At 38.2% G+C, this 288358-nt stretch overlaps 1 protein-coding gene, 1 long non-coding RNA gene and 1 pseudogene across 4 annotated transcripts; all 3 read left to right on the forward strand.

Moving 5' to 3' along the window:
- The first annotated feature begins 44243 nt into the window (after positions 1-44243).
- Positions 44244-209679, forward strand: MAN1A1 (mannosidase alpha class 1A member 1). Of its 2 annotated transcripts, none has more exons than XM_082406178.1 (13): positions 44244-44550; positions 44752-45596; positions 88604-88700; positions 91028-91143; positions 103146-103226; positions 135518-135612; positions 175851-175974; positions 177914-178007; positions 186198-186313; positions 195543-195762; positions 196525-196697; positions 208576-208691; positions 209092-209679. In XM_082406178.1, the coding sequence occupies exons 2-13, from the start codon at positions 44988-44990 to the stop codon at positions 209216-209218; spliced, it is 1968 nt and encodes a 655-aa protein (XP_082262304.1). In that variant the 5' UTR covers positions 44244-44550; positions 44752-44987; the 3' UTR covers positions 209219-209679. The 2 variants fall into 2 exon arrangements, with proteins under 2 accessions (XP_082262304.1, XP_082262303.1); XM_082406177.1 differs by having other exon boundaries at positions 44244-44541.
- Positions 103233-134987, forward strand: LOC309635295. The gene is made up of 2 exons (XR_014248739.1): positions 103233-119219; positions 132274-134987. It is a non-coding gene; the product is annotated as an uncharacterized lncRNA (long non-coding RNA).
- A 70084-nt stretch (positions 209680-279763) lies between the features above and the next one.
- On the forward strand, positions 279764-285100 carry LOC309635270 (histone deacetylase complex subunit SAP18 pseudogene; annotated as a pseudogene). The gene has a single exon. The product of its transcript is annotated as a histone deacetylase complex subunit SAP18 pseudogene (transcript).
- Positions 285101-288358: the final 3258 nt, after the last annotated feature.

A 288358-nucleotide genomic window follows, 5' to 3' on the forward strand; every position in this document is an offset into this window, starting at 1 on the left:
ACATAAAACCTGTTTACACAGAACACTGTATTAGTTCTTTAATAACCAGATCTTTTATAGAGAAAGAGCCCAATCAAAATTATGAATAACTGCACACACAAACCATTTTCACTATTTAATTGGGCGATAACATCAAAAACAATAAATACATCTCAGTTATTTGTGAGGTTTTGTTTGTTTATACCTGTTAAGGCCCTTGCCCAGTTGTTTGACTGACTTTAGCAGTCAAGGTAATTAGTCCAGTTCACTTTGTTTCTCTGGCCTTACATCCTGGCAGAGCAGATGGCTGAATGCCATTCTGGGAGAGGTTCAGATAAGGCTTGCATTAAGGGCTGATTATGAGCAGCCGGACTGAGAGGCTCCCTGCCACCCCAAGCCTGGGGGCAGAGGAATCCGCAGGGAAACACAGAAAGATGAGAAGAGGCTCTCAGGAAATCATTTATACTATTTGTCTTTGGGGTCTGACTTGGGGGGTGTGACTTATGTTCTCATTCCTCTGTAAAGAATTTCCTTATCAAAAGACAGTGGATTGGGATTGACATATATACACTAATATGTATAAAATGAATAACTAATAAGAACCTGCTGTATAAAAAAATAAATTAAATAAAATTCAAAAATTCAAAAAAAAGATACAGATAGCTAGTGGGAAGCAGCTGCATAGCACAGGGAGATCAGCTCAGTGCTTTGTGACCACCTAGAAGGGTAGGATAGCGAAGGTGGGAGGGAGATGCAAGAGGGAGGGGATATGGGGATATATGTATATGTATAGCTGATTCACTTTGTTATACAGCAGAAACTAACACACCATTGTAAAGCAATTATACTCCAATAAAGATTAAAAAAAAAAAAAAAAAAGACAGTGGAAAGTCCAGGTTAAAAGAGTTTATTTAAAGAAAGAATGAACACCACTCCAAAAGATTTTAATTTTAAAACATACGAGATAAAATCAATAATGGTGAAAGTTCTAAATTAATAGTATTGCTAATTAACTTCCAAAAATTCTTATGCATATGTTCGAATCAAAAGATGACAACGATATATTATAAATAGTTCTAACTATTAAGTAAAATGGATTCAGTAAAATGAAATTTCAAAAGGCGTCAAAATATTTGTCCAACAATGTATAGATTTTTTCCCCCAAATTTTCTGCTAAGAAATTCTCTCATTTTCATAAGAAGGAAAAGACATAATAAACTATTATATTTTAAATGCACAGAAAATCAGTCAAAACAGTGTATTGACCTAGCTTTTAAGAATATGGATTAGAAAAATACTTCATGTTCACAGACTGAGCTTGATGTGGTTAGAAACAATGAAATTTCAAGCCTAGACATCAAACAGCACTGCAGTCAGATGAGTCAGGAGCTTTCTGGTGTCAGGTGGACTTTCCTATCACTAGCAGGCTGGTTAAAACTGTGTTCTGTACACTGTAATGAAAAGCTCTTTCCTTCTAATGACTCTGTGGTGATTTAGCCTAGATTAAATATTTAATGTTACAATCTTAGCGCAACTAATACTGGTTAATTTCACGTTAACAGTCCCAAAAAAGATCCACAAAAAGACAGCCGTCCCCAGTCGTCCTATGTCCAGGGCCTTGCCCTTCCAGAGCCAGGAAGTCCTGAATGAAGTCCTCTAGGAAGTTGATCTTGCTTCCTGTCTTGAAATTAGTTTGGAATAAAAATTAAATATGTATGCCTGCAGGACTGTCAACTAGCACTACTCATAAACCTACAAGTCATGTATGAGGACTCCTTCTTTTCTGATTTGTGAGTTGTTTAGGGGATTGGGGGAGATTTTTTGAGACTGTTTTCAGGGCAATATTATTCCCTTTTAGCAGATCTAATTAGTTAACAAATGGGGGATTGCATTGTCCTGACTTAATGGGAAAGGAATAGAAATAAACATAAATAAATAAATAATGCTGAGAATGTGAGAATTTAGGCATATTTCCAAATATTTATCTTGGCGATAAGACAAAACCACCTAATATAATTTACATAAAATGTTTTTAATTATGGATGTGTCTTTCCCCCACTCCCACCTGAAATAAAAGCCAAGAATTCTGTTTTAATCTTTCAACAAGCAAAGCTGCCTGAGAATCTGATAGCTTGACTCTCTATCCCAGTGGTTCTCTGGCTTTGCAAACTTTGTGAAAGAATTAATTGGATGTTTATTAAAATGCTGATTCAGGGGTTTTAGCCCTAGAGGGTCTGATACAATAGGAATCTGATTTATCTACATACACCAGGTGATTCTGAGGTGAACGGTCTGAGAAGCAGGACAAGCCACATAATTTGTGGAACTCGTTGAAAAATGAAAGAGTGGGCCCCTTGTTCAAAAACAATCAGGAATTTCAAGATGGCGACAGCAGAGTGTTAAACCAAAAGTGAGGCCCTTCTAAGTGTGGGCCCTTGTGTGACTACATAGGTCACATGCCCATAAAGCCAGCCCTGCTGGGGAGTTTAGAAACGCTGCTCCAGGTGGAGTTGAAGCCAGACAGCCCTACATGTCTCCAGAGACCATAGAGACTGAAATAGAACCTACCCCATTGCACCAAAAACCAGGCATTATTAGCCCAGAAGGGACAGCCAAAAATGACTTCTCGTTCTCAGAAATCCTTGAGGAATGATGAGTTAGGACCTTCTTCTAGAATAGAATGATACCTTTTTAAATCCAATTTTTGGAAAATTCAAGAAAGAGCCAAATGTCAGTAGCCCAGTTGGGAGCCAAACCTGTTTATTTTCATTTTTCTCTCTGATAACTCTTCTATAGTTCTGTCTCATTGATGAGACCACTATGAAGTATAAAGAGAGGCAGAGAGGTTAAAGAACAGTATGGTAGGAGGCTTTTCTCCAGCTGTACACAGGCCTGGCCGTGAGCCCCAGCATGGTTGTAAACCCTCTCAGCCAGAAAATGACTGTGGACCAGGTTGTCTATTGTCTTCAAGGACTGTCTGTCCAGGGGCTTTCTGCCTAGGGGCATTTCCTCCTCACCCAAAACCCAGGCACAGGATAATGGCTCCTCCCTTTACGGTAAGAGGAAAGTCTAGTGAATCACAGGACACAAAGGTCACAGTAGAACATTCAGAAAAGTCTGAGCAAAAATGGTAGTGCCACCTGGCAACTGAACCAAGGAAGCCTCAGATTTGCTTACAGAAGTCAGGAACCCACAGAGAATGTGTGTACTTAGGTTACATAGCTCAGCAAAAACCAGCATGAGGGCAACCAAGCCCAGCACAGGGACTGCAACACAGAGTCCAAGAGCTCTGAACAGAAAGTAGCAACACCAGCAGTAGAGAATTTATTGAGGCAAGGTGGCAAGTCATCATACTAAACCAATCATGAAGAATAAACCCTTAGAAAAAATGAAATTCTATGTCAATGGTGACGAGCAGATAAGGATCAGAGGAAAACAAAGAGGGCCCCGGCCAGGACTCAGAATTGTCCATCAGTCCTAGGACAAGGAAGATAGATAAATAGATAGATAGATAAAAATCTGCCTGATCTTGAGGAGGAAATAGTAATTAAATAAGACCTTTATTTATTTATTTATTTATTTATTTATTTTTGGCTGTGTTGGGTCTTCGTTTCTGTGCGAGGGCTTTCTCTAGTTGCGGCAAGCGGGGGCCACTCTTCATCGCGGTGTGCAGGCCTCTCACTATCGCGGCCTCTCTTGTTGCGGAGCACAGGCTCCAGACGCGCAGGCTCAGTAGTTGTGGCTCACGGGCCCAGTTGCTCCGCGGCATGTGGGATCTTCCCAGACCAGGGCTCGAACCTGTGTCCCCTGCATTGGCAGGTGGATTCTTAACCACTGCACCACCAGGGAAGCCCCAAAATAAGACCTTTTTAGTTATACATATTTCAATGAATTCTCAAATAATTTCTTTTATTTTCTAATACCCTGAGTTTAAAAGAAAGAAAACTTCAAGAATTATAAATAAACATATTAAACCAAAATGGACTCCACAGGCTATAACATGCTCTTAGTTCCTAATTAGGGAATTACGTTTTCCAGTTCACAAATTACATATAATCCCTGCTACACTGTTAGTTAAACCAGGTTGGCCTCGATTGAGCATTTCCAGATTATTTCATTTTATGAATTGTGTCAAAATAAAACATCCCAACTTGGGTTTATCAAGACAAGTCTTCAAAATACAGGTATCAAATAGTACATGGTTGAACTAGCCTGTATGTGATACCAGTTAATGAGACAGAAAGAGAGGAAGTGGCAAATAGAAGGAAGTAGGGAATAAAGCATTAGAGTTACATTGGAAGGTGAACAGAAAAGGGAATTACAATAGAAAAAAAAGTCTTATGTTATTCTACTTGAATATAGGCTTCAAAAACTCTACCTTACTACTATTCATTAGAAGAAAGTATTCCATTAGAAGCAAGTATCGGGGGTTTTCACAAAACCATGGTCAAGTCAAGTAATTTTTCTGAACTTCAATCTCATCAATAAAATGGGAATCACCTTTTGGAATTGTTAACATTAAATTAAATAATATATGCATTCGGTTCTTTCAGTTTGTAAGGGGAAAGAATGCACATTCTGGTTGCTTCAGTCTCAACAGCTATAGCTCCAGGCCTCCTGGATAGAGAAGCAGCCAACCCCCTCAAAAGTGAGCACCCCTGCTCCCTTTGCTTGCAGTTGTAGTTACTCTTCCAGCTTCTCTCTCTGTTTCTGCCTCTATAGCTTTTTTTCTCTCTGACCTGCAACTTTGTCTCTTTTCCTATTAGCCTCCAGTGCCTCATGGCTTCTGCTTCCTCTTTTCTGGGTGCACATGTGTTCCAAACACTTCTACCTACCCTGGCATCCTACATTCAAACTAGAGAGAGAGAGAGAGAGAGAAAGACTGAATGGATTAGCAGACACAATCCAGAAAGTGCATTCCTGCTGGACAGAGTTCTCTCACCAGGCCCACTCAAGGTCACTGACTTGCCCGTGGATGGTGTCTTCAGATCAATCCTTTGTCCAACCAACTGTTGGACAAATCATGAGGAATCACCTGCAATAATGATCCTCAGAAAGAGCAATAGCTGGACAGGCACTTAGAGCATCCAGCCCTGTCCCTTAGAATGGGTAAGCTCTTGGCTCAGTGAGAACGAGTGTGGGTCCTTAGCTGAGACTGAGGAGTCCTTGCTCTAATGTTGGTCTCTGACCCAGGCATGCTTCGGGTCAGCTCTGCCTGCTATGCTATGGGATTTGAAGGACGGTGTTGCTGTCATGCTTGCAACAGAGAGAGTAATCTTTTTTGGCTTGCAATAATGTATCAGGACATCCTGAAAGCCTTTTCAATAGCTTGTTTCACCTTTGAAAATGGAAAGGAAAATTATAGTTTATTTTTAAAGTTTATTTTATCATTATAAATATAACATGCTCTGTTTTTTAAAAAGTTAGAATATACCCCAAAAAAAGTCACAAAAAAAAATTGTCTATATTGACTACAAAAAATTGTAAAGCATGAGGAAATGTTTGTGATCAAATTTTGTTTAATTGACTAAAACAAAAAATAAAGTGGCTGATTCTGTTCTTGTTTCCTTTACTTCACATTCAAATCATCAGGAAGGAAATCGAACTGAAAGCCACCCTCCAAATACAGCTGCTACCATTTTGGTGTAACTCTTTCTAGTCTTCTCTGCATGTGTTTTTAAAATCAAAGTTGCAATACACCGTGCTAGCCATCTTGTACTCTTATAATTTTTTAGACGTCCCTAGCATGACCCTCTCTAATAATCACAGCCCCCCTACCTTTCTCCCCAATTTTGTGTTCATCATTCCTTGCTAGTCTTTATAATTTGTCCCTATGGTAATGTATCAATAAATAAAACACTGCTCCATTGTGCCTCAGTTTTGAACTTTATATAAATGAGATCATATTTCATGTGTTCTTCTGTGGCTTGTGTTTTTCTCTCAACATTTGTTTTTGAGATTCACCCGCATTGGTACATATTACTCTAGTTCATTCATTGTCACTGCTCTATACTATTCCATCATAAAAATAATCCATGATCCATATTATTCTTTCCACTGTTGATGGGAATTGAGGTAGTCTTTAGTTCTTTGCTACTATGAATAATGCTGCTGTGGATATTCTTGTACACATCCTCTTTTTCACACAGGGAAGTGCTTATCTTAGTGTTAGCATAATCCAGGGTACAGTCTTTGGAGCCTGCTACCCTATCTTCACTCCCTCTCCTAGTGATCTCAACCAGTCTCATAACTTCAAATTTCTTCTGTATGTTTTTGACTTCCAGATTTATATTTTGAGCCCAAAACTCTCCTCCAAACTACAAATCCGTGTATCCAAGACCTCAACACCTCCTTTGGAAGTCTAACAAACGTCTTAAAGTGAATATATCTAAAACTAGACCCTCAGTGTTCCCCCTCAAAAGCTTTTCTCCTATATTCTCCACATTTCAGTTAATAGCAGTGTCATCTTTCTAATTGGTTTGCCACAAAATTTGGAGTCATTTTTGATGCCCTTCTCTTTCACGTACACCCCCATCCAATCCATCAGCAAATCCTGTTGACTCCAACTTTAAAAGACACCCAGTATCTGACCGTTTATCACCACCAATGTGGCTCTCCCCCTGTTTCCAGCCACCATTGTCTCTCATCTGTATTACTGTAATTGCTTCCTAACTTGTCATCCTGTTTCCATGTTGCTCTCCCATAGTCTATTTAGCAACTGAATTTTTACTGTTAAAATATAATTCAGATCATATAACTCTTCCACTCCTCATTTCTTCCACAGTAGACACCAAAGTGCTCACAATGACTTGTAAAGCCCTAAACAATCTGGACCCCATCACCTCTGACCTCATCTCTTAATGCTTCCTCTTCCTTCACTCCACTCCAGCCATGCAGACAACTTGGTTTTCCTCAAAGGTGCCAGAGATGGTCCAGCTTCAGGGACTGTTGTGGACTGAATTGTGTCCTCCCAAAATTCATACGTTGAAGCCTTAGCCCCTAGTATTTGGGCTAACATATTTGGATATATAGCCTATAAAGAGGTAATTTAGGCTAGATGAAGTCATAAGGGTGGGGCCCTGTTCTGATAGAATTAATACCCTTATAAGAAAAGACACCAGAGAGCTCACTCCCTTTCTCTCTCCAACATGTGAGCATACAGCAAGGTGGAAGCCACCTACAAGACAGGAAGAGACCTCCCGCCAGAAACTGAACCCTGCCAGAACTTTGACCTTGGACTTTCCAGCCTCCAGAGCTGTGAGAAAATTAGTTTCTGTTGTTTAAGCCACCCAGTCTATGATATTTTGTTATAGCAATGCAAGGTGACCAAGACAGTGTCTTTGTACCGGCTGTTCCCTCTGTCTGGAATGCTCTTACCCTGAGTATCTGCATGGCTAACTCTCTTCAAACCTTTGCTTAAATATCCCTTCTCCATGAGGTCTGCACTATGCAGCTATCTAAAATTATACCCTACTCTGAACTCTTAATCTCCATTACACTGATCTATTTTTTTCCAGAACACTTATCAAGTTATGTTTATATTTAATGCCTGTTTTCCTATACTATAATATAAATTCCACTATGACATAAATTTTGTTCTCTGCTTTATTCACTGCTATACCCCCAGCACTGGAACAGTACCTGTCACATGTGGGCACTCAGTAAAAATCTGTTGACTGAATAAACAGAAGTGTATAACTAGGAGGCAACTGCCCAAGTTGCTGAGTATGAGCGTGTTCAACCAACTTTACTAGTTAATGTCAAACTCTTTTGCACAGTGTTTTTACCATTAGGACAGGAAGAGAATTCTTCTTATTCTACATCCTTGCCAATACTTGCTATTGTGAAACATAAAAAGTTCCTAATCTAGTGGGTTGGAAATTATAAACCATTACGGTTTTTACTGACATATTGTTGATTACTAATGAGGTTGACAGATCTTCGTATACTAATTGGCTATTTGGATTTCCTCTTCTAGAAAGAGCTTGTTTACCTGACTGTTTTACAATTAGATTATTTCTTTCCCTTATTGACAGGAAGGAGTTCATTATATATACTAATTACTAGTCCTTTGTCAGTTATATATGTTGCAAAGTCTTCTCGTTTATTACTCATCTTTCACTATTTTTCTTTAATGAAGAAGAACTGCTTAATTTTAATGTAGTCACATTTATCAGTGTTTTCCATTAGTTTTGTGTTTTTGTGTTTGGTTTAGAAATTCTTCCCAACCCTGGTTCATAAAGATATTCTCAAATATACTCTTCCAAAAGTTGAAAATGTTGCCTTTCACATTTAATTCTATACTCCAACTGGAATTGAATTTTGTGCTATTTAAGAAGTAAGATCTCAGTTTAATTTTTTTCCATATTGACATCAATTGTTCCCATACAATTTATTGGAAAAAATCATTTTTTCCCACCTCTCTTCAATAAAACCTCTGTCATATACCAAAAATCCTTATATGTGTGCTCTATTTCTAGGTCCCCTATCCTGTACCATTTGCACATTTGACACTGAACCACTGTATATCTCACTGTATTAATAACTATAGGTTTATAATAAAATCTGGATATTAAGTAGAGCAAATACCTTCGACAGTCTTCTTACTTAAATGTGTATTAACCATTCTCGCTTTGGGCACTTCTACATAAAATTTAGGATCAGTTTGTTACATTTATAACAACCTCCCCCATCTCCAAACAGAAACCCTACTCAGAAATGTATTGGACTTTCATTAAAGCCACAGACCAATAGGACAAGAACTGACATCTTTAAAATATGATCTTCCAAACCATGAATATTGTATATCTCTTCTTTATTTAGGTCTTTAATAGCTTAAATTTTTGTAATTTTCTCTGTGAAGGTGATGCCCGTTCATGATTATATTTATTCCTTTATAGGGGATGTTTTGATGATTTTGCTGATAGCGTCATTTTTAAAACTTCATTTTCTAAACATTTTTCTTATTGTAACAAACTTCAATTAATATTTGTATATTGATTTTTAGATCTAAAAATCTTGCTAAATGAGTATATTAACTAATAAATCTTTAGTATATTATTTGGGATTTTCTTCACAATTAAATTTTCTGAAAATGATGACAGCTTATTTTCTATTTTGTAATATGCATGTCTTTTTTCCTTGACTTTTTGTACTATTTAAGCTCTTCATAATTATGATGAATAGAAGTAAAAACAGGGGGCATCTTTATTCCCAATCTCAAAGGGAGAACTTTTAAGATTACAAGATTGTATTTTCTAATTCATTGGTTTCTGGTCTGATCTTTATCACTTTCTTTCTCCCACTATATGTGTGTTTCATTTACTCTTAGCTGAGGTCATTGATTTGAGACGTTACTTTTTATCTAGTATAAATATTTTATACTAGAAATTTCCCTCCAAATACTACATTAGCTGCATCCCACAATTTTTTTATTTGATATTTTAATTTTATTCAGCTCAAGATACTTTCTATTTTCTTTTTTGACTTCTCCTTTGATCCACAGGTTATGTAGAAGGGTGTTATTTACTTTCCAAATATTTAGAGATTTCCGTGGGTATCTTTCTGTTTTTATTTCTAATTTAATTCGATTGTGGTCATGAAACAAGCTTTGTATGACTCTAATTCTTTTAAGTTTATTGAGAGTTGTTTTATGGCTCAGAACATGGTCAATCTTGATAAGTATTCTGTATGCACTTGAAAAGAATGTGTGTTCTGTGGTTGATTGGAGTGTTATGTAAATCAGTAGGTCAAATTGATTGACAGTGTTCTAGTCTTTTATATATTTTCTAATTCTCTATTTTGTTCTATCAGTTATTAAAAGAGGAGTTAAAATATCTCTGTCTATAATTGTGGATTTGTCTATTTTTTTGTAGTGCTATCAGTTTTTTTTCTTTTTAATGTATTCTGAAGTTTTGTAATCTGGTGCACAAACATTCAAGTTTCTTGTATCCTCTTGGTGAACTGACACTTTACCATTGGGAAATGATCTTCTTTATCCTTCATAATATCTCTTGCTCTGAAATCTACTTTATCTGAAGTAATATAGCCAGTTCAGCTTTCTTTTGATTAATATTACCATGTATTCTTTTTCCATCCTTTTCCTTTCAACCCATTTGTGTCTTTACATTTAAAATGGGTTTTTGCATAATTCAAAAAGACACATGCACCCCAATGTTCATTGCAGCACTATTTACAATAGCCAGGTCATGGAAGCAACCTAAATGCCCATCAACAGATGAATGGATAAAGACGATGTGGTACATATATACAATGGAATATTACTCAGTCATAAAAAGGAACGAAATTGGGTCATTTGTAGAGACGTGGATGGATCTAGAGACTGTCATACAGAGTGAAGTAAGTCAGAAAGAGAAAAACAAATATCGTATATTAACGCATATATGTGGAACCTAGAAAAATGGTACAGATGAACTGGTTTGCAAGGCAGAAATAGAGACACAGATGTAGAGAACAAACGTATGGACACCAAGGCAGGAAAGTGGAGGCAGGGGTGGGGGGGTGGGGGTGTGATGAATTGGGAGATTGGGGTTGACATAGATACACTAATATATATAAAATGGATAACTAATAAGAACCTGCTGTATAAAAAAAATAAATTAAATAAAATAAAATGGGTTTTTGTGGGAATTCCCTGGTGGTCCAGTGGTTAGGACTCGGCACTTTCACTGCTGGGGGCCTGGGTTCAATCCCTGGTCAGGGATCCTGCAAGCCACATTGCATGGCCAAATAAATAAAAATATAATAAAATGGGTTTTTGTAAGCCAATATAATTGGGTCTTGCTTTTTTACCTGGCCATCTGCCTTTAATTGGATATTTAGACCATTTACATTTAATGATTATTGATGTGGTTGGGTTTAAATCTACCATATTGCTATTAGTTTTCTATTTTTCACATCTGTTGTTCGTTCCTTTTTTCTGTCTTCTTTTGAATTAAGTATGTTTATGATTCCATTTTATCTCTTTTGTTGGCTTATTACCTATAATTTTTTGTTTTGTTATTTTAGTGGTTGTTTATGGTTTATACTGTACATCTTTAATTATCAATTTACCTTCAACTAATATTTTAGCACTTCACATGTACTATAATAATTTTGTAACAGTATACTTTTATTTTTCCTCTCCCTATCTTTGTGCCATTGTTGACATACATTTTGCCTCTATATATGTTAAAAACTCCACAATATATTATTGTTGTTTTTTATTTAAACAATTATCTTTTCAAGATATTTAAATATAAGGAAAATAAAATATTTTGTATGTAGCCACATAGTTACCATTTCCAGTGCTCTTTGTTTTTCTGTATAGATTCAAATTTCCATCTCCTGTAATTTTTCTTTTGCCAGAAGGTCTTCTTTTATAAATGTAAATCTGATAATGTCACTCCTCCACAAAAACTCTCTAGTGGATTCCAATCACACTTAATATAAAATCCAAATTCCTAATCCATGATCTCTTACATTCTATATGATCTGGTCCTAGGCTACCTTTCTGATTTAATGTCTCCTCCCACTCATACCTTAATTCTTCCCCAGCCACACTAGCCTCCTGCCAAGGACATGCTTCCCTCTAAGCTTTTGTACTTGCTCTACCTTTTACCTAGAGAGCTCTTAGCCCAACTTATCACTTGCCCAACCTTCTCATTTTATGGAAATCTTTCTTCCAATATCACCTCATCGGAAAGGACACACACACACACACACACACACACTTCATTTCTTATGCTTTATCTTACTTTCTTTTCAGAGCTCTTAATGCTACTTGAAATCATGTTACGTTTTTGTTGATTATTACTTGTCTCCATCATTAGAAGACAAGAACTTTGCTTTGTTCACCAATATAACTCCAGTGCCTAGACAGTGGCACCTGGCACACAAACTGGCTTAGAAAGAAAATTGCTTTTCAATAACTACCTGAGTTAATTCTGATAACCATTATTATTCTGTATCAAACAAATTCTGAAAAACAGAAAGGCTGGATTCTGGAAAGAATTCAAAAATAATACACAAGTTTGGCAATCTTGAATTTGGAGTTTCTTTTCTATTAATCTAAATAAACTATCTTTTAATTTCAAAACTGTAATTAGGATTCTGCCTCAGGGCAATAGAGGGTACATAACAAAGGACAAGAGAGGCTTTTTTCTTCTTAATTATCCTTCATCCTCCCCAAACCCCCACATTTACTGAGTACACAAAGGCATTAGGAAGGAGGGAAGGGAGAGGAGGATGAAGCACTAAACTTCCTTGGGAGATGGAAGGAGCTGCCTCCACACCCCTCCTCCCACCATCATAACCCAACAGGTTCAAACAGATTTTAGAGTCCAAGACTTTGGAAATGGCTAAAGTCTGTGAAGGTGTTCTATCTTTGAGTAGCTTGTTCAATTATTTTATCCACTCATTTGGCTAGGAATTAAGTGGTGACCAGAAGCCTGTACTATTGGACCCAGCCAAGGGACCCAGCACCAAGGTCCTCTTGTCTATGGCCTCTCCACTCATCTTTTCTGTATCCTGCTAGGACAAAAGAATCTTACTTGGGGGCTTCCCTGGTGGCACAGTGGTTGAGAGTCTGCCTGCTAATGCAGGGGACACGGGTTCGAGCCCTGGTCTGGGAAGATCCCACATGCCGCGGAGCAACTGGGCCCGTGAGCCACAATTACTGAGCCTGTGTTTCTGGAACCTGTGCTCCAGAGCAGGAGAGGCCGCGATAGTGAGAGGCCCGTGCACCGCGATGAGGAGTGGCCCCCGCTTGCCACAACTAGAGAAAGCCCTCGCACAGAAACGAAGACCCAACACAGCCATAAATAAATAAATTAATTTAAAAAATTAAAAAAAAAAAAAAAGCTTTTAAAAAAAAAAAAGAATCTTACTTGGAATTATATTATTAGTCTTTAATTTACACTTATTATTTTTGGCTTACACCATACTTAGTCATCATTTCCTGTGACTTACAGAGGTGAATTTATGCTATATAAATTCTGTTTAATGCAAATAACTGCATATTTTATGCTTTTTCCCCCACAAAAATATCCATACTTATAATCAGAGGAGAAACCTTTATAAACTGTTATGGTAGTAAATTTGGGATGGGTCTCCATAAGTAAGAATTATCTCCCAAATTCCTTTTACCACACTTTGTTTTCATAATGTATATATTTTAGAATTATTATGCAAAATAACTGCAGGAAATAAAGATACCGCTTCACCTTGGATCCATTCTTTTCTATGCTCCAGGAATCCATGATTACAGTAAGAGTTAGATATTTTGACTATCCTGGTCTTTATTTATATATAAATTGTCTAAAATCATTTCTATATATATTCCACAGTTTGCTCATAAGATTATTTCAAAAATTAAAAAAAATTTATGTAAAGCATTTGACATATAATAAGCATTAATAAATATTAGTATTGATTAATAAGTGATGGTGTTACATTTACATAGACTTATCCAAAATATTGTAAAATGATTCTCAAGACACTCCTTCCAGTTTTCACAAACCTGAATTACAAGGAATCGCTAGTCAAAACTACATACACTGGAGGGCAGAGGGTGAAGTAACTTTTTTAGAAACAACAATAATTTTATTATTTCCTCAGTCTATTCTACAGTGAGAGAATGATAGAAATAGCTTTTATTCATCCAACAAATATGATTTGAGCATCTATTATGGGCCAGATGCTGGAAGACAGCAGCAAAGGACACAGATAGGCTCCCTGCTCCCATTGAGTTTGCAAAGTATCATGAAAGAGGTATTAAGTGCATGACTTACAAATGTGAAGAGTATTAAGAATGCAATCAGGTAACAGACCCCTAAACTAAAGTTGGTCTGGGTCAAGAAAGGCTTTTTTGAGGAAATGAAATGACTTTGCATTTTATCTAGATATATAGGATTTCATTCTTTAGAGATTCTGAAATACTGGGAACTGAAATTTCAAACTTACATATGTGGTTGTAATAATAGTAGTAAAGTCGGGCTTCCCTGGTGGCACAGTGGTTGAGAATCTGCCTGCCAATGCAGGGGACACAGGTTCGAGCCCTGGTCCGGGAAGATCCCACATGCCGCAAAGCAACTAAGCCTGTGTGCCACAACTACTGAGCCTGCAGTCTAAAGCCCATGAGCCACAACTACTGAGCCCACGTGCCACAACTACTGAAGCCCATGTGCCTAGAGCCCCTGGTCTGCAACAAGAGAAGCCACCACAATGAGAAGCCTGCGCACTGCAACAAAGAGTAGCCCCCACCAGCCGCAACTATAGAAAGCCCACACACAGCAACAAAGACCCAACACAGCCAAAAATAAATAAATAAATAAATTTGTTTATTTATTTTAAAAAAATAATAGTAATTGTAGTAAAGTCATCTTAAGCATGTGTTAGATTCTGCAGGTGCCAGCTGATTATTGTGTATAGTTAAAATTACCTTTGGAAATTCCTTAAATTAACCCCAAAATTCAGTATATGTAGTGATATTTATATGCTATTGACAGTGTTGAATTTTAACTGCACCCTGTGCTCTTGGAAAATAGCAAAGGTTAAGAAATCCGCCCCCCCGACCACCACCTTTTTGTGTTCCAGGAAATGAATCACTGTAAAAAAAATGACTCTTAGATAAGAATTATAGGTACCCCCTGTCAACCTAAATAAAGAAGTAAACTGAGACAAGCTCAAATTACCAGAAATTGAGTTTATTCAGGAATAGCAGAGGAATTGCAATTCAGGAAACACATGCTGTAGCAAGTTATAGGCAAGTGTGTTGAAGGTTTGGGGTGTATTCATGGGTAAGGAGTACAAAGAGGGGGAAGTCCAGCCAGAGTCTAAGCAGTAAGTTCATTGGTTTGAGGACGGGGAGAGATTCTATGAGAACAGTCATTGGTCAGGAGACAAGTCTCCATCTTCTGTAAATCAGGCATTTAGGGAAAATCAGTCTCTCAGTTCTTAAGTTCCATTCTTCTGAGGACACATGCATGAGATTCTGCATTTCATATTCTCCAGTTCCATTTTATATTTATTTATTTGTTTGTTTGTTTGTTCATTTATTTATTTATTTTTGACCATGCTGCGTGGCTTGCAGGATCTTAGTTCCCCAACCAGGGATTGAACCCGGGCCACAGCAGTGAAAGCACCGAGTCCTAACCCCTGGACTGCCAGGGAATTCCCTCTCCAGTTCCTTTTCAGATTGAAGTCCTTTCACACCCACTGGTTACCTATGATGAGACCAAACACAGACCCTCCAAGTTCACATTCTTTGCTTCATAAATGATTAGCTGAACTGCTCATCCCCACTGATCAATGTGAACAAAATGCTTCTTAACCAAACTTTAGTAACTTCTCTTCTTCCCCCCGGGTTCCTGAACTTTGGCTCACCCTCAGCCTGAATCAGCACAAAACCCACCTAAACAGGCTGGTCTCAGAGTAAACATCCTCTGTACTACTATCAGATCATGCTGCTGTCTCGTTTCACTTCTCCCCACCTGGTTCCTTCTAGTCTTGTTTACTCCTCTGCATAAAATAAAATCTACTTTTTTTCCCTCACTCTTGAGATGCTTGCACTTCCCCATCTTGCAATAATCCTTTCAAATGAAGTCTCTCTTTACTAAGTCCGGATTTGTTTTTTATTTGACACTGAACACTGGATACCAACTCAATATCCTCTCAATAAGTATGATACAATCTGGTTTTACTAGCATTTGAAGAGTTTAATATTTTCTCAGTTGTTCAACAGATAAAACATTTATTTGGTGATAGAGCACAAAAAATACGTGCCTTCAAACACTACAATCACAGGATGCAGGCATCATGAGAGCCCTAAGAGCAACCGAGATTGAAGTAACAGCAAAGGCCTGTCTTCCACCCCAAGCTCAGGCCAAAATATGCACTCACTGATGGAACGGCTGGTGAAAACCCCACCATGATTTTTTCTTCCTTTTCTTTCCTGTTTTCTTTTTTTTGTTCTGGATATATATGTCAGGTGTGAAATGCAAGTGTGATATGTCTTCTCCATACTATAAAGCACTAAAAAGAAAATACAATATAATCTCATCTATCAGAAATCCTTAGAGGATGTGTCACTCTGAAATGTTAGAGATTGGCTCACTTAAATCTCTTTATAGAAATCTTTCTGAATTGCACTGCATATTTTACTGCTTTCTTCAAAAGGTACTCTAAATATAACTTAACCTTTTCTTGGATGATGTACAATCATTGTTATTTTAAAATAAAATTCCACTCTAGTGTAATGCAGTGATGACTGCATGACCTACTGTGGTGCATAAGACTGTGTATTGCTGAGCTTTCTGAGTTCTTTTCCTACCTCTTCCTCATCTTCCTCCCTCTTCTCCTCCCCTCCTCCTCCTCCTTCTTCTTTTTCTCCTTCTCTTTCTCCTTCATTCTTCATGGTTACTGTCTCCTTTCTACCGTAAAAGATCCAATATTTTTTCCCCTCTGTTGTTGTATCTGCCTGTGTCAGGAACTCTTCTCCTTCCAAATGCTTCTTATTATATGCTTTAGCTTTGGGTGGGGGTGAGGAAGAAGAACGACAGAAATTTCCATACTTCTAGGACCTGTTCCAGAGTATTCCAACTCTGGGGGAGTGCTCCAGGAGCTTTTCTACATAAGAGACCACTCACCTATGAGCAAATTGGATAAGCTTTAGCATTTTGATCTTCTTATTCCCACCTTGGCTGTGCAGAGCTCTCTTTATTTCCTGACTTCCAGCCATGTTCCAAATGTTGAAAAAGTAAAATATACAAAAAGAACATCTTAGAAGAGCATGATGATGATAGTTAGGATAAAGGCTATTTTCTGGAGAAATTGAAGGGGCACGCTGATAAATCATGGGAAACGATTTGACTGGAAAGACCAGTTCCCTGTCAAGTAATACAACTTCCAAATCAGTAGTTTTTTAATACATAGAAGGATCTGGAAGTGTGATTTAGCAAAAAAGAACACTAGACTTGGGGCAGAGTTCTTTGTTCAAACTAAAGACCTGCCATGCATTAGTTGTGTGCCCTTAAATAAGTGATTTATCTACACTAATTTTTAGTTTCTCAACTATAAATGGAAATAGAAATACTTGCTCTACCTATACAACAGTACTGCTGTCAAGATCAAAAAAAGTAATATATTTTCGAAGTGGCTTATAAACTGTAAAAGTATTAAAAGTGAGTGGACAGGGAATAAGGGGGAGGGAGCCTCAGGCTGCTACAAGAGGAAAGCTGAACAAGGACCTGCGACATTTTCTCAATCAGCAGTTCCAGAAAGGGTCACCTGATCATGAGCTCCAGCAGACCATAAGACATAACCTTTACCGCCATGCTGTGCCTTCTGTGTGGCTGACAGGGTCTTGGTGCTCCGGCTGGGTGTCAGGCCTGAGCCTCTTAGGTGGGAGAGCTGAGTTCAGGACATTGGACCACCAGAGACCTCCCGGCCCCTCGTAATATCAATCGGCGAGACCTGTCCCAGAGATCTCCATCTCAACATTAAGACCCAGCTCCACTCAACGACCAGCAAGCTACAGTGCTGGACACCCCATGCCAAATAACTAGCGAGACAGGAACACAGCCTCCCACCCATTAGCAGAGAGGCTGCCTAAAATCATAATAAGTTCACAGACACCCCAAAACACACCACCAGACATGGTCCTGCCCACCAGAAAGACAAGATCCAGCCTCATCCAGCAGAACACAGGCACCAGTTCCCTCCACCAAGAAGGCTACACAACCCACTGAACCAACCTTACCCACTGGAGGCAGAGGCCAAAAACAATGGGAACTGTGAACCTGCAGCCTGTGAAAAGGAGACCCCAAATGCAGTAAGTTAAGCTAAATGAGAAGACAGAGAAACACACAGCAGATGAAGGAGCAAGGCAAAAACCCACCAGACCTAACAAATGAAGAGGAAATAGGCAGTCTACCTGAGAAAGAATTCAGACTAACGGTAGTAAAGATGATCCAAAATCTTGGAAATAGAAAGGAGAAAATACAAGAAACGTTTAACAAGGACCTAGAAGAACTAAAGAGCAAACAAACAATGATGAACAACACAATAAATGAAATTAAAAATTCTCTAGAAGGAATCAATAGCAGAATAACTGAGGCAGAAGAACAGATAAGTGACCTAGAGATAAAATAGTGGAAATAACTACCACAGAGCAGAATAAAGAAAAAAGAATGAAAATAATTGAGGACAGTCTCAGAGACCTCTAGGACAATGTTAAACGCACCAACATTCGAATTATAGGGGTCCCAGAAGAAGAAGAGAAAAAGAAAGGGACTGAGAAAATACTTGAAGAGATTATAGTTGAAAACATCCCTAATATAGGAAAGGAAATAGTCAATCAAGTCCAGGAAGCACAGAGAGTGCCATAGAGGATAAATCCAAGGAGAAACATGCCAAGACACATATTAATCAAACTATCAGAAATTAAATACAAAGAAAAAATATTAAAAGCAGCAAGGGAAAAGGAACAAAGAACATGCATACATAAGGGAATAACATAAGGGAATCCCCATAAGGTTAACAGCTGATTTCTCAGCAGAAACTCTGCAAGCCAGAAGGGAGTGGCAGGACATATTTAAAGTGATGAAAGGGAAAAACCTACGACCAAGATTAGTCTACCCAGCAAGGATCTCATTCAGATTCGACAGAGAAATTAAAACCTTTACTGACAAACAAAAACTAACAGAATTCAGCAGCACCAAACCAGCATTACAACAAACGCTAAAGGAACTTGTCTAGGCAGGAAACACAAGAGAAGGAAAAGACCTACAATAACAAACCCAAAACAATTAAGAAAATGGTAATAGGAACATACATATAGATTATTACCTTAAATGTAAATGGATTAAATGCTCCAACCAAAAGACACACCCTGACTGAATGGATACAAAAACAAGACCTGTATATATGCTACCTACAAGAGACCCACTTCAGATCTAGGGACACATACAGACTGAAAGTGAGGGGATGGAAAAAGCTGTTCCATGCGAATGGAAATCAAAAGAAAGCTGGAGTAGTAATTCCCATATCAGACAAAATAGACTTTAAAATAAAGACTATTGCAAGAGACAAAGGAGGACACTACATAATGATCAAGGGATCAATCCAAGAAGAAGTTATAACAATTGTAAATATTTATGCACCCAACATAGGAGCACCTCAATACATAAGGCAAATGCTAACAGCCATAAAAGGGGAAATCGACAGTAACACAATCATAGTAGGGGACTTTAACACCCCACTTTCACCAATGGGCAGATCATCCAAAATGAAAATAAATAAGGAAACACAAGTTTTAAATGATACATTAAGCAAGATGGACTTAATTGCTATTTATAGGACATTCCATCCAAAAACAAGAGAATACAGTTTCTTCTCAAGTGCTCATGGACTATTCTCCAGGATAGATCATATCTTGGGTCACAAATCAGGCCTTGGTAAATTTAAGAAAATTGAAATCGTATCAAGTATCTTTTCTGACCACAATGCTGTGAGACTAGATATCAATGACAGGAAAAAATCTGTAAAAAATACAAACAGATGGAGACTAAACAATACACTACTAAGTAACCAAAAGATCACTGAAGGAATCAAAGAGGAAATCAAAAATACCTAGAAACAATGACAAAGAAAACATGACAACCCAAAACCTATGGGATGCAGCAAAAGCAGTGCTAAGAGGGAAGTTTACAGCAATACAATCCTACCTCAAGAAAAAAGAAACATCTCAAATAAACAACCTAACCTTATACTTAAAGCAGTTAGAGAAAGAAGAACAAAAAGAACCCAAAGTTAGCAGAAGGAAAGAAAACATAAAGATCAGATCAGAAATGAAAAAGAAATGAAGGAAACAATAGCAAAGATCAATAAAACTAAAAGCTGGTTCTTTGAGAAGATAAACCAAATTGATAAACCATTAGCCAGATTCATCAAGAAAAAAAAGGGAGAAGACTCAAATCAATAGAATTAGAAATAAAAAAGGAGAAGTAACAACTGACACTGAAGAAATACAAAAGATCATGAGAGATTACTACAAGCAACTATATGCCAATAAAATGGACAACCTGGAAGAAATGGACAAATTCTTAGAAAAGCACAACCTTCTGAGACTGAACCAGGAAGAAATAGAAAATATAAACAGACCAATCACAAGCACTGAAATTGAGACTGTGATTAAAAAATCTTCCAACAAACAAAAGCCCAGGACCAGATGGCTTCACAGGCGAATTCTATCAAACATTTAGAGAAAAGCTAACACCTATCCTTCTCAAACTCTTCCAAAATATAGCAGAGGGAGGAACACTCCCAAACTCATTCTACGAGACCACCATCACCCTGATAACAAAACCAGACAAATATGTCACCAAGAAAGAAAACTATAGGCCAATATCACTGATGAACATAGATACAAAAATCCTCAGCAAAATACTAGCAAACAGAATCCAACAGCACATTAAAAGGATCATACACCACGATTAAGTGGTGTTTATCCCAGGAATGCAAGGATTCTTCAATATATGCAAATCAATCAATGTGATAAACCATATTAACAAACTGAAGGAGAAAAACCATATGATCATCTCAATAGATGCAGAAAAAGCTTTCGACAAAATTCAACACCCATTTATCAAAAAAACCCTCCAGAAAGTAGGCATAGAGGGAACTTCCCTCAACATAATAAAGGGCATATATGACAAACCCACAGCCAGCATCATTCTCAATGGTGAAAAACTGAAACCATTTCCTCTGAGATCAGGAACAAGAAAAGGTTGCCCACTCTCACCACTATTATTCAACATAGGTTTGGAAGTTTCAGCCATGGCAATCAGAGAAGAAAAAGAATAAAAGGAATACAAATTGGAAAAGAAGAAGTAAAACTGTCACTATTTGCAGATGACATGATACTATACATAGAGACTCCTAAATATAACACCAGAAAAATACTAGAGCTAATCAATGAATTTGGTAAAGTAGCAGGGTACAAAATTAATGCACAGAAGTTCCTTGTCTTTCTACGTACTAATGATGAAACATCTGAAAGAGAAATTAAGGAAACACTCCCATTTACCATTACAACAAAAAGAATAAAATACCTAGGAATACACCTACCTAAGGAGACAAAAGACCTGTATGCCAAATACTATAAGACACTGATGAAAGAAATTAAAGATGATACAAAAAGATGGAGAGATATACCATGTTCTTGGATTGGAAGAATCAACATTGTGAAAATGACTATACTACCCAAAACAATCTACAGATTCAATGCAATCCCTAGCAAACTACCAATGGCATTTTTCACAGAACTAGAACAAAAAATTTCACAATGTGTATGGAAACACAAAAGACCCCAAATAGCCAAAGCAATCTTGAGAAAGAAAAACGGAGCTGGAGGAATCAGGCTCCCAGACTTCAGACTATACTACAAAGCTACAGTAATCAAGACAGTATGGTACTGGCACAAAAACAGAAATATAGATCAACGGAACAGGATAGAAAGCCCAGAGATAAACCCATGCACACATGGTCACCTTATCTTTGATAAAGGAGGCAAGAATATACAATGGAGAAAAGACAGCCTCTGCAGTAAGTGGTGCTGGGAAAACTGGACAGCTACATGTAAAAGAATGAAATTAGAACACTCTCTAACACCATACACAAAAATAAGCTAAAATGGATTAAAGACCTAAATGTAAGGCTGGACACTATAAAATTCTTGGAGGAAAACATAGGAAGAACACTCTATGACATAAATCACAGCAAGATCCTTTTTGACCCATGTCCTAGAGGAATGGAAATAAAAACAAAAATAAACAAATGGGACCTAATGAAATTTAAAAGCTTTTGCACAGCTAGGGAAACCATAAACAAGACGAAAAGACAACCCTCAGAATGGGAGAAAATATTTGCAAACGAAGTAACCAACAAAGGATTAATCTCCAAAATATACAAGCAGCTCATGCAGCTCAATATCAAAAAACAAACAACCCAATTAAAAAGTGGGCAGAAGACCTCAATAGACATTTCTCCAAAGAAGATATACAGATCGCCAATAAATACATGAAAGGATGCTCAACATCACTAATCATTAGAGCAATGCAAATCAAAACTACAACGAGGTATCACCTCACACTGGTCAGAATGGCCATCATCAAAAAATCTACAAACAATAAATGCTGGAGAAGGTGTGGAGAAAAGGGAACCCTCTTGCACTGTTGGTGGGAATGTAAATTGATACAGCCACTATGGAGAACAGTATGGAGGTTCCTTAAAAAACTAAAAATATAACTACCATATAACCCAGCAATCCTACTACTGGGCATATACCCTGAGAAAAGCATAATTCAAAAAGAGTCATGTACCACAATGTTCGTTGCAGCTCTATTTACAATAGCCAGGACATGGAAGCAACCTGAGTGTCCATCGACAGATGAATGGATAAAGAAGATGTGGCCCATATATACAATGGAGTATTACTCAGGCATAAAAAGAAACAAAACTGAGTTATTTGTAGTGAGGTTGTTGGACCTAGAGACTGTCATACAGAGTGAAGTAAGTGAGAAAGAGAAAAACAAATACCATATGCTAACACATATATATGGAATCTAAAAAAAAAAAGGTTCTGAAGAACCCAGGGGCAGGACAGGAATAAAGACACAGACATAGAGGATGGACTTGAGGACACGGGGAGGGGGAAGGGTAAGCTGGGACGAAGTGAGAGAGTGGCATTGGCATATATACACTACCAAATGTAAAATAGATAGCTAGTGGAAGCTGCTGCATAGCACAGGGAGGTCAGCTCAGTGCTTTTGACCACCTAGAGGGGTGGGATAGGGAGGTTGGGAGGGAGAAGCTAGAGGGAGGAGATATGGGCATATATGTACACATATAGCTGATTCACTTATTATACAACAGAAACTAACAGACCATTGTAAAGCATTATACTCCAATAAAGATGTTTAAAAAATTTAAAAATTTAAATTTTTTTAAAAGTGAGTGGACTGTCTAGCTAAACACCATCTGTCATGAACAAAGCATCTGTCCACAAGTTTTTTGTGACTCAAGCCTATCATAGCCTGCATGGCAGTTTACCTAAATTTCCTGATGATACACAGCACCTAGAACAGTGCTTTTCAATTACTGATTGACATGAATCATGTTAAGATGCATTGTTAAATGCACATTCTGATTCGGAAGGCTGGGGATCAGATGGAGATTTTGCAGTTCTAACAAGGTTTCAGATGATGCAGGTGCAACTGACCTGGAGGCAGTTTGCTATTCTCCTATTTGTTTGTATGAACTGCAACATCCCCAGGCTCCCCCAGACCCACAGAATCAGAACCCACATTTAACAAAATGACCAGAAATTAGAATGCATTTTAAAGTCTGAGAGGCACTTTTATAGCTTATAATGATCCTCAAAGTTAGAAATGCAAATTCTCAAACCCTACTCCACCCAGACTGCTGAGGTCTCAGACAAAAATGAGGAAGAGTTTTTTGGAAAATGAAAGAAAGGTGGTCCTTTTTATAAAGTGGCAGAGAACTTGGCTGAATTATGTCTTAGTGTTTCGTAGAAAGTAGAGCTTTTGAGCGATGAATTTAAATATTAGCAGAGGAGATTTCCAAGCAAAGTATTAAAAAGGTGCAGCTTGGGTCCTCCTTACTGCTTTAGTAAAATGTGAGAGGAGAAAGATGAATCAAATAAATAATTGGTAAGCATAAGGGAACCAGAACTTGAAGATTAGGAACATGCTAAGCCTATCCATCTTGCTAAAAATTAAGGGGGAGGGGGGAGGCTTGTTCTAAAGACAACATAGAAGTATGGCTGAACAACTTTTGGTAAAGAGACCATGGGTGTGACTCGTGGATTATAATCAACCATCTCAGCAGAAGCTTGGAATAGAGATGCAATTATATCAGCAGTGATACTGCCAGTTTGGACCAAAGGGGAAAGTGGAACAGAATGAAGGAAGGCTGTCAGACTTCTTGGATTCTGCAGGATGGAACCATAGAGCTATTTGGCTGTGAACATGCTTTACCCTTTAAAAAAAAGGGAAGAATGACCCCAAAGGTGATTCAGAGATCATCAGGGCCACCAACTCAGTTTCAACAGGCAGGATAGCCTCTGCCTGACATGAGGTTGTGACCCTTGCCTAGGGTCCACCTAGGCAGGGCCACCACCCCAGTGGGTCCAGAAGGCAGGACATCAAACCAAAGAAGATTATTCTCAAGGTTTAAGATCTAATGGAATTTGCCTTTTTTAGGTTTTGGACTTGCTTGGGATCCATCATCCCTTCTTTCTTTCCTATTTCTCTCTTTTGGACGAAGAATGTCTATCTTATGCCTGTCCCATCATTGTATTTTGGAAACACATAACTTGTCTGGTTTCGTAGGTTCACAGCTGGAGAGGAATTTTGCCTTAGGATGAATCATACCTCTAGTCTCACTCATATCTGATTTAAATGCTATTTAGATGAGACTTCAGACTTTAGAGTTGATGCTGGAATGAGTTAAGACTTTGGCAGCTGTTGGGATGGAATAAATGTGTGCTGCATGCAATAAGGATGTTAATTTTGGGATGCCAGGGGCAGAATGCTATGGACTGAACTGGGTCGCCCCAAATTCATCTGTCGATGTCAGTGTGACTGTGTTTGAAGGTAAGGTAAAGAGGTAATTAAGATTAAACGAGGTTGTAAGAGTGGAGCCCTAATCTGATAGAACTGATGGTTTTATAAGATGAGGAAGAGATCCCCCCACCTCACACACCTCGAGGCCTATGCACTCAGGAAAGGCCATGTAAGAACACAATGAAAAGTCAGCTGTCTAAAAGCCAGGAAGCAGGCCCTCACCAGAAATAACGTGTAATATGACCATATTTTACATTTAGAAAAAAATGGATTAGAGGAGGAAAAGAAAATTCAAGTAGACCAAAGAGGTTGTTATAGCCTGGGTGAGATATGATGGTGGCTTAGACTAGGGTGTTGGTATTGATGGTGGTAAAGCTGTAGAGAAGTTGATAGACTCAAGGGATATTTAGGAGGAAAAATTGATAAAATTTAGTGATGGATTAAATGTGGAGTTGGGAGACAGGGATTGTCAAGGATGTACCCCTGGCTATTGGCTTGTTCAACTGGATAAATGATGGTGCCATTCACTGAGACAGGAAATATTAGAAGAGGACCAGGATTATGGAGGAAAGAAATTCCCATTTAAATTCTGTGTCTATTAGGATACATATAACATATGCAAGTAATACAAATGAACTCTATTTAAGCGCAAGAAAATGGAGAAGAAATGTTATCAGGAGCTCACTAAACCAAAAAATGCTGGACCACAAGCCCTGGAAACGAGGCAGGAATCAAAGCAGGTCCAGAAGTCCAAGAATCAGGGGCCATAACAAGTGTCTTTTGACAAGAATCATCTGACCAGAACACCCCGACACTGCAAGAATTATGCCATTATACTACCAAAGATGAATCCTCATCCTATCTTTATTTATGTCCTCCATATTCAAGCTTACAATCCGAGGTATCAGTGTCTAACTGGCTAGGTCATATGCCCAAGCCTGTCTTCCAAGGGCAGACAAAGAGAGGAGCTAGGATCTTCAGTATTAGTAGTGGGAGGTAAAGCACTTATCCTTTCCAAGACTATATTCACTGGGGAATGCCCCAAATAGAAATATGGTTAAATATGAGACAGAAATAAAACGAAAAATGTATGGTCCACACCTTTGGCAGACAAACATTCATTAATATCCTTCTTCCCAAAATTACACTTCCCCCACAATTGTTCTTCCTAATATAATGCGTTACTTGTACCATAAAAACACACTCCTTTTCCAAATGAAGACAGTCCCAAATCTCATGAGTTACTCTATCCAGCCACAAGTCTACAAACTCTGGGTAATGTCCCTTCCTCCTCTAGTTTCATTGTGATATGCATTCTGTAGCCTAAAAGATAAATTTTAGAGTTAACCACCATTAATAAGCCATATGTATTATACCCTAGTGTAGAGTGTAGAGAAAAGAACTCCACCAGACCTGCAGTTTGGGGCTAGAGAAATAAAAAGTGACCTTAACTGGTTATTCTTCTGTTTCAACCCCAAGGATTCCGTGACCAATTAGTCACTGGCAAAGATCCCTACAGTCAGCCCATTTCATTCCCTGCTGCTATTACAGAAATCAGACCCACCATTCCTCCAGTGGTGAGTGCCTATCTGTTTTCTGCCACCTTAGGGACTCAATGTTCCTACTGAAATCAGGAAACCCATTTCTATTTCAGCTTCTGCCACAGCCTCCAGAGAACAACCACTATACCACTTTTGTAATATACCAGAGCTTCAATCACAATGGATGTCTCAAAATCCTAGTGAATAGCATGTCTTCAGGGCCTGCTGAAGGAACATATTTATTGGATGAGTGGACAAGACACCTATAATAAATCAAATCCAGTATTCCAAACTCCCAATTCTTTGTATTATTTTCTTTATATTATTCTAAGACATTTCTGACATCTCAGGTTCATTTGTAAGTCTAGGATAGTGTTAACCAGCCCAGCTTTTTACCCTCACATGCCATCAGGAATCTCTGGCAAGTGAACTCATATCAATAAATTCAGTTTAATCTAAAATATATTTCTCCATCTTTGGTTATATACCTTAAATTTCTATCCTTATATATGTTTTCCAAATTACTGCTAATATAAATTAGTGAAGTCCCACAATCTTTTGTGTGTGTGTGTGCCTCACACTGTTTGTTTGTTTTAAATTAATTTTTATTGGAGTATAGTTGATTTACAATGTTGTGTTAGTTTCTGCTGTACAGCAAAGTAGATCAGTTATACATATACATATATCCACTCTTTTTTAGATTCTTTCCCCATATAGGTCATTACAGAGTATTGAATAGAGTTCCCTGTGCTATACAGTAGGTCCTTATTAGTTATCTATTTTATATATATTAGTGTGTATATGTCAATACCAATCTCCCAAATTATCCCTCCCCCTCCCTTCCCCCTTGGTAACCATAAGTTTGTTTTCTACATCTGTGACTCTATTTCTGTTTTGTAAATAAGTTCATTTGTACCATTTTTTTAGATTCCACATATAAACGATATCATATGACCCACAATCTTTTGATGTCTAAGCCTTCTCCTCCCAGATTTCACTTTTATAACTGGTTCCCTGGGGCTTTCTGGGTTTTAACTCTGGATACAAGTCTGCAAATAATTCTAGTTCCAACTAGCAGTACAACCGCCTCATTTAAGGGCCTAGTAGTCACACATTGATTCCATGAATCCTCTGTATCCTTCTAATAAATCCCTCCACTCTCCTTTATTGTTGGGTGAAGGAAACCAGTATTGCTTTCTGTTATTTGCAATCAAAAGCATCTAAACTAATAAAAGAATTTTGAACCAGGAAGTAGGGTGTTACAGAAAACGATGAAAGCCTTTTTAATATTATAGGAAGATAATCCAGAAGTTCATGGTATACAATGACCAAAAAGTAACAAATTATCATCTTTGGTCACCTGCAGCAAGTACCCAATAGGGGTAAAGATCTGGGGGACAATGTTGCCACCACCAGTGAAGGATTCAACAAATTCAGTGACCATGGGTGGAAGTTAGTGCTTTTGACAGCATTAGAAGTCGTAAAGAAAGAGATGACTAAATTCAAATACTTAAAGTTTTGGCTCACAGTATGAATTAAAACCTAGGAAATTCCAGTGACTATTCTGGAAGTGACTATTCTAGTTCTGACTAACAAAACCTCTCATCTCTGGCAAAACCTAAGCCAAAATCAGACTTTCACCACTTCCAGTATGAATTCTTTTGGGTTTGCTACATTTCAATGTTAATCTATCCCACTCCAGTGTCAATCTATCTAGGTTTCACATGAAAATAAGAGTTGATTGTTCACAAGTGGTACCAAAAGAACTTGGATTACAACATAGAAAAGGACCTCCCCCAAATGCACCTTTGTCCTCAGAAGTAATCCCTACTTTTCTGACTGATCAGGCTTGGAAAATAGATAAGAACTGAGGTCACTCCAGAGGTCCTAGAACCACAAAGGACCATAAACAGGAGGAACTGTCTGGCCAGACATCAAAACCACTGCAGCAGAATACCATTATTGCCATCTAAGCTAGGGTCTATAAGCCTATTGTTTGAGCAGGGCTCACAGACTTGTGAGTTCATGGTTCTCACCAAACTAGTGTTTGTTTATGTATGTATTTATTATTATTATTATTATTATTATTATTATTATTATTATATATTTTTGCCACACCACATGGCATGCAGGATCTTAGTTCCCAGACGAGGGATCAAACCCGTGCCCCCTGCAGTGGAAGCACAGAGTCTTAACCACTGGACCTCCAGGGAAGTCCCCAAACTAGCGTATATTTAGACAAACTTTGCTGTGGATTCCCTATATAAAAACCAGACGAAGTTTTCCTTTCATCTTGTTCTAAGTGCTGAGAGTGTGGCTCTTTGACCAGTGAGAATATTCTCTCTGGTCTCCACCATTCGGAAGGTCGTGTACCAGTGTGCATCTGGGGGCCGGTTGAATAGACTGGGATTCTGAGACACAAGGTCACAAGCAGCCTTCTCTTTGTCTGGTTATGCTAGCTCTCAGGGGAGTTTGTCATAAGTGGTCCCAGTCCATAAGGGGCATTTGCCATCTCAACATTTGTTGCTTTGTTAGTACTGGAAAAGTCTCATCCCACTAGGACCTGCCTGGTATCAAAGATTAGCCGATGTGTAACTGGAGGTGTTTCCCATTCCCATGAGAGACCGGAGTCACTGTTTTCACTACATGATTCCTACTACTTCTGACAACAAAGGTCTTTGCTTTCTTAGGCTAACTCTGAGAGTAAACTTTCTGGATGTTGTAAGGGCTGCATTTTTTGCAGCCTCTTTGGGGGCACCTCTTGCATCCTCAGTTAAACTATAAAGAGGCTTATTAGTTTGAGTTGCTATTGAGATTAACATAAGATCCTATTGTCAACGGCCAAATGATGGATCCTTTGATTATATTTGAAAGAGAATAAGAAATTTTTTAGGGAGCTCTCATCCTAAACAATTGTCTTGATGATACCTGTAGAAAAACCAAGTTGAAAAATGAATACAGAGGAATATAACACTAGCCTGAGGGACTCCCTTAACAAGATGAAATAATAGAAATTAAAATTAAAACAAAATTAAAGTCCACATCCAATGTAAATCCCCCATTTCCTCAACTAATTCCCTTAACTCCCCAAATCCTCCACCTTCCTCAGAAAATTTCTTAAGCATCCAACTACTTATTTTAACTTTCCTTCTCCTGCAAGATTTACAGAGACCATTCTAGTCTCAAGGCCCAGAGTATATAAGTTACTCAGGTAAATGCTGGAAGCCAGTAAGTGAATTTAGCAGAAGCACCCAAGACAGACAATAAAACTTGCTTTGCTGTCTCTTAAAAACTCCTCCTACTTTCCAGGGCTCTATAATCAGGCTCTGCCAGCTTCAGGCCTTCCCAAGCAATGTCCTTCACAGATATGACCTAGATGCCCGCCCCACCCCTGCAAAGAGTTCATGTTGCCTAGACAACAACAAGTCTTTTGAATTATAAAGCCCTTTTACCTCCACTTTCAGAAGATCCTACCAAATTTAAAGAGGAATTAAAAAGATTAATAGCCATTTACAACCCCACGCACAGGGACCTTGTTTGGCTACTAAGGGGTATTCTTCCCACCCATGATTATACTGTAGCTATCAGACAAGCCAGATGGCCCCCTGGAAAAAACCCTCCTCACAGAGGAAACAGATGGCCAAAAATTCTCCCAGGCCCTCCTGCAAATGATCAGGAAACGGCTTAACTGCAAGCTGATATTCAAGGACAAATAGAAACATTGGTAGAGGTTTTCTGCACTAAGGTGAATTGGTTTAAGGTTAAACTGTGCACTCAAAAAGAAGAAGAGCATCCAAATGCCTTTGTTGAATGCTCTGTACAAACTTTTCAAAGACATACTGCACTAAACCCTAAAGCTCCAGAACATAGAAATCCTCTAATTTCCACCTTGGTAGGAAATTTTCTCCCTGATATAAGATGACAAATTCAAAATAGTGTGGCTGGGTGGGCTACTCAACCTCTAAGTATTGTAATAAAAGCAGCTACCCAATTCTTTGAAGGTAGATTGCAAGAGTACAACAGAAAAAAAGGGAGTTAAAGTCAATAATTCTTGATTTGACACTTGAATCTTTAGAGAAACAAAGGCATAACTCTGAGAGCAACTCAAACTCCACTCATACCCCTTCCTACTTGCCTTCAGACATTTGCAGATGTAAAAAATTGGGACATTGAAAGTACAATTGTCCCGCACAGAAGAAAAAAAAAGAAAAAATGTAAATAGTAATTGCCCTAGACTTCTGATATAGACAGACTCCAAAACTCCTAGGAAAAAACTTACATTCTTTCCCTATCCCATGAAGTTATAAATCTTACCAAGTCTTTGAAATAGTAACACCTCAGGAAATAAGTAAAACACAGGCTCCACTCGCCAGAGACTGAAAACAGAGGGGAGGCCTTTGAAAATACAGACTGCTGTAGAAGCTCCCTTGCCCAAAATTGAGTCCACAGCCTCCATTAAATTACTTGTCAAGGGCAAATATAAGTCTTAAAAGCCTTCTTCCATAAATGTTAATAAAAAGCTTTAGCCATAGCTGATTCACTTCATTGTACAGCAGAAACTAACACAAAATTGTAAAGCAATTTTACTCCAATAAAAAAAAAAGAGGTATAATTTGAATTCAACGGTTATTTATAAACTAGCGAGTTTTATATTGTTATACTTGATTCATGGCTAAAATTTTAGAATAAAATTTTTAGATCTCTGTGTCTGTATGTTTATGCAGGTCTATGTATGTACATTATAGGTATGGTGTTTTTCTACCTCCAGATGATATTGCCAATTAATTTGTAAAACAGCTCTATTTAACTGGCTTAAAATTAAGTGTTTATGAACGAAGTATTTCTAAAACTCAGAAATATAGAAACTAACACAAATGTGTGTGTGTGTGTGTGTGTGTGTGTGTTTTAAGTTTCTGTGATCTGGGACAACCTTTAGTAAATAGAAGCTAATTTAAGTTTGTTGGTTTAATTAAAATAGACATGTCTTCAGAGTTATCAACATTAAATATAATGCAGACATACAATTTTTATTCTACCCGAGTTTACTAGTCAAATAAGTTCATGTTATTTTTTACAAAATTTATCAGGAAGGAAAATAGCTTAGGATGATGGCTGACTTTGTCCAATGTCTCAAGAAGTTTTTAAATGTAGTCTAAACATCATTGTTGGGAACAAATGATTTAGATATATGTAAGTGAGATAAAAGTTTATAGGTGAACTTTTCAGCATTAATTATGTTTCCTAAAAATTTGTGGTAACTTGAAGCTTTACTAAGTTAAATGATGGATATTTATTAAATATCTAGATCATTTCCAGATAAGATAAAATACTGAAACATTCATTACTGAATGTTTAACCACTTTTGGCTTCTTATTAAAGAGAAACTAAGATATTTGGATTTGTCAGTAATCATGTTTTGTGCCACATTTTAAAAATATGTACCGTGAGAAAGTATATGCTTCTAGGAATTATGAAATGTATTCATAAATTTGCCAGTTTTAAGAATGCTGATATAACAGTTCGCAATTTCTTACTTCTCAATTTTCACTAGATATTAAGGGTTTTAAGGGTTAAGAATTCTAATGTAATTAAAGCTATTAAAAAATAGTAAGAGAAACAACTCTGTATGCAAAGCAACTTAGTTGTGTTTTTTTGGCTAAGAACAGGTATGAGGTATGGAGATGCTTTTTTTTTTTTTTTTTTTTTTTTAATTTTTGGCTGCACCTGACGGCATGTGGGATCTTAGTTCCCTGACCAGAGATCGAACCCATGCCCCCTGCATTGGAAGGCAGAGTCTTAACCATTGGACCACTGGAGAAGTCCCTGGAGGTGCATTTTTTTGTTAAGGGAAAAATAAAGTAATTTTGTCCTAAAGTAAATCTGGTTATTTCAGAATAGGAGAGAGGAGAATAAAGGACAAACTATGGACATAGAAAGTTAGGAAGAGAGAGAGCGAAAAAAAGAGAAAAGAATCTTGTGTGGTCAAGTTGGCTAAAGATTAAATTGTTATTACAAGAGTTTTTAAAATAAGCTTTAATACCAGTAATGTACTTATGCAAAACTAAAAGTTAATTTTTATATGCTAAAAGGATGTAGTTTTATTGAACTATTGGCTTACTCTTGATAAGATATTGTGAAAATTTTCTTAAACCTTTTTAAGTAGTCTTTCTGGAAAGCAAAGATTTCGCGTTTTATCAAAGTAATTCACTGTGCATCGTTATCTTTTATATCAAGTCTTTGATTACTTAGGTAAACCAAGTTTTCTTGATATTAAAAGACCTAAGTTTGCTCAGGACTATGTAACCTTCTGTATTTGCCTTTGAAATCTTTTATTTTCATTTGGTTAAATGGATAATTATGTGTAGTTTCATAGTGATTTGTCATCCTTTTTAGTCAAATGTCCAAAACTTTTGGTATATTTTTTAACATCTTTATTGGAGTATAATTGCTTTACAATGGGGTGTTAGTTTCTGCTTTATAACAAAGTGCATCAGCTATACATATACATATATCCCTATATCACCTCCCTCTTGGCTCTCCCTCCCGCCCTCCCTATCCCACCCCTCTAGGTGGTCACAAAGCACTGAGCTGATCTCCCTGTGCTATGTGGCTGCTTCCCACTAGCTATCTGTTTTACATTTGGTAGTGTATATATATCCGTGCCACTCTCTCACTTCGTCCCAGCTTACCCTTCCCCCTCCCCGTGTCCTCAAGTCCATTCTCTACATCTGTGTCTTTATTCCTGTCCTGCTCCTAGGTTCTTCAGAACCGTTTTTTTTTTTTTTTTTTTTAGATTCCATATATATGCATTAGCATACGGTATTTGTTTTCCTCTTTCTGACTTACTTCACTCTGTATGACAGACTCTAGGTCCAACCACCTCACTACAAATAACTCAATTTTGTTTCTTTTTATGGCAGAGTAATATTCCATTGTATATATGTGTCACATCTTCTTTATCCATTCATCTGTCAATGGACACTTAGGTTGCTTCCATGTCCTGGCTATTGTAAATAGAGCTGCAATGAACATTGTGGTACATGACTCTTTTTGAATTATGGTTTTCTCAGGGTATATGCCCAGTAGTGGAATTGCTGGGTCATATGGTACCAAACTTTTGATATTTTTGACAAACTTCCCAAAATCAAATTCTAAATGAAGTTTTGTGGGTTTTTTGGGTTTTTTTTTAACCTGGAAGTACCTTGGGATTTTCCAGAGGGATACTGGAACATCTCAAAAGATTTGTTCTCTCTCCTTATGAAAGAGAAATTTAATTTGATTAGTCTTATTTGATATGTTAAATTACATGGGAAACATTGTCAAATAAGAAGATAATACTAAACCTTCTTTATGTTTTATATGTATAGGTATATGTCATAAGTGCTCCAGAAATTGTACAAAATACTTCAAAATCCAGTATGGGGCTTCCCTGGTGGTGCAGTGGTTGAGAATCTGCCTGCCAATGCAGGGGACACGGGTTCGAGCCCTGGTCTGGGAAGATCCCACATGCCGCAGAGCAGGTAGGCCCGTGAGCCACAATTACTGAGCCTGCACGTCTGGAGCCTGTGCTCTGCAACAAGAGAGGCCACGATAGTGAGAGGCCCACGCACCGCGATGAAGAGTGGCCCCCACTTGCCACAACTAGAGAAAGCCCTTTCACAGAAACGAAGACCCAACACAGCCATAAATAAATAAATAAAAATTTTAAAAAAAAGAAAAAAAAAACTCATTATAAAAAAAAAAAAAAAATCCAATATGTCCCAGCATGATGTTATCACTTATAACTCTAATTACTATCTTAAAATATATGTCACAGAAATAACTAAATTTCCTTGTCAAGAACCTTGTGATGAGCTCTCATCAGATCTTTAATCATGGGCATTTTAAAGTCTTCTGCATTTATTATTTTACTCTGATGCTTTTGCAAAAGTGTTTCATCTTCAGAGATATTCATGGAAAGGACTCTGACAAGTACTGATAACTTTCTAATGGAGAAACTAACAGCTTCATAAAGCTGCTAACAAAAGATCAAGATCAACAAGAAATAATTACATGGGACTGAATGAACTGATAAGGATGATTATAATTTTCATGATTTTTTTGTTTGAAAAGTTGTTGGTTCTTTTATGTTTTATTTTTTCCAATTTAAGAAAATATTTTTCTGTTTTCTCTCAAGCTACCCCTAACTTAAAGCAGTTTGGTAAAGCATACCCTGTGAACAAAGATAAAGCAATTACTTTTTCTCCCTATGTGATCCCTCTAGAATTTGAAAACTCCCAGTGAGCATTCTTATTTTCATGGCAATACAGTTATTTGCATAAGTTCAATAAGAATCTGTTCTCCTTGTAACAGGACAAAATTGGAAACATTAGTTATATTACCGAGGCTTTGACCGGAGTGTCATACTTAAGAGAGGTGTGCATAGACTCGAATTTGACCAGACAGCTTTAAGAAACTAAGACTGAGTTTATGGAGTCAATAAACCCACTTGGAAAAACAACCTGGTATCTTGCCTACAGGGTTCCTAGCAGCCTTACCAGGTGAGTAAGGAAGGTCACTTCCCAGCAGTTGCAGGAACCTCAGGATTTGGGGGGACTCAAGAAGAGAGGAATGTACCCAAATCTATAGGTATTGCAGGCAAAGTCTAATGGCAAGTTCTTGCCTTGCTTTCCTAGCCTCAAGAGGTTTTTTAGAGTTCAGTCTGAGTCTTTTTATGAAAAGTTCCAGCAAAGCAGATTTGAAAGAGCCTATATGGTCATTCACCATTCTTGCTGCACGTATGTAAGCAAGCAGGTCAAGTTTATTAAACTAGACTTAATTTGCAAATAAATTAGCCTTATTGTGGTTATCTTTGATAGAAATGGGGGTGATTATATGGAGAAAAAATATGTTTCAGTAATATATCTTTGTGGATATCAAATTTCAGTGCTATTAATTGTCATTGCGGTTTGTTTCCTACCTGCAAACGGGACTGAATGCTGAATTCTAGTTTTCTCCAATATCTGGCTACAACTCTCCAAACTAATATTTCCAATTTTTCTCCCACCCTTCTGACTTGAAATCATTGAGAACTAAAACTGCATTTTTCCTGATGTCATGCAAGCTAAAATAGGACAACTTGATATAAACTTCAGAGACATCACCACAACAGCTCATATATGGACAATCTTTGCACCTGCTACTGTGTGGACCACTCAGATCATCAAATATATTCAATCCACAAACCAGGAAAATTTATCAAATTACCACTGCTTGCCCTCATCTATCTGAAGATGCTTCAAGCTTGATATTTAGAAATTCTTCCTTACTGGCTGTCTGCAGAACTCAGAAACTAGATGTATGGTCTACTCCAATCACTAATTATTGTTTTTCTTTTGTTTCCATAGAAATGCCTCTTATCAAATACCTGAGAGCTAGCACAATATAGGCCTAATTTTGGGATCCCATTTGCATCACCAGTTCCTGAAATGAGTTTATCTGAACCAACCTATTGTCAGGAATAGGAGACTGGTTCAATGAGATGGAACAATCTACCAACTCAACTTCTGGAGAGTGAAACTTCTTACGAAAGTTTCAAAGGCAGGACTGAGGGTGAGCAAAATAGGCTACCTCAGAATATGCCTCTTTGGCACGTTGATTATTTTTAATTTACTGTTTTTTAAATTTACTTAATTTGTAAATTAAGTAAAATTAAATTATTTTTAATTTACTGTTACTTAAGAAACAGCCAGTGCAAGAATAATACTGACCCTCTTTGTCCCCCTGAATGCAGAAAGTAAGTCTCCCATATGAAGGTATCCTCCCTATACCAGCATGTAGAAGGCATTCTTACCACCAGAGATAGGAAATTCAAGGCGGAGAAGGCTGTATAAACAAACTTTATTACTTCTTTATTAATTTGCAACCCAAGCCCAAACCCCTTTGTTTTGTCAAATCTTCACGAATAATAGTTTCTTTATCTAGAAGGTATAAAAGCTGCCTGAATTGGTTACTTCTTTGAGTCTCATATTTTTATGAACTCCCATAAATATGAAATTAAATTTGTTTTTCTCCTGTTAATCTTTCTCATGTCAATTTAGTTATTCAACCAGCCAAAGAACCTAGAAGGGAAAAGTTTTCCTCTTCTACATAGGATATGTACAAAGGCATTATTGTGGTAAAAATTTTAAGATTTTTTTCTTTTTGTTGCCCATATCTTCTAAATTTTCTATAATATATACATATTATGTTTGTGATAAGCTTATAAAACTATAAAAACGCAAAAGGTAAAAAACAAGAGGAGAAAACATAAGGTTAATGTGTATATATGAATACTATATGAAAGCAGAAAAATATAAAATTTCTCAGGATGTCTGGTTTTTATTGTTTATTGAAGGTATGCAAAATATTGTTTTCTATTTTGGTAGAATTAACTGAACATAGAAGAGTCAGATATAGATTCTACTATAAATTTTATAATATAGTCTATTAAATACTTCTGATTTCTTTAAAAAATAGAATAGTAGTCAATTGTTCAAAATATTTCAACTTTTTGAAATATTAAGTTAATTATCTTGGAGATAGATAGAAGATAGAAAAAAGAAGAAAAGATGAAAGAAAGAAAGAAAGAAATGATATAATAGATATAAAATTTTATCCCTTTAGTCTTATCAAAGATCACTGTATTGGAATTCTGATGCTAGATTCTCCAAGTGCTTAATAATAATTATTATTGTTATTATTATTAATTAATATTAATATATAATGTTATTGTGTTAATAATATTATTATTAATAGTTATTATAATACCTTATAGTTGTAGAGCATCCTCTGATATATATATACGGTATCTAATTTGATCATCACAACAACCCTTTCAATTAGGAGTCCCCATTATTTTACAGAAAAAAAATGGAAGCTGAGTGTTTGAAAATCCACAGAAATCAGAGCTAGTTTTAAAAACAGGTCTTCTGATTCCTAATCCAACTCTCTTGCCCCTGCATCATTTTGCTTAGTATAAGGTGCTTACTCTAAGCAGTTAACTTCTCCTGGAAACATTTTGGTCACTACAGTTCTGTGAGGTACAGTTAATTTAATAGTCATTTTCCACACACACAAAAATTATGAATCATATTACTTGTCCATGTTTTACTTAATAGGAAAGAGTGTAGAGTGTAGAAGTGATACATAATTTTAAAACATTCCTCTGGTTTGACTACTCAATAAAAATATATATTTCTCAAGCTGAGAATTTGTAGCATTTTCCTCTGTGTTCTTGAAAACCTTTTTTGACTTTATACTCTCTACTTACTACTTTCAGACTTAAATATTTAATAATACCATTTTGTATGATGTCAACTTCATCTTGTTATTTTTACCATTTTTTGCTTAAGGTATTCCATTGTTCTTAAGAAAGATTCTTATAAATGAGTTCTGAAAAGAAAACATTCTTTTTGTAATAGCTTTACTCAAATATAGTTCACATACCATAAAAACCACCCATTTAGTGTGTACAATTGTAGTACATTCACAGAGTCATGCAACTATCATTACAATCATTATCATAACATTTTTATTGTACCCCGAAAAGAAACCTTGTATCCTTCAGCAGTGACCCTTCTTTCCCCTAGGACCCCAGACCAAGGCAATCACTAATATACTTTCTGTCCCTATGTATTTACCCATTCTAGACATTTCTATATGTAGTCTTTTGTGACTGGCATCTTTAACTTAGCATAAAGTTTTTAAGCTTTATCCATGTCATAATATGTGTCAGCACTTCATTCCTTTTTATTACTGAATCATATTCCATTGTATGGATATTCCACGTTTTATCAGTTGATGGACATTTATGTTGTTTCCACCTTTGGCTACTGTGAATAATGCTGCTATGTATTATGAATATTGGTATTATGAAAAGTCATATACAGATTTTTATGTACACAGATATTTTCATTTCTCTTGCGTATATACCTAGTACTGGAATTGCTGGCTTATGTTGTAACTCTATATTTACCCTTTTAAAAAACTGCCGAAATGTATTCCAAAGCAGCTGCACTATTTTACATTCCCACCAGCAGTGTATGTGATTTAAAACATTTTTTTTTTAAGGAGAGGGAAATAATGAAACTATACATACAATAAAATGTACTTAATGGCACATTATGTATAGCTTATTAATTAATTGAAAAGTATCACAAATTTACATTCCCTAACTTTCTTCTTATAGTAATTTATTCTATCCTATAAACAGCTGTGGAATAAAAGAAAATAGCTCTACAGTTACTTAAGTAATCTAAATTCTTACTTTTAGAAACACTGAAATTAATTTCTTGATAGAGATATATATGGACTTTAATATTAATAATTTTTTAAATGAATGGCACTTTTAGGCACTTGATATTTTCATATCTTGCTGGGTACTGTTCAAGATATGATATATCATAATAGTCGAATGCATTATACCCATTTAATATTTGGGAGAAACTGGAGAACCTAATGATCTCAGCAGATGCTCAAAAGCTGTTTATAATCTAAGAGCCAGAGTAAGTATCTCAAACTCAACACATTTTAAGCCTAGTTATTTGTAGAAACCCTATATGAGACCCAGCTAGTTCCAGACCATTAAGTCTAATAGATATATGGGTCACTGGTTTGGAATTCTTCCCTTCTCTTTTCCTATGTTAATTTCAGTATGTCCCTCCCATTCCCACAGTCCAGACCAGTATTAATTATACCAAACAATTAGACTACCAGTCACACATTCAGTATATATAATTGGTTCAGGTACTATCTGCAACACAGATCTGCTTTTACCTTAGCCCCTAAATGAAACTATATATTGCAGGGGAATGCTTCAAGTAAACTTGAAAATACGTTCTGTGGACAAAGAACCACAAGTGAATTCCTATTCATTTACAGAGACCCAGGGCTAAGAAAAAGTTGTGCCCTGAAGGACAGTATGAAAGACCAAACCTGTAGTGCAAACAGCACATTTATTCTGCAATAAAGTTGGGAAGCCAAGTGCTATCGTGTCATAGTTGTAGAGAGTTTCTCCAAAATAGGAACAAGCACATGTGGTTTCATTTCACTTTACTTCATGAAAAAATTTTCAATTGGGCAGAATAATGTATCATAATTTTTCTCTTTTTCTGTGTTCGTTTGGTTTTTCTGGAAAAGCATGTGATCTTTATGGGACAGAGAACGGAGAGAAAAAATACTTTTTTTTTTTTTAAAGAAAAGGCTATTTTTAAAAAATGAATCTAATGAATTTAAAATTAAGAAAAATTTTGTCTCTTTCTCTGGTCATAGGGAAAAAACTTTTTCCTTTAGTTTTACTCAGTTGAGATAGTATATTCTCTTCAAGTCATAAAATTCAAACATTTTATATACAAGGGCTCCGAAAGGTCATTGTTGGCATTCTCTGCCCAGCCTTTCTGCCCTGAATCCTTCTTTTCCTGATTCTTCAAGCACTGAGCAGTAAGTAGTATCATTCTCCTCACATGGAGACTTTGCCATCACTCACATTTTCTCAAGGCTTTAGGAAATATAAAGTTGATTGTTTGGTAAACTTTTTGGTCCTATTTATATAAAGAGTGGGGAAACATTGTAGGACGCTCTCCCTACCAAACCTGGGGCTCTTTCCCTCACTTTTTCTCTAGTGGATATTATTTAAATAGAAAACAGAAGTTTAAAAGTGACAACCATGTGAAGAACCACGTAATCCAAAATTTCTTTCCTGCCACCCTTTTCTGGTTCTTGCTTATAAGAATCCTATAGACACTGTTCTTTCACCACTAGTGAAACTAGTGACATTAGTTCCCTTTTTAGGGGAGGAGAGAAATTGAATTTCTTGAATGCTGTTGTGCCAGACACATTAGTTATATCATTTAATCTAAGAGCCGCAGCAATGTTATAGATGAAGAATGAGAGATACAGAAGATAGGTGACTTATCACCCATGGTCACACAGCCAAGGACATGCATGTCCTCTATAATAAATTACTCTCTCATTCAAACCCTTGCCCAATTACCTCAGGAAAACCTCTCCAGGAACCTATTTACCTCTTTCAGTTCCTTTGTTAATCAAATCAAAACAAAACAGAAACAAAACACCCTAAGGGTAGCACTAGTGATACACTTGAAACCAAAAGAAATGTATACATGGTGAAGGAAAACTATACCTAAGAACTTCCATAAACCTTACTGACCTTGCAAGTTTGTTTAGAATCTTCCTGAAACAATCATTATATCTCTTCTTCCAAATAAATCTGTTTGTCCTCAGGCTCCACCAATCATGATAAATAAAACACCTACTAATTTAATGCTACTTTGATTACTAGCATTACAACACTATTTTTTCCAACATTTTATTCTTCCCTAGGGTCTTATATATCTTTGCAGAGCAGACTAGCAACCAAAGCACCGTTTACAACTTTGTTTCTATGGAGAGAAATGCTCTAAAATTTCTGAAGAGCTAATGCACGAATACTTTGTGGATCACAATGTTTTTGGAGACTGCTAATATTTACGAAGTGAACGTTCAGAACAAAAACAGATCTTTCAACAGGCACATGCAGGTACAGAGAGGGCTCCTTGATTCAGTCTCTTACTCCCTGCCCACTGCCCCCAAGCACACACAAAGGTGATTGGAATTCTATAAAAATTATCTGCTACTCAAGCTGTTCCAAAGTAAATTGAGGAGGGGAAAAGAAAGAAGCAGAGATATAACTGTAACCCCTCAAATGACGAAGAATATTATTGATAGCTTATTTTACAACTTTGGTTAATTCTCATCTTTATACATTTCATGTAAAATTCAGCATTGCCCACTGAAGTATTGAAATTTCAAGATTAATGTTCACAATGAACAATTTTTTGCATATTATATTTTGTTTATTTAAAAATAAAAGTAGAAACCTACGCTGATCTGGAATTTAAAGACAATTAGAAAATCAGCTATAGGAAGATTTTTATCAGAAACCTAACTTGTTGGAGCATTTCAGTGTTAATTATTACATATATATGTTAATTCTTTCATTAGATTACCTTTTATTTGTAAAGAACAAAGATTATCAAAAGGATTCTTCCATAAACCTAGTACTTTCTAGAAACTTCCTACTAAGAAATGTTTTTTGCAATTTAATTTTTGAGAACTTATAACTTTATAAAAACATTTATTCACCACAGTTTTCATAAAAATATTGTCACTTTTCCTTCTGTAATCCTGTTTATAATTATCATTATATTTAATTTTAGGCACGTCTATGTAAAAGTTAAATCTACCGTTTGTTAAATGTTATTCTAAAAACAGAGAAGTTCAAGCAGTCAAATAAATTGGGGATTTCCTTGTACTTTGGTGGAGGGTGGGGAGATATCTCCAACCAAAACCAGGTTTTAAAAAAATTACTTGATTCTAAAGATTGTATCTTGAAACAAAAAATTTACAAATTGTCAAAGAAAGATACAGAGATATAAGCTTTGAAAAAGGAAAAAGTAAGAATTAAGTTGCAAGCAAACTTGCAAGAAGTACAAGGGAGTCGCTTCAGGACTGGCTGGCCACATAAGAAAACACAGCAAGTATTTAAACAGAAAAGCTGCACAGAATTGCTAAGGTTGCTAAGTTTACATTGACTATTCATAATGAGAAAACAGCAGCTTTTCACAATCACGGTAATCCCAAAGATCATGCTATGTCTTCAGGTAGGCAAGGTAGAGAGTCTAGATTTACAGGACATACTCAAGGTTTTATTATTTGGGGACCAGAACCAGTCCCCTTTATTTTTGCTTTATATGAGGATACAAACCGTTGTGTTTCCAACTGTAGAATATGTGCTTATGGAATGGAAATCAGGACAAAGCCTCAGATTTTGCTTCTACAAAATGCACATTTACTTATTGAACATTCTGTACTCCTTCCTTACCATGAATACACATGGTTAGTTTTAACGGTTTTACGTGGTTAAAACCATTAGTTGGTTTAATTTAGCTGGTGTGTCTCTTCAAATACCTTCTCTGTGAATTTTTTTTAACTTGTTTTAGCCCAAATATGAGCATTCCCACATGTTTTTCATCCTACCTAACACAGACTGGCACCCTTTAATATGTATCCCATAATCAACCACCCATGCTAGCTTCTTGTTTAACAAGTCATTAAAGGCAGGCTTCACTCATAATAAATCTGTTTTATAAGAAAAACAGATAATAAGAAAGCAATCTTAAAATAAGCTACATAAAGGTAAACAGAACCGTCCCTTTAAAAGATTTTAACACAATATAGATGAGTCAAATTTGAAGTTTTTAGAAAAAAAAAATCATCTTTAAGTCCATATGCTAAATTTTGAATGTTTCCACTACAGGATATAGGTTAAATGCTCAAACTGGTTTGATATCAAAATTAAAGAGTGCCAGAATAGCATTAGGTTTATAACCTCCTTTCATCACCACTCTAACATGCATTTATAAGTAGATTTTATTGCTTTTCTGGAATACTTAGTAATATTAATTTCAACATTTCTAAATATTTTGTGGTTACAAGAAATAATTCCATTCTTAAAACACAGTAGTTGAAATAATCATTCCAAAAGAGATGATCATAAAGCGATTGACCTTAATTCCCAGTGATTCAAACTCTTCAGCCTATCTACAAGTTGCAGTTTGAAACAAATATTACCCTTCCATCATTAAAAACAAAAATCATTGTTTTCTTTTTCAGTCCTTCTAAACTTTGTTACCCTGCTTGGATATGCTGCACTCTTCTGGGCGTAGAATTTCATAGAAGTTATAAGAAAAAAAGACCAAGCCATACAGTTGGCTTTATCAAACAATTTCCCATTAACAGAAATTTTGGGTGTATGACTCATTTTACACAAAACAAATAATGATGGTTAAAATGAATACTTAAATGAAAACTGTAATAAGGATTTTTAATTTTATTTTATATTTTCTCACACAGTCTAACACCTGAAAACAACTACATTATGGGCACCTTCCTGAAAGGTGTCAGCTGTTTCCTTTTTTTAAAAAAAGACAACAAGCAGAAACAGAGCTCAAATCACGTTTCCAGAGAAAGGTGAGGGATATAGGATAAGGCTGCTACAAACTAGCTTTCAGAAGTGGGAAATGGGAAGTCAGTCAACTCTTTCCTCTCCGATAACCCTTTATTTGCAGAGCAACAGGGGAATTACGAACACATTTTGTAAAATAATGCTGTCTTGAAGACAATCTCTGGTGGACCAAGTCCTTACTTCCCTGGAAGTGGTCAAATCCAAGACTTAATTTCAACAGTGTTGAAATTTATTACTTGAAGCTATGGCAGCACAATACTGTCTTCTTTAAATGGAAAGTATGACCAACTTGCATGAGGTAAATTAATTTTGAAAGGGGGAGTGGGTGGGGGAGCTACACAACTTTTTTTTTTCTTTTAAAGGGGGTTGAGGATGAACACGAAGACTCCTAAGCAACCACAAAATCATTAAGTCTCCGGATGTAAAGGGATGTTCGACCGGACAGCCCAAAAGCTGAGCTCAAAAGCTCTCCAAATCACAGCTCCTCGCCGAGGGACTTTTGGGTTAACGGCTACCGAGCACTGGGGCAATCCCTGCCTTGGGTAAAAGGAGGATAACTGGAGAAAAGACGCGCGTCATAACAATCTGGCAATTCTCTGCAAGACCCTGTCCTTCTTGGCCCTCCTCCGGGCGGGCCCCGCACGGCCAGGCGCAGGTCCGAGGGGGCGGCGGGGAGGTCCCGCATCAGCCCAGGCGCCTCCCCCAGCAACTCGAGACCAACCGCCCCTGGGACCCGGGCCCGAGGCCGGAGCGGGATAAGCTCCCCAACCCCGGGCCCCGCCCGCCGCCTCCCGCCCTTGGCCTCCGCAGCGGGCTGGCCGCCCTCCCCGCCGCCACTCCCACCCGCCTCGCGCCTCCGGGCCCCGCTACCTCCCAGCCCCCGGCCGGGCCCCTGCGAGGCTGCGCTTCCCGTAAACTCCCCTCCCGGCGCTGCCCCCTCCCCGCTTCGGCCCCGCCCCCGCGGGACCCTGAGCCGCGCGTGATTGGCCCGGCCGCACCATCACTCTCGGGTCGCGTCACCGCCCTCGTTTCCGACCGCCCCGAGACCGGCAGTGGTGTTAGTGCTCGCGGAGCAGCGGCGGAGGGCTTCGTGCTGCCCCGCTCGCTCCTGCTCGCCCGCAGGTCGGCGCGCTAGCCCAGCTGAGCGGCGACCAGCGCTGCGGGGCGGCCGGGCTGCACGCGCACCCGCCAACTGGGAAGCGGAGACACAGCTAGTCCGAGCTTCGGGATGAGGAGCGGGCGAAGTTGACGAGCCCCCCACCCACGCTGCGCCTCTGCGGCGCGGAGGTGCGCTGCCCTCTCCAGGAGGTGCCCGCGCGTGGCTCTGCTCCAGGTGTGCACGGTACAGCCTGCCCCCGAGACCTGCAAACTTCACCCCAAGTCCAAAGTGTGGGCTCCGAGGGCGGTGCCGGGAGCCGGACTCCGGACTCCGTGCAGGGGGAGCTGTCCTGGCGGCTCTCGCGGCCGTCGGAGGGCGGAGACCGGTGGAAACTTTATCACCATCATCGTAGTTACTACGTTTTACTGTTTTTCTCCCCCGCAGGGGCTGCAGCGAGCGCACTGTCGCGCCTGTTTGCCAAAGGAGCCGCCCCGGGGAGAAAACTCGGAGGGGAGTTGTCTCCCCAAGGGATACCTGCAGCCCAGGCGGGGTGTTTGGGCGGCCTGGATGCGCAGAACCCAGCCCCGCAGCCGCTGACGCCGGGCGGCGGCGAAGTTTGGCTGCTGAGCGGCGCGGCGCAAGGCCACTGGACAGCGGGCAGCCAGGCGGCAGCGGGAGCGATGCCGGCGGGGGGCCTGTTGCCGCTCTTCAGTAGTCCCGCGGGCAGCAGCCTGGGCGGCGGCCTGGGTGGGGGACTCGGCGGCGGCAGGAAGGGGTCCGGCCCCGCCGCCTTCCGCCTGACGGAGAAGTTCGTGCTGCTGTTGGTGTTCAGCGCCTTCATCACGCTCTGCTTCGGGGCGATCTTCTTCCTGCCCGACTCTTCCAAGCTGCTCAGCGGGGTCCTGTTCCACTCCAGCCCCGCCCTGCAGCCGCCCGCCGACCGCAAGCCCGGGCCCGGGGCGCGCGCCGAGGACGCGGCAGATGGGCGAGCCCAGCGCGGCGAGGAGGGCGCGCCCGGGGACCCCGCGGCCGCCCTGGAGGACAACTTGGCCAGGATCCGTGAAAACCACGAGCGGGCTCTGAGGGAAGCCAAGGAGACCCTGCAGAAGCTGCCCGAGGAGATCCAAAGAGACATCCTGATGGAGAAGGAGAAGGTGGCCCAGGACCAGCTGAGTAGCAGGGTGGGGTTCAAGATGCTGCCCCCAGTGGACTTAGCACCCCTCGTTGGGGCGATTGACCGGGAGCCGGCCGACGCCGTCATCCGCGAGAAAAGGGAGAAGATCAAAGAGGTGAGTGCACCCGGCTAGAAATCCCTGCGGGCCCGCGGTGTTTTTCTGGGAGAAACGACAAACCTTTGAAAGTCTTTAAGACTTTAACATTACAGTGTACGGGGACATGACGGTAACATTACAGTGTGGGGAGGCATCGTTTTCCACTTAGACCAGGTGCAGTGTCAAAGGCTCTTTCGTTTCCATTTCAGTGTCAAAGTAGATGGGGCCAATTATGATCTGAGGTTGAATCCCGTTGTTCTTAACTTGATTGCTCCGGTGAGCATAAGCCACACGAGGTAGGTATTAAATACATGGGCAGGTGCTGTGCAAACCTCCTCTTTCACTGCCTGATACATGGTTAATCGTCCCTGAGAACAGTGACAGTGAAGGTTCCAAACAGCCTGCTAATGAGGCTTGGACGTGGCTTTGAAATGAAGCTTGCATGTAAACGCAAAGCATCAATCACGCACAATAGAAATGTTCTAACAGCAAGCCAGCACACCCCGCGTTGGGTCATGTGGCCCCATTCTGCCAGGTGGCATCCTGTGTGTACTTACAGGCTATAAAGGTGAAACTCTAGAACTTCCTATCATAGGGGGCACACTGTTGTTTACTTTTCAAAAAATGAAAAATGTAGAAAGCCAGCCTACCGCCTCTTGCATTTCGGGTGTAGTCAGAAAAAGAGTATTCCATGTGATGCAACAGGTTTTCCTCCACAGCAGCACAATGATGACAAACTTAATCTAGGACAAACATGGACTTTGATAAGTCTTTCATAATTTCTTTCCTGTAATTTTCAGTTAGAACTTGTAACATGTGGTTAGTTCATGCCTAGCTTAAAGCTGAAGAGGACCTTACAAATCATTTAGGACTGTCATTTTAAAGATGAAAGTTGAAGGGCCCAGAGCCCCAGAACCAGTTAGTTATTGAGTCAGGACTTGAAGCCCGGACTTCCTCTTGTCACCAGGCTCTCTGTGGACATGCCTTCTTTTACAGCTACTCTCCCCTGTGAAACTATGCCAGCCTGGTTTTTTACACAATCCAAGAGCTGCAGGAACCATATTAAAAGCATTTCATCTCAAATCTTGATTCCAATTTCTAAAATACATTATGAATGGAAGTAATATATTTGCCATTTTTTAAGGTTCACCGAGTCTCTGTGAAAATAAATTTTGTGTTTTGACATTGGGCAGGTAATCAGGAAAGGAAGCTTCCTGATCCCCCCAGTTTTCAGAGTAAAAAGAATTTTGAGGTTGTGAAGAGGTACTTAGCTTAAGTGGCTCCAGAATGGAGGCAGCTTGGTTGTTGTAGGATTTCTGATTTTAGTATAAAGACCAGATGAATTTGGTTAAGCTGTAATTGAGCAAGTTAAAGTGGATTTGGGTGCCTTTCAGTTTACCCTAGGCAGAATGCCTTGATTCATCCCTCCTGTGCAAGTAGCTGCCTTCCACAGCCCATCAGCCTTTCTGCTTTGAGACCCTTCCTGAGGCATAGAACCCTCCTAGACTTCGGTGGGAGGGGGGGTTGGATTTTACTCCCTGTGACAACTTCTGTCTAACAGTTTCCCTTCTCCATGGAATCCTGTCAGTGCTGCAAAACCAGGAAGGTGGAAAAAAGGCTCTGCTTTCACCAACCATCTCCCTCTCCTCTTCATCTCTCAGGCTCCTTGAAAATAGCCAACCAAAACCCATAGATAATTTAGCCCCAAATTTGTATCTGCTTATGTTTCTCTTAAGTTTGAAGCAATGTAATTCACACGTTTCATGCCTCTAAATTCCTATGCGTTGCCAGTTAGTGCAGATCAGTTGTCCCAGGAAATTATTTTAAATGCTAAAGATGCATGAATGTGAAAAAGCTATTGGTACTGACCAGTAGTGATTAAAAGTGCATTAAGAGCAGAAGCACTAAGACAGTAGCAGTCAATTCAGGATAGCATATTAACAGTATGCATATCTGTCCTTATTAGATCCATGTTATCTATATCTCTAGATCAGAAGGTCTTAATTAACCATGTGAAGGAAATTTATGTAGCCTTCTATGTCCATGTGGTGCTAACATCTTCGCACCTAGACATTTTGAAACTGCCCAGTCTTGCATAAAGTGGTTGAACTAAATGGGTTCTTTAAAATTTCATGTTGCCTTGAGAACCGGGGGGGCGGGGAAGCCAGCATGATTAGCTTCAGTATTTAGTCAAAGGCTAACGGGAAGAAATGGATTATGGATTTTCATCAGATTAGTTCTAGCAGATGTGTTCCTTCGTAAACCAAAAAAAAAAAAAAAAAAGTTACTCATGCTATTCTAAAAGTACACTGTAAATGTTCAGTTTTAGAGAGGAAAGAGTGGTTGCCTGCTGTGAATAAGGCTCTGGACTTTACACATTTAGATTCAGTTCAGGTACCACCATGTATGCCTTGTCATGGACCAACGGATCTTTGCCTTGATCTTGATTTTTATTGTTCCTGTATTTTCTAGTTCTCTTCATATACTTAGGTTCTCTATCACACCTGAATGTACTAACAGTTTTATGGGTAAAATTTAGAAGGTATAAGCAAGTCTAACATGTTGGGAGCTTGGACTATAATATTTGAGCCAAACTTTCATTTTGTAAATTTGGTTTAAAGACAGCCAATGCTATTTTTATATTGCCAACACAGCTGTGTTACTGGTACCGTGGTAAATTTTTAACAAATTTGTGCTAAGGGGAAACACTTTCTCATTTCAAATAGGATATTTATTGCCTAGCACCCGTCACAAAAAGGTGCTATGTGCTTCCCAGTACTGATATCTGATGGATGGTAAACATTTGATGTAAAACTTAAAGCCGAAATGAAGACAGCCCCCCACCCCATGAAAACTTTGTAAATAAATTAACTCTGGGATTTCCCTGAAATTTACAGTACACACATAGTGCATATTCTCACGAGATTGATCTTTTAAAAATTGTGCTCAAGTGGTCTTTAACTTTAAAAAACACTGGTAGACAAACGAAGCACAGAAGTTGAAGAGCACCACGGCATTTTTAGAAAAGTAGTCCATTTTTCCTTCTACCCCAACTCTTTTTTAAAATCAGGAAGCTTTTGCGGGGGGTCACTACAAAGAGCCTGCGCTGTCCTTTAGGATTAGAGCCCTAATTATCAAATTATCAGTGGGATTCCTCCCTTCTCAGACTGGAACCCCTACCAGTCTACATGGGGTGGGAGTGGGGAGGCTGACAGCCAGCTTTGGGCCTATCAGGTAAGGCTCTCAGACCAGTTAGCTGTAGGGTCACAGTTATCTTCCCTAGGTTTCTCCAAACAGGCTTTAGTTTTTATTTCCAGAACTATTTATGTAATAAAAAGTTGAAAGAAAATTTTCATATTGATGGCTAATGGTGAATATATATTTTTATGCCTTACACTACTAGCCTTAGGTTGTTCTTGAGTCTATAATTTATGTTAACTACTGACGATTGACCCTTTTATTAAAGCTATTTGCATTTTATTAAAGGTCAGACATAGGAATAATCTACCTTGACATATTAAAACAAAACATTTTTAATTTGAAACTTAACTTATTTGTCTGGGTAGTAGGGTGGAAAATAATATTTGCAAAATAATAAAGACCACAATTTGAAGACCTGACTCTGAAGGAGCTTAGATGTCCTTGGGTTACCTTGCCTGTTCTGCTCACCCTGTTCTGAAACACACTGGACATTGAACATGGGCAAATGCAAGATTTCCCCACTTTTCGGACCTTTCCCAGAGCAGGTAGGTCATGGAGAGTTTGTAAAAGGCTTCTCTCTTTAACAAGTAAAGAAATAAATTAAGGTTTCAACAGTGTATGTATTAGAGTAGATGCTGACTGTTGAACATTAATATACAAAAGCAGAAGATTGTTAATGGATAATCAGTTATGCTCAACTTAATTTTCTGTAAGCTATTGGTAATTTGTCTGGGAGGAGTATTCTGTCTTCCTCATATTGGGTAACTTAACGTTCTTAACATTCATATAAAGGAACTCTATATAGGACCTAGAACCTAGTTTAGGCTGTGGAAAAGAGGTTAAAAAAATGCATTTTTGAGTAAATGCATCTGCATCTCTTAGGTGAGCTAATAATCTAAACCACTTTGAGAAATTTATGCTAATATTTCACATGAGTAAAAAGTGTCTTTGGATGAGATCTGAATTTGTTGGACTTCACCTTAGTTAACTTATTTGTATTAAATTATTTAATAAGCTATGGTAATACAAATTCTTTATTAGAGAACGTTTAAAGCATGTGTCTCAAGGTCAGAGGGGAGGAAACCCAACAGATTAGTGTGAGGGCTAAATATACATGGGTAGATCAGCACTGCACTGGACCCTGCTTATACCTCATAACCCAGTAGAGAACCTGTGGCCTTTTAAGTTCTTTATAACCTACAGAACCACAAAAATGTATGTGTTTGTCAAAGGTAAGTTTTGGTTGGTCAAAATAGGAGCAGCCCCCCTGTGGGCTCCAGGGATACTATGACATGCCTTTTCCCTAAGTAGGCAGAAATGATACAGGAGAAGCCAGTGTTTGGTAGCTTAAGGAAGAGATTCTTTCTTTGGGGAACCTAAGTCTTGACTTTTCCCTCAGTGTTCTTTGTCTAGTACCTTGTTTAGTGTTAAATAATTGAACTACCTCTAGTCCCCCACCCTTTACTACTAAATATGTTTAAAGGTCCTTTATACAAAGTCTGCAAAAATTTTTTTCTGTTACCAAAAATATGCCATAAAAATTATAACTCTCTGATTTTTAAAAGTAAACATATGCTCTAAGCCATAAAATATTGTATCTGAATGACACTTCAGAGATAGCTACAATAGAGGCAACTGAGACACAAAGATTGTTCTGGAAATCACTTTGCTAGTTAGTGGTAGAGTTGAGAATAGAAGCCCAATCCTGGATGAATGTTGCTCGTTATCCTGTCACGGCTTGTCTCCTAAGTAAAATGCCAAAGAGGTATATAAATTGACTGCCTATATTTATTATTTGCAGACACTAATGTCAAGTGAGTACAAAACATGTACAGTCCTGCAGTATTATAACTTTGACCTCGTATTAGTTAAGTTACATTAACTATAGTAATTTAAAAAAAAAACTTACTAGGGGCATAATTCAGAAGGCCTCTACCTTTTAAAGCCACCCAGGGAAAATTTGATGACATCTTTTTCTCCTTAAAGAGATATCTGCAGGAAACAGAGGCATTAGTAATCATTCAATTGGTCATTCTTTACGAAGAGAGATGGGGGAGAAATAGGGAGAAAAAAAGAAAAGGTGTGGGCCAACGTCGAGGAGCTCTTTCAAACTATAAATGTACATGCTCTTCGGACATTGTGCAATGCGTAACAGAAGAATGGAAAGCTAATCTGAAGGAGTATATGTTTTTAAAAGTAGATATATATTTAATGGTATCACTTATCTGTGGAATCCATGAAATATGACAAACCAGCGACTATAACAAAAATGAAGCAGACTCACAGATATAGAGAACAAACTATTGGTTACCAGTGGGGAGAGGGAAAGCGGAGGGGGGCAGTATAGGGATAGGGGAATAAGAGGTACAACTATTAGGTATAAAATAAGCTGCAAGGGGATATTGTATAACATGGGAATATAGCCAATATTTTATAATAACAATAAATGCAGTATAACCTTTAATCACTGTACTATACATCTGTAACTTACATAATATGGTACAGCAACTATACTTACATTAAAAAAAAAAAAAGCAGACATACATTTAAAAATCACACCAATCTGTGGTCTCTTCATTATAGGAGCACATAGTTCTCTTCACCCAAGTAGGTCCTGGAGATTCTCTGGATGCTTTTACCTGCCCCTGCTCCATTCATTTGTAACAACATGGTGTGGTGAGAAGGGCTAGTTTTGGGAGTCAGATGACTTGGGTCTGAATGTGGCCTCTTCCATTTACTAGCTTTGTGACCTTAAGCAAATTGCTTAATCTGTCAGAGCTTCAGCTTTGTCGTTTGTAAAATGGAGGTAATAAAAGTACCCACTTTGTTGGATTGGAAAGTTTAAATGTGATCATCCACACAAAGCACTTAGAATGGTATCAGATATGCAGGGAGTGTATAATAAATGTTGCTTGCTGTTATTACTGTTGCTAATCACTACCTGAAGCCATCAAGCCGAGATTACATTGTTTCAGATACTGTTTAATACATCAGGGAAGTGGGTAATAATGTTTCAAAAAGTTATCAAAAACAGTTTAAATTAGGTTTGCTTAAAGGGATACATTTCCAGTTCAGGATGATCATTCCAGACAGCTATGATTTTACTGTGCTACTGTCAACTCTTGATTTTCTCACATTCCTGCCAAATTCCAAAAAACTTTTGCTATCCTTAAAATTACATACTTTTCCAGCTTCTGTACTTCAAAATATGTGTTAAAGAATTAGTCTCTTTCTCACAGTCAGATGTGCTTGTTCCTGAAGTACCATCTTCTCAGAATGATCATAGTTCTTGAGTTACCTCCTTAAGCATTGAAATTGTTCCCCAAAATAGAGAAGAAGAGGGATTAAGTAAAATGCATTTTAACCTGTTTTGTCTTTGGATGAATGTTTTTAAGAAATGAGAAGAAAATTATTTTAGATTTAGCAAAAATTTATGTAATTGTGATCAATTCTATAATCAGAGCTCATTCTGTCACCTGGTAGTCAAAATTCACATAAATCAGCTGTACTTCGTAACTCACAGATTTTGGCCTTTTTTGAGAGCTTTAAACTTAGATTTATTAAGGTATCAGGCCCAGAAGGACCTCAGAGATGCTTAACCCCGGTACTCATTTTACATTTGAGAAACAGGGCCCTGTGAGCTGTGACTTCCTCCTGAGATTCCCCCAGTGCACTACCTACAGAGCTAGAAACTGCCTCTTAGCTCTCAGGCCCCGGCTCCGCCTGTGACATCTTGTCTCTAATGAGAACATACGCTTTGGAGGCTGGCTGGCCTGGCCCTCCCTCCTCCTCAGCCCTGAGTAGCAGGCCAGCAGCAAGAAGCCCACTGAGACCGTCCTAGAAGGAAAGCAACCCTGGCTAGTTCCTTTGCTTTGCAGAATGCAGCAGCACTGCCCGCCCCCCCCACCCTGCCCCCACCCCACACACAGAGTCCTGATAAAGACTTCTGTGATCATTAGGTACTTGAAAGAAAACCAAATGAGATTAAGACTTAAGAGCATTGAAAAGTTGCAGCACTCATTCCTGTCATGAATACTCCGGCAGTTGCTTTAGGTACATTAGAGCCCAGCAGAGCTTCAGATAATCCAGAACAGAGATAATGAAATTAAAAAGCCCATGTAGCCTTTGTTATTTAGTTGACTTTCGTAACTGAAATGCCGCCTCACTTCCTTTTTACTGCAGTCCGTTTGTCTCCCTCGCTCTTAAGCTTATCAAAGGCCCAGTCCCTCATTTGCTCCTGTACTCTCTGGTCACTCTTGTTCTACATCCTCTCATACAGTGACACGCAGGTCGTATTATATTAACTTTGATTTGTTAATATTATTAACATTTATATTAACTTTTTATTTTTAGTTTTTTATAAATTTATTTATTTTATTTATTTATTTTTGGCTGTGTTGGGTCTTCGTTGCTGTGTGCGGGCTTTCTCTAGTTGCGGCGAGCGGGGACTACTCTTCATTGCGGTGAGCGGGCTTCTCATTGCGGTGGCTTCTCTTGTTGCGGAGCACGGGCTCTAGGCGCATGGGCTTCAGTAGTTGTGGCACTTGGGCTCAGTAGTTGTGGCTCACGGGCTCTAGAGCGCAGGCTCAGTAGCTGTGGCGCACGGGCTTAGTTGCTCTGCAGCATGTGGGATGTTCCCGGACCAGGGCTCGAACCCATGTCCCCTGCATTGGCAGGCGGATTCTTAACCACTGCGCCACCCGGGACGCCCTTAACTTTTTATTTTTATATTAAGTATTATATAAATACTTTTTTATGTATTTATATATGTGGGTCTCCCATTGGATTGTCCTGTCTCCAGTGCCTAGTGTAAGGGTGCTTTGTATGAGAGAAGGATTGGAAGTGAGGGGATAAAAACCTGGTGAAGGGCGCTGAGCTCTGCAAGGGCGGCTTAATAATACAGCGCACTACGCACTAAAACAGTCTTTGTTGCAACACTTGCCTAGGCCAGGAGTTTATGAGAAAAGGTGCAGTAATAATGATGTACATGGGTCTGTGAATGATTGTGGTTGAGACATGAACTTGGGCCATCCAAAGACCATGAGCTATTGCTGGAATCCTCATATCTGCCAAATCCTTTTTCATGGAAAGATCTTTTTTTTTTGGGCCCAGCTGTGTGGCTTGAGGGATCTTAGTTCCCTGACCAGGGATCGAACCCGCCCCCCCGCCACCACCCCCCCCTGCAATGGAAGCTTGGAGTCTTAACCACTGGACCACCAGGGAGGTCCTGGAAAGGTCTTTTCAAAGTCCTATGAAGAGCACTTGATTCTTCTAAGGGACAAGAGGGTCCAGAGATAGGAGTCCAGGGCTCATGGTCCACGCTGGGGGTGGCCACATCCAGCTTCCCTGAGCTGATGTTTGAGCCATGATTGACTCTAGTTCCTCTTTCACAAGAATACGTGCTGCAACTACTAAAAGGTTGTGTTTCCTCACTGTATGTCTGTCTGTTGGGGCGCAGAACAAAAGGACAGACCTGTGGAAGGATGAAGGCAGCATGGGGTGTGTACCTAGTCTCAAAATCTCATTCCCAGCTGCCTGAAATTTCACCATCAGTGCCTCCCTTTTGTTGATGTATTGCTTCTTAAAGGCTGCTATTAAAACAAAATCACTAAAGTTGCCCAGCAGAAATTATTATACTTTGAGATTTATCTTAACAAGGGCAAGAATGGGTTTGTAAAAGAAGCAAGTATCTTTCACTGTGTTATTTCATTATAAAATAACACTTGCTTAGGAAAGAACATTTTGAAAGTACACAGGAGTAGAAAAAAGGAAAAAAAAAATCCTTCACAGTTCAATCACTCAGTCACAAGCAGTGTCAACACTTCCTGCCCCAACATATAGGTTATTTTTTTCCCCAGTTATAACCACACTATCTATACATGTTTTTTTTTTTCATTTTCTTTTAGTGTAATTTTATGATAGCATAGTATATGAAATAGAAGCATCATAGTTTATTTAACCATCCCCTTGGACCTGAACATTTAGATTATTTCCAGTTTTTTGTTTTTATTTTAAAATGCTGAGATAAACACCTTTGTCCATTAAGATTCCAGCTCATTTTTCATTGCCGCCCCCAACCCCATGAGTAGGATTTCCCCTTAAATTCCTAGTAGAGGAAATGAATAAGTCAAAGGATCATAGTACATTTTGAGGGATGACATTCCAAAAACAATGTATACTTCCACCTGTAATGTAATGAACCTAGTCTTGACTCTATAAATTTCATGGGTGATGAAACAGTATCTTGTATATTTAATTTACCTTTCTTTGAGCAGCATTTTCTCCTGTGTTGGGTGACTAGTTGGATTTCCTTACTCTGAATTGTATAGAACAAGGAGGCTTTTAAAGAAGCAGGATTGGGATGAAGGCAGAGCTTGGAGACTAAGAAGTAGGGTGTCAGAGAAGATGGATCTATCAGGCACATGGCTCCTGAAGGGGGCAAAGTCCTGAAAGGCAGTGGACAGCATTGTCTACTAAAAACAGCAGCAAAATTTGCCTCTTCCCTGGGCTGGACCCCTAGGATTATAAGTGCCCTTTATTGATAGGAGTACCTACCAAGCATGTTGGAACAGCCTGCTTTCCCTCAGCCAAGACGCAGCCCACCAGCTTCCATCAGCTCATCTTCATTGTTATTGTTGGGTTTTTGCATCACATATTTGAGGAAGATGTTGGCCTCTCTGAAGATCTGGGAAAGGAGGGATGGAATCTTCTTTTTTAGAATTCATCAGGATGGCTTCCTAATATTTTAAGATCATAGTTGAAGCTCAGAAATGGTCCAAATAGAATTTCAGAAGTGGTTTTTTTTTTTTTAGTGGTGCCAGAAAATGGCAAGTCTGACAAAGCTGAATTCTTAAAGAAGAAAAATTAACCAAAAGGAAATTGTCAGTAAGGTTTCAAAGCAATATACATGTGTACGTTTGAAGGGGCAGGCTGATCTTTTGTATATTAGAGGCCTTTGGTGTCTTAAGTAGGATAAATGTGCATTTTGTCTAAGGTATTTTATTTTAGAATAAAAGAAAAGCATGATTTATTTAGGAAGTTTAGGCTTTTTTTTTTTTTTTTTTTTTTTTGGCTAACTCCAAATAAACGTGTTTTCAGTCATGCTTTTTTAAGATAGTGAGGAGCTGCACATTTCAAAATGTATTTATATTCTGACCTTGGTTAGTTCATAAAAGTCTGCCAAATGCCAGAACTGTTTAAATTTGGCTTTGAGACTGCATTAACATGGTGAATAATGATTGACATAAATGTACTATATTATTTTTATAAATTGTGGTTTGAGATGATAGTTATTTTAGAATATTTAGGATGCTGTTCTCTGAGACATGTTATTTTTGTAGTCAACTAGCAGTGTTGATTGTCATAACGTATCTAGTCAACTACAAGTTTTCATCTCATGATTAGAAGTGCCTCATGATTAGAAGTTGTGATTTCAGGAGTTAGCCTGAGTCAATTTTATAAGGCATTCTTGGTAAGTGTAAAAGGAACTTTATGTAGTCAAAAACGTATTTTATAATTGGCATGTGTTTCATACATTGTATACGTTCACTCATATTAAGCATTTTGGTTAGTCTTCATTATTTAATCCTCCTAGGGCTTGCTTAACTCAGAATGTGTGACGAAGAACTTAGCTTAAAAAAAAAAAAAAAAAGCAGGTGGGGTGGGCAGCTAATTGGAGGAGCATAAAAATGAAGATGATTTATTAACTACTGTTGAAAGCTGCTTTAGCAGTTACGGTGAATAAAAATTATGATTTATTAAGTGTTCTATCAGTAATAAGATAAAGCCACAGCAGAGGTAAGAAGTACTTCTGTTTTCGCTTACTCTGAGAGTACAGAATCTCTGTGATGTTGGTTCTTCAGAGTCATGAATCTGTTACAGGACTGTCACGTTAAGATCAGGAGAAAGAGCTTCCCCTGTATTCGTCCACTGGAGCCGTAGCCCTGGGCCTCACCCATAATAACACCCAGTAAATATTAGTTGAATGACTACACCTTTTTAAACAAGCGTACCAGGAGGAATTACTTAGGTTAAGTGTGACACCCTCCCCCCTTTAAATAATCACATATTCCAAAAGTGGTGTCCACTCGTCTTTGGAACCCCTGCTACCTGTCCTCGTGGGCTACAGGCCATTGTCTTGGAGGGGAGACTTGATTTTTTGTTATAACAGTCAAAAGTCATTCAGAACCAGATCTAGTGAATAAAGAGATTCATCAATGTAGGAGACAGCTTTTCTAGTTTTAAAGTTGTTTTTAGAATGATTTATAAAGTGAAAAGCTGTATTTATTTTCTTACATGACTTGTAAACTGGCTGTGAAGGTGGTTCATAAAAAAAAATCTTTTGAGCAGATGTAACATCACTGAAATAAATGTGGGTACTTGTGAGATTCTTTTGAAGGTCGACACTTACTTGAATATAAAAAGTCCTGTTTTGCTTAAAAGTAGTCTGCTTTATATTTACAGTCAGCATTTTGTTTTTCAGTTCTGTGATTTTTAAATTAGGTAGAGTCCTCATTCATTTCTGTTCATTATTATCTAGAGTTGTGGACTATATTTAATAAGAGTTGTCATTTTTCTTACATTTCAGTTTTGTACATGGTACACCCTAATTAAAATTAGTGTGGGTTGTTTGTTTTTTTTTTTTTTCCTATCCCAGCAAACATTTTTGGGAGACCGTGGTGTTTTTATAAATAGTGCTTACAATACCACAGTGAAATGAAAAGTCATAGGTTAGGTGTTATTTCCACTAGAGAAATTAGAATTTAATAAAAATTTTCTCTGTGAGAAGGTGTAATATTTTGAGAAAGAACCTTAGTCTTCTGTTTCCCAGTTTAATATTATATCTCTTGAAAAGTGTTGTCTCATATAAATAATTGCATGGTAGAGGCTCTGTGAATTTCATGAATTTGCACATGGTCCCTTTTCCAGTTCATTCTGCAGATCACTATTAGATTAATCTTCCAAAAATATCACTTCTCTCATGTTGCCCAACTCAGGTTTTAGTGGGCCTCGTTTCCTGTGGAGCACTGATTCAAACTTTAGCCAGCTTAAGAGTCACCTGGAGAGCACATTAGCACTCAGATTGCAAGTTGCTGCTTCCAGAGTTTCTAATTCAGTAGGTCTGGGTGGGCCCCAGAAATTGCATTTTTAACATATTCCTGTGGGTGGTGCTGATACCACTGGTCCAGTGCCTAAAGTTTAAGAAGCATTGTTCTAGAACGAAGTCCCAACTCCTTAGGCTGGCATTCATTGTCTTCTACAAATCTGCCTCAGTTTGCTGCAGTCACATCCCTTAAATTAGGAAGGACTCTGTGCTTCAGCTAAACTTGCATAGGTACTGTCTCCATAACACACCTTACTTTATTCTTCACAAATGGAGTGTCTTCTCATTTGCTCAAACATCTATGCCTCCTTGAAGCCCTCTCTCACGTTCCCAGCCTTTACTGATCTCTCCCTTCTCCGAAGTCATGTGGCATTGATTGTTTGTGTCTTTGGCCTGTTTGTTGCTAAGTTCATGGGCATGGTTATCTTCCATCTAGAGTTTAGACCTCCTCAGTGTGGAGACACCTTTTTCTACTCCATAGGTTCATGGTCCAGAATTTAACAGTGGAGGGCAGTTTGTCTTAAATACAACCAAAATGAGAAACAATTTAAGTATGTCACCAAAATTCTTTACAGCCTACTCAGATGGTGAGACAAGATGGCAGAGTAGAAACCCTTCTGAGCCTCCCTTTCCATCTGTGAAATGGGGCTAATAATTCCCTTTTGCAGAGTTCTTGTAAGAAAGTAGAAAATGTATGTGAATCTCTCTGCATGATTCCTGGTACATAGCATTATTCAGTAAATAGTATTTATTAGCAACTAGGGGTTGATTGGAGTAATAGGTTAAGAAAAGGGATTGTTGGTAAGAACTGGTTTTGAGAAGTCACTTCCAGGAAAGAAAAGGAAGTTTGGGCTGCAGTATTGCTGTGTTAACCAATAGTTGTATTTTCTGCTGTTACCTCCCTGCTTAGTTGTTGTTGCCAAAATTGCTGCTTCCTGTGGCAGGAAAGAAAGCATTCTTTTGCCTCTTCAATTGTTATCTCACAGAAGTGATGCTCGTCCTTAGGAAAACCAGGGAGAGTGTGTCCATTCATCAGGGGCCAGTTACCTCTGGCTTCCCGGCCTGGTGTCACACAAACACTCAGATATGGGAGGAGGAAAGAAGTCAGAGGAGAAGAATGAAATGTAAAATACCTTAAGGGCATGGAAAGAAATGTTTTGTGAGCCGAAAAAGCTGAATATGTTTCATTCAGAGATAGCTACGGGTATAAATTTAGCTCAATAATTAGGCATACGGTGCTTTCATTTAGGAAGTATCTATACCCTTTGTGATAAGATCCGTTGATTATCAGAGCTGCTGCAGCTTTAACTACATCGGCAGCAGAGATTCCTAGTGCATTTAAAACAAGAATTGAAGAGTGAAATGGAAAACGGAATTAATAATTTGTTCTTGGTTGGTTTTAATCTGTTCTTTATTAACTTTGTAGTTTATGCCTGGAGGATTAGATTTGGAAACAGAACACCAACTAATGTTCTTAAAGTTTAATTTCTTTTATTGGAATATTATATTAAAGACTTTCTGAAGAATATTTTGGCTGAATTTAGTCTTAACATAAGAGGTGATATGTAAGTTCTTATGATTCAACCTAAAACAATAGAAAACTTTTGAGCTATGATATTTTTAATTTTTAAGTTTTTTCATGTTAGGTTTCAAAGTAGAATTTGTTTAATAAAAACCAATTAAGAAGTAAAGGTATTCTTGTTGGCCATGAGTATGTTTCATTTAGTCTCCTTTTGTTCTAGCTTTTTTTTTTTTAATGCCACAGCCCCCCAGCCCCATCTACTTTTTCCAATCTTAGAATTTAAATCTGTTTGCCATTGGTGGAAAGGAAAATAGGAAAAGTTAAAATCAAAGGATATTTGTATTGCCATGCCTTGTCAAATGCTTCTAAAATTGAAAACAGACAGCGGGTTGTAATTATCTAAATCGGAAAGAGTCCTATTCCAAGATATAGCATGCTGTGACAAGCTGAAATACAGAGGTTAAAAAACAGTTGCGCTTAGTGGAGTGGGGAAGAGAGACGCTGTTCATCTATTTCTTTCTTAATGCTTCGTTAATATAGTTTCATTAGAATATGCCTGTAAATCTGGGTTTCAGTGTATGTGTTTCTGTGGTTGTAGTTCTCCATCCACCTGTGATCTGGAGAATTACACTCTAGGTTTTCGTAAGGTAGAGGCACTAGAATTTGGGCATTTAGAAGGGACTTCTTTGGGGACTAGGAAGAAGTTTGATAAACTGTAATACCAGGACTGAGTTAACCAGTTGCAGATTCCTCATCAGGAAAACTATTCTTTGCATGTATGTGTTCTTGATAAGTGAAAGTTTTGACCTAAATACTCTACTTTGACTTGGATGTGGTAATAGAGGTTTAGGATTTTATGGCCAAATGCACCACATGTAATCAGGTATTAGTTTTAGCTGTCTTAATTTAGCTTAATGTAGCTGTATTTTTCTGTCATGCTTTTTACCCATGCTGTTAATCATCTTCCATCCTTTTCTGTTTTCTCTCAGAGAGAGGTGGTGCTGATGACACAAAAGTAGATAGCAGAGGGTAGCACAAGTGGGATTACATATATTACATGTCAGATCACTAGTCTCCTTAATAATCCAGAAGTGACTATACTTATCGGCAAGGACCGAGCAGCACTCTGGTTTCCTGCAACCTTAAGAGGTGGAGTCCAGACATTAGCACTGGCACACAGACAGATCACCTTTTCCCTGACTTGCAGGCACTCGCTGCTAGTTTTTAGAATTCCTCAGGGAGAAAGCTGTCCAGTTACATGATTGGTTAGCATATTTGTGGGCCTTTGGCTCTCAATGGAATTGCTTGAAAGCTATCTCAGGAAGGAATGCCTTTGATTGATTTGAAATCTGAGGCATCGCCATAGTGTTGCTAGGATTTTCCAAAACACTGGAGGATTTTTGAAGACAGCACTTTCAAGAGCTGATCTGAAGGTGTTAAACTAAACTGGCAGGGAGGGGAGCTTCTTTGTCTACCTCTAGGTGAGATTACTGCACCTATACTTCACTCTGGAGTATCCTGTGTTCACAAACCCCAGGGGCACAGAACACATTAGTGATCATAAAAGAGAGTGTCTGGATATAATGCACCCTAGTTTTTTGTCCTTATATAACAAGACCCCAAGTTAGCTATTTCTTTTATGAAACTGAATTTTGCCTTAATATTTAAGATAAGATTTTTATTCCTTAATTGATGCAAACCTTGTCTGTTAGTTTCCAGGTATGTTTCATTTATGAATAACAACAACAATGACAACAATGCCTGATAATTTCCACTTTTTCTCTAGATTTAAAATTGCGGTAGCAGTCAAGACTAAATATTTAATTAAAAATACACCTTCTCGGTTATAGTCTAAAGTAGGCTCCCTTCTTTCTCCCAATAGAATGCATGTATTATTTTTCTTTTTCTGAAAATAGTCTCCTTAAGTGATTTTCTGTGTAGCTTGACCTATATATAATTAAAACAAACAATAACTAGATTTTTACAATCTCATCTTTGTATAAATTGTGTCCCCTTTATCTGTAATTTTAATTCTAGAGTGGTGAAAAGTATGAAAGTAATTACACCATACCATCTGTGGAGTATTTACTTCTAGTTAGGCACAGTGCTAACCACTCTTCATACATAAACTCATTTAATTCTCAGAATAACCCTGTGATTTGTATTATTTTCCCAGTTTCACACACAGGAAGTTGAGGCAGACAGGGTTCAAGCAAGTTGCCCAAGGTTACAGAGCTCCTGGGTCCTCACCTGGGATTTGACATGGGGTCATCTGGCCCTGGCACACATCCTACTCTCACTGCGCTCACCCCAGTGAATGCCCTTCAGCCTCCCCCCCACATTCATCATGCCTTGGGACCCTTGAGGATCTTACCCACCATGACTAAAGCACTGGGACGCCTGCCACAGAGTCACTCCTTTGCCTGAGAAGTAAAGGGGGGAAGCAGGAGCACAAAGCTTGAAACTACTTTCATCTCAGCTTGTGGCAAACAACATGCTGAAGGTTATTTTATTTTGGTTTTTATTTTTACACTTAATTCTGAAAGTAAAACCCATGATCAGTTTGTTTGGAAAAGCTGCTCTTAAGAGAAATATTGAGAGAAGCAAGAAGAACTACAGTCCTGCAGCCTGTGGAACAAAAACCACATTCACAGAAAGACAGACAAGATGAAAAGGCAGAGGGCTATGTACCAGATGAAGGAACAAGATAAAACCCCAGAAAAACAACTAAATGAAGTGGAGATAGGCAACCTTCCAGAAAAAGAATTCAGAATAATGATAGTGAACATGATCCAGGACCTCGGAAAAAGAATGGAGGCAAAGATCGAGAAGATGCAAGAAATGTTTAACAAAGACCTAGAAGAATTAAAGAACAAACAAACAGAGATGAACAATACAATAACTGAAATGAAAACTACACTAGAAGGAATCAATAGCAGAATAACTGAGGCAGAAGAACGGATAAGTGACCTGGAAGACAGAATGGTGGAATTCACTGCTGTGGAACAGAATAAAGAAAAAAGGATGAAAAGAAATGAAGACAGCCTAAGAGACCTCTGGGACAACATTAAACACAACAACATACGCATTATAGGGGTCGCAGAAGGAGAAGAGAGAGAGAAAGGACCCGAGAAAATATTTGAAGAGATTATAGTCGAAAATTTCCCTAACATGGGAAAGGAAATAGCCACCCAAGTCCAGGAAGCACAGAGAGTCCCATACAGGATAAAACCAAGGAGGAACACGCCGAGACACATAGTAATCAAATTGGCAAAAATTAAAGACAAAGAAAAATTATTGAAAGCAGCAAGGGAAAAATGACAAATAACATACAAGGGAACTCCCATAAGGTTAACAGCTGATTTCTCAGCAGAAACTCTACAAGCCAGAAGGGAGTGGCATGATATACTTAAAGTGATGAAAGGGAAGAACCTACAACCAAGATTACTCTACCCAGCAAGGATCTCATTCAGACTCAATGGAGAAATCAAAAGCTTTAGAGACAAGCAAAAGCTAAGAGAATTCAGCACCACCAAACCAGCTCTACAACAAATGCTAACGGAACTTCTCTAAGTGGGAAACACAAGAGAAGAAAAGGACCTACAAAAAGAAACCCAAAACAATTAAGAAAATGGTCATAGGAACATACATATCGATAATTACCTTAAACGTGAATGGATTAAATGCTCCAACCAAAAGACACAGGCTTGCTGAATGGATACAAAAACAAGACCCATATATATGCTCTCTACAAAAGACCCACTTCAGACCTAGGGACACATACAGACTGAAAGTGAGGGGATGGAAAAAGATATTCCATGCAAATGGAAATCAAAAGAAAGCTGGAGTAGCAATACTCATATCAGATAAAATAGACTTTAAAATAAAGAATGTTACAAGAGACAGGGAAGGACACTACCTAATGCTCAAGGGATCAATCCAAGAAGAAGATATAACAATTATAAATATATATGCATCCAACATAGGAGCACCTCAATACATAAGGCAACTGCTAACAGCTATAAAAGAGGAAATCGACAGTAACACAATAATAGTGGGGGACTTTAACACCTCATTTACACCAATGGACAGATCATCCAAAATGAAAATAAATAAGGAAACAAGCTTTAAATGACACAATAGACCAGATAGATTTAATTGATATTTATAGGACATTCCATCCAAAAACAGCAGATTACACTTCTCAAGTGCGCACAGAACATTCTCCAGGATAGAGCACATCTTGGGTCACAAATCAAGCCACAGTAAATTTAAGAAAATTGAAATCATATCAAGCATCTTTTCTGACAACAACACTATGAGATTAGAAATGAATTACAGGAAAAAAACGTAAAAAACACAAACACATGGAGGCTAAACAATACGTTACTAAATAACCAAGAGGTCACTGATCACTGAAGAAATCAAAGAGGAAATCAAAAAATACCTAGAGACAAATGACAATGAAAACACGACAATCCAAAACCTATGGGATGCAGCAAAAGCAGTTCTATGAGGGAAGTTTATAGCTATACAAGCCTACCTCAAGAAACAAGAAAAATCTCAAATAAACAATCTAAACTTACACCTAAAGGAGCTAGAGAAAGAAGAACAAACAAAACCCAAAGTTAGCAGAAGGAAAGAAATCATAAAGATCAGAGCAGAAATAAATGAAATAGAAACAAAGAAAACAATAGCAAAGATCAATTAAACTAAAAGCTTGTTCTTTGAGAAGATAAACAGAATTGCTAAACCATTAGCCAGACTCATCAAGAAAAAGAAGGAGAGGACTCAAATCAATAAAATTAGAAGTGAAAAAGGAGAAGTTACAACAGACACCGCAGAAATACAAAGCATCCTAAGAGACTACTACAAGCAACTCTATGCCAATAAAATGGACAAGCTGGAAGAAATGGACAAATTCTTAGAAAGGTATAACCTTCCAAGACTGAACCAGGAAGAAATAGAAAATATGAACAGACCAATCACAAGTAATGAAATTGAAACTGTGATTAAAAATCTTCCAACAAAGAAAAGTCCAGGACCAGATGGCTTCACAGGTGAAGTCTATCAAATATTTAGAGAAGAACTAACACCCATCCTTCTCAAACTCTTCCAAAAATTGCAGAGGAAGGAACACTCCCAAACTCATTCTATGAGGCCACCATCACCCTGATACCAAAACCAGACAAAGATACTACAAAAAAGGAAAATTGCAGACCAATATCACTGATGAACAAAGATGCAAAAATCCTCAACAAAATACTAGCAAACAATCCAACAACACATTAAAAGGATCATACACCATGATCAAGTGAGATTTATCCCAGGGATGCAAGGATTCTTCAATATACGCAAATTAATCAATGTGATACACCATATTAACAAATTGAAGAATAAAAACCATATGATCATCTCAATCGATGCAGAAAAAGCTTTTGACAAAATTCAACACCCATTTATGATAAAAACTCTCCAGAAGGTGGGCATAGAGGGAACCTACCTCAACATAATAAAGGCCATATACGACAAACCCACAGCAAACATCATTCTCAATGGTGAAAGCCTGAAAGCATTTCCTTTAAGATCAGGAACAAGACAAGGATGTCCACTCTAACCACTATTATTCAACATAGTTTTGGAAGTCCTAGCCACAGCAATCAGAGAAGAAAAAGAAATAAAAGGAATACAAATTGGAAAAGAAGTAAAACTGTCACTGTTTGCAGATGACATGATACTATACATAGAGAATCCTAAAGATGCTACCAGAAAACTACTAGAGCTAATCAATGAATTTGGTAAAGTTGCAGGATAAAAAATTAATGCACAGAAATCTCTGGCATTCCTATACACTAATGATGAAAAATCTGAAAGAGAAATTAAGGAAACACTCCCATTTACCATTGCAACAAAAAGAATAAAATACCTAGGAATAAACCTACCTAGGGAGACAAAAGACCTGTATGCAGAAAGCTATAAGACACTGATGAAAAAAATTAAAGGTGATACCAACAGATGGAGAGATATACCATGTTCTTGGATTGAAAGATCAATATTGTGAAAATGACTCTACTACCCAAAGCAATCTACAGATTCAATGCAGTCCCTATCAAACTACCACTGACATTTTTCACAGAACTAGAACAAAAAATTTCACAATTTGTATGGAGACACGAAAGACCCCAAATACCCAAAGCAGTCTTGAGGGAAAAAAAACGGAGCTGGAGGAATCAGACTCCCTGACTTCAGACTATACTACAAAGCTACAGTCATCAAGACAATATGGTACTGGCACAAAAACAGAAACAGATCAATGGAACAAGATAGAAAGCCCAGAGATAAACCCACGCACCTATGGTCAACTAATCTATGACAAAGGAGGCAAGGATATACAATGGAGAAAAGACAGTGCCTTCAATAAGTGGTACTGGGAAAACTGAACAGCTACATGTGAAAGAATGAAATTAGAACACTCCCTAACACCATACTCAAAAATAAACTCAAAATGGATTAGAGACCTAGATGTAAGACTGGACACTATAAAACTGTTAGAGGAAAACATAGGAAGAACACTCTTTGACATAAATCACAGCAAGATCTTTTTTCATCCACCTCCTAGAGTAATGGAAATAAAAACAAAAATAAACAAATGGGACCTAATGAAACTTAAAACCTTTTGCACAGCAAAGAAAACCGTAAACAAGACAAAAAGACATCCCTCAGAATGGGGGAAAATATTTGCAAACGAATCAACGGACAAAGGATTAATCTCAAAATATATAAACAGCTCATGCACCTCAATATTAAAAAAACAAACAACCCAATCCAAAAATGGGCAGAAGACCTAAATAGACATTTCTCCAAAGAAGACATACAGATGACCAAGAGGCACATGAAAAGCTGCTCAAGATCACTAATTATTAGGGAAATGCAAATCAAAACTACAATGAGTTATCACCTCATACCAGTTAGAATGAGTGTCATCAGAAAATCTACAAACAACAAATGCTGGAGAGGGTGTGGAGAAAAGGGACCCCTCTTGCATTGTTGGTGGGAATGTAAATTGATACAGCCACTATGGAGAACAGTATGGAGGTTCCTTAAAAAACTAAAAATAGAATTACCATATGACCCAGCAATCCCACTTCTGGATATATACCCGGAGAAAACCATAATTAAAAAAGGCACATGTACCCCAGTGTTCTTTGCAGAACTATTTACAATAGGCAGGTCATGGAAGCAACTTAAATGCCCATCAACAGATGAATGGATAAAGAAGATGTGGTACATATATGCAATGGAATATTACTCAGCCATAAAAAGGAACAAAATTGGGTCATTTGTAGAGACATGGATGGACCTAGAGACTGTCACACATGGTGAAGTAAATCAGAGAGAGAAAAACAAATATCGTATATTAAGGCATCTATGTGGAATCTAGAGAAATGGTACAGATCAAGTGGTTTGCAAGGCAGAAATAGAGACACAGATGTAGAGAACAAACGTATGGACACCAAGGAGAGAAAGTAGAGTGGGGGGGTGGGTGGGATGAATTGGGAGATTGGGATTGACATATATACACTAATATGTATAAAATAGATAACTAATAAGAACCTGCTGTATAAAAAATAAATAAAATTCAAAAAAAAAGGTGTACAAAGAAAACTAGAGTGTGGCACCCTGGAGCATTTTTGCATTTTTTCTGGTGAGTCTCAGCAGTGTCAAATGTGGCTGAGAGGCAAGAGAAGGACTAAGAACTGGCCTTTGGGTTTGGTAATAAGCAGGTAGAAGGCGACCCCGACTGGAGCATCTTCAGTGGCATATTTGCGGTGAGCGCCATGTTGTAGTGGAGGTAAGGAAGGACCGAGAGAACTCTTTCAAGAAGGCTGCCGTGAATGGGACTAGAGAGATGGGGTAGTAGCTGCAAGATGACAAGGGACAATGGGGAGATTGAACAGAGAAATAAGTAGCCTGCTGGGCCCTGCTGAGCACACATTTGGGGCTGGCGGCCATGGATTTGTGATGGCCCCATCTGCTCACTTGTTTGATTTTTCTCTTTAGCAGCATTCAGCAACTCTGCCATATTTGGAGAAGGCAAAGACTCAACTCCAAATTCCCAGAACAGGGAATCTGACCCAGCAGTAGTTAGGCGTCTAATCAGCTATGGCCAAGGGGTAGAGAATTGGTTTTTAGCACTGGTGCAGCCATGGCACAGAGCCTCCTGACTGTCAGGGAGGAGAGGGTTTCCTGGCTACACAGAGGTCTCCCACCATCTCTGCTGCACCCAGCTGCATTTTTCTTATTGGAAGTTTCTCTGTTGTAGGACTACTTGTTAGAGGCAGATTTTCTGTGGTTCTGCTATATGTTCAGTACAGAAAGTTCTCCTGTCATGAAATTGCAGTTTACCAGCATCAGCATTTTTATATTGTTCCAGTAACTATGATACAGGTTTGCCTGAAAAATACCAGTTCATGAACCAAACCTGCCCTGAGATGTTCACTCTTTAATACCTATCATATTGCTGCTTTGATTCCAAGTTTACGATAACAACAGCAAGTCCTAGCAGTCATCATCTTTTGAAATCCTACCTGTCCATCAAAATACAACTTAAATGTTACCAGTTCCACAAATTCTTACCTGTTCCTATCCCCCTTCAGCAGAAAATCATTTGTCTTTCTGTGCTCTTATGGCTTGCTTTGTTTAATCCTCTATAATATATTTATTACAGTTTTACTGTTAAAGGCAGCACATGCAAAGGCAGTGAGATGAAAGAACTCATGGCTTTGTCACTTATGAACAGCCTTACCCTGTGTAAGTACACAATTCTTTGAACCTTTCTCATCTGTAAAAAGGACGATAATGCTTACCTTTCACGGCTGTTGTTAGGAGCCAGTGAATGAGTGGACGCAAAACTATTTGCTTCCACTATGATGTAGATATCGATTATTTAAGAAAATAGTTTGGAGGTTGAAAGACCAGGTTTCTAAACCCATCTACCACTTGGTAATTTGTGCCATGGCAGTGGGTGAATTACTGTTCTTTCTTGTCTCAGGCATATTGTGTGCTGTTAGTTTTTATAGCTGCTGCAACAAATTATCACAAACATAGTAGCTTAAAACAATACAAATTAATGTCTCACAGTTCTGTAGGTCAGAGTCTGAGTGGGCTTGCTTTTTGGTTTCTCTGCACTGGGTCTCATAAGGCCAAAATCAAGGTGCCAGGCTCTTACCTGCAGGCCCTGGAGGAGGATCCTCTTAGAGTTTCTTTCAAATTGTTGCAAAATTCAGTTCCTTGTAACTGTAGGGCTGGCATCCCCACTTCCTTGCTGGCTGTCAGCCAGGAGGCTCTCAGCTCCTAGAGGCTGCGTGCATTCACGGTCACATAGCCCCTCCATCTTCAAATTGGCAACATAACATTGAGTGTGATGAATCTCTGACTTTCCCCTCTGCTGTATCTCTTCTGCTTCCAGCTAAAGAGTGTTCTCTGCTTCTAAGGGCTCAGGTGACTAGATTAGGTGTGCCTGAATAATACGGGCTTATCTCTGTATTTTAAGGTTGTCTTAATTATCCTCAAGTAACTTTCATTACATCTGCAAACTTTCTTTTTGCCATGTAAAATAACATAGTCACAAGTCCAGGGAGTGGGCCTCTTTGGGGGGATTTCTACTTACCACTTGTGGGTACTATGTGTGATCCAGAATGTGGCACTAAGTGCAGTACAGTCCCTTACATACAAGAGTTACTCAGCAGCTATTGGTGAATTGTGTGGCCTGTTGCTGTGGTTTGTGATCAACCAACCTGTTATGCAGGAGGTATTTTGTGCTTCAGATTATGAGTAGGGGAAACCACACCAAAAGAAGCCAGGTTTTATAGTAGTTCCTTTGTGTATAACCGACTCTAATTGCTGTATGCAGGTAAAGAGGAGAAAGAAACCAGAGATATATCCAGATGTAAAGAGTATTGCTAAATAAGAAAAATATTCTACTCTTTATTCTTAGAGATTTTCTTGAGGCCTTTGATAAAGTGTCTTATTTTCATTTCATTATCATTTTTATTTTACAAATGAGTATTCTGAACTCAGGGGTATGTAAGGCACCCGATGTTATAGACTATTAAAAATCTTGAATGAAAAATAATTCTGATTTGTGTCTATTCTCCATATATCATAGCAAGTGTAGTATAGAAGTTAGGAACACAAACTCTGGAACCAGACTCCTTGGGTTTGACTTCCCTGTTTGCCACTTATATGTCCAGTGACCTTGGGCAACTAACTTAACCTCTCTGTACCTCAGTTTCCTCATCTGTAAAATGGAGGTTAAAATAAGCCCTACTTCATAAAGTTGTCATTGAGCATCAAATTGAATCGTGCCTCGTACATGTGCTGTATAAGTATTAGGATTATTATTCTAATCAAACAGTTTGTTTTAACCATGGCTTCTCAACCAGGGCTATTTTGCCCCCCGCCCCCCGCCCCCCCGAGGACATTTGGAAATGTCTGGAGACATTGGCTGTCACATCTGGGGTTATATGCTCTAAGCATCTAGTGGATAGAAGCCAGGGATCCTATTAAACATCCTGCAATGCACAGAAAATCCCTCTACAGCAAAGAATTATCCACCCAAAATGTCAGTAGTACAGAGGTTGAGAAACCCTGTTTTAAACCAGTGGTTTATGGTTTTAGTAACAACTTCATTTGCAAATAAGATATTCCTGTTTCATTAATGACTTTTAAACACTGAGGCTGTTCATGCTTGACAGCCATGGGGCTCTGAGTTCTACTGTAAAATAATAATAATAGTAGTAGTAATAATAATTGTTTTCCAGTGTTTAAAAAAAATCCTTGTCTATCTACTTATCTATTTTTATATGTAACACAGATTTCACAAGAATGTGCTTAACCTCTAGAATACACAATTAGGTGTTAGAAATACTCTGTTCTTGTGAAGAAATGAGCAGAATTTCTAATTTTCCAGTGAGCTTTCTTCGGGAGATCATAGGCAAGAAATTACTTGAATTTGGGAATTTGCTGTTACTATGTATGTTGAAACAGAGTAACAGTCAAGATAACTACCCACTCTAGTTACCAATTTAGAATTTACCTACATTGTAGTATATAGTCTAGAAAGGCCTGAAACATTTGTGCCAGTGCCATTTTTATTTCTGAATATCATATAAGGCTTGTGTGTTTACTGTCTTCACTCCCTCCCCTCCCTCTTACGTGTATCAAATGATTTAGAATATTCTTCACCCAGTCCTTCCTCTCCATTACCCCTCACCCTTGTTACCTCCACCGCAAGTTTAGCTATTTGAGTTGTCTTTCTCACTATCCAGGACTATATTTATCCATTCTCCCTTTTCACAGAATTTGTCCTTTTGATGACTGGGTCAGTTAGTCATCAATACCTGCACTACCACTAGGGTGCAGAGAACTGGTTAGACTGTCATCCGGGAGGGAAAGCAAAGAATCTGGGTGCATTCCCTTACCTTCCCCTCTGTCATCTCCCTGAAGGAACTGAGAACCACAAGACACAAACACAACAACCTGTAGCTGTAAATTATTATGGATTAAGCAGAACCCGGATATGCTGGGCACCAAGTAGGTGCTGAGAAATACTTGGTAATTGATTACATGATTACATGATACCGTTGCTAAGTATTGGTAAAATATGTGATTGTATATAATAGAAATAGATTTTTCTTGTTGTATTTAACAGATTCTTGGCTTATACAAATATCAGCAAAAGGAGAGTGTTCATTGCAGTGAGGATGACATCCACTCTGTCCTTTTCAGGTCGTTATGTACCTATAGAGGTTCAAAGAGAAACCCCCAGGCACTTCATTTAAAAGGAACAAACAAAATGTTTTTGGTAATGCACCATATCTGCCTTACTTTTTCTTCAGGGCCAGAAACTGGGAAAAGCAGTTTACAGTATAATTACATTTTTTAGTGTGGTCTTTTGTTAAGCTTCAAAACTTTGTTTTTGTGACACTCTTTAGAAAAGTGGTAGAACAGTGATAACTACTTCTTCACAGACTTCCTGATTAAGAGGGATTAGTTTTAAGAGTAATTGGCATCTTTCAAGGGTTTGGACAAAGTCCAGTTCATGTCCTGTGATCTCAGGCTGTTACAATGGAGAGTCTTGTCCATCAGCGACCACCTCGATATGGCTTGGTGGCATCTCTGAGCATTAAAAGATCAAGCTACATAGCAGTTGAAAACAAGTTAAGGCCTTCCTTCGATTTTGAAGTGACTGTTACCCAAATTTTATTTTGCCACTTCATAATTTAGAGCCTTGTGATGAAGACTCAGAAAAACTCTTTAACAGCTTTACCAGTGAAACATAGGGAAATGCTTAAGTTTCTCCATCGAGAATAAGTTGATCTGGGAGAGAGGGACCTTGGATTGCAATGAATCGGCAGTTACACATGTTCTGCTATGGAAAGAACTTTGGTAAACAGGCTTAGCTCAGCAGCAATCACAGGACCATGCCTCTTGCCTGTGTAAACGTGTAGAATGGCATTTTTTTTTTTTTTTTTTTTTTTTATGGCTGTGTTGGGTCTTCGTTTCTGTGTGAGGGCTCTCTCTAGTTGCGGCGAGCGGGGGCCACTCTTCATCGCGGTGCGCGGGCCTCTCACTATCGCGGCCTCTCTTGTTGCGGAGCACAGACTCCAGACGCACAGGCTCAGTAATTGTGGCTCACGGGCCTAGTTGCTCCGCGGCATGTGGGATCTTCCCAGACCAGGGCTCGAACCCGTGTCCCCTGCATTGGCAGGCAGATTCTCAACCACTGCGCCACCAGGGAAGCCCCATAGAATGGCATTTTATTGTGATGGACTGGGGCAGTGACTTGAGGGGACTGGGTTGAAGGTAGAAGTCATTCTAGGAAGACAGTTCCTGTACAAGAGCTGGTTGCCAGTAGTCCTGAGAATGGAGCTGAGGTGTGAGTCTGGGTTCCAAAGAATATCACCAGCAAGGCATATCACAGTAGTCCTGGGTCTAAGCTGAGTAGAGCCCAGGACCCAGAGGTCCAAGTCAGAGAGAGGAGAAAACACTGGAACCAGAATTACAGCACTTAGTAACACTGGTAAGACTTAATCACACAGACATACAGCCGTGCACAGGTTAGCCCCTTGTGGACAGAAAGTGAATGTAGCACAGGCCTTGTAGCTATAGGCACGCACATGTTCGTGAAAGGAATGAACAGTTTAGCCTGGCACAAAGGAACAGGTGGGAGTGAAGTTGGGAGTTGGAGTCCAGAGAGTCCAGTATGAGGACAGCAGAGCAGTTGCACCCCACTGCCCCACTGAATCTGTTCTGGAATTTGCTCTCTGCCTGGCTGACAGGTTTCATCGGCTTCCTTCTGTGAGAGCATATCCTCCAGGAGCCGGCCAGTGTGTTGGAGGCTGAGCCTACTGCATCACCCTCATTATTGCCCAGGGTACACATTTGCAGGTTATGTATTTGATCTATTATTACATTTCAGGACCTCAGATCTTTGCCAGTAAAATTTTAAAATGAGTAGTTAGTTCCTGGGAGGATATCCTTCTGAGACAGGACTAAGGAAGCAGGCAGGAGGGACAGATCCCTCATAAATCCTGATAGAGCGTCCTGGGAGAAGGCAGAATATTCTCCTCCTTCTGAGAAGCATTTTAAACAAGGATATTCTAAATCAAGTTAGAGAGTCTTAAGCCAAGGACAGTATTTTATATTCAGGGCTAGGAAGGTATTTTCTGTTGACGGTAGAAGGTCATACTATTTGGAACAACAGTCTTGTGTTCAGAAATGAAGGATGTGGAATTCTAATATTGTTCAAACAATGAGAAGAAAATATGTAGTACAAAACAGTCAGTTTATATGGAAATCAGTAGTTGAAGATCACAAATATACTGACCTATTTTAAACAAGATTTGATGTAGTTATAATAAAACAGCAAAAAGTTGTGTTCTTTCATACACACACAGACACACATTTTTTTTAACATCTTTATTGGAGCATAATTGCTTTACAATGTTGTGTTAGTATCTGCTGTATAACAAAGTGAATCAACTATGTGTATACATATATCCCCATATCCCCTCCCTCTTGCGTCTCCCTCCCACCCTCCCTATCCCACCCCTCTAGGGGGTCACAAAGCACCGAGCTGATCTCCCTGGGCTATGCGGCTGCTTCCCACTAGCTGTCTATTTTACATTTGGTAGTGTCTGTGTGTCCATGCCCCTCTCTCACTTCATCCCAGCTTACCCTTCCCCCTCCCCGTGTCCTCAAGTCCATTCTTTATGTCTGCGTCTTTATTCCTGTCCTGCCCCTAGGTTCTTCAGAACCATTTTTTTTTTTTTTTTTTTAGATTCCATATATATGTGTTAGCATACGGTATTTGTTTTTCTCTTCCTGACTTACTTCACTCTGTGTGACAGACTCTAGGTCCATCCACCTCACTACAAATAACTCAATTTCATTTCTTTTTATGGCTGAGTAATATTCCATTGTATATATGTGCCACATCTTCTTTATCCATTCATCTGTCGATGGACACTTAGGTTGCTTCCATGTCCTGGCTATTGTAAATAGTGCTGCAATGAACATTGTGGTACATGACTCTTTTTGAATTATGCTTTTCTCAGGGTATATGCCCAGTAGTGGGATTGCTGAGTCATATGGTAGTTCTATGTTTAGTTTTTTAAGGAACCTCCATACTGTTCTCCATAGTGGCTGTATCAGTTTACATTCCCACCGACAGTGCAAGAGGGTTCCCTTTTCTCCACACCCTCTCCAGCATTTATTGTTTGTAGATTTTTTGATGATGGCCATTCTGACTGGTGTGAGGTGATACCTCATTGTAGTTTTGATTTGCATTTCTCTAATGATTAGTGATGTTGAGCATCCTTTCATGTGTTTGTTGGCAATCTGTATATCTTCTTTGGAGAAATGTCTATTTAGGTCTCTTGCCCATTTTTTAATTGGGTTTCTTGTTTTTTGATATTGAGCTGCATGAGTTGCTTGTATATTTTGGAGATTAATCCGTTGTCAATTGCTTCATTTGCAAATATTTTCTCCCATTCGGAGGGTTGTCTTTTCATCTTGTTTATGGTTTCCTTTGCTGTGCAAAAGCTTTTAAGTTTCGTTAGGTCCCATTTGTTTATTTTTGTTTTTATTTCCATTTCTCTAGGAGGTGGGTCAAAAATGATCTTGCTGTGACTTATGTCATAGAGTGTTCTGCCTATGTTTTCCTCTAAAAGTTTTATGGTGTCTGGCCTTACATTTAGGTCCTTAATCCATTTTGAGTTTATTTTTGTGTATGGTGTTAGGGGAGTGTTCTAATTTCATTCTTTTACACGTAGCTGTTCAGTTTTCCCAGTACCACTTATTGAAGAGGCTGTCTTTTCTCCATTATATATTCTTGCCTCCCTTATCAAAGATAAGGTGACCATATGTGCATGGGTTTATCTCTGGGCTTTCTATCCTGTTCCATTGATCTGTATTTCTGTTTTTGTGCCAGTACCACACTGTCTTGATTACTGTAGCTTTGTAGTATAGTCTGAAGTGCAGGAGCCTGATTCCTCCGGCTCTGTTTTTCTTTCTCAAGATTGCTTTGGCTATTCAGAGTCTTTTGTGTTTCCATACACATTGTGAAATTTTTTGTTCTAGTTCTGTGAAAAATGCCATTGGTAGTTTGATAGGGATTGCATTGAATCTGTAGATTGCTTTGAGTAGTATAGTCATTTTCACAATGTTGATTCTTCCAATCCAAGAACATGGTATATCTCTCCATCTGTTTGTATCATGTTTAATTTCTTTCATCAGTGTCTTAGAGTTTTCAGCATACAGGTCTTTTGTCTCCTTAGGTAGGTTTATTCCTAGGTATTTTATTCTTTTTGTTGCAATGGTAAATGGGACACACACATATTTGAGGGAGATAAATTTTACATTTGAGAGAAAGAAATTATAACTCAGCTATGATGCTCCATAAAAGTACATAAAGGGGCTTCCCTGGTGGCGCAGTGGTTGAGAATCTGCCTGCCAATGCAGGGGACACGGGTTCGAGCCCTGGTCTGGGAAGTTCCCACATGCCGCGGAGCAGCTGGGCCCGTGAGCCACAACTACTGAGCCTGTGCGTCTGGAGCCTGTGCTCCGCAACAAGAGAGGCTGCGATAGTGAGAGGCCCGCGTGCCGCGATGAAGAGCGGCCCCTGCTTGCCACAACGAGAGAAAGCCCTCACACAGAAACGAAGACCCAACACAGCCATAAATAAATAAATAAATATTAAAAAAAAAAAAGTACATAAAAATTAAACATTTCAACTCATATTGTTAGTTTTACTCCCCAGAAGCACAATATTTAGTAAGTACTATTTTATATATTTTTTAACCAGAGCCCTTTTCAGATAGCTTAACAAGAATGGGATGCAACTCTTAGGGTAATTCAGTTTTTACCAGCACTGTGGATAAGTTCTATTATAGAAGATGCCTGAACTAATATTTGAGATTTTCATTCAAAAATATAGCATAGTCTTCTTGTTTGATAACAATATTTACTTGAATATTTTATCCCATTTTGAACAAATATTTTACTTTTTTCAAGCAAGGTGGAGGAAAACAACTCAAATTGTCCCATGAAGTTACTGTTTTCTGGGTGAATCCAGGAATCCTGACTACATACTTTTTCTTTTTTTAATCATTTATGCCCATCCCCCTAACCCACACCGGTCTTTTAAAGCTTGAACAAAGGACTCAGCTACCATAATTTCTTTGATAAATCATAACTATTTATTATTATACAACTGTTCTGATCAAACCTTTAGAGTAGTTTCAGCTGCCAAACAGTATTATGAAAAGAAATAATCCAGAGAAAAACTTCCTCTTTCCCCAGATTGGGGTATGGTATAAGTCCAATTTTGATCTGGTCACTCAGGTTTTTAAAAGACAACCAAAGGATAGCTACTCAAATGTTAAATTCATTAGTGACTGGTAATCAATGAGTTAAGTAATAAAATAACTGTAGTTTGAACTTATAACTGGGCAGGCTGTCACAGTCTCCTGCATCAGGATGATGCCTCTGTAGTTCTGGGTTTTCACTCATTTATGGTAGCAGAACAGCCACTGTGACAGCACATCTACCTGTGTCACACCTCCATTCAAGGAAGAAAGAAGAGGGAGAACAGGGCTGTTGACAGACCTTGACAAACATCTCATTGGCGTGAGCTTTGCCACATAGCTACCTCTAGCTGTAGAGAGATTAGGGAAGCACACATTTGGCTTTTACACCTTCTCTTCCAAGGACAGGCAAGGCAGAAGGAGATTTGGGTGTGGAGTGAATCAGTCTGCGACAGGTAGAATGTATATTCATAATTTTCCCATTTTTATTATTGTTTTGTAGCTTTATGTAGTCTTTCTGAATAGTGAAATAATTTGACCTCTGCTGATAAACTTGGCACTTTTTTTTTCCTTCTTAAATCTATGAAGGTCTTTGCCCAATTTTTAAGCCATGAAATAGCTGAACAAAATTGGAAGTCATTCCAAAGCTAATACTAAGTAATACCGTCTTCTTTTAACAGGTCACTGAATCTGGCATATATTTAATTCTGTGCACTTGCCATCCAGCAACTGTAGAATGAATGATGATTATCTCTCTCTACCAAAAAAAATCTAGCCTTATCAGAATTTAAAGTTCTAACAGAATGGTTAGAGTAATACATTTTCAAGCCTGGGAAATACTTGCCACCACTTACAAAACATCTCAGATTATCTTCAACCCATAGAAAATATGGCTTATAGGGCGGCAGTGATACAACCATACTAGGTATGATTGCTTGCCTGAACAGTGGTACCACATATAGTCCAAAATAATTGTTTGCCATCTTCAGTAATAACATTAGTAACATAGTAGAAGTCTAAATAAAACTATAGTAGAAAGAGCATTGAAAAATAATCAGTATTGCTATACTTTTTTGGTAGGTATTTAGAAAGAAATCTGATATTATTGCCAATGTTAGGGCAATTTATAGAATGCTGTTGACATTTAAACCCATATTGGCTAAAATGTCTTTTTGCAGTTGCCAAAAAACAAAATTATCGGTGTGTTTTCTTGGTGAAGAAGTGTCATATACTATGAAACCAAGAATAAAGATTATGATCTAACACTATAGGATGCTCAAATGGAGATGAACTTCACTGGAAGGAAATTTTAGATGTTAAAATGTATGTAAAGCAAAATTCTTTTTCAATGTATGTAAGATATGTTTTTCTACAGGGTACCAGAAGCAAGAGATATTCTCATTTTCATTTTAGTTCCTTAATCTACCAGTATATTTAATGTTTCTCTCCTGTATCAGCAAAGTTTTCAAAAAGGGAAGGATTGGAAGGTGGTTTTGCATGGCACATTTCTGAAGTCTCACTACTGAAAGTTGAGTTTATCCAAAATAATTAAATAGGTAATAGAAAGCATGCAAATATGTATATCAATAACATGAGTTAACAGTTTGTTTGGAGGCTTATTTGGAAGGCAGGTTCCCCCGATTGCATGGGTCACATCTTTAGCTCAGTACAGTGTACAGGCTTCAGAGTCAACCTAAATTCAGAGACAACCTCCACCCCTGCTAAAGGGCTGACCTTGGGAAAATTATTTAACCTCTTGATTTCTTCATCTGTGCAATGGGACTCTCAGTGGGGAGACTACTTTCCTTGTAAGATTGTTGTGAGGGACTGAGAGAATATGTAAATGCTTTACATATTTCCTGACATGTAAGTGTTCAATAAATGCTGGCCCTTTTTTTTTTATTTTAAATTTATTTATTTATTTATTTATTTTTGGCTGTGTTGGGTCTTCGTTTCTGTGCGAGGGCTTCCTCTAGTTGCGGCGAGCGGGGGCCACTCTTCATCGCGGTGCACGGGCCTCTCACTGTCGCGGCCTCTCTTGTTGTGGAGCACAGGCTCCAGACGCACAGGCTCAGTAGTTGTGGCTCACGGGCCTAGTTGCTCCGCGCCATGTGGGATCTTCCCAGACCAGGGCTCGAACCCATGTCCCCTGCATTGGCAGGCAGATTCTCAACCACTGCGCCACCAGGGAAGCCCCTGGCCCTTTCTGTTAAGGATAAGAAAGTACCTTTTTGTGACACACCAATTATGGATTTTAAGTCTTATAGAAACACTAGTTGCTACTCCAAGTTTATACTTAGGAACTAGCATTTTTGATATTTAGTATACATAAATATTACATTTCACAGGTGATTTTCAAAATAGTACCTTTTATAAAACATTTTCATTATTGGTATTCTCTGATAATAATGTTTAAAACTGTGATCTGCAGTATACAAAAGGATTACTTTCATAATATAAAATTATGGAATCTCGAATGACAAGGAGTGCCCCAACTATTTACTAATAGTGGACAATTTTACGGGTAATCATTTCAGAAGTTTAAAAAAAATTTCCCTGTAATATGTGACATTTTATAACCAATATATTTTGTATGAATTTTACCTTCAAGAAGTAATAACTTACAAAATTATAATTTGTAATCCTTTAGTTAAGAAAATAGTGATTTCTGGTTTTAATTTGAAAAGGAAACACTCGTCCCTGCAACTGTCCTATTGATAACAGCTTTATTCATAATTGCCAAAACTTGGAAGCAACCAAGATGTCCTTCAGAAGGTAAATGGATAAATAAACTGTGAGACATGCAGACAATGGAATATTATTCAGTGCTAAAAAGAAATGAGCTACTAAGCCATGAAAATTCAGACATAGAGGAACCTTAAGTACATATTTACTAAGTGAAAGAAGCCAGTCTGAAAAGGCTACGTACTATATGATTTCAACTATATGACATTCTGGACAAGGCAAATCTATGGAGGCAGTAAAAATATCAGTGGTTGTAGGGTGGGGTAGGGGAGAGGGAAGAAAAGAGGGAGCACAGAGGATTTTTAGGGCAGTGAAACTATTCTGTATGTTAATATAATGATGGATACAAGTCATTATACATTCGCCAAAACCCATAGAATGTACAATAACAATCTTAATGTAAACTGTGGACTTCTGGTGATGGTGATGTGTCAGTGTAGGCTCACCAGTGTAACAAGTGTATCATTCTGGAACATGATATTAGTAGTAGGGGAGGTGGTACGGTGTGTGGGTAGGGGGTATATGAAAATCTCTGTACTTTCTGCTTAATTTTGCCATGAACCTAAAACTGCTATAAAAAAAAAATAAAGTCTATTAAAAGAACATACACACAAAAGAAAAAAAGAAAAGAAATGCTGTATCCTGCAGCTCTCCTCTTGATAACTGAAGCAGAACACATCTTGACTTTCTAGGGCTACTTTGCTTGCTTAAAAAAATAAGAAGAAAAGAACATAATTTTAAAAGGCAAGTATCTCTAACTTTTGCTCATTAGCAATTTTTTTTAGAGAATTTTTGCTAATTCTTTTTTCATTTCTCATTAATTATGGTCTAACTTCATAGTATTTGTAATGTTTAAAAAAGGAATATTAAAAGAAAAATTTTAAGTTTATTAGTCTTCGTGAACTTGACAAATCTTATGAACAAATCCCTTAAAGGAGAGCATATGTGTTCTAAAACATTATTGTGTCACTACTGCAAAAAAGATAAATGTAGTGAAAATTTGAAGCTGTAGAAGTGACATGCATGAGTTAAAAGAATGTTTGGACTTGCTTTATTATTACAAATATTAAAACTAAAAAAACGATCTTTTGAGATAAGATACTCACTGATGAGGATAGTATTTGTTTCCTATGTGGATACTTTTTTTAGACTTTCTTCTTAGAGTAAAGGAAGTTTCATGATATCGCAGCAGGGGATATCATTTTCTCTTAACTGCCGGGAAAGATCTGTAGTTGATGATGTTTCCCAGGTTTGGGAAGGCTCTGCTAAGTCTTTGCCTGGGGACTGGGCAGGGAAGATCAGCTGGCATCTGGCCTGCGAAGGCCCACTTGCTGGCCTGCTAGTTCTTACTTAGCAGGGGTAATCTAACAAAGGCAGTTTTAGATCAATTAAAAATCAACCAAACAAACAACAAAAACCCTGACGTTGAGTGTTTAAACTCGAGTGACAACTTCTGTGGAAAGAGACCACGATCATTAACTACAAGACAGATATTTTTGAGATGTAAATAACAGCAAGTCATAGACCCTGGGCTGATCGAGAGCTTCTCTATGTAAAGAAAACATTCTCACCAACAGTACTTCTTTCCAAAAAAGAAATATACTAGATAGTCAATATATGAACAAGTGTTTTTCTAATGGCTAAGTTTAGAGATGTGAAATTACTATCTCTTCGAGTATTTTAGAGTCATATACTTACATTTTAGTCAAGTTTTGGGGTTTTGAGGGGTGTCCTCTACCCTCTTCCATTTGGTAATAGCACAGAGTTTTATAAAATAATGTCAGAATTTGGTCACAAAGAACCATTAAATAGCATATAACCCAATTCTCTGAGCTAGACCTAGAAAAACTGGCTTTTTCTTAGGAGTGTGAGATGATTCTTAGAAACAGGACAATCTGTCCTCTACAAGTGGCAATTAACTGGAATTCTCATTTTTTAAAACTGGCTTTATCAGGCATTCTGAGTCTTTTTCAAAAGAGATTACTGCTCTAACTGCTCTTTCAATTCATTGGGAATTAATGTTTATTAGCCCATTAGGGTTCATACAATACTAGCATTAAATAATTACTCCTTTATATATCTCCTGCTATCTTTAAAAAGAAAGTATACTAAATTGGCTGTGGGAAAATTCAGGACATCTCAATCTGAAGAAAATATGAACGCGTATCTATCCCCTCCTTGGTTATGAGGCAGCCTGGGGTGTGTGGTAACATTGCACACACAGAGACAAGAAAGAAGCAGTAGAGTAGTGGAGAAGAGGAAAGAAAAACTGGCCACCCTTAGCTCTGGTGGTGGTGATAAAGCTCAGGAAATACTGCAGCTGAAGAGAGCAGGTGTCAGCACAGTCAGCGGCTTGGTGTGAAGGAGAGGGATTCACGGTTCTCCGTAAATCCAGGGACAGGCAGGGTCGGAGCAGGGCAGGGCCATCTTGTCTGCCCAAGTAGTCTGCACAGCCAGAGGAGAAGAGTTGGGAGACAGAGCTGGAGAGAGAGCTGAATTGGAGGGAAGGAGGGTCCTGAGGGTTAAAGGAGACAATGCAGGCAAGAAAAGCTGGTGCTGCCAGGTCCTGTCCTGGAGCCAGTTTACAAGCCCAACTTGGTGTGTGCCGTTTTGCTGCCAGGCCCAGCCGCGTCTCTTCGTACCCCAGGTAGGGCTGGCCCTGTGCACAGAGCAGCAGAAGAGTTCGGAGGCTGTGGGGGACTGTCTTAAGGTTTGCAAGCAGCAAAAAAAGTCAAGGCATCCTAAGTGATGCAGGGAAAAGAATCAGAACGAGAGAGTTTGATGCCTCGCTCTTCCTTTGCGCTACGCTGGGCCTCTGCTCCCTCATCTGTAAAATGGGGTAGTAATACCCCAGAGGTATTAAGGAGGATTAAGTGTGTGGTAAATTGTTATCAGGTTCCCCTCCCAGCACCTTGCAGGTGCTGGACAAAGTTAAGGCACTTTCTCCTTTACAGCTTCTGCAGTTTCACTTGTAGAACAGTGTAGGATTTAGAATTATACATGCTTTCTGAAGTGTGAACCTACCACTCATTCAGCAGGAAGAGAATTGCTGAGAGGTGTGTGCATAATGCTTTGTACATCTCAGGTCTCAAGGACCTCCCTAATTCTTGGTAGAGTCAGCATTGATGTCCTGGCAGGCCCTGGATGGTCAAGAGCGGGCACAGAAGGCAGCCTGGGTCAGAAGTGGGCTGGGCGCTGCTCCCTGAGCTAGGGGAGAGGGCCAGAGGGAAGCGACATGCCCACAGGCCTACTAAGCACAGAGCAGTCAGGTCTAGACATGTGCCCATAAACCAGGGCTTGCAGTGCAGACGGCTGGTCTGTGGGCCATCTGTGGCTCACGGATGTTTTTTCCCCTTAGCTGGCATACTGTTTTTTTTCTAGACCCCTGGAAAATCTGGCTCAAACCTTGAAAGCAAGCTTAGTCTTTTTTTTTTTTATTTATTTATTATTTATTTTTGGCTGTGTTGGGTCTTCGGTTCGTGCGAGGGCTTTCTCTAGTTGCGGCAAGCGGGGGCCACTCTTCATCGCGGTGCGGGGACCGCTCTTCATCGCGGTGCGCGGGCCTCTCACTATCGCGGCCCCTCCCGTTGCGGGGCACAGGCTCCAGACGCGCAGGCTCAGTAGTTGTGGCTCACGGGCCCAGCTGCTCCGCGGCATGTGGGATCTTCCCAGACCAGGGCTCGAACCCGTGTCCCCTGCATTGGCAGGCAGATTCTCAACCACTGCGCCACCAGGGAAGCCCTAGTCTTTTTTTTTTAAGAATATTTTTTTTTAAATGGCTTTAGCCAGGGCCTTCAGTCTTGTTTGGCCTCATTCCCCGTCATTTCCAGTTGCCCTAAAGCTGGCCATTCTATTTCTGTCTGGCCCCTGAATTTTCAGTCCCTCTTTTGAGCCCAAGGCAGAGCAGGGCACAATCCAGGGAGCTGGCCCTGGACACAGAACCAAGGATTCAGTGTGTCCTATCCCTCTATACTAGGGCTGCTGGATGAAATACAGGACTCTGTTAAATTTGCATGTCAGATAAACATAAATGCTTTTTTAGTATAAGTGTGTCCCACGCAAGGTTTTTATTTCCTAAATCTGGCACCCTTACTCTATCGTCTTTATAATTCACGCCCTGCCACCAATAAGTACTCAATAAGTAGTAATTGTCCTTGTGACTTTGGGAAAAAGAACCTTGGAAATAGAGTACCTTAACAGCCTTGGGGAAGGGGAGAGAGAACTAATATATTTCAGCTTTCGAAAGAGATAAATTGAGCAAGGTGCTGAATGAGTGTTTTAATTTGATACAGGGTAAGATTGGAAACTATCACGGCTGGGAGGGGTTTTCTCCATTCTGGGTGAGGACAGATAGAAAGTGGCTGGACTCTGGGCTTGCCCAGGACACTGTGTTAAGGGGACGGTCTTCCCAGTACTGTCTTAGGTGGCATCCTAATACTGTTTAGGGTAAGAGGATGCTAAACGCTGTAATTGTGGTAGACTCCAGGCTTGCAGTGTCTGGGAATGCAGGGTTATACCATGCTCTACATTCTGTCACCTCTCAGTGACATTGACCTCTTTCTACCCTGTTAATTTCTCTCTCCCTGAATTGCCCTGTCCGCTGTGAGTGTAGCACAGTGTCTGCTTTCCTTTGCACTGCTCTCCCTTATCTCTGTTTAACTCCTGCACCTGGTGGGGCAGTGAGGCGGAGATGTGCATGAAGGCCAGGAACACTCTTTGGATGTCTCCCTCCAGCCAGACATTTATCAGATTTGATCTCCAGACCATGATGTGAGGAAGACAATGCTATTCTCTCTCTCTCTCTCTCTCTCTCTCTTTTTTTTTGGATACAGACTTATTTTTAGAGCAGTTTTAGGTTCACAGCAAAATTGAGTGGAAAGTATGGAGCGTTCCCATATATCCCTGCCCCAACGCACCCTATCCTCCCCCACTGTTAACATCCTGCACCTCAGTGGGACGTTGGTTTCCTTCAGTTATTGTTTTTAAAGATGAGATACTGAGAGTCTGAGAGATCAGACCCTTAGGCAGCAGGGCTCCGGCTCCCCCAGCTGAAGCCCACCTGCCTTGCTTCCTGAGATGGCATCCTCAGCAAAGGGTCTCCTGCTGGCTCCGTGCTCCTTCTGGTCCTCTCAGTCTTCATTCCCACAGGGAAATATAGGGAGCAGGCCCACACCAGATAAGAGGAAGGGGCGGCAAGATTGTTGTCGCGTGTTCACATATCTAGAAATTTTTTTTCCAGTGGATAAGCAAGGGTTTGGTGAAGCTGTGACTTGATTCCCTGAAAATACTTTTTAATCTTGTTTCCTTTCTTCCATTTCCCTGTTCCACCAAAGATTAAAGGAAAGAAGATTGATACAGTGATCCTAAGAATGTTTTGTGTTGAGATTTTTATCTGGGAGTTTCAGACGTTACTTTCATGGGACAATCAAGTCATGTCAGACAAAGTTTGGTGGAAACTACTGAGAGGCATTTAAAATCAGTGTTGTTCCAAGCATCCATTGTAAGTATAATTTTAAGAGCGAAGGCCACCAATCTCCACTTCAACAATCAGGGAGGTAGATTGACCCCTACCCTAGTCCTCGGCTGAACCAGATACGGCTCCTTCATGTCCTCTAGAACAGCGGGAATGTGAGTGCCACTGGCCTGGTAGTTTTGTTTATTTACCTTTAATGGGTGTGGGAAGTGGGCTCAGAGAGATTAATTGTCTCACTTAGAGTCACACTGATGATGGCAGAGCTCAGATATGAACCCAGTTTGTTAGATGCCTGCTCCTGTGACCGCTCTTATACATTCCTCCTCAGTAAACAAGAGGATTTTCTATAAGGACACACAGGGAAGTAAGTAAACAGTCTCAGCAGGCAAACAGCCGTGCCTCATGGAGGAGAGGAAGATAATTCATCAACATTCAGCATTCGGCAGCATAGTTTGCTGTTGTACAGAGGCTCTACAAACCTAACGTAATTCCCCTGGGGCACCATGTAACTAACTGAGCACCCCATGCCCGCTTCCCAGTCCTTGCCTTCCGTCTTCCCTCATGGTTTCAACTGCTTCCTGACTCTTTCTTGTGGCTTTTTTTCTTTATGTATTTGTACTTCTCTGCTTCTGCATCACTCTCTGGCCTCCGGATTCTCTGTGACTGTCTCCGAGTTATACTCCCCTAGGTAGAGTAGATGATTGGGTTGGTCCATCCGTTGGCGAGAGCGTCACACTGCGGGTGCCTCACCTCGAAGGCTCCTGGCCAGCCCTCAGTTGTCTCCCTGTGGGTCAGGCACCAGGACCTGGGTCAGTCAGCTGGGGCCAGGGACCCAGATCACACTGTCAGACTATAGAGATTTTGTATAAGACCCCACAGGATGGCCCTGTAAGTGGGACTTGAACTTGTATGCTTTTTAAAAGAGGCAGTGAAAGCCCAAAATCCTCATCAGACCTGTCTGGGAAAAAAGAGTGAGATTTTCCAAAAAAATTTTTTTTTTTAATTTATTTTTGGCTGTGTTCAGTCCCCATTGCTGCGCGCGAGCCCTCTCTAGTGGCGGAGAGCCGGGGCCACTCCTCGTTACTGTGCGCGGGCCCCTCACTGCGGTGGCCTCCCTTGCTGCGGGGCACGGGCTCTAGAGCGCAGGCTCAGTAGTTGTGGCTCACGGGCCCAGTTGCTCCGCAGCATATGGGATCTTCCCAGACCAGGGCTCGAACCCATGTCCCCTGCATTGGCAGGCAGATTCCCAACCACTGCGCCACCAGGGAAGTCCCTCAAAAAGATTTTTAATGTGCCTTATGAGTAACTTAATAAGATCATGTGATTAAAGAATCAGTAAATAAAAACATTTGCTAAGGGTAGTTCTTAGCAACAAAAACGTAGGTTATGAAATCTACACATACCTGGGGAAATTCAAACATATTTTTCTTTATTCATGGCTTCCCATGCCCTTGATTAGGACATAAACTTGAAACAAACTGTTAGTTACAAAATTTTTTTTAAATTGAAGTATATTTGATTTACAGTGTTGTGTTTCAGATGTACAGCAAAGTGATTCAGTTATATCACTTTAACTGAATCTTTTCAGATTCTTTTCCATTATACATTATTACAAGATACTGAATATCGTTCCCTGTGCTGTCCAGTAGGTCCTTGTTATCTGTTTTATATATGGTAGTGTGCATCTGTTAAGCCCAAACTCCTAATTTATCCCTGCCCGACCCTTCCCCTTTGGGAACCATAGGTTTGTTCTCAATGTCCATGACTCTGTTTCTGTTTTGTAAATAAGTTCATTTGTATCATTTTTTAGATTCCACATATAATTGATATCATATGATACTTGTTTTTCTCTGACTTCACTTAGTAGGATAATTTCTGGGTCCATCCATGTTGCTGCAAATGGCATTACTTCTTTCTTATGACTGAGTAATATTCCATTGTATATAATAACACATCTGCTTTATCTGTTCATCTTTTGATAGACACTTAGGTTTTTCCATGTCTTGGCTATTGTGAACAGTGCCACTGTAAACATTGGGGTTCATATATCTTTTCGAATTAAGAGTTTTCATCTTCCAGATATATGCCCAGGAGTGGGATTGCTAGATCATATGGTAGCTCTATTTTTAGTTTTTTAAGGAACCTCCATACTGTTCTCCATAGTGGCTGTATCAATTTACATTCCTACCAACAGTGCAAGAGGGTTCCCTTTTCTCCACACCCACTGCAGTGTTTATTGTTTATAGACTTTTTGATGATGGCCATTCTGACCAGTGTGAGATGATACCTCATTGTAGTTTTGATTTGCATTTCTCTAATGATTAGTGATGTTGAGCATCCTTTCATGGAGTTATGCACAACATTTAATTGCTTTTCTTATTGTTCTCATATTTATAAACATTTGTGAGTGTGTAAGAAGGGAAAATGTTAAGCTTCCATCTTATCTATTAGATTATAAGCGTGATAGACTCATGTACATTTCCCTGCTAGTCCTTTAGCATCTTATCACGCGTAATGTAGCAGACACTCAATAAGTGGCACTAATTACTCAGCCCTGATGCCAATTGATAACAAAGTGCTAATCCAAGAATCTTCAATAAGCATAGAGTCAAGGAGAAGTCATGTTATTTTTTGGATATTTCATGCCTAATTCCAGCTTCTCTGGGTCAAAACAAAGGATTACTATTACAAAATCTCATTTATTTCCCTTCACACTGTATGTGAGCTGTATGACCAATGCAAATATGAATATTCAGGAAAAAATAAAATTCAAACAAAAATCTTTGGTTTGTTTTCAGTTTATCTTTTTTTTTATTAGGGTTTCAGTATGGAGTTTGAAATCCTAATCAACATGGAATTTAGGCCTGTTTTAATCTTTCTACCTCGGATGTCAGGCTGTCTAACCCTAATTAAAGTGATGAAAGACTACAAAACAAAATGAAGGAGCCTGTGAAGGTGAAGGTTTAATCCTATCTGTGCACATCTTTGTAGCTGAATTTTAAAAGTGACCTTCTTGTGCTGTCAGCTCATGAGCATACTGAGTCTGGAGAGAGTAAATGCTTTCATTCTCATGGTCCCTTAGCTGGCTAGTGGCTTAATACTGTAAAATTAGAGGCTAGTAGCATTTTGATGCTTTCAAATATCTGTATGTCGTAAATCTGAGTTACAAAGTTGATTTTATGTATGACCTGTGAATTTAATCTCATTGTTGTTCTACACACACACAGACACAAACACACACATGAAGTCTTATTTGGCTTTTGATAGGCTCTTAGAGAACAATTTCTCCCCTTGAAAATTATTCCCTTTCTGCTAGAGTTAATATCTAGCACAATAGGTCAGAACTTAGTTTATAAGTCAGGAGAAATTGATTGGTTTTCATTATATGTAGATAAATTAATTTGTTAAAATTAAAAAAGGTATACAACTAATTTATGGCAGAGAGTTTGGGACTTTAAAAACATTCCTGGTACAAGGAGTCTAGGTTGGGAATATATAGAATTAGTCTTCAGTTACATATGTGTACACAGATATGTATGCAATTAAAGATTAATTATATTAAGCTGAAGTTTTCCAAAATCTATGTATACCTGCAGAGTTTCTTTTTTTCATTTCCTATAGATATTTAAAAATACTTCTCCATATAGACTTGGTCAAGATACATCAAAGTGTTTAAAGTCATAGCTTTTGGATATTTGTCTATATACTAAGTACAGAGAACCTTATGCAAAAATGTGAATTTTAAGTATGCAGTCTTTGCAGATTTAATGCATCATGAGGATGAAATAGATAAATGTAAGAATGGTTCATCCTTTTATGATAAGCTAAGTTTCTGTTGCTGAGAACTGACTTTTGAAAATGATATGTATATGAAATAGGATTAAATGGATTAAAAAAATCTCCGTTTGTAAACATAAAGGGATGATGTGTATTTGTGTGTTATGTGTGTGTTCCAGCTTATTCATACCCTTGTCACCCTTTTAATTATCATCCTTTTAACTAAGCAGTGAGTTTTAATGTTTTAACCTTTAGGTCTTCAATATATGATCTATTTTGAAGCAAAAATATCTCAAATTCAAAATATAATCCCGTTTTCATTTCTTTTCTCAGATGATGAAACATGCTTGGAATAATTATAAACGTTATGCCTGGGGAAAAAATGAACTGAAGCCTGTATCAAAAGGAGGCCATTCAAGCAGTTTGTTTGGTGAGTAGAATGTGCTTTGGCTCTTTACTGACAGTAACTTCTCTCCAATTGACTGAACTTGTGGGTGATGGAAAAAGTTTGTGTGATCCTCCAGACTGTGTTGCTAGGAAACTTGCATACCTGATGGAGTTGTCTGCAGGGAATGTGCATAGTGTGTCCTTCAGACAGAGCACTGGCTGCACTTTAGAACCACCTGCATCCCTTGAAAAAATACTGATGCCTGGGGCACACTTCCAGAGATCCTTATTTAATGGATATGGGCACAGTATCATGATTTTCAGCTCCCATGTGGTACCAAGCAGAGGAGCATTTGTTGGCTGCATTAACTGCTTCCTGTCAGGTAAAAGCTGTGTCTTTATCAATAAGCTGGCCAAGGCAGCCAGCCGTGGTGACCTTCACTGTATCTCAGTGACTCTCAACTTTGGCTCTAAATTTCTCCTGTTTGTGCAGTGGAAGAGAAAGTGAGGATGGAGTCGTCAGTTATTTAAACTTCCATTTATCCACTTTGGCATCATTTTATTGCTTTTGGTCCTCACAGCATCCCTCTGTGATTTGTACTCTAGGTATTGATAACATTCCCATCGTGCAGGTGCAGAAGCTAGGTAACAGAAGTGTTAGGTAGATTCCTTGGGTCACAGAGCTACCCAGTGCCCTTCTCACTGAACTCAGTTCCTCTTCAGTTCCCACAACTTTATCTATAAGTAACAGGATGAAGAGGAGGGAACCTTGGTCTGATGCTTCTGAATTCACCATAGAAAAGGTGACTTTCTGTACTTTATCTAAAGGTGTTAAATAGTACCAAATCATATAACAACAGTATCAGCTGACACTATGTGCCACGTGCCATTTGTGCATCTTCTCATTTAACCTCATTATTATATGTATTTTATAGATGAGAAATATGAAGCTGAGAGAACAGCTTGCCCAGTGTTAGCCATCTACTAACTGGCTGAGCTGGGACTTGAACCCACATGTGGCCAAGGTCAGAGTCTGCTCCTAATCACCCCATTATGCTTTTCCATTTATTTAGGACCTTCCATGTGTTTGGCTCTCTTTCCAGCACTGGTGTTAATAAACACAATACAAGTCTTTGCAAAGTTCATGACCTAGTGCAGAAGACATATGTGTAGATAGTGAATTATCAAAGCACTAGGTGGTTCAATAGATATTCATAGGAAGTTCTGAAGAACCATAGGCTCTCTGGTAGGGAGAAAGGCATTGCAGGAACGGTTAGGGAGAGCTGGAAGAGTGGGGAAAAGGCTGGTCTATCACAGTGACACACTTTAGAGATGAAAAGAGCCACACCTGGAGTCATGGTGGTACAAGTGATTTCAGATGTTACTAGAGTAGTGTTTTGTTTTTTTTTTTTAGGACACGGTGACTAGTTAACATGGGTGATGGGAGGTAGGAATTGAAGAGAGAAACTCAGAAACTTCATGCAGACTCAAAGGTCTTAATTTTTTACTGTTTACTATAACTTTAAAAAAATTTTAATTCTATTTTTGCTTTTATCTCTATGAAAGTTGTTCATAGTATTAAGAAGTCAGTTTTGTGTAAATTTGCCGTAGTCTTTATTAAAGAGATTACTTGGCTCTCTGTTAATACAGTGATGGTTTTAAATTTATTATTAAGCCTTAAAAACATACTGAGTCTCTTAGTGTGGAATGTGGAGGTGAATAAGACATGCCTTCTCTATTCTAAGGAAGTTTACAGACTAAAAGGAGATGCATATAAGTAGTTATAATGGAAGACAGAAAGTGGTAAGTGCAAGAGCAATGTAAAGTCTTCCTGCTGAGGGAGTTCAGAGGAATAAATGAGAGTCAGGACTGGCTAGGAGGATGGGAGGAGAGGTTAGGATCAGTCAGGGCTGCAAAAAGAGGGGGTAGAATTCCATTTTTGAGTAACGGTTTCTTAGAGCTATCACTAAGCAATTTTAGATCTAATTATATTTAAAGAGTTTTGCACAGGTGCACTTTGATGTAATTACATTAAAATTAATAAGTGTGTTGCTCCTTGATTTCAGGTCTTTTTTTTTTTTTCTTGCTAGAGAATGCAATCCCAAATGAAATTTCTAAGAGATTTATTTTCTGCAACTCAGAAGAGACTTTAAAGATTAGTGTACCAATCTATAGCCTGTGATAATTTTTAGTTTGGTTTTGATGCAACTTTTAAATTTTCTTTCACTGAAAGATGTTTAGACTGTGTTCAGTATTCTTGTTTAACGATAAATTCAGTATTACCCACTTCCTTTCCAAGGTATGGTCAATGTGCATGTATGGATCTGTCAAAGGTGTTTTACTGAGTAAATGTTTTTCTGATATTTTCAGGTAATATCCAAGGAGCAACAATAGTAGATGCCCTAGATACACTTTTTATTATGAAAATGAAAGACGAATTTGAAGAGGCAAAAGCATGGGTTGACGAAAATCTAAATTTTAATATGGTAAGTTAAAAACAGCTGCCAATTCAGTTCTTAAATCTCAGTTAACATAAATAAATTATCTTGTGGGGCAGATTATTGTACTGTACCCTAGCAGAAACAAATAATGCAGTTTTAAGTAGTATCATACTATATTCTTAACTTGCCCTCCCTTACTACACAAATCCATGCCTTTGTTTTTTGGCAAACTAAGAGTAAGAAAAAAGAAATTAATATTTATTAAGACCTACATGTGCCAAGTATTCTTGTTCAAGTCTCTCAACAACCCTGTGAGACGGGTATTATTTTCACACCTTTACAGATTAGAAATCGGAGCCTCAGAGGCTTATCTACACCACACAGCTAGTTGTGTGTCAGGGCTGTGAGCCTAACACAGGTCTATGTGACTCCAATGCTCATGCTTTTGCACTGCACCATGGTGCATTATTGTGACTTGAACATTTGTTAAATGGAGCCCAGGGTGCCATGGTGAGCTGCAGTTCAATGAAAGACCACAAAAGAAATTGAAATAGAGAAGTTTATTACTTAACAGGTCCTGAGAAGGTACATGACTCACCTGCAGGGGCCACACAGGGAGGTCAATGCAGAGTACAGACAGACAGAAAGACAGGACCTGGGGCACATGCTGTTATTAGGATGGATGAAGTGCTTTGGGGTTCCAAAGCTAAGGCCAAATTGGTCAATTCAAACGAATTGGTAAGCTCCACAGTGGTCTTTTCTAAGGGGCTCACAAGGGGAAGGCCCTGGGAGGTGGGGGAGACATGATCACAGAGGAAATCATATCAGGAACTGACATTTGCTTGGGACTCTGGGGCTGTTAATCGAAGGCACACTCTTGCATGAGGGGCTAGTGTCCATTTAAAGCCCCTGCAAGCCACTTGGCCAAACAGAATGGCTGCCGAGTCAGTAATGCCATGAAGTAGCTCCTCTCAACGCTCCACAGGCATCCAGGAGCAGCTGCATCCACTTTCCCATAAATAAGGCTTTAACCTTTGTTGATTGTAGACCCTTATCAGCTTAAACTTTTTTTTTTCTTTTGGCCACATCATGTGCATGAGGGATCTTAGTTCCCTGACCAGGGATTGAACCCATGCCCCCTGCAGTGGAAGCTCAGAGTCCTAACCACTGGATTGCCAGGGAATTCCCAGTATAACCTTTTGTCAGTTTATATATGAAATATTTTTTTTAATTTCATATATGTACTACCATTTTTAACAAACCTCAATACCCACTGTACGTCAAGGAAAAGGTTCATAATTAAGGACAGTGGACTCTTCTAATACTACTTCTTGATAATTAAGGAGGACTACATCTTGTCAGAGCTAATCTAATTCCACAGTCATTGCTTTACCTTGTAATGAGGTTGACAGAGAGCTTGTTTTAAGAACAGGAAAAATTGACCCTGGTGTTTTTGAGTCATTCACTTATGTTTGCATTATTGGTGTTTTTTTAAGTTCAGTCTGTGAGTCTATTTCTGTTTCATAAATAAGTTCATTTGTATCATTTTTTTAGATTCCACATATAAATGATATCATGTGATATTTGTCTTTCTCTGCCTCACTTATTTCACTATTGGTATTATTTTTAATCTGAGATTACTTTGCAAAAATTCTTGTAAGCCTCTTGCCTATCTGGTAAGCATTCGATAATATCTGTAAATCTCCATAACCAATCACAAGTAACATGCTGTATGTTGAGAATGGACAAAGAAAGGGTGTTTCCCTGCTGACCCCTCTGCTTTGTGGAGCTCTTGTTCTCCCACAGACCAAGTGAGAATACCAACATCGTTCAGAGTATAAAGGCAGCATAAAGCTGAGTCTTTTTCCTACCTCTTTGGATTAAAAACATATATAAATTAAAAGTTTTAATATTTTGTTCCTACTCCTCTAATTAATTGCCGTATGTACCCCATTTTGGAGATCACTGACTTAAAGTACAAGCAGATGAATCTGTGTTTAATCTGCCTTATAACTGAATTTAGAATATAAAGGAGACAGTATTCCAATACAAAGGGACCTTGGAGATTGATGTGTTCAGTCTTTTTATTTTAAATATGAGAAAACAGGCCCAAGGAGCAAGTGATTTTGTAAGATTCTACAGCTCTGTGGTTGAATATGACGTCTGGTAGCTCGGATATTACCAATAGAGCTGAGTGTGAAAAATTCAGGCAATGAACAAAAAATTAGATTTCCTTCTGAGGGTTTATTATTTCTTAATAATACTTTTTCCCTGCCTTGTTATTTTTGAGTAAGTTCAGCTACCTACCAGTAAATAATAATGAGCTTGTCTTCAGTTTATGTATGGAGGAGAGAATGGAGAATGTGTTCCCTCCACCGCCCCTCGCCTCCAGAAAGGTAGGGGAATGAGAACTAGATTCTTCCAGAGTCTAATGATGGAAGACGGGAAAGTAGACTTTAGTGACACTAGACCCGAATAGTGTCCAGGTCCCTTGTCTGGCACATATAGCATTGCTGCCCCAAACCTCCCCCAAATACTGCAGCAGTTCTTTGCTTTCATGCCCAGTGGTAGTCTGAGAAACTCTGGAATCATTTATTTAAAAGGACTAAGCAAAAAGGCCTCTCAAGGTAATAGACAAGGTAACAGAAGGCAGTTGGCTGGCCTCAGACCATGACCGGGTGACATGAATGTATTCCATGGACCGTGGGGACCTATTAGGAAGCAGACGGAATCTAATAGAGGATATCAGAGTATTTATTTATTTATTTTTTATAAATTTATTTATTTATTTTTGGCTGCATTGGGTCTTTGTTGCTGTGCGTGGGCTTTCTCTAGTTGCAGCGAGTGGGGGCTACTCTTCGTTGCAGTGCGCGGGCTTCTCATTGCGGTGGCTTTTCTTGTTGTGGAGCACGAGCTCTAGGCACACGGGCTTCAGTAGTTGTGGCACTTGGGCTCAGTAGTTGCAGCTCGCAGGCTCTAGAGCACAGGCTCAGTAGTTGTGGCGCATGGGCTTAGTTGCTCTGAGGCATGCGGGATCTTCCTGGACCAGGGCTCAAACCTGTGTCCCCAGCATTGGCAGATGGATTCTTAACCACTGTGCCACCAGGGAAGCCCAGAGTATTTAGAAGAGAACAAGAGCAAATTCTTTTGCTTCCTTACTTGTAAGATAAAGGGATTAGACTATAGGTTGAGTGATGGCTAAGATACTGAGCTTTGTTTCTTTAAAATTGTATTTTTGTATTTTTATAAGATTTTATTCAATGAGTTGAAAGATTTTTATGTAAAATATCATTTTAAAACTGTTATTGATAGTCTTGGGCTATAACCTTCAAAATATACTTTAAAAATATACTTTTAAAAGTCATAGTCATAGGTCTCGAATTTCTGTTTATTTTACTATTCCTAATTTGAAAGGTCTTGAAACATATTTGTTGCAGTTCTTTCTTTGGGTATTGCCATATTTTCCTTTAAAAATATAAAAGTTTATCAATAATATCCAAATGATAATACTTCCCATATCAAAATTAATAACAAATATAAATTCAGGACAGCTATCTTGATTTACTCTCCTAATCATTTTTTCTTTTTTTTCTTTTTGGCTGCATTGGGTCTTCATTGCTGCTCGCGGGCTTTCTCTAGTTGTGGCAAGTGGGCTCAGTAGTTGTGGCTCTTAGTTGTGGGTCGCATGCTTCTCATTGTGGTGGCTTCTCATTTTGGAGCACAGGCCCTAGGTGCTCGGGCTTCAGTAGCTGTGGCACATGGGCTTAGTTGCTCCGTGGCATGTGGGATCTTCCTGGACCAGGGATCAAACCCGTGTCCCCTGCATAGGCAGGCAGATTCTTAACCACTGTGCAACCGGGGAAGTCCCATCTCCTAATCATTTTAAAGTGCTTCAACTTACAGTTTTCTAGTTGGTTTTATTATGTCCCATTAGAGAATTTGTCTTATATTCACTCATTCTACCCACAGATTCAAGTGATTATGTCAACAATTACACCTTTTTTTTTTGAAAACGTTGAAAATTTTTTCCCGTTTATCTAAAGGAAGGAGAAATTGGAAAAGCTTAAACAGAGACAGAGAAAACTTATTTTTATGGATAACGTGTAGTATCATTCCAGCCTGGATAAATTATTGCTTGTTTTCAAATTAACGCTTTTTCCTGATAAAGTATTTTAATTGACAGTAGGAAGGTATTGCAAAAAAAAAAAAAAAAGTTAATGCATCCAAATTTATTGCAAGGGAAAAAATAAGAACGAAACTGAAAAAGAGCCACTGTTGTTGAGTTGGTTTATCCTGTGGTGCTCCTGAGTATAAACAAATCTTAGAGTCAAGAATAAATTTATTTATATGTGAAATATTCAATTTGCATCACTTAAAGGTGTAAAGTAAATGTTTTTTATTGGTTTATACTGTCATTAACTAAAACTCATTTTCTTTTAATTAAGACATAGCAATTTGATTGAATTTGCATACTTGGTAGTACAGAGTTCAAATGGCTGTAATAGCTGACTTAAAATAGTCACTGGGGATAATATGTAGGAGCAAGGACTTCAGGTGGAGCTTTGTATTTATTCCAAGTATCTAGAGGCACAGAGGTCTGGGCAGAAAACTCTAAGGGTAGACTCCAGTGGATGAGTTTTCTGGTTTTAATTCAAAGTAATCCTAGGACAAGGAATCTAAAACAGATCCTTGATTACTCATTATTCATTCATTAATTCATGCATGTATTAATTATATACTAAATAACTTTTAATTGTTAGGTACTTATCCTCATGGAGCTTATATAGCAGGAATAGTAGTCAGAATACCGAGCTCAGCCCACGTTTTTTAGGAATGAAGAAAGGACAAAGGAAATGGCTATTTAAAGAGTACTAAGACGTACCAAGTATTATGCTAGGTGATTTTTTTCATAGGTTATCTGATTCAGTCTTTGTGACAAATTACAGAGGGTAAGTGGTGTTTTCCCTATTTTTATCAATGAAGAGGTAGTTAATTAATCTGCCCCAGATCATGCAGCAAGTAAGAGCTGTGTTTTGAATAAGGTCTGCCTAAGTCAATGACCCTGTTTTTAATGGAGAGGAAATGCAAAGAGTTGTGAAATATATAGGCAGCCAGAGAATTTGAGTCCCTCAAAGTTAGGCATGTAATCTTAATATCTCAGTACTCATTAGGCTATGTTGTTCCATAGGTATTCAATAAAGATTAATTAAATGATTGAGAAGTTATCTTGTCCTACTTCCTGACAAACTGTGCTAGACTCAGCTAGGAGACAAGCTGACAGAGTGCAAGGGTAGCTGCATTGTGTCATATTTTTATGTAGTTAGAAATGATCTGGAGTTCAGGTGCAGTTGATCTGCTTGTTTTCACCTAACCTTCCAGAACAGATTTGTGGTGGTTCCTAATACAGGAAGATCACTAACATAAGAGCAAATGATCAAGAGTTTTATATTTGGGCGTTTCCAAATTCAGTTCTGAGCTTCCTCCTCTTTACTGTGACTTTAAAGAAGTATTAATTACCTCGATCCTTCCATGAGAAATATTGAAAACTGTCTTCAGTAATGAATTTTATAGAATATATAGACATTTTTTCCAGATAACAATTTCTTATATAAACCTTCAGTAAAAATCAGAGCTATATGAAAATTAAAAAGCATTTTTCTCCATTGAGGTAAAGTGATATCTCTGTATGACAGACTGAGCTTTGAGAATGACAAAGCCTAGATGATTAGCTTGTTCCAGACACTAACTAGCAACACAATGAGACTGATCTTTAACAAGCACCAGGATTGTGCTTTTGATTGTAATGAACACCTTAGTTTTGGATAACAGAGGTATTGGTGGCAACAGTGACTTTATTTTTTAGTTTAAAGATCCAGATTGTTCTCTTATCCAACCAGAATGCCATCCTACTTTTCAGAAAAATAAGCTGTAGGGTTCTCTATCTGAAGGTTGTAAATTGACCTCAAAAAGCAACTTTAGATCTCTTTGAATGCCTGAATGAGTTCTTGGCTTAGGCCCAGAGCTCCATGCCATGGAGCATGAAAGAAGTGACATTTGCCTTAGTATTCCTCTTGTAAAAGCTCTGTTTTAGAGCGGCATTACATCCTAATGGTGCAGATAACTGAGTTAATTATCCTGTCGAATGGAGTTATTTAATATTTTCTATCCGAATGCTAATCAGTGTCTGCCAAGGGTGATGATTTGGGTTTTGGCTATAAGGATACTGATCTGTTCCCTCTGACCATAATTAGTGATATATAGATTGAACTGCTACTTGAGGGTCCTTCTGGACCTTCGTGGTAAAACCAATCTACTGACAGAGAGAAGATGTTGATTTTGCCTATCTTTGTGGCCCAAAGAATTTGCACTTTGTTCATCTAAAGAGGTTTATCACGTTACTTAAATATGAAGTTAAAAACTGCTCAGACATATGTTATACTAAGCTATAAAGTTTAATGTTGCAATTTAATCTGTTAAAAGGAGTTGTAATCCTCAGAATGTTAATACAACACATACTTTAAAGTACCATTTATAAATGAATGTGTATGCTAAGCCTAAACATAGGCAAGGCTTATAGGCAATAACCTGTCTTTAAGCAATGGGTTAGTAAAGTATCAGGTTTCCACTGGTTCTCAGTAAGGTGAAGCATAGTTACCATATGTTAGTAGCGGAGCAGTCGTTACTAAACAGTTATTGCATTGGTTTGTAGTGGGACAGTTGTTATTAATGCTTGCTTGTTCCTCGCTTATAGTTCATTGAGCAGAAAGCTGACAGGAAGTTTGGAGGAATAGCTAGCAAAGAAGTATTCTCTTATCTTAGGGCTCAGAGAAATACTCTTAAAAAAAAAAAACTCTAATAATTGGAACCAAACACTGAGAAGAGAATTAAGATATTTCTGAAAATGAAAGTTCTTTTCCAAGAAGTCTTTTTCAATTTAATGCAATCAATCAGACCTGCCCTGCTGTATGGAATCATAAGTTAAGAATTAAGGAGAATTCCTTAAACGTGATGCAGGTTTGATTCTAAATAATTATCATAAGGCCTGAAGGTGCAAAGAAACAATGTATCTATTCTTCAAGGAAAGTCTGTGTCTCTGTAGTTCTGCAGTCAAAAACTGTGGCTGAATCTGTTCTCCAACCTAAATTTGTTATTCAAATGGTCAAGCCCATTATTTCACTTACTAAAATCTACTAAAATCTATCATTTTATAGATAATTTTGGTAAATAAGTTGCTTATGAAAAATACAACCTAATTTCTCTGAGTTATTTAAAATACTATCTTGTAAGAGGTTGATCTCTTAGGCACTCAGGTTGAAACAGGGATTTTGAAGTGTTCACTTTCCCTTTTGTCTGGATATGGTTAGATTCTTCATGCCTGTGAGCTCCTGATCTGTTTACTTGAAGGACACCTTTCCCAGTAGAGAGATGGAAGATAACGTGAAGGATGGGGGCAGGGAGCCATACAAAATGGTTTATTGCATTAAACTTTTTTCCATTTTAGCAAGCTTTATCACTTTATCTCATAATTTTACATATACGTATAGTAAGCCAGAGGACAGCAATACTAAGGAAAGGGATAAACTTAAGGTGGAAATTATCAGTCTAAGACACCTAAGGCAATATGAGAGATAAGCAGTGAAGCCTAGTTCTTCCATGATTTCACCTCTTGATTTTACATGTAAACTTAATTATACCATATATTTTATTAAATTTATGTATGATTCTGGTTAAGTGTGTTCTTTGATTCAAAGGCTGTTGGTAGAGGAAACTCAAAGTGAAAGAGCAGTTTCTCCAGTCTACATGGTTTTGTGGGTAGGCCTTAAGCCAAAAATATCCACCTTCTACTTGCTCATCAGTTGTGATATTAACTAGCAGGTGCGTGCAGTTTAAACAAAGACTGGATCTGCTTCTCAAACTGGTGCTCACATACAGCTATGTACTAGAAGCCATGGACCACATGGGGCATATTCCTGGAATGTGACCTTACTTAAAGATTTAAGGGATTTAATCTCATTTAAAACAAACACAGATTGAAGGAGACTACAGAATCTACATTGTTAAGATAAATACAAAAGATTTTAGTGTTGCAGGCTGTTTGGAGTTTCCCTCCTTTACATACTGTTCTCTGCCTGCCCTAACCCCTCTCCTGTCATTAGGGTAAGTCACTGGAAAAGTTTTAGAACATCTTAAAAAATGCTGCATGAATGTTAATAGAATGCATATCTTCATTTAGATTTAATAAGTTTATTTTAATGGAAATCAGAGTCAGAAGTTTATAAAATTGACCTGAAACCCTCAGATTGTAGAAGTTCACTTTTGAAAACCCAGATATCGTATAAATTAAATCAAGCCCTAAAGGAAGCTTGGTCAGGATACTGTATTTCAAAAGAGGATTTGAAACCTGACTCCCATGAGAGTCAGAGAAGGTGTATCAGTTTGCATTCTAGTATTTAGAAGATTGTGATTCTGCAGTTTCTGATTTTCCAAGATCCCCTGAGGAAGCTAGGCCTTATTTGTTTACTTAAGCTGAGCTTTTGTGCAGTGGTAATGGCACTTATTTTACTGAGTACTTTACCTGTGGCAGGCGTTGTGCATGGTGCTTTACATTCATGGACTTGGTAGCGTCTTGTAAGAAATGCACCGTCCCTTTTTACAAATGAGAAAACCAAGGCTCAGAGAGAATATGTGACTTGCCTGGGATCTTGCACTCAGTGGGCTCCTGAACCAACCTTCAGTCCCAGGTCTTTCTGACTCTAAGGTAGTGTTTTGATAGTCTGCTGCCCCCAGTCTAGCCAGCCAATTTATGTTTTTATCTTCTTAGTGTTTTTCATCAAAGGATCTGTAAAGAGTGACCTAAAGTGTATAAATTTCAGTCTTCTGACCTAAAACATAATATAACCCAAAATGTTAAGAGCTCTCAAATTAAGGTTTCTAATTAATTTAGATATAACTTTGAAAAAAAAAAGTAGAAAAAATTATATGCTGGGAATTCAAATGTAATTTTGGTTTTCAAAAGAAGGTAGGTATGATGACTATTGAATACAACTAATGGTGATATGACATCCTGAGCGAGATCTTTAAAGACAAGAACACAAGTATCTGGGAACCTGTATGGATTCACTAACAAGCCAGATTTGCTTCTTGGATAGGCTCACCAAACTGTTAGGTCTGAGAAATTCAAAAGACAGAGCACTGACCTTGAGTGTGGCACTTTGCAAAACCGTCTCTCAATATCTTACAGACAGCGGAAGATAAATAGAGTTTAGGTTCTAGAGTACATTGCTGGATCAGTAACTGGTTGTACCCAGTAGGTGACTGATGTCTTGCTGAAGATGTATTTATGATGGTGTTTGACATGGCTCAGTCTTCTACCATGCAATAATTTTCATCAGATGTTTATATAAAAGTCCTGATTGTCCAAAATTTTCATAGGAGGAAAAGAGAATGTATATCAAATGAAGCCAAAGCTAGAATAAGAATATAAAATCATCTTAACAGACTTCAGTAGGCAGAAATGTGGAGGACTATTCTTAGGTTTAAAAACTGAAAAACACAAGTACAAATTGAGAGTGATAGGATTTGAGGGTTTTATTTATTAGATTTTATTATTAGACATTGTTACCTTTAGACATAAGAAGTATAGCTGTGTGAGCCAAAACAAATTAATGATTTGCTTCCTCTTTCCTTATCAGTAATTTTGTGGAATATTAAAGCTTTTACCAATATTTATGTAATACTCATTCAGAGTAATACACATCACAGATAAATTGTTCCCATGTAAAGTACTTTAATCAAATTGTATTAGGTGCATACTACAAATTATGAAATACAATTGAACGAACTCACCAGAGTCTTATATTATGATGCTTTTGCCTAACTCTGGCCTAGTATGTGTCTCTCCCAAGTAATATTCATGACCTTCCTTTTGCAAGAAATTTTTTGAAAAATTTTTTTAACTTAAACAATTATTTAGCTTTAATTTGTTAGATCCTTATACCTTTTTAGAGAGAGCATGTGGAAATTAAAGAAAATATACCTCTTTTTTTCCTTCTGGAATTGTTTTCGCCCACTAAAATGTAGACTCCATGAGTTTGAGGACCTTATGAGTCTTCATTGCCCTGTCCCTAGAACCTAGGACAGTGCCTGACACATAGTAGTTGCTTAATAAATGTTTGTTAAAGGAAATAATGTCTCAGATGATTGTGACTAAGCTCATCTGCTGGATATGTGACTCCATATATTAGTTTGCTGTTAGCCCCTGTGATTTCAGCGAATTGTTTGATAGCAAGCAAAAGTGAACAATTACTGGGTAGGCCTAATGAACATGAAAAGAAGCTAACAAAAGCTTGAAGCTGAAACCATACACAAGCCCCTGTGTCCCTATCCTCTGAAGCAAAAGGCTTTTTCTTTAGTCTTCTAGGCGTCCCCTGAGCCTCAAAAGGTTGGCTGAAGAGTTAATGATCAGGAAATATGAAGATGTAGAAACAAAGAATAGCTGTTGGGCCAGGAAACTGGTAACAATTTAGACTATAAATCTGCCACATCGCAGAATCACCGAGCTCCCAGTCCCCTGAAAGACATACATAAAGGCCTGGCACACATTCCTGTGTTGTTTTTACAGGAAGCAAGCCCACACCAGATGAAAACTGCTGACCACAAGCACATAGACCCTAGACCATTTGAAACCAGAAGGTTGATGACGCTTGAAATTTCACCTTGATGCCAACCAATCCGAGAATGGTGCACGAGCTGATCACACACCCTGCAGCCCCTCCCTCACACTGTCTTTAAAACCCCTCCCCTGAAAGCCATCGAGAATTCCGGTCTTTTGAGCACGCGCTGCTCATTCTTGTTGCTTAGTGCCCTGCAGTAAACGTTGTACTCTCCTTTACCACACACAACATGGTGTCAGTAGATTGGCTTTAGTGTGTGTGGGCAAGCGGACCCAAGTTTGGTTCGGAAACAAAGTGTACCTACCATCTATTGTAGGTTAGCTGTGCTAAATTATCTAGTAATAGAATGTAGGACAGATCCATGTAGTAGTCAAATATTGTAAAATAATAGAAATATTGGCAATAATTACTAATTACATGCCACAATTATATGACCATTAATAAAGATACTTGATGCTTTATCATGTGAGGTGATATAGGAGTCAGGATAACAGAGCCCTAGACCAGGAATCGGAGTAGTCAAGTTTAAATCCTGATTCAACCACTTATTAGTTGTCTGACCTTAAAAAAGTCATAGTAACTGCTGTAAATCTCAGTTTCTCCATTTGTAAAATGGATGTAAGAATAGCAATTATTTCACACGGTTGATATAGGACTAAATGACATATTCCATGTAGAGATTAGCACAGGATATAGAGCTTTGTAAATAATAATAAAAGCAAGCTATTATTGATATATATAAGAGCTGTTTTAACAAGGTACAACATATATTATTATAATCTCCTTTATGCAAAGATGAAATTTCTTCTCAGAGAAATGTGATCATCCCAGACCACAGACAGAAAATTTGGGAACCAGCACTAGAACCCAAGTCACTCCAACTTCAAATCCTATTTGCATTCTAGCTGTGCTACTTTAAAATGATGTGGGAAGAATTCTAGAATAATGTTGAACTACCAGCAAAAGTATAAACTACCAGCAAAAGTATAAAGAGTCTGAATGGTCTTTCGGGAAGAAAAACAGGCAAATGAATAAAATAAAAGAACACAGAATAGAAAAGTAGAATGTCCTGGGCCTGTCGCATCGGCACAAAGAATATTGAGTATTGTATCTAGTGTTGAATAGAGGGAGGAAATAACTTCATTTTATAAATATTTTTATAATTGTTATTTTAAGAGTCAAAATTATTTATCTATTTACATGTGTTTTGACACTGTTAGAAGACAGGGCTATTCCCTCTTGTGTATAAATTTCTCTGGGCAAGCATATAGGATTGAACAAAATTTAAATATTTCATGCACTTTATCACGGTGATATTTTTCTCAGTTGTGTACTACCATTTATATATGAACCTCCTTTATTTTGTTTCCACAGAATGCTGAAGTTTCTGTTTTTGAAGTAAATATACGCTTTGTCGGTGGACTAATCTCAGCTTACTACCTGTCTGGAGAAGAGGTAAGATGCAAAGTGACATATAAATGGGAATTATGAAGTGTCTTAAAATGATATTCTCCAAGTAAAGTATGCTTTTTGTGGTATCCATTAAAGTTTCACGTTTTGACGGGCCTCTAGTCTATACCGAATTTCTTATAATATGTACTAATTAAATGAGCACACTGGGAAAGTCTGACAGAGCATGTTGTCAGGCAATGCCTTTAAAAAAGACTGGCTCCATTATGTTATGTATGGTGTGATTAAAACTACACATTATGTATGCCTATGGACAAAGTAAAGAGGTTTAGTATAGTGGCAGGTTTGTGGATTTCTTTCTTTAAAAATTATTTTAATGTTAGTATAATATTAGCTTAATAAAAACTTTTTTGAAATGAAGCTTGGCAAGTAGATATAAAAATTAGAGTATTTAAAAAATTGAGGGGGTGAGTTAGATACTGAGCTTCCCAGTTAGAAGTCCTGTAGGCCAGTAACCCTACATAAAGTGCTTTGCAGCTCCTCCTAGGTTGGGGCTTAATTAATTATTGCTGCTCAGAACAAGGAAGGAATGTTTAATTTAGCTGCCTTTTATCCATAGATTAAGAAAGGATTTTTGTATCATGCTCATGAAGAGCACAGATGCTATTTTCCTGAAAGGTTTTGGACAGCTTTATGAATATCAACCTAAGAGTCCACTAAGAGTCATTAGAATGGACCTCACCTTTAATTTCAACAGTGTTAAAAGCTGACATCAGGAAAAAACAGTCACGTATTTCAATTGCATGTCAATCAGATTTGTGTTAGCCTCAGCAATCTGGCTGGGGGGAAGAGTGGATCTCACCTAGTGTACTAGTTCATGTATTTCTATGCTCCTTCAAACAAATTTAAGCAGAGCAATATATGCTTAATGAGAAAGACTGCTTTACTTTGTTTCTGTCTCTCAGATGCTTTCCTAGTCATAACAAAACAGCCTGTACAATCTTAACATTCTCCTTCTTTTTAGGTTTTATTCTACCATAGAGATTTTCAAAGTATATAGATGGCTTCTATATTCCCCTGTATCTGTCCTGTTTGTGATAAACCCTGTTCTTCATTATCCCTCTTCTTCCCTTTTTCCAGTCGCAGATAACTTCATTTGTTCATTTTGGTGTAGGATGTTCTAAACGCTGAGCCTGGGAATCCATATTTTTAAAAATTCATAGTTAAAATTAATTACTGTTTTTTTACTAAAGAAGTTTTTGCTTTTAGAATATATGTCTTTGAGTATCCAGTACCTGTGTATTCTCATTGTTTTTGACGTGACATACTTAGGATGACCTTGGATTTAACTTCCTTCATCATTTCTGTGGCTTGAGACAATTTGGAGGAAATAAGGACTTCTTCATTGTATCTGGGCTCAGATGGGGTAATGGAGCATGCAAAGAGAAACAATTATGTATTTCTTCTAAATATGCATCATGCAGATTAGGATACTTTTTTACTCAGTGTCTTAAGTTTATATAGCTGTGTTTGTTTCTATATGTGTGTATGCTTACTAGAGACATATATGTTTATATACTGATATAAATATAATACAGATATAGCTTGCCTACAGATAAAATCATCCGCCTAAGACATTGTAAGGATATTTTTAAATTCTATACTTAGCTAACTTTAGTCAGCAAAGGACTACAAAGAACACCTCCATTGAAAATAATTATTCTTTTAGTATATATGCTTTGTCCTTATCCCTGTGCAAAACATTCATTGTGTTAATTATATCTATATTTTCTGTATTTTAATTTTATGATAAAAGTTACCGTAGGTATTTCCTTTCTTATATATCAATACTTTTCTTTGTTTCTATAGAATCCATTTTAATTTTAGTTCTTAAAGATTCATCTTCTCAGCATAGTTTTTGCTAACTATTCCCTAAACATTAGACAGTTGGGTTGTTTCCAATATTCCTATATTTTGAATAACGTAGCTATAATCAGCCAATAAATATATTTATCCTCTAAAGTGGGATTGCCAAGTGAGAAGCGATTAGTATAAGACTGTTTTACCATCATCTCCTGTTTCTTCCTCCCAATTATTACCTCATCACTGACGGTTGCCTTTCATTTGACCAATGCACTCAGGAGAATTAGCTGTCAGGAATGTGATCAAGGAAAATTATTTTACCCTAAGTCTGAGCTTGATCTATTTGTCTCCATATCAAAATGAAAAATTGGGCATTCATTTAATAGAAAGAACATCAACATGGCCACATTATGGATTAGTTGGTTTTAGATTGTTGATAAAGTTCTATGCTACACAGTCTTTTATAGATCAAGGTATTACTAAGATAGTCTAGGAAAATTCATCTTCTTAAATTATCTCGTAGAGGGACTACTAAATCACCATAATTTAACATTCTCATTTCATCGCTGAGGCTCAGGAGTATTCTGAGAACATCTTATAAATCACCATCAGAAGTATATAGGCCCACATTGATGTAAGTTCAAGATTCTTAAATTTATGTTACAAAAACAGAAGAGGAAATACCACTGACTTGTGTTACCTGCTTCAGGAAAATTACAATTAGAAACACTGAACAATAATTGAGAATGTCAATGGACCTCTAAACCTACGAAAAGAACAATAGGAACATGAAATACCTGTTGACATATACTTTGATTACAGGGACATATTCAAAAACTTGAAATGCCCTAGCTCAGTTAAACTATTTTGTAGTATTATTTTTTTTTAAAAAGCCGAGCCACAAGATTTCCAGAGTCTATATAAGAAATGCAGATAACCACGAGAATTACAAACGGATGGGATAAAAATAAGATGAATACCAAATACTAAATGATCAGTAATAAAAATAAATAAAAGAGATAGCATTGCTCTCTTATAAGCTCAACGGAAACTAAAGTCCTCATTAGAGACAGTAAATAGCAGCATCTAGAATATCATTACCCAAATTATGTTCTACAGACCACTAGTTTCTTTAGATATGGCAGGATAAATCTGTATCTGTATACATACTAAAAATAAATTTGGAAAAAGTTACATCCTATATTCTTTCTTAGAAATTCACAATTCACAGAAAAAGAAACTAATTTTATTTATCCCTGTATTTCCATACTTACTTAACTATAACCCCCCCTCTTTTTTTTTTTTTTTTTTTTTTTAATGTAACATCTGCTAACACTGAGTTACAAACATTGTTTCCCCGAACAAATTTTGGGAAATATTACTGTAGAGTAAGAGTAACCAAAGCAAAAGTGATATTGAAAATTGGCAAATGCAAAACAAGACATTTCAAGAGAAGATGGTACACGTAGAAAATAGCATGTATGACTATACCACATATTATTATTTGTTTTACAACAGAAATCAGTGGCTGTATTGAGCAGAAAGTAAACTTAGTGGGATATAGTGATGCCACAGACTCATAGAGAAGGCTGAAGAAATTGGAACTAGCACTCTCAAGTTGCCACAGAGGCTCTCTATGGCTCAACAATCTCTCTGGGTCACCCTAGAATTAATAAACATGCACTAATTTTTTCCTACCCTTGTCAAGACACAAAGTTCCAGAAGAAAGAGGTCAATTGGCAGTTTTATTTAATGTGGTCCCTTAAGGATCTTAGGAAATGAAAGAGAGGATATGATAAAAAGTCTTCCACAGGGTTTGAATTCAGTATCCCATGAGGACCAAGTATAGATAATTCCTGAATAGGAAATTGAAGGCCCTATTGGAAGGGCAGGAAGAAAAGATGTTTGGGAGTCAAAAAAAAGACATAATTCCACTATGATGAATAAGGGTGTCAGAGGAAATAGACATGCTGTATGGAAACTGATAATTTAATAAAATACTACTTAGGAAAGCTTTTCCTGATTTGAAAAACTACTTTATTCTGTAAATTGAGAGAGAACATTTAGAACTGACAAGGTATTTGATCCTCGAAGGAAACATTCAAGTAATATGTTTTAAGTATGTGAACTAGAAAAAGTCAACTCATCAAAGCTAAAAAGATTGAAGAATGAGCTTTCAGTGAATAAAGGCAACAAGGGCATCTGATCCAAGACTGGGGAAACACATATAATAGATTTTTACATTAGATCAGTTTACTCTGCCAAGGTAGCCTTCATTCTGAAGGCAGCAAAAGAACGTTTTCCCAAATTAACCAAAAAAATCCACTGCTCCAGACACACCAGTACAAAAGATTGCCGAAGGACTTACTGAAAAAGAGAAGTAGCTAATACCTCTAATTTTAAAAATATCAAGGGGGAAAACATAACGGAAGGGGGTAGGATTGTGGAGTGGGGAGGAGAGAAATAAGATTGAGAATGTGAGTGTAGTGGTAGAAAGATCTGTTTTTCTCTCATAATAGGATTCAGGCATTTGGGGTGCCAGACATCAATTTTGTAGAGTTTAGTGATGATCCTTATATATACTTTAGATATTAATTTACTGTTTAGCATTCATTATTGAAACTTTTATAAAATAAAGGAATATGGTAAACTGAATAGGTAATATTTTCATTTTAAAAGGTTTAACTTAGCAAAATGATATTAGATTACAGTAATTTTGCTTAAATTTGTAATTGTTTCCATGGTTAATGAGTTAAATTGTCTCATGTTGAATATTTTATTAAGATTGGAAGTTTATTTTGTACTTTAAAAGGGATTTAGGAGTACATGGAATCGATTCTGAAATAATGTACACTTTCGTCAAATGAAAATGCTACCTTTTTTTGGCCTGCATTGAATTACAGAAGTCATACCTACTCCTTAATTCAGGTTTTCTATGTGTCTCACTCTGTACAAAGCTCTATCCTGTATTTATAATTGTTTTTAGAAGCACAGAAGTTTTATTAGCCATAAGAACTTTATCTCAGTAATTCATGAAAGCAGTTCTACAGTTTGCCAAGAATTTCAGCTCCAAAACCTATTCACGGCTAAGGTGTAAATGGCAGAAGCTGGTATAGATTTGCATCTGATTGATAAATGTGGTAGACCAAATGAGAGGGCTTGGCACCTAAAGGAGAGGGAAACTCAGAAAATTAACTTGTTTCTTAATGAAATATGTGTATCCCTTTTAGTTTAGCACAGTACTTTGCATATAGTAAGTGGACTACAAATTCATATCAGTGAGAATAGACCTATTATGATGAAGTAACAACCTCAAACTCTCAATGGTTTAAGACAATACGCTCTACACAGTCTTTGTGTTTTGCCCATGCTGTGTGCTCTGCCCACAACTCTGCTTCTCATCATCCTCCCTCCAGAGCCCAGACCGGTGCAGCAGCTGCCATCTGAGTCATTTCCATTTGCCAAGGCAGGAGGCAGGGTGTTGAGGTGGCAAAAGAAAACCTGGAAAATCACACACTGGCTTTTAAAAATGTCTATCAAAAAGACACCTGTTAACTTGAGCTCTCATCTTATTGGCGAAAGCAAGTCACATGGTCACTGTAACTTAAAGGGTTGTGGGACAGGATGCAATGTTACCACCACATGCCTGGGAGTAAATAGTGTTACTGACTGCCACAGTAGCCACTGATATGGGTTAAACTGTATAGCCTTCCCAGCTGCCAGGAGAAGCAGAAGATAGGAATTTGTGAAAAGAGGGGAATTTTTTCAAGGGTCCCCAAACTGGAATTAGTCTGCACCACAAGGAAAAGACTTCTATCCTGTGGCCCTAGGTTAGTAAGTAGAGAGTCATGCCTTGGGATAGGAAAACATATTCACTGACTTGTCAAGTAAAAGGCTACTCTTCTAGCACTTGTCTACAAAATTCTGTTTCTGCAAGAAACATCTCCTATTCTAGACTTGTCCTCTAACCTTCCAATTTTCAAACAGTAAAGTTGAGAAACCCAGGTAAACTATGCTATAAAAAAGGAATGCCTGTCATCAGTACTGCAGTTGTCTAGTGGGGGAGCTAATCATTGCTCTTTGGCAGCACCGTGCTGTGTTGAGCAGACCTTGTGGACCTGGTGCCTTTCCTCCAACCACTTTCTCTTTGATTTAAGTGTTTGCTCAGGCCAGGAACTTGTTGTTTTGCAAAACCTAATGTAAAAGATGAGGTAATATGTTTATATTTAGATTTATGGTGAATCATTTCATAATTTACAATGTCTGTTAAAACCAATACTTAAATCATTTTTATTGTCTAAATCATATTGGCATAGATTTCTAATACTAAATTTGTGTGTGTATGTATGTGTGTGATTTAAACAAAAGCTGTACTTTTCTAGTAATATTTCTGTATATTTTTTTTCTTTGAAATTATTGCAGTGTCCTTTAGGAAGGTATCATGAGGTACCTATAGCAAGGAATTTAAAATTTAATGGGACTAGTAGAAAATTCCTGAGAATTGTGATAATTTACCATCTGGTAAGTTCATTTATTTAGTGGATCAGCATATGCTTATTGAATACCTGCACTGAAGCACTGACTGCACTTGGTGGTGCAGAAACAATGAACAAGAGAAACAGTCTCCACTGACAAATATTGATTCATTTAGATGTTATAACAACCCTGTAAAGTAGGAGTAGATATTGTTTTTATCCTCATTTTACATAGGGAAAAACAGAGCACTGAGTGTTAAGTAACTTACCCAAGGGCATACAAAGCAGCAGAGCTGGCCTTCACAGTTGGACAGTCTAGCTACAAGACAGCAAGTAGCAACCAGACATTAGGGATCTCAAACATAGAAGATAGAAGTAGGCTATAGGCTTGAACTTGTGAGTCATCCACAGCTAAATGATAATAGAAGGGATAGAAGGGAATGGGGCTGCTGAGAATGCATATAGATTGAAAAAAGGGAGCCTTAACATTTAGGCTTTGGTGAGAGGAAGGAGCTAGAAAAGGAGAGTAAGAAGTGGTAATCCCAGAAGTAAGAGGAAAACCAATAAATGTGATTATCACAGAAGCAAAGGGAAAATAGTATTTTGAAAAATGAGGAAGTATTCAGTTGTGTCAAAGGTTGCTGCTAGGGCAAGATGTTTAAGGACTGAAAATATCTTTGGACGTAGCAATATGGAGGTCACAGATGACTTTACTGAAAGTACTTTTAATAGAATAATAGCATATAATCCAAATTGTTTTTGATTGGAGAAGGTCTTTTAGAAGGTAGGGGAGGGTAGGATTCAGAGGACAGATAGCCTTAGGGAGTGGTCCCTCCTCCACTGCAGTATGAGAGAGTAGAGGAGAAAATGGGCACACATGTCAGTGACTTGGTAGATTTAGTGGCAAAGATATGAGATGTTTGCTATGCGATGGCCCCTGTTGACTGTATGAAGAAGCATCAGACAAGGACATCTGCTGAGGTTCACGGGGAGAGAATAGACATTTCAGATGAGTGTGTATAATTTGAAATTGTCATTCTAGAGAGGGTTGTGACTAGAGGTACATGGTAGAATTTCTGGACAGTATCTACATGGGTGACCATGAATTCATGGTGGCATTCAGGTGTATGATATTTCTTTATCCAGTAGTGCTCAGCAGTTCAGATACAAGCATGGAGAAGGTAGTTGGTTTGTTTTCCTTGAGTTTTGCTAGACAGATGAGACAGAGACACCAAAAGCATGGATTTTATGGTATTGGCAAAAAATTTCATTAAAATTATAGACCATAAAGTCCAAGAATGAGTATAAGACAGTATGAAAAAAAACAGGTGAGCAATGGTTAGAGAGAAAATGGACTGGTTAAATTGCCTGATGTTTAGTTGAAGTAGGATAGTAGAAGTAGCAGTAATTTAGCAGATGACTAGAAGCTCTGGAAGTTAAGGCTATATAGTGGAATGTATGAATAAGAGATTTAAAAAATAGGGAAGTCTTGAATGATGTCATAATCCAGGATAACATCACAAGACTGAGTGATTAAGGAGGGATTTTGCCAGAAGCTATCTGCATAGCTTACTGTGCAATATATTTTAATTGAAAAAAAAAAAAATTGGTCTTAAAAAAAAAAACTTTCAAGCATCAGTGAACTTATTTTTTAATTTGCTAAGATATAAACACTTTACATAATATTCATAAATCCATATGAAAATATATACGGAACAAAGGTTGCTGCTTAAACAAAAAAGAGAAAAATATTCATGCAGTATGAAATTTAAATATATGATTGTTGGACAAACATTCATGACTCTAGAGCCTTAAGAAGTCAGTACGGATGATTAGAGTTGGCAGTAGAAATGTAAACAAAATGCATATTAACTAATTAGATTAAATGCAACTATGTACCTATGCAGAGCTGTTTCTTTTAAGCTATAACTAGATGAAATTGTATCTACAATAAATTTAGTAAATTTGATGGTAGTAATGTGAATTTGTTTTGAATTACCTTTAGTCCATTCAAGCTGCTGTATGCTATAGTAGAATACCATAGACTGGGTGGTTTATAAACAATGAACATTTATTTCTCATAGTTATGGAGGCTGGGAAATCCAAGATTAAGGTGCCAGAAGATTTGGTGTCTCGTGAGGGCCAGTTTCTTGTTTCATAGATGTCCATCTTTTCTATATGTCCTCACATGGCAGAAGGGGTGAGAGAGCTCTCTAGGGTATCTTTTATAAAGGCACTAATTTCATTCATGGGAGCTCCACCCTCATGACCTAAACACCTCAGAAAGCCTCCACCTCCAAATTATCACATTGGGGATTAGCATTTCACATATGAATTTTGGGAGGACAGAAACATTCAGTCTATAGTAGGTGCCTTCTAAAGTATGTCTTCTAAAGATTTCATTTACAAAGCTTTCTTGTGTTACCATTTTATGATGTAGATTTATAGTTTATGTATTTCTTTAAAGTTTTTTTCTTTAAAATGTTTTAGAAGATAATTCATTGACAAATCTTAGGGTTAACTATTCTAGAAACTTAAGCCATTTCTGATACATTATGAAGTGTTTCTCCAAGAGAGATCTGCTGATATATCTGGATATACAACCATTAGTTTTGCATTTGGAAGTTCATCTTATAATTTAGCTGGAAATTCTTTTACATTGATAATAAAGTGGACCTAAGCCTTGAGGGTAATGTTTGTTTTTAACTTAATAATTGATCTTTATTTTAATTTGACGTAGCCCATTCCTCTGAAGCAGTACAAATACTGAGTAATTCCAGGGTCCTGCAAAATGAGGAAACCCAAGAGGTTTAATGATATGGGCATAGAACACAAGAGTTTTTTCACAGCTCTTTATTATAAACACTTTTGTTTTTCATTCATGCCATTAGATAGAAGGTTAGGGTTAGACCAGATAAGCAAAAGAGATTGTCACATTTGTCTTATAAGTCCCATTTGGTTGATGCATCTATTTGTTTAATCTTATTTTAACAGATATTTTTAAGTTCTTCATATAATAATCGCCACAATTGCTCTAATTTATAAATTGCTGCTAACTTCTGTGTTTCAATTCTTATAGCTAACTTGGTATTAAAATTATTAAATAGTGGCTTCTTACTTTAGTCTTCTGTCATGCACTTCCTCTAGTCAGGTAGAAAGTAGACTTATTATTCAATTTAGATTTAACTATTAATTCAAATAACAACCGTAGCATGTGTGTTGAGTTTTGTTTTTTTTTAATATCTTTATTGGAGTATAATTGCTTTACAATGTTGTGTTAGTTTCTGCTGTACAACAAACAAAGTAAATCAGCTATATGTATACATATATCCCCATATCTCCTCCCTCTTAAGCCTCCCTCCCACCCTCCCTATCCCACCCCTCTAGGTCATCACAAAGCATCGAGCTGATCTCCCTGTGCTATGTATGCGACTGCTTCCCACTAGCCATCCATTTTACATTTCGTAGTGTATATATGTCAATGCTACTCTTTCATTTCGTCCCAGCTTCCCCTTCCCCCACTGTGTCCTCAAGTCTGTTCTCTACGTCTGCGTCTTTATTCCTGCCCTGCCACTAGGTTCATCAGTACCATTCTTTTAGATTCCATATATATGCGTTAGCATACGGTATTTGTTTTCCTCTTTCTGACTTCACTCTGTATGACAGTGTGTTGAGTTTCTGCTGTCTAATCTTTATGACTATATAATGCTTTATGACTAGACTTAGAATAATATTAACCCGGAGTTTAACTCTGACGACTTAGGTATAGTGGACCTTAAAGCTCTATCATCTTGTCAGGCTTGCAGTTGTTAACCTGTTTAATTGCTTACGATTCACACCTTTATTCAGCAAATATTATGTGCCAGCTATGATAATCTTGAGCATCTGTTATGTGCCAGGCTGTGTTCTTGTCTCTGGAGGATTCAGTGATGAAAAAACTATACAAAGTCTCTGTTCTCATGAAATGTACATGCTAGTGAGATAAAATATTAAAGAAGTTCACAGTATAATTTCAGATAGCAGTAAGTGCTGTGAAGAAAATACAATGCAATCATGTGATAAAGAGTGACAGAGAGAGGGGTAGGAAGAGGGGTAGGAATTCACTACTTTAGGGTGAATTTAGGGAGCTCAGATTGGAATGACACCATTGAAGATTTGGAGAAAATAACATTCTAAACAGAGGAACCCAAGAGTTCTGAGTTTATGGTAGATTTCTTTCTTTTCTTTGGGACAAAGAAGAGGAGGAGGAATGTGATGGTGATGATAATGGTGATAGTAAGACCATTTTTTGAGGGTTTATTGTGTGCCAGGTGTACAGTATTAATACTGGAGAGATTTCATAATTTCCATGTTGTAGTTACACTGAAGCTCGGACTGGCTGATTCCTGAGTCATGTAGGAATTGGTAGAACTGGAATTAGACCCTGCTCTGTCTGCGCCATAACCCTGTCCACATATTATTCCCAAAGCCAACAGGGTTAGTACCACAATCTTTCTTATTTACTTGCTCATCAGTTCAACATCTAACCCTCATGTAATGAGCTAGCTGCAATCTTCTATAACCCATGAAATCTTTCACTTCCTAAGCAACAAAGAATAACTGATATTTGAAAACTAAACTATGATATGTTAACACTTACGAGTTTATAACAGATTTTTATTCCAGTTGTATTTGAAATTATTTATTCATCACATTCATGTCTTTTTCCAAAACAAAGTTTTCCTTGAATTTTTCCAAATTGTTCTTTGAGTTGCAAGCATTCTCATTTTCCTTCTCTGTGTTTTTATTCTTCATTCCCTCACCCTCTTCATCAGAATAAAATGCATATTGAGGACAGTAGTAATTGATAGCACTGAATGATGTAGATGTATGCAATTTAGAAAAAAGAATAGTATTTTCAAGTTTTGAATCATATTTTCTGATAAAGAAATATGAAGGAAAAAGGTAGTACATTGTCATTTCAAATGAAATTAAAGTAGTTTGGTTTATTAATAGACATAAATTGTGAAGGTTTACCAATACAATTGGAATGCTTTTATGTAATTAGAGAATTCCAAAAAGAACTTAGAAAAGCTCATAAATCTACCATATGTTGACAGCACTTTAATAAATTTCTCTGACTGTGAATAAAAATTTGGAATCCAGTTGCTTACTTGCTTTTTATATTTTATTCACTTAGACAAAGAGAAGGAAAGCTCATATTTATTGTCATATATCATAATAGTAACTGTAAAAAAATGATTAAAATATCTACTTCTCATAGTCATTAAAAATTTGCAGTCAACCATTTTCTAGTATGTTTTCCTTCCATTATGTTAACTGTTGTCAAAAGACAAGACTCAAAACCAGGGCCTTGGGTTAAACTAAGATTAGATCCAGTGACCTGGCATTCCTCCAGAAGTTTTTCCATTGTGGAATTTCAAGATGCTACCTAAATAATGGGGTTTAGTTAGTACTCAGATAAATGGGTAGTTGCAACACTTTCAAGGATTACCAGTCTCATGTCACCACTGCCTGGAGTGCACTTCCCACTAGTTTTACTTATCCATTCAATGTATTCCCCCCATCCCCGTGTCCAGACAGATGCAGAATAATCACTGACTCTCCTTATAAATACTCAAAGTTAAATACCAACACTTTGACTTCTTTCTCTCCCTCTTCCCTGTCAAATTAGCAAACACTAAAAACCATGTTAATACCCAGTTTGGTGAGAGTAGGGCAAAAATTTGCGCAGACATTGCTGAAGGGAATGTAATTCGATACAGTTGCTTCGAAAAGCTATTAAGTACTATATATATAAAAGAAGATCCTTAATAAAGGTATTCATTTAGTTCCAGTTATTCAACACTGGGGAATCTAGCCAAAGGAAATAATCCAAAATGTAATCATATTATGCCTAAAGCAATTAATGAATATATTTTATATACTCAGTAAATAGGAAGAGACATCTCAAATATCCAACAGTAAAAGAATAGTGGAGCAGATCATGGAATGCCCACATAATGGCATGTTGTACAACCATTAAAATTTATGCTTGTTTATTTACTGACATGGGCAAATATTGATAAGTAAAGCAAGATATAAAATTTAATATGTATATGATTATTTTTGACCTCCTTCACCCATTTCTCCCACCCTTGACCCCCCCCCCTCCATTTCTGGCAACTACCATTCTGTTCTCTGTATCTACGAACTTAGTATTTTTGTTTGTTTCTTTGTTTTCAGCTACAGAAAACAGAATAACTACATAGGAAATTATTCTTAAATGTAAGCAATATTTGCTTATAATTGGTATATGATCTTTCCCCTGTCTTTTTATTTCTCTATACTTAGGTTTTTCACAGTGAACTAGTGCTAATCTTATGATCAGAAAAATATTAAAGGAAAAATTGCAAAAAACTTGAAAATAATCCTTACCAAACTTTTGCCCCTAGGCTTCCTCAGGATTTAGTTGTTCTAGACTTTTTTAAGGTTTGAATTTTTTTAACTTTTCTTACAAGAATCCAGCTTGTGAAGTCTTGAAAGTCAACTTTCTCCCTTTCTCTACTTTATCTGTTTCATAAAGAAAATGGCTTTACTCAGTGATAATTGAATTTCCTTCTTTATAGTCAATTTATAGATTTCCATTTCAGATGGTGGGTTTGTTTACAACAACATCTATTAGATGTTAATATCATCCTCAGTTCACATGGAAATGGAGGTGACACAAAGCTTAAGTAAACAGATTGGTCATAAATCCTTGCAGTCTCAGATCTAGCTACTTAGTCTTTGTATTTTCAAGAGCAGTTTAAAAAGACAAAAGCTAATTATAGTAACAAGATTTTTTTGTTACACACACACACCTATCTAAAGTGTGATACAAAACAGTATGTAGAGTATTTCATACCCTTAAAAAAAATATGTTCATTGGAAATCTCTTTGCATTTTCCATCCTCAACCATTTAAAAGCCGAAAGAGTGGAATTATTTGTGATTATTTTTATAGACTCAATAATAAAGATTATGTCCATTACTAACATAGAAGGAAATCTGGGACTACTGAGGCATTTGGCACAATCTGTGACTTTGTCTTTCTCTACAGGATCTAATTGAAAGAAGGTATTAGGAAAGACATAGCAGAGAGCCTTTTTCCTGTTGTTACAGCAGTAAATATCCCTTAAGAAACTTCAAAAGCATGCATGCTTGCTTGAAGGAGAGTAAGAGAAAAGCTGTTCAGTAATGAGCCAGGGAAAAAAGAAAACCTTGTCTGAGATATAAAGGAGGTAACTATAAAGAGGGGAACGTATAGTCTACCAGACACTCGTGAGGCTTCTCAAAGTCTAGATTCGCTTTATGATGGAAACCCAAGGTAATTAGAAACTGTATTTTTTAAAATTTGTAATATTTTCCTTTATATTTTAAAATCTAAAGCAAATATGGCTATATGGCTACATGATATGAATTGCTAGAGCTTGCTTATGGGTACACAGACATTGGAAATTTCTATATTTTGAAATACTTTATTTTTAAAAACTGTTTGGGGGAACCCATAGATGTGATGAAAAGCCAAGTGTCTTCTTTCACTGCACTCTCTTCTCACCCTAAAGCTCTGCCTCTCCTTCCATTTATGAGGATTAGCTACTTACCTGTGATCCTGTAATTGGAGTAGATGTCTGTGTAATAATCTGAGGCTCTCACTACTTAAAATTGTATTTCTAAGGAAAGTTGCCATATTTTGGACCTATAGGTAAACCACCTGAAACAGATGTCTACTTGAAATATTCATCATATTGGAGACATCTACCTAGTGAACTTAAGTAGCTCTTATGGAGTAGAAGGAACATTGCTCTTAGAATCTAGAATCCTGGCTTCTCAGACCCTGTTTAGTGGTTGACTCACTGCATTACCTTGAGCGAGCCATTTTATCACTTTTCAGATTTTTTTCATTAAAGAAATGGAATATGAAATAAATGTCTTTTAAGCATCTGCTAAATTCAGTGTTCTAGAGCTATGATACACTGATTTTCAAGTTCACAGAATGTTATAAATTGGAAGAGCAGTGTGTGGGAGAAGTTTCCTCCTCATAACTCAAAACTTCTTAACTTACTTTTGGGTGTAAACACAGTGACTCCTTCTGATGAAATGTAGATTGGTGCTTCATGCTATATGATGTTTAGGTAGCCCAGATACGTAAATACCTGGAGTGAAAATGTAGTAAGAAAGTTGGGCATCTTTATGCTCTGGAAAAACCTTGTGTCCTATGGAAGAGAAATTGGCTGGTTTGATAGTGGAAGGGAGATGCTAAAAATTAGAGAAGCACTGCAAAGAAAACAATAAACTGCTATAGACACAGAAACAATTAGGAACATGCACTGATTCTTTACTTATGAATACCTACAGTCTTAACTCCTTCCTTACCCAAAATGTGAACGCAGATTGCTTCCATTATAATCAGATCTCCCATTTTTTATTGACAAACTCAACAAGAATTTTGGCAGTAGTAGCAAGAATGAAAAACAAGGATTTATATACAGCAAAGCTGGCTTTCAGGTATAAAGGACACAGGCAGACAATTATCTGCATGCAAGAACTTGGAGAATATTGTTTCCAAGAGCTCTTGCTGATGAATATACCAAGCAACAAGCTTCAGACAACCAGAAGACCCCATATCGTGTGAGTCCATTTTTATGAAACGTCCGAAATAGGCAAATCTGTAGAGACAGAAAGTAGATTAGAGGTTGCCTAGTACTGAAGTGATTGGAGGAAATGAGGAGTGACTGCTAATGAACATGGTGTTCCTTTTGGTGGGATGATAAAAATGTTCTAAAATTTATTGTGAGAATCAATTTAGTATGACTATACTAAAACCAGCGAAATGTATACTTATGGGTAAATTGTATGATGAAAGTGTTAAAAAGAAAAACATTGTAGCTCTGAATTTTAATTGAAAATATTAGTAAAAACTTATGAGATATTTTATCTTAAAATATATAAATATGCATGTGTATCTCTGTGTGTGTGTGTGTGTGTGTGTGTGTGTCTCCCCTGAAAAGGACTAGAAACGATGAAGCATCCCTAGCACCCAGGTTGGGTCTTGAATTCCTGTTTCTTACTAACCACGGTTTCCTGGAGAAATGGCTGAAATAGAAAATTTACAAGATTATTCAGAAACATCTTATCAAATCAGATAACAAAGATGCTGACAAAGACTACTAGGGTAATGTAAAAAGGACACAAGGGCCAACTTAAAAGAGGCTTCCTCCAGCAAAAGATGAGCATTTTGAGTTTCAGTAAAAATAAGAAATGTAACAGATTAACACCCATTAAGTATGTTTAAGTTGGTAACTTCTTAATGATATTAAAAAGCAAAAACAATTGGTCACCTTCAAAGAATGACAGGGAAGCAATTTATTACCTTGAAAATTGAATCAAGCCTTTGACTATGTGAACTGTATCACTGGAAACCAAGTAATAGATAAGCCAAGTATATGTTAATAAAATTATTTCTGTTAATAAACGAAAGTGAAATGATAAAAGTAGAAGCTCACCCATTTTTACAACCCCTGATGAGTTAATGGATCCAGGCCATGATTATCAAAGCTGCTGACTTCTCAACAGGAAAGCAAACCGCACGTGTGCCTCCTGATAAAAGAACATATCACCCGGAGTCTTGTCAAAGGGATCAAGTCTCTGGATCCAGCTTCCAATTTGTCAAAAATACGGTGAGAAGAATGTGTTGAACTGCACTACACATGTGCAGAATGAGGCTCCTAAAGTTCAAATGACTTAAATTTGTCCAGATAAATTATAAAGAAATGAAAGGGGAAAAGGGGGAGCCTATGGTTTAAAAAGGGCTTAGAAGTAGTTTTTGTTGTTGTTATTTTTTAAAGTGGGCAAGACTATCTGTAGTGTCTAAGGATGTGCTGTTGGTTGATAAAGAAATATAAGAGAATAAATGCCAGGACGTGGTTACTTTTGGAGAGAGGGAAGGAGTAACGACTGGGACGAGGCACACAGAGGGCTTCTAGCAGGGCTGACGGAGTCCTGTTTTTTGACCTGGATGGTAATTACTAGGATGTGTGTCTTTACACTAGGCTATGCATTCTGTAGGCATGTATGTCGTGGGTGAGAGGATCTACATCTCTGTGTGTCTTTAGAATTTAAATATGTTTTTATAATAAAAGTGATTACCCAGAACAACAGTCAAGCTTGGTGAAATGAATTTTGGATCTTGGGATGTATTTTGGATCTCTTTCTCTCTCTAAAAGAATATTTAATGCATTTGCATTGGCGTGATGTGTATAAATTAGAGATCGTATTTCACATGTAGAACAAGCATAATATAAAGTACATGTAAATATTCTACATGTCTTAAAGTTCTGGTTGAACAGGTATTTTAACTTACAGCATTCATCTTTTTACTTTATGAAACAGATTACCCAAATAACTTGAAACAATTTTTTATTTACCACTTTTAGTAAATTTTCAAGTCATAAACATACTATATACTTAATAGGATGTACTATGATATGACATATATTTTATAGACAACACTAAACAATTTTTTCATTAATTCATTCTCATTTTACAACAAATGTTACTTTTGTTCAGAGTTGTTCCAAAACTTGGTTTCAGCAGTGTGGAGTAGTGGTCAAGACCACGGACTCTGGCACCAGCCTGTGGCATTCAAATCCCAGCTCTGCTTCTTGCTGGCATTGTGTGAACATAATTAGGGGTGATAACCTTTCCAACCTCAGAAGCTTGGTAGAAGGATTAAGTGACTTAGTAAATGAAGACAGAAGAGTCACTGGAATATATTGAATGCTATATAAGCATCAGCTATTTATTACTTGGCCAAAGTCATTTATGCATTTCAGTCTTTGGGAAATTATATGGCTGAAAGCCTACTTAAACATTCTCATTCCTAGCATCCCTGAACTTGGGCGTTCTTACTAAATGACTGTGTTTTCTCAGAGGTTCTCATCCTATTTAAGCAGCTTAGTATGGGACAGTAGTATAAACAAAGCACGTTGTTCACATTTTATAGTTTACGTCTGAATATTCGCTTTCAAATACAGTTCGCATGTTACAGGTAACTTGGAGTGAAATCTCTTTTATGTTCTTTTTATCTTGAAATGTTATCAGTTCACAGTATAAGTGTATATTATTGCAAGAGCTATAAAAGAGGAAGGTGTTTAGGAAAGGAGGAAGGGAGGCAAGAAAGAAAAGAAAGAAGGAAGGGGGGGAAGAAAGAAAGAAAAAAACTCATGGGGAAAAGGAGTGGCCTTGAAATATTTGATTTGCAATCCAGTTTAACGAGATGCGTGTGGTCTGTGATTATAATTAGCTGTGTGATTATTTTATTCAACTATATTTGTATTTCTCAGTGAAAAATCTTTATCATGACATTTCAAATGTAAAAAGTTATTCAACCAGCACAAAACCAGTATGTTGATCCCCTCCACCCCAATTCTAGATTCTAACCAATCATTGATAAACAAAGCTTAGCCTGTGTGGAAAGAGTTTGGAAAGGCCTTAGGAAACTTAAAAATGTTTATGTATTTAATTTTTCCAAGTTTTCTGAGGAATTTAGACATCAAGAAATATTTACATATATCCACTAGTTTCCATTTCTTTCCTGTTGATTTCCTTATTAAGAACTTTAATGAAAAAAAGCCCAAAATATAGCCTAAGAAAGTTGTACATAAATCTTCTTCACAGTATTAATACAAACCATGCCTCATTTTACAGATATTTCTCAATTACATTATTTCAAATCTACAGTATTGTCCTAACTCTCACAGTTGAAAAATAATTGTTTTATTGTTTTTTAATGTGTTTAACCTTGTATGACCAGTCTTATGCTAAAACAGGATAATTTTACCTGTGAACTACCAAAAATAGATACAAGAACTACTTTACATATAAATGGCCCTTTAAAACAATACTATTGTGTGCTGATTTGCCACAGAGTCTGTATGAAGAGAGAAAAAACTAATAAATGCCATGTTGTGAACCAATAATTAGATTCTCAATGTGGTGTAAAGTACTCACAGGAGGTTCGTTCTTGGCCTCATAAATTTGACCGTATCTTTCCATTCTAATGCTATTAAGCGACTTAGAGACATGACTTAACAGCAAAATCAGCTCCTAAGCCACAGTGGCAAGCACGTAAGACTGAAATTATGCAGTGATGACTGCTACTCATTTAGGAATTGGCTGTCCCACTTGCTCTTAAATATCAGGCGAGCAGCAAATAGAGAGTTGGCGGTTAAACTGCAAATTCAGCATCACATGGCTTAATACCTCTTGTGCTATTTGTGAAACTTGAAGATTATTAAAGATTTTTTGCTTAGTTCACTACAGAAACAGTATACATTATACCTGTGGCAATAAATATTTTTATTATTCTTTCCAATCAATTTATTTCCCATTCGTATTGAATCACCTGAGTTCACCTAGTTCAGTGCTTCTCAAACTGTGATGTGTATCAGATTTCCCAGGAAGGCTTATTAAAACGCAGATTTATGGGCCCCACTATCAGGGTTTCTGATTCTGTAGATCTCAATTGGGGCCTGATAATTTGTATTTCTTATTTCTTACAAGTTCCCAGGTGATCTGATGCTGCTGGTTTGAGAACCCCTGACCTAATACCATGAGTCCCTCCTCTTGCAATTAACAGGATTCCTTTTTTTAAAAAAATGAACTAAGAAAATAGACATCCAGATTTGGCTCTCACCATTGTTTGCAAAACCATGTCATAATTTGCTAGATCAAAAATTGAGGGAAACATTTTCTCTATTGGGAATTATAATAAAGCTCTTTAAAATCTGACAAATGTATCAAATTGAGCATAAGCTCTTTGGGGTTCCATTTACATTAAGGACAACTCCAGTTAAATAGAGTTGCCCTGCAAATAGAAGAGTCCTGTCATAATCCCTGAGGAATATGTGACACAAACTTCTATCATTACTCTAATATATAATGAAGATTTTTAAAGAGCCTTTTGAAATCTTATTTTCCCAAAGTCCAAGATCCATGCTGGACTTGGCCAGAATTTTTGTTTTTCTTTTTCTATCCCTAAAAAAAAAAGAGATAGTTTCTGTTTTCTAACCCTTATAAAGAGATAGTTGCTTTTTCCAAGGGTCTTCAGTCGTTGTCTTCAACGGTACTGTCTGTAGTGATAAAATGAGGGCCAAAGTAAGAATACCCCACTCTTATTCTATTTTGTTAACAGAAGAAATTTTCAGTGTTCATGTCAAGTTTTAATCCAGTGCATTGCTGTTTGTTTATTGTTAAAAGAACTTGACTCCATTTCCTTTGCATCTTGATTCTGTGGGTCTGCTGCCTGGCCCTTCAGCTGGATTGTGGGCTGCAGCTCACCCTCCATTACTTCTGATTACTCCCCTTTTATCCGTGATTGCCATGTCTTCTACTTGTTTTCCAGTTTCTTTGAGATATAACTGACATATGACATTGTGTAAGTTTAAGATGTGCAAAGTGTTGATTTGATCACTTATGTATTGCAAAATTATTACCACAATAGGGTTAGTTAACACCTCCGTCACCTCACATAATTATCATTTCTTTTTTGTGGTAAGAATATTTAAGATCTACTCTCTTAGCAACTTTCAAGTGTATAATATATTATTGTTAACTATAATCGCCGTGCCATGCTTTAGATCTCTAGAACTTACGCATCTTCTATACCCTTTGATCAACATCTTCCCACTTTCCCCATTGTTCGCACCTGCCCCCCTCCTCTGGCAACCATAATTCTACTCTGTTTCTATGAGTTCAGCTTTGTAAAATTCCACATATAAGTGATATCATACAGTATTTGTCTTTCTCTGTCCATGAGTCTTTTTAAAAGACTATTCCAGTGCTTTCTGTTGGAGCTGGTTCTTTTTACAGATCTAATTGATCAGTTCTTAACTACTGTAGGTGATTCCCATCTGAATGATAACCTTCAAGATGTTGACTAGTCACACACACACACACACACACACACACACACACACACAAATGTACATTTTATTTACATAGATCATATTAGGGTAAGCCTGCTTGGTCTAAAGTTGAATTTGAGGTCTTCAAAAACACCTAAATGATAACTTTCTCTACAGTTTTGTACAATTGTTTTTCCATATATCTGATACCTTTGCCAATTTTACATGGTCAGACTAATGGCAAGGATTTGTCTGATTACCTTTTGAAGTGCTACAACATTACTGTATTTGTCTTCATTTTCTTTTTGGAGAAGAAATGGAAGTTATTACCTGAGCCTTCCCTGTATATCATAAAATACTACTCTGTGAATGTTTTTCTGTTGTCACACTTCAAAAATAAGTGTTATTAGGAATCATTGACCACAACTCTCTCATTTACTTATGTATTCCAGGTGCCTTGTGCAACTTAGCATGTAGTTCATAGGCACTCAATAAATATCTGTTGAATAAATGAATTGACATCTCTAAAAGGTCAAAATTACAGAACAGGTTCCTTTTTGAAAGCTTATAATTTAGAAAGTTTAAACTATGTTAAGGTGTGTGTGTGTGTGTGTGTGTGTGTAATCACTTTAAAATGCATTCAGATAGTACAAGAGTGGCCACAATTGACAAGATAAACTATGTTTCATATTAGTTATTATTTATGCTCATATTTTAAAGAGGAAATGCCTCCCAAATTATTTCAATTGATATATTCAAAACTCTTCTAATAGGAAAAGTATTGAGTTATGTGACATTTTGTATTCTGATGATGATCATTATTAATAAAAGGCATTGTTTCATTGAATTACTTATGGTACTGTAAGAATATAACACTTATCTATTAAAAACATAGTAGTGCTATCGTGAAATAGGATATGTGAATATATTTTAAAACCTCTTCATTTAAATGAAAAATATTTAAGATGCTTTCAGTCAAGTTCGTGTAATCCAGGGGTTCACAAACTACAGATGTACTCATTCATTTACATTTTGTATGTGGCTGCTTTGACCCTACAACTATAATTAGTGAGTGAGTGAATGAGCGAATGCCCTCTGACCAGAAATTCCACTTTCAAACATTCAACCTGAGGAAATAGTCATGAATACAGATAAGTATGTACAGAGATATTTATTCACTGCTGTTTGCAACATCAACACAGTGGAAACCTAAGTGTCAAATAATAGGGGACTGGTCAAGTTCTGACATATCCATACATTGGTATACTATATAGCTGTTTTAAAAAAGATGTTACAGAAATCTATCCATTGACGTAAAACAGGAGTCAACATCCGATAGCACAAATTCAGTCTGAGACCTGTTTTTGTACTACCAGAGTTAAGAATGGTTTTACATTTTAAAAGATTATAAAAGAAAATAGTTTTAAAACCATGAAATATAGAGAATGTGCCTGGCAAAGCCTGAGATAATTACTATCTGACCCTCTACAGAAAATGTTTGCTGACCTCTGATGTAGAATGATGTATTTAATGTAGATTAAGTTGCTGGGGATGAATTTAAAACATTACAAAATAGTATATATGGGAAGATGCCATTTTTCAAAAGAAATGCAATCAATACCATTTAGAAGATAGATAATTAAGATGTTAACAATAATTGTGTTTGGGTGGATAGGATTGATGGGGCTCTATATTTTTTGTCTATTTGTCTAATTTTATGATTTTTCAATAATGAGAATATATTCATAGTATAATAAGAAAATTAAAATTTTTAATTTTGGCATGGGAAAAAGAATAGGGAAAAGAGAAATTCTCTGAGTTCTAGAATGCAAAGGTATATTTCTCTATTCTGTAGATGAGGAAGCTGAGGCTAAGCGAGATTAATCAACTTGCTTTGGGGCACACAAACATCAGACAGAAATAGCCCTGCTTCCAAATTTTATGTCCAGCAACATCACCCTTTGATAACTTAAAATGTTCATCCATCAACTGACATATGAAATTATGAACTCTGTGCCCAGAGGCACTTTGGAGGTATCCATGTATAATAAATAAATAAAGGAGGGTGATGCAGAAATAAACAAACACCAGTTAAATGGGAATAGATGCACAACCAAATAAGTTTACATTTGCTTAGATAAAATGAAAAAAGAGTGGCTAACATTTTGCATTTTTTTAAAAAACAAACAAAACCTATGTAGACATAGGTATTTAGTTTACTTTGTAAACTTACAAACTATTACTCCTAAATAACATACTAATTAGTTGCTTTTTCATACCTATAGAGTTAGTAGTTCAAATGTAGTCATCTGGCAAAAAAGAGGGCACATTTCCTGAAGCTCACACCCTGCACTGTAAAATAGACACAGAAGAGACATTTGACTTATCCTGAGGCCCTGGTACAGACAACTGTTTACAGAATTAGGCCGCAACTTAGAAGGAGAGCAAATACACTACAGCAATGAGAAGTCTTCATTGTAATTAACGGATAGCTAATAACAGAAGGAAACAGTAGGATTATAGAAAGCAGACGTAAAAGCTCAGCAGTTTTTGGACCATTTAGTGTGTGGACAAAAAGCCTAATATGCTTAAATTATTCCTGAGGGAACCAGTATCTTACAGCGAAGAACAATGATCATGATAACTATTATGCTCTTTTAAAAGCACTTGTGCATTTAATCACAATTAATCATCTTGTGATTTGGAAGAATGATCCCTATTCACATATTTAGAAACTGAGGCAAAGAGGGTGTTAAGTGAGTTCTCAAGATTGTACAGCCCAGTCATCTGATGACCAGGAACTAGATCTTCTAGCCTCAACTCAGTGTTGGCATGTGATACTGATGCTGAGTCATCAAGACAGGATTCATGTAATTGCACTAAATCAAAAGAACAGATAAACATGTTTATAAAACCTATACAAATAAAAAGGTTAAACTATAAATATTTTGATGCTCTTTAGAAGTGAGATTCAGTATCTGGAAAAATTCACGAGCAGAGAATGCCTCATAACTCAAAAATGCCAGAAAATCACAATATATTTGCATAGATGAGGCTGTTTTCTTTCATTTTCTTCCTCTTTCTTTTGAACAAAGGTTTCTAAGCCTGGATTTTGTATATTTCAAATGATTTGTGATGTTTACCTACAAATGTAATAGTAAACAAAGCAGTCCCCATTTTAACACTGTGATATCACATATTAACAACCTTTGTGTGGTAGTTTCCACAAATTCTGTTAGAAATAATAGCCAGATAGGGTACATGTTTTCATAATTCTCTGTCTCTTTAGCAGGCATTATGTTTTCTTAAAAAAAAGAAAAAAAAAGAAGAAGAAAGAAAGATGTTTTCTTTTTGGTGTAAGATGTATGTTCAGGAACTATGTGACATACGTACCTAATATTAAATATTATTAACAGTAGACTGCATATTTTCAAAACATTATTTTGGCAACTTGCCCATTTTTTTAAACTTAAATTGAGGTGGAAAGATCGGCTCAAAAATCCATCTTTAAGCCCTGTGTGATGACTTGAACTATTATGCTGTTATTTACTGTTCTTGGGCCAATGCTTTAGGAGTTAGAACATCTAAGATAACAGTGTGCAGTACACCTAATGATAATTCTAAGAGTGAGAGCTATCTAGCCATTGGTTTTTCTCTCCTTTTCTGTGCATTTTTAACTTCCATATCGAATGTATGTTAGACGAAGGACATACAACTTTCTATTACCATACTATTTCCTTTTCCCCAGCCCCACCTCTGCCCCATTTATCTCTACAGCACATGTAGAGAAATTTTCTTCTTGAGGAAACATTATTTTAAAGGACCCTAATTATTTCTCAAGGTCTTTCCTTCAGGCAGCCATTGTAATGTTTCTTGGTGTTGTCATTTATGTATCTTTGCCGTTACAACTCAGAAAATTTCCATAACCAATGAGAACCACTGCCTTTCTCCCTGTCCCATCTCTCAAAATCCTGATGATTGAGAAATCCTTCCACTTGTAAATGGGAGGCACCAAGATCGTAAGTGTTGGGACTTTCTTGACCCAACTGATGTGCTCTTTTAACCAACCCTTTAACTTGATAGTTAAGGTCATTAGCTTGCCTTCTTTCCTCTGTTTCTGTCTTATCATTTTCTAGAACCTATTAATCTACCTCTCTCCCCTGCTGTCACTCAGGCTCCTTCTTCTCCCCTTCTGCTTTATCTCCTGTCCTCCACCACATTAACCCAGAGTGTGCACAAACATCTACATACTCACCCCCAAGTAAACACACATCTGCACCCACAGAAGTTTTGCTCTCCCCTATCACCTAACTCAATCTCTCTTTTTGTTTTATTTCCCTAGTTATAGCCTATATCACTCTGTTTATTCTCTTCTTATATGTTGCTTCATATTGTTTTTTCTGCTGTATATTTTATGTTTATGTAGTTTTATATGGCTGATTTGCCTTCCTGGTTGTAAGCTCCTTGAGATCAGGGATCTTATTTTTTCTGGTGTATCTCCCTTACCACACTGGGAAACATGTAGTTAAGTGCTTCTTAAGTCTGAAAACCACTTCCTATGGAGCAGAAAAGTACCTTAGAAAGTGTCTTATCTAGTGCCCTCATATTACAAGAGAGAAAATGAGACAAGTGAAATGACTCATCTTTATTGTGGCAGAACAGGTGAGTAGTAGACCCTGAACTAGAACTCGGGCCCTGTTCTGCGTGTCTGTTACCAAGCCACCTTGACTCTGGCTTACGCTCAGGGAAGGCACTGGACCACTTCCAGGAGTAGGTGGCATTGGTTTCTGCCCACATGGATGCTAGTGATGTCTACCTTGAACAATAGCCTGAAATTCTTCCCAGTATTTCTCCCCATTTTTCATCTTGCCCTCTTAACTTTATGAAATCTTCCCCACTTGGGAGCTAGGGAATGAAATTGAACGCTCAGGAAAAAAATAATATCAGGATGCAATTTTATTAATTCATTTATCAACATTTATTCATTTTGACTAGGGGATAGTATAAAAGCAAACTTTAAAAAAGTTTCACTAGCTGTTAATTTTTTTTTTTTTTTTACATGGGCTCTAGGCACGCGGGCTCAGTAGTTGTGGCTCAGGGGCTCCAGAGCGCAGGCTCAGCAGTTGTGGCGCACGGCCCTAGCCGCTCCGCAGCACGCGGGGTCCTCCCGGACCAGGGCCCAAACCCGCGTCCCCCGCACCGGCAGGCGGATTCCCAACCACTGCGCCACCAGGGAAGCCCACTAGCTGTTAATTTTTTCATGAGAATAAATATCTTTAAAAAGCTAGTTAAGTCTAAAATGCCTGTTCACTAAGAACATTCTACATCTAGATTTTTTGAGTTATATTTATCAGAAGTTTTTTCTTTCACTTAAACTTTGTGCTTTCATACATTAGAAACTCAAGTCTAAAGTACAGTTATATTGATTCTTCTTGGTTATAACCTACGATTACTGGCAGGTTAGCATGCATATCCTTGTTATTTTGAATAAACAAGTTGGGGAGATTTTAATGCTTTAATTTTTCAGAAAAGTGAAGAATACTCTCTTCATCTAATGGCCTAGAGGCTAAAAATTGAATTGTACTGAATCACAGGGAAGAAAAACAAAACAGCTGACAAAAGTTCTCATCTAATTAAATTTATAAATTTTAAAAATGAAGTTCATAATGCAGTTTGACAAATACAACAAATCATTTAATTTAGAAAAACTTCAGTTTAGGGTTTTGATTAATTAAAGAGGATGCACAAGTTAGAAAGAGGCAGTGAAAGATGTGTACACACTTACATATAAGGGACTCACAGGGGAGATCCCTCCAGATCAAAAGAATTACGTGTATCTGAGATGGTATGAATCTGGCATTCACTTGGCTATAGCTGTCATCAAACCGTCCCACATCAGAGCATTTAATTAGGGGAATAGGGCCTCTCTGAACCTCAGTTTCCTCATCTGTAAACCAAGGTTATATAACTAGATGACCTTTGATGTCCCTTCCAGCTCTAAATTTCTCCTGGATTAACTATTTTTATATCTTTATTCAAATATTTAAAACTTTTAAGGTTCCACTCTAAATTGAAAAGCCAGAGTAGCTCAATAAGTACTTATTGGTTGAGTGATTAAATTTGACCCATATTATGTGCGTTAATCAACTCAGCTAATGATGTGTGGGTTATTTCAGTTATTTTCAGCCAAAGATATTTATCAGATCGATGACATTTTGTGCTGAAAGCTTTATGTAGCAAAAATGAGTAAAAGGTAAACTCTGCTTGTACTAATGGGGAATTAGTGTTTGATCTTTTAACAGTGAAGTTTTCAGCATGAGCATTTGAAGAAAGGCTTTGATATTAATTGTACATTTCAAACCGAAGCATGTCTGAACTGAAACTGGTTCTTTCCAGAACCATCTGTTCTTATTCATTTCTTCTTTCCTTACTCTTTGCTCTGGTGTGTAAATATTCTTGTACAGTTCTTCGGGGATCTGCAAACTAGAAAGGCAAAGAAAGCCATACATCTTGTTTACAGCCTTGTCTAATCCTATCTGTAAGGGTAAAGTAAAAAGATAAAAGTTTTTATTTGGTAGGTTCTAAAATCTGAAGTTTTTTTAAACTTTTGATCAAAAACAGCAATAAGACTGTGATGATGTTATTTAAGTATAATGAAAAGATACAGTTTAGGTATAGTCATTTTGAAACTCTTAACTTCAGACCATAAAAGTTTTTATTTAAACCTATTTATTCATTACATGCTTGAAAGATTATTTAGAAGCTATTTCATAACATTTTACCACCCTTCTTTCAGCAAATTTTATTAGTTTTGATTTTTTCTGTGAATGTAATCAGAATCTCCATAATGCGGAATCTTTTTGAAGATTCCTTTTGGGTCATTAGATGTCTGCCCATTTCAAACTGATTGGTACAAGTTGCCCAAAAACCCTATTTAGTTTTAATGGTCATTTTTTTAAAAAAAGAGTATGTCTTCTATTATCAGCACAGATTACATTTTATTACCTGTCATTTTTCATCTTGCCCTCTTAACTTTACAAAACCCACCTGCCAAATATAAGTACCAACAAACCCTGGAAACCAAGATTGACTAAGAATTGGGTGGCAAATTAACACTTTCTATCTAAAACATTATGATAGTTTTGCTTTTTTGCCAGTCTCATTTTAGTACTAGCTTTGTGACTTCTGATACTAGATTTTTCAGGAATAAATCAAAACTAGAAATTATCAGCTCTGCTCTCCCATTTCACTGGGGAAGCTGAGAACCAGAAAAGTTAAGTGATGGGCCCAGGCCTCCCACTGAACTGTAGTAGAGCCAATCCTAGGATCCAAGTGCTGGCCTGGGTCCAGTGCTCCCTCCAGCATTCCTGCCCCATTTGAAGGGGCAGTGAAGTACCATTTAGTGTGCTTTTTGTGGTCATTTACTTTTGAGCACATTATCTAAGATGTGCTAGTTAAAACTTAACTGCTCTTTAGAATGATTTGTGACATTTCTCCTTCATTCTTTTAACAATATTAACTTTGTTAGCTAGTTTGGAGTTTTATTACTCACCACTTTGGGTAGAAAGATGTTCTCTTTGAGAATCTGGATTCCTCCTCCAAGTAACTAACCTCTTCGTGTCTCAAGAGGAGGTAACAAATCAAATATTAAGAATTGAAATTGATTTAGGCCAACATTTGATTTCATTTAAAGCATCAATAGGTTAATTAATGTTTTCATCCAAAAACTATTTTGTAATTGTGCCCAAGGTTGAGACTGCAGAATACTTGATATATTTATTTGCAGACAATAGAAACTCGTGGAATAGAATAGAACACTTTGCAAATACTAGAATATTAGTGGTTTCTCATTACAGTGCTCCAGATATATTTATTAATATTTGATTGATTCATTCATTTATTAGATGAACATTTATTGAGTACCAGCTACTTTGCTGGATGCTAGAACAAGACAAAATCCTGCCCTCATGAAGCTTACATCTAGTGTGGTTGTCAAACAATCAACAAGCAAGCAAATAAGATAATTAGGATGTGATAAATAGTGGGATGGAAATAAGCAAGGTGATATATGATAAACAATAAGTGAGAATGGCCAACTTTATGTGGGGTTGTTAAGAAAGACCTCTCTTAAAAGGGGACTTTTAAGCGGATTCCTGAAGTTAAGAATGAACCAGGCATGCAAAGAGCTAGTAAAAGGGCATTGCAGCCAGAGGAAACAGCAAAGGCAAAAACCTCAAGATGGAAAGGGTTGCTGTTTCCTTCCTGTCTGTTAACTGAGATTATAAAAACTTCCCACCTACCACTCATAGGAATAATGTGGTGATATCAATAAATTTAATACAAAATGACCAAATTTGGGTTGGCTATGTATAATAGACAATGAAGGAGAAATGGAGATTTTTTTCTCTACTTTTAAAGAAAAGAAAATTATTTGAGGATACAAGAGAATAACACGAGAAAACATTGAGAGATTTGGATCTTGCCTTCTGTAATCAAATGCTGCATTTTGTGATGCCAGTTGTCAGTGTAGAAGTTCACAGAAGATAAAGATCTTGGCCTGGGGTTGGGACTTGACCTGGGCCTTGGAGAATGAGTGAATTTGGATTGGCCAACAGGAGGCAGAACAACGTGTTTCAGGATGAGAGAACTATGTAAATAAGTATACTAAGATGGCATGATACATGCACACAAAAGATAATTATGCAAGAAGATGAAAGTGTTAACTGACCTTGTTGTGGTAATCATTTCACAATATCTACATGTATCAAATCGTCACGTGTTACACCTTAAACTTACACAATGTTGTATGTCAGTTATATCTCAATAGATCTGAGGGGAAAAACATTTTTTAACAAAGATACTGCGGTAGACTGAACTTGAATGAGTACTTGAAACCCTGAAGACTCAAGCTTCAGCCAGGATGGTCTTTGAAAAAATAGAAGATAATAGATGGTCTGATTCATAGAGGTCATTGAAAAGTCAGTAGATCATTTTTGACTTGACATTTCATACAACAGAGGGAATTATTATGGTTTCTTGAATAAGAAAGTTGTATGGTAAAAAGAGAAATCAGATAACATAGATACAGATCAATGGAGACAGGAGGGGAAATCCTGGAGAATGGGAAACCAGGTAAGAGGACCTTCTTTGCTGTCATGCCCTTCATTGTACCTGGTGATGAAAATATGAATGGACTATGCTCGTATCACAGAAAGGGAATGGGCTGTATATGCGATGTTGCCAAGAACTTTAATGTTGATGCTTAATAACTGAAGAGAGAAATCAGAAGTCAAAATGCGTGCTCTCTTGAGCCCCAGGGACGGGCTGACCAGTAGTGTCAGTGATGGAACTAGGGACATTTGCCTTGGACATTAAATGATTGATTTCACCTTGGATACCTTAAGTTCCAAAAGACAACAGGGCGCCCAGATTGTGATGTGAGCACAGAAGTAGAAGTGCAGAGCTAGAGTCAAGATGGAAAGTTGAATTTGGGAATGCAGTGATGAGAACTAAAGGCATAGCTCTTGAGAATGAATGCTTTTGATGAAGAGTGTGTGTTTGGGGGTGAGGGAGGCATACATGTGCACACGCACACACACACACACACACACACACACACACATACACATATGTATTGGGTTGGCCAAAAAGTTCGTTTGGGTTTTTCCAGAACATCTTATGGAAAAATCCGAGCGAACTTTTTGGCCAACCCAGTATATTTGTCTATAAAAATATATATTCACGCACACAGAGAACCCAAGTAGAACGTACCAAAACAGCAGTTGGATTAAAGACAAGAAAGAATTTCAGGCAGTAAATAGGGAAAGTTCTTGGGGAAATACCTTTATCATTTTACCATAAAAACTACCACTAACCTTTTAGAGTGATGACTATGTGTCCTAAGGTCTTTAAATATAATAGTTCATTCAGTTTCTTTCCACAGCCTTTAAAATAGCAAATGCTATTGTTATCCCCATTTTATAGTTGAGGAAGTTTAGGCACAGGTAGATTAAGCAATTTGCCCAAGATTATACCCAATTTGAGGAAGTAGAGCTGAGATTCCAATATAGGCATTGTGTTTTCAAAGCCTGAGCCCTTAACTCTCATGCCATATGGCTATAATATTCATGATGGTGTTTTAATTACAAGTCTGACTTCTGTCTTATGTAAGTTTCTTGAAAAGGAGTTAATTAATTAACAGTTTTAAAAGTTGGGTGGAAACTAGAAAGTCAGCAGATGGCTGGGCAGTGATTGGATAATCCCTTATGGCAGAAGAGACCTTGGAATTCTCTAGGGTATGACAGAGACAGGAAAGGAAGAATATACCTTTTGGCTTATTTTCTTTCTCCTCTTCTTCCATTCACCATTTGCTGTTGAAACAGGAAATTGTCCACTTCAAAAAGAGTTATAATAATAATTTGCGGGGAAAAAATGGTATCTTTATTTTTTAGTGCCTTATATACTACAAATGTCTGTGTCCTCATTTGTATTCCAGGAATGCTAGTTTATCTAAATTGACTGCCAGCCAAATTCTTACATTAAAACTCATTATTTCCTCAACTTTCATTACAAAATAAGAGTTAGATTCCAAAAGAGTAGGGTTTCAGAAACAGCGTCAATATCAGTATTACTGAATTCTCCTCAGCCCAGAAGCCCCGTGCCTGGATTTCTCTGTGGGGAGGCTCGGGTCTTAAAGCAGGAGTTAAGGACTGAAACCCCTTCCTCTGGAAAAGCCACACAAGGCTTCTTTGACAGTGGCTTTAATGAATGCTTTCCCTTGCTGGGAGAGGACTTTGCTTTCATTCTCCATGCTTTTCAGGGTTTCCCCAACCTTTCTCACATCTCCCTTGTTAGAGGAAGAGGCAGAGGAAATAGTAAGTTCCCAGCCCACCACGCTCAGTCGTACAGTATGGCAAGGAGAAGGGACAAGGCAACTGCTTGCTGCCATAGCTATAACGGGGAAAGCTGTAGCAGTCCTTCCTTCAAAGAGTAAATTAACTTAGTGCTTTTCTTTGGACCTAAAACTGTGAAGGGATGTCATCTAGTTAATCTTCCTAAAGCACAGTTCTGCTCAAGTGAACTGGCTGCTCAAAAACTTTCAATATTTTTCCATTTTAACAGGATAAAATTCTTAGCCTTACATTTATGAGCCTTCATGATTTGGGCCTATGCTATGTATACCTGACCTTATTTACCAGTATTCCCCCTTTTTGTGGACAGGGAAGCTGACTTATTCCATTTTCTTCTGCAGGCCCCCGCTTGCCTGTGTCTGTGCTTACATTGATACCTTCAGGGATGCCCCTCCACTCCCCCCACCTCAGCCTGTCTCTAGCATCATTAGCCCCCATTGCACGCTGCATACAATCCTCATCTAAATGCCATCTCCACCATACAGCCTTACTGAACTCATCTGAACTTCTAGGTGATTTTATGTTATGCAGTCATTTTATCTGTGTTCCAGATATTTATGTGCATATGTTGCCTTCTTTACTAAATTACTGGCAGAAATTTGTATCAAATTTAACTTTGTATCTTCCATATCACCTACACTTAACATAAGAGGAAGTTAAAACCGCACAGGGCTGAGAGGATGTATAGATTACTTGTAATAATATGTCTTTTTACAACTTATCCTTTCTCTGTGCCCTAGTAAATAAGTGACGCCAGAACAGGACCAGAGCTCCTGAGTTTCAATCCAAGACTTATTCACCAGCAACAGTGGTTCTCCCCCCTGGCTTGCACATTGGAATCACTTGACACCACCTGTGGTGCTTTAAAAAATTCTCACCTGGGAGCTCCAAGCCATAGAAATTAGAATCGTAGGAGTGGTACCCAGACATCAGTATTATTCAAATCTCCGCACATGATTCTTTGTGCAACCAAGATTGGTAATAAATACACAATGGCCCCTGGACCATTCTTACTTTCCTAGGTAATTCTATTAATTTGAGAAACTTTTATTTTTTCATATCAAAAAAAATTTAAGTAGAAACATGCTTAATGTGAGATAGTAGAATAGCACATTTTGTTTTTCTTTCAACAGTAGCTCACTTAATTGTTTAACTTTTCAGATATTTCGAAAGAAAGCAGTGGAACTTGGGGTAAAATTGCTACCTGCATTTCATACTCCCTCTGGAATACCTTGGGCATTGCTGAATATAAAAAGGTAAAACTCTTCATTTTCGACAACATGTTTTAAGTTGACATATTCAAGATTGTGGTCTAACAGATAGACACCGGATGGATAATTACTTGAATGATGTTGGTGACTAACACCATTGGGAGTCTTGGTGTCTGTCTGTGGGTTGGAAGTTATTAGTGTTTTTCAGTGTTCCGTGGCTTTAGATGGGTTCCCATCATGGGATCGAATGACCCCAAGAGAGTCATGCACACAAGACATGATTCAAGGTTTTCACTGTTTCATGGTGATGTTGCATACTGTCTCCATAAATTCCAAGAGCATCCCATTATCTTTAAAATTGTCATCAAAGCATTTCACTTTCAAAGAAGTCAGTTCCTAAGATCACTTCCCTTCAGTTAAGCTGCTGGTCAGAGATATTGCAGAGATACAACATTTAGACTAATCAGGTCTGCCACACAACAAGTTGGTGTAACTGAGACTGGAGCACCTGATGCTGCTCACCCACAGTTGTAAGGAGGGAAGGGGACTGCTCCATTGGCCCAGATCAACCCATCCTTCTCATCCCATTTGGGTGGAGAACCCTGGCATGCCAAGTCCATGGCAATGTGGCCCCAAGAAACGCCTGGGCCCGAATAGACTTTCTGGTATTCTCCCAGGAAGTAGTTTGAATTTTCATGATAGCTTGAGCATTTTGTTAATAAACAATTTTATCTTAAGCTTCCTTCTTAACTCCTTCTTCTCCATAACTAATTAATTGCATATATGTCTCTTTGTGATGATGGTGAGGATGACAATGATGACAGCTATTTTGTCATCATAAAATATGAAGGTTTATTCTAGGTACTTTACCCATATTACCACATTTAGTCCTCACAACAACCCAGTAAGGTCAGTACTGCTGTTATCTCTGTTTTACTAATCAGGAACTTGAGTCACAGAGAGACTAAGTCATTTGCCTAAAATCATACCATATGTAAACGGTAGAGCTACAATATGTACTTAGATGTTTATACAGACATTGATTCATAGACACAAGTTAAATGACTTTCTCGTTTTAGAAATGGCAAGAGGATGCACAGGGTGACTTGGCAAGATTAATGCACAGTTCTTCCTAATTATTTATTTTAGTGACATTCCTTCCTAAAATTAATCATGAAAAATCATGAAATTAATTGGCTAATAAATCAGTTAAATTCATGCTCTGTTTTCATTTGTATGTTATATATGTATACCTTGAAATCACGCTGTACCTGTCTATAATTTTATATATGTATGTGTGTCTCTGTGTGTGTGTGTGTGTGTGTGTGTGTGTGTGTGTGTGTGTGTTTGGGGCAGAGGCAGGGGTGTTGAGGCAGTGAGCCAGGGAGAGTTCAAACCCCTGGGCCATGTTAAACTGAGGTAGTTCTCTATTGCATAATGTGATAGCTCAGGATCCATTCTTCCCTTTGGACTCCTACGGCTTTCTCTGTCAGCTTGGAGGTCAATGGCATGTGCTGTGCTGTCTTAAGGTGAATGTGGGCATATATGCTTGGCTTGGAGGCAGCACGGTGTTGGGGGATCCATGAGGGTTTTTTTGGGCTCATGTAGATCACCTATATTGCCTTCCATATCTTCAGACTTTGTATTTATAGGTAGTATTCTGACCTAGAAACTTCTTTGTTACTTGAGATAAGATCCAGTTACGAAAACACTGTGCATATTTAACACATATTTTTCCTACTTACCCTCTGAGAAGAATGATATGGGCATAATAGTACACTGAGTTAATTGGTTATCAAGAGACCTGGTTCTAGGTATTTTATAGCTATTCTAGGTTTGTCTTTAGAGCAATCATTTTAACTCTCCAGGCTTATTTGTAAACTGGAAGTTAGGCTACTTAACTAGTTTTTTTGTACCTTTTCATGTTTATAGCCCACTTTGGAATTCTGATGAACCACGGCCTTCTCCTCATAAAATGCATGTTCCTGAGGACACATACTTTTACTCAGTTTCCAAAAGCTAACAGTACCATTGGAGTCCACCTAGGACCTAAGGGCCCCCCAGGTTTAAAATACTGGAGTGAATGATCACTCCAGCCCTCTACTCTAAAATGCTGTGGAGCTAGTTCTTATTGCTTCCTGGAAGGTAATGGAATTAGATAAAGGCCTCTGAAAACTAATAGAGGTGTGGGTCTACATCTTTGCAAAAGTTCAGTTAGTTATTGTAAGGTGCTGATATCACTTAATTAATTCTAGCCTCTCTTGAAATCATCATAAGAAATTAGATTGTTTTAAAGCATATTTAACGTAGTGTTTATTTTTTACAGCCGAGAGGATTTTTTCCTTAGTTACATCTATCCTTTGTGTACAGTGGAGATATTTTTCAGTACATAAAGGAATACTTCTAAAAACTATTCAGTATTGAATCTGCTGTTATCTTTTTTATCTGTATCTCCTGAAAATTCATTAACTAGGGCTTTAACTTTTTCTTAAGACCTTATTTTGGATTTACAGTATAGTATTTTACATTATTTTACATTAGAACTTTTAATTTCAAATATTACAGGAAAATTATTTTGGGTCAAAAATAATGTGCCATTTCATTTATGTATTCTCTGATGTTTTCATGTTAAACTAGAGGAAATTAGGTGACCATTTTACAACTGACAGGAACACTTTTAACTTCTTCCTGGCAACCTGTATGAATTTTTTATTATATATTTTAGCCACTCTCAATTCCATTTACTAAATAGCAGTGGCTTACCCAAATTTATACAATAAACCTTGGCAAAATTAATAGTAATATCAACCCACTAAAATTCATCCTATCCCTTTGCCCAATCAAGTACTCTCATGGAATCCTTTCTTCTTCCATCTGTGAAACTGATTTATCATCTTGAAGAATTTTCTCTAGGGAACAAAAACAGTGTTTCATATTTAACTGCAATAATTAGATTTCAGGATGTGCTGTTGATGTCAGCCTGTACATATATGCTGTTTTCTCTGAATCTCTGTATTTTCACAGTATGGGCCAGGGGACAAGGGACAGCTGGCATAGAGCTTATTTTCTAGTTTTCTGAAGCCTGTCACCAGTAGAAGTTTCAAAGGAGATGGGGAAAAATATGTCTGGCAAAATTATATTTTAATTAACTTCTCAGAATAAGGGAGTATCTATAGAAGGATGCCCAAGAGAAAAAAGTGCTCAAGGGTGCTTTTTAGAATAGCTCCATATTCACTGTTGACTGGCTTTGAAACTCTTGGCAGTAATTATGATGGGGGAGGCAAATATGCTGTCTGTAATATCATAATTCTGCTCTTCCGCCTCAATTTTGAAAATAGTTATGGAGGCTACTCTTTGCCAACACCTATATGTTAACAAAAATGTGAACTTACTGGTATTATCGGTTCACATTCCTCTAGTATTCAGGTTTTTGCCTAAAGATAATTGGTTTCTTTACCTTTTCTTTGTTAAAAAAAAAAAAAAAAGCTTTCATTTTAGTCCCTGCTGTGATGAAGTTTCTATGCTAGGTCCAGGTACGATTTTCTGCTTCTTTTCACTTCATTTAAAAAGATAACAGACATGGTCTTCCTCTCAGGGTATTCATATTTACAGCCTGGTTAGTAAAGCAGAATATATATTTTGTATGTTATACACTCACTCATGTAATTGACAAATGTAAGGTAGTCTGTGCCAAGGAGAGATAATGAGTACTCACCAGGTTGAATTTAAAGCAAGCAGTATTTTGAATTGGGGAGGTTTATGTATTTGGAGCCAAAACACCAATAAGCCAAATTAGATTTCAGTATTTGTGCAAACTGAGAATAGCAGAGAACCTAAATAATTTACTCATATCCTGCATTAGAAAGTCTGTCCCAAAATTTGTTCAGAAAAAAATGTTATAACTATCTCTTCTGCTCCATCTATAGTAAATTCTCAATTCAAGAGATGCTATATTAAGTTGTAAGTTAATTGAAATTATGAGTTGATAACAAGTGGTAATTTGACTGAACAAACACCTGGGTGTTATACACAGTACCTGATTAGAGCAACATGCTTGCTTCACCAATACGACAGTAGAATGAAGATGCGTAAGTTACGTAACACCTCTGCTAAAAGGAAAACATTGCCTAGATTTAACAGATTAGATTTTGGTAGAACTCAATTTCTCTAATGTGAAAATGTTAAAATTTGATGTCTGATCTTGTTACTACTATTAGCAAGAGACCCTATGCATTTTTATTTCTCCAACCTAAAGAAGAAAAATCACTTCTGTGGTTTGTAAAATCAAACATTTCACCACTTCCATATTTCTAGGTATAATTTAAGCCTAAGTAGAATATATGTACTAATTTGGGGTTTTCTAAAGTATGTTCTTAATTTAAAATAATATGGTTAATATTCCCATTACTCATTTATATCACAGGGCATATAGTCTGGGCATTCCTAGTAATTATTCTGTCTTTACTATGAGTTAGTTTTAGCTTATACTGCTTTATCACTTGTTTCTCTTCGTGTATTTCTCTGAACTGACACCTACCTGGTGGTTATATTAGGTTAGTGGATCTGTCTACAGCACATGATTTTATTGCACACATCAAGGAATGTGCTGGGAAGTGACTGATCGCTATTCCAGCTCTCATTAGTAAGCAAGGAGATGAATGAACCACAACTCCCTCACCTGTTTTTATTTCCTGCTTTGTAAAGCTTTATTTACCGACTACTCTCATTATCCAATGCAAATGCATACTATGTCATTAGTTACTTTGCAGTGTGTATTATTATAATTAAATTGCAAATTGCTTTACTTTATCTGAAATGGGGCCTTAATTAAGAATAGTACACAGCTTAATGTTTTCTAATAGTGAAAGATTATCCTGTATGAAGCATGTAGTATGTATATTGTAACAAACCCCCTTTTTGTGTTTCGTAATACTTTGATGGTGTAAAATGCTTGAATATTAAATTATAGTTGGAGAGTTTTAATAGACACAAAGTATGAAAGACAGTCTAATTAGGTTAAATTTTTTTTAAAGTATTTTCCATATATCTCCCTGCATATTTACTTGACAGTTGAAATATAAACTTCTACATTTTTAAATTTGCTAACCGTCTTTTAAAGTACCTGGTTTCAGATTTGAAAGAGGTGTATTATGTTTTAAAATGAAGCAGAATACAGTTCTATACTTTAATATCATAAGAATAATATAAAAATTATCAAGAAACAAATCTTCTGATATGAGCAGATCAAACTTTAATGATTTGCTAATATTCTAAGAAGTAAAATAGTACTTAGTTATCCTAAAAATGTTCTGTAGCAGTTATATAGCCCAAGTATAAAATCAGAGCTGCATCTTACAATTTATCTTTTATTTATATGTTTTATGGATCTGTTAAGAATTCAAAGATAAGTTCTACCAACTCTAGAAAAGTAAAAAAGAAGTTACAGTCTTTCCAAGTATTTTAAGCGAAACTGCTTTATGTGTTTATTTTTTCTGATTGGATACTTTATTATATTGGGTTTCCCTCTTTTATCTATTTTAATTCATTTGGCCATTTATACTCTTCTGGAAATAAAAATAACCATACTTTGAGGTTTTAAAACTGACATGCACTAAATTACTAATATCAGACATCAAAATATTATTACCACAGTTAAAGCTGCTACTTATTAACATTGTCAATATAGCTCTTGGCCTTGGATAATTCACTTAATTAAGTTTGTCTTCTCATAAGTAAAACTAAAATAACAACAATGATAGTATCTATCCTGATGACCTCATGAGGCATTTTTGTGGAAATCTAATGAATTAATATGTAAAAGAAGATTAATCATTGCAAAGTGCTATGAAATAAATGTAAATTGGAATTATTATTAATTTATGGTTTTGTGCTCAATTTTCATTATGAAATTGTGTGTGTGTGTGTGTGTGTGTATAAAACAGTAAAATAGGACATAGCTAAAACTGACTTGGTTTTGATGCCTTTTTATAGTAATCTTCTGTTTTTAAGCCACTCAGTGCTTCTAATCCATTCTCAAACTCGAGTCCCATTTTCCTCTGTCAGGAAGGAAGATGGTATTAGTAGAACCAGCTAGAAGTGTGGAGAGAATGTATTCCCATAGGCCATATAGGATCGTGGTGGCTTCATGCTCCAACATATATTATTTTTAAAATTATTTTGGAATAAGCCTATAGGATCAAAACTCAGATTCCTCTCTCAAATTATGTTTATTGGTGACTTATCTCTTCTAGAAATAAGAACTGTTCAACCCATGAGGTTTAAGGAGAGTATGAGACAATAAAATGTAATGTTATTTTCCCAAGTCCCGCATGCCAGCTAGTGCTTAATTAATATGACACAAACCTAGTCTATGAAAATGTAAATATATATTCTTGCCAGAAACATCCACATAGCCCTGTTTTCTAGTTCTTAGGCTGTCCTACTTCTATTAAGAGTCTGACTGCTGTGGTTATTTTCTATCAGTGATTCTTAGCCTTCCCGGTGCTTTAGAATAACTGGTGCATTTTTAAAATATCATCGCTGCCTCTCTACCCTACACTCTGTTTCATTTGGCTTGGAGTAAGGTCCTGGTATTTTTTTAAGCCTGTTCAGCCATTCCAGTGTTCATGTAGGGTTGAGAATCACTGCTATGAATCTAGTATTTTTATCCTAAGGATAGCTGCATTTCTCTTCTCAGTTACCTTTGAAAACTTTTCGCTCCCCATTGATGGTCAGTTTAATTCTTGAAATATAGAAATATATTAGGCAATTGGTTTGAAAATACCCAGCTTTAATAGAACAGTGGTTCCCAACCTTTTAGAGTATGTAAGAATTGCCTAGAGGGCTTGTTAAAACACTTATTGCTGGGCCCCTCCCACAGAGTTTCTGATTGGGCAGATTTTTGGTCAGCCTTGATAATTTGCATTTCTTACCAGATCCCAGGTGATGCAGAGGCTGATTGATGCTTCTGGTTCAGGGGTCACACTTTGAGAACCATTGTAATAGAAGAAATGACTGAGACATCTGAGCTGTTTAGATTCTTAAATCTCGGAGCTGCTCAGAGAGGCAGCCAACTCCAAACATCCATGGGGTGGAGGTGGGGGGGTTAGGGGATCAGTTTCTGTGATTAATTTACTTCTGTTAATAATTACCCAACATTTTCACTTATCCCTAAGCAGTTTGTTGCTTCTTCTAGAAAACAGCTAATTCCAGACCTTAATTACTGAAAAAGAGTTTACATCTCCTTTTTTCCCTTGCAATATATAGTTTTTAATCTAGTAAGATTAGAAAGCAAGGTTTGGGTCATTTTAGCATAGAAGGAGAAAAAAGGCATTTTTCATTAAGGACTTCGGGGTGACTGTTAAAAAGAAGAGCTATTTCCATAAAGCCATTCTTGTTGCTTCAAGCAAAGCGACTTTATTAACAGCAGCTGGTGACCTGTTTTGTATCTGAGGACATTCCACGGCCCATGAAAAGAGGCTAAGGTTATCCTTCCACCAGAGGAAGAGAGAACCTAAGCTTCTTCAGAATCATTTAATCCTCTCACCAAGCTACCGATCACTGCGTCCATGCCAGGCACTTAGTAGCTTGACCAAAACTAAAGGCATTTATTTATTGCAAGTGGACAATAAGGATGGCAACAGTTAATTTAAATGTAGTTTGTGTATAGCCTCCTTTATTAAGAATTAAGGGACAAGTAATTCTGACAAAGGATGCTTTGCTGTTTCTTAGTCATGCGTTTTGAGGCAGAAGGAATTTGAAGAGCCTAAGGGCAAATGAACTGTTCCCTTTCTTCCCACTCCTCTGGTCATAATTGAACTTAATACCCAGGTAAATGGGGTTTTCAGTGTCCTTTGTTCCCTGGATGAAGAAGCAGATCTAATCTGTTTCTGAACACAGGCTCTAAGAGTCCTCATAAGTTCTCCATACCACCCACTCTCTTTCTGCATGAATCTCCATCTGCCACAGACCGCTTCTGCTGTGCTTCTGGTAGGGCAGTGGCAGAAAAGTGACGTGTGAATAGAGTAAACTGGTTATTTTACTCAACCATGGATTAGATATTGAAAAATATTTTTTGTATATTTTCGTAAGGTCCTGCCTTTATGGCTCAATTACAGCAAATGAGTAATTAAAGTGCAGTAATGTATCAAAGGTGATGTGTAGGCAATTGAGAGACAATCTATCCCAAGACAATTGGTTAAAGCCTTTAAAAAACGACTTGTGGTGTGTGGGAAGTCTCTTAAGAGGCCTTCCTCACTCTTCAATTTTTGGCAGATAGATTCTTGGTACAAAATCCATGGGATTGGATTGTTAAATATGACCGTGACTTTCCCCATAGCATCCCCACTGTTTAAGCGGTTAACTCACCAGGAAAATTTTGTTTAAGGACGCGGAGTTATTTGAATGCAACAAACTCAAAGTGCCTTTCATCCCAAGATTTTCAAACGCACAGAACTAATGTTTTACAGATTCAGCTTTGTTCACTGTGTTCACACAGTTGGGGGCAAATCAGCCTTGGCAATTTGAACTGTATTCTGTGTACAGAACTTAGATTAGGAACAAGTCAAAACACATAATTCATACAGTGCCTTTACAGGTCAGCAGTGGAATAATCTTGTCAAGGAGTTACAATCCCAGGTTTTTAATGAAGCAGCAATCAGTTTTCCTGTGATGAATCTCAAGACCAAGCTCACGTTGTTAGTGTGGGGCAGACCTTTCGAATATCTAATAAAGTTTAATCTAAAAGTTATGAAATTGTTTGAATAGGTGTTTGAAAATCAGCCTAGGTCTCAAGGCACTTTCTCAGCCTTTATAATTGTTAATCATTGTAAATATTCAACTAACTACATTGAATCTTTGAGTCGGAATTGGAAGGTCAATATAAAATATTTATGCTACAGCCAATAATTTTTAAAGACCTCACAGTCTCATTGGGTACGTGAACCACTCATGTTTCCTGCTTATGTAGTAATAGCTGTAGTTGAACTGTTCTGAAAACTGGGATGAACAATTATTGATTGCAGTCTCTTTTATTAACTGGAAAAAGAAAAGTGATGGAGCAGTAGTAAGAATTAATTGTAAGTTACTAATCTGGAAATTAATATGCAGCTGGGCATGAGTAGAGGCAGTGCAATCTGGTGATTTAGCAATCATGACAAATTATCTTCATCTGTAAGGTGTAGAGTTGCTAGCTTTCCATTATTTGATTTTTAGTAACAGACCCAGTTTTAGGAAGACTTTATATGAATGCCCATGTTGCCCTTTTATCCTGGAAATGTCACTTGGAGTCTGGCATTATTAATTAACTCTCACTCTCCCTCTTTGGCATGTCATGCTATAGTTTCTATGGAACATTTGTACAAAACAGTGATTACTGGTAATTGACCTGCATATGTTGAATAATCTTAAGATGCTACTGAGAGTTTAATAATGTACCTTGTAAATTGAGAGGCTTCCAATTAAGTTGAGTTCTTAAGATAATCACTTTCAAAACTAATCAAGTAATAGGACATTAGTAAAGCTGTTATTGACTTAATTGTGACAAATTAATAAACAGACCCAATGCAATTACTATAATGGCTTTATCAGTGAGCAGTTTTCCAAAATTTAAGCATGTCTATTCTACTCCCTGGAAGTACAATAAAAGTTGCATAAGCTGTTTTAAGGTGCATATCATTCCTAATGGCTATGTGTGTGTACATTATACAAAGAGCTTGGATTTTTTGTGTTTCTTTCTTTTAAAATATGATTACATTTATTTCAAAGGTCAGTAAATCTACCTGGCAAACCCTTAAAGCATATGATTTTATAAGTGATCTTCTATATGGGTTGGACAAAACTATTACACATTCTTGTGTTCTCTTACCTCTGCTTTTCTATGCCTGTGCCCTTGGGTTGTTGCCCTCTCTCCTCAGGGAGCTACGAAATGTCCTGTCCCACTCTCTCTGTTCCAAACTGCTGTCAGCATAGTGATTTTTTTGTACCTGGTTGGCATTCTGCAAATGGACTTTGGAAAATAAATGAGTTCTGAATTACAGATTTGCCATAATTTTTTTAATATCTGACAGTGCCAATTCCTATAACTTTGCTGATTGTAAGTATGTAAGAAAATGGCAGCAGAAAGAACAGGAATATAAGTCCTGCTTCCACTACCTTAAGAATAGTGTGACGAATACATATATATTTCTCAAAATACATCAAACCATGTGTTTAAGATGCTGCGTTTTACTGAATATAACAATATTGAAAAATAATGTGATCACGTCTCTTCTTTCTCTCAGCCTTGGTTTCCTCGTTTGTTAAAGTGAGATTAATAAATAGTATCAATTTTACAAGGATAAAGTTTATGACAGGCCTTTAGAATTTCGAGAAGGTGGGGGTCTTTTAGATGCAAAAGAGCAGATCACTATGGAATTTCAGGAACCCGACATCATCGTGGTAGCCATCCATATCACCTCTGTTTAAGTTAGGAGGGAAGAATGGATTTTCAAGTAAAGAATTGTGTGTGTGTTTATGTGTGTGTGTATAATATATATACACACATCTGTAATTCTAACAAGCCTCCTATGTGTTCAGTTTATAACTCATAGTCTTCCTCAAACAAGGGAAACATTATAGAGGCCTCAGTAATTGTCATCATCTGGAACAACAAAGGGAAGTACACAGTGGAACTGCCCAGCTGAAGAAGGGTTATTTTTAAATTATTGGGATACCATAAAATAAGGACTAAAATTGTGGCAATTTCATTCATTATGAGGTATAAAAATTATGGTTCCTGAACTTAACAGGAAGAATTAATGTTAACACTGTATAAATGCATCACTTTTAGCCATTTATTTACATGCAATTACCATAGCTAGTTGCATGATAGAATTTTGTACTGCACAATTATATCAGGACAAGTCCATGGTTTTTAAGTGTTTTTGCTGTCTTATCAGTAAAATATTTTTGAGCACTTACCCCAGAACATGTATTTTTATTAATAAATTTTATATATATATATATATGTACCACTGTATTAATATGTCATGATCATTTTAAAACACTCAAAAAATTGTAAAAGGATAAGATATAGATGAGGAAATAAAATTTTATTAAGAGTAAATGAATCATATTTTTAGTGTGAGCTGTATTTTTTTTTAATTTCATTTTAATGCTTGTGATACAGTAAGTGATTCCAAGGTCTTGTTCTGTGTTTATTTCAAAACTTGGTTTGAATTTTGTCCAGGTGGAAAAGATAAAAAGTTGTGTTGATGAGAGGAGTGTGGTATTGGCTGATCTTCTTAAAACATGATGCTTGCTTTAAATCCTATTCTTTAATTATGCAAAGAATATTCTTGTAACTCTGCTAGAAAATTTCAGTCTTTCCTGATATCATCATTTCTTCTTAGAAACTAATAGAAAATAAGAAAAGCCTCTGGAACTCTTCCTTTGGAAGATTTTAAAACAGGATAGAAAATTCCATTCTCAAGTTTGATACAAATATGAATTTTAAAGGTGAACCACATTCATGCATATTTTCATAAACATCCAATTTCAAAACGATCTTTTCTTAGAGTTTCTTTCGAACTCAGATTTTTTTTTTAATTCTTTTTAAATTGTTACCTTTATCTTCAAGTGATGGGTTAAGCATGCTTTCTTTCTATTTCTTTTCTTCTATTTTTCTTTCTTTCTTTTTTTGAATTATCTGGTAGGTAGCATCGTACAAACAGCCACTTGTACCAGAATACATCAGCAAATAGGGACACGTTTCTTTTGTGAAATGTCAACTCTTAAATACTTTGCCTCAGGACAATCAGAAAAATCTCTGTTCAACGCAGAATATTTGTGTAGTCACTCTCCATCCCTTTACAAAGTGTTATAATATTGTAATTTTTCTACTGTGTAGAGGTATTGGATTTTTGTTTTTAATTTTATTTATTTGTTTATGGCTGTGTTGGGTCTTCGTTTCTGTGCGAGGGCTTTCTCTAGTTGCGGCAAGTGGGGGCCACTCTTCATCGCGGTGCGCGGGCCTCTCACTATCGCGGCCTCTCTTGTTGCGGAGCACAGGCTCCAGACGCGCAGGCTCAGCAATTGTGGCTCACGGGCCTAGTTGCTCCGTGGCATGTGGGATCTTCCCAGACCAGGGCTCGAACCCGTGTCCCCTGCATTGGCAGGCAGATTCTCAACCACTGTGCCACCAGGGAAGCCCAAAGTCTTGGATTTTTAAGTTAAGTACATCAGTGACATTCTGTGCTCATAAACCCCAATACATCCGAAGTCGCTGAAAGCTGTAGAACAAGTGAGGGTTCCACTGCCGACCTCTCCTCACTGTGTAGTCTCTACAGGAACCTCTGGGTGTCTTATATGAAACCTTTTAAATAAGCACCAAGGGAGGGGAGCAGTGTATATCTGAATATTTAATTTAATAAAGCTTTTTTCTTTTAGATAAAAAATTTAGAAATAGCAGCTTTGATAGTTTCTTCCTGCACTCTAATTAAGAGTCTTGCATTCTGTCTCAAAGGCTACTGCCATAAACAATAAATATCTAAATGTCATTTGCCTTTATCAAGCCTGGACCAATGTCTTATCATTTGGCAGTTTATAATGGGCATATTGTCTTATTATATTTAGTGGACTTTGATCCTGTTTAGATTACTCTTGAGAATATTTTTTAAATTGGTTTCGAGGGAAGTTCTAAATTACTTTTAACTAGATATAAATGTTATAAGACTACATAATCTTGTGGTATTAATTTTCTCCACTTTAAAGTGGGCCAACTGTGGAAGTTTGCCTAAAAAAGTTGTTAATTAGATCAAGAGCTTTTTTTAGGTGAGTTATTGGTTTTAAGATGAAATAGGTCAGAAAGTGCTTAAAGACATTAATCTTTAATATTGATTGGGTATGCAGTAAAATGGCTGAGGGTGTTAGTCTATACTGGAAGAGTGGTATTTTAAAATGAACACCATATTTAGTGCTAGTTTCCTAAATTTTTGCTAGATTCAAAAGACTTCAAATTACAGAATTCGCTAATCTGTGTTTCTGAGGCTTATGACAAAGAGATGGTGATTTCATACTTATATTTTAAAAAGAAGTTTCAAAAACTGGAATTTATAGATCTATAAGAATAATAAACTTGCTTTTCAAGTTTTTCTAAAGACAGTAAAACCTAGGGTCTCTTTTCCAACTAAAGATGCTACAAAATACATTTATTATTATGTTGATCCTAAAGGAAAAGATGTAAAGGGGAGGAGATGGGAAGCAAGAGGAATTATGAGTGCACAAGCTACAGGCAGCCAGACAAGTTAATATTAATGCCTTATGCTTCTGCAATTCTCTGTAGTCCACAAAGGAGTTCCAAATATATGTGTATTTCAAATTTTTCATTAATTTGATTTAATCTAGTCTGGCACAGACATAAATATCCAATTCTGTAATTCAGATTTCCTTTTGAAATAGTTTGGAACAGTTGCAATGAAAAGAAATAATTTTATGCTTTAAAATTTTTCTGATCCCTGGCAGAAAAACAGGGAAGAGAAAACTGTCCTAATATTTTACTGCCATTATAGGCTATCACCATGTTTGTCTCTTTGTACTATATCGATCATTCAGCACTTCCAGGTTATTAAAAGTGTTTTAAATGAGTATGGTTGAATTCCACATACCTCCCAGAATGAAATTTCACCAGTACCCTTCGGTTAGAACTATACCTTTTGTTAAACCCACTTTCACTAAAGATAAAAATAAATGTAAACAAATAGACCCTCCTTTCTAAAGGGTTAAAAATGGAAAATTATGTGCATAGCATCTTTCTTATCTGGGTGAAAGAGCTAGGATTATGTATAAATCTTCCCTCTATTCTCTCTTTTAGAATAAAGAACCTGAATTCCTTTTTCTTCTTTTTTTGGAAAAAAAAAAAAAAAGATTTATTTTGCAAGTAGGATCAAATGAAAAACAGATACTTTGATAAAAATTACAGATTGTATTTTTAAGCCTTTCATGTAGAACCTGAATTCTTTTAAACCTTTTTTGTTAGAAACAATTTTTCTTCTTTCCTACCATCTTAGTTACTCTTCTACTTCTGTATTTTCTCCTCATCTTTGTGATAATGTCAAAGTGATCAAAATTTGAAACTGTATTCATGAAGAGTCTTAGTGGTATAGGAAAGAGTGAAAGCGTTTTTCTGTGGTTCAGTCTCCCCCTGCTTCCTTTAGTACCATGGCCAAGCCCTCAGTTCAGTGAGAGAGGCCTTTGTATCCTCTCTTGTCTTGTCTTGACTCTTCAAGACATCAGTCCTTCTCTCTTCATCTTTCACACAACCTACTTATCCACACCTCATCCTCCCCACTCTGCAGAGATGTTAAGATATTCTCCTATGAGCCTCCTCTAGATAGAAACATCTGGGTATTCTACTGTTAAGTTCTACATTTGTGGCAGTAACCACCCTTTAATCCAAATCTCTAACCCAGTCCTCACTACGGAATGTACTCCCTATATCCTGCTGAGTGCCAGATAGCTCCTAAACTGAACCTGTCAAAAGTCATCTGCATGATTTTAATCCCCAAACCAGTGTCCCTTCCAGACTGACCTTTTGTTACACCAGTAACCTCAGTTCCTCCCGAGGACATTTTGAAATACTTTTCCTGATAGCTAGTCTGTCATCAGATCCTATGTACTTCATTCCCATAATATTTCTGACTCCTCTCACAGCCAGGCTTCTTTTCCATTCTCATTTCATCCCCTGGTTCTAGCCCCTGTCAGTTCAGTTCTGGTCTGGAGCAGTAGCTTTGGAAATAGTCTCCCAGCCGCCAATTTCTCTACCCTCCAATTTGACTACATGCATGTATCTATTATAGCTAGAGTAATCTTCTCAAAACATTATCTTTCTGCTGTCCACACTTTCTCCCCTTAGTCAAGAATCTTTAACAGCTTCCCAAGAGCTATAGGGCTTTTCTTCAAATAGGCATTGTGCTCTCAAACCCCCACGTATTCATTCAGCCCCTTTGCCTGGAAGGGCCCTTTTACCCCCAACAAAACTCTGCCATTAAAAAAAAAAACTGTATTGAAGTATAGTTGATTAACAACGTTGTGTTAATTTCTGCTGTACAGTGAAGTGACTCAGTTATACACACATATATATATATTCTTTTTCATATTCTTTTCCATTATGGTTTATCGGAGGATATTGAATATAGTTCCCTGTGCTATACAGTAGGACCTTGTTGTTTATCCATTCTATATATACTAGTTTGCATCTGCTAATCCCAAACTCCCAATTCATCCCTCCCCCACCTCCCCTCCCCCTTGACAGCAACACATCTGTTCTCTATGTCTGTGAGTCTGTTTCTATTTCATAGATGTGTTCATTTGTGTCATATTTTAGATTCCACATATAAGTGCTATCATATGGTATTTGTCTTTCTCTTTCTGACTTACTTCGCTTAGTATGATAATCTCTAGGTCCATCCACATTGCTGCAAATGGCATTATTTCATTCTTTTTTATGGCTGAGTAATATTCCATTGTATATATGTACTGCATCTTCTTTATCCATTCATCTGTTGATGGACATTTAGGTTGTTTCCAAGTCTTGGCTATTGTAAATAGTGCTGCTATGAACATAGGGGTGCATGTATCTTTTTGAATTATAGTTTGTCTAGGTATATGCCCAGGAGTGGGATTGCTGGATCATATGTCTGCAGTTTTTAAAGGTCCAGTTATGTCACCTATTCTGTGAAAGATTTTCTTCAATTCTGTTCTCTCTACCTTGTCCCTTCCCCACCCTAGACAAGTTTAATCACCTTCCTTTCTTTGTTCTCCTAACATTTTGTTTCCTTCTACAAATATAAGCTATACCACTGAGTTGTGGGATTTCTAAAAGTTCTGCATAACTGTGTGCTGAATTCATGGAGATGAAAGCTCCTGAGTGAATTAAGAAGTAATATGATCATTTATTTTTCCCCTCTACAACAAAAAACGATGCATAGAGGTATAATTAGCAAAACTGTCTTTCTGGTCAATCTCTATTGTGTAAATATGACATTAATTTGTAGTGAAAAATAATGTAGGCAGCTTTTTACAAAGTGGTGTTTCTTTTTTTTTAAATTTTTATTGGAATATAGTTGATTTACAATGTTGTGTTAGTTTCAGATGTACAGCAAAGTAAATCAGTTATACATATACATATATCCACTCTTTTTTAGATTGTTTTCCCATATAGGTCATTACAGAGTATTGAATAGTGTTCCCTGTGCTATACAGTAAGTCCTTATTATTTATCTATTTTATATACATTAGAGTGTATATGTCAATCCCAATCTCCCAATTTATCCCTCCCTCCCCCATTCCCCCCTAGTAACCATAAATTTGTTTTCTACATCTGTGACTCTATATCTGTTTGTAAATAAGTTCATTTGTATCATTTTTTTAGATTCCACATAAAAGCAATGTCATATGGTATTTGTCTTTGACTTATTTCACTCAGTATGACAGTCTCTAGGTCCATCCATGTCACTGCAAATGGCATTATTTCATTCTTTTTTTATGGCTGAGTAATATTCCATTGTATATATGTAACAAAGTGGTGTTCCATCTTTTGCTCTTTTTCCTGTTTTACATAGCTAGAGAAGAGATTGAGGCTCCCCCATCATCTAAACCTTAAAAACTGGTATACCAAGTCCAGTGATTTATCTAAACAATGTTTAGATTCTCTTACTCTGGCATGATAAGAAAACAAGACTTCCAAACGTGTGACTCATAGGAAGGATTTAAATTATATCTGGATACTTTAAGAAGGATATAAGAAGAATGGGATGGAAGGTGTTTGGTTCAGGTAGGCTGATTTTTAAAGTAGAGAGACCACTTTGGGAAAACATCTTCATAATTTTCTAGTACGAAAGCATTTTAATTAGAAGATGAGGTAGAAAGTAAGTTCAATTAAGAATATGTAAATGCATGAATCTTTGGTCCGTTGTATCTGGAATGATAAAAGTGGAATATCACAGTGCAGTGTGGCATATGCTCCCCATTAATCACTGACCTACTGCCCAGACCGTGGCCCAACAGTACATTTCTCTTGCCTTTGCCTTTTGTTTTTTTTTTAATTTATTTATTTATTTGGCTGCATTGGGTCTTAGTTGCGGCACACGGGATCTTTCCTTGCAGCACGCAGGCTTCTCTAGTTGTGGCGCACTGGCTCTAGACTGTGCAGGCTCAGTAGTTGCGGCACACGGGCTTAGTTGCCCCACAGCATGTGGGATCTTAGTTCCCCGACCTGGGATTGAACCCGCGTCCCCTGCCTTGGAAGGTGGATTCTTTACCACTGGACCACCAGGCAAGTCCCAGCCTTTGCCTTTTAAACTCTGGGTAGATTCCTTTTGTGTGAAAAATTGTTTAAGACTCAAAAATACAGCTTTATTTCTTTACCCAATAAGAGTCTACTTTTCATGAGCATTTTGATAAGCTGTTTCAAGGGTTAATGATAGGGTAAAACAAGTTTCAGTAATGCTTTGGCAAGACAAGAAAGCAAGCAGGCTGGTGTAGAGCAAGCGTAGAACTGTACAACCAGCAGAAGGAACATGTGGTCCAAAACATATTCTGTGCTTGTTATCTGAGGTCCAGTTATATATTTGTCGTAGTTGCTGCAGTTATATTAAATAGGGGAAGTGCTGGCACAGAGAAGCTGCTCCAGGGAAGTGGTCTGGGAACTAGACCTGTGCTTCCATTGCAGTGAGTTAAAGGAACCTGTTCACTTATTCAGCAATCATCAGGTGACCACCCTCCTCATTCTAGATCCTGGGCTAGGTGCCGGGGATAAACTGGTAAACACAAACACTTTCTTGGTGACTCTTATGGAATTTACAGTCTATGGGAGAGACAGACATTAATTAATCACAAAAACATTATCAAATTTCAGGGAGGTCAGAGACAGCTCTCCTGAAGAAGTGATTTTCAAGGCGAGATCAAGGGGATGTGTAGGTGAGATCTAGGTGAAGAAGAAAGAGTGGACTATCCGGGCATTGGGGCCCACGAAGGAGAATTTCTGTGTCAGAAAGGAGCAGGGTAAGGCTGAGATGCAGAACAAAGGCAAGGCCGCCGGGGGCCCGGAGCAGCATCTGGAGAGGAGCAAGAACAGACTCCTGTTAGGAGTTTCATAGCTCTCTTGATGTCAGTGGGAAGTCATTGAAGATTTTAAGCAGCATGAGTAACATGATCGGGCTTCAGTTTAGCTGAGTTAGGTTTACTGCTCATCCCTGTCTCGAAAGCCAAAAAACATACGACCAAACCATGCCCACTCTCAGGAGCTGATGATTTTAGATCTCTATATTTTTTGCTTCTTTCATATTTAACTTTTCCCCAGAACACAAGCCTATGAAGTCCTGCATGTGGAAGTTCACAGCCAGTTAGGTCCTCAAAATGCTGGGTCCAGTTTTAAATTTGGTCTTCTGTCACTGGTTTAGCCATCAAGCAGCAATCTCGAAGATTTCCATTCAGCTGAAATGATCTCTGAAATCAGATTGTTTGACAAGGGACTGCTACCAAAAAAAGACCTAACTTAGGAGAAAAAGCCTGTGATTTATACCAGTAGCAAGTTTGTATTTTTCAGTTTTGTTTACTTGTTTTGGTTAGTCAAAAATGAAGACTGAAAAAAAGGAACCTGATCATTTAATTTGGAGAAGAGAACACCATGTAAAATGGATTCAGGTTCAAAATTGCTACAGCCTGAGATGAGTCCCACCACGAAAATCCTGAACTCAGAAAGTACAGGTATATAGCATATCTTTATCAGTTTATTTTATATATGTTTAAAATAGAGAAGAGGGCATTACATTAGTCGAGAATGTGACAGAGGAAGTAGCACTGCAGAAAAACAAGAGAAAGGTTCATGAAAGATGTAGCATTCTACTCTTGTATTGGTAAAGCATTTATCCTCATAGGACGTAAGTGTGTGCCATTGATTATCAATCAAAAATGCTTGCAACTCAACTGCATTTGTGAAATATATATTTTTTAAACCAGCATAGCAGAATTTATAGATAAGTTATATTTCCCAAGTTGTGTTTCATAGAATATTATGTCCATGAGATATTAATAGGTGATCTATGGAAAGAAAATAGCCCTGTAGGTAAATGTGAACACTGGGTTACAAAGGTTTCCTCACTGTAGGCTTCTCAGAGCAATTAACTGGCCAATGTCAATGTGCAGAGTGCATTGCTAATCTCTGGAATAGAGCTTTTTCACAACATTGTTTTCCAGACTTCTTTCACGTGGAACCTCTTTTAGCCAGAACAGCTATTGCCATTTCTGATCTACATTTCTTGTCTCCAGAATACACTTTCATAAATTACTGGTTCAGATGAATGCCGTTACATGTCCTCCAAAGAAGTCATCTTAGTAAATATATCATTATTCTAGTAATAAACTTATTGCCCAGAATATATTTGAAAATGAATTGAGCTGTCATGTATTATTCATTTATGTTAGTTACTAATGAGAATACCATGTGTTTAGCAATATGAAATCTTAATCTCAAAAAGTACCCACTGTAGAAAATTAGCATTATTGCTTATTTTTATGATTCTTTTTAATTGAAAAAGAGCGGACTTACATGTTTGCCCTCAGTGAGAGGTTTGAAATCTGAAGGTTAAGTAGCAGGAGTAGTGGTAGAGTTATATACATAGTTACTATGTGATGCTTGGTTATGGGCCAGCATGAGGGCCCACACTTTTTGTTTCTATATTTTGTAATTTTTAAAAGGTGTAAGATTGACACAAACTATAACTATTCATTTTCATCTATGGACAGGCAAAGCATCTGTATTTCTATTTAGAAAAAATTTAGTATTGCCTCCATGTTTGTTTTTTAAAGTTTTTTAGATTCATTCTCAATTTCCAATAATCCTGTTACTAAGACATTAGTTTAGCAATTAGTTTCCCAAGAGTCTGAGCTTCCCAAAAAAGTCTGACTTATTTTATTTTGTAAGAAAAAGTTAAGGTGTATAGTTACAGAACTCTTATTTTTCTGAATTACAGGTACCTTTTGTGTGCTAACAATTTATTCCATGATGCATTTTTGAATGGCCAGTCAAGATGGTTGAGTTTCTCAGCAAAAAAAAAAAAATTGTTAAAAGAATCATTAAAAATGTTTGGGAATTATCAATATATATTAAAGAAAATCCTAAGTCAATATGATAATATCATGATATTTGCAAAGTGTGATCATTTTTATTGACCAAAGCTTTGGATTCATCATAAACACATTAAATACCAGTAGGGTTAGAATGAAGTTAATCAGATTCTTTGCTTCTGGACTAACGGTAAAACTTTCCTCAGTTAAGTTATCAAGGAATAAATATGCTGGTGAACAATAAGTAATTACCACAAAGCTATATTACAAGGGTCTCTCTGAACCACGTCACTTACGCAAGCCTAATAAGTTTAGTATTCCAACATTGTTTAGCATTCAGTTGAATATGTTAACCTAAGAGCTAGAAAATCAAGCAGTTTTTTCTTGTCTCCTTTTTCACTCCAGTAGGTATTTTGCATATTTAGAAAATGTTTGGTTTTCTAAGCATCAGTGTACAGCAATGAAATACTATGGGTGTATTTCTCTCTAGATAACGAATTTTTTAAATAATTTTAATGAGTAAAATAGTCTTTGGTAAGCTATTGTTTTTAGTAAAATTTGTAGTTTCTTTTTCTCTTATTATAAAAGAAACTATATTAATTGGAGAAATATGAAAATGTAGAAAACAAAAAGAAGAAAATAATCACAATTTCAATCCCGTGTAAACACTTTATATATCATTCAGTGCTCATTTTCAAGGAGTCAGCAATAAAATCATATACTTTTTTCCCATGCTTTTTTTTCCTTTTCGTCTACTTTATTGAGGTATAATTTGCAGGCAAAAATGCACCCATTTTAAGTGTAAATTTCAATGAATTTTGACAAATGTATTAATATATACTTTGTAACCACCACAATCAGGTATACAGCATTTCATCACTCACCAAACCTTGCTTGTGACCTTTGCAATCATCACTCCCCTTCAGCTGACTCCCAGCAACCACTGATATGTTGCTGTCACCATAGATGACTTTTGCCCTTTCTAGAATTTTATACAAAGGGAATCGTACAGTAAATGTTCTTTTCTGTCTGGTTTCTTTCATACAGCATAGTGTTTGAGGTTCATTAATATTTTTCTGTGTATAATAGTTAATTCCTTCTGATTGCTGAGTAATACTTTATCCATTCTTTTGTTTATGGACATTTGTGTTATTTCCAAAATTTGGTCGTCATGGATAAAGCTGTTTATGAAAAGTTCAAGTTTTTATGTGGACGTGTTTTGTATTCGGTTCTCTTGGGGTAAATACCTAGGAGTGAAATTGTTGAATCATACCAGTTTTTGTTCCTGACTCTTTTCAAAGATGTTTTAAACAGCCTCCGAAGATAAAATACCTAACATGGCTTCTAGGGCAGTGGGCAGTTCTGTTTTGTACTGTTTTGTTGTGGTTTTTTGCTGTCCAAGATAATAATGTCCCGTCCTGGAGCAAAAGTTGGGCAAGCTTGTTAGCAGCTCCTTTAAAAGATTAAGATTCCTCGACTGTAATACAAAGCAACCACATGTGTAGCGTCCACCCAGGTCGCTGTACCTCACCCCTGTGTGATGTGAAGGCAGAGGAGCTGATGTACCTATGAAGCTCATGCTGCCTGCTGTCCCTCTTTTTTCTCCTTTCCTGTATTATTAAATAAGAACATATATTTTTACATATTAGTATATAATCTATATATCTAGATATAATGTATAGTTGTTTTAAGGATTACAATCTACTTTGAGTTAATATTCTATTTCAGGTAAAATACAGGAACTTTACAACTGTAAACAGTCAGCCCTTGGTATCTGAGAGGGATATGTTTCAGGACCCCCTCAGATACCAAAATCCAAGGATGCTCAGGTCCCCTATATAAAATAAAATGGTATCGTATAGTTGGCCCTTCGTATTTACTGAGTATTAGTATTAGTTTTTTGTTTGTTTGTTTGCTACTGGACAAATAATTTCAGTTTCTTGCTTATCTGAAAATACCTATTTCCCTTTTACCTTTGGAGGAAGGCTTCATCAGATACAGAATTTTTAGTTTTCAGATCTTTTATCAACATTCTGAATATGTCATTCCTTCAGCTTGTGGCCTCCATTGATTCTGATAAGTCAGCTGTTACCTTGTCATTATTTCCCTGTATGTGATTTGCTGTTTATTTTCTGGCTGTTTTCAAATTTTTCTCATTATCTTTGGCTATCAGAAGTTTGACTCTAATATACCTAGCTAGGTGTGGGTGTCTTTGTATTTATCCTGCTTGTGTTTACTGCATTTTTTAGATTAGCAAATTCATGCTTTTCAGAAAAGTTGGGAAGTTTTCAACCATTATTTCTTCAGATATTTTTTCCACCTCTTTCTCCTTCTCTCCTGGAATTTCAGTTACACTTCTGTTGGACCTCTAAATGTTCTCCTCAGGACTCTGAAGCTCTATTCATTATGTTTAAACTGTCTTCTTTCTGTTCTTCAGATGTGATCATTTTTATTAATAGTTTCAAGTTTACTGTTTATTCTGCCCACTTCTTTGGCAAGTTCCTCTTTAATTCTTTGAATGTATTTAAGTAGTTGCTTTGGAGTCATTGCTAAATCCAGCCTCTAGATCCATTCAGAGTCAGTTTCTGTTTAACTGTCCTTCTTCCTGAGTATGAGTCACATTTTCCTGTTTCTTTGCATATCTAGTCATTTTTGGTTAAAAACTAGATACTGTGGATATGTTTGGCAACCTTTGATGTTCTGTGTTCTTCTGAGGATGATTTTGTTGTTTAGTAAGCAGTTCACTCCTTTGGATTGAAACCATAAGCTCTGCCTCCCCTGCAGTGTGTGAAAGCTCAGTTCTTTTAGCTTCCAGCTACTGTTTTTAATCTGGCCTCCTGGGGAACTTTCTTATACCTGTGCAGTTTAGCATTCTGTCAAGGTTTGGGGCAAAGTTTGTGTTAGCATTAGCAAGCTCTGTCCTCTTACACTTGAAATCAGTAAGGCTTTAGCTTTCTGCCTTCTGAGTTAGGCCTGGATTCAGGAGTAACCTGAGTCAGACAAAGCCGCAAACTCACAAATCTCATAGGGTGCAGTTCTGCCTTTCAGAGGTAAGTGTTCCTCTGGTTTCTGTCAGCTGTTTTCCTGGTGACCCAATGGTATCTTATTTAGTGGTCCTCCAGGGATTTGGGCAGAGAGTATACTCAGATTTTTAGTCCCACTCCTTCTACGGCTTCTGTGGACTACCCGCCCCCCGCTACACACACATACATTTTCAGCTACTCTGCCAACCTTTAACTCTGGCTAAAGTAAGATTGAAATTTTGTGAGATCAGGGGAAAAGTCACTAACTCGAACTCTTAACTCATTGCAGTGGCTGTCTTTCAGTGGTCAGTGCTTTTTTTTTTAGATTAAGCCTGATTTTGGTCACTTTCTAGTGCTTTTAAAAGATAGATAGATAGATAGATACCTGATATTATAATTGTTACTTACTGGAGGCTTTGCCAACCAATTCCCTTCACCATTACTGGAAGCCAGAAGTCCCTTCATTTTTAAAAAAGTATTAGAAAGAATCCTCCATGTTGTTAAACATTTTCTTACAACATGGCTGCATACTATAAGATCTTCTAAATGGGCCAGAATTTTTAAACTTTCTCTTATTGTTAGATAGCCAAGCTCTTTTCAGTCTTACATTATAATACCCTAATGTACAAGTCATTTATTTATACTTAGAAATATATGTGTTTATACTTGGTAATAAAATTAAATTATTTCTTCAGGATAAATTTCTGGAAAATGGAATTATTAAATTAGTGAGTCTGAATATTATTATTTTTGATATATTTTGGCAAACGCCCCTGCAGAATGGTTGTACCAGTTGTCAGTGTTACCTATGAAAATGAGGTTACTTATTTCCCTTCAAGTCACATAACTTTAAATTTATTATGAGGTTTTTTTTTTTACTTAAAGGATCATTTGGTTTTTATAAAGCAAAAAATTATTCCTGACTATACTTTTTAATAAACTGTCTCCACATACTAACATTTGCAAGAGTCACAGTTGTAATATGGTTACATAATCAAAATAGTAGAATAAATAGGAACTTTAGTTCATTTAGTTTAATTATTAGGCTTTTTTTTTTTTTCAGTGCTAAGAATACATAGAAGATTTTTAAATTTCACTTTAGGGAACTAATTCTAAGATATTTTAGAATGAGTTTTATATGTATTCCCTCTCTTCTCTTTTTAAAACTGCATTATTGAGATATAATTCACATACCATACAATTCACCCATTTGAAGTGTAAAGTTCAAAGGTTTTTAGTATATTCACAGAGCTGTGCAGCCATCACCACCACTGATATCCCTTCGTTTTAAATAATAAATTGAGAATACTAGATAGAGTCCTGGCAAGGTCAGTGAGTAGAGAGTTTGTGGAACAGAGAGAAGAAAGATTCTGCCACAAGGGGAGCTGGACTTTCTCCTCTCCATTTCCTAACTCTGCTCAGGATGTTAGCTATAATTATATAAATAACACTTTTTGGGCAATTTTGTGCATGTCAAACTGTGGAAAGCTAAACTTGGTGAGGAAAGTTTCCTATGCCAATGTCAAAGTAAAGTTTAGACAGTATTTTTTTGATAGAGATGAAAGGTGCTAATAAAAATAACATGACAACAACCAAAATGAAAAATAAACACTGTAAACTTCTGGTATTAGATGAAGCCTGTACTATTTCTCTTATGCCGGCAGTACTACAGCCAAAAAGAGCTCTGTAAAAAATAATGGTTCTTTACATTTTGAGGTCAATTAGTTGATGAGATTAGATAATGACTAGGTATTACATGATTTGAAGAAATTATTAATGTTCTTTGGTGCCATATGATATTGTGGTTATATAGGAAAATGTCCCTATTCTTTGGAGATGAATACTGAAATATTTTGTGACTAGATAACTATAATTTCATTAAAATAATTCCTCAATGGATAAAAAAGATGTGGCACATATATACAATGGAATATTACTCAGCCATAAAAAGAAATGAAATTGAGTTATTTGTAGTGAGGTGGATGGACCTAGAGACTGTCATACAGAGTGAAGTAAGTCAGAAAGAGAAAAACAAATACCATATGCTAACACATATGTATGGAATCTAAAAAAAAAAAAAAAAAAAAACGGTTCTGAAGAACCTAGGGGCAGGACAGGAATAAAGACGCAGAGGTAGAGAATGGACTTGAGGACATGGGGAGGGAGAAGGGTAAGCTGGGACGAAGTGAGAGAGTGACATTGACATATATACACTACCAAATGTAAAATAGATAGCTAGTGGGAAGCAGTCGCATAGCACAGGGATATCAGCTCGGTGCTTTGTGACCATGTAGAGGGGTGGGATAGGGAGGGTGGGAGGGAGATGCAAGAGGGAGGAGATATGGGAATATATGTATATGTATAGCTGATTCACTTTGTTATACAGCAGAAACTAACACAGCGTTGTAAAGCAATTATACTCCAATAAAGATGTTAAAAAAATAATAATGATAATTCCTCAAAAGAATACTAATATGCTTACATATAGGTATGTAGATGAAGCAAATATAGCAATATAAATATTACTAGTTATTAAATCTAAGTGGTGGGTATATGGGTAAATCTAGGTGTTTATTGAACTTTTGCTTTACTTTGTCTATGTATTTGAAATTTTTTATTAAAAATAAAGTATATAAAAGTGGATCTGTGAATATTCTAAATATGAAACAAGAATATGGTCTTAACAATGTTTAGTCTGCTATTTATGTAAAAAGGGATGGATATTTATTCATATTTGTTAGCATATGCAAAAAAATTTATCTTTGAAAAGTGATTCAAGAGACAATAATGATTCTCTTTGGGAAGAAGGAATAGGAAAATAGAGGATGAGGTAGAAATTGGAAGTAAAACTTTACTTTTTTAATGCTTTTTAATATTTTGAAACATATCTAACAAAAACATGCATTATAGGAGAATATGGCCCTAAATTACCATTAAGAACTGGATCCTAAAAAAAATAGAAAAATAATTTTTGCATGCCCAAAAGACTTTTCAGATCTTGGTAAAGCATTAGGCTTGTGTGGATCTAGTAACTATTGTTGACCTGGACATTTAGAGTTCATTTTGGGGACACTAAAAAAGTGAACTTGCTTTATTTTGTTGCAAGATTTCAGCATCAGTTTTCTTGTTATCTCTATAGCATGTTTGCACTGGGGAGTTTTATTTTTTTAAAAAAGTATATTATGAGTCAGTCTTATATATATATTATTTTCTTCTTTTTTAAAACACCATCTTGTTTCAAATAATGAATACTGATTGGTCGTATCTCAGTTTTCACTGCTAACAAATTCCTTTTGCTCTCCTAGACTCAGGTAGTTGGCTTATTTTCATGGCCCTACCATATTTAGCAGCATAAAAAGTGGCATGATGTAGTATGTGAAAAGAGTTAGAGCTCACATTCTAGAAATAGACCTAGCATGGAACCCCACCCCATTCCTGCCATTTAACTGAAGACCTTAGGGAAGTCACCTGACCTTGCTAAATCCCAGTTTCCTTTGTTAAATAGTAGGGTAATATTACCTATGCAGTTGTTGTGAAGATTAATTGACTTATATAAACAGCCTCCTACCTGTCATGCTCTCATTTAAAAGAGGCACCCATTGCCTATTTTTTTTTTTAATTATTAGCACCTTTAATTATTATTTATTTATTTATTTATTTATTTGGCTGTGTTGGGTCTTCGTTTCTGTGCGAGGGCTTCCTCTAGCTGCGGCAAGCAGGGGCCACTCTTCATCGCAGTGCGTGGGCCTCTCACTATCTTGGCCTCTCTCGTTGCGGAGCACAGGCTCCAGACGCGCAGGCTCAGTAGTTGTGGCTCACCGGCCTAGTTGCTCCGCGGCATGTGGGATCCTCCCAGACCAGGGCTCGAACCCGTGTCCCCTGCATTAGCAGGCAGATTCTCAACCACTGCGCCACCGGGGAAGCCCCCATTGCCTATTTTTAAAGTGTGAATTACCAATAAGTCTGTGAAGGACTATGATTTTTGGCATTGGTTATTACATTGCTTCATTATTTATAGGTAATTCTAACAATGAAATTTAAACTATTTCCCTTGCAAACAAGACCTTATTTGAAAGTAAGTTTAGGACTTCCCTGGTGGTCCAGTGGTTAAGAATCCGCCTGCCAATGCAGGGGACAGGGGTTCGAGCCCTGGTCTGGGAAGATCCCACATGCTGGGGGCGACTAAGCCCATGCGCCACAACTACTGAAGCCCACACGCTCTGGGGCCCGCGTGCCGCAGCTACTGAGCCCGTGCTCCACAACAAGAGAAACCACCACAATGAGAAGCCTGCGCACCCCTATGAAGAGTAGCCCCCGCTTGCAGCAACCAGAGAAAGCCCACGCGCAGCAACGAAGACCCAGCAAAGCCAAAAAAAAAAAGCTTAATTAAATTTAAAATTTAGGTTAATTTCAAGAAATTATTTGCACCAATGTCTACTCAAACTTGCCAAGTAAAATACATTTTTGAGTTATCAACGCTTTACCCTTTAGAATTAAGCTTTAAACTTCCTATTGGGTTTAACCCATTGGTTCACAGTTGATTGGATCAGCAGCTTTGGAAATCATAATGTCCTTTACAAACGTTACATATTTACTATAGTAAAGTAGGTGGCATAATGATCAAGTTTGAGCCTAAGAAAGGGTTCTGTGATAGTCTTTTGGAAATCATTCTAAAATGGATATTGTTGTGTAAGTCCTCTTTCAGCAGGGGATAATTTACGAGAATAATCTTTAATAATTTGCTATGTATATGGATATTTATAAGTATGTGAATTTTTTAAATGATGATTCATTAAAGACTCATAGTTGATTATTTAGCCATCTTGAAGAAAGGATATACTGTACCTGTCCAGAACAAATTAAGATTTCTTACCTTTGGCTAGGATGGGGAGAGGGGGAGGGGAATCCCTGGGCAGGATTTTCATACTCTTCCTGATTAATATGTCATCAGTCTGTGCAGCTGTCTCTTACTACTAGGATTTTTTTTTAATTTATTTATTTATTTTTGGCTGCCTTGGGTCTTCGTTGCTGCACACGGGCTTTCTCTAGTTGCGTCAAGTGCGGGCTACTCTTCATTGAGGTGCGCGGGCCTCCCATTGCGGTGGCTTCTCTTGTTGCGGAGCATGGGCTCTAGGAGCGTGGGCTTCAGTAGTTGTGGCATGCGGGCTCAGTAGTTGTGGCGCACGGGCTTAGTTGCTCCGCGGCATGTGGGATCTTCCCAGACCGGGGATTGAACCAAACCCGTGTGCCCTGTATTGGCAGGCAGATTCTTAACCACTGTGCCACTAGGGAAGTCCCTAGGAATATTTTTTGAATTACCGTTTTCTAGGGGACTTGCAAGACATAAGAGCTTTCTTAAAGTGCTGCATATTTGGTAGCTTTACAGCAATTAAATTGCTTTAAGGAAGTTGGCTGTTAATGGTAGCAATTTGTTACATTTTTAAAACTTGGGAATGCCTTACTTTGTTTCCTTATTACTTGTGATATAATTTCTACCTCCAAGTGAACATTTGGTTAATTTATTTTTATTGAGCAGATATCTCTAAAATTGAAGAGAAAAAAACCAAAACCAGATTTCTTTTGGTTAGCTAAATGTCAGTTGCTTAATGCAAAAGATAAAAATACTTTTCTGGACTAAACTCTTTATAATTTTCAAAGCACTTTCATGTGTATTATCCCATTTGATCCTGCTAAAATAGTAGGAGGTGGGTTGCATAGGTGTTACTTTGTTTTAAAGATCAGGAGATGGATGCCTTAGAGAGTTTAAAGGACTTGCCCAAGGTCACACCTAAAAATTCTCTAAATGCATAAATAATCTTTAAAGATTATGCAGCCCATTCTCTGATTTACCTGTAGCCTCTCTGTTGTCTTTTTGGATAAAATGTTCTCCATTATTGTTTAAATGCAACTTTTTTTCTCCTCCATTAATGGGGAAATATTGATGAAACTATTAAATCTCTACAGGGAAGAAATAAATCAGTAAATTTGCAGTAGGATCAAAAAGAAATACTGAGAGAAATTAACTTTAGAATACTTAAATATTCAACAGCTATAATTAGCTAAGCTATTGAACAGGTGCGCTTAATACAGTTTTTTAAAGTGTTGCATGACTTGAGAAGCAAAATACTTATAGTTAAAAATGTAAATTTTATGCTTACTTATATACAATAATACTTTGATTTTCACTGTTGAATCTAACTTTTAAAAGAAGAAGTTATTGCCCAGATTTTCAGGATTTTTAAAGCATAATCTTGGGTGAGGGGAGAAGACTTTGTAAATAGGACACAGAACCCCGAACATATATAGGGAAAAAATTGTAAATTTTTACCAAATAAAAATTAATATAGCCACAAAAAATGGCTAAAATCAAATGACAAACAGCAACTTGGGAAAAAATTGGCAAAACCCATGATGGATAAAAGGCAAGTTTTCTTAATGTATAAAAATCTCTTTCTAAAAGCATTACTATGAATATGGATGGTTAATATGGCATGACTATAGTATTTAAAAATTAGAAGAGATCTACCTGTTTATCAATAGAGGATTGGCTTAATGAAATGTGATTATCCATTTTATGGAATATTATTATGCAGCTGTTAAAAATGATTATCCTAGAAAGTGTCTGTGATGAGCTGCTAATTAAGAGAGGTACCTTACAAAAGTAATGGATATAATGTAATGTCTTTTGTTGGAAAGAACAAATCCTTGAGATATTTATCTATATAGATATGTATCTGTATGTTTGTATGCATATGGGTGGAAAACATTGGTTAACTAGGATTTACAGATGAGAGACATTACAAGGGGTTAAGGATTCAATATTTAGCTGTTTCTCAGTTCATCTTTACATTGTTTCATTTATAACAATGTGTATACATTACTTATATAATTTTTTTAATTTATAAAAAGTAATAGAAGTGGGAGAGGCAGTAACACCAATACATAAATGAGATGGTTTCATAAACATGTACTTCTCAGAAAAAGATGCACATTGGCCATTGAACATCAGAAGCTCATAAATAAATACAAATTAAAATAGCATTAGGATATTATTTTTCACCTAGCAAACTCACCAAGTTTTAAAAATTTGATAAATACCCAGAGTTAGTAGCTAGAATGTTCTCATGGACACTCAGTTTGTGTTTGCACACAAACTCCTTAGAAGGTAATTGAGTGGTGTTTATTAAATTTTAAATACATACTTTATGACCTTGAAATTCCACTTGTAGGATTTTATCCTAGAGACCTACTCATGAATGTGCAACATTGTTTATAATAGCAAAACTTGAGAACAGAGATAAATGATTGAGTAAGTCAGGGTACACCCACACACTGAAATACTATGTAGCTATAATGCAGTAGAGCACCAAGGTACTTAACTCTTTCATGAAACACAGTATATGGTAATATGTATAGCATACTTCCATTTCTATTTTTAAAAGTTCTGTCTAGTGACCATGTACTAGGAAATTTCAGAAGAGATTTCAGTAAATTATTGATGGTGTTTACTCTGAAAAATATTAGGATCTAGAGTATGAGAAGAAAAAGATTTCTTCAAACTGAAAATTCTCTCAAATTGAATAAATTGATGTTTATAAAAAAAACTAAAAAAGGAAAATTAAAATGATCAAATTTGACTTTGTCCTTGTAATTATAAATGATGGTTATTATAGCAGAATCTGAAAGAGAGAACTCATGCTTTTCTTTATCATGCCTGCTCCTGTGTCAGTCTTTTGCATCTTCTTAAGTAGCATCAATACCCACCCAGCTGCTAAAGCCAAAAAAACTAGAAATCATCCTTGATTCCGGTCTTCCCTCATCTCCAAATCCGGTTCTTCCTCCAGACATAGCCTGAATCCCTCCATGTCTGTCCATCTCCACAATTAGCACCTAGTCCAGGCCATCATCTGCCTCTTGCCTAGATACCTGCCTGCTTGCTTACTTCCAGGTCTTGCTCTCACATAGTGCATTCTTACCACAGTGTCCAGAGTGGACTTTCATAAAGCAAATCAGATTTTATCACCTCCTATTTAAAACCCTAGAGTGAGTTCCCGTTGCACTTAGAATAAATCAAACGCTTGCTCTGGCCTACCAGTCCTGGGTGATCTGCCCCTTTATCAGCTCTCCAGTGTCCCTGTCACTACAGCCACACAGCCAGCCTCTGTTTTCACACTTTTCAGAGTCATGACCCCTTAGGGCACTTGCGGGAACCATTCCCAGGTCCTCACTGACGGTTTCATTTTTATCTTGCTTGTCTCAGCTTGAAACTCTCCTCTTTAACATGATCTTCCCAACAAACCCATCTAAAGAAGCTCCCCGTCAGACTCTGTCACATCAGCCTGTTCTAGTCTCTTCTTAGTGCTTAACATTACATGATAATTGTGCCATTTTTCACATTGACATCCTACTATTAACTGAAGTAGGTAATCTTAAATTCCAAGAAAGCACATTTTCCTCAAGGACCCAAGAGAGCATTTCCATTTTGAATGGGGGAGGGGGGGAGTAGCCCATAAACATTGTTACTGTTCTTAAATTGGCATTCATGGAACAAGAAGACACTCATCAGAGCTGTAAGATTTATTTTGTACCAGGACTTGCCCCAATCCATGAAACCCTGGAATCCTCCTACTAGTTCATTGCTTTATTTCACAGCAGCTCATTTCAGACCAGATCTTTCTGGAAAGTCTGGTCTTACCTTAGTCTAGTATAGTTTGTCCTAAGCCTAGCCTCTTCCCTTTCATTCCAGATTCCTCTGTCTCTTAGAGATTCTTCTCATAATATCACCAAACTCTATCCTAAGTGGGTTAAGAACAGCAGTGTTCAGGGTCTAATTATTACATAAAATTCTCTGAGCCAGCAAGTTTGCACTGAACCTTAAATGAAATATAAAACCCAACCTCCATTAGCAGCGGGTAAAGAAGGAAGGGTTTTTTTCTCTCTTCCTTTTCCTTACAGGTAAAATGAGAGTGGTTATTATTTTCTAATTTCAAAATACTATTTTGATGTTTTCATTTTAGCATTTTATAATGTTTTCTAACAAAGTTACCAAAAGCTACATTTTTGTGTCAGCACTCATTTATCTGATTATTTCCTTAAAGGTAAAATAAGTATGATTGTATGGTCTCAAAGTACTATACTCATGTATTCACTTTGGCATTTTACAGCGCTAACACACATTAAATAAAGATTTTTTAAAGTTAGTTATGTTTGTCAGTGCTCATATTTTGAATATTCTACTAGGAAATAAGTAGTTTTACTATCAAAGTTCCACCAACCATTTTGCTTAGTATTTTGAAACATTTTTCGAATGTTCGTATCAGCATTAGGAGGCTACCAAAAGTTCAGACCATGTAAACTACCCATTTTGATTATTCTCACTTTGTGAAAGTTGTTAGGGGGTTAGTTACCTTTTTTTTTAGTATTTTTTCCTATAGTATAAAGAATCTTAATTACTGAAAATATATAAACATGTAAGTTAAAGGTAAACAATTGAAAGTGTCTATACATGTAAAATATTTTAACTATAAGTAGTAAACCTTAGACTACTTTCTGAATTTTATAGAAAAAAAATATGATTTACAGTAATATTAGAAATGGATTGGTTGCTGAAATATATAAAATGCATCAGTCATCAACTTATGGCATTTACTATGTGAATATCTATTTTAAGGGGTGGTGGTGGTAAAAGAAACAATTGTATCTCCACCTTTAGGTCTTATTCTCAGGTTACAGAGATGAATTTCAGCATGTGGAAAGATAAATAACAGAGAAGACATCACAAGGCAGCATATAGCTAATTATACACAGATGATCCTTTAGCACTGACTATATTTTATATAAGGATGTCAGTGAGAGCCAAAACAGAACAGTCGTTGATTTCATCATAGTAGCTCAATGTTCTGTTGAGGACACCTGTCTTTATTGTTGAGTTTTCCTCAACAGTTTATTCTTCCTCTTTATTCTTCATTCTCGATTGTCCTCTTTATTCTTGTGTCATGATTTTTCCTAATCTTTATGTTTTTAAAACTTTCGTTGCCACACTGTTTCATAACACAGTTTTCCACAGTCTCGGAACCATACGTTGTAGGCAGAAGGCAGAAAAATGAGAATGCACTAGCTTGGTAGCTTTATTCTCCAGCATCTGTTCAGAGTAATCCCTGAATCTGTTTGTTCTTCCCACAAGCTATGCACACATTTTTGTTTGCATGATCCTTATGTAAAAGTTCAAAACTAATGCTACCATTTCAAATGATAAGGTGGTTTAACTAACCATCTAGTTTCTTTTGGCTGATTAGATTTCCATTAGATGATAAGAGAAATATCTAAATTTACATAACGCAGCTTAAAAGAATGCCCTAGTTATTAGCCCTGATTACCTATATATATCATCTATTTTCTTGAACTTTCTTGCTGATTCATCATTGGGAATTTGAATAGCATTTAGCTACATTTTCCCACTACAGATTCCTTAATTTAGCATTTATTTTACTGATCTTGCCTTAAAAACAATTTATTGCCCACCCTGAAGTATAATGATAACTAATTTATTAATCATTTGGGAATGTCTAATGCCCTAGACTTTGGGATTACACAGGTGCATAAAGCAGAATCTGTGTCTCTGAGGATCTTAGAATCTAGTAGAAAGGAGAAATCCTGGCCATTCTGGTTGTGGAAAGAGACTATTGTATACCATTTGGAAAATTAAAAGCCTGGGATCTGTACTGATTTCATTTATCTTGATCTGTAGATGAGCCATAGACCCATAGAATGAAAGGCAGAAAAAGAGATGAATAAACATAGCCAAATCTGACTGTAGTCTTGGATCTTAAGTAATGTTTTGGAATGATGTTATGTGTTAAACTCTTACAATAGTGGAATAATTGTATCTAAAAGGAAGGGAAGTTCTGGCAAACTATTATTAGTGAATTACCATTTGGAAGATGGACTTTACTATGCTTCTATTCCCTCCTGAGGTTTATTAGAAAAGTGGATATAGATCCTTGTCTGTAACTTCCACCTCTCCAGTTTTAAAGGACTTAATGTGATTTCAACAAATGGATTTGAGCTATCCCAGGAGTTCTAGAGGCTACCAAATGTGGTGGGATACAATAGGCCCACTTTGTAAAGAGAAATAACTCTTTAAATAGTGGACATTTATGCCTCCAATGCACATTCCAAAATCCATCCTCATTATCGGTTTAGACAATTCAGCTAACATCTTCCAGCTGGAATCAATGTAGGCATTTTTATTAAGAAATAAGTTAGCTTTATAAAAGGTCCAGACATACCACTAAATTGTTTACAGTGGGAAAAAAAAACTTAAAAATAAAAAATAAATTAGCTTCAGTGTCCATCAGTAGCGGTATGTTTAAGTAAATTAGAATATATCCATTCAGTCAGATACTATGCACTCAACACTCAACAACAACGATGATGTACATTGATTGACATGGGAAATGTCCGTGAAAAATGTAATGTATATTTAAAACAACAGGTAGAATATGATTTTTTTTTAAGTGCGATAAAGTAAATGTATGTGCATGCCCACTCATCCTAAGGGCACTGAAATGCTTTCTCATCAGTACTGCCTTTTGGTGGTGTTCTCTGACCTAATGATAGGCTATCCCAGTTTGCCCAATAACTGGGCAGAAACTACATTCAACTTATTTTCAGTCTGTTGAAAGTGGTTTGGTTAGCAAGGGGGTCTTACCCAAAGGACAGCTGGAAAACAGAATTTTAGCATCTTTGAACCTTAGGAGCAGGTTAGTTATGGAATTAGAGAGGACTTCTCATCATCTCAGTCTTTGTAGCCCCCAGCCTATCCTCCAATCCAAGATAGTCAAATACAAGGACAGCAGTATTGACTGTGAGAATAAACTAAAATAATAAATATTCAGTTTCGATTCTGTCTAAACTAAATACCTACAAAGTGGGACAAGATATGGATAATTTTAAAAAATTATTTGGGCCCTTGCTTAAAAAACTTAAGTATGAAAATTCTTTGGAGATATAAACCACATGCTGCTGTTCAGAAGCAGTAAGTATTGGATTATGGATTAATTCAGTCAAGTGGCTACCGTTTATTAGCCAGCTTTCCCTGATAGGATAGCCCTCAGGAGACTAGTGCTCCCCAGTCAAAATTTCTGTGCGTGAGCTACAGTAGAATCTTGACTAGTCTTAGAATGCCAGTCCCTGGAATTGTTAGTCCAAGTCTTAATGAGGTCTTAGACTACAAACTTGAAAGATTGGCACTGTGCAAGCCTTTGCAGGAAGGAAGCATTTGTAATAAGCTGAAATTGCTTAATCTCAAAATCAGTTAGCTTTGGGAATACATTTAAACGAAACAATCATCATGAACTTTCCAATTATTTTTTTCCTAATCTATGCTAAAATCCAAAAGGAATATTATTGGATTATCTGCTCTTTTGAATTAAATATCCCCGTGTGCCCCGTCATTTGCAAACATAAGTAAAGCTTTACCATGCTATATAGAATGTGGGAAATTTTTTTCTTCCAAAACTTGTTAACTCCATAGCCCCAAGGAATAAGCTGTATTTTGGACTATGAACTTGATAGGAGTTTGTTTACTGATCAGCTAATCAGAAATTATTCAGACAAGAATCCTCAAGAAATTTCGTTATTGGCCCATTTCCCATTTCGCAGAGAAGAGCAAGCAGCAAGGAAGAGTAAATTGAAAGTCTATAGCTAATCAAGACTTTAGAACTATTTAATGTTTTGCTTACATATTCATCTGGCAATTTTTTAGAATTGTTTCAGTTCTGTAAATTCTTTATTTGTTGCATTTGATTATATTAAGTAAATAAATGTATTTGTTAATATTCCAAATTGTATCTGGGGAGTAACTATAGCATATAACTTCAGGTACCTAGATTTAAGATTATTTTGAAGGCGTATACCATCAATCCAGAGCAATCCTCCAGCTACTTGATTCATTACAAGCTCTGGCAAAAGAGCAGCTCTCCCACAGGATTCCAACGTGCGTAGAATAACATCATTAGTACTGTACTTCCTTCCTCTGGAGCTATTAACCATTCCCAGGAGAGAGAAGGGAAAACACATAACACCCATTGCTTATCAGAGTTATGAGTTCAGTAAATAATTATACCTTCTTGATTTTGAGTGCAGTAGAATGAGGAAGTATATTACGGCTGCTAATAAACCACATTCAAATTACAGTCTCTAGAGCAACAACACAGTAATCCACATTTTCAAAAAAATCATAGCAACTCAATTTTTTAAAAGACATGTTTCTAATTGCAATTGCCATAATCAGTTATTTTCTGATGTGATGTTTTACTTTCAAAGAATTATTACCTTTGTAGAATAGTGAAATTTAAAATTAAATTAAAAGTTGAGACACATGTATTAAATAATACTCCAATTTAAAATGGAAGAACTGGAGATTGGAGGAAACTGAAATAAATGGAATTAGAATGACAGCAAAGTTTGAAGTTCTATTCCAGGATTCTTTGAACCAAACACTTGACAGCTCCCCAGTCATGTTAATTGCCTTTTTGTGTCTGTATATATTTCCATATGCTGAGTCATCATTTTGGCTTAAAATGCAGTCATTATAACAATATTGGCAATATTTAAATGTTCTTCCCTTTCATGCCTGCCTTATAGAACATACAGTTTCTGAACACAAACTGTTATTTTGTCTTTAAAATATTTTTCTAAAATATTATTAGTGCTTGTAAAATAAAGATAGATAAAGAACATGATTGCCTTTAAAATACTATGATAGCAGAACTAAAGTTAAAGACATTTAAAATCCCCTATTCTCTCAAATTAAATTCATTTTGAGCCAGAGGTCTAGAAAGCTTAGCCTTTGGTATCGTGGGATGCCCAGGGCACCCTGACTCCCAGACCAAGGGAGCAGAATCTTTCTTGACTCATTTCCCTTTATCACAAACTCACCATATTCATGTCAAATGCCCACTGTCCATATATATTATTTTAGAAATTACAGCCATATAAGGGTGGGGGAGGGATAGTTAGGGAGTTTGGGATTGACGTGTACACACTGCTGTATTTAAAATGGATAACCAACAAGAACCTACTGTATAGCACAGGGAACTCTGCTCAATATTATGTAACAATCTAAATGGGAAAAGAATTTGAAAAACAGTAGATGCATGTATATGTATAACTGAATCACTTTGCTGTACACCTGAAACTAACACAACATTGTTAATCAACTATACTGCAATATAAAATAAAAAGTTTAAAAAGTTAAAAAATAAAAATACCAAAAAAAAGAAATTAGAGCCATATAAATATATAGATTTTTCAGTAGACTCGTAGAATTTAGAGACAAAAAAGATCTTAGAAATTGTTCTGTGAGTGACCAACACTTGGTTCTGACTCACTACACATTTGCTGTGCAAGTAGGCAGCCGCTTCCCCGACACACAGGTATTGCAGCTGTGATGGCCCATGGCATGTGCCTCATGCTTTCCAGGCCAATCTCCATGTCTTTGCAGCTTTGCCTAAGAAAAGGCAAATGACCTTATGTAATATCTAGATATAATGATGCCCTATCTGATTTCCTGAAACCCTTCCCTGATTTACACTTAAGAGCCAGTGTAACCATTGATCTTATAATTTTACTGAAACACGTTAATTTTGTAGATTGAAAGAATGGCAACCAAAGCTATACTTTCATATAAACATATAGGTATTCGAAACCCAGCTTCCTTTCTGTTCACATGACATATCCTTTGCTAGTGCTTTTAATGTTTTGCTCCCTATATAATTAGTGATACAGTGCTGTTTTCCTTCTGCTATGAATGTGTGCAAAGACAAAGAGATTGTATATATATATATATATATATATGTATGTATATAAACCTTTTTAAATCTTTTTTTAACATATTGAAATTTTTTCAGTATATCTCTGGTTTTCTCTTGATTAACCACATTAATAGCAGAGAACAAATGCTTGCATACAAAAGTAATTTGAATTTTATTTAGTACATATACTGCTTAAGTTTCACATCTGAGTGTGCTGCCACAGCCTCTAACACCCTGAACTTGAAAAGAACCAGTCCCTGAAGATCTGGAAACTGGGCTGGGCTCCTCGGCCTGCCATCCTCTTCCTTCTCCCGGATGAAGTCATCATTCCCTCTTGCCCTGATATTGTGGCTTTTATAGTTTCTCTGGAACATAGAAATTTGGAGTTTTGCTAAATAGGTTTATTGACTTTGGTCAGTGATAGAACGATTGGAATAAAAAAATAACATGTCATGACAGCAAATTAGTGACCAATTACTGTATGCATTTGCCATATGTTAATAAAATTTGAAAGTAGCTGTTCATCCTATTTGGATGATTGGATATTCCTTTTATCTAAGCCAACGATGAAAATAAAAACTGACTCTCAGTCCCAGAAGTTAATAAACGTAAGGCATTTTCTAAAATAAATGAATATGTGGTTTTCAGATCTCTGTCTTTTATTTCTGTTTATTTTTTATTAGGTTTACTATAAATCCGTGTTTGGGAGCAAAATCTAGATTTTACTCCAAAAAGAAACAGGGAGTAAGAGGGTGGCAGCCTACAATGTCAGATACCAGATTGTCATCATGTTTTCCTTTTCATCAGCATCCACAGCATGCCTGTGGCAGAAGCAGTGACAGAACTGGAAGGGTTTACCCAGGGTTGTGAATGCGTAAAATGAAAAACAAAGGGAATAGGAAACCTAGGGGACACCAAGAGCAGTATGTCAATGGGGCCAACTTAGAAAGAGAGGAAAGTGAGAAATCCACAAGCCTGCAAGGTTTGGCTTCAACTTAACCTTGCAGCCTTCTCTTCTGCCACCTTCCCTTCCCTCGACTCACCACTCTCAGGAGCTACCTCAGGTTCCTGGCTAGCCCTTCTGCTGTGTGTCTCTCTGTGTCCAGATTCTCCTTCTCTCCATTCTTCCCTCACTACTTGTTATTTACCCTTCAAGAATCTACTCAGGACTCGCCTCGAAGAAGCCTTCTGTGATCCCTTCCATGTTGGATTGCATGTCCTGGCCTTAGGTGCTCAGAACACTTCACACATTTAACTTGGCAGTTACTCTATGTGATTGGAATTGTTTACGCTTAGGTCTTTCTTTCCCATTACGCTATAAGGTCCTTAAGAGTGATTTATTCATTATAAGGATCCTTGTAACCCAGTGCCCTGTGTAGTCCCTGGCAAAGTGTAGGCATGCAGTAAATGTGAGTCTGAATGAAAACCAAAATGTGGGTTTTCAGCTTTCTGGAAGAGAATTTATTGGTCAGGAGAATCATTGACTTTATTCTTTATTTGAATTATCACCTGTGTTTGACATTTTAAGTAGCTCTCCAGAAATAAACTGTACCCAAGTGTATGACCATGTCTCAAGAGCCACTTTATGTGTATTTGTGTCAGTGTATGTTTAGGACTAACTCTTTTTAAAAAGCATTTCACTAAGATAAGCCACAAGGCAATAATTTTTTAAGCTTATTCCTTTGACCTCTTTCAGATTTGAATTACATAATTTTGTTGAATTTCTTGAGCGTAGATTAAATAGGTCATGCAATACATAAGTGCCTTAGAAAATAGGTAAAATTGTGTGAAGGGAAACATAAGAAAGGAAGTCTAGTAAATGGGGAGGAAGTTTAGAGCAGGGTGGAATGAGTATATAACTAACGAATCTTTGAAATATATCTTATATCCAAGAAAAATGTTGTATATAATGTGAATGTCTAAAAAAGTCCCTGGACTCTCAGACTGAAATTAATTAAAATGTTGAAAATGTAGAAAGGCTTAATATGGGATATGGAGCATGGTAGGGGTGTTTTGGTCTGATTTTGTTTTATATTCTACTTGGAATGGGTGTATATCTCTTTATGGCACCTGTACCTTCTAAAATATTTGTTCATCAACAGCAAGCACATAACAACTTCTTTCTGACTTAAGTCAAAAGTAATTTTCAATTTGAAGATAGGAATCAAAGCCTGAAACCAGTAGCCAAAGAAAGCAACACTGGATATTTTAAAATATACAGAGCGAACTATTAACTGAGGTGCCATTATTCAAAAGCTGTCTCTTTCACTTCTACTACTTAGAGCTGCAAAAAAATGGAATCATTCTGACCCATAACTCTTCACTCTCTTCTCTTCTTTAGTGGGATTGGAAGGAATTGGCCCTGGGCCTCAGGAGGCAGCAGTATTTTGGCAGAATTTGGAACTCTGCATTTGGAGTTTATACACTTGAGCTACTTATCAGGAAACCCCATCTTTGCTGATAAGGTGAGATTCTCCAATATACCTTGCACTGCAAAAAAGTACTTGTAGGAAACAATATCCCTCTCTGGGGAGATTTAGTAATACGGAATGTGGAAAAGAACCACCAATTTTAATGTAGCCCTTTATGAAGTTTTGTTACATGCAGCATTTCATTTAACCAAACTGTAAACCATTCTTTTCACGGCACCATTCTAAATCAGTGCAAGAGGGCCTCGCTTACATGTCTGTTTCTCTACACCTCAAGCAAGTAACTTTACGTCTCTGAATTTTTTCCCTTATCTAAAACTGTAGTGTTTTCTGGACTATGTGAACCATATACATGAAAGACATTTTAAACTCAAAGTGTTTTACAAATGCAAAGTAGCAATTGAATCAATTTCTCATTTTCAAGAAACACACCCATCACCCCACCACTCTGCCCTTAGCTTTCACCCCACTTGTCAGCTCCCCTTTACAGCAGAATTCTTTGGAAGAGTTGTCTGTGTTTGTTATCTTCTCTTCTTGACTCCCACTCCCTTGAATGCCTTCCCGCCGGGCTTTTCCCCCAGCCACACCAGTGAGGGCTGTGTTGCCAGATCCAATGGTCATTCTCACCTCCCCCTCCCTCTCTCCGTCCCTCTCCCTCTCCCTCTCAGCATTGGCACACTAGATCACTTCCTTCTCCATGGGCATTCTCTGCCCCTGGCTTGCCTCCGTCTTTGCCAGGTGCTCCTTCTCAGTCTCCTCTGTTGCATCTTCTTCATCACCCCAACCTCTAAACATTGGAAAACCCCAGGACTCAAACCGGGGCCTCTTCTTTTTACATTCACTCTCTCCATTATTTCATTCAATCTCATGACTTTACATAGTATCTGTAGGCTGTTAACTCCACATTTGTAATTCCAATTCCAACCTGTCCCCTGAACTCCAGGCTCTATAGCTAAGTACCTATTCAGCATTTCCACTGAAAGGTCTGTCAGACAACTCCCACTTAAAATGTCTCAGACTCAGGCCCTACACTGGCTTTTACTCTAGTCTTCATTATCTGGGTAAAGACGCCTCAGTTTACCCAATGGCTCAGACCAGAAATCTTGAGGTCATCCTGGTTCCTCTCTTTTTGGTAAACCTGAGATCCAATCCATCAAGAAATCCTTTGTATCCCGTTACCTGTGCTGCTACCCTAGTCCAGGGATCCATCATCTCTTACCTGGACTGTGCAGTAGCCATCTGACTACCACTTCCTCCCTTGCCCCCTCAGTCACACTGATCCTGTAAAAACACAAGTTTTCAATGGCTTTGCGTCACACTCAGTAAGATGAGCCCACATTATGGTCTGTGAGGCCTGCAAGATGTGGGCCCTGGCCACCTCGAGGCTCTCTGACATTCTCCCCTTTGCTTCCTCACCTCCACCCTTGGTGGTCTTGCCAGACCCACCCTTTTCTCAGGGCTTTTTTGTACTTGCTCTTCCTTCTGCCCACGTGCTCTTCCTCCATTGCTCTGCATGACTTACTCCTTCATTCCTTTAAATTTCTGCTGAAACACTCTCCCAGTAGCCTCCCCAGACCACCCTGACTAACAGAGTACACCCTCACCACCTCACATCACTCTGTCCCATTAGTCTTTTGTATTGTTTTCATAGCATTTATTACCACCTGATATATTTATTTGTTTGTTAGCTGTCTCACTCCACTGGATGCAAATTCCAAAATGGTAATGACTTCGTTTATCCACTGATACATCCTAGTTCCTTCTATGGTGTCTGCCATACGGTAGATCGGTGTGACTATATTCACTTACAGTTATTATTTTTGTAAGCTGGTGGCAACTCTCTTTGCTCTAATTCTGCATCATTTAAATCAACTTTTTTTTTTCTAACATGGAAAAATGGAATCAAGAAAGAGAGAAGAATGGCACCGAACTTGTTCTTCATATGTTCATAGTAACATTCCATTTTCTATTGTAGGTAATGAATATTCGAACAGTACTGAACAACCTGGAAAAACCACAAGGCCTTTATCCTAACTATCTGAATCCCAATAGTGGACAGTGGGCTCAATGTAAGTCAAAAGTTAAGCATTGTTGATACAGATGAACTTATTTGCAAAGCAGAAGTAGAGACACAGACGTAGAGGATGGAAGTATGGATACCGGGGGTGGGGGGTGGATGGTGGTGTGATGAACTGGGAGATTGGGATTGACATATATACACTACTATGTATAAAATAGATAACTAATGAGAACCTACTGTATAGCACAGGGAACTCTACTCAGTGCTCTGTGATGACCTAAATGAGAAGGAAGTCCAAAAGAGAGGGGGTATAGCGACTTCCCTGGTGGTTCAGTGGTAAAGAATCCACCTTCCAATGCAGGGGACCCAGCTTCGATCTCTGGTAGGGGAACTAAGATCCCGCGTGGCGTGGGGCAACTAAGCCCATGCGCCGCAACTACTGAGCTCGTGCGCCTCAACTAGAGAGCCCAAGTGCTGCAAACTACAGAGCCCACGCACTCTGGAGCCCCTGTACCACAACTAGAGAGAGAAAACCCACATACCACAACTAGAGAGAAGCCTGCACACCACAACTGGAGAGAAGCCCACGTGCCGCAAGGAAAAATCCCGATGCCTCAACGAAGATCCCACGTGCCGCAACTAAAACGCGACATGGCCAAAAAAATATAAATAATTAATTTAATTTAATTTAAATTAAATGAAAAAGAGAGGGGATACACATATATGTATAGCTGATTCACTTTTCTGCACAACAGAAACTAACAACATTGTAAAGCAACTATACTCCAATAATTAATAATAAAAAAAAGTTAAGCATTGTTTTAGCTCTTTATGATACCCAGCACTGTTCTAGTAACAGAGAGAAGGAACACCAAGAAAAGCACAAATCTTGTTGGAGAATCTTTAGAAAAGGGGAAAGGGAGCATGGTCCCTTTAATAAATAGGCTTCTGTCATAAGACAGACTGTAAATGTTACCGGGGAACTAGATTGTTTATTTTTCATGCATAACTGTGAGCATGATGATCTGTAAGCACACTTAAAGTTGTTAATCAGAAAGGGAATATCTGGTCAGGGTACTGTGGGGATGCTAGCCTATAATAAACTGGTTATATAGATAAGAAAATTGTTCCTTTGTGCTAATGACTAGCAAGGTTTACCCAGACTAACTAGAGTGTTCTATTTTGTAACATTTTCTCTTTCTGTTTGGCTACAGGATGGGAGAGGAGCCTGAGTCTTTAAGGATTGAGAAATTGTAAGAGCAAACAGGGTACTTTAGTCAATTTTAAGCCAGCAGATAAAGGCTTCCTGCCAGGAGAGGTAACTTTACCGTAGAAGAAAGTATTGTGCTAGAAGCCCTCACTTCAGATCCTTAGGGACTTTGGCCAGGCATATAAAGATTCAGAGTAGCTGAGAGAAATGTTCTCAAGCTGATTTGGAAAAACAGTGGTAGATTAAGCAGCACCTGAGAGCAAATGAAAAATCCTAAGTGAGATGTCTAGCTGTGCCGTGGATGTTAGCGACGTCTTGAAATTTTACTCTAATTTGAGTTTTTTTCTTTATATTTAAATATGATGTTCCTAGATGATTATGCCTCGCTGTTACTTTAGAAGTATTTTTCTCAAAGAATAATGTAGTAGAAAAAATGTGCTAGAATCTATGTCTGTGTTAGTAATGTCTATGGAAGGCCCTAGCATTGAGACCACAACACCATGGTCAAGGTTGCCACTTAACCTAAGTGTGGTCTGCAGATCACTAGATGTCCCTGAAATCTCTCAGGGGACCTACAAAATCAAAGCTATTTTTATAATAACACTAAGACTTTCTGCCTTTTTTACTGTGCTGACAGTTGCAGTTACATTGCAAAAGCAATGGTGGACAAAACTGCTGAAGCAATAGTGATAGCCATGGCAGAGACACTAGATAGTACTAACACCAGGCATACCTCAGAAACATTGTGGGTTCAGTTCCAGGCCACTGCAATAAATCAAATATCACAATAAAGCTAGTCACACATTCTTTTTTATTTCCCAGTGCATATAAAAGTTATGTTTACACTCTACTGTAGTCCATTAAGTATGCAGTAGTATTATGTCTAAAAAACACTGTATATACTTTAATGTAAAAATACTTTACTGCTAAAAAATGCTAGCCATCTTCTGAGCCTTCAGTAAGTCATAGTAATATCAAAGATCACTGATCACATATGACCATAAAAAAATAATAGTAATGAAAAAGAAATATCATGAAAATTTTCAAACTGTGACACAGAGACACAAAGTGAGCAAATTGTGTTGGGAAAATGATGCTGATAGACTTGCTCAATGCAGGGTTGTCACAAACTCTCAATTTTTATAAAACGAAGTATCTGCAAAAGGCAATAAAATGAGATATACCTGTGGTCATATCCTTCACTGCAGATAACAAATAAAAAGATGCCAGTTTCACTCATGAATGCTCTTAATGAAGCAAAAAATTTACTGATTCTAGTAAATCTCAATCATTGAGTGCACATCATTGTAATATTCTGTATGATTAAATGGAAAGGATGCTTAAGGTGTTTGTGCTGCATGATGAAAAATAGTGGTTGCCTCATAGAAAAGCACTCGTGTGATTGAGTTGCAAGCTGAACTAGCCGCATGTTGTTTCACAAGTCACCATTTTTACTTGAAAGAACTACTGAAGACAAACTGGTTATTCAGACTTGGGTAATTGATAGACGTGGTCGCAAAAATGAGCACGTTGCTTCCAGGAAAACTAACAGTATCTGTGCCAAAGGTAAAACTTGAGCTTCTAAATGAAAATTAGAATTTTGAAAAACTTGCACATTGCCACCATAAGCTTAATGTCTTTCACCAACACTAAAAGACTCTTCTGCTGAGATTGGTGATGATATTAACAAATATGGTTTTTCAATGTTGTATAATCAAATGTATCAACATCTGGAAGATGTGCATAATTCAGTGAACCAATATTTTCCAAATGACCAATGCATGCTGCTATAAAATCATGTGTGAGAAAAAGTGCATTCAAAGTGCAAGATGGCCCAGTGGATTTTAATGTAATAGTGCAAAAATTAATCGATGTGGTTTCTAACTCCACATTGCAACTGTTAAAAAACTTTGACCACTTGTCAAGTTTTGTTGTAGTACCAAAGAAAAATTACCCACAATTATCTGAAAAGACTATCAGAATACTCTTTGTTTTCCAACTGTATAAATGTGTGAGGCTGAATTTTCTTCATATATTTCAGCCAGAACAACATATAGCAGCAGATTGAATGTAGAGCAGATGTGAAAATACAATTGTCTTCTAGTACAGCAAACATTAAAGAGATTTGCAAAAATGTAAAATGGTATCAGTCTTCCCACTAATTATTTTTGTTTTGTAAAATGTAACATATTCTTATGAAAAATCTATATATTAATATAATGGGTATATTATTACTTTAAATAAATTAATAAAATATTTTAAATTCTGTTTTAACTTCCAATATGGTAAATATTGATGGATATTACATAAACAAGTTCTTTAGGGTGCTTATTCGTTTTTGAGAGTGTAAAAGGGTGCTGAGGCTAAAAAGTGTGAGGGCCACTATAGTATTTGGGATAAAATAGAACCTGAGTAGCTTTCTGAGTTCAAGATAACTAGATACGATTCTCTGAAAGGACAAGCGTTTTTAGAGTTCTCCTTCTCACGAAAGATTTCAAAAGTTGAAAAAAAGTCTCTATGATTTACTTTTTTCTTCCTGTGATATAGGATTTAGAAGTCACTATGAAGAGGGACAAAAAGAGTCAGTTGTTCTGGAACATGCCAGCTTCACCTTCTGGGTCACCAATACACTACGTATTTGGCCATGCTTCCTGGTACAAAGGGCCCTTTGTAATTGGATTGTTTATGGGCCAATTCCTGATGGAAAAACAAATAGGGTTCATGAGTCCCCCGTCTCTCTTCCCCCACCCCCATCCTGTGTTCCAGCCACAAGGAAGACACACTTTTTTTTATTCTTTAATCAAGGTCTGCGTGGCCATATCCAGGTCTTGGCTTGTGCTGTTTCCTCAGCCCTTTTACTGCACTTCTAACTCTACCAAGAACCAGCTCAATCTCCATTTCTTCTAGGTGGCTTTCTTCAAGACACTGGTTGGAAATTGTTAGCACCCACTCCTCCTCTGCCCGCCCCCTTCTTCCTCCTCTGTCCGCCCCCTTCTTCCTCCTCTGTCCCAACACTTTGTGTACGTTCCTATCACAGTCTTTCCCTAATGATTCATATACATACCCATCTTCCTATGGATCCAAAACTTTTGAGGACAGTGACTTCGCCATATTTGTTAACTCAGCACATAGTATCTTCCAGCTAGTAGGAGCTTACTTGAATTTTGTGAATACTCATGCAGTCCGTATCCAATCTGACTTTTTCTGCCTCTGCTTTTAATAATGGTTCTGTTTTTCCTCTCTGAACAATTTGTCTCCTGCTCCTCTATTGTGGCTGAGAGGCAACATCCGGTCCTGGTCGATGATAATATCTCTTGACTGTTGAGGCCAAATATGGGGCTCCGTGTCTTATAAACAGAACAATTATCACCCTTCTTCAGTTAACATAGCAACGTTATATGTGTGTGTGTGTGTATCTATAAAACATGGTGGTACTAGTATCATTGGGGGATTGCTTTGAGGAGAGAAGTTCAGATTCAGATGAAGTCTATAAAATTAAAAAGTGAAGATGCTGAGTATTTAATCCCTTTTGTCTTGATTCTTTTGATATTTTTTTTCCTCTTTTTAAGTATTAGGAATCCTTTTATGTGACCTAATCCTACTGAAAAGAAAAGAATACATTACCCCTTTTATAGAAAAGAAAAGAATACATTACCCCTTTTATAAAAGGACATAATATTTGAGTAGCTATTATACACATTATGTTTAGAGCATTTGGGAATAAGAATACCACATATGTTCTTTCTAGAAGTAGACAGTCCTTTCCTGCTGATAAAATCAGGCATGTTCTCTCTTACAGCCACTGAGATATTTACACAGGACTTTGTTGCCAACACAAATAGTCATCCAGACATGGGGGAAGCTTAGTGAGTGATATGCTAAATTATCAAAAAGACCTTTTCTTGTTTCTCCTTTATGTTCCTTTATGTTCCTTTATTTTGATTCTTTCCAAATATAAAAATTTTATAGGTAGGAAAATAGAAAATTAACCAGCACTTAGCAACATTACTTAAAACAAATATGTAAACCCTTTTCCTTTTTTAAAAAATCACCAAATGCCCAAGCTTGCTTCTTCCTTCATTATAGAATCATAACCCAAGGGAGAAGAAAATGAAGCTGCTTCTGGCTGTTAGTTTTCAACTCTCATTGCTTTAACTCTAAAGGACATGTCTGGAGCATGGCCATCATTTCCTATTACTTATTTAGTCCCCGTTATTTTGACAGTAACTGGACGTGATTTGCTTTACCACACATCTCTTGCATTTGTCTCCTGCAGTCATGTTTATAACAACAGGGCTTATTATCGATGGAATAGTACTTAGTCTATTTAGTTTGTAAATGTCAGAGGTTTCTGTGGCCATTTATTTAGGAAATTGTAAAGGTCACTTCAAACTGCTCTTTTAAGGATCAGCCTTACAATTATAAAAATACTAATTTTACATTAAAATTAAAACTGTAATTCTGGACTTCCTGCAAAAGAAAATCACATATTTACTTAAAAATATAGCCATTCTGGGCTTCATAGGTGTAGTCCTTAATAAGACTGACTTAAAAGAATTTTGCTTTGTTCATCAGTTTTTTACTGAGTACCTACTATGTGCAAGATGCTTTTTAGGAGCTGATGTGGACTGGGAAACATCATAGGTCTGGTCCCTGCCCTCCTGGATCATAATCTTATGAAGGAGACAAAAAAAATTTCACCATCTTATGAAAGTGCAGGTGAGGTGTGGTACACGTGTGCGATCAGAAAGTGTATAATGAGAGAACTTAGTGGGCATCAGATATGAAATATGAGTCAGGATTACTAAATGAAGGGAAAAGGAATCAGGGAGCGCACTTCAGACAGAGAGAACAATGCCTTTAGAATCCCTGAGGTGGGAAGGAGCCTGATGGTTTTGAGAAACCAAAAGAGGGACCATATAGCAAGACAGCAGAGAGCAGATAGAGCAGAACTGATAATATAGAGAAGATTGAGGTCATACAGGGCCTCCCAGGTCTCCAGAGACCCAGGCTTTGACTCTCCATCATTGAAGGCTTCAAGTAAGGGCTGATCTGATTCACATGTTAAAAGGGTTGCTCTGGCATTCATTAATGTGGGAAATAGATTGGAGTGGCACTGCCATCAGAACTTTGTGTGATAATGAAAATGTTCTGTATCTCCCCTCTTCAGTGCAGTAGCCACAGGCCACATGTATGAGCACTAGTGTGGCTGAAGAACTGATTTTTTTTTAATTTTAATAAGTTTAAATAGCAAGATGCTATCACAGTGCAGGAGACCAGATAATTTGCCATTGCAGACTCAGGCAGGGCACAGTGGTAGCTTGGGCCAGAATCACATTAATGAGGACAGGAAGGAGTAGATGCGCTTAAGAGATACATTGGAGGTAAAATGAGTAGAGTTCAGTAACTCATTGAATATGGGAGTGAAGGAGAGAAGAGGTAAAGAATGACTATTTGATTTCTGACTTGTGCAGACTTGGCAGGATGATGGCGCCACTTAGTGAGATAGGGACCAAGGCTAAGATAAGGTTGAGGAGGAAAAGATAATGCATTCACTTTTAACCTGTGTTCAATTTTAGGTCCCCATGTCCAAGTGGAGTTGTTGGGTGGGACTCAGGAGAAAATTGTCTTGATAGTACTATAAAAACCAATTTACTTTTGTGTAACTAAATCAACTAATAAAGGTTTTATTTTTTTAATAGATACATAAGTTAGTTTCAAGTTATGAAACTTCAAATGCAAATTTCCCAAATAAGACTACCTAATTAACGCACAAATTCTCTATGAATTCTAGGAATGATATTTCAAAGAGAGTATGTCTCTGTTTTTGTAGGTAAATATGCTTGAAAAGTAACAGTATTGATTCAAGCAGTAGGCAAAAGAATATGTACATTTAGTGTTATATGTTAGGGAGCAAGTGATTCCAAGTTTGAGACCCTGTGTGGGCTGAAGAGTTAGCTGGCACCTACCAATGTTATAATCTCATTTAGCCCCTCTAAACCTCAGTTTTCTCACTTTTAATGAGGATTACCTACCTATAAGTCAAAGACTGTTTGTATAGCAATAATATAAATATGTAGTGGATCTGGCATAATAAATGACAGTGGAGGGGGATGTTCGGATTGGAGTACATTGATTCCTCCCTATCTGCAGGGGATTGGTTCCAGGACCCCAGGGATACCAGAATTCATGGATGCTCAAGTCCCTTATGTAAAATGGCATAGTATTTGCATATAACCTATGCATATCCTCCAGATACTTTAAATCATCTCTAGATTATTTATAATACCTAATACAATGTAAATGCTATGTAAATACAATGTAAATGCCATGTAAATAGAATTTGGCTGTGCATGGCAAGTTGAAGTTTTGCTTTTTGGAACTTCCTTGAATTTTTTTATCATATTTTCAATCCACAGTTGATTGAATCTACTGATGGGGAACCTACAGATATGGAGGGGTGACTGTATTAAAAAGAAAAACTTCTCCTGCCCTGTCTTCTTTCTTACCTCTCTCAAAGGATTTTGACCCTTCAGATTGATAACACTACAAAACCTATCAACTAATAAAAATTATAATACAAGAAGCTGAGGAGCTTCTGGTTATATTGCAAGCCAGTTTTGTTTTTGTTTTTTTTTTAAGATTTGATGATACTCATAGCTTTGACATAGTTTATTATTGAGAGATAAAGCAATTAAAAATATATTTGAATATATATGGTAAAACATTTTAATTTGGTATTTTTACTAAAGAAACAGAGTAAAAATAGAATTAGGGTTGATTATATATTTTTTATCTGCATGTTTACAATACTACATTGGTAATTATTTAAAGTATATCACATTAGTTAACAGCACATCTGCTCATTTCAGAATATCTTTCTGAAAACAAGAGATTTGTTGGAATTTAAATGTAACATTGAGTTGCAGTTGACTTAACGGTTTTGCATTCTAGTTACTAATATGATTTTACTGCATTATCTGAATTAAAGTCTGAATCAGTCTAAGATTCATTTCCCTCTCTTTGCAGATCATGTATCAGTTGGAGGACTTGGAGACAGCTTTTATGAATATTTGCTAAAGGCATGGTTAATGTCTGACAAGACAGATCTACAAGCTAAGAAGATGTATTTCGATGCTATTAAGGTAAACCCAAATTTAAATCATCGTTGCCACTCAACTAACTTATAACTTGTATATTAATCAAGCTTTAATGAAAAAATGGAATACTACCTGAGTGGGTTACAAAATGTTTCCAGTTAGGTAGAGTTCAATATGTGCTAATATAATTATAACAATAATAATCATACTTGATAATGTTTAGTTCTAATAGGGCAGTTAAAAGTTTTTTTCATGGTTCAAACCTCAGTTAAGATTCACACGTCTGAAAAAGGGGTATTTTTCTTCAACAAGTATGAGTTCCCTATTAGAGTCACACTTAAAATTATGGAGAGGAAAAAATCCTGAATTTATTATATATTCTAAAAATTGAGGAAGTTAAAATTGCCCAAGATTACAGACAATCCTAATGGCTACCTCCCTTTGAAGTAAACTTAACCTCCAGAGATAAATAGTACTTTCAAATAAAAATCTGAACTAACCAAACTAATATTTAATCGAAGATTATTAATAGTTTTCAAAGGTCCTTTGTGATGGAGGAGGAATGAGAGTGAACAAATATTTGAATTACCTTCTGTGTTCTAAGTAGTGTGTTAGATAGATACTTTATGTAGTGTTTGTTTCCTTAACTAGTTTTTTTTTTATTTTTATTTTATATTGATTAACAATGTTGTGTTGTTTAAATAGTTTTTTTTTAAAGTGAAATGTAGTTGATGTATGATATTATGTTAGTTTCAGGTGTACTATATAGTGATTTGACATTTGTATATGTTATGAAATTATCACCACAATGAGTCTAGTAACCATCTGTCCCCATACAAAGTTATTACAGTATTATTGACCATATTCCGTATGCTGTATATTGCATCCCTGTGGCTTATTTTATAATTGGAGGTTTGTACCTCTTAATCCTCTTCACTTATTTCTCCTGCTCCCTCATCCCCCTCCCCTCTGGCAACCACCCATTTGAACACTTAGGTTGCTTCCATATCTTGGCTATGGGAAAAAATGCAGCAGTGAACATGCAGGTGCATATATCTTTCCATATTAGTGTTTTTGTTTTCTTCAGATAAATACCCTAAAGTGAAATCGCTGGATCGTATGGCAGTTTTATAGTGGCTGCACCAATTTACAATCCCAAAATAGCGCACAAGGATTCCCTTTTCTTCATATCCTCACCAACACATGTTATTTGTTGTCTGTGATGATAGCCATTCTGGCAGGTGTGAGATGTTATCTCATTGTGATTTTCATTTGCATTTCCCTGATGATTAGTGATCTTGAGCATCTTTTCATGTGTCTGTTGGCCGTCTCTCTGCCTTCCATCTTCTTTGGAAAAATGTCTATTCAGGTCTTCTGTCCATTTTAGCCTGGTTATTTGTTGAGTTGTATGAGTTCTTTGTGTATTTTGGATATTAATCCCTTATCAGATATATTTTCAAATATCTTCTCCCATTTAGTAGGTGGCCTTTTCACTTTTTTTTTTTTTGTTAGTTTCCTTCACTGTGCAAAAGCTTTTTAGTTTGTTGTAGTCTCACTTGTTTATTTTTTATTTTATTTTCCATCCCTGAGGAGACAGATCAAAATATATATATATAGATATAGATATATATATACACACATATAGATATATATATATATATTGCTAAGACCAATGTCAAAAGAGAGCACTGCCAGTGTTTTCTTGTAGGAGTTTTATAGTTTCAGGTCTACACTTAAATCTTTAATCAATTTTGAATTTATTTTTATATATGGTGTGAAAAAGTAGTCCAGTTTGATTCTCTTGCATGTAGCTGTCCAGTTTTCCCATCACCATTTATTGAAGAGGCTGTCTTTTTCTCACTGTGTATTCTTTCCTCCTTTATCATAGATTAATTGATCATATAAGTGTGGGTTTATTTCTGGGCTCTCTATTCTGTTCCATTGATCTATGTGTCTGTTTTTGTGACTGTACTGTATGGTTTTTATTACTGTAGCTTTGTAGTATAGTTTGAAAGCAGAGAGTCTAATACCTCCAGCTTTGTTCTTCTTTCTCAAGATTGGTTTGATTATTTGGGATCTTTTGTGGTTCCATACAAATTTTAGAATTATTTGTTCTGGTTCTATAAAAAAAATGTCTTTGGTAGTTTGATAGGGATTGCATTGAATCTGTTGATTGCCTTGGGTAGTCTGGTCATTTTAACAATATTTATTCTTCCAATCCATGACCATGGTATATCTTCTCATTTGTTTGTGTTGTCTTCAGTTTCTTTCATTGATGTCTTATACTTTTCAGAGTACAAGTCTTTTACCTCTTTGGTTAGATATATTCCTAGGTATTTTACACTTTTTATGCAGTCGTAAATGGGATTGTTTTATTAATTTATCTTTCTTATAGTCTGTTATTAGTGTATAGAAATGCAACAGATACCTGTATATTAATTTTGTATCCTGCAATTTTACTGAATTTATTTATTAGTCCTACTACTTTGGTAGTGTCTTTAGGATTTTTCTATATATAGTATGTCATCTGCAAAAAGTGACAGTTTTACTTTTTCCTTTGCAATTTGGACTTCTTTTATTCTTTTTCTTGTCTATTTGCTGAGGCTAGGCCTTCCAAAACTATGTTGAATAAAAGTGACAAGAATGGGCATCCTTGCCTTGTTCCTGATCTTGTTGCTTTCAGCTTTTTATCATTTATTATGATGTTGGCTATAGATTTGTCATATATGGGCTTAATTATCTTGAGGTATATCCCCTCTGTATCTACTTTGTTGAGATTTTTTATCATAAATGGATGTTGAATTTTGTCAAAAGCTTTTTCTACATCTATTGAGATGATCATATGAGTTTTATTCTCCAATTTGTTAATGTAGTATAGCACATTGATTGATTTGCAGATACTACACCATCCTCGCATCCCTGGGATAAATCCCACTTGATCATGGTGTATGATCCATTTCATTTATTGTTGAATTTGGTTTGCTAACATTTTGTTGAGGATTTTATCATCTATGTTTGTCACTGATATTGGCCTGTATTTTTTTTTTTTTTTTTGATTTTGGTATCAGGGTAAAACTGGCCTTATAGAATTTCAGAAGCATTCCTTCTTCTTCAGTTTTCTGGAATAGTTTGAGAAGAATAGGTGTTAACTCTTCTCTAAATGTTTGGTAGAATTCACCCATGAAGCCAACTGATTCCAAACTTTTGTTTGTTGGAACTTTTTTTTTTATTACTGATTCAATTTTTTTACTGGTAATTGGTCTATTAATATTTTCTATTGATATTTCCAGTTCCATCTTAGGAGATTATTTATTTCTAGGAATTTTTTCATTTCTTCTAGGTTGTCCATTTTATTGACATATAAATGTTCGTAGTAATCTCTTATGATCCTTTTTATTTCCATGGTATCATTTTAACTTCTCCTCTTTCATTTCTGATTTATTTATTTGGGCCCTCTCTTTTTTTCTTGATGAGTCTGGCTAAAGATTTATCAATTTTGTTTATCTTTTCAAAGAACCAGATCTTAGTTTCTTTGATCTTTTCTATTGTTATTGCAGTTTTTTGGTCTCTATTTTATTTATTTCTGCTCTACTAACTTTGGGTTTTGTTTGTTCTTTTTCTGTTTCCTTTGGGTGTAAGTTTAGGTTGTTTACTTGAGATATTTCTTGTCTCCTGATGTAGGCTTGTATTGCTATAAACTTCCCTCTTAGAACTGCTTTTTCTGTGTCCCATAGATTTTAGATCAATGTGATTACATTTTCACTTGTCTCCAGGTATTTTTTTATTTCTTCTTTGATTTCTTCAGTGATCCACTGGTTGTTACTAGTGTATTGTTTAGCCTCCACATGTTTATGTTTTTTGCATTTTTTCTTATAGTTTATTTATAGTCTCATAGCATTGTGGTGAGAAAAGTTGCTTGATACGATCTCAGTTTTCTTAAATTATCTATTTATTAAGTCTGTTTGGTCTAATGTGTCATTTAAGGTCAGTGTTTCCTTATTTTCTTTCTGGATGACCTGCCTATTGATGTGAGTGGGGTGTTTAAGTCCCTTACTATTATTGTGTTACTGTCAATTTCTCCTTTTATGTCTGTTAATATTTGCTTATGTATTTAAGTGGTCTTATGTTGGGAGCATATATATTTACAATTATTATATCTTCATCTTGGATTGATCCCTTGATCATTATGTAATGTCCTTTTTTGTTTCTTTTTACAGTCTTTGTTTCAATTCTATTTTGTCTGATATGGTATTGCTTCCAGATTTCTTTCCATTTCCATTTGCATGGAATAACCTTTTTTATCTATCAGTCTGTGTGCCTTTAGATCTGAAATGAGTCTCTTGTAGGCAGCATATATATGGGTCTTGATTTTTCCATATATATGGGTCTTGATTTTTCATGCATTCAGCCACTCTATGTCTTTTGATAAGAGCATTTAGTCCATTTACACTTGAAATAATTATTATACGTATGTACTTTTTGCCATTTTGTTCATTGTTTTCATAGTTCTTTTTAGTTTCTTTCTTATTCTTTTGCTCTCTTCCCTTGTGATTTGATTACAATCTTTAGCTTTATGTTGTGTTCCTTCCTCTTTTTTGAGTGTGTGTATCTATTATAGGTTTTTGGTTTGTAATTACCAAGAGGTTCATATTGAACATCATTCATATGTATATATGATTATTTTAAGTTGATGATCTCTTAAGCTTGAATACGTTCTAACCACTCTACATTTTTATTTCCCCCACCATGTGTAATGTTTTTGATGTCATATTTTACATCTTTTTGTTTTGTGTATCCATACTACTTATTATGGATATATATGATTTTACTACTTTTGTATTTTAACCTTCTTACTAGCTTTATGTGGTTGATCGACTACCTTTACTATCTGTTTGTCTTTACCAGTGATGTTTTTCCTCTCATAATTTTCATATTTCTAGTTGTGGCCTTTTCTTTTCTGCTTAGAGGAGTCCCTTTAACATTTCTTATAAAACCAGTTTAGTGGTTCTAAATTCTTTCAACTTTTGCTTGTTTGTGAAACTCTTTATCTCTCTTTCAAATCTGAATGATAACTTTGCTAAGAAGAGTATTCCTTGTTATAGGCTTTTCCCTTTCATCACTTTAGATATATTGTGCCACTCCTTTCTGGCCTGCAGTGTTTCTGTTGAGGAGACATCTGATAGTTTCATGAGCGTTTTCTTGTAGGTAACTAGTTGCCCTTCTCTTGCTGCTTTTAAGAGTCTTTATCTTTAATTTTTACCATTTTAATTATGATGTGCCTTGGTGTGTCTTGTTTGGGACTTTCTTTGCTTCCTGGGCCTGGATGTTTGTTTCCTTTCCCAGGTTAGGTAAGTTTTTAGCTATTGTTTCTTCAGATAAGTTCCCTGTCCCTTCCTGTCCCTCTTCTCCTCCTTGGACCCTGTAATGCAAATGTTAGTATGCTTGATGTTGTGCCAGAGATCTCTTAGATTAACCTCATTTTTTTAATTTCTTTATCTCCTTTCTATTCAACTTTGTGTGATTTCTACTACTCTGTCTTCCAGATCACTAATTCATTCCTCTATATCATCTAACGTACTGTTTGTTTATTCCTTCTAGTATATTTTTTAAATTTCCGTTATTGTATTCCTCAGCTCTGTTTCTTCCTTACATTTTCTAACTCTTTGTTGTTGAAATTCTCACTGTATTTATCCATTCTTCTCTTGAGTTCAGTGAGCATCTTTATGATCATTACCTTGAACTCTTTATCAGGTATATTGCTTATCTCTACTTTGTTTTGTTCTTTTTCTGAGGCTATGTCTTGTTCCTTCATTTGGATCATACTTCTCTGTCTCCCCCTTTTCCCAGTTCTCTATGTTTATTTCTATGTGTTAGGTAGGTAACTTACATATCCTAATCTTAGAGAAGTGGCCTTATGTGGGAGATGTCCTGTTGGGCTCAGCCTCTTACATAGTTTAGATATGAAATTAGAAATTTTTTTAAAAAAATAATAATAATAATTCATAGGGGAAAAAATGGATATTTGTAATTCCAATGATGTTGCCATTGTTCTAAAATCAGTGTCCCTAAAAGGAATTCTGGGTGATTTCACAATAGACCAACTTATTTGTTTAAATATAAATACAACTTGTACTGCTCTAGTTGACTGGATTTAATATTACATTGGTTCCCTCCAAGGTCAGTAGTGAACTTCACTAAGTAGAGCAGACACAACTCTTTACTATTTCACATATAGGAACCAGACACCTTAGTTAGAACATTGGCCTTCATTTCGCACAGCCTTTAAAGGACATGATAAACATTAAAAGCATACTAGGATATGGTCCATATGGCCTCTTCAGGTTTATTTTTCTTCATTCCTATGAGGTTTCAGGTTTTAAACCAGGGAGTTCTCCATACAGTGTGGTTTGCATTATGTCATTTTTAATTACAGTCCTGGCAGACATTTTAATTATTCTAATTTTAAAGTGGCCCCCTAAGATCTTGATGTTCCAGGAAAGGCAACTTTAAAATACTCTTTGAAATAATTTTCCTCCAGTTTTGAGAACTGTACCCACACAGCTTTTAGCATATTGTATTTAGACAAACCATTGACAGGAAAATCCATTAAGAGCAAATGAACTCAAAGTGTTTCCTCTTTCTCTTAATAGTAAAAACACTTTCAATCCATTGTGTGTTTTCAACATAGAAAGCAAAGCTAGAACAGTTATACTTCTGATTTTAAGAAGTAGTCATGTGTTACATAGTAAAGTTTCTTTGTATTGCTTGTACTTTAAAATATCATTATTATGAAAGAGAGGATCCCTTACAATACTGTTCCGGACAGTTGAGTTACTGGAGATGTAGTCCATCAGTTTTAGCTTCCAGTGCATTTTGGAAATCATTTAATCCCAGAGTGGCATGTTTTCTTTCGTGTGTTAATAACGAAATACTTTGAGTTTTCAACTGGCTGTTATGGCCTCATCTGGAGGCCATACTAAGAATCCATAGTGGTGGATGCTCATGCTGCAAGAAAGTCCACTGGAGTGAATGATACCTGGGCAGGTGATGTATTAGGCATTTAGGATTCTATAGGCACAGCCAACTAATTTTTTTCAAATGTAGAAGGATGAAATCACAAAATATACAATATTCTTTTTTCCTAATCAATTCTCTGTAGGCTTGACACATTTTTTAGAGCCACCAAAGACTATTTTTTCCTCCTTTATATTTATTTACATTTTCCCATTGCCACACAAACATTGTTTTAAAAGTCTTGGAACTTCGTTGTAATTTATTTTGAGAGATAGCAACTTGGTCAGAATCATGCCAAAAATAATATCGTACTTTATTCAGGATCTGTAACAGGGTAATAATGATTCTCTAATGCATGCTCAAAAGCTATTACTCTTGCCATGTAGAAAGAATAATTTCTTGGGTGATGAACAAGTATCTGCTTGAAGGACTTTATTGCAATTTGTGCTATGAGAAGTATAAATAGCTAAGATGTTCAGTTGCATTAAATAAGAATGAAATATTAATGTAATAACTAGACCATCAATAAAATTAGCTTAACCACAGTTAATGAGCACAGTAGTGCGTTCATTTATTTCTTACCATCTTGGTTTCATTTGTTTATTTCCAGTAAAGGTAGGAGAGGTTTTATCTACCTATGCATTCATTTTCATTCATTCTTCTGTATCACAAGTAGTCTGTATCTACTACAGGCATGCCTCAGAGATATTGTGGGTTCAGTTCCAGACCACTGCAATAAAGTGAATAACACAGTAGAGCAAGTCACATGAAATTTTTGGTTGCCCCGTGCATATAGTTAATATTTACACTATACTCTAGACTGTTTAATGTACAATAGCAGTATGTCTAAAAAAACAATGTACTTACCTTAGTTAAAAAATGCTAACCATCATCTGAGTCTTCAGTGAGTTGTAATAGTAATGTTAAAGATCACTGATACAGATCACCATAACAAATATAATAATAATGAAAAAGTTTGAAGTATTGCAGATTATCAAAATGTGACACCGAGACATGAAAAGAGCAAATGCTTTTGGAAAAACAGCGCTGATAGACTTGCTTGACTCAGGGTCACTGCAAAACTTCAATTTGTGAAAAATGCAATATCTGCAAAGCACAATAAAGCAAGGCTCAATAAAATGAGCTATGCCTGTATTCCCAAATGTGATTCCTAAAATCCTCTCTTTTTTTATAATAGTATAACAGTTATAGACACAATCATAGCCCTTCTCTTTCCAAGAAGTAATTGGGGGTGTAGGGGAGCATTTCCTGTTAAAGTAATTAAAAATAGTAATGCCAAGCACTTACACTACAATTTTGGGTTTTTTTTAAAAAAAAGGCTTATCATATTTTGTTTATTCAAAAGAATATCAACAGTCCTGGGGCAGAAATAAAAGGTGTTTAACAAGCCACTTTTGTAAACATCATTTCTCCCAAATTTACAAACCTTTATTCTTTTTTTAAAAAAAATACTTATTCATTGTATATTAATGTCCTTTTTAAAAGAATTATTAGGGAGGAATTTAATTCAAGTGTTACCACAATGGAGATGTGATGATTATAAATGACCTTTATCAAGTGCTAATCACAGTACTGACTGCTTTATAAGCAAAATGTTGCAGTTTTCTCAGTGGATACTACTATTCCCATTTTATGCATACGGACACTGAGATTTAAGGATACAGTAAGCAAATTACCCACAAAGTTTACAGATAGTAAGTGTCAGAGCTGGAATTTGAAGCCAAGCAATCTGATTGACTCAAGAACAGCTCCTTTTTCCCACTCTGTTTTGCTACCCCTCCAAGCCTAAGAGAGAGAAAGGAGGGGTAATACCACCAGCCTGGATTTTATACACAAATATGGTCTGTTCACCGTTCATGGTAGAGCCTGTGCTTTGTGTTGTTTCTCCATTTGTGAAAATGGAAATGCACTAAAGCAGCTCTTATCACTATACCAGTGGCCTATCTTTGAAAAGGAAACAGCTTTTTCAGTATGAGGACTACAAGTGTTTGGTCATGGAACCAAGCAAAACCTACTGGGCTGGCCCAACAGTGTTAATTCTAACTAACCAAACTAATAAGGCGTAGACTAGAGGACATATACAGAGAGCAATAACATGAAATTTCAGGTCGAATTGGATTTGTAGTAACAAACTCAAATCGTGAGTGATGTTTTATCTTTTTTTATTTTTTTAATGTGGTGTTTTTGGTATAAATCTGAGAAGAGATTACAAAATGTTGAAAATAAGTATTATTTTCAGGCAATTGAGACTCACTTGATCCGGAAGTCACGTAACGGACTGACTTACATCGCAGAGTGGAAAGGGGGCCTCCTGGAACACAAGATGGGCCACCTGACCTGCTTTGCGGGAGGCATGTTTGCCCTCGGGGCAGACAACGCTCCTGAAGGCCTGACCCAACACTACCTTCAACTCGGGGCTGAAATTGCCCGTACCTGTCATGAATCTTACAATCGCACATGTGAGTACCTGTTACTCTTCATACACAATCTGTGTGCTTTTTATTTCATTCAGTAAGGAACTTTGTCCATTTTGTCCATTTGTTGCCATCAAAAGAACATCCACCATGCCTGATGAAACTTGATGATCATGATTAATATCTTAAATGAATCTCTATTTTTACTTCAAGAAGCATTGCTCTTCTATATAAAAATATTTACCTTTAGTTTACCAAGAAACAAAAATCCAGGCCATAAAGGGTTAAGTCTGTCTAACTTATTGGCCCTGCTTTAGGTAAATAACATTGGGTGAGAGTCTCTGTCCCAGTACAAAAGAAACTTGGTATGTTATAAACCATTATTAATCTTCCCAGAATCTCCATGAAATATATGATGAGTCTGGCGGCCTTCTTATAAAATAGGAGTTTGATGTACAAATACTAAATAACCTTCATGACATAATGACTTATAATTCTCAACCACTGATTTTCTAGCTCACTAATAAGGTGGTGCTTTGCACCTACCCAGTAGGTGCTCAGTAAATGGTGGTTAAATGAAAGAAAATAAGGGATCATTACCATTTTCTAAAATGGACTCTTTTCGATGAATAAATTATAAAGGTATATTGAATATTGCTTATTATAGAGTGTTTATAATTATTCCTTAAAATGATTGTTTTGGCACCTCTCTTGAATGTTGTAAGGTACTTTCTAGTTTCACTTAAGTTATAGACACTAAACATTGTCTAGGACAATAACCCTTGTCCTCCATTGCATCTCCTTTAGTTGCGAAACTGGGACCAGAAGCTTTCAGATTCGATGGCGGTGTTGAAGCCATTGCTACGAGGCAAAATGAAAAATACTACATCCTACGGCCAGAAGTTGTTGAGACTTACATGTACATGTGGCGACTGACTCATGATCCAAAATACAGGAAATGGGCCTGGGAAGCTGTAGAGGTGACGTTTTAGTTTGCTCATGTTTCTTATAGAAAAATGTCTGTGGAAAAAATGTTCAGTGATACCTATAAATCTAGCATATCAACTTTTCTATGATTTTTAAAGCTTAAAGTTTTGACCAGCCATCTTTCCATTCAAGACTGAGTGTTTTCAGTTAAGTCATCCTATATCCCTGGCTTCAGCTTTGCTTTACGTAACAGTGATATAAATATACCTACTCTGGTGTTGAAGGAGAAATCTGGAAAGGCGTATTATAAAATTAAGTTCTCATGACTATAAAAATGCTGATCGGTTAATTCCACAAAGGATTACGGGCAGCTTGGGAATAGTTACCCCAAACTGCTCTCTGTTTCAAGAAACCACTATGTGATTGCTTCTTTTAGTCTTTGGGCATGAAAATGATAAAATATGCTTTTAGTTAGAGTAAATTAGCTACTTAGAGCTAAATTTTACAAAGTACCTATAGAAGAACTACTTTGTACAAGAATATTCCAACACTAGTCTCAGGATTCTCCGAATATCTATAAGCTTCCTATCTGTCCAGTGTGTTATTTGAATTGTCTTTGTCACTACTTGGGTCTCTTCCTGCTGAATATGGTGTATCATCTTCCTAAACTAATCTGTTGAACACTTTGTGTGCCGAATGCCAGCAGAGGTGCCCTTCAGGATATGCATCAAACAACGTCTAATTTTAGAGCTATCATTCCAAAAGGAGTGAGAGGGAATTCAGGGGATAAGAACAAGCAAATGCTTTAATTACATTCTCTTATTGTCTAGCACTCTTTGTTAGAAAGTTAGCTGTCTTTTAAAATCATTAGGAATAACTCCTCTCGGGAAATCTGAAATGAATATTGCCTTTGTGTAAAATTTAACTGATATCTTAGGAGCCACTGATGAATCTTGCTTATTACCCTCTTCATTTAATGTGTGTCTTATAACCAGTTATCAATCATTTTAAGTAATAGCAATTTTTTAGGCCTCTTTTTTTTTGCATAATTTTCTAATTATGGTTAGTTGTAATTTCAGTTTCTTTAAGTTTATGTTTTTTCCTCTGAAAAAAGTATATTAAAATTGAGGTTCATCTAAGCCTTGGTGATTAGGAATTATTTTGGTCTTCAGTAGGCCAGCAAAGAAATTAAGGTTAATACTCACCTTGCAAATATCAGTTTAAATTGAAAATATCAGAAATAACATATTTCATCAAATATAAAACACCATAATTGATAAGAAACACCATTTTATATACCATTAAGAAAGCACAACACTACCAATTAAATTATGACATTGCCAATTTTAGAGACGTTAAAGTGTGAAAAATATATTACAGAATTGATCAAAAGTGGAAGAAGTAAGTAAATACTGTCATGTGGGCAGGAAGCTTCCATTTGCTTGGTTCTTTGGGGGCGGGGGGTGCAAGGTTTGTAGGGTAAGAAGGTTGGTTTGATGTGTTAGGATTTTTATCTATTAACCCCTTTTAGTGTAGCATATGATGTCAAATTGTTAACTTGTCACAACACAGGAATTCCCCTTGTTTTTGCCAGTAGTACCAATAACTTCTGTTAGAACTTGAGGTGTAGTGGGGAGGGAGGAGTGAGTGCTAGGGGCTCTTGGTCTTTTGTAAAGCACGAAGACCATAGACTTAGGAGGTATGGCAGCCCTTTTTTTTTCCTTTTTTCCTGTGTCCCATCTCAGCCCACCCTATGTCTCAGCTATGGCTCCAGTGGGCGGCACCCTGACCTGCGGGCAGCATGACTTCCAGCGCCCAGTCTTGTCAGCTGTGCTGACTCAGAGCCCCTTCACAGGCAGCTGGCTGTGGTCTGGGAAGCGTGGGAGAGTCTGCAGCCCCAGGGGCAGCCCTCGGCCAGTGAGGTTTTAGAGTTGATGGATAACTATCCAGTCTTACTCCTCTGAAGAATAATTCTGAGATGCATTCTAGATAGTTCCTTACAGGGTTTCCAGCGGGAGCAAGCCCCCCCCCCATGCACACAGCAGTGACCTGCTCAACGTGTATTTCACTGGCCCTTCTCCCTTCCTTGTTTCACTCTCCCCACTCACTCGCTCACTTCCTGATATCACCTCCCCCAAAATCTCCCTGCATCCAATCCTCGTCTCATGCTCTGTTTTTAGAGGAACTCTTGCCCAGAGGCTGAGAGCCCCAAGAACAGACTGTGGTGAAATGATGTTCTGATCAGACTAAGCGGCCTGGTTACATAGCCACTTCCACTGTGGAAAAACTGTAAAACCAGGGCCTATTACGGGGGGCCCAGGAGAGCTGCTTGTCCCCAGCTTCACATCCCTAAAGTCTTAAAATTTAGACTTGACACGAAGGTTTTTCATTTTTTGAAAGTTAAAGATGCCTCTTCAGCATCCTCCCCCCTTTTTTCTTCTTAACTTACCAAAAGCCTCAAAAAATAAAAATAGCTCGGCCTCTCTAAACACCTGAAAGGCCCCTGTCACTGTGCTAAGTGTGGCTTCATCTTGAGTTTTATTCGTTTTTTTTTTTAAACATCTTTATTGGAGTATAATTGCTTTACAATGTTGTGTTAGTTTCTGCTGTATAGCAAAGTGAATCAGTTATATGTATACATATATCACCATATCTCCGCCCTCTTGCATCTCCTTCCCATCCTCCTTATCCCACCCATCTAGGTGGTCACAGAGCACCAAGCTGATCTCCCCGTGCCATGGAGCTGCTTCCCAGTAGCTATATATTTTACATTTGGTAGTGTATATATGTCAATGCTACTCTCTCACTTTGTCCCAGCTTACCCTTCCCCCTCCCCGTGTCCTCAAGTCCATTCTCTACGTCTGCCTCTTTATTCCTGTCCTGCCCCTAGGTTCTTCAGAACCATTTTTTTTTTTTAGATTCCATACATATGTAGTAGCATACGGTATTTGTTTTTCTCCTTCTGACTTACTTCACTCTGCATGACAGACTCTAGGTCCATCCACCTCACTGCAAATAACTCAATTTCATTTCTTTTTATGGCTGAGTAATATTCCATTGTATATATGTGCCACATCTTCTTTATCCATTCATCTGTTGATGGACACTTAGGTTGCTTCCATGTCCTGGCTATTGTAAATAGTGCTGCAGTGAACATTGTGGTACATGACTCTTTTTGAATTATGGTTTTCTCTGGGTATATGCCCAGTAGTTGGACTGCTGGGTCATATGGTAGTTCTATTTTTAGTTTTTTAAGGAACCTCCATACTGTTCTCCATAGTGGCTGTATCAATTTACATTCCCACCAACAGTGCAGGAGAGTTCCCTTTTCTCAAACCCTCTCCAGCATTTATTGTTTGCAGATTTTTTGATGATGGCCATTCTGACTGGTGTGAGGTGATACTTCATTGTAGTTTTGATTTGCATTTCTCTAATGATTAGTGATGTTGAGCATCCTTTCATGTGTTCGTTGGCAATCTGTATATCTTCTTTGGAGAAATGTCTATTTAGGTCTTCTGCCCACTTTTGGATTGGGTTGTTTGTTTTTTTGATATTGAGCTGCATGAGCTGCTTGTATATTTTGGAGATTAATCCTTTGTCAGTAGCTTCGTTTGCAAATATTTTCTCTCATTCTAAGTGTTGTCTTCTCGTCTTGTTTATGGTTTCCTTTGCTGTGCAAAAGCTTTTAAGTTTCATTAGGTCCCATTTGTTTATTTTTGTTTTTATTTCCATTCCTCTAGGAGATGGGTCAAAAAGAATCTTGCTGTGATTTATGTCATAGAGTGTTCTGCCTATGTTTTCCTCTAAGAGTTTTATACTGTCTGGCCTTACATTTAGGTCTTTAATCCATTTTGATTTTATTTTTGTGTGTGGTGTTAGGGAGTGTTCTAATTTCATTCTTTTACATGTAGCTGTCCAGTTTTCACAGCACCACTTATAGAAGAGGCTGTCTTTTCTCCATTGTACATTCTTGCCTCCTTTATCAAAAATAAGGTGACCATATATGCGTGGGTTTATCTCTGGGCTTTCTGTCCTGTTCCATTGATCTATATTTCTGTTTTTGTGCCAGTACCATACTGTCTTGATGACTGTAGCTTTGTAGTATAGTCTGAAGTCGGGGAGCCTGATTCCTCCAGCTCTGTTTTTCTTTCCCAAGATTGCTTTGGCTATTCAGGGTCTTCTGTGTTTCCATACAAATTGTGCAATTTTTTGTTCTAGTTCTGTGAAAAATGCCATTGGTAGTCTGATAGGGATTGCCTTGAATCTGTAGATTGCTTTGAGTAGTATAGTCATTTTCACAATATTGATTCTTCCAATCCAAGGACATGGTATATACATCTCTCCATCTGTTTGTATCATCTTTAATTTCTTTCATCAGTGTCTTATTGTTTTCGGCATACAGGTCTTTTGTCTCCTTAGGTAGGTTTATTCTTGGGTATTTTGTTCTTTTTGTTGCAATGGTAAATGGGAGTGTTTCCTTAATTTCTCTTTCAGATTTTTCATCATTAGTGTATAGGAAGGCAAGAGATTTTTGTGCATTAATTTTGTATCCTGCTACTTTACCAAATTCATTGATTAGCTCTAGTAGTTTTCTAGTAGCATCTTTAGGATTCTCTATGTATAGTATCATGTCATCTGCAAACAGTGACAGTTTTACTTCTTCTTTTCCGATTTGGATTCCTTTTTTTTCTTTTTCTTCTCTGATTGCTGTGGCTAAAACTTCCAAAACTATGTTGAGTAATAGAAGTGAGAGTGGACAACCTTGTCTTGTTCCTGATCTTAGTGGAAATTGTTTCAGTTTTTTACCATTGAGAATGATGTTGGCTGTGGGTTTGTCATATATGGCCTTTATTATGTTGAGGTAAGTTCCCTCTATGCCTACTTTCTGGAGGGTTTTTATCATAAATGGATGTTGAATTTTGCTGAAAGCTTTTTCTGCAGCTATTGAGATGATCATATGGTTTTTCTCCTTCAATTTGTTAATATGATGTATGACATTGATTGATTTGCGTATATTGAAGAATCCTTGCATTCCTGAGATAAAACCCAATTGATCATGGTGTTTAATCCTTTTAATGTGCTGTTGGATTCTGTTTGCTAGTATTCTGTTGAGGATTTTTGCATCTATGTTCATCAGTGATATTGGCCTATAGTTTTCTTTTTTTGTGACATCTTTGTCTGGTTTTGGTATCAGGGTGATGGTGGCCTTGTAGAATGAGTTTGGGGTGTTCCTCCCTCTGCTATATTTTGGAAGAGTTTGAGAAGGATAGGTGTTAGCTTTTCTCTAAATGTTTGATAGAATTCGCCTGTGAAGCCATCTGGTCCTGGGCTTTTGTTTGTTGGAAGATTTTTAATCAGGGTTTCAATTTCATTGCTTGTGATTGATCTGTTTATACTTTCTGTTTCTTCCTGGTTCAGTCTCGGAAGGTTGTGCTTTTCTAAGAATTTGTCCATTTCTTCCAGTTTGTCCATTTTATTGCCATATAGTTGCTTGTAGTAATCTCTCATGATCGTTTGTATTTCTGCAGTGTCCGTTGTTACTTCTCCTTTTTCATTTCTAATTCTATTGGTTTGAGTCTTCTCCCTTTTTTTCTTGATGAATCTGGCTAATGGTTTATCAATTTTATCTTCTCAAAGAACCAGCTTTTAGTTTTATTGATCTTTGCTATTGTTTCCTTCATTTCTTTTTCATTTATTTCTGATCTGATCTTTATGATTTCTTTCCTTCTGCTAACTTTGGGGTTTTTTTGTTCCTCTTTCTCTAATTTCTTTAGGTGTAAGTTTAGGTTGTTTATTTGAGATTTTTCTTGTTTCTTGAGGTAGGATTGTATTGCTATAAACTTCCCTCTTAGAGCTGCTTTTGCTGCATCCCATAGGTTTTGGGTCGTTGTGTTTTCGTTGTCATTTGTTTCTGAGTATTTTTTTATTTCCTCTTTGATTTCTTCAGTGATCTCTTGGTTATTTAGTAGCATATTGTTTAGCCTCCAAGTGTTTGTATTTTTTACAGTTTTTTTCCTGTAATTGACATCTAGTCTCATAGCATTGTGGTCAGAAAAGATACTTGATATGATTTCAATTTTCTTAAATTTACCAAGGCTTGATTTGTGACCCAAGATATGATCTATCCTGGAGAATGTTCCATGAGCACTTTGAGAAGAAAGTGTATTCTGTTGTTTTTGGATGGAATGTCCTATAAATATCAGTTAAGTCCATCTTGTTTAATGTGTCATTTAATCCTTGTGTTTCCTTATTTATTTTCATTTTGGATGATCTGTCCATTGGTGGAAGTGGGGTGTTAAAGTCCCCTACTATTACTGTGTTACTGTCTATTTCCTCTTTTATGGCTGTTAGCATTTGCCTTATGTATTGAGGTTCTCCTATGTTGGGTGCATAAATATTTACAATTGTTATATCTTCTTCTTGGATTGATCCCTTCATCATTATGTAGTGTCCTTCTTTGTCTCTTATAATAGTCTTTATTTTAAAGTTGATTTTGTCTGATATGAGAATTGCTACTCCAGCTTTCTTTTGATTTCCATTTGCATGGAATATCTTTTTCCATCCCCTCAGTTTCAGCCTGTATGTGTCCCTAGGTCTGAAGTGGGTCTCTTGTAGACAGCATATATACAGGTCTTGTTTTTGTATCCATTCAGCCAGTCTATGTCTTTTGGTTGGAGCATTTAATCCATTTACTTTTAAGGTAGTTATCGATATGTATGTTCCTATTACCATTTTCTTAATTGTTTGGGGTTTGTTTTTGTAGGTCTTTTCCTTCTCTTGTGTTTCCTGCCTAGAGAAGTTCCTTTAGCGTTTGTTGTAATGCTGGTTTGGTGGTGCTGAACTCTCTTAACTTTTGCTTGTCTGTAAAGGTTTTAATTTCTCTGTGGAATCTGAATGAGATCCTTACTGGGTAGAGTACTCTTGGTTGTAGGTTTTTCCCTTTTATCACTTTAAATATGTCCTGCCACACCCTTCTTGCTTGCAGAGTTTCTGCTGAAAGATCAGCTGTTAACCTTATGGAGATTCCCTTGTATGTTATTTGTTGTTTTTCCCTTGCTGCTTTTAATATTTTTTCTTTGTATTTAATTTTTGATAGTTTGATTAATATGTGTCTTGGTGTGTTTCTCCTTGGATTTATCCTGTATGGGACTCTCTGTGCTTCCAGGACTTGATTGACTATTTCCTTTCCCATATTAGGGAAGTTTTCAACTATAATCTCTTCAAATATTTTCTCAGTCCCTTTCTTTTTCTCTTCTTCTTCTGGAACCCCTATAATTCGAATGTTGGTGTGTTTAATGTTGTCCCAGAGGTCTCTGAGACTGTCCTCAATTCTTTTGTCTTTATTCTGCTCTGCAGTAGTTATTTCCACTATTTTATCTTCCAGGTCACTTATCCGTTCTTCTGCCTCAGTTATTCTGCTATCGATTCCTTCTAGAGAATTTTAAATTTCATTTATTGTATTGTTCATCATTGTTTGTTTGCTCTTTATTTCTTCTAGGTCCTTGTTAAACATTTCTTTTATTTTCTCCATTCTGTTTCCAAGATTTTGGATCATCTTTACTATCATAACTCTGAATTCTTTTTCAGGTAGACTGCCTATGTCCTCTTCATTTGTTTGGTCTGGTGGGTTTTTACCTTGCTCCTTCATCTGCTGCATATTTCTCTTGCTTCCCATTTTGCTTAACTTACTGTGTTTGGGGTCTCCTTTTCGCAGGCTGCAGGTTCGTAGTTCCTGTTGTTTTTGGTGTCTGCCCCCAGTGGGTAAGGTTGGTTCAGTGGGTCGTGTAGGCTTCCTGGTAGAGGGGACTCGTGCCTGTGTTCTGGTGGGTGGGGCTGGATATTGTCTTTCGGGTAGGCAGGGCTGCATCCAGTGGTGTGTTTTGGGGTGTCTGTGACCTTATTATGATTTTAGGCAGCCTCTCTGCTAATGGGTGGGTTTGTGTTCCTCTCTTGCTAGTTGTTTGGCATGGGGCGTCCAGCACTGGAGCTTGCTGGCTGTTGGGTAGAGCTGGGTCTTAGCATTGAGACAGAGATCTCTGGGAGAGCTCTCGCTGATTGATATTATGTGGGGCCTGGAGGTCTCTGGTGGTCCACTGTCCTGAACTCGTCTCTCCCATCTCAGAGGCTCAGGCCTGGCACCCAGCCAGAGCACCAAGACCCTGTTAGCCATGTGGCTAGAAGAAAAGAGAGGAAAAAAAGAAAGAAAAAATAATAATAATAATAAATAAAATAAAATTTAAAAATTAAGTAAAAAAAAAAAAGAGCAACCAAACCAATAAACAAATCCACCAATGATAACAAGCACTAAAAACTATACTAAGATAAACATGAAAATCAGAAACAAGTCAGTCACAGACAGCAAACCCCAAGTCTACAGTTGCTCCCAAAGTCCACCGCCTCAATTTTGGGTTCATTTGTTGTCTATTCAGATATTCCACAGATGCAGGATAGCTCAAGTTGATTGTGGAGATTTAATCCACTGCTCCTGAGGCTGCTGGGAGAGATTTCCCTTTCTCTTCTTTGTTCGCACAGCTCCTGGGGTTCAGCTTTGAGTTTGGCCCTGCCTCTCTGTGTAGGTTGCCCTCAGGCGTCTGTTCTTCTCTCAGACAGGACGGGGTTAAAGCAGCAGGTGATTAGGAGACTCTGGCTCACTCAGGCCGGGGGGAGGGAGGAGTACAGAATGTGGGGCGAGCCTGCGGTGGCAGAGGCCTACATGGCGTTGCAACAGCCTGAGGCGCACAGTGTGTTCTCCCCGGGGAAGTTGTCCCTGGATCACAGGACCCTGGCAGGGGCGGGCTGCACAGGGTCCTGGGAAGGGAGGTGTGGATAGTGACCTGTGCTTGCACACAGGCTTCTTGGTGGCTGCAGCAGCCGCATTAGCATTTAAGCCCATCTCTGGTGTCTGAGTTGATAGCTGCGGCTCGTGCCCGTCTCTGGAGCTTCTTTAGGCAGTGCTCTGCCTTCTGTGGACAGACAGGGAAGGAATCCCCTCTCCTCATGCACCCCAAAACAGTGGTCTCTTGCCTCTTAGGCAGTTCCAGACTTTTTCGTGGACTCTCTCCCAGCTAGCTGTGGTGCACAAGCCCCCTTCAGGCTGTGCTCACGCAGCCAACCCCAGTCCTCTCCCTGGGATCTGACCTCCGAAGTCTGAGCCTCAGCTCCCAGCCCCTGCCCACCCCGGCGGGTGAGCAGACAAGCCTCTCAGGCTGGTGAGTGCTGGTCGGCACCGATCCTCTGTGGGGAATCTCTCCGCTTTGCCCTCTGCACCCCTATTGCTGCGCTCTCCTCCGTGGCTCCGAAGCTTCCGCCCAGCCAACCCCCGTCTCTGCCAGTGAAGGGGCTTCCTAGTGTGTGGAAATTTTTCCTCCTTCACAGCTCCCTCCCAGAGGTGCAGGTCCCGTCCCTATTCTTTTGTCTCTGTTTTTTCTTTTTTCTTTTGCCGTACCCAGGTACGTGGGGAGTTTCTTGCCTTTTGGGAAGTCTGAGGTCTTCTGCCAGCATTCAGTAGGTGTTCTGTAGGAGTTGTTCCACATGTAGATGTATCTTTGATGTATTTGTGGGGAGGAAGGTGATCTCCACATCTTACTCCTCTGCCATCTTCTGGACTAGTCTTGAGTTTTATTCTCAGGACAACCTCATGTTGAGAAAAGGCATGCTGCCTGGGTCCAGGAAACTGGGGCCACAGCTAGGGAGTCTGGAGCTTGGATTTGGCCCCCACCTCTAAAACGTTAGATTGTCTTCTTGACTACTCTGGTTCACCACATCAGGATTGGGGGAGAAAAAGAATGAGTGGAGGTGAACTGAAAAGATGAACAATGTTTGGGCAGTGCCTACCCAAAAACAACTCTTTTTTCTATAATAAAAGAAGGAGCTTTTAGAAATTTCTACGGGAGGGAGGGTTAGCTGTTTATCATGTCTGGCCCTCTCTTTAGCTTATTTCTTTATTACCAAAGAACTTCAAGGGGCAAACCAAGAAAAACTTCTGTGGATAAAATCTTTTTTTTAAGAAGATGTCTAGAAATAGGATTTCATTATGTTCAGTAATAACAAATTTACCCATGTCTTCTAAATCTTGGGGTTTTTTTCCTTTTTTACAAATAATTTTTGGCCTACTCCATGTACCTGGTATTTGACTTTTTGTCAAAAAGAACTGTTATCAAAAAAGAAGGAAGGAAAAATATAATAGGACCTGAAAGTTCCTTTCTTCAGGCTTTTCCCCCACTTAGCTCTTTGTCTGAAACTAAGAATATAATGGAAGTTTTTTTTTAAGTTAATTGTTCTTATATTCCCCAGGGCTTTTAAACAGTACCAAACGAGGAGATGGGTGTTTTTTATTCACATAGGCTGCCAGTTAGATTTTCTTTCACCTGGTAATTAAATGCTTCTCCTCCGGGCCCCATGCTCTGTCCCTTCTGCCCTCCAGCCCTAGGGTGCAGAATCAATATCGTCATTATCAGTGTCTGCAGATGGAAGCTGAGCGCTCAGCACCACATTCCTGCTCCCTGCCTTTGCCTTCCATCTCATGTTTTCTGGGCTCCGCATGCTTAGAGCCGTGCTTTCCTCCAAAGCCCTTTTCTAGCCAATGAAGATTTTTCTCAACTAACATGGCAAGATCTATGCCATATCTTCTTGGTAGTTGAGCTAAATGGGAGGAAACTATGATGTAATTATGCACATAAAAAAAGAGGAACAGGGTTGTGATCTGTAAAAGGAAACTGAAAAATAAATGAATAATGACATGAGAACCTAAGAGTAACATTTTTTTTCATGTTTCTTGTGTTTTCTTTATCTCATTAAAAATTTTAAGGGGTTTAGGCTTACACTTTATTATTTTTGTCCACATTCTGTGAATTAGAACCAGATTTCCAATGGCAGTTTGTATACAGTGGAAATCTTTATTTGACCATATAGTCATTAGAATTAATAGGATGTGGTGAATAGAAAATAACTTTCCTGGAGATGACTATGCCTGGTAACCAGCAAAGCAAACCAGTGTAATTTCCAAATACAAAGAGCGGTCAGGTTAGCAGCAGCTGACAGGATGGAAGGCAAGTTTTTTTAGGTGTTACCTAAATTTTCGTTCCCACACTGCTCACCCCGTGTCCTTTCCCATCTCTGACTGTAGTACTCGTTGTAGTCAGGCAGCTATAGAAATGTAGGCTCATTTCTCTCTCGGTAGTTACCAGTGGTTTCATCCCATCTTTCTTCCATCTCAGACTAAAGAAAAGAAAAATGTATTTCAGAAATAGATACCAAGCATGTTTTTTTTCACTGCTTTCCATTTTCTCTTTTATATCTGTCGGTCACCAAGATCACTCTGTACTCCACAAACAATTTTTTTTAAATAAGATATTCTGATGATAGTAGCAGCTGTTTTTGGTCGAGTACACTTTCTCAACCAGCGGTTTAGAATCCCAGTTGACGTGAACAATCTCTCTAGACCAGGGGTCAGCAAACTTTTTCTGTAAGGGCCAGAGAGAATTAGGCTTGGGGGCCCTATGCATTTACTCAACTCTGCCATTGTAGTGAAAAAACAGAGCCACACACAATATGTAAACAAGTGAGTGTGGCTGTGGTTCAATAATACTTTACTTACAAAACAAAAAGCAGGCTGGATATAGCTTGTGGTCTGTAGTTTGATGCATCCTTCTCTAGACCATAAAAAGAAATGGTAAAAATCACTGAAATTCCAGAACTAAATGTAGAAGTGTTTCCAATTAGATGAGATATACCGTCCATGTGTCCTTTAACTTTTCATACTTTATTTGCATTTACATGTTATGGTTTTTTAAATTTTCACCTGAAACTATTGCAATCTATCATTCCATTTGAATCCTTATTTTATTTAAATGTGACAATCTAATGGTGAAAATTTGTGCCAGTCAGTTTACTGGAATGTGACCATTTTTTTCCCTCCTCTTTGTGATTTAGGCCTTGGAGAAACACTGCAGAGTGAAAGGAGGCTATTCAGGCCTCAGGGATGTTTACTTCCATAAGGAGAGCTATGATGATGTGCAGCAGAGTTTCTTCCTGGCAGAAACACTAAAGTAAGTAAAAATTATTCTGGATGTATGTGACTAAGATACCTGAAGAGATCTTCTTTCTAGTTGTCTTTATCATGAACACATTCAAATAACATCAAGCGTGACTGCTTCCGAATGCCATTCTACATGCATGGCAGTAATTGCAGGTGTGTTTTCATCATCACGTAAGTTCAATGACTTGGGACTGCTTTGTATGGTTCTCGTACACAGGGACCAAAGCACAGAGCAGCTTCTTTCTTCGGCATTAATGAGTATACCCCTTAAGGTTTTGCTGTACTTGACGGTTGTCCATGATTCTCCATAAGATGAATGGAGACATTGATGTGTTTTTTTTCTGTCTCTTTGTGGTTTCACTGGCTGACAGGGTCTCTCAGGCCTCACATACCCATGTTTCTCTCTCCAGATATTTGTACTTAATATTTTCTGATGATGATCTACTTCCACTGGAACACTGGATCTTCAATACCGAGGCACATCTTCTCCCTGTACTCTCTAGGGATATAAAGAAAGTTGAAGTCAATGAGAAATAAAAAGACATTTTATATTTTACTCTCCTCCATTCCCTTCACTGCATACCTTAATAATTCTTTTTCTGGTGATCAGGCATATGATGAATTTTTATTAATAGGTCTGTGATCATTCTAAGTTTTAAAATTGTTTTGCAGTCTTTTATGTTTATTATCATAGACATAGATGGACCTAAATTCCTTATTGTAGCCTTTATTATTCATTCAGTGAATCACATGGTTTTTTGTTTGTTTGTTTGTTTTAAGTAATCTTTTATCTCTGGAGTTCATGAAGGTGTAGTATCATTTTTATTAAACTGAATAGAATGGTATACCAATGACCTCTTAATTACAATTTTGATTTGACTGCAAAAATTTTTCCTCCTCTATGAGGAGATGATGTCTGCTTTAAGCTGTAATGTTTTGCCATGTTGCAAAAAGCCATAATAATAAATTAAATAATAAAAAAGCTTTTTCCTTTTCAATTTCGTGTTAATCTGGTTTGTCTATCCACCAGAGACAGATCTTATAACTGTGACAAGCCTCCTTATGCAGGTCTATCATTATTTGATAGAATGTCTTCTAAAATACTTTACTCACATTTTAATTCAAATTAGAATGTCATCCCAAAAGGATCATCTCTTCTTGACCTCATTTCATTGGATCCACGGTATATTTTTGTTGGTTACTTATATTAGTGTTTCCTAATTTGGGAATTAGTTCTCAGGGTTTACTTTAAATGCCCTGTGTCATCTCTGGATCATGTACTGGTTAATTTCTTCCATTCTCTACCACACAGTGAAGTGAGCTTTCCAGTTTTTCAGAGCTCTGCTGTTACCGAATTATATTTTTTTAAAGGAAATTGTATAACTTTTAGTGTGTTAGCTTTTGCTTTCATCTGAACATATTAAGAAACTGGGGCTCTCTCCGAAGAGAGGGTGAGTATTTCATACGGTTTTTTGTTTGCATTTCATCTTTAATTTTTTTTTTCTCAAAAAAAAGGAAACCATTACATTTCATTCAGGTTTTTCAGATTTGAAAAGAGCACTTTCTCAAATGTAGTAAATTATTTCATTTCAGTTTATGAAAGCAGGATTTAACTCTGAAAGAATTTTTGCCAATGTGTCTATTCATGGTCAATTGAGGAAAATCTAATAAACTTTTAGGCCAAATTAGGATATAGTGTATTTTGTCTGGTTAAATTCAACATAGCGATTTCCGCTTAGAAGTAATATGTAGGAATGGACACTCCCAATCCCCTACAATACTGTAGCAGATAAAAATAATTATGATTATATGACTCTTCAAAGCATTTTTTTGAGATATGAATGGTTTTCCCAAAAATAGATCTGGTGACACCTTGTGTTTTCTTATCATATTTGTTCATATTTTATATATATTCCCATGAAAGGGCTAATATGATGATGCATATACTGAGGTACAAAGATTTTGACCACCTGCATTTTCAGCTACAGTGGTCAAATAGATCAGTGCAACCCCACGGATTAGGCTGAAGCGCGTGAAATTGAGGCATTTCTAGTTTAAAGATTGTTCAGTATCAGCAATTTCATGTGATTCAACCTAATATTTTTTAAGACAATTATTTTCTTAGATCTCAGTCGACTTAGTTGTTTTAGCTATTTCAGCTTTTGAAAGTGTTTCAAAAGATTTCCTTTGTCTGAAAGGACCACCTTGTGTGACCTGCCCTCTTTTTCAATATTATTCATTCAAACAATAAATCAACAAAATTAGTAAGTGAAAAAGATCCCTTAGTACGTCATGATTGCTATTCCCAGGACTTAAAGGCAAAACATAGAAGATTCTTGTTAAAATTGGGCCATATGTATTTAGATTATAATTTTCACATGAATGTCCTTGGACTAGCAATTTAAATTAATTTATTTTCTTTGCTTTTCAATCTGATTTGAAAGAGCACAAGCTGATAGGTATTTCTGCAGCAGATAGGATATTAAAATCAGGTTGTATGTACACACTGCACTGTGACGTACCTTTTGTATTCTGCAATAAATAGGCAAGAAGATTGTACTACGTGTTGCTCGGCCAGTGGCAAGAACAAAGTTATTTCAATTCTAGAACTTGGATATTTTAACAAAACCCAAAACACCAAAAATGTAAACAAGATAAGAGATTAATATTATGGTGATGTAATTTAATTAAAGTTATATTTTGCATTAATTATTTTAAACAACTGAAGTCCTTAGGTAAATGCTGTCTTTCATTCATTTTCAGCAAAAACTGTGCAATTAAGTTTACATATGTTTTTACATCCCGAAAGGTGAATAATAAAAATAGCACTTAATTTTGTGTTTCTGCATTTGTTTTGGGATACGTCGTGCAATTAATATTACACATATAAGTTGTATGGCAGTTTACAGAACTCAGTGATGTTTGTCATGACGCCTTCATATGTACTACCAGTTCTTTCCATTGATTGTTTTTGATTTGTACTTAAATCCATTCTGTCATTTCCAACTTTATATAAATCTCTAATGTTATGGGAAACGATAGATCGACACATAATTTTTAAAAACTATATTTGTAAAATTTCTCTATTGTAAATAAAGCCTTTTAATATATCTCCTCATTTGTTGTTTTTTTTTTTTTCCTTTTAAGGAAGCTTTTGAATATGTTGGGATGAGTGTGTACAGTTGCAAATGGAAATATTAGATCCTAACAGTGATTCCGTACCACACCCGGAGAATTGTGACAAGGAAATATTTCCCATTAAAAACTTTAAATTGCAAATAATATTGCATAACCACCTTTAGTTAATCAAACAGTTTTATTAAGAATCTAACATATGCTGAACACCAGGGCAGGTAGGGTAGAGGCAGGCAGTTGGAGTTAGAAATAACATTAAGAGTACGGCCCTTGCTCTTAAGTTTACAGTCCAATCGAGGAGATCAAACTCCCCCACCACCACCACCGCTGAAACAAAACAAAACAGCATTTCGTTGTGTTAAATGAGAAGTTAATTCTGCTGTAGATGGTCAGGTGGGCAGGAGGTCACTAGGATTTGAGTGGTCAAAGAGGCTTAGTAGAAAAGAGACAACGTAAGCTACAAGAGAGCCAACAATATTCTTTTAAAAGCGTAGATTTTTCAAATTCAGGTGGTACTTTTTAAAATGTTTCAGACATTTGGGTTGCTGTTCTCTCTGCCTGGAACTCTCTTTCCTAGATGTTTTTCTGGCTCATTCCTCACCTTATTCAGGCCTCTGCTCAGTTGGCACCTTATCAGAGTAGCTTTCTTGACAAATCAATATAAAATTCCCCATCACCCTTTGCCCCGACTCTATTTTACTTTCTATTTAACATTTGTTGTATAACATATATGTTTCCTTACGTGTCTGTTGTATGTCTAACCTCTTAGAATTTAAGCTCCATGCAAACAGAAAGTTACTTTATTGGGTCTTTCTCTCCCTGCCATGTTCAGTGCCTAGAGTGGCATCTCACACTTGGTAGTACACAGTGAATGTTTGGTTAACAGATGAATGAATGAATGAGATTCTACCTTATATTCATAGGCTTTGCTACAGCTATTTGCAAATGTCTTAAAAGCAGTACATTTTTTAAAAATATTAAGTACCAGTATTATATAACATGCTGTTGTTTTAAATAAATAATCATAAGAATGGGTAATTTTTTATTGCTACTTATAGTAGTTTTAGGGAAATATAGAGTAAATTAGTATTTATGAGTGGAATCAACCCTCAACCAACAGATTTTTTTTTACGCCATTTATATCATTAAGGTACCATGTATGGCCTTGTGTAAAATACACACCAAAAAAATTGTTAAGTCATGATTTCTTTAATACTGAGTTTTTTCAGTGTTTCTGTTTGAATAGCCTACTATTGTTTTCTGTAACTTAATCTCACAGTCCCTATATAATATAAAAAAAAACTATTTCAATAGCATGAAGCAAATAAATTGGTTTTTCACTTAACGTAGAGTTAGTCAAATGAGAACCTTCTGAATTCAATTATTTGTAACACAAATGATGTTGGTTGTGTTTACTCTGTTGGTGACAGGATTATTTAAAAAGATTCTAAGCATGATTTTTATTCATACTAATTGTCAACCATCCACACAGTGATGGCAACTTGACAATCAATACATCTAATTTCTGATAATTATATATAGATAGTTGCTTAAATTTCTAGGAAAACAATATAGATCTTTTTTTATTCAAGCACAGAGTTCATTTTCTAATTGCCCTTCTAGCTCCTTAGGTTGGGGCTGAGGGGAAATCTTATCATCTTTTTAACTGATTTAATGACCCAAAGACTGATCTCTGTTTTCTCCTGGCTCATTCCGTCTACATTGGCCAACACATGAGTCATAATCTTTACAAAATATTTGCCAGGCATCAGATATGCATATAAACTATTAGAACTACATAGGAGTCTAGACAGCATTTAGTCCAACTCTCTTATTTTAAATATGAGGAAACTGGGAAATTTTCCCAAGGTCAGGAACTCTTTTCTGTCCTGGCTGTGTGCTACCAGACACAGGGATTTGGTAAGATTTATGCTCATAAGAAAGAACAATATATGAGAGCATATGTTATATCCAACCAGCCACTCCAACATAAAGGTGTAAACTCAGAGTTCACCCTTGGAAATTGGTCTAAGGCTGTATTTCTCAAGGTGTGGGCTACAGTTCACCTGTATCAGAACCTCTTGTAGGTCTTGGTAAAATGCAGATTCCAGAGCATTACCCTAAATTGAGCAAATCAAAATTGGGGGGTGGCCTGGAATGTCCACGTTTAATGAGTTCTTTCTGTTATTCCTATGCATACTAAAGTCGAGAGCCACAGTTTTAAGTTATAGGTAAGTGGAAGTCCTGAGATAGCAGAAGAAATCGTGAATTAATTAGCAAGTCATGACAAGCATATGTACCCTTTTCTGAATTTTTATTTCTACTTCAAGGTTTAAGCACAACAACAACTTGAAACATAATTTGGATCATTTTGGGAAACGTAGATTCATCCTTTCACAAAAGCATTTCTGAACAGTAAGCTGTACACCTAAATCTTTAAGAAACAGATTTACATTGGATTTTTAAACAACTCTTTCTTATTGAGGTAATCTTAAAAGTATTAACTTCAATCACTCCTTTGTTTCATTTGCTTTCTTCTCCCAATAGCTGCTTTTAAAGTCAGTTCTTAAATTGTTTCTTCTTGTTGAATTTTAACATGACTGTCACTTGCACAGACTACACAGAATTCCTAGTTTGGCCACGTGCCATGTAAATATATAAGATATTCTTGGAAATGACCTCTGAAAAGGACCTTCATTTCCACCCACACCCACCTACGCCCCCCACCCTTGCCGCGTTTTTACATTCATTGCAATGCTAATCGCCAAAGATTTTTTGACTTACGATCACTTTGAATCTCCTTAAGACATGCCATTACTTACTAATAAATTAACGTAATTTTGTGTTACAGATCCATTTGATTCCCCAGCGAATGCAAATTACCATGAAAGCTTAGAGAACAGTCATAGATGCATAGCAACTTTTCTGCATCCTGGGATATTTTGGCCTTAGGCTATGAACACATATTAATTCATAATTCTGCAAAAAGGGCCATAAAATGTACTGATTTTCAAATAGCATTTTCCAGAAAATGACTAACACCTGAGAGTTCTTTGGTTTGTTTGTTTTATTTTGTTCTGTTTTTTAACTCTTCTAGGAGAAATAAGTGATGATTCTCATTCACAGAATCTTTAAGAACTTTGTTCCTGACTTTCAATTTTTATAGTTGTTGGTGGAAAGTAGAAACACATAGCTTTGAATCACTGCTTAGAACCAGGATGGGAGGTCACCATATCAACTTCTTAAGGCAAGCACAGTGCTATTGGTCCTATTTCATGGACATGACAGCTTTGGCTTGTTGGGACCCAAGGCCTCTATTTAGTAAGTGACAGAAGGAGAAGCAGACTAAGTCTCTTCCTTCTTTGTGCAAAACCTCATCACCACCCTGCCAGTCAATACAATACTTTAACCTCACTAGTTAAATAAATCCTAAGTAAATTTCTCTGCTATTCACACTGCTATCTGCTATTTCCAGATTTATAACTTTGTGACTTAATGTAGTCTTAGCGAGGAGCTGCAAAATTTTATATGTTTTAAATGCCACCATTAAAATAAAATCCCTCTAGTCTCTTTTCTCTATATGATGCTGTAGAGAAGGGGTAGAAAGTAGGTACAGTTGGGCCAATGAGAAGCAGACTTCACTGAGAAGACAACTGAGTTCCAAACGTGACTCTATTATTAACTTCCTGCGTGATTTGGAACAAGCCCTTGAAGTCTTTACGTCTCAGTTTCCTCATCTGTAAAATGAGAGGAGTGACCAGCCCATGTGGAGCAGCTAGGCTATGCCTTCAGTGACGTCTGTTGTGGATGCTGGAGCAGGAAACAGCAGTACACAAGCCAGGAATGTTCCATCCATGGACTAGAAGCCACCACGCCCAAATTACAAGACATCAAAACCTTCATTTTCTCATCTGTAAAATGGGAATAATAACACCTACATCGTGAGGACTAAAGTAGCTAATATATGTACATGTTCTTAGCTCTATACCTGGCAGGATTATGCCTTCAATCCCTGAATCCCAGCCCCTATTTCTAGCTCTGTAAGAAAGAGCTAGAAAGAATCATCTCTCCTCTACCTTGGGAAGCCTCCAGCTTGTTTTGTTATGAGAACACATTTGCTATTATTTTGCTTGCCATTTCCAAATACCCTAGGCTTTTTTGGATGCTGTCCTTCAATCAGACTGCTTCAAACACACATTATTGCTCATTTTCCAAGGTCAGAGTTTAGCTCTTATTTTCTGACATGAGAACAGAAATATCCAGTTCTTTCTTCACACTAGTATGATACACTAATTGAAGACTTTTCCACATATTTTTTATTGAAGAACAGGAGGTTTTCTTTTAACATTTGTAGAAGAAAAGAACTAGGGTTCAACCCACCTGATTGCTGCTCTGGTAAGAGCATTATTATCAATTGTGTCATTGATATATTCAAATAATCCCATGAAAATAAAACAGTGACTGCAAGTTAAGAACTGCTTTTAAAATTGAAGTATAGTTTTGTTTTCATCCCAGAGTAGGTTTGGAAACCAACAAATTCAATTTTATGAACTAGGAAAGATTGATGAAATAACTTCTGAGGGAACCAGTATTGCTTCCAAAATCAGCTTACATGTTTGAAAAGCACTTATAGTGACTTAAAATAATCATATCCAAAGAAGAATGCATAAAGTGGTTTTGATTGAGAATCCCCTTACCTGTCCCCCTCCTCCAAAACAAACAAACAAACCCTTAGTTTCCACAGCAGTGGAGACACGCATTAGGTGAGAGTGACACTTGCCTTTTCTTCTGGTACTTCCCACCCCCTACCCTGCCCCCGCTCCCACCCCCAGTGACAGAAGACTGTTCACTCTTGAAGAGGGGCTTGCAGTTCTGCCCCAGATTCTGCCTGACAAAGTACACACAGTTCCCCTCCCTCCCGCAGCCACACCCTTGCTGACTTTCACTTTTCTGGACTCTACCTGAAGTGGCCCTCCCTGTCTTCTACTCTTCTTGAAAAATGTCTACTCTTCAAATCTCAATTTACATGTTTGTGACCTGTCTGCCTCTCTCTTCCCCCAATTTGTTCTTGCTTCTTCTGACTCTCTAAAGGACTTTATGCAAACTCCTATTCACATGCATCACACTCCAGTGTCATTATTTGTTTACTCATTCATTCATTCCACAAATGTTTATTAAGCACCCAGAGTATATCAGACAGTATCCTAGGTCCTAGGAATTCAGCAGAGAGCAAGTTACACTTGCTTCTTGTCTGCACAGAACTAAAGACTAGAAAAAGGGCAAATATGCAAAAATACATAAAATTTTAAAAGGAAGGTGCCATGGCTTATTAATTAATATAAATATAAGACTTAATATGGCATCTGGCATATATTTGTTTTCAGTCTGGTTACACCCATCCTGCACTAGGAGGCACTCAGAGAGCATTTGGTAAAGAGTGAACAAGGTGTTAAGAATGAAGAAAAAGTCTCAAACTTTTCTTCAAAAAAATATAAACAGAATTTTCATCTTAAGTTTGACTGCAACAGAATACAGCCTCTGCTAGGCCCTACTAACTCAAAGTGGTACTTCTATCTGCAAAACTGAATGCAGATTCTATTTTTAGTGGGTAATCTAGTGTTTACCTTAACTGTGAGATACCTAATTATAAGCGGTCATTAGAAAATTTTCATCACTGTACTTGCAAAAGAAAACCCACCAAAAATAGGACAATTTTCTTATCTTTTAGTATGTTCAAAATATATCAACTGTCTCAGGGAAAACCCACAGAAGTCCAAGCTGTATTCCTGCATTTCAATTGCTTCTGGACTACACACCGCTGGTAAGGTCAACAGACACACCGGAGACTCTCTCGCCATTAGGGTTAGGCTTGTTTGTTTAATTTGTTTCGGGGGGATGAGGGGTTGTTTGTTCATTTGAGCCATCATAGATAAAGGCTGCTCACACATCTGAGACTGGCTTCTTCTGGTCGATGAAACACACGAGGGGCACTGTCAGTGATGTAAAGGAGAAAGAACTCCTCTGTAGTTAATGCAGCCTTTTTGTAATCCTCTCTAGTAATAGGACCAAGGATTTTAGGACTCAAGCAAATCCATTAATAATTACATTGTTATTTTCTTCCTAATAAGTTCAGCTTCCTTTTCCCAAGCTGGCCTTTCTTCAACCATTCTAACGGTGACAAAAATGACTGATTAGAATGTTCACTCTCATCCACCTTATCTTCTTGCCTCTAACTTCTAGCGGAAGTGCTAATATAAATGAGCAAATAACAGAGAGGGAGAAAAACAAGGGCTCTCAGAGAGATTAATCAGTCCCTGAAAATCTGAAAGTGACTTCTGTCATTATTACAAATCAATATACAGGATTTCTTTAAACACTAGATAAAAACCATATAATATGTCAAAACCATGATTAAAAGGTAAATAAAAATAATGAATTTTCACAAGATCTTGGATTTATTTTTCTGTTTTAAAAAAGGTATACAATAGATGGTTTTCTTCTTTCCCTCTCCTCATATAATGATGATTGCATTAAGGAGAAGTTTCAACATTTCCACATTGTGTATCGGGGCTTTTAACCTCTCCCAAAGATCAGATAAAGACTGCCAAACCAAAAAGCATTCTTGGCTTATGTACACAGCTCATTCTTTAAACAGGAGATTCAGCATGTCCGAGCAAGAGCAAAGACTTCTCCAGGGTCTTTATCTATTGATTAAAACTGTGCAGGCTGTTCTGCTTAAAATGAGTCTTGAATACTGTCTAAAATAAATGTTTTATTCTATTTTGGAGTAAAAGGTGTAAAGGGAAAAATGAGACATACATACCCCCCGACCCTGCAAAAATATGCTATATTACATTTTTTGCCCATGATATTTCTATAAAAAGCTAGAAGCAAGAAAAGAAAATCTATTTGGCAACGAGATTGTAGTTTATCTCCTGAGAGGAAAATTCAAGACCAAGTGCCAATTACTACTCCACTGGACAGAGGTTACTTGGCAGTTCCCCAATACATATTAGGAACTGCCCTGAGACCTTTGTTTAAACTACCGATATGCCCCCACGTCTCAAAGGAAGTTGGAGAAACCTTTTTTCTGTGATTCTAATGGTTACGATACCAAGATTCCTAGATTCTCAGGAGCAGGCATCACACTGTGAACAGATTTGTCTAAATTGAGAATTCCTCCAGTTTCTTTTTTGGTCATTAGCTTTGTAATTATTACAAGTGGTATGTCAGCCAGGGAAACAGAAACCACTCAGTCTCAGAAAGAAGAAATTTAACACAAAGAATTAGTTACATCGGTGATAGAAGAGCTGAGACGCCAAACAGTGGATGGTGAATTCTGCTGGCAATTCAGCAATTAGCAACTGCAGTATGCCACTATCTGGGGCAGAAGCGGGAGAGACACAAGGTGGAGGTGATGCTACCAGAGAGCAGAAGCGATCGGAGCGTGAGCTAGATCGACAATGGAGGACTTACAGCAGAAACTGAGACCACAGAGGGAAGGAATAGTGCAAGAGGAGCTAGAATCATGAAGGTGATACAGCAACTGCTAGAGACACCACTAGAAGAACAATGAATAAGAGAAATACACTGGCTTCTTCCTTTCCCCTACCTTACAGTCTTTTACCAATGCTTCCGTTGGTCAAGACTACCAGGAAAACAGAGCAAAGAAGTCTGGGAAATGTAGTTCCCTGAGATGCAGCGCCAAGCTGAGGAAGTTCAGGGAATAGATATGAGAGGAAACAGGTAAACGTCACAAAAGTAGCTATAGCTAGACTCACCATTTGGAACCTCTGCTTAGCTTGAGAGGTCTTCTTTGAAAAAACAAGCCTTAAGGCTACCAGCTGCTAGAAACTAACAGATTGAGAACCTTGATTGCAAGGATCCATGAGTCCTCCCTGAGCTGCAGAGCAGAAATATTGAACATATTTTTGAGCTTTCATATCTCAGTGATGAACTTGCTGGTGAGAAGCCACATTTGCCCATCCGTGAAAGATCCAAAAAGTTTAACAAGTGCTTTCAGTCAAAGAATAGACTTCAGAGAAGGAAATCTGTGAGTCCATGAAGCGCTTGTTCTCAGAGAATAGGACAGATAAGACTAAAATAAAACCTGAAGAAGATATGGCCATCCAAATGATCGTTTTAGATGTCAGTGATTAAACTTTGGTCACCCTGCTTTGGATCACAATTGATCTTAACTCCAAACTTTCACATGACTGGTAGTAGCACTTTTCTAAGTCTTTATCTGCCAACCCAAATACATCAGCCTAGTTTTATACCCCACTTAGTGGAACATAAAAATGATGAAAGCTAAATGGTCTTCCGAGAGAGAACTTAGATTTTTTTAAAAAACACTGACTCTATTAGCTTAATAATACTCATCAGCATAGAATCCTGATTTTTTTTTTTTTAAATTAAAGACATTTTGGAGTATTTTTCTCTGCATTGTTCACTGGGTTTAGATGGAAATGCCTACTCTTCTAAGCCCAGTTCAAATGTCACCCATGAAGCTCTCCCAGTCTTCCTCCTTTTTGCTGTGTTAGCATCTTGGATAAGCCTAAATGGGTGTACTTATTACATTATATTGCAATTATTTGTTGCCAGTCTCTCTCTCTCTACTAGTGATTTAGACCAAAACAACCTATCAAAAAGCAATTTAACTTCATAAATTGGACAAATATAAGGCCAGTCTGCACTATAATTTGGTCAAAAATTAATATCCTCAGTCACTGTTGCCAAGTTTGATCACTTTGTTATAGAATAGTGTTGTTTAGCAACAATTTGTGGGTCCAGAATTTAAGCATTTTTGTCATTTATTTCAAAATTGGGAGCAGAGCTTTTCTCATTTTGCTAAATTATTTTTTTCAGCTAGTTTTTGCTACTCTATGTTATTTGTAAAAGTTGAAACAACCAAAATATCCAATTTGGGAGATTGGTTGAAACAAATGTCTAGTACTAGGTGACAAATTGGAACAACTTTGAAGTCCAAAATTGATTGCTAGAAAATAATATTTAAGATATATTTTCCTTTTTATAGAAAATATTATAATAATGCCTATTCATCTTTGACTCTAGCTCATAGTATATAATAAGCATTTAGTAAATGAGTATGTGCTATAGACTGAATGTTTGTGTCCTCCAAATTCATGTTGAAACCTAATTCCCAATGTGATGGTATTTGGAGGTAGAGCTTTGGGAGGTGATTAGGTCATAATGGTGGAGCCCTCATGAATAGGGTCAGTGTCCTTATAAGAAGAGATCCCAGACCCCAGAGAACTTCCTCATGCCTTCCGCCAAGGGAAGACACAGCAATAAGACAGTCATCTGTGAACCAGGAAGAGGGCCCTCATAAGACTTCGAATCTGCAGCATCTTGATCTTGGACTTCCCAGCCTCCAGAACTGTCAGAAACAAATGTTTTTTGTTTATAAGCCACTCAGTCTATGGTATTCTGTTATAGCAGCCCAAATGGACTAACAGTATAAATGTAATTTTGTTCTTTTTCCTTCTGAGTTCAATCCATATCGATAGATGGCACCCACTCTTTCAGGCATTCAACAAATGTATATATTGAGAGATCCTTCTTTGTCAAAGATTTTGCGTGAGTCCATTAGTTCAAATTTGATTCTACTGAGCTGAGATGCTATTTTTCAAAATGGGAAATAAACATTGTTTCCCTCCCTACTCTTCTCTCAGTGTATTTATCCAATTCCCAGCTCCCCCCATTCCCTACTCCTCCTCCCCAAATGTTAAGCAAAAGTCCATAAACCATATGCTGGAACAAAGTTACCCCTCTCATAAGTTATCTTCCGCCCCACTGTAAGAATTTCATTTAGACAACACTCCTGAGGGCTCTCCATATCAGAGCTGTATATTACCGCTACAGGCAAGGAGAGGAAAAAAAAAGAATTAGCATGCTCATAAATTGTTCTTGAGTGGTTACCTACTTCTAAAATTACACAGGAGAGTGTGATTGCAACAGGCATTCTTTTTAACTGATCCTGTCAAAGTGTGGACTGGTGTCATTTCCAGTGTATAATGCAGAAGATGAGAACTCTAATTTGGTATATTAATGAACATTAATGGTCTATAATCAGTTTATGACAAGAAATCAGTTAAACAAACAAGCAATTGACTTGCTCAAAATGTAATTAATAAAATTACTAATTCAGGTCAGAATTAAATTGTTTTCGGCAGGACCTTTGTCGGAGTTACAGTAAGGTGCAAGCCCATCAGAGTACTACGGAGAAGTGGTTTTTTCACAGAATGAAAAGGACTTCACGTATAGTATACACCGCAAAGTACATGTCCCACAAAGACTGGTGAGTGGGTGTGCTGTGATTTTTTTAAAAGATTTATTAGAATGAAATAAGAATAAAGAGGCAGTTTGGATTATAAGAATGTAAAGGTCATATTTTAAAGCAATTTCCATAAAAGAAATTATTTGCTGCAACATCGACCAAAAGTTTTAGTGCTGAATTTTTAAATGGCCAATGCAAATAATAATAATAGCAACAATAATATCAACATTCTCATATTTGGCTTTTTATGACATATCTTTTCATACATTATTTCATGTATTCATTCTAATAGAGAAAATGTCACATATATATGTGTATGTGTGTAGTGTGTGTACCTGTTTCAGTATAAACAGCGAATCTGGGCACATTTCTAGAGAGCACACCAAAGAACATAAACACAAGAAACTTCTGGCATGGTGTCAGAGGAGGGATTGTTGACCTAGAAGTCTATGAATGGGGCCTGTGAGTGTACAGGGTTCCTCACTGTCCGAAAAGCCTTCCGTAAGCCGAAATGGAAGAAGCAATTACCTTAGGACACATCTTGCTAACAGATGCACAAAATAAATTGAGATAGAGCCCAGATGCTCACAGACACATTTCAAAGCTGTGGCGCCTGGGTGCTGAGATGCTGAGCGTAGTTCCCGGGGAAGGAGCTTGGTGGTGACACTGTCGCTGCTTAAGGTGTGAGCTGCCTCTATAACGGCTCACTGCAAGACACAGGCTGAACACTATTTTCACTTTTTGCCTTTTTTGTAAAATCGAAATTCCTCCTTGGATTTCTTTTGGTTAGCGAAAACAAGTACTAATGTAGGTCTTTGGCAAAGTGGCATAAAGTGAACTTTCGAAAAGTGAACTTTCGAAAATCAGGGCATACCTCTATGTGCATTTTTCAGGAATGAGGACCTAAAACTTTAACCAGACTCCCAAAGTGGGAGGAAGAGAGTCTGTAACCTGAAAAAGATTGGAAACCACTGTTGTAGCTAGAGGCTACAGTTAACAAGTTAAAAACTGTAGCTCAGTTAACCTAGGAGTTCTCCAAATGTAGGTTCATTGCACCATTTAGATCTAGAGAATTCTGCTAAAATTGCTCATTTTTCTTCTGTGATCCCAGTTAACATATGGTGAAGAAGTTGAGCCTCTTTTTTATTCATTTGGGAGATTTTATTAGAATACGAAGGAAGAGATGCACATGTGAAAAAGGATGTTGCTAGTGTGTGTGGCACCCTGTGTATTTTCTGCCAGACCAGGCAATCTGGGGCCAGAGGCAAACTGCGTCCTGGTGAGCTATACACTTTGGGAAGCCAAGCGGATTCTCTCAAGTCGCCAGGATGCTGTTTTTAAAAACTGTTTTATTTATTTGTTAGGTCATCAAAAAGTGACAGTCTCAATCCTGAGACACACTTCTGTTACAAAGCAACTCATGAACAGAAAGTGTATATCCATTGGGAGCAAAACTAAATCACCCAGAATCACCCAGAATTAACTGAAACATTGCCGCACCCGTTCCAACTACTGAGATTAGCCACAGATATCAGCTTCTCACAATGGGAAATCATACAGAGGTGATTTATTTTCATTAAGTCCGTTTTCTAAATGCTGTTCCTGAGAACATGTATCGGTTGCCTGTATGTCATCAGCCAGGACCTGATGTGTGCTTGTGTTCTGATTTTCCTCATCATAATATTTCCCCCAATACTCTGTGTTATAGTTATATGTGCAATCGATCCCTATATAGGAATTTATGTTGAAATAGATACCACAAGCTAGGAAATGCTAAATGAATTCCATTACTCTCTTTTGTGGGGAAGAAAATGCTTGTTGTTGACCAAATACCAGCCTAACTGGCAGCTCTCTGACTGGGTTAATATGTTCCAGAATGGTGTTCCTAGCAGTTGGAGTGTTCATTAAAACATTAATTCTGGGTCTATCCTAGAAACACTAACATAGTGAGCCAGTAAGTATGAGAATAAATACGAATGTTCCCTTTCACCAAGAATCCAAACCATGTGTAACTTTCTATTACCAAGCCTTTGAGATTAGGAAGAAAATTGTCCTTAATGCCAACATAAACAAGGTCAGCTAATAACAGGAATAAAAACAAGAAAAACAAAACAGAAACCAGAACCACAAGCATAACAAGTAAAATGACCGGGTAAATGGAGTTCAGGGGAGAATCTGTTCTGAGGAAACAGATTATGAAATGAGCAGTGAAATGTCTGCATCCTTCAAGCCAGTGGACCCCAATTGACCCAATTCTGCCCTCACATTATAGAGTTCTTCACAGTATCTCCATCCCCAGACCCTAATTAAAAACAAAAATGACAAGACCACTGCAGCAGCCTAACCCACTGGGGCTCAGCTGCCTTTCTGCCCGGAGAGCAGCCACTCAGGTAATAAATACCTGGTGCCCCTGCTCCACTGGCTTCTCCTCGCATCCCCTCAGGCTCTGTGCTGCCCTGGTACCTCCAGCTCATGCCTTACAAGCCCCAGCTCTTTCCATCCATCATTTCCTAGAGAGCAAATCCTTCGAGCAAGGCTGGGAGCCAATTCTGAATTTGACAGGTGTCTGACTTGGAGAGATCTCAAGCTTGTGTCTTGAGCACTCAGCATGGGCCCAACAGCTTGTGTGGCTTTCAAGGAGAGCTCATTCAGGACATTCCTAAGTACCACAGAGCTTGGTGCCCTGTGACCTGGAGCATGCCACCTCATCCGGATGCCAGCAAACCTGTCAACCAGGAAAAACAAGGCAAGGCCCTGTGTTCACGGACATTAACTCTGGTATCCCTGCTGTGAGGGGCAGCAGTCTGTGGGGGAAATCTAATTAACAGGCATCTCTTGAGCAGCCAGAGTTGTGCTCTCCACCTGGACAGGCCGTGGGTTCTGAGATGGGGGAGCAAGATGGCCAGCTTTAGAGTTTGAATCCAGCTCTGTCTCTTGCTAGATCCAGGCTAAGGTGACCTTTCACTAAATTGATTCCTCAGCTATTGATTGAGTGCCTGCCACCTGCCAGTCATGATTCCAGGTGCTTCAGAGACAGCAGTGGACAAACAGGCCACTTATATTCTAGCAGAAGACAATAAATTTCATAAATAAGGAAACTATATCTATGTTAGAAGATGAGAAGTACAGGAAAATATAGAAGTGGGACAGGGTGAGACAATCACAAGAGCCGGGGATGGTACCTGCTGTACATGTTGCAGTATGAAGATCAGGTGGTCAGGGTGGACCACCGTGGAGAATGGGAGATTGGCAGAAAGGCGTGAAGGATAGGAAGAATTAGGCAGGGAGTTATTTGGGTCATCCAGGGGAAGAGTGTGCCAGGCAGAGAGACTGGCTAGAGCAAAGGATTTAAGACACAATGGGGCATGGAGGTCAAGGAACAGTGAGGAGACAGGGCAGGAGTAGAGTGGGTGAGGGCATGAGTGAGAGGAGAGGAGGGCGGGAGGGGGGCACGGGGGCCACCGTCAGGAGCAAGTCCCCCGTCTCGGCTCTCGTCTCCTCCTGGGTACCATGGATATAAAATGCCTTCTGCGAGGGGCTGTGAGAACATGATAATAGGCGTGAAAGGCTCTGCAGAGCACAAAGCAGGTCCTCCATAAAGATCAGAAAGATTTCCCTCCACCTCTTTCACCTCAGACGGCATAACTAGTGCAAATGAGCCCAAAATCAGGGCTGGGAAATGGAAGCTGTGTCCCACAACAGAGTAGCAGAGGGCAAACATTTTAAAACAAGGTGTCTTTTTTACAACAAATTTGAGCCTTTTCACCCCCGTCCATACCCACCCCCCAGCCAGCAGTCCAAGCTCTTGGCCACCAAAGACCCCCCCCGGAGACCCAGGGTCAAGGGAGAGAGTCAGAGATGCAGGAACGTTTTTTGGTTTTTTTTTTTACATCTTTATTGGAGTATAATTGCTTTAAAATGTTGTGTTTTTTTCTGCTGTACAACAAACAAAATGAATTAGCTATAGGTATACATATATCCCCATATCCCCTCCCTCTTGCATCTCCCTCCCTCCCACCCTCCCTATCCCACCCCTCTAGGTGGTCACAAAGCACCAAGCTGATCTCCCTGTGCTATGCAGCTGCTTCCCACTAGCTATCTATTTTACATTTGGTAGCGTATATATGTCCACGCCACTTTCTCACTTCATCCCAATTTCCCCTTCCCCCCGCTGTGTCCTCAAGTCTGTTCTCTAGGTCAGACACAGGAACTTTTGTTCACAAGGGGGTCCCCTTCCCCAGCCTGATCTCTCCTCCCCCATCCCACTTCCATGCCTTTGGGGTCCTATCCTGCAGTACAGTGTCATGTGGACCCCCTTGGGGTGTGCCACTGGGTACAACTAAGAGTCCCCCATTTCACTGAAGAGCAAAACATGTGTGGACCAGCAGGTTCTTGGGAAGGAGGGGGGCAGACTGAAGAAGGGACAGCAAGCAGCCGGGGGCCCTTCCAGGAGAGAAATGCTTGGTGCCAGGGAGTCTGGAGGGCTGCCCATCTCTGGCGCCTCCTGGGGGTGGGAGAAGCTAGTCGCCACTTCTCTGGCTGGGGTTTCACCTCCCTCTCTCATTGCCAATAAGAGGTAGTAAAATGCTGACATGAAAAGAGACCAATCCCCCCTTCCTACCTTGGAGGTGCAGGTGCTTGGACGGACATCCACTACAGCCAGACTTCCCAAAGCCAGACCATTTCTTGCAGCAAATACCTCTTTCCTTCACACAGACCTCCCTTCCCAGGGAGGAGGCCAACACAGTGAAGTGCTGTGGATTCCTTGCCAGCAGGACCATAGGCTGTGGTTTCCTTTCTAGCCCTGCCCTTACAGCCTGGAAGGAGGAGAGAAGATGACAAATGACAAGAAGGGGCAGGAGCCCTCGTGGCCACCCTAGGATCTGTTCCACTGGTGTGTGATTGAGTTCCAGGAATTGTTCACCCTAGTTGTCTGCCAGCAGCTACCTCATTCCTCTTCCTCTACCGAGAATGAGCTGTCCCTCCCTGTTCCACACAGGTCACAGCTAAAAGAGCTGGGTCTTAGGTCAGAGACCCAATACCTGAATCCCAGCAAAAGCTCGCCCTTGTCTATGTTTACTAAGATGGGGCTTCAAAAAGAAAAGTTAGGCAGGGACCCTGGCCTCAATGCTTTCTTAAATGAGTTGGGGAGAACAAAACTGACACAAGAGAGCTTTGGAAGAAAGTGTATAATTAATGTGTGATAAACAATGATCAAAAAGGAGGAGAGCCAGGAGACCTGGAAGATTCTATGGAAGATGAAGAATCTAAGAATAAGGGCAACAGGGCAACCAGACTGAGGATGGGATGTTAAGGACGAGTACAAAACAAATTGCATAAGCAGGGTGAGGCCAGGCTAAGTAGGATGTTGAAAGCAGGGGGAAAAGTTTAAAATTCTCCATTGAGAAATTCTCCATTAAGAAATGCGGGGTCACTGAAGGTTTCATGCATGAGGCTGACGCTACTGAGGAAAGGGCAGCTGCACATCCCACGTGAAGCCCCCTCCAGACAGCACATCACACGCTCAGTTCATCACCAGGAACAAATGCTGCCCTGGTGCCGGTGAGCGGGCAGCCACAGACAACGTTCTTCTTGAGTGGATCAGATCTCTGGGGAAGCTCCTCGACCCCGAGACTCTATTTCTGGCAGCCAAAGAAGGCTGCCAGGGTATGGGAAGTTCTGCATATGAAAATAATGTCAGCTGCCTCTGGAGGGGAGGCTGGAAGCAAAATCACTCTGAAAACTCACAGATGGCAAGCACAGACGGCACTGCTTTGGCATCCTCCATTTTTGTTCTTTTATTCTGCGTTTCCAGGTTCCAACCACAGTGGCCCGGGAAATGTTTCATCACAGACAGAGCGCTGGGTTGGGTAGAGGGAGGGGGAGAGTGAGGAGGGGCTCCAGGGTCCCTTACTACTTGAAAGAATCCTCTCCTGAGGCTGTTGCCAAAGCCTCACCTACCAGCAACAGATGGTGGCCAGGACTCTCACAGCTAACCCCTCACCCTCCACGTCATGTCCTCTGTCACTTCGAAATCCACCCACGAAGGAAGGAGCTCTCTCTTCTCCCTTTTCCATCTGGCAAGGACTTCCCTCGGGTCAGGGCTTCTTCGTTCCCTACTCGGTCATCACAGCTTAGTTGGAGGCTGGGCTGGGGAGGATGGTTGCTGCTGTGAATAGAACCACTGCTTGTATGAAAAATACATCCTCTTTCTCTCTCTCTTAATGTTATCCACGGTTGAGAGTGCTGATGTCTTCTTTCAGTGAATAGTTAGGGCACACGTACTCCGCGCTCCACAGCAAGTGCTAGATGCTTATGTTGATGGTCTGTGTGGGTGCTGAACCCCAGTAACTCTTGGTGCCTTCACCCAGCTCCGGTCTGCCCATCTTCACCAGCGCTCTGGGAGACCACATGCTACACAACAAGGCAAGAGCCAACTCTGCAGAGGACCTCTGAAAAAAGTCAGATGTAAAGAACCCATCTGCCCACTTAGCAGCCTCTCAGCTCTAATCTGGTTTTGCTACCAGTCAAATCGTTGCCAAACTCACAGGCCTCTGTGTCTCCTGGTACTAAACTACAGACTGAACCATGGCTTCCTCATTATGCAACTTGGCTAAATGTCAGAGAATCAAGAGGAGCTCCGGTCAGGCAGGCAGGAAGTCAGCCCCACTGGGAGTGCGTTGGCGAGGGGGGCATCTATTAAGGCAGCAGCTGGCCTGGCCTGGCCACGGATGCGGTGAACATTTGGAGGATGCTGGGCCTGTTTGGAGGTCGATGATCTCAAGGAGACCTGCTCCAGGCGCCTACAAGTGGAGCTCCAGCCAGCGCTGAGATTGGCTCTTGGAAAAGATTGCTGGCGCTCTACCGAGCAACACACGCTGAGGCAAAGGTTAGGCTGGGAGAAGTTCCCAGCTCTAGTTATGAGATACATTCTCGGGCTTTTAAAAGACAAACCCCAGGTCTTGGCTTCCCTGCCTCTGAATAAGATGTCTCATTCAGCCTAACTCTACACCCACCTACCATTAAAGGTAGGGAGGTGAGGTGCTCAGCACGAGGGGCTGGACCCCACCAATACATCCTGGCTCCCACTGCACATTCCTGAGTTATAGGGATTGCTCCCCTGGTATCTAGTCTTTCACAAATACATGGTGTTGTGTTGTGCTCTGTACCACGATATTCCAGAGTAGTTTGGTTCAACATCACAGAGTGTTGGCAGTATTAACCGCCTTGTAAAAATATATTGGCAAGGGTTGCTGGCCACGTGATATTTTTTTTTTAAACCGCAGTGTTTTGGCTACAGTTAAGTGTGTATCACTTGTTTAAAGTTCATGCTATTAATTAATAAATGTCTGCTTTAATCCTGCCCATCATCTATTTCGAGACCAAGTGTTCCTTTCATTCTAAAACCAGAAATCCCAAGAATGAAGTATATGGCTATGGGACTTGGGCATGTTGACAGTTACCTGCAGCCTCCCTCTAGCACCTTTCCTACCCTGTCCTTGCCTCTGTGCTCATCTCATACCTGGGATATGCAGCTTTCCAACACATGACTCCAGTTCCCCTGACTTTCTAAGGATTTCCTTTCTTCTGGAACAGCCAACCTCTCAGGGAACGGTAACCCATAAAATGTCTAAAAGCAGAGGTGGGCACTTGGCATCCTAACCCTCTTGACCCTCTTCTGAGCCACATGACCATCTTGAGAGCCATCCTGTGCCATTAGCTGTGGCTTATTATGCAGTCCACTAAGCCTCTATCCCCGTGGCAGCTGGAGATCATAGGCCAGCAGCCGTAGGGATCTACACAGGAACCTCCCCAGTGCAGAGCTGGGGACCAGAACCAGCTCTGTGTCTTTAGCCTCATGGCAATTTCTATTCAGCCCAGTTTAAAATCTACTGTATCCACTTAGGTCTTAGCCATGAAAAGGCTACCTCTGGACAGTCAAGGTAAGCTGTCTCTCCTGCTATGGAGACTGGCATTCTTTATGTAATGTGTTGGGCTAAAGTACACCCATCTCCTCTTCTAATGAGATCTGCTGCCACACACTGTGTTTATAGAATCAGCATGTCCTTGAGTTTGTATTAGAATCCAGAGTAGTCTTCAGAGGGTTACAAGGGGCATAAGCTCAGGAGGTTGGTTAGGCCAGTAGGTGTTCAGGGTGACTGAAGGCTACCATAAAAATGCACTTACCTTTATCCTTTCCACGTAAAGAGCACACTCCTGAATGGACCCCATCAATCTCAGCTTTTTCAAAACCCTTCTTTGGGTGTCAGGGAAATGTCCAGGGCATTCAGACAGCCCAGGTGGGGTGGAGGAGGGGCGGGGGGCATTGTAAACCTGGCTGAGGTAATGATGCAATTCAGTAGGTAGTCACAAGGCTAGAGGAGTAGGAATTATTGGATCTCTATCTTTAAAAAAGGGCCATCAGCAAACTAATAGCTGGTAACAATGTTTGCCTTTACCCAAAGTCACTAATGAAAGGCAAAAAGTACCAGTGTTCACTCAAATATACTGCCCTGAACAACTTGGGAGAAAAAAGATTTTTAGAAATTGATTCTAAGCACACAATCAGAAATGCAAACAGAAATTTATATTTGATTTTCACTGCAGTGTTATTTATAATAGTGAAAAATCAAAACTGACCTACATTAGGATAAGAGAAATAGCTAAATAAAATGAAGGCACATCAGTAAGTCAGAATATTGTATAGCCATTAAAAAGGATGTTAACCAAAAAGATTTAACACTGTAGGAAAATATTTATGATTAAAAAAAACAGAATAAAAAATTATGTGTGTGTATACACTACCAAATGTAAAATAGATAGCTAGTGGGAAGCAGCCGCATAGCACGAGGAGATCAGCTCGGTGCTTTGTGACCACCTAGAGTGGTGGGATAGGGAGGGTGGGAGGGAGACAGAGAGGGAGGGGATATGGGGATATATGTATACGTATAGCTGAGTCACTTTGTTATACAGCAGAAACTAACACACCATTGTAAAGCAATTATACCCCAATAAAGATGTTTAAAAAAAAATTATGTGTGCAGTATGAGTAAGGCTATATTAACTGTTCTTAATTTTATGTGGGAAGGTTCTGTGTCATTTTTATTGTCTGTGTTTTCTAGATTTTCGGTCAGGGACATGTATTACTTGTATAATCAGGACCTCACTGCACCACATGCTGATGGGGCTAAGGACATTCAAGTTCCACACACCATCTCTTAAAAGACCTACTCTTCTCTCTGATCATAAAAATCATGCTGATGGGGCTAAGGACGTTCAAGTTCCACACGTCATCTCTTAAAAGACCTACTCTTCTCTCTGATCATAAAAATCATATAACTGATTCTTAACCCTTGAACTTTCAAGAATCTCAGTCATATTTAAAGCTTAATTACAGGGACTTCCCTGGCAGTCCAGTGGTTAGGACTCCGAGCTTCACTGCAGGGGGCACGAGTTTGATCCCTGGTCAGGGAACTAAGGTCCCACATGCCATGCAGCCAAAAAAAATAAAATATATAATAAAATAAATAACTAAAGCTTCATCACAGAAACTGGGTAGCCCAGCCCAGCCCACCCCCCAAGATGTTTTTCCTAACTTAGTCTTGACTTTCTGCTATTGTACGTAATATCCTTGTTCCTGGTTCCTTGATTTTATTTTACCATTATTTTCTTGTATCATACCTGTGGTCAGCAGATAAAAATCTTGCTTGGTGAAAAGCTGAGTATTTATCAACAGCTACATGAAAATGTGATCTTCAGCAATAGTCCTGGGAAATAGTTATCCCCATGCTGGGTCTTGGTTTTCCAAATGCGGAAACTAAGGTGAAGATGTGTCAAGTTGTGTACTGTTGTGTTACCTTGAGTATTTGCATGTTGAAAGAGGGCGGTGCTTTAAGAAAGATGTGAATTACGGAGTGGAATTTCTAACATCAGTAGGGGAGAGCTTTGCCCTTTTCATATACCAATAAGCATAGTTATGTCAAGTGATGTCATGCTCTTCTTACGGAAATATAGCTAAATGATAAAAAAAAAAGAAAGAAAAAAAGATGGAAAAAGAATTATCAGGTGATGTAGAAAGTAGTGTTTGGCCTCCAAGGGGACACAGACAGGAGGACCAGGTAAAGAATGAAAAGAGAAAGGGGTGAGGGAAAGCTGAGCAGCTTCAAATGAAAAATTAAATTAATTTTAAAATCTAATTTAAAGCAAAATAGAGCAGCAGATGTGGAGGGAGTTAAAACCCCTCCTTGGATTGTATTCCCTAAACTTTCCTGTTCTTTCATTCAGCTTGAGCATCATCCTACTTACACCAAATAGCAAAACTGGATTAATTAAGAAATAAAATACTCCAGACAGTTCATTTCTAGGGATTGTTTGTACACTGCATGTATGAGGAAGAGAATGCTTGTAATTTTAATTTCTCCAGAAAGAAAAACCACCGACACTTTCTACCTGAAACTTTTAAAGCATGTTTCCTGTGAGACCATCCTAATGATCTTTAAGGTCAAGAACCAAGTATTAGTAAAATACATATTTATTTTTGCAGTCCATTTGTTCTTTCAACACATACGTATTGTTGAATAGCTTCTGTGACTCAGAAGCTGTGTGAGCTTCTGTGCTGTGTTTTAGAAACAATTTGAATGCCAAGATACAAAATCAAGTCACAGGTCAGATCGGTCAAGACTTCTGAGTAGTTGTCATCAGCAAGACAGGTCACACCAAGAAATGAGAGAATAAAACTGCTTCTATTGTGCTGTTACAGGACAAGTGTAAAATAAAGCAGCCACTGAGGAGCCCCGCTAGGAATCTTGTGCTTTTCATGAGGTGAACTTCCACTCCCTAGAAATGTGTGACTAGCAAGTCAGGATGCCCCATCCTCCCCCTCAGAGCTACTGATTTGTCTCCTGCTGGCCACGGGCCTGACACCTGCCAGAATACCTGACAATTTAATCAGGGATGTTTTCTGGTTCCACCCTCACCTTGTATAAAATCATTCTTTATACACTGGGCTTTCTATTCAGTGAAAGCTCTGTTGAAGGTGTTTAAATGTTTTAAAAATCCAAACAACAGCTTGATTGAAATCTGCTTTCGTATATTCCTTTCTGTACGTGTTTAAGCATCACAGTAAAATGCATGTTCTAGTAACCAAGCAGGAGAGACCAGCTGGGAATATTTGTGTGCAAAGGAACTAGTGTTAGAAAAGGTGAGAAATCTCACTAGCCGACAGCAACAGCAATAAAACTAACATTTATTGAATGCTTACTAGGTGCCAACCACTGGGTTAGTGCATCCACGCTGTGTTAGTTTTGGGGGGCTGCCGTAACAAAGTACCACAAACCGGGTGGCTTAACAGAAATTTATCATCTCACAGCTCTGGAGGCTAGAAGTTTGAGATCAAGGTCTCAGCAGGGTTGGTTCCTTTCCTGGGCTATGAGGAAGAATCTCTTCATGCCTCTCTCCTAGCTCCTGGTGGTTTGTTGACAATCTTTGGCATTCCTTGACTTGTAGGTGCATCACCCCAATCTCTTCCTTCATCTTCACATGCTGTTCTCCCATTGTGAGTGTCTTTCTGTGTCCAAATTTCCTCTTTTTGTAAGAATACCAGTTGTTATGGATTAAGGCCCACCCTAATGACCTCATCTTAATTTGACCATCTGCAAAGTCCCTATTACTAAATAAGGTCACCTTTGCAGGTACTGGGGATTAGAACTTCAGCATCTTTGGGGGGGAACACAATTCAACCCACAATATGTGTATTGTCTCGTTCAATGTTATAATGGCTATGATTGTCACCATTACAAACTGGGACTCTGAGGCTTGGAAATGGAAGAACCAAGGTTCTTTGACTCAAAAGATCATGCTCTTCATCACCACATGGGGTCTCCAGAGGAGCGTGAGACACTCTCCTGACCTTTCAGCCGCTTGACTGTAGGTTACGCTCTGTGATCATCCAGTCTAATCACAGGAATACTAGCTATGAATGATTGAGCACCTTCTATGCATATTTGCCTTATCTCATTTAATCCCACCAAACAACTTTGGAAGTCAAATACTCTTTACCCCAGTTCACAGATAAGCAAATTAAAGGTCAAAGAAGCTGAGAATATTTGGCAAAGGTCGCAAAGTAAAGGTTGAGCCAGGATTCAGCCCATTCTCCTCCCCACCTAGATCCTGAAGATGTGTCTCTCCTCACTGTGTTTTGCTGTCTTTGACACAGAGCTCAGAGAACACTAGGCTATCATTCGGTCACATTAAAAAATAAGAAGTCCAAGTAAATCTCACCAGTGCTGTTTTTAAAAGCGTGCACAAAACAAATCTCAATTCCTAAGAATTTGAATCAGCCAGGAAAGATACAGGAAAATAGCCAACGTTTGTATGATTACTTGGGCAACCTTGCCTGTGTTATGTAAATATGTAATGACTAATCAGCCAGGGCAGCAGAGGGATTTTTCTAGATGTGGGCAGTTTTCATTTGTGCATGTTTGCCCAGCTATGTGTGTAGAAATGGAAAAGACTTCTAACTATTTAGCATAATCATGAACCAAAACAAAAGGAGATAGCATTTCACTCACGCTTAGGTAAGAAATTTTAATCTTTCTTATATCTCTGTGTGTGTATTTTTGGGTTCATAGCAACTGACAGACTATATAGAACAGAAAGGTATTGAGTGCAAAGAGAAGAGAGCCTTGGGCAGTGGGGATGTTTGCTGAAGAAGGACAGCTGACGTTTGGCAAGTGTCAAACACCAATAGCCATTGATTAGGAAGAGTCCTTGGCAAAACAATATTAAGATTTTCTGGAGGTTGTTGACCATTACCCGTTTTCAGTTTTCTGACATTCACAAAAACAGAAAAGCACAGATCCTGACTCCCTGGAGCTTTGCAGTTTGCCAACTCTGTGAGAGCATTGGCAGCTTTATAGTGCCATCGTGTGGCCACTTCTCAGTCTGTTCCAAAATTCAGCTAGAGCCAAGCCTGGCAGGGAGACTGACTGATAGACAACCATGTTGGGCTTGTGAGAATAGGGCTGGCTAGTCCTCTATCTGATGCTGGCAGCAATAGTGTGTGTGCTGGGGGAGGGGATAGTCAGGGCTGAGAAGATCCCTGGAGACAGAGCAGGGGTGGGACAAGAGACTCCAAGCAGCTGGACTTGGCCATGTAGACAGGCAGCAGAGGAGAGGAAATCTACCCACTGGGAGTCATGATATTTGCTGCCTTAGTCAGGATTGGATGAGGAACCTGGAAGAAACTTAAGCTTCAAGAGAAGGAGGAGGAAGTAGCAGTGGTAATGGTAATGGTGGTGGTAGTGGTGGTGGTGATAATGGTGGTGGTGGTGGTAACGGTGGTGGTAATGGTGGTGGTAATGGCGGTGGTGGTGGTGGTGGTGGTGATAATGGTGGTGGTGGTGGTGGTGATGGTGGTGATGATGGTGTTGGTGGTGATGGTGATGGTGGTGATGATGGTGATGGTGGTGATGATGGTGGTGATGGTGGTGGTGGTGGTGGTGGTGATGGTGGTGGCGATGATGGTGGTGGTGGTGGTGATGATGGTGGTGGTGGTGGTGATGATGGTGGTGGTGGTGATGGTGGTGGTGGTAATGGTGGTGGTGGTGGTGGTAATGGTGGTGGTGGTAATGGTGGTGGTAGTGGTGGTGGTGGTGGTGGTGGTAGTAGTGGTGGTGGTAGTGGTGGTGGTGGTGCTGGTGGTAATGGTGATGGTGGTGGTGGTAATGGTGGTGGTAATGATGGTGGTGGTGGTAATAGAGGTGGTAATTGTGGTGGTGGTAATGGTGGTGGTGGTGGTAATGGTGGTCGTAATGGTGGTGGTGGTGGTGATGGTGGTGGTGGTGGTGGTGGTGGTGGTGGTGGTAATGGTGGTGGTGGTGCTGGTGGTAATGGTGATGGTGGTGGTGGTAATGGTGGTGGTAACGATGGTGGTGGTGGTAGGGTGGCCCATTGTGTGGGCAGCTGGGGGAAGCAAGAGACGTGAAACAGAGCCTGCCACTGTTCCATGGGGTGTCTTAGTTCCTCTAACTAGAGTTTGGGGACCTTGCCCTATCCTGGTAAAAAACTATATTTGATTTCCTAGAAATGCAATGGCCATGATTTGGAAAGGGCAGGGCTGCTGCAAATGCAAGGCTGGGGTGTCAGATACCTGGGCTTGAAGTCTAACTGTAAAATCCTAAGCACATTTTTAGCCTCTCTAAGTTCGGTTTCTTCATTGTACATTAGGGTGTTTGCTTCATGGAGCCGTTGTGGGGATTCAAGGAGACGATACAGAAAAGATTTAGCATAATGCCCAACATATTATAAATGGTAATGTTACTATTACTGTTATTAATATTAGCCTTTTGGACTAGGGCACCAGTGTGTAGCTCCTCCTCATAGCTGGTCCTCGAAACATCCACACTTATCTGTGGACAGGAATCATGGCCATAATATACAGAAGGTGGATGTCTTTTTGATAAGATTTGCAGACTACTAAAAATAAAAAGCCACAGGATCTAGTCAATGCAGCTGTTGGGTCTTTCATGTTAAAAATTCCAGTCAGTAAGTCAGAGAACCTAAGTATATCCATCAACTTTTGATTTGCATTTTTTATATTGCCTGTCCTTTCCCAACCCCTTGGTTCTCTGTGATAATATTATTTTCTCCTGACACTCACTGTATCAGTCAGAGTCTCAGCAGGAATCAGATGGTACCCAGAGGAGGAATGGAAGAGACTAGGAATAGAGCTCTTTATGGAGGTGTACCTGTACTTTCATGTACCTGTAACGCAGTATATCTGGTCATCCAACACCCAAATGCCAAGCCAACTCTGGGCTCTATACTTGCTTCCTTACCCCTTGACCTTTCTACATAAGGTCAGATGTGCAACCCCAGTCAATCATGCCCTGTTTCCGAGTTGCCGTTTCTAACGCTCTATAAAGCTGGTTGTTTCTTAAATTCCCTAGGGAAGAATGCGCCACTGTTTGTGAGGCGCTTTACCCCCCCCCCCACCCAGTCCATGGACTGCTTCCCCTTGAATATAGGACATCAAACTCGTGACTAAAATGTTTCAGCTTTGTCATTAGGAGGAAGCTGTGGCTGCAACTCTGGGAGCTCCAAAGCCAGCAGAGGCCACCCCACTCCACCCCAACAGGACCTGCAGGCTTAGTGGAGGAATTCAGCCACGGGCCAGCAGCGAGGGAGCAGAGAGAAGACCTACCATGAATGGACTCTCCCCTGTCGTCGTCCCTGCCTGTCGTCCCCTGCCAGTGCCTCCCAGGGGCTGAGCCCAGTTGGAAGCCAGAGGGCAAGGGGAGCACTGGACATGTCATCCTTAGAGGTCAGCAGAAGAGTGTGGGGAGTGGATGGGGAAGGCCAGATGCAGAGGGACCAACACATTCACATAACATTATGATGCTTATCCATCCATGCTGTCCCTTTGCTCCCTTTAAACTCTCGAAAGAAGGGGTTGTAAATCTCAAATGAATCAGACCATAAATGTGTATGTCAATGACACAAGCACAGGTGAAGGCGCAGACAAAACAGAGGCATGTACCACCCATCTAGAGCGCCCACCGAGACAGCGCACCCTGCAGGCCAGGGGCCACCGCACTGGAGCTTCCAGCAGCTCAGCCCTCAGCTCCCATCCAGGAAACAGCACTGAGGCCATCTCTTAGCTGGTGGGCCACAGCTCTGTTATCAGGAAGCGTGACTTTGGAGGTGAAGGGACTAGTCCGTGGAAGGGACCCCCATGCCTCCCTTCTTCACCACAAGCCAGCAAGATCAGGAAGCAGAGCAATGAAAATCGCTCTCCTACTAACAAATGGAGGATGCGTTCCCCAAGTCTTCGGAGAGAAGAACGCAGCAAGGTAAGTCTCGGGGGCAGATTCCCAGCGCCTGGGCCAGGCTGCCTGGAGCAGCATTTTGGGGTGAGAGTGTGTGCTGGCCTGCAGGACGAGGCCAGCACTGTCAGCGGGTGGGCCCCCTCCCCCTGGAGGAAGGCAGGTGACCCTCCTTCTTTGAAGGCTTCCATAGCGTGCAAGTCCCAGGCAGGTGGAAGCAATATTTTCTTGAGTGAGGAAACCAGCCCTTCCAATCTGGCTGTGCCTTCTCAGAGCAAAGCCAACCTAACAATCGTGTTAGCAGAACAGGCTACCTCCATGCCTCCCTAACCCTAACCCTGACCCTCCGTATCTCTCTCTCCTTTTTAAATTGTGGTAAAATACACGTAAAATTTATCATATAATCGCTGTTAAGTGTATAGTTCAACAGTGTTGAGTGCATTTACATTGCTGTAAAACCAGTCTCCAGAACTCTATCCATCTTGCAAAACTGAACTCTATACCCATTAAACAATTCCCTACTGCTTCCTCTCCTCAGCCGCTCTACTTTCTGTCTCTAGGGATCCGACTACTCTAGATCCCCTCATATAAGTGGGATCAGACAGTATTTGTCTTTCTGTGACCGGCTTATTTCTGTTAGCAAAATGTCCTCCAGGTTCATCCATGTCGTAGCATGAGTCAGAATTCCCTTCCATTCTAAGGCTGAATAATATTCCATTGTATATATATTCCACATTTTGTTTATCCATTCATCCATCGATGGACATTACGGTTGCTTTCACCTTTTAACCATCGTGAATAATGCTGCTATGAATACGGGTGTACAAATATCTCTTCGAGACCCTGCTTTCAATACTTTTGAGTGTATACCCAGAAATGAAATTTCTGCATATCTCTTCTTTATTCACCTCCATGTCAACTGTTTTCAAGGCCATGGTGGGGAAAGAGCCTAGGATTTGAAGTCACAGCTCTGGGTTTTAAGTCCCCATACTAACCTCCTACTGGCTATAGAATGTTGGGTGAGTTTCTTAACATTTCTGAAACCTGGGTTTTTCTTTCATACAGTTGGAAATAGATCATCCACAGTATTAGTTTTTTAGGGATGCCATAACACAGTACTGCAAACTAGATGCCTTAAAACCTCAGAAATGTATCCTTTCACAATTTTGGAGGCTAAAAGTCCAAAATCAAGGTATCAGCAAGTTTGGTTCCTTTTTGGAAGCTCAGAGGGAGAATCTGTTCTGCGCCTGTCCCCTAGCTCCTGGTGGTTGCTGGCAATACTGGCATCCTTGGCTTTCAGCTGCAACCATTGTCACATGGCTCCATTGTCACCTGGCTGTCTTGCCTTGTGTATCTGTCTTCACATGGCATTCTCTCCTCTATGTGTGTCTAAATTTTCCCCATTTTACAAGGACACCAGTCACTGGAATAGGGTCCATTCTAATCCAGTATGACTTCATCTTAAGTTGATTAATTACATCTGCAAAGACCCTATTTTTAAATAAGGTCCCATTCACGGGTACTGGGGTTAGGACTTCAACATTACTTTCAGGAAGACATAATTCAACCCACAATAGCTACCCTCCAGGATCTCTGTGAGCATTAAATGCATTTTGTAAATGCCGAAGCATCACACTGGATGGGAGTAAAGATCACATCTAAGCTGACATTTAGCTTGTGTGCCTTCTGACTGCAAGGACTTCCTTCTCCCTTTGCTGCTTGTTCTGGAGTGTTAAGTCCATTCTTGCTTATTGAGTGCCCCTGTGGTTCTCACTGGGACTGCATTCGCTGTGTGTTGTTAAGTGTTCAATGCCATTTTCATCCCTGGGAGAAGGAAGAACATTAAGCATGGACTTCAATAGATCAAGTCAGCTCCTTACACTTTCTATTTTTTGTTGCTTTCGGTCTCTGAAGAACGCCCCCTCTACTGCCCTGCATTGCCCACCTTGTCCCAGAGGACAGGCAGAAATGTTGTGCCTGGACGCTGTTGGGAAGTGAAACCATCAGGGCTGCAAGGTCATCGCATCCTTCCCTGACTTATTTAATTGTCGCCACCTCCTTAAATACCGCACCCCAGAGAGGCCCAGGCTGCCTAGCTGATATATCGTCTTCAGATGTTTGTCCGTGTCCTCCGTAACGTTCTGCAAGCTGGGACACACAAAACAGATTTGCTGAGAGTGGGGACAGAAATTATTCACTCTCAGTACTTTAACTATATTGCTGCTAAATGGCTTACTTACCCCCTGAACGCTGTTCTCTAGAGGAATAACCATTTTCCAACATACGAAAATCAGCACTTCTAGAAGAAGTAAAATTAAGGGATGATTATTTGTGTTTAAAAAGGATGTGTTATGTGATTCCTTAAATGAGACTATAATAACCATAATAATAATATAAGATTTCACTTAAAATTTTTCTGAGCTCATCTATTGAAAAACAAACAAAAACAAAAAAGGTGTTACTGATTATCACATAGACTCTTCCAGATATACAACGCTGGGACCCTGAGATGGACTTTTAAAGGAGTTCAGCTAATCTCCCCCATTCTACAGCTCGGCAACCCTACAACCAGGACGCTAGCTGGGATTGGTGCCTACCCTGCACCTGACTGTCGAAACTGCAGGCAGCCAGCAGAAGTGACAGACATGTTGACACAAATTTCTCAGATGCTTGGACAGAGCCACCTGGTGATTTATTTACAGAGGCAGCTTTGCTTTAAGAGCAACACCAGGACAATTTGACTAGGCAGGTTGCTAAACCCTAAGGCAAAGTCAGAGTTTAAAAGTGTGTTTATTTTATGCTCTCGGTGTGTAGTTAGTCTTAATGAGCTACGGCTTTCTAGTGAAAGAATTAAAGAGCAATGCCTCATAGGAACAAATCCAGGCAGGAGATCAGAGACACAGACAGCCACATTCTCCTCTGGCCCTGACACCTATTCGAGGCCATGAGAAATAGCCCTGGACTGCACACATCTAGACAGACGGAACATCAAGGTAGCTTATCTCCAGTTGTAAAAGCCTGCTTAATGCTACTAATAGTGTAAGTAATTTTGCTGGGAAGCCTGGGGAGGATTCTTCCATTTATTACCTAGTGAATCAATTCTAGCTTTAATGGGCAAGACCTGGGCTGTAGCCCACAATGCACAATGAAGTGCTGCATGGAAATTCTAGCAGGGTTTTGAAAGGGAAAGAGAGGCCCTTCCTCACCTCCCTTTCACCCCTTTTCCTGCTTGGAGTGTGGGAAAGGGGACGCAGAGGCAGCGTCTGTTCTTCAGCCGATGCCCTGGAGAGCCGAGACTGCCTTGCAGGGAACTGAGACCAGCGAGCCGGGGTGCAGGCATTGTGTTGCCGGCCACTGAAAGGTGTGGATGAGATGATGCTGATTACAAGGACTGAAAGAAAGCGGAGAGCAGGGTTTGCAAAACGGCTGAGAAAGGAAGAAAGAAGTGCACTGTGCGTCTAGGAAAGTGGATAGTGCAGATTGGGTGCCTCTTGTGCATTTGTCCTTCAGAGACGAGGCCCGTCCCGCCTGAAGTTCACTTGGCTGCTGCTTCCAGTGGCCTTCTCAGAGGCCGGGGAAAATGGAGAATCATTTCCGCTGAAGAAGCAAATCTGACCTGAGGACCCATGAGCGTGGTGTATGGCAGGCGATAAAGACACGGGGCCAGAAAGCGTATTGTCCTGCCCCCTTTCTCAGCGCAGCTTTCCACTGTCAGCTCCTGTCCCTGTCACACCAGGGGCAACTCACGAGGGCAGAGTGCACTGTTTTCCTGCCGGATAACAGCCTTGACTTCTGCAACGCTCTAGTATCCGTCCTCCCTCTCAAGCCCATTTTCATCCACGTATTTGAAACCACACTCCACGGCCTGGCCCTCTCACACACAGGGGCCGGAGGTCCAAACCAAATGTTCCCGTCCCCGCAAAGTGCAGCCAAGGACCCGCCAGGCACTGCGGCAGCCCCAGGCCTCACTCCCACCTCACACAATGTGTGCATCTGAAGGGGGTGCGTTTTCACTTGCTGTTACTGAGTTGGCAGTTTCTTACCTAGAATCAGAAAACCCTAGTCATTTTCTTGAAGGAAAAAAGAGGACTTGAACTTAACCTTTATTAACTTAACCCTTTATTTTCTTTTCAGAGCTGCTCCTCTACAGCAGCCATGGGAAAGATGTACAAAACTGCAGCCTGGTCCCTGACGATGAAATGCCAATAAATTTAGTTTTAAAGGGGTCACTAAAAATCCCCAGTGGTGTTTTTCTCATCCCTTAATAACAGCATTGGACTTCCCTGGTGGCGCGGTGGTTAAGAATCCGCCTGCCAATGCAGGGGACACGGGTTCGAGCCCTGGTCCGGGAAGATCCCACATGCCGCGGAGCAACTAAGCCCGTGCGCCACAACTACTGAAACCCGTGAGCCTAGAGTGCATGCTCCACAACAAGAGAAGCCACCGCAATGAAAAGCCCACACACCGCAATGAAGAGTAGCCCCCGCTCGCCGCAACTAGAGAAAGCCCGTGCACAGCAATGAAGACCCAACGCAGCCAAAATAAATAAATTAAAATTAAAATTAAAAGAAAAATAACAGCATTATGGGAAAGTGTAATTCTTTAAGGAATTGCTTAGAATCGTTTCCCCCATAAGGAAACAAGTTCCAGATCTTCTCTTATTGACCTGAATCTTTTCCTACCCCTATGCTATAAAATGTGTCAGGGGATATTCTTTAAAGTGTCATTTTTTTCCCCACTAGTAACCCTGTAGGTAGGACATCGTGCTCGACAGAGCGCTCATGGTTAAAGATTTCCAGATACTGGCTGGAATATTCTGAGAACATGGAGGCGGCTGTGATAAGCAGGAACCACCCACTCAGCTCCCTTCCCCAGCAGCACCGGGCCAGACCTGTGGTTTTGACACTAGACCCTCTTACAGAGAAGGAGTCCTCTAGGATTCTCTTAAAACCTCTCAGACACAGGAAAAAGAGACTGAACCAACTTGGTTGTCTCTGTGATTCACGTTACTGCTCTGTGACACCCTGGGGAGGTCACCAAAAAGAGAAAAGAGAAAATTTGATTCCATGTCATGATTTGGACAGACTAAACCTGCACTGGGGAATGGGGTCAGCAGAATAATACCCACCCCCAAAAGTGTCCATGTCCTGGCCCCCAGAACCTGTAGATGTGTTACCTTACATCGTAAAAGGGACTTTGCATATGTGATTAAGTGAAGGATCTTCAGACTGAGTGAGTTTCCTGGATTATCCAGGTGGGCCCAATGCAATCACAAGAATCCTTATAAGTCAAAGAGAGAGGAAGGAGGGTGAGTGCCAGAGGGATGGGGTGTGAGAAAGACGTGACTGGCAGTTGCTGGCTCTGAAGATGGACGGGCCTGAGCCAAGAATGCAAGCAGCTTCTAGAAGCGAGAAAAGCCAAGGAAACAGATTCTCCCCAAGAGCCTCCAGAAGGAATGCAGCCCTGCCTTGATTTTAGCCCACTGAGATCCACCTCAGATCTCCGACCTCCAGAACTGAAGGTAACATATCTGTGGTGTTTTAAGCCATTAAGTTTGTGGTAATTTGTTACAGCTGCCACAGGAAACTAATAGAGGGAGGAAGCTGAAAACGAGTATTCTCTAGAAATCAGTGAACTAGAGATCCCAAGGTAACCATTCACATTTGGGTAATTTACGTATCTCATTTGACCCTTCAACTACCCCACTAGAATGTAAGCCATTTCACTAGCAAATAAGCTGTGTGAGGGAAAATTCTGTGTTTTGTTTACTGCTATATCCTCAGCACCTAGAGAAGTGTCTGGTTCGATAAATGTTGAATGCATTCATCACTCAGTAAACATCACTCTGGGCCAATCAGGTAGGTTTAATATAATCTGCAGCCATAGTAATCTTGGCTAGAAATGACTAATATGTTTACCTCTACTCTCCCCATTCTATTCCAAACCACCGTCCTCCCCAGCCGCTTCACTGATCTAGCCTCAGCCGTCCCTCCTCCTCCCTCAGTACTCCTCCATATTCTAGTCTGAGTGATCTTTTGAAAACACACACTGGAGCAAGTCTCCTTTACTCCTATCCCCGGTCCTGGGACAGAGAACAAAATCGACGACAGGTCTGACAACGGTCTGCTCTTACCCCTGCCTCCCTGCCCAGCCTCACCTTACATCACTCTTGCTGTGCCTCTCTGATCCAGCCAGAAGCTCAATGTGCCAAGTCACTCCTACCTCAGGGCCTGTACACACGCTGGGCCCTCTGTCCTGAAGGTGTTTCCTCCCCCAGTCTGCCCCCACTCTACTCCTAGGTAACTCCTGCTCATCCTTCATTTTCCCTATCAAAGGTCATTTCCTCCAGAAAGCCTTCCGCGACCTACACTGCCAGATTCATTGCTGGTTCCTCACCCTCCTCACATGCTCTCACAGCATCCTACATTTTCCTTCGTAGCATGTATCACTGACTTCTCAACACCTAGCCTCAAATTTGCAAGTAAGAAAGCAATGCACATTTGTGGCATAGATGAATTTACTGAAGTTAAATGATTTCCCTAAAGTCCCACAGCTTGAGGTGCTGGAGCTAGGGATAGAACATAGGTGTTCTGACACCTTTCCACAATTCCACATGGCCTTGCTAAGCAATTCCTGTTGGGGTGTCTGAAAAACAGAAGAGGAAACATTACCAAGACTGGAGCAGAGAGTGTTCCAGAGCTGAAATGCAGAAAAGTAATGGACTCGGACAAGCCAGCCTGGCGCATGGACATCAGACATGAGCCTCTGGCTTTGAGCACAGTATTTCCTGATCCAGGAGGCAGAGAGGTAGGGCTCCCCACAGAGCGTGACAAACCCTGGACAGATTACTTAGAAAACAACACACATTCTCCAGAATTTGCAATCAACTTTGTGCATGAGGACAAGAAGACTGTCAAAAGTAAGTTAGCAAATTGTGAATCCCATAGTGGTATCTGCCATGAACGGAACTGTGTCTCCACAAAATTTATATGTTGAAGCCCCAAACCCTCAGTATGACTCTATTTGGAGATAGGACTTTTAAGACATAATTATGGTTAAATGAAGTCATAAGGGTGGGGTCCTAATCTGATAGGACTGGTGGCATTAAGAAAAAGAGACAGGAAAGATCATGTGAGGACACAGGGAGAAGATGACCATCTGCAAACAGGAAGAGGGGTCTCACCAGAACCCACCCATGCTGGCACCCTGATCTCAGACTTCCAACCTCCAAAACTGTGAGAAAATAAATTTCTCTTGTGTAAGCCTCCCAATCTATTGGATTTTGTTATGGCAGTCCAAGCCGACTAAGACAATGCCCAAATGTTTGTAGCATTAATTTAAATTGTGCAATGGTTCTGGATAAGAAGATTACAGCAAAATTAATTTCTGCTAAGAGGGTTATAGTGGATATCTGCTATTTTGCCAGCTCAATGTCAATACCCCCTATTCTTTTAGTAACAGCACCTGATTTTACTTTGGAGAATACTGGATCTTTTCCCATTACCACCCCAAATCTATCACTGCAGCAGTCTGGGTAGAATTGTCAATTATGCCATACCCTTCCTCTTGCCAAGAAGTGGCCCAGGCCAGACTGTCACAGGAATTTGAAAACTGAGCACAGTGACACAAGAACTGAAAGATACTGGAGCTAATTTATTTTGATGATAGTACCTAGGAAAAAAATACTGCCTAATGAGTTCTACTATCTAGATTCCTGAAGCTACCCTAATTCCTGCCCTTTCCAAAGTCTGCTTGGTCAGTTGTTTCTTCGCTTTGGTGAGACACCCCATATTCTCAAAATAAATTATTTTCTAGTTTTAATCACATTTGGTGTTTGGTACTTGCAACCAAAGAACTCTGACTGATCTGTGGGTCTGTCAAATCTGTGCTATTGATCTTTTCTTAATGCCAATGAATTATTTTTATATGATTATGCAACTAAAATGCATATACACTATTGAAAGCTATTTATGATTTGGAAACTCTTAAAAAGAGTTCAGTGATTAACGTACTGTAGAAAAATGTACTATATTTCTGGAAATATTCTTCTGATTTGTTTTATCAGTAAAAGAACCCTAATATTTAGGGCCATCTTGGTAACTCATCTGGACTTGATGAGATTTCTCTTCTGAACCACTAATACTCTGGTTTCTCTTCAGAACTCTTCTGAACCACTTACAGAACAATGAGGAAAATAAAGAGGATAATACATGTTTTAACATTAACATGGCATGATGTCACAGACCTGAGGAAGAATAGAATTCACCTAACAAATCAATTTCAGTCAAATTCTAATTTTTCTTTTGCATGAAGTTGGATTTGGGTTTATTATTCTCAGCCTATTTTAGCTGTTCTGAAAATCCACATCAAAGATGTGGAGCCAGACAATGAATCAGACGGAGCTGAGGGCAAATTACCATGACTTTTGTGGTAGCATTTGTGAATTGAAGAAACTCGAGTCGCTTTTCTAGGCTTGGTACACTTATACTTTTCTCTTTTGATGAAGAGGAATGGAGGATGGGGAGATGCTTGATGTGTAATGATGAATATTTAAGAAAAATTCGTTTGCTCACTGAAATAGCCCTGACATTTAAAATTACTTTTTAAGAACATTTTATTTGCATTTTTTTATTGTGAAGCATATTCTTTTCACAAAAAGACTGTATAAAATGTATCAGTAGTATTTAAAGAACCATGGCATTTGAAAAATAGAACATTACCAGTGCTCCTTTCCAATTACTTCCTGATCCCTCTCCCACAGAAGTAGTTACCAGCCTACATTTTGTATTGATCATTTATTCTCTTGCTTTTCTTTACAGTTTTATCTCATGTATGGTCTCTAAAGAATATATTGTGCATATTCCTTTGTGATTTGCATCTTTTGTTCAACATTGTTTTTTAGATTACTTAAGATTGAAGCATGTACCTTAGTTCATTCATTTTGCATACTATATAGTTTTCTACTTGATAAGTACACCATAATTAGTTTATCCATTAATGGATTATTTATAAATTTTTGCTCTTAAAAGTAAGGCTTCTGTAAACATGTTTTTCTATTGCACATGTGCAAAACTGTCTTTAAAATATATACTGGGAGTGGAATTGCTAGATCATGGGTTGTGCAAAAGTTCAACTCTCTAGGAAATGCAAATATTTTTGACATGTCTATACCAGTTTATCTTCCCATGTGCAGGCAGGTGACAGTCTTTATTGCTCTATACTCTTGGATTGAGAGAGACAGCATGGCTCAATGGCCCTAGCGCCTCTCTCTCACCAGAAGGATGACAAGAGGATAGGGGACCCACACAACATAGTTAGCTCTTCTGTCTTGATTTTTCCCCTGTGGTCCTAGTGAGTGTAATTGTGTCTTTTTCATGACAGGAAGTGGTAGACTTTTAAAATGTTGTCAGTCTGTTACATGTGCAATGGTAGCTATGGTAGCTTGTATCCAAGATGGTTCTCAGTGAATCTTGCTTCTTAACATTCACCTCCTGATACACTGCACTCCCACAATAAATACAGCTGATCTGCATAAACAATAAGATATTGCAGAAATGATGAACTATGATTTCTGAGGCAAGATTACAAAGGACAGCACAGCTTTGCCTGACTTTCTTTTAGATCACTTGCTCTGAGAGAGGCCAACTGCCATATTGTAAGGATATTCAAGCAGTTTCTCCATGTGGCAACAGCCAACAGCCAACAGCCAGTATCAACTTGCTAGCCATGTGAGTGAGCCATCCTGGAAGCAGATCTTCCAGTGCTAGTGAAGCCTTCAGAAGACTACAGCTCATCTACCTTCATTTTCCTTCTTTCTTTTTTTTTTTTACATTTTTATTTATTTATTTATTTATTATTTTTGGCTGTGTTGGGTCTTCGTTTCTGTGCGAGGGCTTTCTCTAGTTGTGGCGAGTGGGGACCACTCTTCATCGCGGTGCGTGGGCCTCTCACTGTCACGGCCTCTCTTGTTGTGGAGCACAGGCTCCAGACGCGCAGGCTCAGTAGTTGTGGCTCACGGGTCTAGTTGCTCCGCGGCATGTGGGATCTTCCCAGACCAGGGCTCGAACCCGTGTCCCCTGCATTGGCAGGCAGATTCTCAACCACTGCGCCACCAGGGAAGCCCCCTTCTTTTTTTTATTGAAGTATGGTTGATTTACAAAGTTTTGTAAGTTTCGGGTGTACAACATAGTGATTCACAATTTTTAATGATTATAATCCATTTATAGTTATTATAAAATATTGGCTATATTCCCTGTGCTGTACAGTATATCCTTGTCTCCATTAACTTCTTGAGTGCAACCTCATGAGACATCCTGGGCAACAATCACCCAGCTAAGCCACTCTCAAATTCCTGACCCACAGGAACTATTAGATAATAAATGTTTGCTGTTAAGTTTGGGGGCAAAGGAAAACATAACTTACAAGGCTTATTTTGGTTTTGGTTTGCATTTCCCTGATTGCTAATGAGGTTAACACCTTTTCCTATGGTTATGGACTTCTTGTGTCCCTCTTTTGTAAGGATCTGGCTCCTGTGTTTTCTCCATTTTTGTGTTGGTTTGTCTTTCCTTATTGATTTTTCAAAGTTTTTATATATTCCAGATACTAATCTTTGTTGATAATAAGGGTCGCAAATATCATCTCTCAGTTTTCATGTTGTTTCTTTATTCTTGTTACTGTGTCTTTTGACAATCTGAATTCTCAGTTTTAATGTACTTGAGTGTATTCATCTTTCCCTGCATAATTTGCACTTTTGTGTCTTCTTTAAGAAACTCTCCCTTACTCAAGATTTTGAAGCTATTCCCTATATACTATTTCTAAAACTGTATGGTTGTGCCTTTCATGTTAAGTCTTTAACACCTAGATTGACTTTTGTTTATGATATAAGGTTAGGATCTATTTTCAGGTTTTTAAAAATATATGGGAACCAAATTGTCCTTAAGCCATTTACAAAATAGTCTCCTTTTTCCAATGATCTGTGAAAATCCAGCTTCCATATATGCATATATGGGGATTTATTTCTGGGCTCTATTCTGTTCTATTCACTTGTCAATTTGTCTCATCCTGTATCAGCATCATGTTCTTAATAATATAATCTGATAATAAGTCATCTTATCCAGTATTGCAAGTTTTTTCACTTTTCCTCTTCTTTGGTCTTTTATTCTTCCATATAAATTTTCAAATCAGCTTGTCAAATTCCACAAAAACCGGCTTCCCTGGTGGCACAGTGATTAAGAATCTGCCTGCCAATGCAGGGGACCTGGGTTCGAGCCCTGGACTGGGACGATCCCACATGCCACGGAGCAATGAAGCCCGTGCGCCACAACTACTGAGCCTGCACTCTAGAGCCCGCTGTGCCACAACTACTGAAGCCCACGCACCTAGAGCCTGTGCTCCACAACAAGAGAAGCCACCTCAATGAGAAGCCCATGCACCACAGCAAAGAGTAGCCCCCATTCTCCACAACTAGAGAAACCCCGTGTGCAGCAATGAAGACCAGACACAGCCAAAAATAAATAAATGAAATTCCACAAAAACCACAGTGGTACTTTTGTTTATTGGAGTTTCATCATATCTATAGATCAATTTGTGAAGAATTGAAATTTTTGTAGAACAGAGTTCTATCCATAAACATCATATATTTCCCATTTATTTAACATATTCTTTAATATTTTTCAATACAATTTTATCGTTTTCTCCATAAAGGGATCACACGTTTTTGTTAATATATTTCAAGTTATTATATTTCTATGCCATTGTAAATAGTATTTTAAAATAAGGTTTTCTAAATAACTATTTATAAAAATACAATTGACAGACGTATGTATACACATACCTATATACATTTACCTTGCATACAGCAACTCTGACAAATTTGTTTATTGTAATAATTTATTTGTAAATTATCTTCTTCATAGACAATCATAGCACCTGCAAATCATATTCATTTTGTTTCCATTTTAATCCCTAAACCTTTTGTTTTTCCTGTCTCAGCACACAGTGCTAAATAGAAGTGGTGATAATGGGCTTCCTTGTCTTGATTCTAATCTTGAAGGGAATGGTTTCCACACTTTAACATTAACTGTGACATCTGCTGTAGGATTTTTGTACAGACTTGTAACAGACACTCTGATGTGCCTCTGAGGTCCCCCTTGGGAGCTGAAGTAATTCTTCCAGCAGCTGGGAGTGCTGCTGGCAGACAGCCCTTGACTGTCAGCCTTCTTTAGCTAAAGAGAGTCAACCTGCTCACCTCACATCCACTTCCTGGGGCAGCTCACCTCGGGTTGACATGAGATATAAAGGCCCAATCTACTCACCCCAAGTCAAGCCAACTGCAAAGGGCCACCCTCATTTCAGAGCTCTCTTTAGGGTTGGCTGAGGCTTTCCCTGAGTCTACAGTGCAGCCCAACTTCTCCCCCCTCTGCCCAGTCCTACTTCCTTCTTTCTCTTCCATAGATGCTAACACCAGGAACACCCCCTAGTCAGCTGCCTGCATGTTAACCCCCATCTCAGGTTCTTCTTCCTGAGGAACTCAAGCTATGACAATGACTATTCTCACTTTACCAAGAATTTTTCTAATCTAAGTGAATGTCGAGTTTTTCTAATTATTTTTCTGAATCTGTTGGAATAATCACCTGATTTTTCTCTATTTATTTATGAGGTGGTATACAATTTAAAAGTAAACGAATATTACATTTGTGGGATGAAGGCAATCTGATCATAATGTACTGTCTTTTTATGCATTTTCAATTTGCTAATATAAATTTTGTTCAGAATTTTTATCTATGGTCATGATTGAGATTGGCCTATTTCAGGGTATTCTGGGTTTTGGATTTGCTTGTAATGTCTTTGTCTAGATTTGACATCAAGGTAATGTTGGCTTCATAAAATAAGTTGGGGAGTATTTCCCTCCATTTCTACTCTCTGAAAGGGTTTGTGTAAGAGACTGGAATTATCTGAAGATCAAAATTTCTTCGTGCAAAAGTTTTTAACTATTTCATTTCTTTAATGGTTATAAGACTATTCAGGTTCTCTATTTCTTCTTGAGATTTAACAAGTTGTATTTTCATAAGAATGTATTCATCTAGATTGTAAAACAATTGACTTTTTTTTCATGACTTTGACATCTTTAGTCATATCACTCTTTTTGTTCATGACGTTTATTTGAGAATACTCTCCCTTTTTTCCTTAATTTTCCCAGAGGTTTGTTCTGTTTTTAGTTTTTTTCGAAGAATCAGTTTGGGACTATGTTGCTCTCTCTATTGTATTTTTGTTTTCTATTTCATTGTTTTCTGCTCAAATTACATTACTCTTTTTCTTTTACTTTCTTTGTGTTTATTCTCCTTTCTCTAACTTCTTAAGTTAGATATTTAGCTTATTAATTTTGAGCCTTGGGCTTCCCCGGTGGCGCAGCGGTTGAGAGTCTGCCTGCCAATGCAGGGGACACGGGTTCGAGCCCTGGTCTGGGAAGATCCCACATGCCACGGAGCAACTGGGCCTGTGAGCCACAATTACTGAGCCTGCGCGTCTGGAGCCTGTGCTCCGCAACAAGAGAGGCTGCGATAGTGAGAAGCCCGCGCACCGCGATGAAGAGTGGCCCCTGCTTGCCACAACTAGAGAAAGCCCTCGCACAGAAATGAAGACCCAACATAGCCATAAATTAATTAATTAATTAATTAATTTTTTAAAAAAGGACAGTATTTAAAAAAAAAAAAATTTTGAGCCTTTATTCTTTCTAATATAAATTTTCCCTAAGTACCACTTTATCTGAATCCCCAAAAATTTGATGGGGAGTATTTTTATTGTTCAGATTAAGATTTTCTAATTTTCTCTGACTCATTTCTTTGACCCTTAGACATGTGTGGTTTTTTGAATAGCTAAATGTGTAGGATTTTCTTAGTTATGTTTGTTTAATGATCTCTAATTTAGTTGCGTTGTGTTAGAGAAGCGATCTATATGATACCAGTCCTTTGACTTGAGGCTTTATACAGAGTGCCTGTGGAAGCTTAATGTCAAGTTTCATAGTGTCAGTTTTCATAATGTTTCATCTGTGTTTCAAAAAAATGTGCATACTCCAACTTGGGGGATTAAGTTTGTTGATTTTGCTCTTTAAATCTTCTTTATCCTTACAAATATTTTGTCTGCCTTATCTATAATTTACTATGAGAGATATTTATTTACTAGGAGGGATATTTAATATTTCCCCCATGCTTGCAGATTTATCAATTTATGTTTGCAGTTCTGTATTTGGTTTATATATTTTGAGACTTCATTAAGTGCATACAAGTTTTGACTTGTTATACCATACTGATGAATTTAACTTTTTCCATCATAAAGTGACTTCATTTTTTTTTTTTTTAAGAAATTCACGTTCTTATTTATTGATTGATTGATTGATTTCTGTGTTGGGTCTTTGTTTCTGTGCGAGGGCTTCCTCTAGTTGTGGCAAGTGGGGACCACTCTTCATCACGGTGAGCAGGCCTCTCACTATCGCAGCCTCTCTTGTTGCGGAGCACAGGCTCCAGACGCGCAGGCTCAGTAATTGTGGCTCACAGGCCCAGTTGCTCCGTGGCATGTGGGATCTTCCCAGACCAGGGCTCAAACCCGTGTCCCCTGCATTGGCAGGCAGATTCTCAACCACTGCACCACCAGGGAAGCCCGTGACTTCATATTTAACCTTTAATTATATTTTGTCCAGTAGCAATTCCACTGTACCAGTTTTCATTTAGGTGTTGCCTGAATATCTTTTCAGTCATTTGACTTTCAATCTTTCTGTGTTTTTATGTTTATGTATGTCTGTTATAGAGAACATACAGAGGATTTTATTTATTTTGACGAAACTTGTCTTTAACTAGAGAGTTGTTGTAATTATTTATATATTTGGATTTATTTCTAGCACTGTATCATGTACTTTCTCTTTGTCTTAACTTCCTGGTTTTTTTTCTTCCTAGCTTTCTTGCCTTCTTTTAGACTGATTAAAATTATGTTTTTCCCATTTCATTTTTTCTTCTCTATTTCTTTGAGAGTTATACTATTCCTAGCCTTTTAATGGCAATCCAAGCTATTTTAATACACATACCTAAAAAACTATAGTTAATATCTTTATTCCCCTCCTGAATAACATAAGAACCTTAAAAAACTTAACTCCTTTCCTCTCTACACCTTACAAGCTTATTGCTATCTAGTCTTTTGGCTTACCTTATTTTTTTCCCACAAATAAAACATCATTATTGTTTTATACAGTATGTGTTTATATCTATGCACATATTTAGCAATATTTTTGCTCCCCATTCCTTCTTGCATCTCAGACCTTCCTTCTCCTCAAAGTACATGGAAACTTCAGAGTTTCCTCTAATGAGGATCATTTCATGGCAAATTTCCATTTTTCTTTGTAGCCTGAGTCTCTCCAGCGGGGATTTGTGTTTGCTTCTGCCAGTCATCCAGGGGCACCACCAACCTGAAACCACTTCAAATTACATTTTACACATAAGGCTTTTTGTGGCCACATGGGTAGGATGAATTCAGAACGCACAGCCACTTGAGATCAGCATAGAGTTAGGAATTCTCTACAGAGTTGTTCCTTGCCCTTCCCTTGGTGCCAAGGTCAAGACAGGTTTTCTCACTTTCCCCTTCAAGGCAGGGGTTTCACTTCTTATTCACCCTGAGACTGAGGGTGTAGCTCTTCAGGGTCTCAGCTGTATGTGAACGCCTAGCATCAGTCTTTTCACTTGGAGGAGGCCCTAGGTTTCACCTCCTGCCCCCTACTCCCTGCATTGATCAAACAGATCTAAAGGTCTCCAAGGTTTGTCAGAAACCACAGAGCGATGGTTGGTTTGAACTTGCTTACCTTCCAGAATTCTTCTTTTCTCTTCTGTTTGGGAGGTTTTTGGTTTTCTTACTTTCAATGTCAGTTTACCAATGCAGGTGGGAAGGAAAGGAGACTTTAAAAAACTATCTAAAATTTGACTTTTTCAAATAGGAAAGTTATGCTGGATAGATATCTACCACATTATCTTTCTAACATTTTTTAATCAATTAAGATAATTCAGGATAAATTAGTAAAACAATCCAGAATAAATTAAAACTCATGTGAAAAAGCCTGTATAGGAACTGAGCTGTAGAATGCAGTTGGCGACAACCAATTAGAGTTTACTTATGTGCCAAATACTTGCCGAGATTTCTCCTCTGAACACAGGTTCCCTCCTGAGAATTTACTAATTCTCAAACCTCTGATGAGATTATCACTCATTGGTCACACAAAAATATCCACAACTGAGCATAAACAAGCACAATCAAACAAGATTTATGTCACCCAGTTTCTCAACTCAGTGAGAAGTCTCAGGCCAGTAATATTTATGAACAAAGTCTGTCTTTATTGCCCGGTTTGGCTTTTTGTCCCCTTATATTTTCAACACTAAGTGTTGATTAAAATGAAGGGAGCATTATGGGAGCATCTGGGTCCCAGTTCAACCCATCCTCTAAGCTCCTTACTACCAAGGGAAAAGCTAATTGGAACCTAATGTTTCTGAAAGGTATAACTTAAAGCCAAGGTAGTAAATAGATTTCACCTCAAGTGCCAACTTCCAATAATTGTAGGAACTATGGATCACTGTGCTGGATTACAGGACTATATCCCCATTCGGAGGAAGAAAGAGCCGTAATCCATTAAATATGTCTCTCAGGGGTGGGATATGTAGGGCAGGAACAGAAAGTGGTTAACATGTTAAAAAAAAAAAAAAATCAGAGATTGAGTAAATAAGAAATTTGCAAATGAATGAAAAGTGACATTTACATTTAGAATTACCTTTCTCTTCAAAAATGTAGGTTTGGTATGCACAAGTTATTGAACCTGGGACCTAGGCAGGTGCTGCAGACCAGCTGACAATTTTAATGATCTCGTGACGTTGAAGGTGTATCAGAATCTCAAACAAGTGTTCTTGTCCTCTAGCCAAACCAGCCTAGTAGGAATTACCGGGGTTTGCAGCCAACTAACTTACTGTAAATTGTATTGCATTTGCAACCAAAGGCTGATAAGAGAAAAATATTTAGCAGGTAGGGGCAGACAGGGGACTGAAATTCATTCTGCAGTCATTAGGGACTGAATAACATTGTAAATGTATTCTTTTTTTTTTTTTTAATTTTTATTTATTTATATTTATTTTTTTGGTTGTGTTGGGTCTTTGTTTCTGTGTGAGGGCTTTCTCTAGTTGAGGCAAGCGGGGGTCACTCTTCACCGCGGTGCGCGGGCCTCTCACTATCGCAGCCTCTCTTGTTGCGGAGCACAAGCTCCAGACGCACAGGCTCAGCAGCTGCAGCTCACGGGCCCAGTTGCTCCGCAGCATGTGGGATCTTCCCAGACCAGGGCTCAAACCCGTGTCCCCTACATTGGCGGGCAGATTCTCAACCACTGCACCACCAGGGAAGCCCTGTAAATGTATTCTTTATTATGAGAAAAATGACATATAGTCTGATGTTCAATATCATTAAAATCCATAGGGAACTTGGCATTTGTTATTTTAAAACAGAAAAAAAGAGAGAATATTTTTATAGGGAAAAAAACTTTAAAATTTTATTCTCAAAATGGGACATGATTATGTAGGGAAGGATATATAATCAAGTTAGCTAGAAATGGAATTTTATTCATTTGCATGATTTACTCAGAAGAGTCAAGTGTAAATTACTGAATTGTTCTCCATCTCATAACCTCCTTTCCAAATACTAGTCTGAGAATAAATTATAGGAGTAAATTTATTCCTCTTTAACTCCCCCACCTCATCTCCCACTCCTCTACTGTTTTTCTGTTTTGAAATACATCTACAACATAAAACATAATACAGGGTTATATTTTATGATTGAGTAGATTAGGTTATAAAAGTATATGAGGGCCCTCCTTACAGAGGAAACAAACCTTTGAAGAAAGAATAATGAAGAACTCTGAGATTGCAGCCAACCTGCCCAGATTTCTCAGGCAGCAGTGTAAAGGGAAGAATCTTGTTTCCACACTTATCAGGGTCCATTGGGCTAATTGGGCCTTGCAACTCTTTAAAATTATTGTTTTATTTAATTCATCCAGAACAATCTTTGAGGAAAAATATTTCAAATTTGACTGTGCTCAGAATCTTTGTTTTTAGATTGAGCCAAAAGGAGGCATGCCCTTTCACCTTTGGTTTAGGAAATACATCAGCATCAGGAAATACAATTCTGACCCTGAGATTGTAGCAAATACCCAGTTAGGGTGGACCTCGGTGGGGTGGGATAGAGCATTGTTCTGAGTTTTTATCTGATATTCAAATTAGGTTTCAGAGACCTGTTATAAAGACCAGCTCTTATCACAAGGATTCTGGCTATTTGATGTTGATTTAAACAAATAAATTTGTAAATTTCCACAAGGCCAGCAGCATCCAAAGGGGCTAGATTGCTAATTTTCTTCATACCATTTGGGTTTTCCAACACACTTTCCTAAAAATCAATCCGAGTACTTTCATTTTATTTTAAACTGCTATTTATGGGGACAGAATTTATTAAATTCTCTCCATGATGATCCATGTGCCCTCTTTTCTTTCTTCAATTTTTTAAGCTGCTTGTGTCTTTGGGCCAGTGTGCCAGATTGTGTTGGCTACTATGGAGACATCTGGGTCAGATGGCCATCGAATCTAAGGCATTTATTTCTATTCCCTGGGTAAGATGCACAGGAATCTGGTAGTATTTCATGAAATGTTTATTTCAGAAACAACATACTCTTTCCTGAGTTGGGGGTTCCCTAAAATCTCATTTCTGGGGCTTGGAAGTCTCACTCTAATGGTAATTCTCAGATTGTCCTCTGATTCTATGTAAATCATATAGATTCTATTTAACAGTTGAAATTGTTTAATTGGAAAAAATATATGACCCATATTCTAAATATTGACAATCTCAAGTGTTTAATTTCTATATAGTTTTTTAATATTTAAATCCTTGTGAGCCTTTGTTCCTACACCCTGCTGTGTATGCTACATAAAGTTCAGTGTGCTCCTGCCCCTGTTCTTGGCTTTAAGCTTGTATAATTAAATACATTTTTTACAAAGGCAGGCATTCTACCAACCCTTACAATAGAGATTCCTCAACCCCAAAGCTTCTGATGTTATAGATCTGGCGCAGGGCCTGGAAATCAATCAATACATATTTTTTAATACTCCCCTTCAGCTCAGTTTTGCTGTGAACCTAAAATTGCTCTTAAAAAGTCTATTTTTTAAATGCAAATGAGTTTAAAAAGCAAAAACAAAAAACATCGCCCAGTGATTCTGATAGTAAGCCCACTTTGAAAACCCCTGGAAATTTCTGTAATACGGATACTAAGAACCTTAGGTAAAGCTTGTTTGCTCCAATGTCTAAATCCCTCTGGCGCCCTCTAGTGGATTAAAATAAAATGCACTTTCTACAATTCATCTAAGCAATTGTACGAGTGAAATTAGATTAAAATGCGCATAAAGACAAATTATGAGATGCATTTACAAAAAGGCGATATATATCCAGTGACATGAGTCTGGGTCCTAAAAGGGTGGAAAATCTCCATCATATCTGCTTCATGGCTGGTTTTGCTGGGGGGAGCCTGGGGGTAGGTAAGCCACAGACAGAACTTTCCCATTGCCATCCCCAGCAGATTGCATTCAGGCATCTCCGCCCAGGCACAGAGTTCCACTGCTGATTGGAATCTCTGAGGACAGAGCAAAATGAAGTTTATAAAATGCAGTACATTTTATGTTGAATTCATGTCATTCACTGTACTCAATGCATATTCTTCCACTGAGAAATGAGAAATTAAAAGGAAATTGACTGTGATTAAATACCTGCATGTGCTCAAGGTACATAACCCTGCCATGTGACATGATGGGCAACTTTCAGAGATATCAGGCTATGAAGCCAAATTTACAGGCATGACTGTCCCTGGCTACTACCTTTGCATTACTCCTGGGACTGGAGGAGTACAAAAGTTCTTCCTTTGGGGTGGCCCTTGATCCAAATGTGCACTTTGCTCAGGGTACTGCCAATTCTGCTACTACTGCAGCCAGCAACTCAGGCCAGCCTGGGGGGAAACCAGAGTGAGACCAGTGCCTCTGATTAGCTCCCCTGGGGTCAGGAGGGTCAGCCCTAGAATCAGTCTCTGAGGTTTGCAATGCACCCCCCTCATTGAGCAGATAAGGAAATAAGGCATTGGAATCCAGATCTTCTATATCTCGCTTAAAAACTTATTCCCAGTGGAATATTCCAAACCAATGGAGTAAGTATCCCGAAAGGATAAAGAAGGTCTGCTGTCTTGTTGCAACCTAAAGATCTTGTGAATGGAGAAGACACATCTTGAATAGTATAAAGGGGCAACTGTGAGTTAAGATACATGCAGTCACATTTAATCCTATAACTCCTGTGATTGGTGGTATATACAAATCATCCCTCAAATCCAACCAACCACTGTGCAACTCTTTCAAATCTGCCTTCTTCTCTCCGTGCCCATGGACACCATCCTGGCCCTAGCCAACTGCAGTCACCTCCCTGACTCTGCTACAGACACCCTCTTCACTATATTTTTCAAACTGTAGCCCAGGTGCTATTTTTTAAATGCCAATCTCTTCAAGTCACTCTTGCCTAAAACCTTTCAATGCCTTCCCATTGTGCTTAGCAAAACAATTCAGACTCAGCGTGATTTGTACAGCTGGCTATGTACCAGCTGGACATGTACCAATTCAGGTCATAGTGGGCTAATTATAGTTCCTTAAATGTGCCTTAGTCATTTAAGCTTCCACCCTTCATAAATGCTCTTTCCTTGCCTGAAACAGTCCCCACCTTCCCCGCTTTGTTGCTTTTCCACCCTCTTCTCTTAGCTAATGCCTACTCCTTAAGCATCAGTTCCTCAAAAAGGACCCCTGCTCTCAACCCCCTTAGCACTCTGTGGTTCCCCTCTCAGTAACATTCAGCATCTTGCACTCACTTGCCTCTGTGTCCCTGACTGGACAGTAAGCAGAGAGCCTGTCTGCTTTATTCTCTCTCATTTCCTCCCTGTGTGTTTGGCAAAAAGTAGGTGGTCTTACATGAATATTTGTGGAATGAATGGATGGATGAGGGAATGACTTAAGGAACAATTCCACACTGCACGTGCTCATCACCCTTCCTTGTCAACCTTTCCCTTCCACCTCTCAGAACTGTGACAACATCTTGGGAAAGAAGGGGACATACTTGGTTTGAAAGATCCCCCCAGGTGACTTCAGGGTAGCTGCCTCATTCTTGCTCTCCTGCCTCGTTGGAAATTCCTGATCTGTTCAACCCCCTAAGTTCTAGACCTGCAGAAGTTAAATGATCTGGCCAAGATGACATGGTTACTTAGTGGCAGGGTCAGGTTTCCTAATTCCTGGGCTAAGTCCTCTTCTGTGAAGTTCAATGACATTGCTAGATACCCAGAACATGCCCTCTCATAGCCTGCATGAGCTTAGATAGTTTTCTAAAGAGCAGAGAACAGTCTGAGCTACCAGTTTCCCTTGTCAGTTCCTAGATTCTGTCCTCCCACTGTTACCCCCACCCCACCCCGTTCCTAACCGTGGTAGGCAGAATTCCATAGTACTCCACTATCACCGGTGTGCACATACATTTTCCCAATTATTCAGTGAAACCCTAGCCTAGGTGCTACACTGAATGGATCTTGCAGGTGTGACTTAGGTCCCAAATAAGTGACTTTCAGATAGGGAGATTATCCTTAGTGAGCTTGACCTAATCAGATAAATCATTAAAGAGATTGGACTCTTCCTGGAAAGAGAGTCAAACATGAGGGAGATGGGATGCAAAGGAGAATCTCCAATGCTGACTTTGACAACGGAGGAGCCATGTGGCAGGGAACAGTAGGTAGCCCCTGGGAGCTAAGAGCAATGCCACCAGCAGAAGTTGGAACCTAAGACCTGCAACCACAAGGAACAATATTCTGGCAACAACCTGAATAAGTTTGGAAGATGACTGCAAGCCTCACATGAGAATCACAGCCCTGGCCGACACTTAATTTCAGTCTTGGGAGATGCTGAGCAGAGAACCTAGCCATGGCATGCCCAGACTTCTGACCTATAGAACTGTGAGCTAATAAGTGATTGTTCTTTTAAGGCTTTAAGTTAACGGCAACTTGTTATGCAGCAAAAGAAAACTAGTATACTCTCTATACTGAAACGGCAAAAGATCACATTCAGGAAAATTCTATGAGGCAATATGTTGTGGCACTTAAGTGCACAGGCTCTGATACAAGACACCTAGATTCAGATACGGGCTACTTTCCTTACTAGCCATGTGAATTTGAACAAGTCACATGGCTTATCTGTGCCTCAGTTTCTTAAACCATAAAATGGAAGTAGTACTTATCTCATAGAATTGTTATAAGGATTAAATGAGATTTATGTTATGTTAGGTGCTTAGAACCGGGATTGGTATGGAATCAGCAATCAAAAAAATACTAGCTGCTATTACCTGGTCCACCTCACCAATGGTGTAGGGAGACAAAACTTTACCTCTACCTGACTTAGGTTTTCAGCTGGGACTCTTTAACAAAAAGATAGATTAACAAGACAAAAACAGTTTATTAACACATGCAGCACATATCACACAGGAGAAACCTAAATCAAAAGCAGCTCAAAGCGGTGGCTTAGAATTTCGGCTTCCATAGCATATTCAACAAAGAGCAATAAATCTGTAGAGAAATAACAGGAAAAAGTTAAGCAGTTTTAGGCTTCCAAGGATGGCAAACTGTAGGAAGGTAAATATATGGGAGAGAAATATAATGGTAAGTTTTGTTTACAGATTCCTCTGGTGTCTTCTCTGAGCTGATAAGATTCTGTCTCCAGTAGAAGGAGAATTTATATCCTGCTTTTAGGAAAAAGAGGAAACTTCTGCATTTGCTGCGTCTTAATTGCCTTCAGCTCAAAATAATTTTTATGTCAAAGAGGCATATTTGATGGTGACCTATTCTGGTTTCCTTCCATGACTACCTTAAAATTAATTTATATCACATTTTTCTTTTCTTCAACAACACAACAACAAAAAAGTTACTTATCATTTACCATATTCCATGCATTGTGCTAAGTGCTAGAGGTATAGAAAAGGTAGAGATGGAAAAACAGAGTCCTTGCCCTGGTCTGGTAGGGGAGGTAGTCATACGTAATGTCAACGTTTAAAATAAAAAGGTAAGCAGTTTAGCCAGCAAAATCAAGTTTATTTGGGAATAGCAGAAGAATTGCAATTCGGGTCATGCAAACTACTGTGAGCTATAAGTAAGTCCATAGAAAAAAGGAGAGGAGCATTCTTTTATAGAGGAAAGGAGGAATTGGGAGAGGTTGTTTTGAATGAAAGTGTATTGGAGGAGAGTGAGAGTTCAGGGAGTCTCATTGGTTGAGTTGCAGCAGTTTCTCATTGGCTGGGCTGTTGCTGGGCAAGGAGAAAATCTTCCTTCTTCCTGCTGGGGTATGTAAAGTAAGTGGTATGAGTGGTATGTGTGTGAGAGCTCCACCTTCAGGGCTTCTCTACTCCATTTTGAGTAAGGTTTTCCTTTATTCATTTTCACATTTTCCCCTTACAATCAAGCTCTTTCCTCAAAAACATCACTTATCAAAAACCAGGTTTTCTGTATTTAGTAGTTTTAACCCTAGATGCCAGGAAGGACCTTTCCTGGCTGTCATGTCCCACATCGGAGGGAAAGTGTACAGACTAGAAACCATTGAGGCCACACTTGAGTAACAGGGAAGGGTAGGAAGGAGAACTCTCAGGAATTTCCAATCTAAACTCTGTCTTATTAAGGTCATAAGCATTGGAGATCATCTCAGCATGTTGAGCTAGCATTATCTTATTGGGTATGTCATTTCTACAAGGGTTTGACATGCAATAGGTACAAAGTTTAAAAATAATTATGCAAAGCAAAATTTTTTTGAATGTAATATGACAAATCCAATTTGTATGATGTTCCTAAACCAGGACCCTAGACTTGAAGGTAGCCAACTGAACAAGTGAAAGGACCATGGAGAGTCAAGTGAAATTTGTTGTAACCAATATGCTTGTTCCTTGATCTTGTGTAATTGAGTTTCTACCTCTACAGAGGCATTTATCCTTGTTCAGCTAGTAGGTAATCAAGGGCTATGTAATTGTCCAAAACCTCTTTAGCCAATGAGTCAAATGATCATTGTTGTGCTGCTAATGCTTTGGCTGTAGAATTGGCTAGCTCTTCTAATGTTAGGGAGAGACTTTTGATCATGCATTTACTTCTGATCTCTTGCATTTACTCTGACACAAGGGAGATAGACTCACTCTACAGAGGCAAACCCAGAGTCATATATGACTCCTGGAAGTTCTCATTTAAGGCAGCCATAGAGGCTTAATGGGGTGGACCAATGGGAAGCTTCTGGTTTGTTATGGATGTTAACAGGGACAGTTAAATGTCCCAATAAGCTTTGACCTCCAATTCACCAGTTGTCTAAATGGCCATGTAAATGCCATCCACCACAGACAAAAATGAAACCAGGTGGAGTGCAGAGAACTCCAGCTAAGGTCTAGTTATTGACAGATCCATTAGCTGGAATTTCTTGATTGACCTTTTCAAGCCAGTGATCAGAGGAATTGGGATGACATTCTGGGAGGTACTGTCTCATCCTTTAAAAAATCTTTCCAAAAAGCCTGGCAAAGAGGAGTTAGCCTATTTGTATTTCCCTTGGGTGCAGGGAGACAAATCATATTTAGATAAGGAAAAGAATGTTAGGAGCAAAGGTCATACAATTGGCAAAATGGAGGTGTTTAGTTGAGCAAGTACAGTTATGACTGGGGAAATGTTGAAACAAGGTATGGGAAAACACCTGGTTGTAACAGCCTAACCCAATAGGTAACATACATAGGTTTGTGTGTATAATCAGTTGTGACATTTGGGATTAAAGAGAAATTGGTTACAGGTAAGAACAAGGGGTCTCCAACATCATGAACAGATTGGAGTTTCCTGTGACAGGTCCAGTGGTCAGAAAGGTTTTCCACTTTTGCAATAGATTGGAAAATATGGATAAGAGCATTGTCTTTCCAAGAAAGAGAGGGAGAAAATAATGTAAGAAGCAACAGCAAAAAATAGTATACAGGCCTGGTCTAGTCATCTTGGGAAAGCTATCTCCTTCAGCTATCATCTGCTTCAATTCCTGGAAATCTTTATTTCCAGGTCACCACCTGGTATACAGGTGAAGTCAGGGCTTGATGCTTTCTTTAGCTATGACACAAGAATCCAAGTTTACTCCTTGGATTTTGGTGGCACAAGGATTTGTTAATAGTACCTGATAGGGGCCTTTCCAATGGGGTTGAAGAGAGTCTTTCTGGAGATGTCTTTTCTAAGAGACAACATCTTCAGGCTGCAAAGTGTGGTGTTTGATGTCTTCATCTCCCGGGAGTGCTCTGTGAAAAGACTGCTCTACTAGAGCATGGTTATTTTCAATGGATGTAATTAGACCTTTTCAACACTGAAGTATATCTCCTTTTATTGGTTGAAGATCAAAAGAGGTGAAAGATAGATGCATGGGGGCAGCCAGCAATTATTTGAAAGGGTGAGAGTTTATGAATTTCAAAGGAGTAGATCTGAGACTTTAAAGCAATGCTTTTGAGCAAAGTATTTGAAGGGTTTCCACAAATTTTGCCAATTGGGTTTTTTTTTAATAAATTTATTTATTTTATTTATTTATTTTTGGTTGTGTTGGGTGTTCGTTGCTGCGTGCGGGTTTTCTCTAGTTGCGGAGAGCAGGGGCTACTCTTTGTTGCAGTTCGTGGGCTTCTCATTGCAGTGGCTTCTCTTGTTGTGGAGCACGGGCTGTAGGAGCGTGGGCTTCCATAGTTGCAGCACATGGGCTCAGTAGTTGTGGCTCATGGGCTCTAGAGCACAGGCTCAGTAGTTGTGGCGCACGGGCTTAGTTGCTCCGTGGCACATGGGATCTTCCCAGACCAGGCCTCGAACCCATGTCCCCTGCATTGGCAGGCGGATTCTCAACCACTGTGCCACCAGGGAAGCCCCTGCCAATTGGGTTTTGATGATGCTGTTAGTTTGTTCAACTAGTCCTGAAGACTGAGGGTGATAAGCACAGTGAAAATGCTGTAGGACTGTGCAAACAGCACAGACTTGCTGTAGTACTTGACCAGTAAAATGGATTCCCCAGTTGCTATGGAGCTCAAGAGGGGTTCCCCAGGTAGGGATAAGTTTTTCTAATAGTATTTTAGCCACTGAAGAGGCAGTAGCTTGTCTACATGGAAAGGCCTCAAACCAGTGGGAAAACATACAAACCATGACTAAAACATATTTATATCCATGAGACAAAGGAGGCTGAATAAATTCCACTTGCCAAACCTTGAACAGTTCACTGAGTGATTTAAAGAGTCTGGAAGCAGTGCAGACTGGTTTCCCTGGATTATACTTTGAACAGGTAAGGCAAACAAAGTTGGCACTTCTTGCAGTCTTATTAATATTCCCTTACCAGTATTGATTCATAGACTTTATTATTTTGTCTGCAGACCAATGGTTTAATGTACATGCAGTAGTCAGTAATGGGAATTTTAGAGTCTATGGCAGGACTGGATTGATATTTGGCCTATACCAAAGTTCTCTCTTTCTTCTGAGCCAACAGTTATTAGATTTCCAATATTGTTTTTTTTCCTTTTCTGGGGTCAAGTTTTGGGCACCTGTAATCAATTTTTCTAGATCACCATTTGGGGGAGCATCCCTCCAGACCATGACAAAGGTGGGTTGTTGACTCCTTTGAGAGCAGTGTTCTTGGTAGAAATATCAGTGAGGTAGTTTCCTTTAGTCTCCAGGGAGTTAAGTTTGGAATGCCCAGGGACCTTAGTAATAGCCAAAGTGGCTGGTAGGAGTAAGGCATCTAATAAATTTTGAACATAAGAGCCATTTTTAATTTTATCCCCATTAGAGGTAAAGAAACCTCACTGTTTCCATAGCATTCCAAAGTCACGGGCTACCCCTAAGGTATACCATCAGTATAAATGTTTGTAGTTTTGCCCGTGGCTAGAGTACCAGTCTGAGTGAGAGAGTATAATTCAGCTCACTGGGCCAAGGTAGCCAGAGGCAAAGGTGCCACCTCGATGGCTTCAAATGGAGTTGCAACTGCATATCCAGCACAATATTTACCATTTTAATCCTTTAAATAAAAACCATGGGTAAACCATGAAAACTCAAGAATGGTTAGGGAAGTTTCCTGTAAATCATTGCAAGGGGTCAAAAGGTGATTTGCTAGAGTTGAACAATCATGAGGAATATCATCAGTAGAGAAGGCAAGAATTGTGACAGGGTCAAAGTTATTACAGAGTGAAAGAATTATAAGAGAGGAACAGTTAGCAAGAAGATTTCATAGGAGGTGAGACAACTGGCCAAAAGTTGTTGAGTGTGATGAGAATTTGGAAAAGCGTCTACAGCATGGGGTACAAAAATGGTTAGAGAGGATCCAGTGACTATTTCTTCATTGACCTTAACTAAAGGGACAGAGTGACAGGAATAGCTTTGAGGCAAGAGTGGGGGATCCTTGTGCCACAGGGTGATACCCTTTGAGGCAATAGTCATCTCCACGTTTTGGGGTAAGTACTCCAAGAGCACTTCCCTCCCTCTCATATATGAAGAGGAAAAAGGGAAGTTGATAATTAGGGTATCCAAGGGCAGGGAGCATTTATCAAACTTTCCTTTCAGGTATTAAAATTAGGTCATTCTGATCCTTCCAAGTAATAGGGTCAGGTCTGGTGTTCCTTATAGTAAGGCATATAACAGCAAGGCCATGAGATAAAATTCAGAATCCAGGTCTGACAGTAGCCAGCCAACCCAAGAAAACCTCATAGTAGGTGTTAGGTTTTGAGTTTTGGGAAGTTCAGGATGCCACAAAGCCTATCCGGATCTAGGTGCAGACCTTGTTCTGAGATCAGGTGCCCCAAACAACAGACTTGGGTTTGAACAAACTGCAATTTCTCCTTAGAAACTTTATGTCCCTTAGCAGCTAAAAGCTTTAACAGGTGGATGCTGTTTTCCTGTAAGGAGACCTGGGAAGGGGAGCAGAGAAGCAAGTTAACTGCATATTGTAATAAACTAGAAGCTGCAGGAAATTTTATATTATCTTTTATATTCTCTTAAATAAGCTTTTAAGGTGAGGAGTAAGAAGGGCTTTTGGTGAAACCCTGGGACATCACTTCCAGGTGTACTGTTTTCCTTCCCAAATAAAGGCAAAGAAATATTGACTAGCTTTATGCACGGGGATGCTGAAGAAGGAGCTACATAAATCAATCAAATGTGCTTTCAGTGGGGATGAAGGCTTATAAAGTAAGGGGACTGAGAACAAAATGCTGATGAGGGATAACAATATTGTTTACGGTTCAGAGGTCTTGGACAAATCTCCAGCCTTAGCCACCAGGTTTCTTTACAGGTAAAATAGGGGTGTGGCAGGGCCTAGTGAAGGGAATAAGGAAGCCCTGGGCCTTATAGTCTTCCATTATCAGCTTAATGCCCTGCAGGGCCTCTTTATTTATAAGGTATTATTTAATTCTGGGGAGAAGCTTTGAGGGATCTATTTGGACCTCAATAGAAGGTGCACTCTACCAATATCAGTTAAGGATTTTGCCAATAAGGAAGGTGGTAACTGGTCCAACAGGGACAAATTATTAGTGTCCCTAAACTTAGCTCTAGTGTCATCAGAGGCAGAGGAAATAGAGGATGTTGAAGGGTCATTTGCCTTGCTTATTTGGCTATTTTGGTTGCTGCTATCAAGTTCTAGGATTATTTCCCCATTTCGGGAGAAAGATATTCCAGCATGATATATTTCTAAGAAATCTCTCCCCAATAAATAAATAGAGGTGGAGGAACTAAGGAGAAAAGGGTAAGTATCTCTTAAGAGGGCCTAAACCAAAGGGGATGGGCTTAGAAAGAGGAACTTGTTGAAGTTTATGTAAGACCCCTACTATTTGAACCATTTTAGTACTTGAGGCAGAGGCTTTAATAACAGTGGGGTTGAGCACCAAGAGTATAGCTCCAGTGTCAGTAAAGACAGAGAAAGATTCATTCCCAGTTTCTCCAAGTTGACTAAGAAGGATTGGGAAAGGATTGGGAAGAACCCCTATAGTTCCTCAGAGTCCCATCACTGGGGGTCAGGAGGGCATTGAAAAGTCTGAAGGTATCTGGAGCACTTAAGCTTCTAAGAGTCCTTCTTCCAGTGTCCTGGATTTTTGCAATAATGGCAGAGGCTAAGAGGGTTTTGTTTTTGTTTAGGGGCCTCCCTTTGTTGGAGTTGAAAATTAAGGACTTTAGTGGTCTTCCTTTTGGTCTGATCACCTAGGGTGCAGGTGAGCTCGTTTACTAAATTAACTAAATCTGGACTAGACATAGTTTCCCATTCCATCCTGCTCCTTTTAACTAGAAGAAAAAGATCTCCATTCAGCCTGTCAATGAACATAAAGTCTTCCCAAGTAGATTCAACATTCACAAACAGACCAGAGTTTTCAATTTGGAGCTGGCTGTATAATCATGCATGGGCTCACTGGGGTTCTCAGTAAAAGCCTGAATTTTATTCCAATCAACTGGCTTTGGGAAAGCCCTAGGAATTGCCAAATGGAGTCACCTAGCAATTCCCCATGCCTGATCATGTAATGAAGCAGCAGGAATTTCTTTGTCTCCAGGACGTAATTCTAAAGACTTCTCAGGATCATCCCAATTAGCAGTTTTCATCCACGGTTGGGCCTGGCCTTCACATACAAGCATGTGAACTAGCTGATGTAAATCAGAAAAACCAGGTTGATAAGCTTAAATGACTATATTAAATTCCTCTGCAAATCCGTGGGGATCCTCAGTTACTTTGGGAAAATCTTTGAACATGGCTCATAGTTCAGGTTTAGTCCAGGGAACATTAAGAAATTAGGGGTTTAGCCTTTATATCCTCAGAGGGTCTGATTTTTAAAGGGGCCGGTTTTAATAGCTTCATGGGAGGAAGAAGCAGGGAGAGATGCAGAGAAAAAGGAAACAATGGAAAAATTTTCTGCCCCTGTAGTATTTTGCCATAATTTCTTTTTTTTTTTTTAAATTGTTTCACGTAGGAGGATCTGCCATTACATTTTTTTTTAATTAATTAATTAATTTATTTTTGGCTGTGTTGGGTCTTTGTTTCTGTGCAAGGGCTTTCTCTAATTGCAGCGAGCGGGGGCCACTCTTCATTGCGGTGCGCGGTCCTCTCACTGTTGTGGCCTCTCTTGTTGCAGAGCACAACCTCCAGACGCGCAGGCTTAGTAGTTGTGGCTCACGGGCCTAGTTGCTCCGCGACATGTGGGATCTTCCCGGACCAGGGCTCGAACCCGTGTCCCCTGCATTGGCAGGCAGACTCTCAACCACTGTGCCACCAGGGAAGCCCCTTGCCATAATTTCTTAAATGCCATCCATGATTGAAAAAGGTGAGATTTCAAACATCTAGCCTCCAGGTTGAGGACTGTCTGGAAGAACATTCCCTTTGCCCTAAGAGCCACTCTCCCCCATTGTCTGTTATCACTCTCTGCCCCAGGAGGCTGACCAGAGGGATTTTTATTGGTTCTTGCTAAAAGAGATCAGAGGTGGGAGGAGAGTGACATAGAGATACTTACCTCCTTGGCTCCCTCCCAGGGAGGCCACCCTGGGCTGGTGTGTCCCTGGACACAGGTGACCTGCTTTCCATCACTCTTTCCCTTCCAGCTTCTAGTAACCTCTTCCTTGTCATGGCCCCTCAGACCTAGGGGTGGTGACAGTCCCAGTTAGTGGCCCCAGGTTCCTGCACTATTGTAATAATTTCCCTACCCCACCCACATTTTTGTAATTATCTCTTTGTAAATGGACCCTTCTCAAATTATCCTAATTTGAGTGTGCCATCCGTTTCTTGTTGGGACCCTGAATGATACACTAACTACTCAGAAACTCTTTCTTCAAGGTAGCATCCTAACATCCACTGTCAAACTTCCCCCTGGCTGGCATGCTACTGGGAAAAATCTCCTACTTGCTGGCTTGCTTTTGCTACTTCCCTGAGGTGCATGTTATGAGCAAAACTCTAAAAAACTCCTCCTCACAGAATGTTAACCTATGGACACCCTGTGGAATTAGACCCAGCTCCTTGGGAATTCAAAAGTAGTTTGCCAACTCTTTGGGAATTCAAAAGTTGTTTGCCAGCCGTGGGTGCAAAGTTGTAGACATGTAATTTATATGCCAGAAAATGCAAAATCTCCAACACTGAGGAGCAAATCGGTGTGTCCATCTAGGTTTATAACTAGAATGTAAGGGAACAAACCTGAAGAAAAAGGCAATAATATTTCACATTATTTGACTTCTTAAAGATGGCCACACAGTAATTGTTAACCATACATTTGCTGATTGATTGATTGATTAATAAAGCTGGCTCAAGTCTGAGACCAGACTTGTATGCAAATTTTCTGAAAGCTTATCCTAAGAAAATATTAATAAATGTTATGGCCTGGATATGAATTAAAATTTCTGAATATCAAGCCACAACAATGTTTATAAGGAGTAATTTATAAATAATACCTTTCAAAGCATTAGTAAAATTAACTTAATTACAATTAATATTTTCTCTGAGACTAACAGAACAGGATTTTTAGAGATCTACGGATCCCAGGAATTTTTATGTAAAATTAGGTGTGAACATATGCATTCTCCTGGGCCAAAGTGTTCATCACTTTCCTCAGATACATAACCCCCAAAAAGCTAAAAAAACTACAGTACTCTAGAGGTTCTGAGATTGTATTTGTTTGGAATATACAGGTTAGTAATTGTTACCAAAAGTACTTTAAAGGCGCAAAATAAAATAAGCCATTAGGGTCATGGTTTATTTGATGTTCTAATTAGGCTATTAGTTTGTTCATGACTTAACATCTTTTCAAGTATCATTAGATTCGCCAGATGGAAAAAAGACCTCTACTACCAGAGTGTAACCTACTTTTTTGTACCCATTATCGCTTAGATGGACCCTTTGTAAGCAATGGTTTCAGCATGACTCATTTTAATAGCATATAAAACTATCTTCTTTTTAATAGAGTATGAGAAGCTTTTTTCACAACCCCAGGTAAAGCTTCATAAATAAATGTAGATTTTTAAAATTATGATTACAATTACTGGCATAAAGTTAAAGCCAATGAACTAGTTATAATCATTTTTGCCTTGATTTAAAAATTCAAGAGATGCTATCATAAGTTTCAACATAACTTAATTCTAAAAATTACATAAAATGTTGCCAATTAATAAAAGATGTTGAACTTGTAAGATGAACTTTGATACTGTAAAGCTCTTGCATAATTAATATACATACATAAAAAGTCTTTAAGGCAGTGGCCAAGAACTGGAGTTATACAAACCCTGCCAGAATTTAAGTTGTTTATAGGCCAGGTAATTAAACCAAATGAAAAAGAAAACAATCTTTTGAATTAAAAAATTTCTTTGACTGTCATCTTTAACTCCATAAACACTGATTCGCTAAGGCTATGAATAGCCAAGAACATCTTTTTTTTTGGAGTATAATTTCTTTACAATGTTGTGTTAGTTTCTGCTGTACAATGAAGTGAAACAGCTATATGTATACATATATCCCCTCCCTCTTGGACCTCCCTCCCCCCCCACCCCGCATCCCACCCATCTAGGTCATCACAGAGCACTGAGCTGAGCTCCCTGTGCTATACAGCAGGTTCCCACTAACTACCTGTTTTACACATGGTAGTGTATATATGTCAATCCTAGTCTCCCAATTCATCCCATCCTCCCTTTCCCCCCTTGTGTCCACATGTCCGTTCTCTACGTGTGCATCTCTATTCCTGCCCTGGAAATAGGTTCATCTGTACCATTTTTCTAGATTCCACATATATGTGTTAGCATACGGTATTTGTTTTTCTCTTTCTGACTTACACTCTGTATGACAGACTCTAGGTCCATCCACATCTCCACAAATGACCCAATGTTGTTCCTTTTTATGGCTGAGTAATATTCCATTGTATATATGTACCACATCTTCTTTTTCGTTCAGCTGTTTTTGGACATTTAGGTTGTTTCCATGTCCTGGCTATTGTAAATAGTGCTGCAGTGAACATTGGGGTACATGTGTCATTTTGAATTATGGTTTTCTCTGGGTATATGCCCAGTAGTGGGACTGCTGGGTCATATGGTAGTTCTATTTTTAGCTTTTTAAGGAACCTCCATACTGTTCTCCATAGTGGCTGTATCAATTTACATTCCCACCAACAGTGTAAGAGGGTTCCCTTTTCTCCACACCCTCTCCAGCATGTATTGTTTGTAGATTTTTTGATGATGGCCATTCTGACTGGTGTGAGGTGCTACCTCATAATAAAATGAAAATTTTAAAGGCGAATTTTACTTATCAGTAACATGGGGTTCCATAGATAGTAATTGATAGTGAATATGCTTTGGGGGTGTTCTTTGTAAATGTTTGTGTCTGAAAATCTATCTGCACCTGCATATTACAACTGTAATGTAACCCCACAAAAAAATGGGTGACTCAGACAGACAGAATTAAAAATAGAATAGGGAGGAAACAAATGTCTCCAGATATATTTCTCTACAATTTTAAAATATAACCGCCTAGATTTATTTCCTAAATATCTATCTGTCTCACCAAAGATTATGTGACCAAAATAGCTATACATACTGCAAATAGCGTGAACAGCAATCAACTTGTCAACATAAATAGCAGAGGTTTAACAAAGGAGCTAGTTCCTGTTAGATCAGCAATACATGAATTCCCCTAGAAGCCCTCTTTATGCAGGACATGCCCTTCGGAGACCTCTTCCCACTTCTCTTTGACCACTGAGGCTGGATTTTCCTGTACAGGGAGGGCTGACCATCTGGTGCTTCTGTAAAGATCCACAACCCTACACAGAAGAGCAGTAGTCCTACTAGAGGATGGGTCAATTAATTAACTCTCGAAGAAAAAAAGTTGCACTAAAATGTGACAAATAGTCTACTTAAAAAAGGGTAATAAATAGAGCCAAATTTTGTTAGGGACTGCATCAATTTCTTAGCAAAGCAGAGTATACCACTGTTCAGTTTCATCGACATTTCAGATCTTCATGCCTTTTTGAGAAATCACTTTGCCTTATTCTCACTCCACCTAGCCTTCTAATCGATTTAGCATGAAGCCAGGTGTAAGTGATACAGCTGATGAGTTAATTTACACTTAAATATCAAATAATCACTCAACTAAGAGCAACTATCTTAGAGGTCTGCACTAGAAAGTTGATGCGGCAAAAACATTTCATAAAGTGTAGATGCCACTCCAGATTTTCTAACATCACTGAGTTTTGTAAATTCTGCATCAAGCAATTTCAGGGACTATTTAAAATTAACAATTGAAACTTACACACTGCTTATATATCTAAGGTTCTGATTTTAAAAAAATAATTCTCCATTAAAAATGTAATGCATTTCTCCACTCAAATAGCAACAACTCCACATTGAGATACCACTTCACACCCACTGGGATGGCTATTAAAAAAAAAAAACCAGACTATAACAAGAGTTGGTAAAGACAAACTTGGAGAAATTTGTATCCTCGTTGCTGGGATTATAAAATAGTGTGGCCACTTTAAAAAACTGTTTGGAAGTTCTTAAAAATGTTAAACATAGAGTTACCATATGACAAAGCAATTCCACTACTAGGCATATACCCAAGAGAATTGAAAACATTTTCACACACTTGAAAAATAATGTTAATAGCAGCCCAGTAGCCAAAAAGTGGAAACAACTCAAATGTCCATCAACTGTTGAATGGATAAACAAAGTGTTGTATGTTCATACAATGGAATATTATTTGACTATAAAAAGTAATGAAGTACTGATACATGCTAAAATACGCGTGAAACCTATTTTGAGCAAAACAATATGTTAAGCGAAAAAAGCCGGACACAGAAGGCCACACAATATATGATTCCATTTCTATGAAATGTCCAGAATAGGCAAATCCATAGAGATAGAAAGTAGATTAATGGTTGCCAGGGGCTGGGACAAGCAAGGGAATAGGGAGTGACAATTAATGGGTATAGGGTTTCTTCTTGTGATGATGAAACATTCCAGAATTAGATAGTGGTGATGCTTACACAGCTCTCTGTATATACCAAAAAACCACTGAACTGTATACTTTAAAAGGGTGGATTCTAGGGTATGAAAGTTATATCTCAATAAAGCTTTTTTTTAAAAATAGCAACAACACCAAAAACTGTTAGAAGTAATAAATGAATTCAGTAAATTTACAGGATACAAAATCAATATACAAAAATCAGTTGCAGTTCTATACAAAACAAACTACCAGAAAGAGAAATTAAGAAAACAATCCCATTTATAATAGAATCAAAAAGAATAAAATATTTAGGAATAAATTTAACCAAGGAGGTGAAAGCTCTGTACACTGAAAACCATAAAACATTGGGCAAAAAACTGAACACACAAATAAATGGAAAGATATTCTGTGTTCATGGGTTGGTAAAATTAATATTGTTAAAATGTTGATACTACCCAAAGTGATCTATAGATTCAATGCAATCTCTATCAAAATCCCTATGGCATTTTTCACAGAAATGGAAACAATCCTAAAATTCATATGGAACCACAAAAGACCCTAAATAGCCAAAGCAATCTTGAAAAAGAAGAACAAAGCTGGAGGTATCACACTTCCTGATTTCAAACTATATTACAAAGCTATAGTAATCAAAACAGTATAGTACTGGCATAAACACATACAACCAATGGAATAGAATTGAAATCCCAGAAATAAACTAATTTTCAACAAAGGAACCAAGAACGAGGAAAGGATAGTCTCTTCAGTAAATGGTGTTGGGGAAACCAAATATCCACATGCAACATATGATTCTTAGACAGCTGAACACAAAGTACAACAAAGGATACTGTTCATAATGCTTCTCTTCTACATACAGGCTCTTTACAGGGGTCTGAGGGCTTTTCAATGTAAAAATATAAAACTAAAAAAGAAAGTAAAAAAAATTCCTAAATCTGCCATTCCAACATAACTCTTTTCATCTTTAATGTAACTTAAATTCTTATTCATATTAATATACATTTTCACATTAGAAATTTCAGTGTATATTTAATTATATATTAAATTGCAACATATATATTATATTAATTACATAGTCTACTATTTTCACATATCAGATCATAAGCATTAGTCCATTGTTACACATAATCCACATGTTTATTATTTTAAGGGATCCATAATTTTCCATTATATTCATCTATTTTTATTTTCTAAGGTTAAACAATCTTTGGAAGGGGAGAAGGATTTGTGTTATTCATTTTATTTTATTTATTGTATTAATTTTTATTGGAGTATAGTTGATTTACAATGTTGTGTTAGTTCCTACTGTCCAGCAAAGTGAATCAGCTATACATATACATATATCCACTCTTTTTTCTTTTTTTCATTTATTTTTTTTGGCTGCGCTATGTGGCATGTGGGATCTTAGTTCCCCAGACCAGGAATTGAACCCGCACCTCCTGCATTGGAAGCATAGAGGTTTAACCACTGGACCACCAGGGAAGTCCTCCACTCTTTTTTAGATTCTATACCCATTTAGGTCATTACAGAGTATTGAGTAGATTTCCCTGTGCTGTACAGTAGGTTCTTATTAGTTATTTATTTTATATATAGTACTGTGTATATGTTAATCCCAATCTCCCAATTTATCCCTCCCTCCTTCCTTTCCCCATTGGTAACCGTAAGTCTGTTTTCTACATCTGTGACTCTATTTCTCTTTTGTAAATAAGTTTATTTGTACCATTTTTTTAGATTCCACATATAAGCTATGTCATATGATATTTGTTTTTCTCTGACTTGTTTCACTCAGCATGACTATCTCTAAGTCCATCCATGTTGTTGCAAATGGCATTATTTCATTCTTTTTTATGGCTGAGTAATATTCCATTGTATATATATATACCACATCTTCTTTATCCATTCCTCCGTCAATGGACATTTTGGTTGCTTCCACATCCTGGCTATTGTAAATAGTGCTGCAGTGAACATTGGGGTGCATGTATCTTTTCAAATTATGGTTTTCTCTGGATATAGACCCAGGAGTGGGATTGCTGGATCATATGGTAGCTCCATTTTTAGTTTTTTAAGGAACCTCCATACTGTTCTCCATAGTGGCTGCACCAATTTACATTCCCACCAACAGTGTAGGAGAGTTCCCTTTTCTCCACTAGGCTCTCCCTGTACTGGCCTCCTTGCTGAGTCTTGAAAACACAAACACATTTCTGCCTTAGAGCATTTGAACTTCCTAGATGCTTTCCCCCTAGATTTCTGCACAGCAAACTATCCACCTCTTTTAACTCACTAATAAATTGTCACCTTCTTCCCAACATAATGACCAAATCTGGAGTTGCCACTCACCTCCCCAGCATTCCCAAACCCCCCTACCCTACTCTACTTTTTATCTATACCATTGCATTGATTTGAACCTATTATTAAACTTATTGCTTATTAATGTTCTTCTGTCACCAGAATATAAATTTCATGAGGCAGGAATTCTTTTTTTAAATTATTTATTTATTTATTTATTTATTTATTTATGGCTGTGTTGGGTCTTCGTTTCTGTGTGAGGGCTTTCTCTAGTTGCAGCAAGTGGGGGCCACTCTTCATCGCAGTGCGCGGGCCTCTCACTATCGCGTCCTCTCTTGTTGCGGAGCACAGGCTCCAGATGCGCAGGCTCAGTAATTGTGGCTCACAGGCCTAGTTGCTCCGCGGCATGTGGGATCTTCCCAGACCAGGGCTCGAACCCGTGTCCCCTGCATTGGCAGGCAGATTCTCAACCACTGCACCACCAGGGAAGCCCATGAGGCAGGAATTATTTCCTGTGGTGTTTACTTTTGTACCCCAAGTGTTTAAAAACCATATTTACCATATAGTATAGGCTCAACAAATAGTTTTAGAATCATGACACGTGGTGAGGTATTTGGATTATATTCCAAGTGAAATTGAAGCCATTGAGAGTCTTAAGTAGGTGACTGATGTTATCTGATTTACTTTTTAAAAGATAACTTTGGTTGCTGTTGGTGAATGGACTATAAAACAAAAAAAGACAAGTTGGGAGGTTATTGCTGGAGCGTACTTGATGTGTTGTCAGTGGAGATGGAAAATGGATTCAGTGTATCTTTTGAAGACAAAGCTGACAGTACTTGCCCCTTTATTGAAGGAGCTTAGTGAAAGAATGGAGAGAATCAAGAAAAAGTCTAAGGTTTCTGGCTGGGAAAAAATGTGTTGGATGAGTTGTGGATCTACTGAAAAAGGGAAACTAAGAGAGTGTATTGCGCTGCTATGAACTGAATGTTTCTGTTCCCCCAAAATTCGTATGTTGAAGTCTAATACCCAATGTGATGGTATTAGGAAGTAGGACCTTTGGGTGGTGCTTAGGGCATGAGGGTGGAGCCCTATAAACAGGATTAGTGCCCTTATCAGAAGAAACATGAGAGTATGCTTCCTCTCTCTCTGTTCACCATGTTAGGACACAAGAGGAAGATGGCCATCTGCAAACCAGAAAAAGTGTTCTCACCAGACACCAGATCTACCTGTCCCTTGATCTTGGAATTCCCAGGCTCAAGACTGTGAGAAAAATATGTTTGTCATTTAAATCACCAGTCTATGGTATTCTGTAACAGCAGCCAGAACTGACTAAGACATGGGCACAGGTCCCCTCAGCCTTACCTGTCTCCTGAACCTTCTGATATTGTGTCCTGCCTCAGCCACACTGTGGGTTGACACTATTCTGCCCTGAGGTTGACTAACCAGCCACACACGTGGGTCTCTGTCTGCTCCTATCACTTTGACAGTGGAAAATAGGAAAAGGAGGGAGTGGTCAGATAATTACCCCTCTCCCAATGATGGCCAATGATGGCCTCTTCCCAGACATGCATTCTCCATCCGGCTTGCCCAAAGAACTCCACATGGTCAAGCTTCTCACGGTGGCCAGGGCAGTAGGACATCACCTTGCATGGCTTCCCATGGCCCCCTGCCTCGCTTTCCTTTCTGTCATCTCATACCATTAGCATTACACCTTGCCCATTAAACGGGCTCTGTTTTCTTGTGGATTCTGACTAAGATGAGGAGAAATAGATTTGTGGACAAAATTCAAGAATCATTTTGGAGTGAGTGTAGATAACAATTTAAGAAAGAAGTGAGATCAGTGAATTAGAGGTCTCAATATGGAGAAGGTTCTAGAACAAGATCAGCAAACTCTATAGAGTACTAGATAGTAAATATTTTAAGCTTTGTGATTCACTTCCAGTCTCTGTCACATATTCTTTTTTGTTTTTTAAGTTTACTACTCTTTAAAAACATAAAAACTATTCTTATCTCACAAGCTGTCTTTGGGCTGAATGTGGGCTGTGGGTCATAGTTTGCCAAATCCTGTTCCTCTTCTAGAGTGTGTAAGCTAGAACACTAGAAGGCAAACGTCAAAAAGTGCATGTTTTAAACTGAGATTTGGAGGAGGTCAGGTTTCTGAGTGTGACTATAGAAGTGGCTGTTAACGTGTAGTAGAAGGAAAGGTCATTAGAGGTTAGGAGGCTGGTAACCAGAGGCCAGTGTTAGCAGAATTATCCACATGGATATTGAAACACTGAAACTGATGAGGGAAGTAAGGGAGGAGAGAGAGTTGCCAAATAAAAAATTGTGTGTTGTTTGTCAGAAAATCAGATTTAATGGGTGTCCTGTATTTTTATTTGCTGAATCTGACAGCGCTGGGTGGAGAGAAATACTGAGCTGGAAGCTAAAGTCTTCGGTGAATAAGAGATGATAGCAACACAGTAGAGCTATATGACGTGAGCTCCAAAGGACCGTGATTGGGGCTGGGGGTGGAAAGAAAGGAAGAGAAATGGTTTCCAAAGTGTGACTGGGAATGAGGAGGGTTCTTATCCCATATCCTGGCACTGAGCCTAATGGGAGCTCAAGAAGGCTGCAGGAGAATCAGAGACCTCAGGATGCAACCAGGTCTCATTACAGCAGTGAAGGGGAAGGATGTTGAGAATTCAGAGATTTGGGGGAATTTATAGCAGCTTGGATATATGTGACAGTTTGTTGATCACAGTTCTAGAATTTCAAAGAATACAGTGAGAGTGTTTAAAAGGAAAGTGTTGAGTGAAATAAGCTGGAAATGAGTGATGTGGGGAGTGGGGCTTTGAGGCTGCCTGGGGTGACTAGGAAAGCGAGGCCTGCTGCCTGGGTCTGCTATTCTATCAGAGGAAGGATGGATTCAAGCATTATTGTCCTGAATACTTAGCTTGGTAAATTGGTGTGTTTCTTGGTGTGTAAACTGGGACTTCGGAGAAGCTGATGCAAAGACAGATTAGATGTGCAAGAGATTTATTAGGGGAAGTGCTTCTAAAGGATAATGGGGATAAAGCAGGAGTAGAAGGGGAGAGGCTTCAGACAGCAATGCAGGTCTGACAGCTGTGAAAGGAGGCGGGAAAGAATTAGAATTGTGTAGGAGCCCCAGACTGCAGCCCAGTTCTAAGAAACTTTGCCCAGGCTGGTGTGGAATCCACTAGCCAAAGCTGCCCATGAGATCAGGGCCCCATCCACAGGAACTGTACCTCTGCCAGGCGAAGTTATTGGCTGGAGTAACCCTGGGGACATGTGGACCCAGAAGGGACAGCAGCAGGACTGTCCGTCAACTACCCTCTGCCAAGATAGACAAGTAAAGCTTCCACCTCTTTTATCCCAAACAGCTCCACTCAGCATTGCGAATAAGGAAATATGTATTTTAAGTGGCCTTTTATGGCAGTTAGTAATTTTGTTGCTGTTCTTTGCAGAAGTCATTCTTCCTCTGTCCCACACACATAAATCTTCCATGGATGCCCTGGATTCTGCATCTTTTTTCATTTTTTTCTGATATTTCAAATATCTTTCTCAATTCAGTTTTTATCTTTTCTACATGTATTTCCTTTAAAAAAAAAAAATAGTGTGACCATCTCAAGTAATGAAAAAAGGACAGCAGACAATTTCCTAATTTTATTCCTAAAAGAATAAAATTCAGTTTCTTTTTAGAGTGACCGCTGTCTGGTGGGCCACTCTTCATGGGTATAAGGGGTAACAGCTTCTGGCGATCTGAATCACAAGTGTTTGAAGGGAAACCCAATAAGCTGAAAGAGGAAAAAAATAAGGAGACTGCTTTATGTAGAACCCATTAAACTTTCAATGACCAGAAAACTAAAAATATTACATTAAAAGTTTTTTTTAATGATTTAAACATAACCTGGGTGGAAGCCATTACATATGACATGTTCAATTTGAAATATGACCATTCAGAAACCCTATGTAATAGGCCATTTCATGAACCTAGGTGGTCCCCACCTGCTTTCTTTCCAGAATAAATAAAATTCAGGGATTATATAGTTTTTAACAGTTAAAATAATATACACATAGGCATAGTCTTGTTATTTTGCTATGTTCTAAAACTACCAAAAACCTATAGAAATGATTTTTTTTAAATTTTCAACAGCTGTTTAACATCCAAAAACTAATTTTTTTAATTTATTTATTTTTGGCTGCGTTGGGTCTTCTTTGCTGCCCACGGGCTTTCTCTAGTTGTGGAGAGCGGGGGCTACTCTTTGTTGTGGTGCATGAACTTCTCATTGCAGTGGCTTCTCTTGTTGCAGAGCACAGGCTCTAGGCACGCATGCTTCAGTAGTTGCGGCATGCAGGCTCAGTAGTTGTGGCTCGCGGGCTCTAGAACGCAGGCTCAGTAGTTGTGGCGCACAGGCTTAGTTGCTCCACGGCATGTGGGATCTTCCCAGGCCAGGGATTGAACCCGTGTCCCCTGCACTGACAGGCGGATTCCTAACCACTGCACCACCAGGGAAGTCCCCCAAAACTAATTCTTGTAATGAAAATATTCAGCTCCATATACCAATAGATTGCTTTTTCAGAGATATATGAATTGCCCAAATTAACCTTATTTGCCTTCTTCCCTGAACTTGAATCTGATACATTCTTTTTCGTAGTATTGGGTTGGCCAAAAAGTTCATTCAGGAACGAACTTTTTGGCCAACCCAATACATTAAATTGCTGCATCCCTGACACGGCCAAAACAATTTGTATAGCGATTAGAACTTGACAGTCTCTTCATCAACAGGCAAGGGACCTACTTTTTCAGGATCAGAAGAAACCCAAAAGACTTAGTACCAATTTATAACTACATGGTAATATAGAGTACGTGCAGTTCTGTATTCTACAGAATCAGCTTCCCTGGAAATTCAATATTTTAAAAATTGTTTTTATTGTGGTAAAATATACATAACATAAAATTTACCATTTCAACCATTTTTAAGTGTACGGTTCTGTGGCATTAAGTACATTCACATCATTGTGCAACCATCATCACCTTCCATCTCCAGAACATTTTAATCTTTCTCCAAATGAAAGTCTGCACAAATTAAACACTAGCTCCCCATTCCCCCATGCCCCCATTCCCCCATCCTCTGACAACTGCCCTTGGACTTTGGGTCTCTAGGAGCCTCAGATAAGTGGAATCATACGGTATTTGTCCTTTTGTGACTGGCTTATTTAATTTAGCAAAATGTCTTCAAAGACACTCATTATGTTGTAGCGTGCGTCAAAATTTCCTTCTTTTTTAAGGCTAAACGATATTCTATGATGTGTATATACCACATTTTGTTAATCCAATCATCCATCAGGGGACACCTGGGTTGCTGCTACTTCATGGCTGTTGTACATAATGCTGCTGTGCACATGGTGTGCAAATAAGAAATTCAATTTTGAGTAAGCATATGGCTGCAGCAGTGACAAAGACACTCTTCGTGCAATTTTCTTCTTTCTTTTCACTTCCTGGGTCAACATGTTCCAGTTACAGGTAACGACCAGAGTGAATATCAAGTTTAAACTGCAGGTGGCAGCAAATATCAATAAACTAGGCATAACGCTTGACAAAAGCGTAGCTGTTTTTTCCTATGTTTATTTTTGGCCCTTCAAACAGAGTAGAATCAATATTTTTCCTTAGGTCTCCTACGTTCAATATAAGGAACTCTTGAAGCATTTATTTGGGTTTAACTAATGAGGCATACTTTAATTGAGTAATATAAAAGACTAATGAATCAGTGGAAGTAGTATCTGAGGGCTTGATATTCAGCTCAAAGCTTTCGACAATCTTGCCTGAAATGTCTCAGCCAACCACGCATACATTATAATCTCTTTGCCATGTCTTGGAACTTTCAAAGTAGGTTAAATCGTTTATGAGTGATTTGCCTCTGGCTTTTTTGTGATAAGACACTGCTAGCTGTTTACCCAATATCCTTCTCACCATCTTCCCTAATAATAAAAACCCCAATTTTTTATTAGGCTGGCAGTGTACCCAACTAAAAACAACTACAGTTCCTTACCTCCACTGCAGCCAGAGATCACATGACACAGTTCTGTCCTTGACATGTAAGCTCGTCTGCTGCAGATCAAAAGTTTTCTTCTCCTGATAGAGGTTCTTCCTCCTTCCTTGTTGTTTTTTGTTGTTGTTGTTGTTCTCTTTGTTGTTTTATTTTTGTTTGTTTGATTTGTTTGCTTCCTACCTAAAACTTGGATGGGAAACAGAATGTGGGGCAGCTATATTGTAACCATGAGACTATCAAGAAAACAAAAGGCACATGTTCAACATTGCAAAGTAGAAAAAGGAGCCTGGAGAAGATGACCCAGGTGAGGTGCTAACCATCCCTGGGCTCCCCACTTCTAGCTGGATTACTTACTTTCCAGTAGGACTTCCTATTTCCTGTTATGTGAGAAAAATATTCCCCTATTTGCTTCAGTCACCATAGTCAGGTTTATGGTGGTGAAGCAGACCCAATCCCTTAGTCAGATAGATAGACATTCTGAGATGGGTAGATGAATTAAAGGTGTGTTTAGAGACAGAAATAATAAATATACTTGTTTTTTTCAATTGAGAAAGGGTGCCTAAAATATAGTGCAGAATTACATTTTAATCAGATGTGCCTCTAGGAAAACTTAACTAAGGCAGACATTGTGCAACATTAAAAGTAACGAGTTAGTAGGCCTTTAGATAAATGAAGGAGTGGCATTTAGGAGTGGAAATAGTAGGAGAGAATGACTTTTTAAATAATAAAAGTAGAGTTGAGTTTATTAATATTTCTCATAAAGATCATCATGAATGTGGGAGTCCCTATTCATTAAAGAGTTCAATTTATCAGATTTTACCACATGCTATAATAACTCATTTGTGAGATGCCACAAGGTCAAGATAATGCAGTTCCCATCCATATCCTATTATATTTTATGAGAACATTTGGTGGTCTCTGTACATAACTAATATATTTATCCTGTGAAATGAACATTCATCAACATCCAAGAGAGAGAAAGAGAAAGAGTCATTTAAAAAGTAAGATAGGGGCCGCAGGAGGAAGATGGTGGTGGAGTGGTGCGTTACCCAGGAGGAAATTAAGAAGGAGCCCGAGAAGCCCATCGATCGGGGAGAAGACCTGCCCGCTGTTGCTGCGCGTCTTCACCACCAACTATGGCCGCCACCACCGCCTGCACGAGTTCTCCCGCGGAAACGTGCCGTCCAGCGAGCTGCAGATCTACACTTGGATGGATGCAACCTTGAAAGAATTGACTAGGTCAGTAAAAGAAGTCTACCCAGAAGCCAGAAAGAAGGGCACACACCTCAGTTTTGCAATTGTTTTTACAGATCCTAAAAGGCCTGGCTATTGAGCAAAGGAGATTGGCAGCACCGCGTCTGGGAGAAGGGGACTGACGACGACTCCATGACGCTGCAGTCGCAGAAGTTCCAAATAGGGGACTATCTGGACATAGCAATCACTCCTCCAAATCGGGCACCACCTCCTTCAGGGCGCATGAGGCCATATTAAATTTTATTTACTATCTCTTGAATTTATTTTCCATTCAGTTATGTAAAATAAACTTTCGCTTCTTCCTGCCCTCTTGTTGCCATTAAGCCTTTAAACTCTAAACAAATTGTAATGCATCTATTTAGGAGTTCGACTTGACTTTGCTATGGTATGAATATTAATAGAAAGTCCATATGTTTCAAGTTCTGTAAAATATGAAAAGTGCTCTTAGCATTCCATGTAAAACTATATTGTTAAACATATGTTGCAATCACCTTGAGAGTGAAAGTTAATGGGCATGGGTTCAGGGTTTAATTTAGTATTGGGGGTTTATGCTAAGTCGTGGAGTTGGTATGTTTAAGCCCAAATGGGGCAGAACAAGAAAGCCATGAGATTATATTAAATAGTGCAGGAGTTTGTCGCCCAGAAGGTTGTATTGAGTTGTGAAGAAGACCTTTGGGAAGGTGCAGGGCGGGGCAGCTGAGACGTTTTGGAACAGTCTGAGCTGAGGCAAGTTGAAGAAGCTGTCTGTGTTTGAAGGGAGAGGCCTGCCTGAATCAAGGTGTGATGGCAATTTAGAGAAAAGGAGAATGGGTGCCACAGTGAGGCCTTTTTATGTTTTGAAAAGAGGGAGAAGGGGGCCTTCTGAGGGCAGGAAGTAGTATAGAGGAGCAAGGGTTAGAACTTAGGATAAGGATGGAAAGGTTTACCTTGAAGATCTGAAAATTCAGGGAGGAATGAAAGAAGAATCTTAGATCAAGGGAGAAGGTCAGGGATGAGGTCAAGTTAAGTAGGGGATGTTCACATGCCCTGTTTAGCGCTGGGGCTGACTCGTGTCTGATTTGAGAGGCAGTATGCATAGTGGTTATAAGCAGCTGGACTGAACATTTAAATCCTGGTTACACTTATAGTAACCTTGGACAGGTTACTTGGACCTGTTTTTTTCTGTTTGTTTAAAATTTGTAAAATGGAGGTAACAGCCCATAGGATTGTGAAGACTAATTAAATGTTTGCAAAGGGCTTAGAACAGTGCCTGACAAGTAAGAAACAAAGTTAGCCATAGAGTTCAGTCAGAACGGGTGCCATCTCTTTCACGGCACTGTTACAGTCTCATTTTGAAGTTTATAAACAGTGTGCAGTATGTGATAAGCCCTGTTACCATTAATCTATTGCAGTAAAAAATTTTGAAAATGTGTATTCCAAAATTTGAAAAAATGTACTACCAAAGTAAAATTGCAGTAATTTGATCTTGTACATACAAAAGCAGCCCTTTAAAATCTAATGATTGTAGGATTGGGGTCCCTGGTGCAGTCAACAGGTGACAGATGCAAGCCTGGAACCCCAGTCTAGGGCCTCTTCTCCACTGAAGTTTGCCCCAAACCCTTAGACTCTTTATTCATTCATACTAGATAGGCTTGAGCTCCTTAAGTCATACAATTAACTTAAACCTAATTTTTTGGAGAAGAGGAGCCATGATTACCTTCCTGTCTGTAGAGAAGATACTGATGTACTGTGCAGATCAAGAAGGCAGGAACTCGTTAAAGGACTTTGTAAGCCAACTTTTCATAACAGTGTGAACTCCTGCAATGGGGGCTCGCCTGTAATTCCAGGTTATTCTCCCACTAGTTGAAAATAAAGTGGTTTATTTGCTTGGTTCCAAAAAATTAAATACATAAATAAATATAAAAAATAAATTAATTAATTAAAAGTAAGATAAGTCAACTATACTCCAATAAAAAAATTAATTTTTAAAAAAGTAAGATAAGAGAGTTTAGAGAAAATATTCCAGAATCAGAGCACCTGGTAGAATAGAACTAAATAGGAGGAGGGGCAGAGGCTCAAGTGCTAAAACCAGTTCTAAATCTATGACCTTAATTTCTTTTCTCTACTAAGAGCAGGCTTTTGCATTTGTAAAGTGAGAGATGTAAAAAATCTCATGACACTTATAATTTAATTTGGAGAATAAAAAATCTAAGACACAATAACACTAGAGCAAATAATGTGGCACAACATGTAGTTAATGGCTAAATCATATGGTTCAGAGGATAAGTGCTACAGAGATTGAGAATATAAGACCGAGAATATAAGACCAAGGATATTTGAGAAAGATCTTATGGAGGAGATGGGAAAAGGGAGAAATTATGAAGGGAGAAGTTTAAAAAAAAAAAAAGAACTTTCCAAATAGAAAGGAAGGAAAGGCAAGGAGGTATGAACACAATCAACTTCTTTGTGGGACGCAGAGGAAAGCTTGTTTTGGAAAATATGTGAGAAATAGATACAGATTTGTGGTATTGGGTCAACTCATAGGTGCCCTCAAAAGCTAGGAAGAAAAAGTTTTGAAGCTGAGTAGGAGAAAGCAATCTTATTTCCTAGAGAACAGAGATTGTTGGTTCTAGCATTTCCAGCTCCACTCAGACACTTGATGATTGGAAAACCTAGCAGCATCCCAAGGTGCCCAAGCTTGTACTGAGTCTCAGCTTGTACTGATCAGCAGCTCTCTTCACTCTCCATCAAACCATCCATCCATCGAAGCCTGGTTGATTCCTTCCAAAATAGAAGTCAACCCAACCTCCAGAGGGCAATGTCATTTCCAATCCATGGTGAGGGGCTGGGAAACCAGCTAGTTTCTGCAATTTGAAGAGAAGTATACAATTTGAAAAGGTAGATGGAGAAGCCTAAAAAAAATTCAAGAAAAAATTCTCAACCTGGGTGGGGTATAGAGCATTTAACAGTGTTTCAGAAGAAAGAATAGACCCTAGGTCCCTGGCTATGGTTCTACTCTGCTCTAGGCAAGCTCTCCAGTTCCTCCCACTTCTATATCCTCATTCGACAAAAGTAACTATTTAGTAAGGGTGTCAAGGGGAATTCACCCATCCTGTATCAAAGCATCAAAGGGTCTAGATGAGCTACCTATATTAACCACAAATAAGAGGAAAAGGAATGTTATGGAAATCATGCAAAAACTCTGCATGAAAAATTACCATCATCATCATCATATCATCATCGTTAGTGCTTCTCAAACTTTAGAATACACAGAATTATATGGAGAGCTCATTAAAATATAGATCTGGACCTTCTTCCCAGAACTCCTGATTCTGGTCTCTGGAGAACCTGGCCTGACTGACCTTTTATTCCAATTCAGTTTATATTTGTAAAGAATGTTGCTACCTAATGAATTGTCTTAAATTTCCTCAGACTATTAATAGCAGGAAAAAATCAATGCCTTTTTAATTTATATCACAAACTCAAAAGAAGACAAGTTTGGAGATTCTCTAGTCCATCATCCTTCTTAATACAGAAATTCCATCTATGACATCCTTTTAAAAATATGCCCATCAAATTTATCCTTGTAGCCTGCAGTGATGGAATGCTACATTTCACATTTCAGCCCAACAATTTTGGGGAAGCTATAAAATTGCTATAAAATCCCCCCCGGAGATGCTAGTCTTATCTTCCCCTGGAGAGATTTATTTATATTTCAAAGGGTAAGAGCAAGAACCTAGGATCCTTCTCAAGGAAAAAAGGTTTTTGTCCCCATCTTTCAGGATAGGAGGAGAGACAGCAGTCCCTTTCTACATAAACACCCAGATTTATATTTTCAGGGTGCTTAACCATATTACAAACGGATATGTGTGAGATGATGCCAGATCTACCTCTTATCATGTTGCTGTATGGTTAAGAATTGGGACAAAAGGGAACTGGCGCAGTTATTTGCTGTAAGCAAATATTAATCTGCTCTGCTTCAGAAACCTTGAGTTCACATTCGGGTTAATATTAATAAACGATGACAACCTAGGAAAGTAGTATGAACGTGAGTATCTATGAGAGAAGTTACAGGCTTTAGCAAATTAAGATCATGCAGTATTTTTCATATGCAGTTTATACATTTAATGTTTACTATATGTTAAGTGGTATTTTCAATTAATTATTTATATTGATTATTTTTAAATTTTATTTATTTATTTATTTATTTATGGCTGTGTTGGGTCCTCGTTGCTGTGTGCGGGCTTTCTCTAGATGTGGCAAGCGGGTGCTACTCTTCGTTGCAGTGTGCAGGATTCTCATTGTGGTGGCTTCTCTTGTTGTGGAGCATGAACTCTAGGCGCATGGGCTTCAGCAGCTGTGGCTCGTGGGCTCTAGAGCACAGGCTCAGTAGTTGTGGCTCGTGGGCTTAGTTGCTCCACGGCATGTGGGATCCTCCCAGACCAGGGAGTGAACCTGTGTCGCCTGCATTGGCAGGCGGATTCTTAACCACCGTGCCATCAGGGAAGTCCCTATTAATCATCTTTTATTACAAGTTTAGGATAAAAGATTTAACCCCAAATTTTGATATTCCCTTGAGAGCTGGGAAAGGAATATATGGCCTACAGAAACATTTCATAAAGTGAGTAACCTGGATAAATTAGTATAACAAATGTAAATGGGTTTTTTTCCCCATTTTTGGCAAAAGTTACTCCCAGTTACTAATCTTTCCTCTTACAGAACCTTTCCCATTCACCATAACTTCTGAGATTTTTTTCAGTGAATGTTTTTATTTACAAAGAACTTTTAGTACTCTGAAAAATAACTTACCTACCATATAATTTTCATGCCTTATTACTTTACTTATCGTCATGACAACTTTGTGTCATATGAGATAATTACTAGCCATCATTCTTAGAGATGAGAAAACTGAGACACAAAAAAGATTAATTTACCAAAGTTCATCCAGTTAATTACTTTAAAGCTAGTAAGAGCCAAGCAATTATGTAAATATATTGAGTTTACTCTGAATATTTCATATGACCTCTAATTATAAAAGTTGAACTAGTAAAAAAACCTAATGGCATTGTCAGTACTTGGCTTCCTATTTTCCAAAATCATAAAAAAACAGATGAGAAGACAAAAGGTAACATTCTGAGTAATAGCTATACAACAGTAGCTATTATTATATAATAAGTTATTTTTTAAAATAAGTCATTTTGATTTTTTAAATAGCATTTCTCTTCCTGGTAATATCCAATTCACAAATGACAGTTTATAGAAAGCATGCCAAAAATCCAAGACAATTCTCTGACCTTGGATAGTGGTACAGTTTCTTTAATCATAGAATTGGTAACTTACTGACACTTGGCTGTTCATGATTGATGCCTTTAGGTTAGTTACACATAGTTACTTAAAATTAATGTTTACCAACTAACTTACTATGCATCTTGGCAATAAATGTACTTGATATTTACTGTCAAACTACAGATTATTATTTTTTAAAGATTTCTTTTTTTATAAATTTATTTATTTATTTATTTATTTTTGGCTGTGTTGGGTCTTCGTTTCTGCGCGAGGGCTTTCTCTAGTTGCGGCGAGCGGGGGCCACTCTTCATCGCGGTGCGTGGGCCTCTCACTATCGCGGCCTCTCTTGTTGCGGAGCACAGGCTCCAGACGCGCAGGCTCAGTAGTTGTGGCTTACGGGCCCAGTTGCTCCGCGGCATGTGGGATACTCCTAGACCAGGGCTCGAACCCATGTCCCC

Source organism: Balaenoptera borealis (genome assembly GCF_965194805.1).
Source record: "Balaenoptera borealis genome assembly, chromosome: 9".
In the NCBI taxonomy this organism is placed as follows: domain Eukaryota; kingdom Metazoa; phylum Chordata; class Mammalia; order Artiodactyla; family Balaenopteridae; genus Balaenoptera; species Balaenoptera borealis.

Coding starts and splice junctions, on each gene's coding strand:
- MAN1A1 (XM_082406178.1), top strand. CDS start 44,988: ATGCCGGCGGGGGGCCTGTTGCCGCTCTTCAGTAGTCCCGCGGGCAGC. Junction 45,597..88,603: donor AAAGGGAGAAGATCAAAGAG/GTGAGTGCACCC, acceptor TTCTTTTCTCAG/ATGATGAAACATGCTTGGAA. Junction 103,227..135,517: donor ACTACCTGTCTGGAGAAGAG/GTAAGATGCAAA, acceptor TTAACTTTTCAG/ATATTTCGAAAGAAAGCAGT.